Raw genomic sequence first — 288,358 nt, 5'->3', positions numbered from 1 at the left:
CAACTCTCTAACATTTTCATTTCTAATCCTATCTCATCTAGTCTGAGTTGCAACATCCAACATTGACAGTATTACACATTTATTATAATTAAATTAGAGTTATAGGTGTGTCTGAGATATGTCTAAGGAGTCCAAGGTGTATCGTAGCAAAGAAAAAAAGTTTTTTTAGATACTTGTCTGAGTTGTCAAAGTTGTTAAATATGTTACAGGTGTTGGACACAGAGACGTACGTAATCTCAGAGGTGTCTGTGCTTCATCAAAATTTAAAAACATGACACATTAATTGAACAATCTATAAAAACTGATTTTTTTCTACTGTCAGTACATAATTTGAAAACCTCATGAAAGAGGCTCGAACCTTTGATCTGACGGAATAGAATAATCTCCGGTGCCATGAAAAAGAACTATAGGAGGTAGTAGAGAAACAGCATTTCCAAAGTTTGGATCTTGAACCATTACTTCAGGAGAAAACCGCCGCAGTGATTCCTCCCCTTCCATTATGCTGTAATAGATAGAATCTGTCATTTTAAAGTTTAACACAGCAAAAGAAGCAGAAAATCATATATTAACTAAACATTAACTCACTTTAAGATAGATTTAGAGTGTACCTTAAAAAGAGGGAACGATAAAGGCCTCTACTATGGAAGTGGTCTACTAGGTTAAACAAATTATACCTGATTTGAGGTAAGCAGAAAAAAAAACAAGTAAATACTTCAATTTAAGTGAGAAATCAATAATCATTATTAAACAAAAACTGGAAGAATCTGTAGTTATTCCATATCTTTTTTATACATTTAAGATTAAGACCATCATGCAATGATGGACTTAAGGCATGCAAAGATGGACTTAGAGCCTGTTTGGATTGACTTATTTGAGCTTCTCTGCTGGCATAAACAGTTGAGACTGTTTGGGAGAACTTATAGAAACAACTTATGGCATGTCCATCTGATTTGAGCTTATTTATTTAAGTTATTTTCAGCTTAATTTCATAAGCTCTATACGATAACTTGAAAACAGCTTATAACTTAGATGACAACATTTTGACTTTATTTTATCTTTTGTTATAGAAATAACTTGTACATAAGCATTTATATGATAAATATTTATGCTATAAGCACTTAACTAAGTCGTTTATCCAAATAGAACGACGAGCATATACTATCGTTGGTTTCATTTACTGTATAAGGACCCCCAATGTGTCACTAAATCAAATGCTTTGTCACATAACACAGTCAAAATTTGCATTTAACACAAAAAAATGATAAGGCTGCATACCCTCCAGATAAACCAAAATAAGCCTTAATCTGGGAAAGACTCCAAGAAGTACTCTCTCCTTCACCAGCCTCTTTGATTGCCTGTTCCACCATTGTACACGCTGCAATATGTGCCCCAGCTGACTGCCCCATTAGGTAAATTCTGCGTACATGAAAAAACATGATAAAGTGATCACCGATGATCAAGAGAATCCATTACCTTTAGAGAAAAGGAAAAAAGAGCACCATGTAATGAGAGGATGATTATATATACCTGTTAGGGTCACCTCCATATTCTGCAATGTTGTTGCATATAAATGAGATACCCTGCGAAGCATCATCTATCATATCACTGATGGTTGCTTGAGGAAAATTTCTGCACACAAAGACATGTTTGATGAGACTGTAATATGAAGAAGCTATATGCAAGTAACACACTCTTTTCACTTTGCTAACAAGCGTGTTTTTGTCTCTAGTATTTTGGAGAGGGAAAATTCTAACAAGCGTGGTTACTTGAGTACACTCTTTTGAAGGGAAAATTCTATCGGACAACTGTAAGACCAGCGATGTTGTATCAATTTCAAATATTTATGCACAAAATGATTTGTTTGATTCATTGAATAATTGTACTCAAGTAACATAGTTTTCCTTGATAATAGACAAGTTAGAAGTGTACTAGCTGCTTGTTCAATTCTATCATACGGTTCAGACATAACTTAGCAAATCTGTTAAACGTATTTTTCTGAATGGTTAGGAGTATGTCAACCAAACCTTCTCTTTATCACTATAAAGCAATATGACATTGTACATGAACTCACATGTGCTGATAGTACTTCTCAACAAAATTGCATTGACAAAAGAAAGAATTGTTATCTACTTAAAATTATAGGAGCTCTACAAGTCCAGTGTCCATTCCGAGTTCGTGATAAGGGGAAGCTGTTAAAACTTAAAAGTAATGCCTATTTTAATAAAGGTTGCCCTCTCGTGTCTTGGTAATGAAAATCGTGTTCAACTTATGACATCTTCCTTTTCTTCTATTATTCAGTGCCTGTAATCTCTGTAGCCTTTGCTCGTGTTCACCACATTGTAATGAGCTTGATCTCAGTGAGATATCAAATGTGTTTCCTAGGTTAAGCTCTTGACAACAAGAGAAATAAATAACAACTACCATTCAAATCATTAATTCATTGTTTCTTTTTTCCACAGATGTCACTTTTCAAGGAAATAAGTCTTATTCATCCTCAATTTCAAGGGGAGTGTACTGGAGTTCTCCTTTGAACCTTAGTCCTCCCTTCTTTTTCCCTAATTTCTTTCACTTGAATATAGTCCTTCATAGTTACGCTTTTTCTTCTCCGTACTTTTGCTTAGAAGCATTAAGCCCAAATTGAGTCATTTGTTCCTGTCTTTAATTAACTCCGTATATTCCTATATTTTTCTCTACATAAATTTAGGGATGTCACAAACTGCAGCCATTGAAGCCACAATCACGATGCAGTTGTGACTGATGATCTCTCAAACTACAATATGGTAGTCAGTGGTCACAATTGGTCGGGTTGTTAAATTACAGCAAATCGGAACCATATATACAAAAGATATGGGTAGAGATTTCATCACACTGAGCAAACACCAATTATTTCCTTTGTAATAAATGACCCTCAAATACACAACTATTTGATGCTCAGGTTTAAGAAAAGTACTAAAGCTTGGCATATCAATATCATGTGAAAATTACCTGAACAAAAGTATATTAACCCCTAAGACTATCCTAATCATATAACCATATTTGATATTTCTAAACAGAAATTTTTGAAACAAAAAGAGCTATCAACGAGTTCTCCTTTTTCTGTGCAACCTAAAAACAGGTGGATCGGGACTAAAGCAGAAATAAAAACAACAGAGAAGAGATAGCACAATGATAATGCGGTTAAAATAGAGCTCGTGAACAGAAGAATAGTAAGCATTTGTGTCCATATCAACTTTAATACTATTAAATTGAATCTATTAGCCAGAGCAAACTACTACTGCAAAAATGGGAAAACAAATTAAAAGATCACCTGTAATCTATGCATGCTACAATGATATCTCTCTCCGAAAGCTGTTGACCTAAAAGAGAACCCCATGCTTTGTAACTGCACAAATACAAATACTTCAAAACTTGTAAGGACTGAAGTGACTTTACATGTGGAGAAAGTGAATGTGTGTGCGTATGTCTCTAGACACACAAACACATGAATCCGTTCAAAAATGAAACTAGTAGCGTATGGTAAATATCAAATTCGACAAGGAAAAAAATATGGACATCACATACCCAATAATCCAGGCTCCACCAGTAATGAAAGCAACAACTGGTTTTGGCCCGTCGCTATTTTTAGGCAAAAACAAGTCAAGCCTGCAAAGGAAATATACTATTAATCAAAATTACAGTACTTATTACTATGAATGCAGAGTTAAAATATAAATAAAGCATACCTATTTCGTGGTTTATCTCCATAAACTATACTTCTGTGTATCTGACTAGAGAAGAAATATTGATATCCAACTACAAAACAGAAGGAAAATACTTATTTCTCCAACAGACCATTGATGTGAGATGCTAATCTTTTCAAATCACAATTTGTAAACATATGATTACTATACATGATAGTTATCCCATAGATCACTGAATTCAAACCTTGAATAAAGCCTGGTAAAAGCAGTAGAGCATAACATCCAAGAGCAAGGAATTGCGTAATCCATTTATAGCCTACCCTGAATAGAAATAAGTGATTAGAAAGCATCCATAATTGGGATATGGGATGATATTCGTGGAAAATAAACAAACAAACATCACAACAATTTTTAACATAACATCAAAATGCAAGAATCCACAACCAATATGAGTCTTAACTGGTGTTCCTCTTTATTGAGAGCAATTTGAAGAAACAACTTATCCATAAGCTCTCATGTGATAAGTGTTAATTGAAGAACTTAATTAAGATGTTAACCCAAACACCCCTTAAACACAAGGCGCATGATTAAACATCCTAACATTGTACTCAATAGTTTTCACGATGTCCGACTTGTCTTCTACCAGTAACCGATATTATATTCCCTAAGAATGGAACAGATACACAATGATGCGTAAATGTTAAAGACACTAGCTGATAGCTTAGATCTTCTTTTCTACTACATAAAGAAAGATGTAGCTCAAATATTTATTTTCTCATAATTCCACAATCTTACTAGTACAATCCAAAACACCTAAGTATAGAAATTGACACAACAAAATCTTCCAAACACACCATCAGTCAGCATTAGAGATAACATATCAACTGAAAAGTAAAATCTCCTCACAACTCAAAAAATGCATAAACATGAGGCTCAAGTTTTCTCTCATATACAAAATGAATAAGTTTGAATCTATTGACATATAGACTCTATGTGGATAAACAACTTAATTAAGCGCCTATCTAATATGTTGTTTTCATTAGCTATCGTGGAGAGCTTATACAAATAAGTTGAAACCAACTTGTGAAAAAGTCATAACTTAAATTGTTTTTATGTGTTCTTTCAAATGGTCTCACAAGTGTTTATGCCAAATGATAAACTCAAATAAGTCGATCCAATTAGATATATAATACATACAGAAAGGCACCCTGGTGGTACATGTTTGAGAGACCTTGGAGTATGCTCCTCTCAAGGTCTCAAGTTTGAATCCTCCAGATGCCAATTTTCATGAACTAGTCGCCTTTAACTGAGGCCCTGTTGGTGGACGGTGTGATTGATCCCTCGGATCAGTCAGTCATCGGATCAAATACCGAGTATTTTTGTTTAAAGAAAGACATAACAACAAATTGAGATCACAAAGATAGATAACAGAATATGTTTCATACCCAAGATATGTCAACATCTTCAATGCAAGACGAGTGACAAGAAAAGTTTCAGAAGCAACATGTCTAACATCACGACCAAAAGAAGATCTCTCAGAACTTCCATTAGAAACACAAGATAATGAATCATCACTAGCAGCACGCCTTCGTCTTTTCTGATAGAAACAAGAAACACCACCACCACCACCACTACCAATTGAGTTGTTGAAGCTTGAAGCCTTTGATAGAAGAGGTTTAACGGACATGATCGCGTTGTTATTGTCTTTGAATGAAGAAGAGATTAAAAGACTAGTTAAAGGGTCATCAATATCTTTAAGCAACATTGTTGAAGCTGAAGAAGAAGAAGAAGAAGAAGAAAAAAGAGGCTTCTTTGGTGGTTGAAAATTGGTTATGGGAAGGATCTGAGATGGCATTTTTTTTTTCTTCTTCTTTCTTATAGTAATAGGAGTATATTATTTTTGTGACAATTGGCAGTATGACAGCGAATGTTGAGATGGGTTGGTCTCAAGTTTGTGTTTTTTTTACGAGGATGTCGGATTCGGAAGAGAAGATGTTGAGTTGCAGAGGAGAGAGAAAGTGGCAAAGATGAAATTATATAATAAAGGTTTTCATTGGTGGGAATGTGGGGCCAGTTGGGTATTGATTGAAGTTATCAAATGACGAGGTGTGTGCTGTGTGGATCATAATTGATTCCAAGCTCCTCATTGATTCTGCGATTTTTGTTGTTGTAAAGTAAAACCGATTCAAGTACTACTGCCCCAATTTCGTCCTTAAATTTTCAAAAATAAGCTAAATTCATCTTTAATTTTTGCAAAATATCTATTTAGTTCTTAAATTTTTAAAATATCAATCAAATCAGTTCCTCTGTTAAGTTAGCCTGTTAACGGAGGTGATGTGTACTATTAACCGCTTACAAGGTTTACCACGTCATATGCCACGCAAGCAGGAACTTATTTGGCCGAAAATGATAAAATTATCAAGGACCAAATTGATTGATTTACAGAAAATCGCAAAATTCTCAACGTATCTTTTTCACCAACGTCTCTTCTCATAAACGGTTCTTTCTTCCCCAAATATATAAATTTGGAACCCTAATGTTATAATTTGTCACCTAGAGTTCAAAATCCGCAAGATTTCTTCCATGAATTGATGACAAAGTTCTTCTCCAATTTAAAAAACTTAAAACCCTAATTTTTTTGATTCAATTCAAAATCCAAAAATCATTAGTTATTATTCAAGCTTTCGTGTTCAGAAATGATGGTGGTGGACGTATGGGAAAAACAGCTACAACAGTCAGTCTTCATCTTCAAGCTCTATGTACAATGGTGATGTGAGAGTGCTTTGTTGGAACAAAATGTGTTTAACATTATCCTTTGAGAGTTTTGATGATAACAAGGTATTAAAAATTGTCAATTGGATATGCTAATATTTGTTCAAGTGTACAGGACCATAGACAAAAAATTGGAATCAATATTAGGTCCTAGAAGAACAAAAGAGAGCAGAGGAATCAACAAAAAGGAAGCTTAAAGCATCTGAAGAGAAGTGCTCTTGAAGACAAAAAGTGCTCCTGAAGTGATGACGTCATCAGAAGCAAGTTCATCAGAAGCATCTCATCATAAGCTGAAGATCACCATAAGTTGTAGTTCATTAGGAGATGCAAGACTTAAAGCTCCAAAGACTGTTTAATGAATTTAATCTCGTCTAAGCATTGCAGAAGACTGAAAGAGTGAAGCAACCACTATTTTGAAAGGATTTGAAAGCATTGTATGCTTGTTCTTTGAAGAGCGTTGACAAAGTACAATTGTACGAAGTGTACAACCACTATCTCCACTACTCAGTTTGTGTCTCTGCTACAAGACAAGGATAACAGCTCTGCCTGCAACAATGTTCCTACATACATGGAATGGATTTGAAATTGATCCTTCAGAGGACAATAACCATATCAGGCAAAAAATCATTGGTGATTGATCAAAGCTTCAAACGACTCTATTTTGATGTGCTGGCAATGTGACAACGTCTCTTTTCTACACCTCTATCTAAAGGAGTGAAGACTCAGAGAATGGCATGACTCAACAACAATTTGAAAGCGCCTAAACTCTGTCAAAATTGTTCTGCATCAAAAGTTCACCTATAATTTCTTATCAAAGTTCATATCTTAGAAGTTCTATAGTTTTAAGAGTATGTATCTGATTTGTATTGTGAACACCACTGATTGTATATCAAGTGTTCAACCTCAAACATTTTTCTTTGTAATTTTGTTTGAATTTGGAAGTCTCTTGCAGTTGTGCTTGAGCATTAGAAGTCTCTTGATTGTGTTAAGGAGCATAGGAAGTCTCTTGTAGTTGTGCTTGAGCATTTGAAGTCTCTTGCTAAGTTTAGCAGTGAGCAGTTGTAATCAGATATTACATTTTAGTGAACTCTCCTTGGAAGTGCAAGGGGGACATGACTGACTTCCGGTTTGTGGAAGGAACCTATATAATTGCTTTGTCTCCTTCTTCTTTCTCTCTCTCGGTTTTATTTGCTGCTATTTAGTTATGGAAATCACTTCAGAAGCAGAACTCTATTTGCTTCTGATCAGTGTTTTCAGCTTATGAACTAATTTTTATTTACAAATTTTAAGTTTAATTCACTTTTAATGAATTATCCAACGCACATTACATTTAGTCAAAATCATTTTTAACCAAAATCAATTTCTATAATCAATTATATCAAAATCAAATTTATACACCGCAAAATCAAACATATGCTAAGATTGAATTTAAAGTGTTTGATTAAATTAAAGATTGAAATAGTTAATAAATATATTTTTTTTTTAAGGAAAGTAGTTAATAAATATGAAATGATATAAAAAAATATATTAAATAAATATTTATATTTTTCAATTAAGATTGTATGGGTAAAATCGAGATAAAATGTGATGAGTTATAAACTACTTGAAATAAATTAGCTTATGAAAAAAAGTTATAAACTTGTGAGAACAATCTATTATCAAACAAGTTTTTTTAATCATACGCTCAAATATGTGTTTTACCAAACAAACTCTAATAAATAAGTGACTACATTTTGGCCTTTTGTGGGATTTATCTCTTGATTAGATCTGAATGGAAGTTATTGTTGCATCTTAGACCCGCTAACCTTCCTTGTTTGCGTGCGAGCGAATTAGATAATAATCTTAAGTGGAAAGTTAAACGTCGCTCAAGTTACGTTAGTTAAAGAAAACTCATATGGGCATAATATTTAGAGAGAGAGGGAGATAGAGAGAGGGGGGTTTGTTACGGATTGAAAACAAAAAACACAATTTTAACAATAATTTAGAGGTTAATTTCTTAGAGGTTTCAGAAAAGGGAAGTGCTTAACTCACGATTAAATTGGCTAGTAGCAACAAAAAAAAAAATTAACACCACAACATCCTGTATTCCGTAAATGCCGGACTTTAAACCAATATAAATACATGCTCATTCTTGATTTTTCAAGAGAAAAAATTCGCACTATATAGCAGTGTTGTTTAAAAAAATCATAAGTTAATTTTGTGAGCGTATAATAGGACAATTAACACTTTGAAAAAAAAATAAAAATCACTTGTTTTAAAAAACTATAATCACAAAAAATGCTTTTCAAAAGAAACTATTCTAAACTATCCTAAACAACATGATCTCTTGTGTGCATATTTTGCTTAAAGTTTCGCATAATAATACATCTATAAATGGTAATATGATCTTTTCACGAATTCACTGATGATTTTTGTAGTCCTTTAAAAGCTGACAGCTCTAAATCTTTCAGTTTAGCTATCTAATCCCCAATAAACAATTCTTATTGAAGAAGAAATGAAAAACTATAAATTAAAAGAATATGAAAAGTGTGGATTAAAATATATAATATTATCATGGGAGAGGGTAATAAGTTTCGAGTTGACATGTATATTTGTATGGAAGAATTCACACTTTGGACATCGTGGATAATTGAGGTATCAATTTTGCTTATTTTGAGGGTTTGTTTGGATCGAGAGTTTAGGAGAAGAAGAGATGAAAATATTTGTTTTTCTTTATTAAATTACGGACTATTTAACATGTTTTTTTTTTTAAATGACTTAAGTGTGATTGAAGTATCATATGATCGTTTATCATGTTAATATGTTAACTTTTTTAAAAATATTTCCTAGTATCAGTATGTTATAAATGAAAAGTAAACTCTCTCGTCTCTTTTCCTCCTAAACTTTTCATCCAAACACACAAATGGAAAAATTGCCGCATCAGTTGGAGTGTGGGGCATGGAGAGGACGTGTGTGGAATTGAAATTGCAGCATCATGGTCTTAATGTATCGGTACATGTGTTAAGAATACATTAGGTCGCCACGTACTACTTCCTTCACACTGAAGTTATTAGGACCAAAAAAAAAAAATAGAGGTTGTTAATAGTTGTCAGTAGAGTTGTTTTGGTTGGGATCATGAATGAAAGAGTTCCATGTTTTGCTGAGAGTGACACACACATGCACGCACGGAATCACAAACTTTGTTGGCAATCTCGATTGAGCAGTGTTTTTAAGGCCTCATCAATTATTTTGTAATATTTTACTTCCTCCGGTCCTTATTATAAGAAACAATTAACTTTTTTGGTTCATTGTATAAGTGATGTATCTAGTCTATATTTATAATAAGATACATTAATTATTCTATGAACCTAAAAAGTCAGTTTTTTCTTATAATAAGGACTAGAGGGAGTATAAATTGAAAGTTTTAAATCATATTTAGTTATGTTATGATTGTTTTTTTTTTTTTTTGTTATTTATTGTGTTTTTGTTGTGAAAGTGCGGGTAATGAACATAGATACAAAGATTTAGGTGCCCAAAAAGTAGTACGGAGACGAATATCAAATTTATTGTCCACGAAAATATAAACTTAGATACAAACTTATTTTATAAACGTGAGTATGAAGATGAATACTATAATATCTTATTCCTACTTAAGAATACTCGATGTCATCTCTAATCTCAATAATAAGAGGTAGATGATTAATCTTGCTTTTGATGCTTCCATGCTTCTCTCCTAAGTCCTAATCAAACAAACAAATGAACAGAGTCTTGAGATCGTAGTATAGTATATAGGGTAAAACAAAAATATTAATAAGTGCAACATATATTATAAGCATGTGTTTGGTTTTGCGGTGGATCCCTCTAGCTTGGGTTTAAAGTCATCAAACTCATGTTGGTGATGTTTGGTTGTCCACATTGTTTCACGTTGCAGTCGTGTGTCTAACTTTAATTTTTTTAGAGGAATCGTTCCTATTGCTACAAGTGACGTCACTCACTTTTTCCTTATTTTGCCCCGTAACGTTGTTGCCTTTCCTTCTCACTTGCCTTCATCAAACATATCATCTTTTCCATCCCTCAATGGATCATGTATTCCTGTTTCATTTTCATTGCAATTAAAATAATAAACATTAATTAATAATACATTTTCCACTCAACAAAAATTAAATAATATATTTTATGATATTTTATAAAATGCATTTTTGGATTACATGTGCGTATTTTTAGAAATTTGAAAAATGCCAAAAATCTATTTATGGTGTTTTCAAAGATGAACTTTTTTCAAAATCGATCATGCCTTTAACATTAAGTAACATGTCATGTTCACCTAACTTCACATTGAAAAGATGATATCATAAGCAAGCACAAAGATCCACGTTAGAGGTATTGCGGGCAATTGGCACCACACCAAATTTTTATTTGAGTATTACTTTTTAAAATATTTTATATGTTTTCTATTAAAAATTAAGTGATGCACCCAATGGAATTAAGGGATGCCCCCACACTAATATTTATTTGATCACATGCATAGAGAAATATATTTTTTATAGTGTTAAAATGAAATATATTTTTGTAGATGTTGAGGTATCTTCAATTTTTGGGTATATTATACTATAAATTTATAATCTTCAAATTGTTGTTTAATTTATGCATTAATAATAATAATTTTTTATGTTATTGTGCCCCCACTAATTCAAATTTTTAGATCCATCATTTATCATGAGCTTCCATTAACAACATGTAATAGTGTAAACTTCAAAGGTGTAAGATAAAATTGACAAGGGTGGTCAATGAATGTTAAAAAGAAGCATATACTCAAAAACTATTTCTGAATCTCTGCAGTCAAAAGGAAAAGCAGAATGGTCAATTACTTGCATCATCTGCGTGAGTCTTTCCTTCATATAAAATTGAATAAGCTTTGACACCAACTCTTTTTAAGAATTTCATCAAATGATTTAATTTGCAAAAACAAAATGTTACTCTATCCATTCTTAAATACATGTCAAAGTCAACGTCAATACACAATTTTAATTATTAATATTTTTAATTTTTTATAATAAATCCAAATGAAAAGCATGCTTAGCAACATTTGATATTTTGAAAATGTTCGTTGAGACAAATGGAACAACATCTTACAGGGACGGATCCAAAAGTCCTGAGCAGTGAAGGCAACACACGCACGCACGTATGCACCCATCCGCCCACCCACCCACTACTTTAATTTTGAAAACATAAATTTACATCATAATTCTTTCCAAAAAAAAAAATATTTCATAATTGTTCTCTTGGCATTCTGCATTCAGTTCTTAATAATATTCATTGTGGAGAAAACTCTTTCAACAATTATAGTTGTCACACACACACACACATATATATATATATATATATTAAGAACTCTAAAAGGAAATATATCAATGAGTGAACAACATATTTCCTTGTCTCCACTAACGTTATAGAAATATTGTTATGTATATAAAATAAGAAAATGCTAACAAGCGTCTTTAGGACATTTTTTAAGCAATCAACAGTGGAAACTAAATTTTTTTGTAATATTACTAAGTATTTTCAAAACAAAATTTATTTTTATGAAATCCTTAAATAACACCCTTAAAACACTTGTTTACATGACCATATATAATATTGACAAAAATATCTACATTATTAATAGTGTATATATATATATATATATATATATATATATATATATATATATATATATATTACAAAGATCATTATTTGAGTTAAAAATAATACAATTCAATTTTTTCTCCAAAAAATAGTGACGGCCAATGGCCACAATCTCTATAACTTGGGGCCGTCCCTACTTGTGTTTCTGATGCTGATACATGTTGTTGTTTTTCATTTCAAGTTCCATTACTTGCGGTAGGGCTAATGCAAATATAAGAGATTTTTTGCTCATGCGTTTCTGATGTCTCATGGACTGTCGCAACCAGAGGAAAACTCTCTCCACATGAGGTGTTCTCTAATGCATTTACTCTTTTGCTTAGATTCTGACGGTTTGATCACTTACCCATTGAATAAGTAAGGGGAAATCCAGCAACTCCACCACTTGGAAATCTATTTAGTCCTGAAAACCTTTTATTGGTTCGAAACGGTAGAGTTGCATCATTTGGAAGATCAGCAAAGGATAGTCTAAAGCTCAAAAAATTGTCAAAAATATTATGCTTTCCTAAAGAATATGTATATATGGATTCCTTTCCAAAACTAAACTTTTGGCATTGACAACATCAAGAACGCATTGCTTCGACCCACTCTGGTCTTATGCCTGGAGGGCCTGTTCAACAGATTGTTGATGCTTTACTAAGGATGATGTTTAGGAAGGTAAATGTTGCTTCTGAGCCTTTGACACCTATGACCTTAGGAAGCATCATCTCTTCTAGTTCCGGGTCTAGATTGGATAATGCTTTAGTGAAACTAAAAGTGTCTGCCTTAGATATCCTGGAAGGCGTTCCCTTTATGTTGGATGCTTCTCTGAATGCTTGTGCTTATGGAAGAGTTTCTACACGTGAAATGGCTACAATTTTGCCTTGTTTTATTTTTAAATCGAGTTATATTGACTTGGTTAGGATTACAACAAGGGATTGATGCTTTGAAATGTATAATTGTCACAAAATGTGGGGCGAGGGAATCTACATTGGAGTACATATGTTAAGCTCCAAATGAATGTGTAGGTTGAAAAGGGAGGCATACTTAACTCAGGGACGAACCCAAAAGTCTTGAGTAGTGAGGGCAACACACACACACACGCACGTACGCACACACCCATCCACCCACACGCGTGCGCAAACACACACACACACACACACACAACTTTAATTTTGAAAATATAAATATACATCATAATTCTTTCCAAAAAAATATACTTCATAATTATTCTCTTGTGATTCTGCGTTCAGTTCTTAATAATATTCATTGTGGAGAAAACTCTTTCAACAATTATAGTTGTCACACAGACACACACAGAAAACTCTAAAAGGAAATATATCAATGAGCGAACAACATATTTTCTTGTCTCCACTAAGGTTATAGAAAAGATTGTTATGTACATAAAATAAGAAAATACTAACAAACACCTTTAGGAAAATTTTTAAGCAATCAAAAGTGGTAACTTTTGCATAATTTTTTTTTGTAATATTACTAAGTATTTTCAAAACAAAATTTATTTTTATGAAATCCTTAAATAACACCCTTAGAGCACTTGTTTACATGACCATATATAATATCAACCAAAATACCTATATTATTAGTATTTTATACATATATATATATATATATATATATATATATATATATATATATATATATATATATATATTACAAAGATCATTATTTGAGTTAAAAATAATACAAATACTATTCAATTTTTTCTCCAAAAAATAGTGACGGCCAATGGCCACAATCTCTATAACTTGGGGTTGTCCCTGCTTGTGTTTCTGATTCTGATACATGTTGTTGTTTTTTCATTTCAAGTTCCATTACTTGCAGCAGGGCTAATGCAAATATGTGAGATTTTTTGCTCTTGGGTTTCTGATGTCTCATGGACTGTCGCAACCAGAGGAAAACTCTCTCCTCATGAGGTGTTCTCTAATGCATTTACTCTTTTGCTTAGATTCTGACGGTTTGATCACTTACCCATTGAATAAGTAAGGGGAAATGAAGCAACTCCACCACTTGAAAATCTATTTAGTCCTGAAAACCTTTTATTGGTTCGAAACAGTAGAGTTGCATCATTTGGAAGATCAACAAAGGATAGTCTAAAGCTCAAAAGATTGTCAAAAATTGTACGCTTTCCTAAAGAATATGTATATATGGATTCCTTTTCAAAACTAAACTTTTGGCATCGACAACATCAAGAACGCATTGCTTCGACCCACTCGGGTCTTATGCCTAGAGGGCCTGTTCAACAGATTGTTGATGCTTTACTAAGGATGATGTTTAGGAAGGTAAATGTTGCTTCTGAGCCTTTGACACCTATGACCTTAGGAAGCAGCATCTCTTCTAGTTTCGGGTCTGGATTGGATAATGCTTTAGTGAAACTAAAAGTGTCTGCCTGGGATATCCTGGAAGCCGCTCCCTTTGTGCTGGATGCTTCTCTGAATGCTTGTGCTTATGGAAGAGTTTCTACACGTGAAATGGCTACAATTTTGCCTTGTTTTATTTTTAAATCGAGTTATATTGACTTGGTTAGGATTACAACAAGGGATTGATGCTTTGAAATGTATAATTGTCACAAAATGTGGGGCGAGGGAATCTACATTGGAGTACATATGTTAAGCTCCAAATGAATGTGTAGGTTGAAAAGGGAGGCATACTTAACTCAGGGACGAACCCAAAAGTCTTGAGTAGTGAGGGCAACACACACACGCACGTACGCACACACCCATCCACCCACACGCGTGCGCAAACACACACACTACTTTAATTTTGAAAATATAAATATACATCATAATTCTTTCCAAAAAAATATACTTCATAATTATTCTCTTGTGATTCCGCGTTCAGTTTTTAATAATATTCATTGTGGAGAAAACTCTTTCAACAATTATAGTTGTCACACATACACACACAGAAAACTCTAAAAGGAAATATATCAATGAGTGAACAACATATTTTCTTGTCTCCACTAACGTTATAGAAAAGATTGTTATGTACATAAAATAAGAAAATACTAACAAACACCTTTAAGAAATTTTTTAAACAATCAAAAGTGGTAACTTTTGCATATATTTTTTTTTAAATATTACTAAGTATTTTCAAAACAAAATTTATTTTTATGAAATCCTTAAATAACACCCTTAGAGCACTTGTTTACATGACCATATATAATATTAATCAAAATACCTATATTATTAGTATTACACACACACATATATATATATATATATATATATATATATATATATATATTACAAAGATCATTATTTGAGTTAAAAATAATACAAATGCTATTCAATTTTTTCTCCAAAAGATAGTGACGGCCAATGCCCACATTCTCTATAACTTGAGGCCATCCCTGACATCTTATATGTTAAAATTCGTATCTATATAATAACGCACGAGTCTCAACAGTTCTTGAGCGAGTTTCTTAAAGATATCGTTCACGAAACTGTTAATAACTCCCATAGCTTTACTTGAAACACCAATGGCAGGATGAACTTGTTTGAGAACCTTGAATATATATATCTTGTAGGTTTCAATGCTTTTCTTTGATCTCTTTTTCCATGTTTCTCCTTCCTTTGGGATTTTCTTCTCTGTGTCCTTCTTCTTCGTTGGTCTCTTCTCAGCTACTTTTTTCTCTACGGCTTTTGCCATTTTTGAAGGATTGGAAGTGATGAAGAATGAGATTTTTGTCTCAGCTGTGTTTTGTTTATATATATATATATATATTAGTGGACAGGCACTCACGTGTCCGACTTTCCGCTCTTTTTATTTCACTTACCTTTGAAAATTATTAACGATGTTTTTTTTTTTTTTTTTTTTTTATGAAATTTTGATTTGGATTAAAATTAAAAATATAAATGTTTGCTGCTTTCAAGTTATAATAAACCAAACTAATCATAATTGTTTATTTTATTGACACCAACAATATAAAAAAATATATATAATTGGGATAATGACACCAACAACGATCTTTATTATAGAAAAAGTTGTTTAAAAGTATAATTGGGATAATGAAAAAGTAAGTATAAATATATACTCATTTAGTTTGTTACATTTTTTAAATGATAAAAGGAAAAAAAAATAGACATATATATATATATATATGATTTAGTTTCTGTGATTTGATTGGGTGATTTGGTTTAGGTGTGGGTTGATGACTTGGACGGTTGGATCTTTGAATGGTTTTTTTTAGGATTGATCATACGAAAGATGTATTAAATCCAAATCTAAATAATTATTGTAGCCGAAAAAATCTCAACAAATTACTTTCTTGTCCATAAAGCAACCTTAAAAAGAAACCCTAACCTCATTATCTATAAATTGGCTTGCAACCATAAGAAAAAGTGCACACAAAAAAAAATTCAACGAGATAAAGAAGTTTCAGCGTTCAGAAGAAAAAGAAACGATCATGTCTTCCTCCTTCTCTACACAATCAGGTATGAATATAAGAAATAGAATTTTAAGAAAGTTAGTATATTAATTCATCATACATATACACATGACTTACAGTCTTATTTTTTATTCACAATGTTTAGAACCAGCAAGTTGCTATTATGGATTATCTGCACAATATCAAGAGCAATATGAATATCTTCGAAGCATGAATTACAATCTAGAGGTGCAGCGCCCCAAGCTCATGCCCACCGATTGGTTAAATTTTCATATCGATGTTCTCTCGCATTCAGTTGATTCTAACTCAGTTACATGTCTTAACACCTTACTCAACAATTATCAAGAAGTTAGCAGCAAAAGGTTCTTTCGAGAGGGTAAAGATTGGTTTCGGTCTATCTTGTTCCACCAAGACTTTCCCTCTGATTCACTCGAGCAACTAGCACTGAAGCTCGTGTCAGAAGTTCATGAATTGTTCAATTTCGATGAGAGATTATTTGGTTCTGATCTTGCTATTGGAGTTGGACCTTCCGATGCTCGTCGGTTCACTTTGCATCTTAGAATTGTCGTGGAAATCTAATTAGTTAGATATTAGATATATAGTAGCCATATTTTCGCAAATTAAAAGCTATTATGTTCCTTGTTTTGATCACACTGTTGAATGCATAAAAGCTACTATTTTCCTTGTTTTGATCAAACTTTTGAATGCATATGTTGAGTTGATAATATATTCTGGATCTGTTTATTATAAGGTTAAAACCATTAATTTATAATAGATATGTTCCACATATAATTTCGTATGGTAACATTCTGGAATCTTTCCTATGAAATCTTTGATATTGTATTCTTCAACACATTGTATTCGATCTCGTTATAGAGTAAAGAGGATCTTACCCATAATAATTTTTTATCGTCTACTCAAATTACACTCTCCTCTTTAGTTCATCAAGAACATACTGCACCAAAAACTCTTGAATACATGTACTAAATTGAAAATTTTATTAAGTTACAAAGAGTCTTAATTGAATATCTCAAAACAAGTTTATTTTCAAGGACTTATAAAAAGCCTTTTAAAATTCTTTAAAATCCTAATTGAATACGGAATTGCATTGTCTCTCAATTTTATCACACTCGCGAAAATAGTCTTCAGATCTTAAAATTGAACTTTTTGGTCGAGCTAAATCTATTTAGTCTAACAACTTTTTTTAGGTGTTAACCATCCATCTTTTAAGGGAAATGAGCCTTGTAATCCAGAGTTCGGCCGTAAGGTAAATATAGTATGTTAAGAATTGTGCCATCCATGAAACGAATCCATGTTCTCCTAAATAATTTGTTCTTTGGTAGAACTCATTACCCGTCTAAGCTTAATTCATTGCTTACGGATACACCACTTCGAATTGTAGATAATTACCTCACTTATATCCGTTGATTATATTTATCACCTCATCCAGAACCACAACGGTCCTTTACTCTTACTACAAGTACCAAAAACAATAAGTAACTCTAATCCTTTATTTTAATCATCAACAAGTAGACAATAATAAGAGTAACAAAAGTGTGGCATTTTTTGCCTTAAGCCACAAAAAAGACAATAATTTAACTTTGTAGAGCAACTGATGTAACACCAAAGCTTGGCTGTTGAAGACTCAATTGTTTCTTTCCTTCCAAATTGTCCAGACACAAGAGAACCAAATAAGTTTCAAAAAATGGTGAGAGGAACGAGGAAACCCACCAAGCTGGCCGAACTGCACAACATGATCGAAAGCACGGAAAGTATCAACCGAAGAGAAACCGAGCCAACTTCGAACAAGCACCCATAACTGGCTGAAATGACTGCAAGTGATGAATAGGTGATCCGCAGTCTCCGGAAGAGCAAATCCTCCTACACAATTGGTAGCATCTGGGTGAACAATGCCTCGCCTTAAGAGATTATCTTTTGTTGGGAGACAATTGTGAAAGAGACACCACACAAATAAAGAGACCTTGAGAGGAAGTTGTTTATGACATATGGTATACATGTTAGCCCTGTTAGGATTTTGGTCTGTTGCTGTGAACATCTGATATGCATCGCCGATAGAGTAGCCTTTAACTGGATCAAGAGACCACTTCCAACGGTCAACTACACTTTCCTGCAAAACAACATTATGAAGCAAAAAACAACAACACCTAAAAAGGTCCTCCTTCCAAGCAAACAACCTCCTCCTCTACTTCCACGCCTCCCCACCTTCACCACACCCATGTTGCGTTAATATAATATTATGGATCTAGTTCATGAATCTATGGTAATATACTGAATTGAAAAATTTATTTTCTTATCAAACAACTGAATCTCAAACTCATTATAATTTCTGCAAGTCCAAATTAAAATTGATTCAACATGTATTCACAATCACAATGTCAGCACAAAAAGAGAAGATGCACATAGAAAGGAGAAAGCCTAATACCACAGCTAAAAAATTACAGCCCTGTGTTTTTACAATTCCACAAGTCAAGTATATCACTGGTCTAGTGTTTCCTTCAACTGCAAGGAATTCAAAACTCCCTTGCAGGCTAGTCTTGTAGCTGTTTTCTTGTCGGTAGAACCTTTGTACTCGTATTGATGAATTACACCATCTGCATTTACCTCAATTCTACAGCTAATAAAGCCGTCGTTCCTGGACAAGTCCTTCTCCATAGTATAATCCATTTTCTGGCACAGTTCTGTTAATTCTCTGATCGGATGGATCGTTAATGTATCAGGTGTCACAAGGGGTTCCAAAAGAGGCCTTATGCTTTGCCACACAACCTCCTTGTTGTATCCTGAATCAACAAGTATAGCACCAGCTAGAGACTCTATGATGTCTCCAAGTACCTGCAAACAATAGGAACAATTTTAGATCATCAGATTCACAACATGAAAAAATGCACTAACAATATTAGAGTTTTCTCTACTCAAACACTACTATGACAGTAATAGCGTTATTCCAAGATTTCGACAAACTAACCTTGGGGAATGAAGCCTCAGACTCCCATCCAAAAGTTTGTGATGCAGACTGTTCGTCAAATTTATCAAGGGTAGCTGCAATATGTTTATGTAACTCCTGAGAGGCATGGAGTACATGTTTATGCAGTTGAACCTTAATGGCAGACATTGCGTAACAATCGTTATTCACAGAAGCTGACCGCATATCAGTTAACTGCCCAGGTGTCATGCCAGGATATTCATTATACAAATGTGTAGTAATGAGATAATCCAACACCGAGTCTCCTAAGTATTCAAGTCTCTGCAGGGAAAGGAATATATTATTTGAAAAATTAGGCAAAAGCAAAACACATGTAACAAGAATAATACCAACAGTAAGTACCTGATAGCATCTAGGCACGTCAGGCAGCATGTAAGAACCGTGTGTCATAGCTTCTACTAACAGGGAACGGTCCCTAAACGAGTACTTCAAGAGGGATTCTAGATAGCTGACATTAAGAAGATTGTCTGGACAAGAATTGATTTGCCTCTCATAGGGTGTAATATTCAAATTCACTTTGATGCCAACCCAATCCATAAACAACAATGCAGCCATCTCACCACCAGCGCTAAGGAATGCCCCAATTAGTGCTTCAACAACATCAGCAACAACTTTCCGTTTCAATTTTCTATTCCCTCGAGTATATATTTTTGTCCCCTTGAAAACTGTCTCTTCTAATTTAAAACATCTTGATTTAACTCCAGGAATGATCCAGGTCTTTGGATCAAAAGGCTCATTCCGTATGAAGCCCTGCAACTCAGAAGAATAGATAATCAATAACAGAATTAATATATTATTCGCAAGTACAGTTTCAAAATAATACTGCAGAATGAATAGTCAAAGAATGCAACATAATCATAACTTCATAAGCATTACAGTTTGTAGAACGTAATATTTATTAGGGTAAATAATGAATATTTTACACTTTTCGTTTTGATCTTCAGTGCTTCAAGTAAGCAAAAAACTAAATAAAAAAAAAAAAATGATACCGACATAATAATCAGCCAAGTTAGAAGCATATTATAGGATCAAAATTATAATAACTATAATCTTCTGCAAACTTCTAAAAACACAATATCAACTAATTAAGAAAATCAGTCATATAAGTGAAGAAATAGTATACAGGTGGAAACATTGTATGGAAAAGAATAAAATATAATATATAAAGTGTTGAAAGTAAGCCTCATAAGAGATGTAAGTATAAAAGATTAAAGACTAATATATCAAAAAAGAGAGGGAGAGAAAGGATACCGGAAGCATAGAACCGCAACCTAACTTGCAGAGGGCAGCGTTACAAATAATCTTCTCCCTCTTCACACTAAGAAGACCCTCGTGATGATTTTCATACATATTAAAAAGCTGCTGACTAACAGCATATTTTAAAAAAGAATCTCCTAGTGTCTCCAGAGACTCATAATGAAAGGTCTCCTTGCATGACTTTGTGGTCATTGCTTCCAAGACCTATAATGAAAAATGCAGATACCATCAGTGCGAATATCTCTAAAATGTTTGACAACTAAAAATAAAAGCACACAATAAAAAAGAAACTGTTTTTCTAAATTTCATAATTCTGGAAAGAAGAAAAACTAGCCCACCTTGAATGTTTGAATCCGGTTCTGCGGACAATGATTCAAATGCATCTTTTTAAAGTTCAAAGCTACAAGCAATGACTCAAGTCTATGCATGATCGATGGAATAAATGAAAATGTATAAAGAGTTTTGACTGATATTGGTGACATGATTATAGAGCAAAGTTCAGGAGGTAACTCAACAAAGGTCTTGCTCACATCTGAAAAAGAAAAACACAGGATTAAGATCGGATTACACATTATAAGTGTTTGACGGCGATTATAGAAGAAACTATATCTTCCGTGTGTTTATGCACCCCAAAGGTTTGTATGGTACTTAATAAGTAAAGATCAAGGTACCGCTAAAAACAAAATAAAAATTTAAAGCTCAAACCTCTGTCCTTCGCTTTCCTATGTCCATGACAATAATTCTTTACTGGAAAAACGTGTCTTGCTTTAAGTAGGCTTTGATGTTCAAAACGCAATCGAATGCCATGTCTGAAACTCAGAAAAGGATAAATTAGAATAATGCCCTAAAATAGATAAATTAATCGGATAATATATAAGGCACCAAAGTAGATAGATTAACTTTACACTAAACATCTACCACAAAAAATTACTTACTTTTGTTCAAAGTACTTCTGGTACGTAGTTACTTCTCCATCCCCTACTTCCAGAGGTGAATTTCCATCCAATTCCATTATGCCAGTGGTGATGTAGGTACGGCCATTATGAGGAGTAGAAATCAAAGCATTTTGCAATATGCAAGGGCATACTAAACCCTTTTCAGTCCATATATTGGCTTCATGATGCAGACACTTAACTATAGATGGATGTATGGAATTAATAGTTATCCAATCAACAGATAGTGTTTCCTCTATAGCAATAGATGGCAGCAGAAGATAATCAATCTCAAGATCATCTTCCAAACAGAATTTGCCGGAATCAGTTTCCTTGTCCGTTTTATGGTTCATAAGAATTCCAAGGACATTAACTTGGAATCTTTTACACAAAAGAACCTGGAAAATGAAACAAACCATAATTGTATTGACTTTTCCCAACACTTGCGAATATGTCAGAAACAATTAAAAAAACCAATTAAAGGAGTAATAGAGAGATACCTGATCCGGTGAGAGATTAATGGATCCTTTGTATCTCAAGTTTACAGACAAGCTACCTCTATCGAAACACATGTCAAATTCCATGCATTCACTTTCTAGATCAAGCTTGACTCTAGTTGCAAGGAAAATGTCTTGCACGGTGAGATCGTAGCTAAATTTTTGTTTTAGCTCTATTAAATAACAATAGTATATTGTGCAACTATTGTTTGACATACGATTCACCAGTTCAAGCGGTACATAACTTGGTTGTTCCTCATCATATGGTTCATTCCCTATAAGATTGTTTAATGTCGATGCCATTCATAGAATTAGTATATGGTTAAATAGAATCTTACATTCACATGATATTAAAAATTTAAATGCAATAATAATAAAATGAATAGAAGGCATGAAGTTACCAAAGTCCTCCACCTCTGCTTCTTCAGCAACTATAGAAGGAACAAGATTATCTGTCAAAGCTCCAATCATATGAAGTTTTTTGCATGCTTCAAGACATGCGATATTTTTTAAGAACTTTGAGTCACCATGTACATTAATAGCCTGTAGAGGACAACTCTTAGGAAGATACAACGTTCCAGTCTGTTTGTCCCACCTTGGAGTCGGTTTAAAGTACCTGGGAGTTTAGACAAAATAGGATGAATGATGAACGAGATAAAAAAACTTATAAGGACCAAATTAACGCAAAAGAAAACATATCTTAACGTTCATTAAACGGAGAAAAAATGGAATAAGGGTAGCAATAAACAAACTAACCCATCTGCTGGGAGTCGTGAGCAATACAAGTATATCAAAGTAATGCTAGAACTAAGATTGACAACGGCTTCAGTGCTTGCAACACGATAAGCATGCTCATTAAATTCATCACTTTCAAGACTTTCACATGGAAGGGAAGAATGACGCAACGACTCCTTCCTCATCATTTCCACACCATCAAGGTATTTCTCTAATCGAGAACGTGTAACTGAATCCCCACTGTAATTTTGGAACAAAATATGGAAGTTTTAGTTAAGCTTACCTCAAAACATATCGATTTTGCAAAAGGCTAAATAGCACTTGCCTACCTCTTAACCATCAATATATAATCTGAATTTTGCATTCTGGCACGGCCACGGGACTGTACAAAACTGCACACGGTGGGAGATGGGTCAAATCTAATAACCAAATTGCAACTTTGAACATCTAAACCCTCCTCAAGAATTGATGTCGCAACAATGACGTTGACCTAGATTAAAATGTTTCCTTAATAAGTAACTGCATTTGCTTATTACAATACAATGAATTATATAAGAAAGTAGCATACCAATCCCATACGGAAATCTTCCACAATTTGATTTTGATTTTTCCTTGATTGGTTTTGTAATTTACTACCGTTTCCTGCAATGAATTTAGCCGTCCAGCTATTGTATTTCGGAAGCAAAGTGTTCAAAAGAACCTCAAGGACAATAGCTGTAATGACCCTTTCCACAAAAACTATGCATCTCATATCAGGAAAACTCCTGTAATTGTAGTATGTAGTAAGCACAATATATCAATTAAAATAGATTTTAATAATAAAAATCAAAATGAGATGAAAACAAAAACTGCAAGATCTATTTACGATACATGATATAAAATATTTTTGAAAGAACCTATTTATGATAACCTGTACTCAAGTAGACAGTCCATAAGACAACACACTTTGGAGGTCAATAGCCCCCTTTCCATATCGGAATTCATATTGTCACCAATAGTCCACTGAGGATCTGAGTAAGAAGCCATTTTCTAGAATTAATAAAAGAATGCAAACAAAATATTAAATTGAAATATCATGTATTTTCTCAAGATTGTAGAGTTATTACCAGATGGTATGTAACTTTGCAGTGTTAGAATAGCAGACGAACAAAAATCTTTCACAATTTGATCACCTGAGTTACCCAAAGATATTTGCAGTGTCCAAGTTTCAATTTCAATGGATGATAAAGACTCTGCGGCCTATCACGTAAAACACAGTCGATGTCAATTATGCAGACATGAACATAAAATAGAGCCAAAAATTCACAGCAGAAGAAGGGCAAGAACCTTCAAAGCCAACCAAACACCAAGCTCATCCAAGCAAAAAACTGAGTGAGTATAAATCTTTGCTATTTTCTTCTGTGCAGAGTCAACAGCTGCTTTTGTGAAATTTGAACTTGTGACGTAAAGCTCGTGCTGAAGAACAAATTAGAGGCATTTCAAGTTAATAATCAACTACGATCGGACAAAAACACGCACTACTATAGTTTGGAATCAGTGACAAAATGTGAGAAAGGGTGACAAAACATGTAGAGAAACTTTAGTCTAATTTCAACTATATATCCATGTGAAGAATCACTTGCTTATATGTACACACCTGTTGTTTTAAACTGCTGAGTTTATTGGCTAATTCTGCGAATAGCGCATATGAAATTACATTTTCATTGTAAAACTGGAATTTCGGTGTTGACGTTGGTATAAATTTGGAGATGACAGCATCACTCACACATGTATAAACCTTCAATTCAAAAAAATAAAAATATATCAGAGAAATAAAACATAACAAGACTAACAGTACTTCAAAACAAAAGCTGTCACTTATGCTAGCATCCCTAACAGTAAGACCTATCATGGACTCTAATGTATTTTCTCACGGTAATATTCACCGAGAAGATTAGGGGATTAAATATTGCCATTGAACACAATAAACGCATGTATAGAATAAAGTAAGAAAAGTTGTACATAAAGAGGATGAAAGTAAAAACAACCTTTGAATTCATTAGAGTCATTAGTTCCCGAATATTTTTCGACAAGGTCGACTTAGAATTTGCCGCTGTATCAAACAATAAAAGTGAAGATAAATGAAATTGAACACGAGAGAATAACTGACACCGATAAATAAGCAGGAAAAAGCTAGCAATGCAAATAAATGAATAGAAACTTTCTCTAGACTTGTATACCTTTCGACTTAATTGGGGATGCAGTCATCCCAAAAATTCGAGGAAGCTCGGTGATACCAGATCTTAATTGATGGTGATAAAATTCCTGCACACAATCAGACAAAAGTAACCACCACTTGAATCTTCTTCATTACTTAGTCATTGGAAATAATTGTATAACTAACATATTGCGACCAAAATATATGACGGTAATAAGTTTGAATATACAAAGAAGTTAAAAGAAAAGGCAAGTAAAGAGTATATAACACACACTTACAGTCATGATACAAGCATATGGATGTCTACCATCAGCATGATGGCATTCATCCATTATTAAAACCTTTATCATTTTCAGTTTGATAAAGCTATGCCTCAAGCAAGAAAGCAATATTGCAGGAGTCATAACAAGCACCTGTTCATTCAAAAGCATTACCGATAGTAATTACCGATCAGTTAAAGATAACTTTAAGAAACATCATACTAAAACTATAATAACAAATGATAATGTGTATATTCTGGTCAACTGAATATTAGAAAAACAGAAACTGGATGTCTTGTTTTTTGCACGCCTAGCCCGTCTTGTGCTTTGGTTTGCGCCGTTAATATATTTTAGCCGTTTCAAAGAAAAAATGTAGACAGAGATTGAAGCCACAAAAACCATCTATAAGTAGACTAGAAGCTTTCCAACAAATACAAGACAGCATGAAAGGAATGAATTCCAGAAAGAGCAATATTAATTAGTAGGTTAATTAGCTATATGTTTGTTTAATATAAGGTAAGATTTCATTGACATAAACAAATTTAATAAGAAAAAATTGTCTATTTCTTGTTTCATTAAAATCTTCATAGTACAAACAAATAAAGTTTAAAAGAATATTTCATATATGATACAAACAGATAGTTCATGTATATGCAAAGATGCAAACCAGATTAATATTGATATAAAATAACAACGACGTATTCTAGTCGCCATTGAAATGTAAAGACTCTCACCTCATGTTTCTCCATTTGTTCTTTCCATATAGCTCCATCCCAGAAGTCAACACCCATGTCTCCCCAATACATTCCAACTTTCAAATCAGTGTGATTTCTCAAAGCCTGAGCTTGCTAGAATACACAAGTAAATAAACAACAAGCACAGTGAATCCTCAATCATCACATAGAAATCATTCATCAGAGGATGTATCTGAAATTCGCAAAGTTATAATAAAAGATAGGAAAGTGGCAGCATAATACTTGAGAAACCAAAACAACTTTGGGAACCAAAAAAACAGCAATGTAAGGAGAAGGCTTTCGGAGGTGATAAGCGTAGCTTCGAAGAAGCATGATGGCTATCAAAGTCTTTCCACAACCAGTCTCTAAGTAAACTATAGTATTTTCGCGGATTGCTTTATCCAATGCTTCAAGTTGGTAGCTACATGCACAAAACAAAACAAAAAACTCATCAATCCAAGCAAACAACATTACATTGGAAAGGGTTTAGGTTTAAAAAACTAACCTTCTAGCAAATGGAAGAGTATCAGGCTTGATCTGCTCCTGATAACAGTCATCTATATCCATCAGAGCTTCTTCCATTGTATTTGATGAATCTACATTAATCAACTCAATAATTATAAAATTTCAAAATACTACTCTAAAGATGATCAACAATGACAATAACACAGACGTCAGACACAACACTAACTCGTAGACAACCCTAATAATTTAAGAAAATATAAGCGATCAAATGTACACCAACATGTATCAGACACAAAACGGACACCACTTCAATCGAAAATTGTTTTCGATTGAAGTGCAACTGAAAAAGATCATACCTTTGCCGGTTGAGTGGTTGGTTACTATCACACCAGCAAAATACGGATGAATAAGAAAAACCCTAAGTCAAAGACAAAGACAAAGACAAAGGACAAAGAAACAAAACAACACGACTAGGAATTAGGTTTTGGTACTACAGACAGTACTTGCACACACTTCCTTAAAAAAAAAAAGTACTTGCACACTATTTATTGTGTGATTTGTTGGGACCACCGTTTTTTTTTTTCTTCTTTCAACTGGGGACCACCGTGTGTTTTTTAATGGTAGGTATATTATAGAAAAATAATATCAATATTAAAATCAACTATGATTTTAGCAAATAAGATTAATGTTGTCAAATTTTGTTCATGTTTCTACTTGAACGAGATTTAATTGATTTTTTAAGTTAATGATTTGAATCAAGAAAGATATACATGATTTGAATCAAGAAAGATATACATCCTTATTAAATTCAAGTATTATTTCTTTGACTCAATTCATTACACAATTGAAGTGTCTTTGATGTTGCTTCTATTTAAAAGAAAAGAAAAAAAAGAACGTAATCTTCTTGTTTAATTTGAACGAGATATAATTATTTTTTTAGTTAATGATTTGAATCAAGAAAGATTGATATACATTCTTATTAAATTCGACTATTATTTCATTGACTCAATTCATTCATTACACAATTGAAGTGTTTTTCCTGTTGTTTCTTTTAAAAATAAAAATAAAAAGAACGTAATCTTCTTATTTAATTCTTTGGGTGTGTTTGGTTTGTAAAACAGTAAGAACTGGACAGAACAATACAAGATAGAACAGTGCAACACAAGACAGAACAACACAGGACAAATTTTTCATGGCATTGAGTAATTTTTTGTTTTATACGATTTTTGAGGGACAAAATGCTATTTTGGTATTTTAGATAACTTGTACGTGGGACAAAAAGTTGTGTTGTGGTTTGGTGAGGGACAAAAATATGAGTTTTTGTCCTGTCCCTTGCCTCTAGTTTGTCCTGTACCTGAAACAGTTTTACGAATCAAACACTGGACAACTAGAGTTGTTCTGTCTTGTCCTTCATTTTTAAAGCAAATCAAACGCACCCTTTATGTTTAATGTAATCCAATACATTTAAAAGAGGGTTGATAATGTTTTCTAATAGAATTACATATCGAATCCCCTTGCTACAAAACAAAAAACAACAGCTATAATTATTTAAAAAAAAAAAAAAAACACGGGTTAGAATTAGACATACTTAAAAGAAAGAAAGTTGTGATATATCAATTGTAGTTACAGTCCAACATTAAATAGAATAGAAAAGTAAAGTTTGTTTTTTTTGGGAATAGAAAAGTACTTTTTTCTTATCTTTTTGAGTGACATCAACAAAATAATATTTTTATATTCAAATTGTTTTACGGTATAATTTGAAAGGAAAACTCATCCCTATACATCCTATTTTCTTTATAACTCTCATACAAACTGACCAAAATATACCCAACATAACTTAAGTACATTCGCTATATGTCTACATGAGTTAAGTCAAGTTGGGACAACGTAACTTAACTCACGTCTTGTACTGGTCTACATGAGTTAACTCACGCTGGCTTCTGGTATAGCAGTAAAACAACATTGATTGCAAGCCATCAAGTCATTAAAGACCCGTAATCAATACACATTCATAATTGATCCAAATTACACCGTTTCAACAACATAATCACACAAATCGATCCAAATTACACAAATTTGTCGTTAATCACACAATCGCATAATCAGTTCAAGTTACACAAATTCGTTGTTAATAACACATAATCACTAAATCACACATAATCGATTCAAATTACACAAATTCGTCGTTAATCACACGTAATCACACATAAATGATCCAAATTACACAAATTCGTCGTTAAATACACAATCCACAAATTCATTAAAATGCAACATTTCGAACACATTACACTATTATACGTTAATATATATTACACTTCAATGGATCAAACATAAAGATGTAAAAATTTATTTTTAACCATTAACCTAAAAATGTAATCGATGTTGCCATCATCATGGATAACTTGTGGAAAATACACGGTCTTCCAACTATCTTTATCATCTCAAGTTCACACATGGCACCTGTACAAATACATGAGATGTTCTTTGATTTTCACCAATATGGACAAAGTATCTATTAAGTTGTGCCATCAACTCGTCCAACTTGTCAGTGGGGGGTAAAAAGACCTTAATCTTCTTCACGACAGAGTATCGAACATGAGCTTCAACTTCAACTTGTGCATCTTCAAACATGTTTCACTTCACAAAATATATAATGGAATAGCAAGTATGAGAATAAAATCAAATGAAAGATAAATTAAATAGTTGAATAATTAGAGACCAAAAAATGCAAGCAATAATTGGTGTTACATAACCGACCACCAAAAAATATTTCACTTCATATACTTATATAATCTATATAATTTTAGTTACATATTGGCCACAAATATCGACGTTACACAACCATCCAGCAAAAAATATATAGGTGTAATATCGACAAATAAAAGGTCGAACACCGACAAAAATATGTCATAGCCTATCTAACTAGCTAGTGATAGGGAATCATCATCTTCTTCTTCTTCAATGACTTCAAATTCTCCTTTTGGTTTTTTAGGAGTGGGAGTGTCACAATAGATTGGATTGAGATGATTTGTTGGTTTTTTTTTTGCGATTTCGGCTCGTTAGACATGAGGTCTTTGAACAAAGCTTGTCTATCAATAAATGCAAACTCTCATTTCTCTGCCTCACCAATCTTGTGATTACTCCACTCCATATAGGGCGGTGGTAATGAACCGTCTTTCAAATAAACATGAAGAAAATGGTCGGGAATTAAGCCAAGACACATGATATGAACATGTGGGTTAAGTGGTGGACCACCTCGGATTGGGCAAAAAGTCTCACATATACCCCTTTCGGGAAAAATCAATTGAACAACAACTCTATTGTAACAAGTTTCAACAATGTGACTCATATTCGGTAATGCCAACCACTTATTTAAGTATGCAATTCCACCATTATTTATTGGAGGGTGGCGAACCAATAAGTGATTTTCCTCATCCATGCCTATGTGTCTAGCTATGACCCACAAACCACAATTATCCTCCCCTTTAACATTCACAATATTTTCAATGTAAGGTCTCATGATTTTTGGCATTTGTGTAATGTATGGTAAATCCTGAAACGGTTGTGTAGTAGGCGTTGAAGCTTGTGAACGTGAGTAATTGCCAATATGTGCAATGTTCCTCTTTGGAAGTGATATCTTGGTTTGTGACGATTGACTATCGGGAAATTGAGCATCAACACGCTCCCACATAGACGAATTCGACCCGTGAATGACTCTTTCGGTGACCTCACCCTTTTAGGTGCTCCCTTGGTTACCACCTTTCTTGGAGGTGGAGACAACATTTTGTATTCCGGAAACGCTAGTTAATGCATCACCTCTTTGATGTGGAGTTTCATTTTGTAAGGGATTTTTTTGAGACATTCTTGAATGTCATTCTACTCCTCCATCATAGAAAAATCATCATCAACCTCTTCTCCACATACACTTAACCTTTTCCAATAAGGGTTTAGGTCATCCAATCAAATATGCAATTTTCTTTTTCTCTTCATGGCAAGAATACATGCACAAGGCAATCCATACGATGTCTTTTGCACACAACCACAATCTTTCTTAGCAAAGCTGAATTTCTTGGACCATTTTACTTCTTTAAAGATAAAACTCATCAGGACTAGATACATAAACCTCAAACTCAGAGTACAAAAAATGTTTAAAAAATAAAATTAAAAATTATATAATCTCAAAATTTTTGAAAATATAATTTTCAAAAATATAATTTTTAGTTTTTTTCAAATTTTAAATTAAAAAAAGAATTTTTAGAATTTAAAAAAAAAATATTTTTTTAATTATGTGGCATGCCACATGGCAAAAGTTGCACGGTCAGTAACTGCCATGTGGCCAAAACTATGCCAAATCATAATTGAAGTGGTGTCAAGGACCTTTTTAAAACAATTTTTTTTTTTTGCAAAGATATTTTTAAATATTTTTTTTACAAGGACGAAAATCAAAACGAGACTAAATTAAATGGACGAATCACATATTTAAGCCATAATAAATAAGAGATGAATGCGATTTTAATAAATAAATATATGAATAAACAAATAAACCATCTAAAAGTAATTATTAATTGTAACTATTATTAATTTATTTATTAATACGTGTGTTATTCATTCAAAAAAAAAAAAAAAAAACACAAGAAAATCGCAAATCGCAAACGGCAAGCAGCAGGAACAAACTGAAATCGCAAATCGCAAGCAGGAAGAGAAGTAAGTAATTGATTTGTGTAAAAAGGATAATTGATTTGTATTCTTGTGCTTTTTTTTTAATATGAGATTCGATTCCTTTTCTCCTGTTCAAAATTTCTGAATTTTCCTGTGATTTTTGTTCTCGGCGTGAAAAGGTCGAAAAACGGTCACGGTGGCTGCTGATACCGTTTTGTAACGGCCACAATCCCGGTACCGGTCCTTATTTTTGAAACCTTGGTCTTAATTTTGTTGATATTCTTAGGGATTTGAATAGCAAGAGCATGTGAGGAAGAAAAAATGGAGGCTGAGGCGGAAATCTTGATTGATTTGAACACTCAACTTCATTCCGAGACTATTGTTTCTGTTCAAAATGAGGACCCTGGTGTTTCAACATCTCTTGCAAATGATGTTATTATGCCACAGCAGCCAGGTCAGTTTTTGACGCTTAATTTACACATTTGTATGATTTTTGTAGCTGCGTGTGGTTTTTGAGATGTGTTTGCCTGTCTTTCATTTATATATAGCTCCGAAGAAACCAACAAGGCAGTGGGCTGCTTGGACTCGTAACGAGGAGGAAAGCTTCTTCACCGCATTACGGCAAGTTGGGAAGGTACATTATTATCTTTCATGTTTTTGTTTCTTTTGGTACCATAAAGCTGCTAATTGCAATATCCTTCGATGTAGAATTTTGAGAAAATCACTTCCCGTGTACAAAGTAAAAACAAGGATCAGGTATGCTATCCAATCCTGTTTTACCCTTTCAGTTTTCCCATTCCCTTCATAATGATAGCGTTTCATTTCATCTCCGATAATATCCTGACTTGCAGGTTAGACATTATTACTATCGGCTTGTGAGACGGATGAACAAACATCTTGGTCCAGAATTATGTCTGGATGCCAAAAACTCAAAAGATACCAATGCTGCAATGCTTCGTTGGTAACATACCTTTACTTTGAGTGGTTGTTTATTAAATAGGTTTATACATATAATGGTGAAAAGATGTAGACTATATATTTTTGCATCGAGTTAAGTTCATTTATGCATCAGAGATCATCATCTATGAACATAAGGGGAATGTTTAAAAGTGCATATTTCTTTAAAAAGAATCAATTGGGTGTCTGATCTTAGTTCAAGTTTGATGTGTTTTATTATACAACCATTCAATGATATATTGCCACGTTAGTTTGAGAGTTTGACTATAATAAGTTAGCTACTTCATGAGATGTCAAGCTAGCTTGTTAAATGATATCATAACTCATAGGAATTGGGAAACCAGTCAAACTGTTGAAATAAAGAAGACTAAGTTCCTTAGATGCACAGGTAACCCTGTGTAAGACTGAAATTGGTCGAGAAATGAAGATGAGATGAGAATGTTACTTGCGAAGTTCTGCACAAAAACCTCCCACCCATCCCAAATGCTTTCCGTTTCACTCAGTTCATGTCTGCTTACCTTTTCCCCTTCCTCTTGTTTTCTTCCTCTCTTTTGCTCATAACATCCTTACTTATTCCTTATATTTTTCCTCACTACTCTCTGGTAGTACCCAACCCCCAATTAGGAATGTTTATGTGCCGAAGAATCAAGGGGTCAGGCCTTGTTAGTTTTTTACGGAATCTTTTCATTTATGAGAATTTTGTAATACCAAAAGGATTGAATGAGTTAGTTAGTTAGTTGGTTTATTATTTTGTTAGGGGAGTCACCATTCAAATACCCTGAGGACTTCTATTGTAAGCTCTTTGTTTCCCTTGTCTCAAGGTAGGGGAGCATATCAATAAAATTCTCCCATTTTCTTTCTATGATGGTTATTTTTCGTAATTAGTATCTCATCCTCCTGCCACTTGGTCAGGTGGTCGAAGTTTGAGTACCTTGCTTAGCCAATTTTCTCATTATATGTGAGTCAATTGTTCCATGCTATTCTGGCTTCTCCTTCTACCTGAGCCTAGTAACTGGCTGAGTATTTTATAAGCAACATATCATAGGGTTATGGTGTAAAATCTTTTTACATTGTCTGCAAATTTTCTGATTTTATCATCTTTTAGCAATAATTGGTAAAGTACTATTGTTCTTAGGACTAGTTTGCATTGAAAGTTTTTCACGAATTATAATATGATTTGTTCTCAACTTATCTGACCTGTGACACAGGTGGTCTTTATTGGAGAAGTACAGGTTCAAAGCCTCAAAGCTTCACCTAAAGCCCCGAAGGTTTAAAATATTTTTAGAAGCCTTGGTCAGTAACTATTTGCATTTCGCTGGAAACTTTTGCATTTCTAATTTTAATATGTGCAGTATATGCTGAAGCTGACCTATATTATTCTTCCATGAAGGAGCACCAACTTTTGAAGGATCGGAAAAAGAGTGTAAGGAAGCGACCTTTGCAGGGTGGAAATTGTCAACCTCCTGGTCTTAACACTGTCTCAAATCAAGCTAGAGCATCAGGGAATGATAGCCGTGCAATTAAAATGATTCTGGTTGAGAGTCAAAATATTATAAAACTTGGACCTTCTAAACCACCATTGAAGCGCAATGTGAGCATGGGTGTTAACCGTAGCAATGCTAAGGGAGATTCAAATAACTCAAAACCTACGAGGCAGCGAAAGAAATCTGGTGATTCTTTCTCAGTTCCCTTCAAGATCTTTTACTAGTTTTCTGCTTTAATCTAGTTTTCCATTTCATAATAATATATATTAAATCTGCACATTATTTGTTTTACTGGTATCATAAAAAGTTTGTTATGTTTCTAAGGCGTGATCACATCAGCTGCATATAAAAAATGGGAGAAGGCTGCAATTGCCGGCGTTTCTTTAGTTGCAGATGCTGCTGAGCATTTGGAGCGAGCTGCCACCGTTAATGAGGTTGAACATGACCAGGAGAATCCAGGTAGCTATCACAGTTGTAGTATTTGTACTTGGTCCTTACCCCAATGAGAACAATGCTGTGACTTAACTGTGGTTTATCAATGTTAATTCCAGGGGAAAAATGTTCTGATCCTGCTGATCATGTCCTGCCCTCTTTACGCACATTTCCTCAAAATCACTCTGTTGATAATAATGTGCAGAATATTGTGAAACTTAAACTCCAGTTATTCCCAATTGATGAACCCACTCGAAGAGCCTTGGAAATGGTGAGTACGAGATAAATCCAAAAGCATCTTACTGTAGTAATGTGAAAGTGCTTCTGATTTGTGAAATTACATATTTATGGTTTCTCTTTCTTTTCCCTCCTAGGAAAAGCATAATCCATACTTGGAGCTTACAGTTAGTACACGAAAGAAGATATCATCAATTTTAGAACATCTAAACCGTAAATGGGGCAATTCAAGCATAGCAGTTGGAGAGTTGATGCTTTTTCCTTATGGTGTTCAAAAGGAAAACTTGAATAATTATCAAAGATGGAACCAGGAATCTACTCTTAGCGCAGCTGATATATATGCAGTGATAGGAAGTCCACCTATATTCCGTTTGAGGTATCTCTTTTCCATGTTGCAATCTTGGTTTCGTTCATAGCTAAAGTAGGTGTGAAAATCCATTGTTCTATTGTTGATTGGTTAGTTAGTCAGGCTTTATTATATTGAAATCTTGAATTGATGAGGGAAAATTAAACAAGATGGTTTTAAACGTAAAAAGTTAAAGAAATCAATAGAATATTTTGGTATTCTGTGCATACAAGTGTGCTATAAGTAGAAAACCTTGTGGGTTATCTTTCCTTCTTTACCAGTGAACTAATTGCAGGGAATAAGGTCATCTAATTTTTATCAGACCACAAGGGATGTATAAAAAATAAAGCATACGAATAGAATTTGAAAAAACTTGGATTCTAGCTGGAGACAAAATTGAGATTGAATTTTCACGTGGGAAAGTTAACATACTTTTAGTAATGTGTAGGTTTGTATAAATTCAAATATTTGAAGCAGTTTCTCCTTTTTCTTCACTGGGAAAATCCCATAACCTTATTTGATGTTTACATATCTTTTTGAAGGTATGGTTGGTTCTCTTATACTGAGCATGGGGTATTGAATATGCAAGCACCTGTAGCATCCAGCTGCATGGTTAGACAATCCAAAAATGGTGGTGATAGTATGAAGGACCGGATTGTGAGTTCACCATCACTTCCTATGCCATCAACTAATAATTACTCCAAGGAGCACTATGTAGACTGTGGAACATCCACGAACATAAACGATGCTCTTACCTCTACCTCAACTTATTTGCCTAACACTAGAGATGGAAGTATATACCATAATACAAGCACCGAGGAGCCTTGTGGACCTACAGCCCAGATATCATCGCATGGAAAAGATGCTACAGATGGAGCTGTAACTAGACATTTGGAAGACATGGTAATTGTCACCCTCTTATATCTTGCTCACCTACATCTATTAGCTCTAAGGTGCTACTATAGATTTTCATTTTCATGTCATGGATCTTGAAATTCCAATTTAGTGTACTTTGTTGGCTAAAACGATAAATATTTTCATTTCCTGGGGACTGTGGTCTTTACCATACCTCCTCTGTGTTTTAGATGATGTTCAATTAAGCACGCATTGCTTTGAATTTCTGTCTGGCATTTTAATCTACTGTTTTTGTTTGATTTGTTAAGTTGCGTAGTGTATCATTGTTATGATCCTGTCTATTATGCAATGATTTAAGCTTTAAGCCTCTTTTATGTATTCAGGATGGATTGAAATCAACCAATGGATCAGGCCTGTCAGCTGGTGAGTGGGCTGACACCCTTACCAACATTAGCGTGGGGGACCTACTTTCAGGAGTGTCCCAGGATCACAACGATAACTGCATTGATCCTCTTATTGCTGAGAATTGTCGCAGTGTTCATCAAATCCCTTTTAGTTGCGACTCATTTGATGCTGCTATTGCTGCTCACATATCTAAACACCAAGACAAGATGGGCCAATCAACTCTGGCATCTCATATGTCATCTATCTGGGATGCTGAAGAAACACGTGATGCTTTCTCATTTAAAAAGGATTCTATTATTCGTCATGAAGATGGTCCTTGTTTATCTCTCATTGCTTCTTTAGATTCTGATAAAAAGGTTCCTGAAAGAAGCTTTGAAAATTTGGATAAGGTAGTATTTATTGATTTTGTTATCTATTACTGAATGTTGCTTTTGAAGTGTAATGATGTTTAACTTTCATTGTTTCATGGCAGCTTTCACCTGAAAAAGAGAGCCTTGTGGACGATATTGCTCAAACAGACCCTTTGCCTATGGACGGCTGTGAGTCCGATGCAGATAACAAGTATCATTCAGCCAAAGATTTTACCGGGCTAGCAGATATGTATTGGGTACTTTCCTTTCTATACTCTTTTTTGCTGTTTAGATTTTCTTGCGGCAAGACAATTTGGGCGAAGTTTATCTCAGGGAGTTGTCAAAAACATATTTGTAATACTTCGAACATCCTTGCATTTAAACCATCCATCAAAATTGTAAAATATTTGAACTATTATATTTATTACAGTGGTTGAACTATTATTTTGATCTTTGAAATGTTTCCATTGGTGTTGTCTTACATACTAAACCTTTTGAAGTATTTCATACAATTGACTTTATTTACCACCTCATCTTTCCTTTTTTTTGTGTGGCAGCCTGATTCTTTGGGACCGCTGGACTTGGAAATACCATCTACTAAGTACCACAGCGATGATCCAATTCTAAGTGATAGCGGACTTAATCGCTTGATAGCCAGCAGCCTGGATGCCTTCCAGAATTGCTCCTTTTTTGGAATTGACAAGAAGGAAACACCATCGACAGTTGAGGCTCAAGAAACTGCCACTCTCTCAAATTTTAAAATTGGAAGTGGTATTTGAGACTCTTTACATCATTGTTTCCTGGTAACGTTTTCTGATTTCGGCATGTTGTAGTATGTCGTGAATAACATTTTTTCTTTAAACTAACTTGAGGTGCGCATGCCAAAAAGAGGTTTTAGCCGCTTCAACTCCTGATGTATATGTTCATCTATTTGGGTCGCTTCCCTTTTGTACAAAAAAATTGAGCATAGAAGGATCTACACTGTATCTATCTCGCGGGGTTCTGTCAGATTCTGTATAAATATCCCTTTACCAAGTAAACACGTCTTTTCTGGTTTATCTCTCATTCTCCCTGATTAGAACCGATTTCTGAAGTTAATGGAACTCGTTCTGGTTTATCTCTCATTATCCCCTTCACCAAGTTAATGAAAACTATCACTTATTTGATTATCTGATTTATCTCATTCTCTCCTGAAGTTATTTGCAGGATAGATCTTGGGCTATGTGCATAGCTAAAATGTATTGAACTGATTTTAAGTGCGATAATGTTTTTAATCTAATTCTCTTTTTGAATAAAATGTGTCTCGTTTGCCAATGATAAGGGAAGAAATGACATTTTGTGAGGTTGCTTATTCTATTAATATAAAGGTGTAAAATTATAAAACATTTTCATGTTAAATTTATAAAATTTTATAACAGAGTGGAAGAAGATTGTGACCTACATCTAGAGTTGCTCAATTTCTTGATCAAGGAATTCATCCCAGATTTTTGGGATATGCTTCAAGCAATAGAAGCTGAGGAGCAAAGAAATCATGTTCACGTTTTATGAAGAGTGCTATAAACACTCTTTTCAAAACTCTTAGTAACACTCTTACTAACACTCTTATTGGATGAAATCAATGTGGATCCCAAACTTTGGAAATGGGTTCCCGTAAAGTGGTGTGATCACATAAATTTCGTCAAATGAGAGACTGAATGTTACCGAGTGTTGAAAAAAAAGAGTGTTCGTATAATTCATCAACGTTCTAAATGATACAACCGAGAATAATGAGAAGTCGAAGAATGGTGGGGATGAATCAGTACTAAAGGCGAGTAACAATGATTGAGAAGTTACGTATAACAATAAATATGACCTTTGCCTGAAAAGCTTGATCATGCAACAATAGGGAAAATCAAGATGGTGATAGGAGAATGTGAAGAAAAGAGTAGGAGTAAAGGTTAATAATGAAGCGAGAATGGAGAAAAGAGGGAAGAAAGATAAACTTGTGACTACCTTTCTCGAACCTAAGTCGTCGAACGTCGACTTGTTCACAACATCTATTGGGTCACACTTAACTATTCGTTTCTACCAAAGAAGGAAAAATTTGGCGTAAGAAATCGGTATTCTGCAAGTTGATTCTAGTTTTAAACATGGTGGGTCAAGTTCAAATGGATGATAACTTATAGTTTTAAGAAGAAAATGACATTGTTAGCCTAACCCTTCAGACTTGATACAATGTAAAATTTCTGGCAAACATGGTTTGACAATGCAAGTGAGATGTCATCTATGGCAACAATCTATCGTGTGCACACCAGAGATGGTGGGAGCACCTTCGATGCCATTGTTATTCCCACAACAAGTTCCTCTTTCTTGTATGCTGTCTTTGTTCTTTCTCTTGAGTGTACCACATTTAGACGACAAAACCATCTTACGCGTGTGACACCTAACGAAAAACCACAAATGGGATGCCTCATGATGTTGTAGTTTTTTATGCGAACGTTGTCGCCACAAATGTGTTTGCCATCTCCTTCACGGTGCCTTTTTTTTTTTTTTTTGTATGCGCCCTTATATGCGAACCCTTATCATATACTCATTGTAGCTAGTCTTGTGATGCCCTTTAAGCTGCTCAAATCACTACCAAGGGAACCCAACAAGATGGATATGGATCTCATCGTGTAAAAGTACAAACAATGTATGAGTGGTCCTAAGCAATCCACCTAAGAGACTCCCTTACAAAGAACAATATTGTTATATTTTCGTGACTCAACAAAGGTGGCCATAATCGTTATATATTAGTACAATGAGACTTTACTTAGGACTTCGAATGGGAGGAGAGAACTTTGGGAAAAATAGATAGAAAAATTCACCTTATTTAAAAGAGTGATTATGATTAATATATTTCTAATTTTTAAGAGTAATATATAACGACATAGAAATGATTTGAACAATTTATCTAAACCTACCAAAAACTCTCTAATTAACTACATTTAGATTTCATCCATATTAGGAAAAAGTAAGCCCTTCATTCATGTTTGGGGGGCTATCCTTCCTTCTTTAACTCCAAAGCCCCGTTTCCATTCTAAACTCCAAAACATACCCTTAGTTTATGTATCCACAAATTGTGATATGTAGAAATGTTTCCATTTATGTCTCTGAAAGTGAAAGTGTAGATGAGGGATGAGTTGGAACATTGAAGGAGTATTAAGGAGGTCCATGATATAATCCTTGTTGCACAAATCTCCACTAGTATTATTTGAAGCTATGAGATCCAACTCACAAATGGTTTTGAGCTACTATCCATGCGAAATAGCGATTGATTCACAAACTCCAATATTTGAAGATCTTGGAAGGGAGATAAGGATGAAGCTCACATGTTGGACAATTTTTATTTTATTTTTTTGATAAAAAAATTAGGGTGAGGGATGACGCTCCGGTCCAAGGCAGAGAAAATCTTCATGCTCAAAGAGTGCTCACAAAAGTATTTACATTTATCTCCCTTCAAAAATGAATTCTACGAATCTTAATTTTGTTAAATGAGTCAAAAGATTTATTTATTAAGAAGGTTGATCAAAATTGGCGTTGTTTGAGTCATTTGAACGGAAAAGGCAAACGTAACATAACTTAATAATATTAAAGGATCAATATGACATTTTTTTATTGCTTGGGGCAAAAAAAAAAAAGTCCCCGAAATTAAGTTAATCGACTAAATGTTAATTTAACCAAAATTTTACTTAGAATGCGTAGGACTAATCCTCTTAAGTGTTAAACAAAAATCGCCAATTTACCAAACTTTTTTACTTTAACACATTCATAGTGTAGGACTAGCTAGCCCATAGCATCAACATTTATATAACATATCCCCACAAAAGTATTCTAATATCTAGCTTAGTCCCACTCAAATATATTTGTGAACCCAACAAAGAAAAAAGCATGTCATTTTCATATACAGGCTTTCATCAACATGTGCAAGATCATAGGGCATGTGGGGTCAAATTTATGTTAATGTTAAAAAACGTAGTCGAGTGTAAGAAGATGATAGTACCAATCATGATGAACAAGGAAAGAAGACAAAGGTGGAATTGGGACGAGGCTCTACAAGCAAGGACGCACCAAATATTATGCTATCCTAATCAGACCATTATTTATATTTCATGGCATGTCATTGGTTCCTTGTACCTAAAGCCATAGATTTCGTGCTACACTTTTTTCTTTTCTAACGTGAAAAATTCTATAGATTTAAATCCTCTAATTGGCCTAATATTTATAAGTTTCTTTTCTTAGCATAAAAGGAAATAGCCTTTTTGACTGTATGTTTGAATTGATGGTGAATTTCACAAAGTTATTTTAGCATTTTAATTTTGTTAAAATTATAGTGACACAGTGATTTTGACCAATCCCAATATATACATTGCTGTAATATATTTTTGTTTGAGGAGATTTATGTAGTTCACACTCCCTTCCTCCTTTTTAAGATCATACAAATACAAATAAACGATCTTTGTCAATATTGAGGTTGCCTAGAAAGGAAAATTATACTTAAAAATATGTGTACACAACAATGTGGCAATGAGTCCCATTGGTGTGGTTGAAGAGAGATAAATATAAATCTCTTTATAAGTGTTTATTGAATCATATGATATTCTCTACTTTAAAATGGAGCATCATATTCTCAGATTAAATTGTTAAAGATATACTTTAAAATGAGACAACCATTTAATTTGTATCTTGATATTATGAGCAATTTTACCTACTCCAAAGTAGTAAATGATTAAAAAAAAATACATCAGGTGAAAAAAAGATTGTGTTTTTGTCAAGAAATACACACGCGAAGAACAAAACAAAACAATTTTATCCGGATGCATTTTTTGTTGGTGTTAAAAATTATTTCACATACAAATTGAAGCTTATTAATCACTTCAGCTAAAAAACCGTTTTATTCGGATGTATGCTTTAAAAATACTTTTTGGGTGCAAAAAGTTCCTCCTTTGTGGCTTAAGCCCTCCAATGGTTGCTTGAACCAAACCTAGGCTTACACAACTTTTTTTCACGATGTAGAGTGATTAATATTATATATTACTTGAAATAATTGGTGATCGTGTATATTTTTGGTGATCATGTATATAAAAATACTTTATTAAGACATTCATATAATATGCACTTTCAAAATTAGTATTTATTTCTTAAAAAAAAAACAATCAATATTTATTTACAATTAAATAATAATGTACTAAATATATAGATAAACCTTGTAAGAATTATTAAAAGTATACCTATATTTGATTCCAATGGATCAGATTCTCTTCCACTCTACACACAATCCATTGTTTTTTTTAAAACCTAATATTATCTGCATTCAACTTTACAAATTAATCATTTGAGTCTTGCAAAACTCTTATCTGCATTCAATTGTACTGATTAATTATTTGAGTCTTACAAGACTCAAATAAAAACGATAATTTTTTAATATGATTTTTATTGACATCTAAACTTTCTTGGATGCACACAATCATAATTTGTTTAGTGAAAAATAACTTGCCACAAATACTTTGTTAACCTGCTTTGTTGTTTTTATCACTTTTTAGCTGTACTTTACTATTTCCTCAACAAAAAAGAAGAAACAATTATACTTTTACTAAAATACGGTTAGACATGCAAATTCAGATGGACCTACATGTGTCAAGCAGTCTACCAATTATTACTGCGGTTAGATTTGGTTTAAAAAAATAACAACCCAAAATATATAAATGTATGATCTTTATTAGACAACTGAGATCTTTGGTGGCATCAACTCATCAACTTAGGGAATCCTTTTCATATTTAGGGCACACCTTATATAGAGTTTACCTACGATATTATTATATAATTTATTCAGTTTTTATTTTTGAAAATTTATTTTCTAATTCTACTGTTTCAATATAATTTGATAGTTTTTTTAGGTTTAATAGCAGTTTTCGCTCCCTAACTTTCATCAAGTTGCGATTTTGACCATCTAAAAAAAACAACAAAACTGCCCCTTAAGTTTTGCAACTGTAGCCGTTTTGGCCTCCAGAGCCAATTTTTGGTAAAAAAAAACACGTGGCACCTCACTTAGGGTGTCACGTCAGTGTAGACCGAATCAAAATTGACTTTGGGGGGCCAAAACTGCCACATATGCAAAATTTAGGGGGCGGTTTTGTAGTTTTTTTTCTTCTTAGAGGGCCAAAATCGCAACTTTGATAAAGTTAGGGAGGTAAAACTCCTATTAAGTTTTTTTTTTTATAACAATAGTTTGATTTTTAATCTTGTAGACTTTTTTCTAGGGGATCTTATAGACTTAAAGTTATCAATATGCATTACTGTTTAATAAAAAAAATCAATATGCATTATTCTTTTTGTTTTATTATTGATGGCTTTCTTGAGACAATTATATTCAAAATTATCTCCAATGATAGCAGCTCCAACTGCATTCAAGATTTGTGGGTTTCCAACTATATGTCTGTATCAGATTCTTTTGACTAGTTTGCATCATAGTTATAGTTATTATATACAAATTAAGTAATCTGATTAACAATAGTTTATATATTTATATACTAACAAAAGAGAGTAATAATATTCACAAAGCAATGGAATCAAGAAAAGTAACTGCAACATATATACGGTAAAGTTTAGATAATCACGTGTCAACATTTTATTAATTGCTGATTTTGAAACAACATTCAAGCTATAGAAAAGTTTTTTAAGAAAGTGGAGTTTTGCTTTCCTTTATTTTATCATTGCCAATTGATATTATATTGTGGTTTTGTGCCTAAGTTTTGTTTTATATTCAATTAAAAAGACTCACACACATTAAACAAGTGTTCATGCATTTGATCGTTTTGAAAATAAAAAATTCAGCTTGTATGCCACACAAATTTTTCGACAAAAATTGGTGCGGAAAAAGAATTATAACTTTATATAAGTTTTATAGTTTAATATATGTCTTCAAGGGTTTCTTTAAAAAAAATTAAAATTAAAAAAAAATGTCTTCAAGGGAAAATAAGTTTCTGATGAAGTTTTGTTAACTATTTTTTCTTTTTTTTGACAAATTAATTTTTAACTAAGATTGAATCCACTATAGTTTAGAGTTTAATAACCAATATTAACTTTATATAAAATTTTTTATTAAAATGATAAATATACAAATTTATAACTATACTTTAGAGTTTAATGGATATACATCGATAATGTAGAATAGTTTTCCATTATCATCAATAAAAATCGACCATATTATCATGTATGTTTATTTTATACTATCAAACGTTTAATTCTTATTGGACGTTAGTATAAGTGAACATCCTCTTTTATCTATATTTTTATCACTTTCTAAAATATATCTATCACTATGACATACTAATGAAATATAATAATATATATATATTATATTTCATTAGTATATACTTATATGCAATTAAATTTTTCTTTTTTACAAAATTAAATTCTACTTTTTGAAACCGTACAAAGTTGAGTTTCTATGCGTGTTGCCTTACTGACCATGAATTTGTATCCATCCGAGTCATCCTCAATCATACATTTCAACCCTTTTACTTATTTTTTCAATCCATTATATAATCATTTGGCTAGATGATTAATATATATTTTTAACCTTATATAAGTAAGTTTTTAAACATATATAAAACATTTAAATTATATATAGAGAAAAAAGGAAGAGCAATTAAAACAAGAAGAAGAAATACAAAAGTATATTTGAGTCAGCTATAATCTTAAAGACGCTGACAGTTCTCTACAATATTCATAGTGGTCATTTTGCAATCATATATTGTGAGCAATATAGATTGCACCCTTTTTGTCAAAATTTTTTTTAACAATTGCACAATTTGAGAGAAGGTCATAATCTATAAAGCACGGATACGGACACAGACACTCACATATCAACACAACTAATAATTTAAAAAAAAATCATAAATTTAATATAATTACAAGTGTAGGCGTCGTGTCAGTGTCGGACACAACACATATCTGACACCGAAACACGCCTAATCTGAAGTGTGATTGTGCTTCACAAGTCATAATACTTGATCATCTTAGGACTGAACGTTATGTCTCAAATCAATAATTTTTTAATATATCTTTATCTTTAATTATTTGTAACCACTCATGATCTACTTATATAATATTCTCATTATTTTGAGGTAGATCTCATTGAGATAACCTAGCTTTACTTTAAAGCACATTTTCATGTATAGTATAAGAACTTTTAAATGACAACAGTAAACCCAACAATATAATGTATACTTTTAATGTTAGTAACTTTGATTAAGAAATCATGACCTTGGTGACTTATTTTGATAGGAAAACTCTACTGAATTTCCCATGACTCTAGATTTTGAAAATTTTAGCTTTAACTTTATTTATATGATAAATTTCCATCACATTTTGAAAGGGACTAGACTAAGAACTAAAGGAATAGAACATGGAACCAAGGAATAGAACTAAGGAATATATTTTATTTTTGCCTAATTTTCCTTTTTAATTATCCTAAGTACATCCTATATGCTGTATGGATAAATTATTCCATACATCAAATTGTATAAAATTAGCTTGAGTTAGGAGCTCAATATGCTCCACCTTAGGTAGCCAGGTACACAGATTCTACCAAATAAATCTTGAAATTCGTTGAACATGTTTTTCCATGTTGTATAACAAAAAATATATTTATACAATCTTATTCAGCAAGCATCAAATTCTTTTGCATAGTTAGCTTGTTTAGTAACACTTTCTAAAGATTAAACTTCACAAAGCACACTATTGTCTTTTTTTTTTTGTTACAAGACACAATGAAGACAAAAAGGAAAAACAAGAAGGAAAAAACAACAAAGACTACTCTCCGACCACCTTCAAAAGGTGCAAGAGATCTTTCGGAGGAGAGACATGAATAAACAAATTAGAATCCTCTGATGCTTTCAAGTTTTGCCATAAAATTCGTATAATGATTCATCTCTTTAAGAGTGTGACAAATACTGGCATTACTTTGCTCAATCAAATTCTTCACATCTTGAATCAGAACCGCATAGACATGAGACCGTATGATTGCCCCTTTGATGAGATTGATACCGAGTAAAGCACACAATTGTCTATTAATATCGTGATATTATTTCAACGATCATGCACATCAAATTTTAAACAAGTTAAATTAATTATATGATCATATATATAGCCTAACATCTACTCTTCTTTTCTTTCATTTTTGACAAAAAAAACCTAACATTTACTTAAATATTAAAATTATGTTGTATGTTGAACTGAAGTTATATTTGACGAATATTAGAAAAAAAGAAGAAGTTATATTTGATGAAGAATTAAAATTGCACATTATTGCACCACCACAATATATTATGTACATTTGCATAGGGGAATAGAACAGAACAATCCCCTTTTTCTCATAACAAGAATATAATAGTGGACATATTGAAAATAAATAATAAATAAAGAAGTTGCAAAATGAAAGTGGAGATCGTGAAAATAATTGAAACTTTTTCTAGTTATCAGAAATTAGTGGAAATCATTCTACCAAAAAAAATTAGTGGAAATCAAGCTGGTCTAATTAGAAGACATCTTTATGTAGTAGCATACAAATTTAACCAATAACCTTAGCTTTACAAGCATGATCAATTTCTTGACTTAAACTTATTGAACACTATCACATGTAAAATCTATCCAAAATCAAATACGTTTGATTCTTTACTAACACATCTTTTTCTCAAAATGGTTTTGTTTGGAAATTATGTGGCCACCTTTATGTGACAATGACATGACCATTCTATAACGTAGATTGGTATATTTGATAAAATTTCAGTTCAAATCTTACAACGATCTACGTTTGAATTTTGATGTCAATGTAAGAATTTTATTGATGGTTAATATATAAGCTTTGGGACTTTCCTTTTCCTTGTCTTATCAATCTCCAAGACCCTACTTGCTTAAACGGTTAAACTTTTATTTTGGGTCGATAGACGAAATGAGAAGAATCGTTGGAAACTCAGACACATAAGTGAAGGAGTCAGGGTTCGTACCTGTCATGACCTCTGACCTAGCAATTTCAATATTTTTGTGATTTGAGCTAAGACTTATGGACAAAACGACTAAAGTTTTATTTATTAAAAAACAAAAAAATGGTCACCCTCTGCATGCATTTTGAATAGTAAAATTTGTCTCCACTTCAAATTTTCTTTAAATTGAAACACACCCTTTCAAAATGTTCATGTTGGCTGTGAAGTGATCATATCCGGTGGCGGTTTGGTCACTTTTCTGCATAAACTAGCCACCACCATATCTTCCAAATTCCCTCAGTGGAGAAGCATATAGTATCTAAGTATATTATAGAATTGTTCTTCAAAGTATAAGTTCCCTCACTTTTTGTTCCAATATATAACACCATCTTGTGTTTCATTCAACACTCATCAACAAAAACACATCATCTATACAAGAAGAACAAAGAGAGAAAATGGTGAAATTCTCTAAGCAATTTGAGGGACAACTCATTCCAGAATGGAAAGAAGCTTTTGTTGATTATTGGCAACTTAAGAAGGATATTAAAAGAATTCAACTTCTTAACAATACCAACAAAAAACCAAATAATCATCAAATGAGTTCAGTGGTGAAGTCACCTTTTTCATCACTAAGAAAGTTCTTTCCATTTCAACAAAGAGACCATGACCCAATTCAAGTAAACTTTATTTCTATTTTTCTTTTTTTCTTTTCTTTTGAAGATATATGATTATGAATATTTATTTTTTGGTCAAGCAGTTTAGTGGCTAGAATTCACCTTTTTTTAAGGTGAATAAGTGGAGTGGCAGGAGTTCGAACCACGATCCCTGCATATAATAATGCATGTCCCTGCCAATTGAACTATGCTCGGGGGGATTGATTATGAATATTAATTTTGTTAAATATTGTGTATATATTTGACTTTATGATATTTTTATTTTTTCAGGTTCATAGGAAACTTGTTTCATCTACTAGCAAAGGTGACATGTATGAGACACAACTGCTAGACCAATTTGCTGACACTGATGCTACAAAAGAATTTTTTGCATGTTTGGACCAAAACCTCAATAAGGTAAATAAATTCTATAGGACAAAGGAGAAAGAGTTTCTTGATAGAGGGGAGTCCTTGAAAAAACAAATGGATATTCTTATTGAGCTCAAATCTGCATTCATGGAGAAGAAAGGTAAAGGGAACTCTTCTCACTATTCCAAGGAGGAAGAATCTGTCTCATCCACATTCTCTATTAATGGTAATTAATCAACTTTATCTTCTTTAATTTAGCAATGTGAACATTAAATGTGATTGAATTGACTTATTTGAATTTATCGGCGGACATAAATACTTGTAAAACTGTTTAAAAATATTTTATCTTTAGAATAGCTTATAGAAGTAAAACTGTTTAAGAATATTTTATTTTAAGAATAGCTTATAGAAAAAACAACCTATAAAAATAGTTTAACTTTATTTTATCTTAATTTATAGAAATAAATTGTGCATAGGTACTTATAGGATAAACACCTAGACTTTAGAACATTGTCTAGACAAATGATTAATTAAGATGTATTTATTTAAATAGGGTCTAAAAGGGGCTCGTTTGGAGAGAGATGATTTTTATTTTTTATTTTTTATATTTTATGGTGGTCGAGGTTTGAACTCTGGACCTTGCATATATTATGCATTGTTCTTATCAACTGAGCTAAACTCATGAGGATAGAGAGATGAGTTCTAAATTAGGAAAACTATAGGCTATACAAAATGAATATGGGTGACAAAAAATATTATGTAGTTCTCTCTAATTTGAAAATTATCAAAAAAAGGAAATATTACTTAAAAATGAAAAATTAAATCTCACTTCCCTTTCCTTGTAAAATTTAACCAAGTAAAGAATAAGACAAGTACCATATCATAGATGAATTTTGTTGTCATTCTAAAATAAAATACACCATTCACAAGATTGACAATGACTCGTAGACTCTGTAATAGTTTAATAATATAGAAGTGATTGAATATAATTAAATGTGTTAGTATTGTGTCGGACACCGACACATGTTGGACACTGAACACGCCTTCAATATGAAGTTTCTTGACATTGACATTGACACATAGATGCTATTAATAGTTTAAGAAAATAGAAGTGATTGAACGTAACAACATGTGTTGGTGTCGTGTCAGACACTGACACATGTTGGACACTGAACACGCCTTCAATATGAAGTTCCATGACAATGACATTGACACATAGACGCTAGTAATATTTTAAGAAAATAGAAGTGATTAAACGTAACAACATGTGTTAGTGTCATGTTAGACACTAACACATATTGGATACTGAACACGCATTTAATATGAAGTGTTGGTGCTAGAATATATTATATGTTTTAAATATATTTATTTATTTATGATGTGAATGTGAATCTAATACTCTGTATACTGGATGCAGAGGAAGACTCTGTTAGGAGCAGAGAACAAACAGAGGATTTGGAGAAAATAGAAGAGAATTTTACTGAATCAAATGAAAATGAAGAGGATAAATCAATGGATTTGAAATGGGAAGATGGTAAATTGAGGACATTATCTGGCCATTTTCTTAGTGGCCAAGGAAAGAATGTGAGGATAAACATTCCTTTGACAACACCTTCTCAAACCTTTTCAGAAATTAGTTACCTTGTAATGGAAGATTTGTTCAATAAGTCTTCAAGAAAATGCAATCCAGAAGGTGGTGTGCTTCGTGTTAATAAAACAAGGTTGCATCATGCAGAAAAGATGATCAAAGGTGGTTTCATTGAGCTTTATAAGGGCCTAGGATATTTGAATGATTATAGGTATAATTCAAATTTTCTTTCATCACAAATATAACTAAATTTTTAAGATTTTTGTTATTTTGATACTCACTTTTGAAATAAAATTTAGACAATAAATTGATGGTTAATGCAGTTTAAATTTGTGGTTAATTACGTTTAGTAAATGTTTAGTGAATATAGCAAGGTGTCAAATGGTTAATAAGTTGAAATATTTTGTTATATTTATTAATTATCTAATAAACGTAATTAACCATATATTTGAATTGCAGTAACCATTTTAGCCGTTATCGAAATTCGATGTCAATTTTGTGAGTCAAAGTATATTTTTTTTTTAATAATGAACTTACAATAAGTGTTAAATTTGATATGAAAAAAAATAAATTATGTGACTGTTTTCTTCATCATATTGATTTTTTAGGAATTTGAACCTGCTTGCATTTATAAAGATTCTGAAGAAATTTGACAAGGTAAAGTGAATTAGAGAGTCCACAATTTATATTAAAAAAAGAAGTTTTTCATATTAGAGGTGTTAATAACAAAAGCAATTCTTATGATTTCTTCTCCTTCAGGTCACAGAAAAGCAAATTCTTCCAATCTATCTCAAAGTAGTTGAGAGTTCATATTTCAACAACTCAGACAAGGTAAACAATAGACACAAATCAAAACTATCAACAAAAATGTCTTACTTCTATCATGTCAACCTTTGATGAAAGAATATATTTGGTGCTCACAATATAATAAATCATGTTGAGATGTTGGCCACTAGTTGTCCTTTGCAACTCAAATTGTTACCAACAATTTCAAGTGGCCAATAATCATATAATTCATGTCTTCCCCAAAGCATGGCCTAAAATCATACACATGAAAATTAGATATGCTTGTCTAAATATCTGTCTCTTTTACACCATTCTATCTATCATAAATCACAACCAATCATATGTATGACTTTAATGTAGTTATGATTAAAGTTGAACGTTTTCAATTATCGACAATAAAGATCGGTCGAAAGTGTAAAAATTATTTACCATGAGAATGTATGAGAGAGTAGTATTTTACTTTGTGAACCAACTTTATTTACTTGTTTGTCCTAAAATTTATAGGTGGTGAAGTTCATGGATGAAGTGGAGGAACTATTTGTCAAGAATTTTGCTAAAGGTGATCATAGAAAGGCAATGAAATACCTTAGACCAATTCATCATAAAAAAGAATCACATGCAATTACTTTCTTCATTGGTGAGTAACTTTTAGTCTTTATTATTTTCACTTTTTCTATTTTTATTATCTATTTGTTAATCATTGTATTAAAGAGCCTTTAGTTTGTTTGTTTTATGATCACTACAATCCAAAGAAAACATAACATGGACCCCCTTAGTCACTAGCTCCTTGTATGTACAAAAATCAACTAACTGATCCCACTTTTTAAACACTTATGAATGCATCCATGCATATTTGCATAACCCTTTATGTAATTTTTTATTCTTCTTTTTTTTAATAACAAAAGGCAATTGGCACATCATGACTTTTTAATGTTGACCATTAATATCTCCTATGGTTACTTTTTTCTCTTTATTTGATATATTTTGAGTTTAATTTTCTTGCACTATCATTGCAAACAATTTACATTGTCACCACATCATAACTAATCATGTGTGTGAGTATGTGACTTCAAAGTTGTTATGGTAAAAGTCACACGTTTATAATTGTTTGATGGTTATGATTAATTGAAAATGTAAAAATTCTTTACACCAACCGTGTATTTGAATTAAATCCATATTCTATTTTACAAATTCAAATATTATAGAAATGTTTTGCGTAAATTTCATAATTTGTTAAAAAAAAACTTTTGGAACCTAATGGAGACGCATTATCCTTTAAAATAGTTTTACACCGACTTCTGATAAGAACTCATTATATATGAAAAATGTTTGATTTTTTTTATTTGATATGAGTGTAAATTCCTTAGCAAGTTACTCATAAAATTAACTGAATCTTCCAAATAAATTCAGGACTATTTACTGGATGCTTTTGGGCACTTTTTGGTGCATATGTTTTAATGGCTCATCTTACTGGACTGTACAAAAGACACCAAAATTCACTCTACATGGAAACTGTCTACCCTGTGCTTAGGTAAGTAAAAGGGTTTTCGTTGCACCATATTGTCTTCATATCAGTGTTTTTAGAACCGGACAAGCCGGTTCAACCACGATCGGAGTTGTACAAGCAGGAAATGACTCATGTTTCTGTTTTGTTTTTGCAGTGTGTTTAGTCTCATGTTTCTACATTTCTTCCTCTATGGATGCAACATTATTGCATGGAGAAAGACTCGTATAAACTACAGATTTATTTTCGAGATAGTTCCGACAAAGGAACTAAAGTACAGTGATGTATTCTTGATTTGTACAATGTCTATGACTGCTGTGGTTGGAGTCTTGCTTTTTCATTTGACTCTACTCACAAAAGGGTATTCCTATGCACAAGTTCAATTCCTCCTTGGCCTACTTTTTCTGGTAATTAAGTTGTTGATTTTGTACATTGCATCAACTTGATTTTGTAAGTTTGATGGTATAAAAAAGTTTTACACATGCATTCAATCGTATCTCGTCATGATACAAGAAATGTAACATCTTATTTATTGTATGTGCAGGCCTTCTTACTATTACTTGTATGCCCCTTCAACATTATATACCGGTCAAGCCGTTATCACTTCCTTTGTGTGATAAGGAACATAATTTGGTCACCTCTTTATAAGGTACCTTTTTTTTCTTCTCACACTATTATTATGTCATCAGTCTAAAATCATGTATTGTTTTGGTCATAATCTCATTGAATTTTCTGTTTCTCCCTAGGTTCTGATGCTGGACTTTTTTATGGCGGATCAACTTTGCAGTCAGGTAGTGTGTTTTTCTTTTCATGGAAAATTATTAATCAGTCATAGCCGTTCGATCATTAAAAGTATTTGACTTTAATCATATGTACTTCAAAAATCATATACATGATGGTTTATGATTGATTGATATATAGTGTAAATAGTTTTACACTGATAGTACATCAAAATTAATCTCTTATATTAATAGTTACATGATTTCTTTATAGGTTCCAATGCTAAGGAGCCTAGAGTTTATGGCATGTTACTATATAACTGGGAGCTATAAGACTCAAGACTATGGATACTGCATGAGGGTAAAACAATATAGAGATCTTTTCTATGCAGTGTCCTTTCTTCCATACTATTGGAGAGCAATGCAGGTAAAAATTTGTAAACATTTTATAGTTTTACCTTTCTTTAAGCATATTCTCAAGCTTTTTTTCAACTATGAAATATGAAAAACTAATGTTTCTTAATTTGATTTCTAGTGTGCAAGGAGATGGTTTGATGAAGGGGACACAAATCACCTTATCAATCTAGGGAAATATGTTTCTGCTATGTTAGCTGCAGGTGCTAAAGTTGCATATGAAAAAGATAGAAGTGTTGGATGGTTATGTGTTGTTGTGATCATGTCAAGTGTAGCAACTTTGTACCAATTGTATTGGGACTTTGTAAGGGATTGGGGTTTGCTACAAAGGAACTCCAAGAATCCTTGGTTAAGAAATGAATTGATGCTTAGAAGAAAAGCTATTTACTACTTGTCAATGGTACATAAATCATACCCTTTTGCTCTCTCTAAATATTATGTTAGTCATTAACATAGCACCGACACTTCTGATTGAAGACGTGTCTGGTGTTTGATATGTCTTGGTATCGTACATCAACATGATACTGACGCATGTAGTTGAATTAAGTACTTCTATTTTTTCACAATATTATATGTGCCTACATGTCTGTGTCGTGTCTGGTGTCCATGTCTATGTCAATGTCTCATAGATAAATATGGACTTTTTTTGCTTATGCAGGTATTGAACATTACTCTGAGGCTTGCTTGGTTGCAAACTGTTCTCCATTCAAGTTTTGAAAATGTTGACTATAGAGTAACAAGCTTATTTTTAGCAGCACTTGAAGTTATTAGAAGAGGACTGTGGAATTTCTACAGGTAGAATATCATTGACTAAAAATGGATAATTTGTTTTGTTTGATACTTGTAGCATTAATTTGCAATGATACATCACTTTCAATAAATAAATATTTTATTGGTTCAGATTGGAACATGAGCATCTAAATAATGCTGGCAAGTTTAGAGCAGTGAAGGCAGTGCCACTTCCTTTTCATGAAGTGGAGGATGAAGAAGACTAATAAATAATGCCAATTGGCATATTTAGCATTTGATGTAGGGGATGATTCCACCCAAATACTTGAAGGAGCAGATTAGTTGTCCTTATTCAAGTTGATGTAAACATTGATCAACTTGATTATTTTTTTCAGTGGATTTGTAGGAACATTTCCACATATGTATACACAATTTTCATTAACATTAAATAAAAATTTAATGAGAAAGTGCAATGTTACTAAATATCTTAGTATATACCACCTTGTCATGTACTTTCTTTCCTATTTTTTTCCCACATGATGTGGAATTATGCAACTAGATTTGGTAGAGTAAAGACTACTCTCTTTTTACCAACACAATTTTCTGCAAAAGAACTTCTTTACCTATAAGTGACTTTTCTAAAAATAAATAAAAAAGATTTTGGGGGATTAGGCTAAAACCAAAGGCCTTGAGAATTTGAAACTCACAAATTGATGATGATCCCTTCATAAAGATACATCATCAAAAGAGTTAGGTCTAAAAGAAAGGATAAGATCTTTGATTTCTTTGCTCTAATTCTGGCTACAAATATTGAAAAATATGTTGATATAGAGCTCAAATTTGTTTGCACCTACGGATGATATTAGTAAACGAGCTCCAAAAAGTACCTGCAAAGTCGCACTTAAAAGAAAAGATGGTGAATAGACTCATAATTTCTTGCAACACAAGAAACAACAAGAAACCATAATCATTAATCAAACCTCTCTTTCTAAAACCTACTCCCACTTAATTAAATAAATATAATTAAATGAAATCTTATTTAATTTAGCTAATCGTTTCGGTGTCAAGAACTTATGTGTGTAACCATGTATGTTTTCGTAGCTTTGATAATATTATTAAATCTTATCTTTCATATTATAAACAATGACATACATCTAAAAACACATCATTTATGCTCAAGTAATAGCTGACAAAACTTGTATGTGATAATGATAATTTGTATAATTACTCTTTTATCATCATGTCTATATTGAACACAAGGCATAGAATGATTCCACAGTTATTTCAGCTGTTTTGTAGGAGGGAAAATTTTACCTAGGTAACTCATGTCCCACAATATGATTCGCCGAATACCCATCATATGACTTTATAGTCATCCTTTTACAAACAACATTTGAACGTCTACAAAGAAATTGAATCCTATATCTAGGATACGTAGAAGTTTCAGGTCGAATGGTGAAGTACATCACTATCACTATGAGAATATTTTACAGCACTTTAAATAATTCATGGTGGGTCAATCTAGTAACAAATATTACTCTTAATGTTTATATATATGTGAAGAGTTGATAAATCTTTATGCATGAACCATGAGATGTGGTCATCAGTTTACCCACGTAATAGTTTCCATGTCTTACTACTATCCCATTTTATTGTAAAATTTGACTACAAATACCTTAAGAATACCGTTCTTATAAATAACGGGGTCTCACGATTAAGCCACATTTAATATTCCATTAATCAAACTAATTATTTTATGAAATTTATTCCTTTAAAACAATCATAATAAGGAAATGACTTAAAAGTGTTATATATTCATAAATTATCACACACAACAACAACAACAACAACATCCAAGTTATTTCCCACTAAGTGTGATTGGTTATATGGATTAAATTATGTCGTAGTATTCTATCACACATCATATTTCGGTCAAACTCATTGATTTACAAATATTTTATAATAGTTTCTCTGATAATTTTTTAGGTCTTCATTTGCTTTAATGATCTGAGTATTCTTCATCTGATCTACTGTCCTTACTACAAAATCTATAGGTCTTCTCTTTACATGTCCAAACCAATTAAACCTATTTTCCACCATCTTTTATACTATAGGTGATACTCTCTCTCTCATCCTCATTTACGTAATATATATATATATATATATATTTATTGCACCTTTATATTGTAACAAACTATGCATATCTTTTTCTTATTAAAAAAACTAAACATATATGTTTCCATGACACCAACAAATATAATATCATATAATATAAATTCCAACATTTATAATAGTAATTTTTTTTAAGAAATCATCGGGTTTTTTTCATGAGATTGTCAAGACAATGCCAATTGGGACTAGAAAGAAACTGTGTCTGAACATTTTGTTGAAAGGTATTATTTTCATATCGAGAATTATGTGATTTTGATCTTGGTTTATCATATGGTCCATGTCGTGCGACTGCGTGATTACATTCTAAATTTCATATGATTGTTTAGATATCAAATCTCTATTCTATGTTCTAAGTAGTTATGTAAGAGACAGCACTATATATATGAGGATAATTTGAAGTTGAATGTGCAATTTCTACAAACATAAATTGCTTGTTGAATAGTGGCACATTTTTGTTTACTTTTCTTAATTGCAAAGTAACATAGTAAGTCCTTTTTTGTTGGAAAGTTAAAGAAGTCTCATCCCAATTATAACTCGAGCTTGGTGTGTACAAAGTACACTGAAATTTGAGATTCCACTCCTTTAAACTTACTCACTTTAAGAGTCAATCGTAAGAGTTTTGTAACACCCCGTTTCCCAAAATCAATTAAATAATAATATTTCAACATCAGAGTAAAACCCTAACGGGCATGCTACACTACTTTTCAAAATTTATTAAATAAGATATAAAACTATTTAATAAACATCCTCCATAAAAATAACATCAATTTGCATCGGAATAATTTGCATCAAAACGACAAACAACTGTTCAAATCTCCATGATTAATTCTTGGCATAAAAGCCATTTCAACATAAATTCAACTACCATAGGGCTACATCAACAATATTCAAAAATTGATACATAGGAGTGAAAGTAACATTAAAAATCCCATCCCACGTATCAGAGCCCTAGACACTTTGAGCCACTACCTACTACTCAGGATCACCTGCAAGTTACCCATAGGAAGGGCAACATTTTCAAGCAGAAGGGGTGAGATTCTCAAACAATAATAATAATATATAATAACATCAAGGAATCTAACACCCTAAAATATCAATGATTAATTAATGAGCATAAGTATTCATTAATCAACAACAACATCAACATATAGTAACCCAACCGACAACCACGACTCATGCAATGACATGACACGCCTACGATTTCAGACTTCTCCTCACTCCAAAAAACCCACTTTTAATCCCGTGATCACCCAAAACGTTTTCCAGCAAATGTTTACAGGTTCAATACACAACTAGGCATCAAAAGGAACATAAAACAGGCATCATCAACAACAATTCAGAGCATTCTAGCAATCATACAAAACTTCACAATTCATCCAACATATTCTATTTTCATTCCAATTCTGATCACAATCAACATTATAGATTAAGAAATCATACTGAACACCAAATTACAACACAATTAACCCAATTCTTACACCAATCCTTCCTAAATCATCATCAACCCTTAATTCTCAATTTTATCTTCATGAACAATTCAATTTGATTAATTTTCAGAAATTACATATTATGATTATTGAAAGATAATCTCACCCTTACCTTAATTTAGAAGAAAACGCACGAACAAAGCTACAATAAAATCGATCCCCTCTTGCTCTTGCTCTCCCCTTGGCTTTGTTTTTCCCTCTCCAACTTGTTTCACGTAAAACTGTTTTCTGGTCTTTCTTTTCTTAACTCCCAAAACTATAACTCCCTTTTTCTCATTAAACTCCCTTAATTTTATTAATTCATAATTAACTCCCCATACTCCAAAATAATCTTATTTCTCATAATATTCTCATTATATTAAATTAAATCATATTAATAAAATAATACACACCAAATAAATCACACATATTTTATAAAAACACATAAAAGACTCTAAATAATTCTAAAATAAATAAAATAACGACTAGGGCGTTACAAGTTTCATATTATATAACCTTAAATGACATAGTTTAAACCCTATATGAGACAGTTGTAAAATAATCATCATAATTATTGTCCCTCTCTCGGGTTCTTTTTAAAAGAGTTAAATGAGTCTATAAAATAGATGTATTTAGTTAATAATATAGACTAAATATATTAATTTTTGTTGACCAATTTGTCTCTTATAAAAAGGACTAATAGAAGTAGTAGTTTTTCGTTTTCCCAATTTTGTTTTTGGGGTTTTTCTATCATGTGCAAATTTGCATATGATAAGGAATTTAAAATGGTAAGTTTGTCTTGAAACTTGTGTTTTTTTATATTAAATAGACAACTTTTTAATAATAATTGGTGTTTTTCAATGAAAAGTTACTACATTTGGTTTTTAAAGTCAACTTGTGATATTATATCAACATGCCTAACAAATTATGAATTATTGAAATATCAACCACTTATTTTATGACTTTACTAACTACTACCCTGTTTCAAACTTCAAAAATTCAAATCCTTTATTTGATCCAAGAAATTAATCTATACCTATTAATAAAGACAATACATGTTTTTGGTGTAGCCTTTTTTTTTTAAATACCAAAATGCCCATGTAGTTTTTTTTCCCTGACTATTAACTTCTTTTTTTAATTACAACTATTAACTTCTCAGAAAAGACAATCAAAATTTAATTACGGTTACTTACTTCTCCTTAACTTCTCATCACACAATTGTTAATAACTACTTTGATCACCATCTGATTTCACAAACACATATTTGCTAGGTATAATCATTAATTCTACCATTTTTTCTTTCATTAACACCACCTGTTTCTGTTGATATTCTTAAGCATTCCATTAACTCACTTCACGGTAAACCTTTTCTCACTCAAATAGGAAATTTCATCATGGAATAAGGTACGTTAATGTGTTCTTTACTTCTTATTGTCTATTTTTTAATGAAAGCCATAATTTTTCCATATCTTTATTTCATCATGGAATAAGGTCGCCTACAATTGTATGTACATATCTTTATTTCTTCTTCTTCTTCTTAGTGTCCATATTTTAATGGAAGCCTTTTTTTATAACTTCCAAATTCTATAACTTCCCCTTCCCCTGTCGTGAAAAGATGGAGTTACAACAATCATCGAATCGAAAAAATACGAAAAAGAAAATACATGGTTGATTTGCATAAAGGGCAATTGTGATTTTTATGACCAAACAACTGATCTAAGAAATTACGTGAACATTACAGTAACACATGTTTCTCTTCCTCTTCATGAACAATTATAATTTGTATTTCAATCTTCTAACCTTCCTTCGTTTTCATTTTTTTCTTCAGGAAAGTGATTTCCTTTTGCCGTAGATTCAGTTGGATGACTCTTATAGTCACACGAAAACCTATATCAATTACAAGTTTTATAGACAAGTTTCGTGTTTTTCTTTTTATTTTGTTGTTGAATAAGTCTAACTAGCCACCAAAATTGCCATTAGCATGTTTCTTAGATGTTGTAAATGTACTTTTATACGCTTTTTTTTAAATGTTCAATATATAGTCTATGAATTTGTTTTAAATTTGGAAACCAAAAAACATAATGATAATTAACTACTATTACAATGTTTGATATATAAATTTTTCAAACTTATAGTTTTTAGTTCTATGATCACTTGATTAGTAGGTTGTAAATATTCTAAGAGGACTTGATTTACACACTTTCTTTATGTGGCGTGCTCACTTTGGTTCTCAACATTTTTCTAAATAAGTAATTTAACTTGATTATCAAATGCCAAATGCCTCATGTTTGTACTTGGATTAGGATATTCTCCCACTATCTTGCATAGTCATCTATATGATTTCTTTTTTCATATTTAATTCTATGTTGCAATCAAGGCATTCTTAGAATATTTACAACCTACTGCCTCCTATATTCTGAAGCACTTGCTTCCTATTCTAAGAGGACCACATAAAATGGAAACCTATTTTAGAATATCATCGAGTTTGTGATAAAAAATATCAATCTCATTTTCATACTATTTTAGAAGATAGTCCACATTCATAATTTTTCTCTTTTTTTCACTTCCGACACTTTTTTAATAATTTTTTCTTCTACCATCATTCATTTTTGGTTTTGATAGTAAATTCGTAAATGCTTATTTCAATTGCACAGATCAACAAACAACAAAATAATATGGAAAATAATCGCGGGCAACAGTCAAGGGATCTACAAAGGGAAAGACGAACTCAAAATGCAAGAAATCGGAGGCAAAATATGAGCACCGAGCAAAGACAACAAGAATTATCTAGAAGGCGAACAAATTATAGACAATCAAAAGAAAGGGTAAAACAAGCTCAGACAACAAGTGCCACAAACAGAGATCACATGATGCCATTTAATGATTTGACAAATTTAAATTTCACATCCTCACGTGTTCAACGTACAAATGACAATGAGGCTGGAACAAGTATTCGTCGACGAATCAATCACACCACATCTGGTTAGTGATAAAAAAATTATTGTTTCTTAATTTATTTCAAGCTTACTTCAAATTACAGATACCTATAATAATTTACAATATATTAATTCTTTTTAGTAAAATAACCTTCGTACTTTCTATTAAAACTTACATACCACCATTTTGATTCAGCATATTTTCAAGGAACTCATGATAATGAGGCTGGACCAAGTAGTCGTCGACGATTCAATCACACCGCATCTGGTTAGTGAGATAAAATAATTGTTTCTTAATTTATTTCAAGCTTACTTCAATTACAAATACTTATAAGAATATACATTATATTACTCATTTTTAATAAATTAACTTTTGTGCTTTCTACTACAACTTATATACCGTCATATTGATTCAGGAAATTTTCAAGAAACTCATGACAATGAAGCGGGATTAAGTAGAAGAAATAGTGATGACACTACAAATGGTAAGCACGATATTTTCTAACAATTACTTATTTAAATTTAGTAATTATATATCTTTGTAATTACTAATTTTTAGCCACATTCTCCTAATAAGAATTCACTATATTTTTTTCAGAGACTCCAACATCAAATGTCGTCTCCGACACCACACCTAATGACGCAACATCGTATTACAATCAAGGTACAACTAAAGTTATGTATTACCAAAAAATATTAGTAAACAAATATGAATTTTTCTTATTAACGTTTTATATACTTATTATTTAACATTCACAATTTTAAGTTATTATTACAATAGTTTATTTTTTATTTATTTAATATTTTTGTCACTTTCACATTTGTTTTGAATATTTTTTATTCTTGAATAATATTTATTTTAATTTTATATAAATATACCAATGTACATTTTTTAATGTTTTTATAATCTCATGTATTTTATTTAAATAAATTTATTATTTATTATTTTTTAATTATTTTATTCATTATTTTTTATGTAGCATAAATATCTCAACAAACTAAATATATTATTTTGTCAAAAAAATGAACTAAATTTATTATATACAAGTATCTTTCTTCAATTCACGTTGAAAACCTTTTATAATATTTTTTAATATTATATTTCAATACGTTTTTTTCTTCCATTTAATTTTTTTTTGAACCGTTGCATTTAATTCTTTTAAGGAGGTCCCATTTAATTTTATTACCTTTTTTACAAAGGAATTTTATTATCTTTTTATCATTTATATATTTAATTTCAATATCGTTTAACCATCACAATCTCACAAATATTTTTATTCACGTTTAATGATACCAAATATTTTTATTTTCTTTCTTCAACCTCATAAATACACAAACACACACATTAGTGTTTAGAGTAATATTTTATGTGTGTCTGGTTTTTTGTTATGCTACTTCGTATAATTTTTTTTAGTGTTGCATAATGCGTATGATTATTTTTATAAAATTTTAGTTTTAATTAAAAGTAAAATTGTAGATGTCTTTTCTTCAAAAACAGGTCTAGATGCCTAAATAATTATACTTATATATATATATATATATATATATATATATATATATATATATATATATATATAAAGAGAGAATGCATATCAAATGAGATGAGTGTTAAGAGTAAATTGGTTTTCTCCATTTCCCTTATCCCGTTCTCTCTCTATTGCATAAGCCATAAGTGACGGCTCTTTTTACCTCTTCTATGTATTCTCTTCAACGTTCTTCTGTTCCTTTCTTTCCTCTCCCTCAATTTAGGTTCAATAGAAAGAAAACATAATAAGATTTTGTCAAAGAAAAGAAAGATTATGATAGCTTTGGGAGAGAAATTCCAATTAGTTAGAGTAATTTCGTAGAAGACTAACAAATAATCACAAGCTGATTTGGTTAAGAGTGAAATTATAATTTAGTTCTACTATTGTTCAAATCCAACTTAAATTAACCCTTTTTAAAATTTTTAATCAATTGATAAGAAACGGGTCACGAAAATGGAAAATAGAAGAAAAAAAACATTCAATTGGGGTATGTATGATTTAGGTGGCCATAGAAATCTTCTAACAAAAGCAGTAAGCATCGCCAGCTAAAGGGTTCTGTACAAATTGCATTGAGAAACGTGTGCAGAGGAAAGACGAAGAGCTGTGTTTTTTGTTTTAATTGACTGTATAGTTATTGATAAGTAACATATTTTGTACAATGACATAACCACCACGGTGGTCCCAACTTTTATTATGTTTTTTATTATCATGTTACTATTACTTCCTCCGTCCTAGTTTAACCGAGCCACTTTACCATTTCACACAGATTAAGAAAAGTGTATAAATGAAAGAAAGAGAAAAATGGTTTTGAATGCCTTTGTCAAGTATTGGTTCATTATTCTTTATCATAAATGTAAAGTATAATATATTGAATTAGGAGTGGTGAAAGTAATATTAATTAGAGTTATAATTGAGAAAAGGTAATTAATGTTGTATTGAAAAGTGAAATGGGTCAAGATTCTTGAAACAATATTTTTTCACAAATGACTTAGTTATTATATGACGGAGTGAGTATTTGAGTAGTATTTTATTCAAGTCTGGGTTAATGTGCATAGTAATAATAATAGTTTTGGAAGTTGACCTCAGGTTATATTCTTCACAATTTATAGTAAACACCTTCATGCATCAGCATTTTTAATGGGAGATCCTTACTTAATAAGGACCACTTCTTGTTAAGAACTTTCCATTGGGGGAAGAAAAAATGAGTCCCCATTAAGGAACAGGTAATTGTATAAGGACTCTCTTTCTCCTAGGCAACTAACGAATCTCACGTGTAAAAGAAGTAATAAAATATATATTATGTGGTCCCGCTTACAAAAGAAGTAATATTTTAATAATTAATAGGTTAGTTAATTTGGTTATTGAAGTTGAAAATATTCAAATGTTTTTTAAAACTATAAGTCACTAATTACTTATGCAACAATCTCATGGACTAAATTGACACTGGAATTATTATAATTAATTAATTGATTTTTTTAATTTCCAAGAACCATTTTATTTTGTTTTAACATAGGAACATGGAGAGATATATACCAAATTATCCATAATATTTTAAGGTCATTTTGGTATTCTGAGCAGAAAATTACCTTCCAGGTCATTAAGCTAATATCAAATTGGCCACCATTATATGTAGAAGTTGGAGAAATTGCTGCTCCAATTGCAATTTTATTGGTAGTTTGAACAAAGTCTGAGCAAAGTGAATTGTAGCACCCAGTACCTTCATATGCATCAGTCTGCAATTATTACTAGCCATTATCATTTTTCTTTTCAATACATTTTTTTATTAATGGGTATCTTACACTTGAAGCAAGTAGTATCAATCATAGATAGTTTACTTTTCCACCTCCTTTCTTCAATCAATTTACTTACTGTCCAATTAGTAAAGAATCTAGAGTTGCTCTATTCCCATAGAGCTCTCGACCAACGTGCATAAAAATTACTACTTAACATTTACAATGGTGAAAAACATTCAACAACACTTAACATCCATTTTTTCAATTTCCAACACTCCACATAATTTTCTCTTTCTTATTTAACACTCATTCAACTTTTACCCTCTTCAATAGTTTTTCATTCAACACTCTACCCCACCACATTTTATTTATTATTCTTATTTAATTTTATATTTTTGTTTTTATAATTACATAAAATTACAATTATCGATTATAATTAAAATAAAATAAAAAACACCTAACATTTTTTTTGGCTAAAATGCACTTTTGGCCCTCTATATTTGGCTCCGTAGCAATTTTGACCCCCTATTAAAAAAAAATACTTTCCAGCCCCCTAATTTCACCCCCTTTTGCAACTCACATGCCCCCTCTAATTTTGACTCGGTCAAAGGCCACATGGCTCAAGATTAAAAATCAATGGTCAAGATTAAAAGAATCACATGCTCCCTCTCTTAGCTAATAGTTTTCTTTAAAACCAATTACATTTCATCTTCTTCAACCTGCATAAGTCACTTGTACTCATCTCCTTCTCTCCCGCGCCATTTTCGTTCTCTGCCAACAGCGACGGTGAACCGGCATCTCGTATATATCTCACTCGCTCACTCTCCCTTGTTGTCTCTCTCCGACCGTCTTCCCTCCCTTGTCGCTCTCTCTCTTACAGTCACTCTCCGCGCCGATGGAAACCGTAACAAATGAAGATGTCGTCGACAAGGTGAGGCAGCAATACAAGGGGAACCACCATATTTCTCGTTCTCCACCAGATATGTTTCTCATTTACATAATTAAATAAAGAGTAAATTACAATCCTCTTCCCTCAAAGATGCTTGAATTACACTCCCCTCCCCTCTTAAGTTAAAATATACACTCCACTCCCCTCTTATTCAAAACATATTAGAAAAATTTCACTCCCCTCCCCTAAGAGAAGCTAGAATTACATCTCTCTCCCCTCTTATGTTAAAATCTACATTTTACTCCCTCAATATTCTTTTTTATAATTTCTAATAATCTAGCAAAAAATAATAATTTAACACACTTAAAAAATAGTATTGCGGGTCTATTTTAATATAATAAAAAATTGAATACATATTTTTCCTATTTTTTATTCACAATTTCATTAACGTGTAGTTTTAAACCCTATTATAAAATATGAAACAACCAAAAACAAAATTAAAATATGTGAAAAATTACTAAAATCATTAAAGCATGATTATTTAAAAGTTAATTTGATACTCTAATTTATAAAATCAATAGCAATATATTTAAATTTAATTATCATTGACATTTAAACTATAAAGAAATGAATTAATTTTTCTTAAATGGTGATTCAAAATTAATATATATTATAAGAATATTTATTTATGTTCAAATAGATTAAAGTGTAGTGCATATTTAATTATTAAGGGAGAGGTTTGTAATTCAAGCATCTTATAAGGGAGGAGAGTATAATTTATGTTCCTTTTTGTGAAAAAAATAATTTATATTACCTGTAATACATTTTTTTTATCAACGTTAACTAAAATTTTCATTTGAATGAATTAAAAAATGAATAATTTTTTTATTAAGTTATAGTACGGTAGTGTGGTTAATTTTTTTATAGCACATAAGAAAATAAGTTAATTTTTTAATACGGAAGTGTCGTTCATATTATTTTTGTTGCTAAGTTAATTTATTTTGAGGATATTTTACTATCAAAGTAATTAAAAGTACAATTAACTTCACCTACATGATAGCACAAGTGCACAACCATTCAGTTATAAATTTACGTTTTTGTCTTTTCTTGATGCAATGGAGTGTATAATTGGAAAATTGCAAAAAATGCAACTCTCACCTATTTTTTCTCATGCATGAGAAGGCTCAAAAATCAATGGGTCCCCCAGATTTTAACTCTCTTATCTCTTTCTCACCACAACCAAACAAGAGAAGTGTGGGACTTCTCTCCTATTTCTCTCTCTTCAACTTCTCTCTCTCTTTTTTCTCCTCTACCAAACACAATGTAAAAGTATCTATACTGTTAATAAAGGGGATACATGATTTTTATTTTTTTTTGGTACAAGGGGATACATGATTTTATTAGGCTTAAATGTGATTTTGGCCCCCTAACAAAAAATGATAACAATTTTGCCCCTTTAACTTTACAAAACATTGCAAAACGCAAAAAAAAAATAGCAATTTTGGCCTTTTATTTTAAAAAATATGCACTTTTGAACCCTTATCTTTTAAAACTATGCAATTTTGGCCCCTTGTTTTGAGAGACGTGATGTCTTTTGAGCAGTCTTGCAATGTTTTGTAAAGTTAGGGGGTTAAATTGCTATTTTGTTTTATTAGTCGGCCAAAATAACATCTTTTTAAAAGTTAAGGGACCAAAAATAAGTCCTTTTTATTTTGTGCAGCGTAATAATATATCTAAATTACAATTAAATCTATTAACAATGATGCAGTTGCCGGTCTAAATTACAATTAAATCTACTAGCGTTCAGACGGGCACTCCCGTGCCCGTTTGTCTGCTCTTACTACTGCGCTAACACATGTATACTTTACCTTCTTTTTTTTTTGCATAAATTAAATTTTGTATAGTTTGCAATTCACAAATATAAGAACTAAAAACCTGATGAGTATAGATTTAATGGTGTCCTTTTTTGTTTGCGTGTTGCGATAGAATATGTATACAATATTATTTACCCATCTGTCTGCTTTTTCTACTGCGCAAACACACATTTCTATACAAAAGTGATAGGTTGTAAAAGAAAATTTTACTTTAGAGTAGTAGTTGTTCCATGAATGAAATGATATAAATAGATATTAATTTATTAATACAAACTTTTTAAACATAAAATAATTGACATATCTCTCACTTAACACACTTCATACAATACAAGACGCTCACAATAATTAGACATAAAATATTGACATGTCTTTCACTTAACCTGTCAAACACGCTCTCAATAAAATAGATATATAAATAAGACATAAGGATATTATAGTTTCATACCTTTATCTAAAACATTTCATTGTGATTCAAAATGCACAATTAATCTCTTTAGCGCTTTTCATTTCAGAACCCTTAAATGAAGTTTGTTACATATATACTTCATCAAAGTTTATTTCAAAACATGTATACTTACCTCTTCAACTTTCTCCTAATCCCCTTCAAAAAAAAAAACTTTCTCCTAATCCTTGTGTTTCCTTTTCTCTATTCTATGCTTGTTCTCAAGTTCCTACATCAGTGCACATAAAAAAAAAGTCAATGGTGTTGAAGATTATTTTAGATCGTAGTAGGAAATAGAAAATGCTTTTGAGCACTTTCTTCTTGATTAAGAGAAATCAGTTATGTAGAGAAATAGATTTTGTGCATTATAATGGTAAAACCTTGATGCACTATGTTTTTCTTTGATCATGGTAGAACATCACTGATTTAATATTTATGTCTTCCACTACTTCACAAACTTCCTCGACATGACTACAATTGATATGAAGGATGACCCAATACTGCTCCATGTGATTCCAATATCTTGACCTCATCAAGAATGGGTGTCTGCTACCATAGACGTAATAGCCAAATAAGAATAGATAAAAAAATGTAACCCGAACAAAAAGACTTACATCTTATTGAGAGAAGAACAATATCTGCCTTTTCTGAAGAGAAGAAAGAACATGAAAGTTTTCTTAGTAACCGCATATGCCGTACCGCGCCATCAACATAGCAGGACCACCGCCATCTCCTAGTTAAAAACTTAGCCCCCATGCACCGACTGCTTTGTGATTTCTTCACTGCCACCAAAATATCCCCATTTCCCTATCGCAAAACTGGCAGTTGAAAAACATGGCATTGATACCCTACTCGTTTCCTATTTCTTTATATTTTCTTTGCCTCTTCAAGACCAAGTGTAATAACGATCACTTGCTAAGAATAGAATTGGAATGATAAAAATCCAGATTAAAGGTCCCTGTCCTCTATATAGATGTTTTACATTATAGAAAAAGATATAGATTATAGATGACTAAATATGAAAAATTAATTCCTGTAAAACACACTTACGGTGAAGGGAACCATAAATGTCCATCGAAAAATATGTTAACAATTCTCTAAAAAATTCAGAGACTAATAAGCAAAAATGCAAGATAGCAAACATAAATAAATACCAAGATAACAAAAATGGGATTAGAATAAAACGAAAGAAATGGAGTACTAACCGTTCCGCGTGGAAAAGAATGATCATGGTGAAGGGTTGTCATATTGTTGCGCTTTTAGGTTCCCCAACAGAAAACATAGTCTACACTTATGAAAGCACATACACATACACCGATACCATACACAATAATGACACATAAATAAATTTATTGAACATAATCAAATGTGTAGGTGTCAGACATCAACATACATCATATATGTTACACGCCATTCATTAAAAGTAAATTCTGTGCAATAAACATTATTCATAAATTTTAAATGATATTAAACTTTTCATACATACTTGATTCCTTTCCTCTTCTGCAAGTGATTTTGTCTTTTTCAATCAACCTTTGTTTCCATTAGATGACTTTTGTTGCTTTTTATTGCTATTAGTAATTGGCAAATATAAACTACCATCAATCATGACAGTTCAAGTTCTTCAATAAAAAGTAGGGAAAAAAAGGGAAGTATGTTAGTGGTGTAGTTAGTTTTAAGCAGTGGCGGAGCCAGGAAATTTATGGAGCCTGGGCGAAAAATTAATCGTAAATTCACATGTGATATAATATATAAACAGTCATAAATCGATTTTTTTTTTTTTTACCTAAAAAAAATCAAAATAAATGAAGCTTATCATTTTATCAACAAAAGTACAATTTAAAATAGGGTTATTAATTTAAAGGTGACAACTTGTGTACCCATCTCGCTATGGTGGGTATTTGTACCCATGACCTTTTAAGTCGGTTAAAATGTTAACTGACGTCATAAGATTTTTTTATTTTAATTTATTTTAATTTATTTTTTTATTTATTTAGGAACGAGGTTTTCTCTGATACCAGAGTTTTAGCAGAGTGTGGAAGACTTTTTCTATAGACAAATTTAAATTCTTTTGTTTAGTTTTTCGAGTTGTAGAGATAACTTGAGCTTTGTAATTTATTTATCTCTTTTTGTTCTGAGATTTCAAAATCTCTTTTGGGTGGTGTTACTCTAAGGCTCTAATTCCTGATCAATGGTTTTTATGTTTCTTCGAATAGATATTTCTCAGCTTCTATCAAGGAAAAGCTATTTCTTGCTAAATTTCTATATATACGTGACTTTAGGGTAACTAAAGGTTTAAATAATTCATCAATATGAATTGTATTTTTTTCCTATAAATTCTATGGTGTAAATTCTATGCTATGGTGTGAATTACTCAAAGCATAATTAATTCTATAACAGATTGTAAAAGGATGATTACCCTTTTTTATAAAATTCGAGTTTCCCAACTTATAATGAAAAACTATAGATTAATCTAGATGTTTATCTTTTAGGGATATCCCATTTGTAAATTTATATCAAATTTTATTTTTCCATATTTTAAATTACATTTTACTTGTGCAATTTTTGCTTGTCTTTTGTCTAAAATCGTAGAGTCTTCTAGCGCTATTTCTAGAGGTGAATCAATACCTTTCATAAAGGTACTTTTGATTAAAATTTGAATAGTTGATATATGAATATAACCAATTTTGCTTTTTTCTTTTTCAGAAAATGTTTCAATTCTTTTTTCAATTTGAGTTTTATGTATGGTAGATATGACTATATTTCCTTGAGTGTTTTCAATTGAAATTGCTTCTTCTCCTACCATTATTCCAAATTTCAAAATATTTTTTCTTGAGAAAAATTCTTTGAATTTATTAAACTTTCTTTTGAAATTTTCTTCAGCAGTTAAAGATAAATCTGCTTCTTCTATCTTATTATCTATTATGTCATCAACATAATAACTAGATGTTCCTTCAAAGTATGAAACCTCAGTCATATTCTATAATGTTTATTATGTCAATACTATGATACTGAAAAGTAAATTTTGAATTTAATAAAGATATATTCATACCTGATTTGATCTTCTTTGAGATTTTGTTGATATTTTTGGTTTCGTTGTAGCTAGATATAATCTTCGAATGATTATATTTTGTAAGGGTGGGACTAACTTTCTCTAATTCTACGTTGTATAATTCTGAAATTAAGTTTAGCATGTTGTAGGTTGTAGTTATGAGAATTTGAGAATTAGGTTTTGAAGTTGTAATTGGTTGTTAATAGAGTAGAAAATCCGTTGAATTTGGTAGAAGTGATGTTCAGATCATGAGTTATTTTTAGTACAATGTTTTATATGGTTTTGAGTGCCTTAACATGTATAGAAATGGTTAGAAAATTTTTTGGATCAAATTTGAGCATAGGGAAGTTAAAATTGGGAAAACGAGGTATTATTATATCTAATTACAACGAAATCAAAAATATCAACAAAATCTCAAAGAAGATCAAATCAGGTATGAATATATCTTTATTAAATTCAAAATTTACTTTTCAGTATCATAGTATTGACATAATAAACAACAATGAATATGACCGAGGTTTCATGCTTTGAAGGAACATCTAGTTATTATGCTAATGACATAATAGATAATAAGATAGAAGAATCAGATTTATCTTTAACTGCTGAAGAAAATTTCAAAAGAAAGTTTAATAAATTCAAAGAATTTTTCTCAAGAAAAAATATTTTGAAATTTGGAATAATGATAGAAGAAGAAGCAATTTCAATTGAAAATACTCAAGGAAATATATTCATATCTACCATACAAAAAACTCAAATTGAAAAAAGAATTGAAATATTTTCTAAAAAAGAAAAAAGCAAAAGTGGTTATATTCATATATCACCTATTCAAATTTTAATCAAAAGTACCTTTATGAAAGGTATTGATTCACCTCTAGAAATAGCCCTAGAAGACTCTAGGATTTTAGACAAAAGACAAGCAACAATTGCACAAGTAAAGTGTAATTTAAAATATGAAAAAATAAAATTTGATATAAATTTACAAATGGGATTTTCCCTAAAAGATAAAGATCTAGATAGATCTATAGTTTTTCATTATAAGTTGGAAAACTCGAATTTTATGAAAAAGGGTAATCATCCTCTTACAATATGTTATAGAATTGATTATTCTTTGAGTAATTCACACCATAGCCTAGAATTTATAGGAAAAAATACAATTCATATTGATGAATTATTTACACCTTTAGTTACCCTAAAGTCACCTATATTTAGAAATTTAGCAAGAAATAGTTTTTCCTTGATAGAAGCTGAGAAATATATATTTGAAGAAACAGAAAAACCATCGATCAGGGATTAAAGCCTTAGAGTAACACCACCCAAAAGAGATTTTGAAATCTCAGAACAAAAAAAGATAAATAAATTACAAAGCTCAAGTTGTCTTTACAACTCGAAAAACTAGACAAAAGAATTTAAATTTTTCTATAGAAAAAGTCTTCCGCACTCTGCTAAAACTCTGGTATCAAAGAAAATCTCGTTTCTAAAAAAAATTAAAAAAAAATAAAATCTTATGACGTCAGTTAACATGTTAACCGACTTAAAATGTCATGGGTACAAATACCCACCATAGTGAGATGGGTAACAAAGAATTTCCCTAATTTAAATTAACCACGTAATATACGTGAAGTCTGAAAATTGACCCTGTAATTAAATAACATGTATTCTGACCATGTAATTCGAGATTTTTATTATTTATAACCTGTAATATACGCGAAGTCCAAAAAAGCAACTGAGAGATTGAATTTTTTCATGATTTTCCAGCGACGAGTTAAGAACGTTAAAATATGGCTTTAACAAAAAAATTATAAATTTTCGACAAACGACAAATTAATTATGAATTTTTAAAGTGTCAAAAGCTCAAAAAACAAAACAACAGAAATCTCGATCTATAAATCAAATTTTGAGCTCATTATTTGCAAAGACATCTATAAAAATACATAAAAGGGATTTGTAAAGTTTCATAGCATTTCGAAATCGTTTAAATTTATTTTGATTTTTCAACTGAAACGTGCAAAATTGAAATTTTGTTCCGCGTAAGCGTATACTCACAAGTCAAATTTAGTTCCCTAATTTTGTAGGCATGACTAGAACATGATAAGAAACATTCACAATGAAATTTTGTAAATTTTAAACGAGATACAAATTAATTATAAATTGTTTAAGAAATTCATAATTATGAGGGAATAAAAATTCATAATTAATTTATCCCTGGTCGAAGAAATTTAATTTTATGTAAAGCTATATTTTAACGTGCTAAACATGTAAGAAAAAAATAGTGAAAAAATTCAACATTTAGGTCACATGTTTAGACTACACGTATATTATAGGGTGATCAAAATTAAATAAGAAAAAATTCAAGTTACAATGTTAGAGTATATATTTTGTATTTTATTGGATCATTTTTCAAACATAAAGTATATTAAAGAGTCAATTTGAACAATTAACCCGTTAAAATAAGAGAGATGAAACTGTCAATAGTGTGCCAAATAAAATTCCAAGACCTATTTACGTGTGACAATTTTCAAATTGCCCAAATTTTTCTTTTTATAAATGTGTTAATGAGCTTTTTGGTTGAGTCTAATGTGCAAAAATTATCGATCGAGCCCGGGCGACCGCCCGGGATCGCTACACGGTGGAACCGCCCATGGTTTTAAGGAGTTATTATGAATATTAGTAACCGTAAAAGGATGTCACTTAAATTCAAACTCAAACTGTCAAGGGTATTTAAGGAAGTAAAAATAGGCTACACCAAAACTAAGTAGCGGTCCCTAATTTTAAATAGTAGCGGCTGTTGAATGAATCATATGAATGAAAGCGGAAAGGCGGGCACTAACGTGCCCGTCTTGACACCAGTGATAGATAAAGGAAAATAGTCTTTATTTGTGAAATGCCTTGGGCTTGATTTGCTGAAGGATGCCTTGAGCCAGAACATTCCATTGTTTATTTTTATTTTTTCCTTCCAATTTAGTTCGTTTTTTGTTATAATGGAATGCATAAGTTCCTTCCCCCGGGTTTCTTCCTTTGAAAGGAATCTATGTGCACATAATTTGTATAATGGAATGCATCTTTGATTATATCGATTCAAAACTCTTGATCTCTAGAGCTATTGTGCATACACATTGCAAAATAAGTGTTATTGTTTGAGCACATGGAACTTGGAATTTCAAATATGTGGTGATCACAGTGTATTAGTTTTTTTATTCTTCTGATTCCTAACTCCTTTCCTTTACTGTGGATTACAGCCTTATTGGGAGAGATCAAAGAAATTAGCGAGCAGAAACGAAAAGAAGATGATGTTCTTCTTGCAATTGCTGCTGGAAATAGACGGCCTATTCTTCCTAACTTGGAATTTGAGTATCCTGATCCAGAGATTCAGGAAGATCTGTATCAACTCATAAAATATTCATGTGGAGAAGTTTGTTCAACCGAACAATTGGATAAAGTCATGAAGATTTGGACAACAAATTTAGAACCCATGCTCGGTGTTCCTTCTCGACTGCGCGTTCCCAAAGACACAGAAGATGCTGTCGAGGCCAAGAAAGATTCTGCAAAAACTGGTACTGCAAGTATTGCCAAGGGTGATAGTAGTCCTGGTGTTGGTGCTACCGTAATGAGTCCTAAGAATACATTTGAACAATCAAATTCTTGCAAAGAATGGCAAACAAATGGGGTTGGCGGGGTTAAAGAGGATGATTGTCTCAAATCAGACCGTTCTGTGCCTAAGACTGAAACTTTGGGAAGTAGTACCCTGCAGGGTAATGTTCATATCAATGCATCCATTCCTGACGAAGTATCAAGAGTCAATAAGCAAGATCATTCCATTGAACAGTTGGTGAATGCTAATGTCTCAATGTCCTCTAGAGTGGAGCCAAGTAACGGAAGAATAAACATAAATAATGCATCAGGTTGGGAACTTGATGCTTACTGTACCATTTATTTAGTACATGGACATCTTTTTAGAATTATTATTAAAGTTTTGTTAGTTAACATGTTAAGTATAGTAAGAAATCAGAATATTTAATCTATTAAATGAATATTCAAGCATATATTATCTTTTTTTTTTGTTGAGAGAAAGCATATATTATCTTGAAAATTTAAAAAGTACTAAATAGCATTGTTACTGTTATCTTTATCATTAGGAGCTATATCTTAATAGGAAGCGTACAATACTAGTTGAACTAAACTTGTCTTCCTAGAATATTTAATATAAGTAGGTGTTTTAGATTAGTTTTTATCACATATCGTGTTATCAGAACATAATTCATGGCCATATTTTTGTCCATCTTTTCCTCACAATGCAACATTTACTCCACTGTTTATCTTAAATACTTGGTCATTAGTGTTTCCTTTAATTTTCAAATGTTTCTCTAATGAATGGACACTCTGAGGTACTTTTTTTTTTCCTGTAAGGACTTGCTGCAACTCCGTCCAGACCTGGTTATGTTTATAGAGAGGGAGGGCTTGATTTACCTTCATCAGAGGTATGGCGTAACTCTTTTATCACCTTATTTTAGTCTATTTTCAAGTTTAAGCCTTTGAGACTTATTCACTTTAAGAGGTTTAATTTAATTGACTATTAGCATATACCATATGGTTTGAGTCTAGGGTGAATAATGTAGTGAAATGATTTGTGGTGGAAGACTGAAGGTATACCATCAGACATGTTGTTATAAAAGTCAATAGCCATGATTTGAGAAAGATTAATACACAAAAAGTGGGAAAATGTTTTGCAAACATGTTTTTCATCTCCATTGGTGCCATCCTTTAGATCTACAAAAGGTTGAAGCCACCAGACAGGAGAACCTGCCTCCTCCTGATCAAAAGAACCTAACCACGGCACCACCTTCACCTGGTTACAATTCTTCACATTCCTATATCTGTGCTGCTCAACTTATGGCCGAACACCTCTGAACCAGCAACCAGTGTCGAAATAACCATGAATAACCACTACATCTCTGCTCTTCATCAACCCAAAGTAGTTCTAACAGTGCTGCACTGCCAAAACTGCATATTTGAAACGGGGGCGCTGAGGTCTTGGGCTTCTGGCAGGAGGTCCTTTAGTGAAATCGAAGATTCAAGAACAATGCTGGCTCCAAATGGCAGTGGCACTCAAGGAGGGTTGCTGACCTGTACAGCCCTTGAGGGATTAACCTGCAATGTAGAGCCTTTTGGTTGTTGGCAAAGAACAATACACGGAGATCTAGGTCAGTGGGTAGGATTTGGAAACTTTCAAAGCTAGTATTAGAATGGAGAGGTGGGGGGAAATTGTTACTGTGAGTTCTTCTGTGGCATGCTCCATGAAGAGAATCATTGGTCTCATTTTGGAGTAAGGTGCAATTTGTAAATTTATTCACTTGAATATTAAGCCATATGTTGCTGCTGTTTTCAAAAGAATATCAGGAGCACCATTTCCTTTCTACTGAAGTTAGTCTGACTACCTTGCGGCTGAAGTTGTCAATAACACTCAAACTGTAATATATTCAGCCCTTTAGTCTAGCTTGCATATAATTTTTTACTTTAAGAGAGATATGCTACTGGTTTTTCTAAGAATGATTGATCCATGTAATTGAATCTTACGTACTAGGAAAGTACTTGATTGTTGTTGTTGTTGCAGGGCTTATGTAATTTAAGAGTTAAGACCAGCAATAACTTAAAACTTCATGAAAATGAGTTTGGGGCTCCGTTTTTTCCTCTTTTTCCATCATTGTGTGTCTTGTCAGGCTTGCATTGTTTCCCATATGGTATAATGTCGTGATTTCTTTTTTAATTACCTAGGGTGCTGATTCTACAAGACCAGATACGTCCACAAATGGGGCCATCATCGAAGACACCAAAGCTCACAGATGTCACAAAGAATCAGTTGGACACTTCAAAAGTGAAAGAGAAGAGGGTGAATTGTCTCCTAATGGAGACTTTGAAGAGGATAACTTTGCAGTTTATGCAAATTCTGGTCTGGAGGCAGTGCATAAAGGAAAAGATTGTAATACCAGTCAACACTGCCAAAATAGACGCGAGGAACAAATTTGTAGGGTAGCTGGAGGTGAAAATGACGATGAAAGTGACGGAAGTCCTCATAGATCATCAGACGACAGTGAAAATGCATCTGAGAATGGTGATGTTTCTGGTACCGAGTCTGCTGATGGTGAGGAATGTTCTCGAGAAGAACATGAAGAGGATGGGGATCATGATAACAAGGTCGAGAGTGAAGGTGAAGCTGAAGGAATGGCTGACGCCAATGATGTTGAAGGAGATGGAGCCTCGCTGCCATACTCAGAGCGCTTTCTTCTTACTGTAAAGCCTCTGGTAAAATATGTCGGCCCAGTGTTTCATGGGAAAGAAGAGAATGTTCAAATTTTTTACGGAAATGATTCCTTTTATGTGCTGTTTAGACTTCATCAGGTACAATTGTGTCAGTTTATGTATTATATACATTTATGGTTGTGGTTGTAGACTGACCAGAAGTTTCAGAGCTCAGAATATATTCTTTAACTTGCATTTTCTTTGCTAATTTGACAGACATTGTATGAGAGGATACGATCGGCAAAGATTAACTCATCTTCTGCTGAAAAGAAATGGAGAGCTTCAAATGATACAAGTTCCACTGATCGATATGCCAGGTAATATGCTTTGGAATGTTACTGTTCATTACAAATTAAACTATACATTTGAATATCTATACAAGACTGATGACGCCCTTTATGGTTTTATGCTGCAGGTTCATGAATTCTCTTTACAGTTTACTGGATGGTTCTTCTGATAATTCAAAATTTGAAGATGACTGTCGAGCTATTATTGGAACTCAGTCATATGTCTTGTTCACGTTAGACAAGCTGATATATAAACTTGTTAAGCAGGTAATGTGCATGAATTATTTTTGTAAGTATGTAAATTGACCCTTGTTTTGGATAATATTCGGTATATATTTTAGTATCGATAATTTTAGGACAGATTTTTTCCTGTTTTTCTTGATTAAGATTTATTAGGCTTAGCCTATATAATCACATTAGTGTTTTTACTCTTTCATTCAATTAACGGAATTCAGTTTTGCTCTTGTTTTCTACTTGGTATTAGAGCTCTCGATCTGGGTGGGAGGCTTCGCTTCCGCACTAAAACAAACAAAAACCTAGCTGCCTTCGTTGCAGCCATCTTAACTGCCTTCTTTCCAGCCATACTAGGCAGCCTTCATTGCTGCCTTGCACCTTGAGTCCGTTCTCTGCTTTCTTTTGTCTCGCAATCACAGCCATCTGCCGATGCAATTTGTCATTGCTGTCTCCACTATATGCTGTCGCTGCCGATCTGGCACAACCCAAAACCTTGGGCCTTTCTGATTTGTCACGTGCTCTCACATGCAGTTTTTCAGTTCTTCCCTTGTCAGCTTGTGGGTTCCACGTGCCACCCTTATCTCCCCAATTTTCGGCGCTGCTGAAACCGGTCATCTCATCTGTCCTTGCTGGTTTGGTTGGAGCCAATTTCATTGTGTGGATCCCATGTTTGATGTGTTCTAGGCATTTCTTTGTAAAGCTCTTTTGTTTGTGGTGTTGCCAACTTGCCATTGCTGCGTCCCAGCCCTTGTTTGATTTTATTAGGGTTGTCTTGCCCCATTGTCGACTGTTTTTTGGCGGTTCCAATGGTTTTTTCCTGTCCTCACAAGCAAGAAATTGTCGGTTTCATTCTTAAGGTATGTCGCTTGACAAATGTCCAGCTATTTCATCGTTGACAAATGTTCTGAGACAGGATATGTGGATATATGTCTCCTATGCTAGCGATCTATGGATGTATGTTCCTCACACTTCTCATCTTACTCCACAATGTCTAAATAGCACATATTATTATTTCTAATGGATCTCTTGCTCCTGTACGTGCAAAGTTCATAATCTAGTTTCTAATAAAATATTGTGTGCATGTGTATATCTTAGCATCTGTTTATTAGGACACGTTTTTTTTTTCTTCCTGTTTTCCTTGATTGTGATTTATTATGCTTAGCTTATATAATCACAACAGGCTTGTACTTTTTTCATTCAATTGATGAGATTCAGTTTTTCTCTTGTTTTTTACTTTCCGTTTTTCACGTGCCTTTATACACCATTCTATCTTTTTTCTGAGCCTGAAACCATGTCCTATTTTGTTTCAGCTTCAAGCTGTTGCCAGTGGCACTGATGAGATGGATAACAAACTTCTTCAACTATATGCATGTGAACAATCAAGAAAATCTGGAAGCTTTTTTGATATAGTTTATCATGAAAATGCCCGTGTTCTTCTTCATGATGAGAACATATATCGTATTGAATGTGTAAGTTTTTATGTGTTCCACTTCTCTGCTTGGATCAGCTTTTGATTTTATTTTATTTTTGGTGCTGAGCATTTGAATGAAATCTTAAATGGATAGCTTTATATACATAATAATGGATGAGTGTTAAGATTAAATTGGAAGGCATATCAAATGTGATGAGTGTTAAGAGAGAAGGCATATCAAATGAGATGAGTGTTAAGATTAAATTGGTTTTGTCCATTTCCCTTATCCCGTTCTGTCTCTATTGCATAAGTCATAAGTGACTGCTCTTTTTACCTCTTCTATGTATTGTTCTTCCTTGATTTTTCTCTCTATAGAAAGGATCTCTTCAACGTTCTTCTGTTCCTTTCTTTCCTCTCCCTCAATTTAGGTCCAATAGAAAGAAAACATAATAAGATTTTGTCAAAGAAAAGAAAGATTATGATAGCTTTGGGAGAGAAATTCCAATTAATTAGAGTAATTTCGTAGAAGACTAACAAATAATCACAAGCTAATTTGGTTAAGAGTGAAATTATAATTTAGTTCTACTATTGTTCAAATCCAACTTAAATTAACCCTTTTTAAAAAATTTAATCAATTGATAAGAAACGGGTCACGAAAATGGAAAGTAGAAAAAAAAAAAAAACATTCAATTGGGGTATGTATGATTTAGGTGGCCATAGAATTTTTTTAACAAAAGCAGTAAGCATCGCCATCACCAGCTAAAGGGTTATGTGCAAGTTGCATTGAGAAACATGTGCAGAGGAAAGACGAAGAGCTGTGTTTTTTGTTTTAATTGACTGCATAGTTATTGATGAAGTAACATGATTAGTTTAGATCCAATGGTTATTATTAAATCCTCTTATCTCTCATAATAACCACTCCTCTCATTTGAAATATATATATATCAAGGTCAGGATACAAAACTGCATCCATTCAATACATAGATTGACTATTAAAACTTACTCTAACATGTAGGTGAACGGTGTGGCACATTATTTCGCTAGAGCAATATCATCCCTGGCTAGTCTTCAATTTTTTTTAATCATGTTCTCTGTGTTGTATCGATATTTCCACTATGAATGAAATATCTTGAATTCCTGTGATAAAAAATAGAAATAAATAGCTACATACTTAATTTATTTTTTTAACAAAGTTGAATACTTATTTTATTAAATGTTAAACTCATTGAAAATATTCACATCATTCACGCGACACAAAATATAACCGGCAAAACTCACAATTAAATAAAATCATAAAATTTCTTATTTAAAAAACAAAGCGTAAATGACATTCTCCTCTCTTAAAAAGATATGAATTACACCCCCCTCTCTTATTATGTTAAATATATACTTCTCTCCCCTCTTATGTAAACCATATTAGAAAACATTCCACTCCCCCTTTCTGAAAGAAGCTTGAATTACATCACCTTAACCTCTTATGTAAAAATCTACAATTTTATCCCTTAATAACTTTTTTTATTTCTAATAATATAGAAAAAACAATCTACCGCATCCTGAAGAAAAATAGTATTGTGAGTTTATTTTAATATAATCAAAATTTGAATTCATATTTTTCTCTAGTTTTATTCACAATTTCATTACATATAGTTTTAAACCCTATTATAAAATATAAAACAACACAAAATAAAATTAAAATGAGTGAAAAAATAATAAAGTTGATATAGTATGGTTATTTAAAAGTGAATTCTATATTCTAAATTATAAAATTAATAACAAAATATTTAAATTTAATCATCATTGATATTTAAATTATAAGGAAATGAATTTATTTTTTTTAAATGGTGGTTCAAAATTAATAGATATAATGAAAATATTTATTTATGTAATATACTCAAAAACAAAAAATAAGATCATAAATTAGGTATTAAGTCCCCGTGAGCTTAACTCAGCTGGTATGGAAAATGCATAATATATTCAAGGTTCGGGGTTCAAACCACAGCCAACACCCAAAAAAAATTAAGTATTAAAATTTGTGTGTTTGCAATATATAATATAAATATTTATTTGAGAATAAAATAAAAAACATAATAAAACTAAAACATACATATGTTTTTTTTTAATATTTTTCTCAATGTGTGCAAAGTTTCACCGAATAAAGATTATTAATTGCTAACTTTTTCAATAGAAACAGAAAATATTTTTTTATAATAAAGATTGCTGATAAAGAATAACGTGTAAAGAGAAAATTAAGCAATTAATAATTTTTATTTTGTGCAATATTGCATGAATTAGAAAAACTAGTGAATCATACATTATTTAGGGGCCGATACAAAACCTAATAGGCTCGAACCAAGAAAGTATTTGAGTTAGACCAAACTAAGGGAATAGAGCACCACTATTGATCTGGTTGAAGTCCATCAAGAGATCCTCTAACATAGGTGTCATGTTTGGTATCAAAATGACATCATCATCAGAGCTTCCAATAAACTCCATAGACGTATAAGGGACTTCTGATTCACCGGTAGAAACTTCTGGCTTAACTTCGGTAGAAACTTCTGGCTTAACTCCGGTAGAAACGGAGTTCTGATTAACTCCTGGCTTTTTATGATTGTGTTCTCCTTTATATGTCACAACGTAAGTGTTCTCACTGGTTTTGCTTTTCTCTACTAGTTTTTTTGCCGAACAATCCCAAAAACTTTTACATTTGTAGTAGCTCCTACAAAATCATTCATTCATTTTTTTTCATATCAAACACGCTAAATTGTACTATTTTAATAGATAAAATCATACACATATAAATGTATATAAGAGAGAGTTTTACATAGAGGTATGCAATCTGGATTCGCCTTACGTTGCGTGACATATTGGTTTCATTTATACATATTTATAAAAAAGTAATATAAATGAAGTGAGATTTTAATAAAGTGAAAGATATTGATTTAAGAGTGATGTGTTTAAAATCAATTAAATACTATAATTGAAAAAAAAATAAGATTTAAATATGTTTTTAGTTCCTACAAAAATATCCTCTTTTTTTCTTCCTTTTTTTTTTAAAAAAAAAATATACCACTTTTTTCTTTTGGTCTTTATTGTTTTGTTTTGCTCCTGCAAACTTTTATTCATATTGGAATTGATCTCTCTAATATGTAGAATATTTGATTTTATTTTATCATAAGAAGGATTAAAATGGATATTGAAGGGACCAATTTCACTAAAAATAAATTTTGCGGAAACTAAAACAAACATCAAAGACCAAAGATCAAAGGTGGTGTAATTGTGTTGCCTAAAAAAACCGAGGGATGAAACGAAAAAATGATACATTTGTAGGGACTAAAGACATATCAAACCAAAAGCAATTAACAGTACATTGAAAATTAATAGGGACATTCATTTTATAACAAAATTTAATTTTGAAAATGTGTCGCACGACACATTGCAAGGAATAGAGTAATAATTTTTGATGTTTTTTAAATTGAAATGCAAATGCAACCGCGATTAAGACCACATATGTTGCATTTACTTACAATTCTTTCCAATGGTAAGGATCATGGTCCTTGCGATCACTATTTAAAACTCTAGGTGTGTATTAGGTAACAAAGTTATTGTTTTTAATATGAAATAGAAGACAAATATGTAAATTTAGAGCGTTTAATAAATAAAAACCTTGGATGTGGAGACCCTTTAATGGGTTTTTCTCCATATTTTTTCCATGCCCATGAATCTTCTGAAGGCTCGTCTTCCCTCACATGGCACACATATGTCACTAGGTTATTTTTTTCTCTGTAAAAAAAATGAAAGGTATAATGATTTTAGGCCACAATAAAATTGATATAATTAAAATATAATAAATAATAGGAATTAATACTTTACCTTTTTCTTGATTTAAATTTTGGTTTTTTTGGATGTGTATTTGGTAAAAATCTAGAATTTGTTCGAGGTAGTAGAAATGGTAGTTGATTGCGCTTTCTCAGGGATTGTTGTGGAATTGATGGATGGTTGAATGCACAATCAAAATTGCTGGTTGCGATTTCAGTGCGGGTATGGGGTTCAGAAACTGACACTTCATTGTTACGGTTTGGTTCATTCCGTTGTTGTTCGATGAGTATTTGATAATCAGAAATTGTAAGATATTGATTTGTTTTACAAACACTAGTAGTAGTCATTGTAGTGGTGATCGTAGGGATGATAGGGGTAGAGGTGGTGAGGGTGGCGAATGTGGTTGTAGGGATAATGGTTGTAGGGGTAGTGAAGATGGTGGTAGTGGGGGTGGGAGCAGTGATGGTAGAGGTGGGGATAGTGGTATTGGGGTAGAATTTAAGGATCATTTTTTCTAGTTCAGTAAACTCATTTAGTTCAAGCTGTTGTTGTTCGATGAGTTTTGGGAAATTAGAAAAGGTGGAATTTTGATTGGAATCATGAAAACTAGTGTTAGTGATGGTATTGGTGGTAATGTGGGAAGGGATGTTGGTGCTTGAGGGGGTAGGAGTAGTGGTTGGGGTGGTAGTTATGGTTGGGATACTGGTGATAGTAGGGGTGGGGATAGTGGTTGTTGGATTGATATTGATTATCAATTTTTCAAGCTCTATGAAATCATTCGGTTTAAGTGGGGTAATTGGGGCTGAGCTATTATCTTCGAAAAAACTAAAATAATCAAAGCATGGAGTGGTGTTTTGAGGGGATATGATGTTATTGGTTGTGGTGGTTAGAGTTGGAGGTAGAGTTTCAAAATTGGTGGTAGGAGTAGCAAAGGTGGTAGCTTTGCAGCTACGAACAATAGAAAAGAGATCACAATTATCATTGTCCATTGGAGAAAAAAAAGACAGTTTTTGGGAGGGAGGGGGTGAAGCAAGCAATTTGATGGTGGAGCATGATCAACTTGAAGCCTTGCTAACTATTTATAAGAAGAAAATGACTTATTTTATTAATTTTGTTTTGACCAAAAATATATTTTTAATTAATAAAAGTTGAAAGCCGATTGATATTTCCAAAGACAATTGTAACTTTTAAAATTATTTATGATATTTGTTTATTTATGTTAATTACTCGTTTATTATCATTATATATAGTGATTAAAAAATTAAAATGCGTCATTATGATCGTGAGTGAATCACGAATTTAGTTGACTAGATCGTACAATAATTAATTGTCTCTGAGACCTAGCTCAATTCTTTGAAGGAAAGAGTGAGATCTAGCTCAATATCAAGATTGTTTGAATGTATATTTTAATGGTTATCAAGATTTAAACCCGACATCTTTCATTTGTGTGTGTGAGTTTTTAAGTAGTGTTACTCACTCCGCCTAAAGCCAAAACAAAAAAAAATTGTAAAATTAATTATGTGATTAAAATTAAATTTAGAATGATCAATATATAAAGTAAGTCCGAAAAATATCTAAAAGATTAGATATTTAATATATTTAAAAGATTAATGTGGTAAAGAGCCAAACAACAATTTTCTTCTATAACACCCACCTCTATACAATTAATCCTAGTTTTTTAGTGAGAGAAATTTCAACTTCTCTCTAAATTTTGTTTCTCTTTCACTTATCGAAGAGATGTTGTTTTAGGTCATTTTTTGACCTACAATCACCCATCTGCATATTTTCTTTTTCCTTTCTTTCATCTAAATAAATGATCTTCACATATATCAAATGTTTTCTTTTGTGTTTTTTTTTTGTGATTTCGTCGTCTTGTGTGTGTGAGTTTTTAAGTAGTGTTACTCCCTCCGCCTAAAGCCAAAACAAAAAAAGATTGTAAAATTAATTTTGTGATTAAAATTAAATTTAGAATGATCAATATATAAAGTAAGTCCGGAAAATATCTAAAAGATTAGATATTTAATATATTTAAAAGATTAATGTGTTGTGTTGTTAGGTGTTGTGTTGTTCGTCGTCTTGTGCGGCGCTGTTTGATTTCGCGTCTTGTTGCGGTGTTCGTTTGGTTCTTATTGAAAGACCAACTTCAGTCAATCACAGATTCAATCAATGATTTGGACGTCAACGTTGCAGATCCATAAACATTGTTATTCTGGTGATTTAGATTTTATCATATTATTTGTAGGCATTTTGTTGTTGTATGCTATTAACTTAAATGTTGTGAGTTTGTTCGCAGATTCGCCCTTTATGTTTTTAACAATGGTGATTCTGATGTATTCTTTTAATTTGAATGAATGAATATAATTTTGTTTTTGTCAAGAAAAACTAAAAGAAATATTAACGTGATTGCTAGTGACTTAAATAATTTTTTTAAGTAGTCAAACTAACTTCGAAATTGATACCGAAGAGAATTGAACTGAGGACTTTAAAAATAACACACCTTAAAGTTTCAAACAAAAACATCAAACGAACCTAAGTGGATTGATATTGACTTAAATGTTAAATTTTGTAAGATATATTTTCAGAGCAAAAATTCAAGATTCACTTTTTTTCATCAAATAAAATGATTTTGTTTATTTTATTGCTTTTCTATTTTCTTTTCTCATGTTTTCAAGGATTGTTTTCGGGTATTCTTCTCTAAAGGCCAAAAGAAAAAATCACTATCCTACTAAGTTGACTATGAATTTATGTCAAAAGTGCAGTCCAACCAAAAAGTGAAAACAAGGGCAGAAATGATGAAATAGTATGATGATGACTCTTTTTTAAAATGTCATAGCCACACACGTTTTTTTGGATTCTACTTGAGTTTTGTCATTTTTTATGCATGTGGTATAAAAAACGTATTAGTATATATTTTTATAATTTTATTGTATCACTCTCTCATTCACAGACGAATGAGTATATGAGCCAATGAGCAATTACTCCAGTTTGACATGAATTATGCAATATGCAAGGCATGTATTCCATTTGTGCCACAAATTTGTCATACTAAATACTCCCTCCGACCTACAATAAATAACCCATTTGAAAATATTAAATTTTGATCTAACTTACTTTGATCATATTTGTCTACTAATATACAAAGATAAATAATATCATATAAGATGTCTTTAGATTCGTCCCGATGAGTATTTTCTAACTATCAAATTTTCATAATTTTTTCTAATATATTATTCAAGATATTTAAGCTCAAAATTATGCATCGGTATGCGTAATAGGATCAACTGTGTCATGTATTATGGGACGGAGGGAGTATAAGTTTCTAAATTCAATGCACAAATTTAATGAGATTTGCTCAGGCACTGCGTCGTACACCGGTGCAATCAGACCCTCTTCCTGTGCCTACCATCCGTGGGGAAACTTTGTCTATAAAAATCACGGATGTTGTATACTACTCCCTCCGTTCCGGATTAACTGAGTCAAAAGCTCATTTCACACGTATTAAGAAAAATGTATAAATGAAGGAGAGAGAAAAATAATTTTAAATGCACTTGTTAAGTATTGGTGTACTTTCCACTGTCATAAATGTAAAGTGGAATATATTGAATTGGGAATGATGAAAGTAGTATTAATTAAAGTTATAAAGGGAAAAAAATAATTAATATTGTATTGAAAAGTAAAATGATTCAGTTATTTTGGAACACTTTTTTTTTTTTGCAAATGACTCATTTATTATGGGACGGAGGAAGTATCGTGGATTAGATGCTTGCAAAACCAACCTTCGCGGACGACTGGTTATGAACAAAGGGGATAAGCCCTATTCCTCCAAAGACATCATCGTCAATCTACAAAAGTTGTGGAAAGTAAAGGGTTTGTGGCATTTGCTCTCTCTTTGTTGGGGGGTTTTACGAATTCTTTTCTGCCTCACAAGATGATATGCGCACCGTTTGGGCAGTCGGTACTGTTAGCTTGAAATCGGGATTACTAAGATTGTTTGAGTGTACAAAGGACTTCAACATTAACACGTAAAAACAAACTCATTCTCAAGTCTGGATTCGGTTATAGGAATTACCACTAGAATATTGGATGGAGAGGACCTTGTTTGAGATTGCGGGGGCAGTGGGAATACAATTACTGATTGATAATGTAACAAGAAATAGATTGTATGGCCATTATGCGCATATTCTTGTGGATTTGGATCTTTCGGAGGATATTTTTTATGAGGTCATGATATAGCGGGAAGGCTTCGCGTTTCCTGTTGCTATAGAATATGTGGGTCTTCCTGAATTTTGTACGTTTTTTAGAGTATCGGACACAATGTCACTTCATTTCGTTGGTTACATCCACAAAGGGAGAACAATGTTGAGCAGCTAATCGACAAGGGTAAAAAACCAGTTCATTCTCAAAGACTAAAACAATGGTGGAAGCTTAAAAACAACCTCGAGGGTGTTGGTTCATCCAAGGCCTTTGCTACGGTGGCACCTACTCAGCAAGATGATATTAGTAATGATAATTCCGCCCTTGGGAGAGGAGCTACGGTGCAACAATCTGATGAAGGTGATGACACCTTACGGTTGGACGCATCTCAGCATAATGATGCGTGTAATGGAGCAAGAGATTGTTGTTACAAATGCTAATGCATAGACACAGTTAGAGAGGCAGATAGTTGTTTACCACCGACATAGGGAAGGTTCTGAAACTACTTTTCAAACATCAACTATGAACTTGAACATCTAAACACATCAATTCCATGAAATTTAACATACCCATAATTACCCATCAACTAGGAGCACGAAAATTAACATCAAAATCATAATTCACACGAAAGCACTTATGACCCATAAGTAGAAAAATGAGGGTATGGCTTATTTGTTGAAATAGTTATATGCCCCTTAACTCAAAGCTTCAAAGCCACTAGTTATGGCTTCGCTCTCCCCTCTAGCTCATTGGCTCTAGCTTTCTTCCTCTCCAAGTTCTTCCTCTTCTATTCTTCTCTCTAGCCACTCTATCTTATGAGAATGAAACATTTCTAACCCTAATTTTCTTTCATGAGTTAAGTATATATACTACTCTCCAATAAGCTACGTTTCTAATATTCACAACGGGTCTAAAATTCTTACTAACAAATTCTAAAGAATTACTACTCATTAATTCATCTCATTATTTTAAGAATCTCATTATTTTACCATCTTAAAATAATTATCACTGATTACTTCTAACTTAATAAAAATATCTCTCCCAAAACACTAAAAATAATCTTTCTACCAAAATTGCTAATTTACCCCCAACTCACCAAAAGACCCTTAGCCTTAAAAATGACTAAAATACTCTTCTAGGCTAAAAATCCTTTAATCTCAATCAAAATACACACATAAGCAATTAAGCATATATAAACACTCATAAACACATATCATAAATAATTAAAATAATTTTAGCTAAAAACCGATTGTTACATTAAGCATGCTTGACTTGGAGCAATTTTAGGATGGTCAACCTTATGCAAAGTTTACTGGAAGCACGCTAACTCCTGTTGGTTTATGGGGTCACTCGACGATCCTAAAAGCAGTATGAGATGTTACAGTTTTCAATCCTATTGTTAAATGGAAAAACATTAGTCTTAGTCGGTGTATAAAAAGGCATCAGCACACAATATTGAGGGATATCACGGTTTTGGGAAGAAAGTGTTGCGCGAGGAACAAATGCATAACGAGAAGAGGGATTGAATAGCTACAGCATGCCAAACAACACAGTGATTAGAAAGAAAATTCAAGAACAACGTCGGCAACAACAATTTTTTTTTTTTTTTCCTTTTCTATGTTGTTTATTTCTATGAACATGAGTAACTAAATTCTTTTGATTAGGTCTTAGATGGTTTTAATTTGATATGTTTGAATCATGTTTATTGTATAAACTCTTTTCAATGTAATTATAATATTAGTTTTATGTAGATTTTCTTTCTAATGTTTTTTTATGTTTATCAATGACTACTAACCCTATCTTTTTAAATATATGAATGGTTCTTAGAATTTATATGAATAGCTTTTAAATCTGACTTAGGAAATCTGATTAACTTAACAAATTAAGTTAGAGATAGATAATTGTTGAGTTATGACATTTAAATTAACGTTCGTATCAAACCTTCAATGGTTACGGACTCACCTAAAAGACTAGGGTGTTGTAGTTTTATAAGAGGGTTATGAATCAAGAGATTTGACCAGAGACTAGGTGCAATCACCAAACAACAAGAATTAATTGATTCAAAAGACCTGATCGTTTTATCTCTATTATTTTCCAAAACAATTTATTTTCATTTTTATTGTTGGTTAAACTCAAATATATGCTTTGCATACCCCCCCCCCCCCCCCCACCCCCCATTTGTTAAATCTTAATATAATTAAATTGCCAAGTTGAGATTGAAACAATCCATGTTGAAACAAATTTATAAATTTTATCACTTTGATGCATTTTTAATACACTTGCTAAAAGTCTATCAAGAGCTCCGTCAAGGAGACTCCTTTCACATTTTATTTTTCTAACAGAAATTGAAGGTATGAATGTGTTGCGCATCAGGAGACTCCTTTCACATTTTATTTTTCTAACAGAAATTGAAGGTATGAATGTGTTGCGCATCAGTGGATGATGGGTTGTATATTGGGTATTGATTAATGTTTATATTTTGAAAGTAGTCACGAGTTTCAGTATTTTATCATATTGATTTTCTCATATATGTATATAAATTTGTTTCTACAGATAAAAACACATAAAATCTGCAATAGGTGAGGTGCAAACATTGAATAGTCATTAGTTATTCAATAAAAATACTACATTAATTTTGATATTTTTAAAATAGTCATTAGTTTTCAAAACATTATCATATTGACTTTCTTATATACGTACATAATTTTTTTCCCGACTATATAACTAAATAAAATCCACAACTGACGCGATTCAACCATTTAACAAATTTTTGTATGTATAAGAGAAAATATTTAATAGAAACGTTGCATTAATACTGATAATTTTTATTTAATATCTTTAAACATTCGACTTTCTTTGTAGGTGAAAAAGGTGGTAGCAAAGAGTTAACCAACCCAAAATTGGTTGAAGAGAGAAAAAGAGGACAAAAGAGAGGGGACTAGACCAAAACTCCCAAAATGAAGATGAAAATCTAAAATTTGGCCAACCAGCTTTGTTATTAATATAGCATGATCTAGTAAATTCAAGAGCATCATGCCAGTAAGTGATAGATTGCATGCCTAAACCATAATTGGCAAGAACACCAGCTACTTGGTTTAGACAATGATAAATTAATACTTATGATTAATATATTTTTAATTTTAATAATATTATAACAACATAGATTTAATTTGAAAAATTCATATAAACCCTTCATAACCCCCCAAAACCCTCACCCAATACAATTTTTTAATTCCCCCAAATGAGAGGATTTTTTATTATGAGTAAAAAATTAACCTCCAAAGCCCTCTCCTCCCAATGTCTTATATTTCTTCCACTTGCTCATTTCTTTTTCCAAAAACCCTCCCCTCCAAACTCCCAAACAAAGCCTAAGAGTGTGTTTGGATGTGGTAATTGGAAAATTTTAAAGAATTTAGAATTTTAGGCAATTTAAATGATTCAATTAAATTACTTTCATTTCTCAATTTTGTTTGGATGAAGTAATAAAAAAATTCATTGTCATCATTTTTGGGCAACTTTCATAAATTTTAATTTTTTGGGCCAAATTTGAAATTTCAAAAATTTTGAGATGTCAAATTAAAAATTTTGAAAAAATTGATGGACCGATTTTCAATTTTCTGGAAATTTATTGGGGTCAATTTGAAAAATTTGAGGATCAAAATGAAAATTTTGAAAAATTATAACAATGAAGAAATTTGAAATTCTTAGCTTTTAAGTGTTATTTGAAATTCTCTAAATTTAACTTGAACAAAATATTTCATCATTTTGAAAATTCTTCAAATTATTATCCAAACAATGAAATTCACCTCAAAGTATTTGAATTCCCTCAAAACATTCCCCCATCCAAACACACTCTAAGGGTTATGAGAAGGAAAAAAGTGCATTTGCATTGTAGTCTCTAAATATTCCCCCACAAGCAGACAAACCTGGATGAAATGAGCTCTCTGTGCTTCTGTAATAGTTAGGGTGTGTTTGGTTTGCAAAACAGGACAGAACAGTATAATGCATAACAACACAACACAAGGCATAACAACACAGGACAAATTTTTATGGTATTGAATAATTTCTTGTTTTATATGCTTTTTGGGGGACGAAATGCTATTTTGGTGTTTTAGACAACTTTTACGTGGGACAAAAAGTTGTGTTGTGGTTTGGCGAGGGACAAAAATTTCAGTTTTTGTCCTGTCCCTTGCCTCCAGTTTGTTCTGTCCCTGAAACAGTTTTACAAATCAAACATTGGACAACTGAAGTTGTTCTGTCATGTCCTTCATTTTTTAACAAATCAAACGCACATTGAAGGGATGTTGCAACCTCTAAGCATAAGGTTATCATCCGTAGGGACTTTACCATGTATTAATCTCCAATGATCCGCAATGTTACATGACTCATGCGAAAACACACGAAGTTAAAGAACCTCTAATAATAGTGTAACTATTAGAGATTATTCTAAAAAAAATTTGTCGAATTTGGATTAGTTTTTATTTTTAATTAACAGATGGAAATCATTTTGCTAACAATACAAGTCAAACACTTTATTTTATTTTAGTAAACAAGTCTAACACATGTTGAGGTGTAATTTTGTTTTTTTTTTAATGAGAAAATTTGAAGTAAATTGTTTTACATCTGCATCTAAATATATGATCCTATTGAGAAATTTTCTTGTCCTTTTGAATTGCTATCGGATCATTGTTTATCTTTTTATTTTTTATTTTTTATTTTTTATGAATCATTAATTATTTTTTCGTTTTTTATGGAACATTACTTATGTGCTTACAAACATATGCCTAATCATCTAACCAAACAATTGTGCTCAAGTGGTTAAGGAGTTTCACTAACTGACGATTTATTCAAGAGAACTTGAGTTCGATTTTTGTGTGCAATAATTCTTGATCAAACTTTACTTACCGCTCGACCGAGTTGAGAATTATCAGTGCCACTTTCTCCCGAGAACCGGAGAGTTAAAAAGAAAAACATAAATTAATATTTATTCTATAACAATATATAAAGAGGATATAAGTTTTTGGGCTGGATTTTTACTATGACAATTTTACCCTTAATTTAAACTATTTTATAATTTTATTTAAATTTCACTATATAATAAATTACAAAATTAGTTAAATTCTTATTTACTTATCAACAAAAGGTGAGTAGAATTACACATGCTGAGTTGACATCAATCAAAATTATTTATTTGTCTTTCATTACTTATGTTATAGAAATTACATGAATTATTTTAATTGGTGTCGACCCATCATGAATAATTCTATCCACCTTTTGTTGACGAGTAATGTAGTTATCATCAATAAATAAATAATTAAAAATTAGTGAAATCTCATTCAAATAGAAAAAATCTAGAAAAAAGGAACACTATTTTTTTAGGAAAGAAAAAAGGAACACTATTGGAGACTTAAACACTTATTTTTTATTTTATTTTCTAAAATTATCTTATCACAGTATTGCCCAAATTTTAAAATGCGGAAAGATAGACACGTAAATGTCACTTCGGAAAAAACTTACCTCGTGATACAAAACATCATCCATTGAGACGTTCACAATGAACCCGTAAATTGAGAATAGAAGTGACATAGTATATTACTAAGTACCTAAAAAAAAGTTTGCATATTGATACAGTATAGAGTATTAATTTTCCAATTTAAAATATTTTATATTAAAAATAAGCTTGAAGAGCTAGGTCAATGAGCCGCAAATTCAAATCTTCTCGAAGACAGTTGTAAAATATACATTAGTGACACATTAATTAATTAACCTTTCTCTCTTCCTCAATTTTGAAAAAAATAAATAAATATTTTTATTTAAAAGTAAATTATATTAATTTTTTAAGGCAATAGATCATATTAATGAAATAGTTCCTAATAAAATATTAATGAAATAGTGGAAGATGCGCGCAGTTTGAAGAAGACTATTTCATTAATATTTCATTAATATTTTATTAATGAAATAGTTCCTAATAAAATATTAAAAGTAAATTATATTAATTTTTTAAGGCAATAGATCATATTAATGAAATTTTTTAAAGTAAACTTTGAGAAAGTCTACCGTTCGTTACAATGGCATTTGTGCTTGTCAATGATAGTTCGATTGAGGAGTTCAAGATTGAAAAAGGGCTTCGTTAAGGATACCCTCGTTCTCCCTTCTTCTTTTTTATTAGCGGCAGAAGACTTAGTCTTGATGAATGTGTTGGTGGAATCAGGTCTATTTATTGGTTTTGGAGTGGGGGCGCATGATAATGTGGTCATATCCTAATTGCAATTCGTTGATGATACTTTGTTGGCGGAGGTTAAAAGTTGGGCAAATATTAGATACATTGAAAGTTGTTTTAATTATGTTCAAAACGATAACTAGTTTAAAAGTAAACTTCTATAAATATATGTTTTTTGTTGTTAACATAGTTGATTGTAGTTGCTTGAGACGACTATAGTGATGATCTGTAAAAATGGGTGTCTTCTTTTTTTAGAGATACACTAACTATTGTTTATAATGCATAACAATGAAAAATAAAGTAAAGTTTTGTTTGCAATTTACAAAAGAACATTAATTCTGAACGAATCAATTTATGATTTCTCATTGCAATTTCGTGATTTTTTTTTTCTTTATTGCATTCAGTGTTATTTACGCACTCTCATACCAATGATTCAGTGCTCGTGATTTTATCTTGAATTTATCATCTTACCTTTGCATTTTGTTGTTTCATTTTTTCTTTCTTTACTTTTTAAAAATCTTCTTTGTCTCGTCATACTAAAGCGAGTCTCTCATCTTTCTTATATTTTTGAAATTTCTTATAATTTTTGGATATATCATATAATTTCTTGAATATATTATGCATATAAAAATTTGTTTTTTCTTTACTAAGTTATACTCTTAAATTCGGTCCCTCCCTCCAAAACTATATTTCTGGCTCCATCGATGGTACTGACCTTCGCTACATATAGAACCTTATCAAACTATTCGATTGAACCATATGAAGAATGAGTTACTTTGAGATTGAACAATAAATAAGTATTGTCTTACATGACACCGATACACATGACTTGTATAAATGAAAGAATAAGACTTGTTTTATTTTTTGGTACTGACCTTCACTACATATCAATGATTGAACCAAATCAAAACAACTCATCCTTCATATTTGTTGGTGTCAGCCACTGGACACGTCTTCGATCAGAAGTGTCAGTGGTACTGGTACTGAACATAGAACTATTAGATTCTAGATTTTTATGCTCCCTTTAAATTGCAATTGCAGCTACACGATTGTGGGTTGTGAGCTTAAAATCATGTCAATGGGGGAAATAGTCTAATAGTATACAATATTATGGGCCAACAATTGATTCATATTGCAGTTATATTTAACTTTTTAGTAAGTTTTTCTTCATGCTCATATTTAATTTTTAACACATGTATATTTGTAAGTACTGGTTTGCATATACTTAAGTTATTTTAAGCAATTTGGGCGTTCATGATCTCATATTTAACTTTGCATTTCTTGATAACTCAAAATCTCATATCACTATTATTGCTTGAGCAAAGACCACAATACAATGAAAGAACAAAAGGATAAGAAAAATATTATGAGTATAATTGTTCATCATTCAATTCCATACATATGAAATAATTTTATATTTTTGCAAACCAAATAACCGTTTCGCTTGAATCCATGTTTTGTCATATGAGCATCTTCTGCAGTTACTCAAGTGACACATAACAAAATGGCAATAGCAATTCCACCAGTTGCCAACATCTTTCTCCATTGCCCTTGGTAAGATTGTGCACCATTCTGTGAAACATAAAATCATAAGATTCGATAAAAGAAGCTTTAGCAAGTTTTGCCAAGTCAGAGTACAATCTGTCTGATAAAGATCAGATGACAAAGATTGCATGAATTCGTTAATGCGGCATGATCCAGACCAAAGAGGTCCGTAAATATAGAATTGTAACTTAAAGTAAAATGGAAAAAGATATTACCGCACTGGGACTGGGTGCTGGTGACGGTCCTTCATCTGAACTCATTGTAGTATTATCATCAGCCAGTGGTGCTGGGGGACTCCTCCTAATGATTGTTGAACTTGAACTTGTAGGCTCTGGTGCTAGAGCTAGTGCGTGATGTTTCTTATGCTTACTATGCTTGTGTTTTCTTCTCTTGTGCTTGTGGGGTGGCGGTGGTTCTGGCGCATCATCTTCAGGCGATGGTGCTGGTGCTGATGATGGTGTGTCTATTGCAGGTGTTGGTGCAGGTGATGGTGGGAGAATTGCTGGGGAAGGAACAGGTGATGATTTTGGTGCTTTCTTCTTTTTGTGTGTAGGTGCTGGTGCCGGTGTTTCTTTGTCTGGTGCGGGTGCTGGTGCTTTCTTTTTGTGTGTAGGTGCTGGTGCTGGTGCTTCTTTGGCCGGTGCTGGTGCTTTTGGAACCTTTGCAGGTGCTGGGGATACCTTTGGTGGTTTAGAAGCTGGTGGTAATGGTAATGGTGGAAGTGAAACAGGTGGTATAGATAATGGTGGTAGAGAAACAGGTGCTTTTTTGGGTGGATGTGGTGGTGGTTGAATTTTAGGGGATGGGGTTTTTGGGCTTAATGCCGGTGTAACCTTTGGGACTGGCAACTTTACAGGAGCGAGTTTTGGAGGATCCGGAACTGGTGATTTGACAGGAGCAGTTGTTGGAGGTTTTGATTTTGGAACTGGTGGTTTCACAGGAGAAGGTTTTGGTGCGGGAGCTTTCGGAACTGGTGGTTTCAAAGGAGCAGATGTTGGAGTTGTAGTTTTTGGAACTATTGGTTTCACAGGTGCAGCTGTTGGAGTTGTAACTTTGGGAACCAGTGGTTTAGCCGGTGCAACCGTTGGAGTTGCAACCTTTGGAACTGGCGGTTTCACAGGAGCAGATGTTGGAGTCGTAGCTTTTGGAACTGGTGACTTCACGGGAGCAGATGTTGGGGTCGCGACTTTGGGGACTGGTGACTTCACAGGGGAAGATGCTGGAGACGTAACTTTAGGAACTGGTGATTTTACAGGGGATGATTTTGCAGTTGTAGGCGGTTGAGTGGTGGTTGGTTGTTTGCTAGACAAGGGAGAAGTTGCTACGACAATAGGTGGTTTTTTAGCAGCGGATGGTGTACTAGAAGTTGGTGAAGCTGCCGTTGGCAACTTGGAAGGTGCAGCAGGGATTATAGTTGGTAATTTGGATGGTGCTGCTGCTGAGATCGTGGTCGAGGGTTTGTTAGAAATAGGAGAGGTTGCTGCTGGTGGTTGCTTTGTACTACTAGCAGGAGTTGCTGCTACAATAGGCTTTTGTTTGTCTAGGGGCAATGTGGAAGGTGCAGATGGATTCGTTGTTGGCAACTTCGATGGTGCAGCTGCCGTGACTGTGGTTATGGGTTTGTTAGAAGTAGGAGAAGTTGCTGCAGGTTGTTTGTTTGTATTACTAGCAGGAGTTGCTGCCACAATAGGCTGTTGTTTGTTTGTATTACTAGCAGGAGTTGCAGCCACAATAGGCTGTTGTTTGTATAATGGCAGTGTTGATGGTTCCGATGGATTTGTGGTTGGCAACTTCGATGGTGCAGCTGCCGTGACCGTGGCTGTGGGTTTGTTAGAAGTAGGAGAAATTGCTGCCACAACAGGTTGTTGTTTCGCTACAAACGGTGAAGTTGTAATTGGCAAATTGGATGGTGCAGCTGCATGTGATTGAGCATTGATTGAGGCTAGAGGGTAGCATAGGCTTGCTAAAGCCAATGCCCAAAACACTGCAGCCATTGTAAGAAGATGTTTGTGATTTTACTGATTTGGTTGATAAGTTTTAGCTTGTTATTTATGGAGTATGGTTTGTGTATTATGATAAGGTGATTTGGTTGAGATGTAATACTTAGAGATGTAGATGATATGGTGAAAGAGGAAATGTAACCTTCTTGTAGTTGTAACATCTCTACTGATAATCAAACATAGAATGTCCACAAAGGAAAAAGCATATATCAAGGGGCCAATGAAATCAGAACTCTTGGTTTGGATGTTTGTGAGAACATAATTTTACCAATTATATCTACATATGAACTATATTATATTATGAGATGACATGGTTATGTTAAAATCTGATGATCCAATGTACCAATGTGATTATGAGGTGACATAATTTATGATAGAAAAAAGAATACGTGTACTTAACATTAACAGGGTATACTCACTTCAAATAATACAGGGTATGTATGCTTATTTGTATTGTAAACGAACCTTAACAAAAATAGGAGTGTGAATAGTGTTAGGTGGCATATATTTGGTCAATTTCTCCTCTATTTTAAATTTTCTTTTAAAAAACTATAAATTTGCAATAGTTTATGCAATATATTTTAACCATCCATCCATCATTTAGCTGAAAAAAGTCAACCGGGAGTTACGATCTAGTTGGATTTTACACGCAAAAACAATTGATCGGAAGTTACAACTCGATCGGAAGCGAAATTGAGATGTTTATCGAGCCACTTTTAAAAGATATTGAAAAATTGGGCTCTATAAGCTTTTGAAAGACTTGATCTAAGGAAATACCGTCCATAGGCCAATATCACAAAAACAAGATTTTTTATAATTACACCATGCAACATCCTAGTTACACCCCTTTAAAACAAATTATTTAACAATAATGCCCAAGAACCCCTACCTTATATACATTCTATTTAATATCTTTCATTAACTACATACAAGTGACCTTTTTCTCTGTTTGCTATTTTTTTTTTCTACATTTGAAACTCGTGTTAACACGTATGCAAATTCAGTTCATGCAATCTACAGACACTAGGCAAATTCAATTCATACGGTGTATGTTAATTGGCAAATTCTATGGTACACTCAATATTTTGAATGTATTGGTACATCAAACATTAAATTAATAATTAAATTGATTGTTTTTTGAAGAAAAAATAATTATTTTCTATCATTAACAATTATAATAATTTAATCTTATTTACCAAAAGCGTCGATGAAATAAAATTTATAGCTTAACATTAGTCATATTTTATATGCACTATGCACATGAACTTAAGCGGCTAAAACTAACTTGTTACGTCAACTGAAATACAATAGTATGTGTGTATTTAACTGTATGTGAATCTTTAACCATAAAAAATGTTCTAGTGAACTTATACAAGCTAGTACGAAATGTATACGTGAAATTTAATATATGTTAACCATCAAGATATTTAAATGAACGTAATTTGTTGGTACGTACCAAATGTACGAGAATTTAACCATAGAAAATGTGTATATATGAAATCATGTTGAAGATCTACGCAGATTGCTCCGGTTTGTAAGAAATTGATTCATATATGATAAGAACGTGACTTCAAATCTCACATTCAAAGTTAGAACTTCGTTGTTGTGTAATTTGTAAATGTTCTGTGAACATTAAGATCTACATTGACTCTGGTTAACCACCGGACCCTATTCAATAAAACTTTGTATTAGAAAGAAAGAAAGAAAAAAACATGTTGGAGAGTGGAGAAAGTTTTTCTACCAAGAGAAACCAAAGATAATTCATGGATCTAAAACTTGGGTGGAAAATGTCTCTGGCTCTATATTCTCTATTTCAATGCATTGTTCCTTAATCGTCAATCATGTGGATAAAGCCTGTTCAAGCAACACAAACCTCTTAATGTCGCAAATTAGTCTCAAAATCCCTCAAGCCGTACTAGGAATTGTTCTTGTTCACTTCATATGAATGGAATCAATTACAATTTATGGGGTCGACCTATGAAAACAACCTTGATGTCCAAGTAATAATAAGTTGATGTTCATGAATGGAAAGATTCCAAATCAACATTAAGACATTTTCGATGTTTAGAAAAGGTATGAAACGAGATGCTATACTAAATTACTATAACTTTAACACTATAAATTGCACAAAGTACAATATACAATATAATGCAAAAGTTCTTTGGACCTCAAAGAAAGAATTTCAAAAGATGCTTATAAGATTTTAGATTTGTTGCAAAAATATCCGACACATTCAATCAAATAAGATAAATGAAGAAAGTGTTAGGTTGTACGCTGGACCAAGGTTCAAATCCAGACTACTCTATTTATGATTTATTTTTATTTTTTTTAAAGGAAGGAATGAATGATTATTGTTATTTGGTTTATCTTACCAAAAAAATAGAGGTGATTGAATTTTGTTACACGACATGCATTCACTCGCCTATAATCAAATGAAATTTTGATATAACCAAGACGGTCAAAAGGCACAAAGACTCACAAGTCACAATGTGTCATGTGTTTCTTGGAGACAACTATAGTACAGATAGTACATGTACAACACTATCAAAAGACACATCTTAGCCTTTGTTTTCAATTAATAAATTACTTTCCTGTGGCTTACAATGAAATTGAGTGGTAATATTATGGTTGAAATCATCAAATCTAAACAGTAATTAGAAACAAGCACGAGCTTTAGGCAATGCTTGTAATGAAAATCATCAAATGTTTTTTGACACAAAATCTGACATCAACCCTGTATTTTTATACGGTTTTTAAATTTTCTATAATTTGTTCTCTCTTATAGGATATTTTTTTTCCTCATATTTGATGTCCACACTCATTCGTATATAGTGTCGGAATATGATGTTAGTTTTTATTCGTCTAAATAATACAGCTGATATATCAACCCATTAATAATAAACCATGCAAATTTTGTTGTGTGAGAATCTAAGTGCAAAGGTTGTTGCTTCCAATCCAGTGTTTCGTGTAAGGTCTAAACATATGATTGAGGTTGATGTTTTTTTGTTAAGTGATCAACCATTGTTGCATCAACTGTGTCATTTACGAAAATCAACACTATATGAATGAGTCATGTTGAACCTAAAGAGAGAAAAAAATGCCCAAGGTTAGAGAAAAAGTAACATAAAAGTTGGTAATTACTATACAAATATATAATATTGATGTCTAATTTTGTGTTAAAGATTATGTACCAAGCAAGCAACTTTTTTTTAGTCAATCAAGCCATATTATTTCGAGAAAAACAAAGGAAAACTATAAGGTTTCAAATATATAATTACTCAATGTTTCATATAATAATAAAGGGAAATATTAAGAAGTTTAAAAAGGAAATTTTATCTAATAATGTATTTGACATATTGAAAGTTTAAAAAGTAAATTTATTTACATAAAACTTATAAATTATTTCTATATTTGAATCCTTAACTAGTACCCTAAGGACATTGGTTAACAAGACCCAATAATAAATTATGAGAATAGAATGAACCTGACTACAACAAATTAACATAAAATTAACATTTTCTTTTACTATACTAAACTGTAATAGACCAGTAGCAGCTGGTCAACAAGTTAGTAAAATTAATTAGTTGAATAAATGGTTATGGAAATGTATATATGGTACTTCATGCTCACCTAACATCAAAATGAATATACTACCTAATACCATAAATTTAGGTAAAAAAATAAAATAAAATCATACAATCAAAAAGATCAAAACGGGGAGTGAAATGGTTGGACATTTTACCATACCACTTAGGTGATTCAAAAGAACTATTTTAACATGTATTATAGACGAGTATGATACATGAGATGACATAGATATCTTTTAACTTGACTAAAGTCCAGGGCTAGAATCTACCTTACACATGCAACAACGTTAAAACTCTTACTCAGCTCGAGAGATTAGTCTCTGCAGCTACGCGCACAGAAGATACTTGATTTAAAAAAAATAAAATCAGTATAGTTGATTTATTTTCGAAATTAAATCATATTGCAAGTTGCATAAAAAAAAACATACACATGAATTCTTACCGTTACAAAAATTCAAATGGTTCTAGTGAATCCTTCCTAGCTCAACCAGTCACACATGAATTTCTTGTTGCCTTCTCATCATTCTTGACCACTCTTTCTATCTTAATGTGGAAGCAGGGCCGGCCCATAGCCCGTCGAGGCTGGGCGACGACACCGGGTCTCCAATTTTTTGGGGCCCAAAATATATTTTTTTTATATGTAAGACACGAAAATAATGATTATATATCTATTAAAAGCAAATTTATTCAATTTGTACAGCTTGCTTTAGTGGCATGGCTATTTTTTGTTGAGTGTGAGGTCATGTGTTCAAGACCCACCAAAGTGTGATTTTTAATTATATTTTTTTTTAAATAACTTATTTATTTTTTTGGGGCCCAGATTTTTTTTTTTTGCATCCCTTATAAAATTAAAACCGGGCCTATGAATTTGTTAAGACGGCCCTGTGTGGAAGTGTGGGTTAGATATATCAATATCCAAGATATAACTCAAATTTATATAAATAATTTTGTTTTTTTTCGTGACCATATAATAAAATTAGATGCAAAGTGTACATCATTATGTTGACTAATCTCGATATGAGAATCTGAAGGCATATACAAGGTGGATAGTTTTCTCTCAACTAGAGTTTTTAATTCACCAAAGTCAAGATTAAAAAATTTGGCAACTTGCAATCAATCTTTTTCATTAATAAGTTAATGTACAGTTGTGAAATAAAATTATCGCATTATTTGATATAAATATTTCACTTATACATGTCTTAACGAAATGCTGTGATAATCACTTACGTAGGTCGTAGGCAACTCAACTAAAAAAAATAAAAAATCACTTACGCAGGCAACCCTTTTTTAGGCACGTACGCAATTTGATAACTTATATAGAAAATTTATTTTATTATCTTTAAATTTAATTACGAAGAGCAAAATCTTTTTTTATTTTTTGAAAGAATAAGGAGCAAAAGGTGGCGGTGCGGGATGGGAGTTCATCGGGGTGCCAACCTAATTAGGATGTCGTTGCTTCTCCTTAATGCTGTCCTCTCTCCTGCTTTACCTAAAAAAAGGAGCAAAAGGCCTATTCAATTAATTCTTGTAAAAACAAAAAAAAAGGCTTTATCATTAATTAATAATGTCTGAGTCTAATTTATCATATCGTTTTTTTCTAACTTAGTATCCGACTTAATGAGTGCCTCGCAAGTTATGGTGTTTGCATTCAATAATGAGAAAATGGTGGTTCGAGAATAATCAGACAGAACTAGTCGGAGAAATTGTTTACAAAGTAGCTAAGAGCTTGAATAGTATATGTACACATAACTTGGGATTGATGCTTTAGCTAAGCATGGCATTGATCTTGTTAATGGTCAATGGTGGTAACTCTTTACCTAGATTTGTTAGGCCTTTCTATGTTAGAGACTTAATAGGTTTACCTAATTTTGTTTTACTTGTAATTAATTGGGTTTAGGCTTGGTCCTCAATGGTTATGCTATTTTTTTCAATCAATAAAATTCTGACTTTTATATAAAAATAAACAAATATATTTTAAAGTAAAAATAATTGAAAAAATCATTTAAAAAGATCAGTAGTTGAGAAAAAAAATACACATTATATATTCTATAAATGAACAACAATTAAGTAAATCCTATAATTGAAGGTATTGTCTAGTTGATCATAAGTTGGTAGTTAAGTTGGTCAGATCATTTGATTAATAGTATTGTTTAAGAACAATATTTTTTATTTTTTTTTATTTTGAGAGAAAGAACAAAATTGTAAATATGAAAGACCTTAGCTAGTATAGTAGAATATCTAATTATCTAATATAATCTCTCTCCAAAAAAAAATCTAATTATCTAATCTTCTCATCCAAACCACTACAATTACATATATGTTAATTCTTAACATTAAGCAATTGTCTCACATTCATGTGCTGATGCATGCAAAATCCGATCTACGTATGTTTGTTGAACAACTCTCTTTCATTATAAATTTTTGGCTGTCACTTTACAAATTAAATATCTTACTCTAAATATCTACATCGATCATCTTTTTATTCTTTCCCATCCAAGTTTCAAAGAGAAATATGTTCTAATTGCGATAGCATTTCTGTCTCTTGTGAGAAACATGACAAAAGGGCCATATGGATAAACCTTATATAAATTATCCTATAATTGACAAAAACGACTTCTCATTTTGGCTATATTCTCAATTGTCAATATATGATATATTCCTTTAGAGAGTTAGAGTATCCCACTGATGCTTCTATAACCAAAGTAAATAAATATCATAGGTCCACATGCTTTTAAACTTATGTGAACTTTACATTAACTCAGTTAATAAAAAATAGTATTTGTAGAAATAGAGATTAGACTTGAACTACACCATCCGATTACTATTGTAAGCAAATTTTAATATTTTAGGTTTATTCTATAAATGATGTATTTGATATATATTAAAGACTACGTACATTATTTATTGAAGAATCTAAAATATCAATTTTTATTTATAATAGAGACTAAAGGATGTAATCCTTTATTACTTCCTTCGTTTAATTATAAGTGTCTCGTTTGTAATATATTTTTATTTGTATCTCAATCATTCTAATAACTTCACTAACGATTTAGTAAAAGAAACTCGTTTCATTGTCAAATTAAACACAATTACTCTTATTTTCTCAAAAATCATGCTCAGTTAAAATGAGACAATTATAATGAGATCACTCCTCAAAAAAAATTATAATGAGATCAATATAGTCTATTGTTTCCATTCATAGGAAGTGACACAAGAATAACTCCCAGTGTTCCTTTGGTTTTTTTATCTTTTGATGTTTTAACTCTTAACTTAAGTCTTAAGGAATATCATTTTATCTATCTATCCTCTTTGCGGTAAATAATCAATGACTCATTTAATGACCAAGATAAAAGAGGCATGAGAGAAATATACTCCCTCCGTCCCTATATATAAGACCCTTTTACCAAAATCACGGGAATTAAGATAGTGGATATTTGTATTAAAGTTGTTTGTAATCACTATTGTTTTTACAATTTTATCCTTTAAGAAAGAAGGTTAGTTTATGTTTTCAACATGTTATTTATTGTTGATTGAAGAAAAAGATGTATAATAAATAGAGGCATGTATGTAAAGAAATAATTAATGTAGTTGAAAATAACAAAAATGTCTTATAAAAAGGGACAAAAAAAATTCTCAAAAGGGTCTTATAATTAGAGACGGAGGGAGTATCATATTTTGTCTTGATGAAAGGTTTGTCGACAATACAATATACTCCGCAAGTTAATATTGAATCTTATAATATCATGCATCTCTAATTTAAATTTATATCTTAGATATGAGTTGGGTTAGAAACCAACGAAATATGATAAGAAAATAATTTATACATTTATCATTATAAAATATTATAAATTATGAAACAAATAAATATGATAAAATTTAAGTTTTAAAAACAAAAATAAAACAGCATTTGATATTAAATTCAAAAAAATAAAAATACAAGATTTAAATTAAGAAAACATGGATGATTTTTTTTAATTAATTTTTTTCATTTAATATTGTCTAGAAAATTATAAATCTATGGATAGTAGAATACTTGAAAATAAGTTTATTAATCTTATTCCTTCAAAATTTTTTTTTATTAATATTATAAAAACATGAATATTAATTTATTTTTCTAACAACTTAACTATAATGTTCTTTTCCTAAAAAAAGCATAATGTTCTTATAAGGGAATTGTTGTCATTACATACAATATGTATCATATATTTTATTTAGTTGGTAAATTGCTTTTTTTTTTTTTTTTTTTTTTTTTTTTTTCTAATTTGGAATTATTTTTATTTAGTAGTGCCAGTGATTTTTTAAAAGTTGTTTTATTAATTATTAGATTGTTTACTATTTTTTATTTATTTATAAAATTTGAAAAATGTACTTTTATTTCTAATCCTATCATGTTATTTCTAACCTCAGCATATTCTCATGATGGAAAATACAAATCCGCATCATAATCGGATTAAAAAGATGATTAATGTATCTTGTCCAATGGATGCATCAAACATATATGAGTATGATATGATTTATTTATATTATGTCTCATATCCTCACCATTAAAAAGAGTGATATTAATTGCAAACAGTCACAAATATTGCATTGAATTTTAAAAACGAGAAATAAGTTGAAATATTTTTTTGTTAAGTAATCTAGTAAATATAAATTAGGTGTTTGTGGTTCGAACTCCGCCACTACATATATTATGCAGCATCCTTATCAATTGATCAAAACTCACGGAGACATGATTTCTGAAAGTTTTCATGCTAATTTGATAACTAAAAAAGGAGTAGATATATTACTAATTAAATAATACAATTAAAAAAAACACTCCCTAGCCTGGCCAAGAATAAAAAAACACTCCCTAACCTAGCCAATAATTGTTCTACCTGGTAATCGAACACAGGCTCCCCTGAACGACCTGTCTTTGGTGCAGCTTATTTAACACTTGAGATAATTTACTTGGTTATTTTTATTATCTTTAGAATATTTTTAAACAAATGGCCACTGAACGTGGATCTGAGGAACTAATTAATTGTGTATATTTATTAATGCTATTTAGATGTTTTTTGTGCATTAGTTATTCTATTAAATGAGTTATTTAAAATCTGCGGAAAATCCTCTCCAAAATGTTTTTTGTGGAAAATCGGTGAAGAGAGTTGCCTACGGTTCTACATTAGTGAGTTACGGCAAAATTATATTTTTAGTCCTTTAATTTAATTTCAGATAATATTTTGGTCCTTTATCTTTTTTTTATTTTAATTTGGTCCTTTTTGTCCATTTTTATATACATTTTCAAGCTTTAAATCTAATATTCTTATGCAAACATAGACGAGTATCATAGATTTGAAGATTGAAAGACCATAAGAAAATAAAATCATGAATTTTAAGCTTAAAAATTCATATGAAAATGGACAAAAAGGACCAAATTGAAATGAAAAAAAGATAAAGGACCAAACTGTTACCTGAAATTAAGTTAAGGGACTAAAAGTGTAATTTTGCTGAGTTACTGTTATCTTCCTTTATAAAACAATCAATGACAGTATCTCAGAGTATAAATTGATACCGAAAATCAAAAAGTGAAATATTGAAAAGTAGTGAAAAAATAGGTAAATTTATTCATGATACCAGGAACAAAAAAACAACACAAGAGAAAATGTTTTTGTTCACAGACAACACAGATGAAATGAGTAGGCAACAAACTGCTTGAGCATGTTAGAATACAACACATGACGGCGCATCTCATGTTCATGATCAACACACTTATCTACTTACTAGTAAAAAAATCTTATACTACAAGTCTGTTTGGATCCACGGTGGGGCTATGCAGACACGCGGTTTTTCGAAGCACCAAATACTAGCTTCGCAATTTTCACGATTAGTGGTATGTTAGACGCGTGTTTGATGTAAGAAGATTCGGGAATCAAACACATACTAAAACATTGGTGTCATTGAAAGGAGGTAAATCTTTTTCTTCATGTGTTTCGTAGTTAGTATAAAATCTCATCTACTTAGAACCGCAAAACTGTCTCAAATCTTGTTTTTTTTTTTTTTTTTTTTTTTTTTTATCAAAAATGAAAAATCTGATCTTATATAGATTTTTTATTTTATTTCTTTTTACCGAAATTACTCTTGTTTGATGAATCGTTGGATATTAAAGGTGATCGTATCATTTATTCAAACTTTGATTTATCACATTAAAAAACTAGAAAAGACTTTTTTTTTTTTTTTTATCCAACCACATTGGTCCTAATATTGTTTTTGAGTCAAAAGAAAAATGAGTCTCTATGCATATGTGTTATTTCTCCCTCTTTGCTTATGTGATTAAAAAATTGAATTGAAAGGGTAATTCATAAGAAATTTTAATTTTATTTTCATTATTTATTTATACTTCTTCTACTTATTAATGATAAAAAGGAAATACCCAAATTTATTTATTGATAAAAAGGGAAAACCCGTGTATCACTTTCTGTCGTTTTATTGCATGTTTTTATGGATGGTCGGTCCTTTCTCATTAATTCGATTTGTCACGACACTATTTTTCATCACTTCTTTAATAAAAATTTGTTCCTTTTTTATTTTTTTGAAAATAGAAATAATACTTAATGTTAGGTCAATTTATTAACAAAATTGTCACTGATTGGTTCCATATACTTAATGATACTTAATGAGAGGTGTCTATGTGCTACGTAAATTAACTAGTGAGTTTCCAAGAGCCTTCCTTTATGAAACACAATCAATGACGATGGCATTTTAGGGTATAAATTGATACTAAAAATAAAAAAAGTAAAGTTAAAGTAGAGAAAAAAACAGTAAATTTATTTAGGAAATGGTACTAGGTACGAAAAACCGAACACAAGAGAACATGTTTTGGTTCCAAACAACTCAAATGAATGACTAGTCAAAAAACAACATGAGCATGTTAGAATACACAATACATGACGGCGCATTTCATGTTCATCAACACACTCAACTACCGCTGATAAAAACATCTGTCCTTATAATTTTATTTGATGCATTATCGAACATTATATATGAGTATTTTTTTTATCAGAACTCAAATCATCGTGTTATGAAAGATTAGTCTTTTCGGCTGGATCCAACCTGAAGTCAACAAGATTGTGTTTATGAGGTATTGTCGGCTTTGAATCTTCAACACTTGTTAATCTTTTAAATAAAGAAAACATCGTTGTTGTCTATATGCATACGTGCTGCCCTCTCTCTACTTCTAAGATTGAAAAATTGAATCAATAGGTGAATTGGTAAGAATTTTTCATTTTTTAGTAGTATTTAAAAAAAAAAAAAATCATATCACTTTCTGTCCTTTTATTACATGTTTTTATAGATGGTCCTTTCTCTCATCACTTTGATTTGCCACGACACTAATTTTCATCATTTTTATAATCAAAAAATTATTTCTTTGTTATCTATCTTAACTAGCATCGTTATACTCAAATTAGTAAAAGAATTACTTAAAAAAATTTAACATTGTTGTATCTTAGAGAAATTTTTTTATCATCTCATTCAAATGTCGTCGTATTTATTGGTTTATTAATTGTGATTTATTTTTTTTTGGATAAATAGGAAATAAAAACAAATAGAAATTGAGAGTGACACTATTTCTTCTCGGTGACCACCATTGACGAAAAAAAAAGCTTCATTGATAGCTTTTTCCCGCGAAAATAAAGATAAAGAAAAAGAGAGAAAAAAGAAAACTTTGTTCTATCTGTTTTACGTGGAAATCTGTGTTAGCATTTTCCCACTTTATTTTCCCGGAAAAAAAGTGTATTTTTTTTCCACTTTCTTGAAAAAAAAAACATTGAACTAAATATGAATAGTTTATGTTCTGAAAATGAAATGCTTGTCTTTTCTATACCCAAAATGCTTGATCAAACCTTGTTCTTGAGACAATACTGTCATCATTCAAATCTGCAGTTTTTGTATTGTTTTTTCATTCTCTTCTAGAACTTTCTGTTGCCGACACTATCCTATGTTTTGGTCTTGTGTCAGTTTTTCATTGTAGATTTCACAATTTTGCAGGCCTAATTCGGTTCATAGTTGTGTGTATCGCTTCTTTCTCTCTCTTGGTAGTTTTAAAGATTGGATTTTTACTAGTTTTATAGTTTTGATTTTTTTGATTAAATTAAGGGTTTTTGAGCATTTTCTTGTTGGAACCTTTCTGGGGTTTAGCATCTTTTACTTTATTTGTTTTTTTGTTTAATGGGTCTTTCTGCTATTGGTTAGGGTTATGAGGTGTTTGTGATATGATATGATAGCATTGTGTAGTTGTTGGAATTGGAAGTAGTTTTTTTTTTTTTTTCTTTTTTTCTTTTGCTTTTTGAAGAAGCTCTCAGCATTTTTAGGATATAATTCATGTCAGTGACCATACTTTGGAAATTGGGTTTATGGAAATTTACCATTTTGACTAAGTCTAGTTTGGCAGTGACACTTGGAATTTGAAAAACCAATTATTTCAGCTTATTTTAATTTATGTTTCTTGATATTGAATTTCATTTTGTTGAAAAAAGGGTGGTTAAGACTTAAGAATGAGGGGTGGAAAAAATAGGAAGCTACATTTAAGCAAGATTTATTCATTCACATGTTTCAAAGCAAGTTCTGTTGATGGAGATCATTCACAAATTGGTAGTAAAGGTTATTCAAGAGTGGTGTTATGCAATGAACACGACACTACTACTACTACTACTACTACTGCTACTGCTTCTGAGGAAGCTGTGATAAGGAATTTTGCAGATAATTATGTTAGATCTACAAAATATACTGCTGCAACTTTCTTTCCAAAATCACTTTTTGAACAGTTTAGGAGAGTTGCAAATTTCTATTTTTTGGTTACTGGTGTTTTGGCTTTCACAAAACTTGCTCCTTATAGAGCTGTTACTGCTATTCTTCCTCTTGTTGTTGTTATTGGAGCAACTATTGTGAAAGAAGGTATTGAAGATTGGCGTAGGAAAAAGCAGGTACTATATTCTATCTAACTACCAGCTCTTTCTGTTGTGGATTCTGTTTACTTTTGAAACTTTTTGCCTTCTTCTCTATCCTGAAGTACAAGTGTGTAGAGAGAGAGATTCCATATGAATCAGAATATTCTGTATACATATGATATGAGTATCTTTTAACTTAGTGTTAAACAAATATAAGGGAGATAAATTATTTATTTAGGCTCTGTTTGGATAAACAACTTAGTTATGCATTTATAGCATAAGTTCTTATCATATAAGTGCTTTTGTATAAGCTATTCTTACGGTGAAAGATAAAATAAAGTAAAATTGTTTCCTTATAAGCTATAAGCTGTTTTCGTAAGCTATCCTGGAGAGGCATATGCTGCTTCCATAATTTCTCCCGAATAGTCTCACAAGTGTTTGTGCAAATAGACAAGCTCAAATAAGTCAATCCAAACTTAATGGTTTAAAGACTATCAGTATTTAATTAATTGAAAAAATTGTGGTATTTTTACAAGGCTATGAAGTACTTTACCAAAACGTAAATTTGTGGCAGGCAACTTATGGAATATTGTAGCTTTTCTGTTTGGATAAACAACTTAGTTATGAATGTATAGCTTAAGTTCTTATCATATTAGTGCTTCTGCATAAGCTATTTTTACAACAAAATATAAAATAAAATAAAATAGTTTCCTTATAAGCTATAATCTGTTTTCATAAGCTATCCCAGAGAGCTTATGGACATGTCATAAGATTCTTTCATAATCTCCCCTGAATAGTCTCACGAGTGTTTATGCCTGTAGATAAGCTCAAATAATTCGACCCAAACTTAATGGCTTAAAGAGTATCAATCAGTAAATAATTGAAAATTTTGTGGTATTTTTTCAAGGCCATGAAGTACTTTACCAAAAGGTAAAATTTTGGCAGGCAGCTTATGTAATATTGTAGCTTTTCTGTTTAGTTTCTCGGTATTGTTTCGAAAGGAAGAACTGCAATTACTTCGTTATTTGTTCATGTGACTCCAGTATATGTTCAATGTTTGAATCTGCTAAGTTGCAGGGTGCACTTTATAGCGTAAAATGCCAATGGTAACCCCTAAAAAAACTTGACGGAGCCAATGATTTTCTTGTATTATGTGAAAATTTAAATTGTTATTTTTAATCAATGGTTACTAATGCTGATTTTATATTTTTTAACTGTCCCTGCATATGATAAAATACTGAGTTAGTAACGCTTTTAGTCTCTGTAATATGGTTTTAGTACCTTCATTTTTTTTTATTTCATTTGTGACATATAAGATTCTTCTGCAGGATATTGAGGTGAACAATAGAAGAGTTAAAGTTCATAAAGTTGATGGCATTTTTGAATATACTGCATGGAAGAATCTGAGGGTAGGAAATATAGTGAAGGTAGAGAAGAATGAGTTCTTCCCAGCGGATCTCTTATTGCTTTCATCGAGTTATGAAGATGCAGTTTGCTATGTTGAGACCATGAACTTAGACGGCGAGACAAATTTGAAGCTAAAACAAGGTTTAGAGGTAACATCTTCCTTACATGAGGATCTCAACTTCAAAAAATTTAAAGCTACTGTCAAATGTGAAGATCCAAATGCAAATCTGTACTCGTTTGTTGGGAGCTTGGAGTTTGAAGGTCAAAACTATGCCCTTTCCCCACAGCAACTTCTTCTGCGAGACTCTAAACTTCGTAATACAGACTATATTTTCGGAGCTGTTATCTTCACTGGTCATGAGACTAAGGTTATTCAGAACTCTACTGATCCACCTTCAAAAAGAAGCCGAGTTGAGAGGAAGATGGATAGAGTCATTTACTTCTTGTTCTGTATTTTGTTTCTAATGGCATCCGTGGGATCTATTTTCTTTGGCTTTATAACTAAAGATGACTTGAACAACGATTCGGTGAAAAGATGGTATTTAAGGCCTGACGACTCTACAATTTTCTTTGATCCAAAAAGACCGGCTGCTGCTGCTATATTTCATTGTTTGACAGCCTTAATGTTGTATGGTTTCTTTATTCCCATCTCTTTGTATGTGTCAATAGAAATTGTAAAAGTCCTTCAGAGCATTTTCATCAATCAAGATATCCATATGTACTACAAGGAAGCAGACAAACCGGCACATGCTCGCACTTCAAACTTGAACGAGGAGCTCGGTCAAGTTGACACAATACTTTCTGATAAAACTGGAACTTTGACCTGCAACTCGATGGAATTCATCAAATGTTCGATCGCTGGTGTAGCTTATGGTCGTGGTGTTACAGAAGTTGAGAAAACCATGGATAGAAGAAAAAGTTCATCGTTAGTTCACGAGTGTGATATATCTGAAGAAGATCACATCAGGGTTTCTCTTGATAAAAAAGCAGCCATTAAAAGTTTTAACTTTACTGATGAAAGAATAATGAATGGTAACTGGGTTAATGAACCTCATGCAGATGTTATCCAGAAGTTTTTTCGTCTATTGGCCGTATGTCATACAGCCATACCAGAAATAGATCAAGAGACAGGAAATGTCTCCTACGAGGCTGAATCTCCGGATGAAGCTGCATTTGTTATTGCGGCGAGAGAAATTGGTTTTGAATTCTTCAAAAGGGCTCAGACCAGTTTATCGACATGTGAGTTGGATCCAGTTTCAGGCAAGAAAGTTGAAAGGTTAGTTGTTTCAATTGCTTAGAATTTTTCTGCTACTGCTGCAATTTTCCTTGCACGTGGAAACACAACTTTAGGACGGATATACATTTTATAACAGCTTATCATCTAATGACAATAAGAATTTTTTAATTAAAAGAACTAGACAACCCTGTTTGGATAAACAACTTAATTAAGTAGACTAAACTGTTTGTATAAGCTACTTATTAATAAAATATAAAATAAAGTCATTCTGTTTTTATGTATTTGATAAGCTGTTTTCATAATGTTTCCTGGAGAGTTTATGGAATAAGCTGAAAACAGCTTATGGACAGGTGAAAAATTGTTTGCATAAGCACTACCAAACAGCTTCACAAGTACTTATGCTAGTAGATAAATTCAAAAAAGCCAATCCAAACAGGTCCTATAGCTGCATATAGAATAGGTGAGTTTGTACACTTTGTACCTTTGCCTTACACCTTTATGGTGTTTTAAAGAACTAAGTTTTGAGAGAGAAAAATGGTTCAATGGTTTTCCAAACCTTAATTATTTCCTGCATAACTATGCTGTTTGGGATTTAAGATTTTCACTTTATACATACTAACTCATGCTTGTACTTCTAAAATGTTGTTAAAGCCACAATTTTTGGAATTTTTTTTCATCTCAACGATACAGTTTTTCAGTAACTACTTTCAATTTGCAGGATGTACAAGATTCTCAATGTTTTAGAATTCAATAGCTCAAGGAAGAGAATGTCGGTAATAGTACAAGATGGCGAAGGGAAAATTTTATTACTCTGTAAAGGTGCCGATAGGTTTGTGATAAATTGATCTGTACCCTTAAATGATTTTGAATGTTTACTTATGTCCTTTGTTTTTCACTCATTGTCCAGCCTTAATTGATATTTCATGCAGTGTCATGTTTGAAAGACTTGCCAAGAATGGAAGGGAGTTTGAAGAGAAAACCATGGAACATGTGCATGAATATGCCGATGCAGGTCTAAGAACCCTTATACTCGCCTATCGTGAACTTGCAGCAGAGGAATACAAGGAGTTTGATAACACATTCTCTGAGGCCAAGAATTTAGTTAGTGCAGATCGGGAAACACTGATTGAGGAAGTATCGGATAATATTGAGAAGAACCTAATCCTTCTTGGTGCTACTGCTGTAGAGGACAAGCTCCAAGATGGGGTTAGTTATAATAAAAAAAAAAAAAATCATGTTTTACTTGTGAAGATTATTATTGGAATGGAACTAGTAATCATGTTTATATTGCACTTTTTTTTTTTGCAAGGTTCCTGATTGCATTGACAAGCTTGCCCAAGCAGGAATTAAGATTTGGGTTTTGACTGGGGATAAAATGGAAACTGCTATCAATATTGGGTATTATATTTAATGTTATTATTTTTTATACTATGGCTTCACCCTATGAAGCAATGACACAGACGTTGGACACAACACTGACATATCAACGCCAGTTATAATTTAAGAAATGAAATAGTTGACCTAATCACGTATGTCGTGTCGGTGTTGCATATGGGACACACCTTCAATGTGAAGTGTCAGTGCTACATAGGCTTCACCTCATGAGATCTGCTTTTCAAGTTAACTGACACAAATACTCCATTGCAGCTTTGCTTGTAGTTTGCTTAGACAAGGAATGAAACAGATTATAATTCATTTGGATAATCCAGAAATTCAAGCTCTGGAGAAAGATGGCGACAAAATAGCTATTACCAAGGTAAAAAAAACCTTCATCTCTTAATATAGTTTTTTATCTAACATGGTGCAGCTTGTATATAGACTATAGAGCATATAATGTATAGTTTCAGTGAGCGTGTTTATAAGTTGGTTCTCTTCAACATCGCAATATTCTAGTAACATATCTTATAGTAGAAATGGCGGCTTAATCTGCTTTATAATGCTGACGTTTTGAACTTAGATTCCATTCTGGTTTTCTGAACAAAACAGTTTAGTAAAGCGATATTAAGAATTACTGTAACTGCATAAGCTTAGCATTACTCTTCTGTTTCTAAGGGTACAAGGGTGACAGTGCAAGCTGGTATACTTTCAGTTGTTTTATATTGCTTGGTAGTTGGTATATTTTACCTTTATTGATGATTTAAGTTTTTCACTATGATTTCATGGTATGTTAGTGTTCTTGTGATGATACTGTATAGAGCTGGAAACTTGTATCCTGATTTTTCGTTGATTCATCTTTTAGACATCAAGGCAAAGTGTCCTCTCTCAGTTACGTGAAGGTGCTGCACAGCTTAGTGCACACAGAGGGTTTTCTCAGCAGGCATTTGCGCTAATCATTGATGGGAAGTCACTTGCTTATGCACTTGAGGATGATATGAAGAACATGTTTCTCGAGCTTGCAATTCGTTGTGCATCTGTTATTTGTTGTCGTTCATCGCCAAAACAGAAGGCGCTGGTATTTTTCAGTCTACCCTGTGTTCATATATTTTGGTTTTTGAAAGATCCAGTGTTTATATATTGGTCCTGATAAAAAATATGGTTACATTTTAGAAACAATTATTCTCCTTTTCAAATTATTATTACTGGTGTCAAGGTTGTGTCTAGTGTCTTTATGAGTGCCTCATAGGAAATAATTTATCTAATTTTTATCTTAAAGGTCACTAGATTGGTCAAATCTGGAACCGGGAAAACAACATTAGCTATCGGCGATGGAGCTAACGATGTTGGAATGCTTCAAGAAGCTGATATCGGAGTTGGTATAAGTGGTGTTGAAGGAATGCAGGTGCTGCATAAATTCACACAATATTCATGTTTTTTTCATTGAATTTTACTTTTTTCTTTATTCTAAACAACATTATCTTTTTTCCCCTTCTAATTCCACAGGCTGTTATGTCTAGTGATATTGCAATTGCACAATTCCGATATTTGGAACGATTACTTCTGGTGCACGGCCATTGGTGTTACCGGAGGATCTCATCGATGGTATTAATATTACTGTGCCTATAATTGGATCTCTAGATTATAGTGAAGTTCCTCTGACTGACTGTTTGGTATTCTGTTAACGTGTTAATTGTTTATTCTGACAGATATGCTATTTTTTCTACAAGAATGTCACATTTGGTTTCACTCTATTCTTGTATGAGGTGTATGCATCATTCTCCGGAGAACCTGCATACAACGACTGGTTTTTAGCTCTCTATAACGTCTTCTTTTCATCACTTCCTGTGGTCGCTCTTGGTGTATTCGACCAAGACGTATCTGCTCGGTACTGCCTCAAGTTTCCTTTGTTATATCAAGAAGGAGTGCAAAATGTCCTTTTCAGCTGGCGTCGAGTACTCAGCTGGATGCTTAACGGATTCTTTAGCGCCTTATTAATTTTCTTCTTCTGCACCAAAGCCATGGAGCTCCAAGCTTTTGATCACGAGGGAAATACTGCCGGAAGAGAAATACTTGGAACAACCATGTACACTTGCGTAGTTTGGGTTGTAAACTTGCAAATGGCATTATCTATAAGTTACTTCACCTTGATCCAACATTTTTTCATCTGGGGTTCCATTTTCTTCTGGTACATTTTTCTCATAATCTATGGATCACTTCCTCCAAGGTTTTCGGAAAACGCTTACGCAGTCTTCGTTGAAGCTCTTGCTCCTTCGTCTTCCTATTGGATAGTCACATTCTTTGTGGTGATCTCAACTCTTATACCATACTTCTCATACAAAGCAATTCAGATGCGGTTCTTTCCAATGTATCACGAAATGGTACAGTGGATAAGGTATGAAGGGAAGACTGAGGATCCTGAGTACTGTGCTATGGTCCGGCAAATATCATTGCAGCCAATGACTGTCGGTTCAACTGCTCGCTTAGCTGCCAAGGCAAACCAATTGTCGGACAAAATTATTAAACATAGATAATATATTTTGATATATTATTGTTTCGGTCATGAAATCACGTAGTCTGTGCATAGGCTCTTGAAAATGGTATTTGTCTTTGCACATAGTCATGATGGAATTTCTTGGCAGCTCATCCCAACTAGAAGAATATGCTGCTTAGATTCCCATCCATTGTGCATAACAACCTACATTTGGCTTTTTTAAGGAAAGTAGGACTGTAGATCTGATTTGGCTTTTTTAAGGTTACATAGGTTTCATATACCTTCTTTTGCATTACAGATAGAAGCAGTTACTTTTTTTTTGGTCAAAGATAGAAGCAGTTGCTGTATATATAAAAGCAAGAGTTATTTATAGGATGGGATGGGATAGAGCTGTTTTCTTTTGTAAAGAATAGAACAGTGTTATCATGTGTTCTTGAGAATTTCATTTTAGTGCCATCATATGATTCTTTGCACCTTTATATATTTATATTTCACAATAACTCACTTAACCTGGGACAGAAGAGTATCATTTAATTTTCAAAATACCTACTCAAACATATCTTCAAAAGTATATTCAAAATAATAAAGTTATTTAAAATCTCCTCTCAAAAAAAAAAAAGTTAATTTTTTTGTTTGAAGGAAAAAAAGAAAGTTAATTTTTTTGTTTCAACCTACCTCAGCTTCACTTCCTCTAACCTCGTATCACCTCAGGCATGCATGCATGCATAACGTTGAACTAATTGTTTTCTTTTCTTGGAGATTAGTCACGTTAGTAGCTAAGAAATCGTCAAAATAGTCCCTGAATGTAGACTTTGTTATTCAATTTAGTCCCTGAATGCAGACTTTGTTAGTCAATTTAGTCCCTGAATGTAGACTTCCTCTAATCTTAGTTTTTCTCCGCAAAGCTTGGACAAAGTTTGTGTCCCACCTTCCTTAAGAAGGTTGGAAATTGCCAATGAGGATGATGAAGTTGGGGTTTACCTTGAAATAAATGCGCCTGATCTTGAGTACCTTAACATTACCCGAATCACATTTGGCCAGGATTTCAGCATGTACAACTTACACAAAGTCGTGGAAGCGTATCTTGATGTCTTTCCCCAATAGTTAGTTGAAAGTTGAATATTGCACCTTCCACTGCCAAGTGTTCCTAATTGTCTCGTATCCCACCTTACCTTTATTCAATTTAAAGAATTTCAAGGATTTCCAGATGAGGTGTCATTTGTTGAGCTTGTTTTGCAAAAAGGACTCGTTTTAGAGACAATGATGATTACTGCTGATAGTTCATTGGACCTAAAGAAGAAGCACGACATTCTCAAAAACATTATCTGATGTGCCAAGGACCTCAGGAATGTGTCAACTTAAATTTGAATGAGATGTATATCATTATTTATATAAGGTGTGTACTCTCACCTCTCACCCTAAATCCATTCTCTCTGTCTTAGTACTGCATCAAATTAAAAATGACTAACATTGGGTTTAATCTGCACTGTTAGTTGCTGTATATTGTTTTTAGATGTATGTCACCAGATTTCAATCATATTGTGGTTGAATTACATGATACCATACACCTAAAGTTTCTAAATTTTCTTTGATCTTGTATTTTCATGCTTAGGAAGAGTTCCTAGATTTGTAACTATAACAATGAAGACATTTACAACATTTGCTTGATTACTGAAATTGAAAAGAAAAACTACAAGATTTCATGATGCCACTTGCTGTTAATTAACTTGGTGAGTTATTACTGTGTGATATTATTATCATTGAAACTAAAGCTTTGTTAATTTGGGACATTAGTGTTCATGTTGATGGATCAAAATCAACTTTGTCAATGAACTACCGTCTTTCTATTATAAGCTGATCACAAACTTCCTATTCATGAATCATGGGTTTAGGGTGTTTTGTGCCTTTGGGCAGGCATGCGCATGCCCCAAGGACTCTTTTATACTTCAAAACCTTCCATTTTCAAATGGGATCACTACACATTGGACTAAGAACACATAGGTTAAGGAAACTAAGGCTTTGTTTGCGAGTTTGGAGGGAAGGGGAAGGAAAGGCTTTGAGGGGTGGAAAATACGAGGGAAAATGAAGAAATCTTTCAAATTTTTTAAAAGTGTAGTTTTTTAGAGAATGATAAATTAATGCATATGATTACTATATTTTTAATTTTAAAAATAATATAACAACATAGATTAATTTTGAAGAATTCATATAAACCCTCCCCCAATACATTTTTTTAGTTATCCCATATGAGGAGGGTTTGGTATTATGATGAAAAGTTAACCCACAAAGCCCTCCCCTTTCATTTTTCCCTATTTTTTTCCACTTGCTCATTCCTTTTTTTCCAAGTCTCCCCCTACAAACTCGCAAACAAAATCTAATGAAATATTTTGATAAAAATAAATAAATAAATTTACTATTTCATTTGAGGGAGCTACTTCTACCCTCTACCATTTAAAAATAAAAATTCACACCCTTTGAATTTACCAATTTGAACTATAATAAAATATCATTTTCTCGCATTTTGATCGGTAAATTAGATAAAAAAAAAGGTGTTTGTCGTTCGTTTAGATGGGTAATTTGGGACAAGTGCTGTTTTTAAGAATCATGGGATGGAAAATTAGCTTTGAAGGTCCCTATGAAATTTCTGTTTTAGAAGATCCAAAGCGGAATAAGTATTCATCAATCTGTTTTTATTTTTTTTCTTTATATAAAGAAAAGTTTAGATAAGTTGGATCCAAGAGCTCACAAAAAACATAATAGACCTCAAAACTTAAAAGTGCTTACATATTATCCTCAAACGACCAATATTCGTAATGAAGATTGTGGTTACAGGCGGCGACAAAATATTTAATGGATGAGATCTAAAATTAAAAAACAAGTGTTTATTTGCTCCCTCTTTCTCTAATCGCCTACCACCGTCAAACTCCATCCACCATCGTCAATCACAACTTCCCCCACTCCCTCTTATTTATGCTCCATTATCTAAATGGAGCATACCGAACTCCTCTCTTAAAGGGATATAAACAAATTTCTTACCAACTAGATCAATCTAATCTAATCTACGGAAAATCTCTTTGTTTCAATGTAATATGAAATGCATTTATCATATTAATATCATTTTTTTTCTTTTCAAAAAGAAGGCAAAGCCCACAACTTAATATCCTTCTAGTCCTTACAAATACTAACAAAAACGGATAGATTAAAATTTTACAATTTTATCAATCATTTCAAGAATCAAATTTCATAAGGGAACAAAAGAATTGTTTAATTTGTTTCCTTTCCCCAAAAAAATAATTCATTTCCTCATTGTGTAACACGGGAGAGGATTGTCTCCTGTGACATTAGTGTCCAAGAAATTTTCATCCGCAATGAGAGAGAAAGAGAAAAAAGGGATAAGATACATTTAAGGATGAAAATTAAAACTGAAGAGAGTCCGATGAAAACCTCACTCGTTGATGTTGAGAGTCCCTTGTTTCATCCTCTCTTTATTAGTCAATTATATATTATATATATTTCATCTGCTTGTATGCATGAAAAGTCTTCAAAGTCAATCATATATTTCATCTACTTTTTCGATATTTATATATTTCAATCATATATTAGTCAATTATCAATTATATATATTTCATCTACTTGTATGCATGAAAAGTCTTCAAAACTCTAGCAAGTTGAAAAACAAACAATAAACTCTAGTAAATAACAAAGAAACCGTCCCATTCATTTCTAAATTCTAATTAACAAATTTAGATCAATAACAACTGCATTCACAAAAACTGATTAGATATATACAAATTACATTACAACAATTAGTAGTCAACTTTCATGTCAAACATATTTAATTGTTTTTCAATTCTTTTTTATGGTTCGACAATTTTTTTTAATCTTTTTCTTCCTCCTTAACACCAATAACCTAATAACAATTAGAAAAAAAAAACAATAAAAGTTTTCAGAAATAAAACTCCATGATTTAACTTTCATCAAGAAGGTTGATTAATCATATATCTAGTGCACCTTAACACCAAGAAAATCAGCAGCTGATTTAGCCAAAATGGTAGCAAACTCATTGAAACTAATAACACCATCACCATTGCTATCAGCTTCAGCCATCATGTTAGCAAGCTCATGGTATGTTAGAGGATGGCCCATCTTTGCCATGGATCCGGCAAGCTCAGCCGCGGTGATGTAACCGTTACCATCGCGATCAAACGAGCGAAAAACCTCCAAAAGTTGTTCTTGATTGATGAGAACATCCTCATTCATGTCGGGCATAATAGCATTAACAAGCTCGTCGAATTCGATGTATCCGTTGTGATTGTTGTCCATGTTGTTGAGTAGGGCATAAAGTTCATCGCCTGTTGGTTTGATGCCGAGGGAGCGGAGGAGTGCCGCGAGCTCGAGGTGGGTTAGGCTGCCGTCGGAATCCATGTCAAAACGCTTGAATATGTCGTTTAATTGTTTGATTTGATCATCGGTTTGGAGCATTGACATGGTGGTAGGTTGGTGAAGGCCTAGGCCTTGAGGAGGAGAGAAAACTTATAGATAGATCAAATGTTTTTTTGTTTTTGTTAATGTTAATGTTTTGGTTTTGATGTTTTTGAAAGGTGGTTTCTTTTTTTGTTTGTTTTGCTTGGTGATGATGGAGATAATGTATGTAGGGTTTGAATTGGGTGTATTGTTATGATGTGCTAGGTGTGATAATGATATATTTGATTGGTAAATTGGAATGGTTCAAAGGCTTGAGAGAAAACGCGTCTCGGTTGGTTTAATCATAAATGCATAGTAATAAAACCGAATTTTGGTGATAAATGAATATTATTATGATAACGCAAGTCAAGGATGAATCATGGTCATGGATTGGATGAGTTATTTTCTTTTCACCAATTTTGTTGGGAACATTCTTCATTCCTTTGCGTGGAAAGAGCTATGTTTAGGTAAAAAATTTGGACTAGGGGTAAATTATGTCCATTTGCTAACATTAATATGGTTGTTCCGCCGTCAATTTAGTTTAGAGGTCATACTTACTATGAAGAATTGGGTCTGAAAATTCCACACACATCCTAACTTAACTACCAAAAAGTACCAATTTTTTTTAATAAGACAAAAAGTACTAAATTGGTAATTTGAATTTTGTTATTGGGGTTCGAACTTTTACTCATTATTTATATGTGAGAATCTTGAATGATTATTGTTATTTTGTCCATTAAAATAAATAAGGTCTTGTTAACCCGTGCCTTCAGAGTAATGATTAAGAAATCTATAAATAAATTTTTTATCTTGGAATGAAAACTTACTTGTTTTAGATGCTTAATCATTGCATTTAAGATGCCGGTTAGCATTCTCCAAAAAAGAATGGGTCTAAAAATTATTGGTCAATAGATGTTGACTACACGAAGAAATTAATTAGTAGTAATATATTTGTCTAAGATGAATTTGTGCATGCCTAAAAATATATGTGAATTTGTGTGATTTTTTTTGTCAAGTAGTGTAGTAGTTAGAATTCACATATTTTAAATGTGGAGAAGTGACGTGTCTGAGATTCGAACCCCAATCTCTACATATAATATGCAATGTCAACTGAGCTAAACTCATGAAGATTATTTATGTGAATTTTATATTACAGATTTTCAGCTACCAGAAAATGTTAAAAATAAATTTATTATATTTTTTTTAAAGCTCGGTATCCAAATCAATGACTGACTAATCCAAGGGATCAAATCCTGCCATCCACTTGCGAGACCCACATTTTAAGTCAGAACAAAGTTTGGGAAATCGAACGTGAAATCTTAAGAGTAAAACAACGTCTCTTAAGAGTAAAACAATGTCCCATGTCAACACCACTAAACCAAATCAAATGGTTTCAAATTAATTTTAAACATGTGCACTTATCTCTTCGGTTTTTGCGTGCACAATTTGTCCGCTTCCTTTAATGCTCCATATTATTTTCCCCATTTCGGTTGCGAAGTCCCTCTAAATAGAGGCCATGCTTAGTTCATCTGGGATACCTTTAAGGCTTTGAAGTTTTTGAAACTTTTTTTACTCTTCTCACCGTTTTTTTCCTGCCCCTTTCAATTTTGAGTGGTAATCATACCATATGTTGTAATTCTAAAACAGTTTTTTAATGTGATGTAGTTAACCGATATAGTTTGACTGTTTTTATCATGAAAATGTTGTGGTTGATCATCTACCTTGCATAATTTTAAAGAGTTGTGAAAATTGACATAATTCGCAACCCAACCCAACCCAATTCGGTTTTATTTTTTAAAATAATTTTTGAACTTTAAAAATAATATTTCTTTTACCGAAATTCTTATTTATTAATTTTGTTACGTATGCATCAATTTAACCTAATTTTTTCCCGCTCATTTGTTTTATTAGGTTTGCAATTATTTAAACTAACACATTTCATCTAAAAATTGCATCGCACCAATTTCATTCCTATCCTCTTGTTTTTTTTTTTGGGTTAATAGTGTTTTTCACCCCTGTAATATAGGTCATTTCTGATTTTCGCTCCTATAAAATTTTTGGTTTGATTTGAATCCTTGTAAAACTTTTTTTTTTCCGGAAAATACCCCTCCTCCATCCAACTCATCAAATGTGCATATGTGGCGCTTACTTGGCTTTTTTTTAAAAAATTTTATTTATTTTTAATATTTGAAAAATAATTTTCAAAAATCAGAAAAAAATTTAGATTTTTTTCCAAAAAAAATTAAAATCCAAAAAATAAAAAATCACAAAAAACGATAAGATTTTTTCCGAAATTCGAATATTAAAAAATCAGAAAAAATATTTGTTTTTTTATTTCAAAATTTTTTTTTTTAAAGATTCTGGAGTTTAATTTTCAAAAATAAAAAAATTTAAAATTAGGAAAAACAAATTCGAAATTTATAAAAAAAAATTCAGATTTTTTTTTTCGAAAAAAAATCTGGAAAATATTTTATTTTTAAAAATCTGGATACAATTTAGAAAAAATTCAGATTTTTTTTTCTAAAATTTTAGAAAAAAATCATTTTTTTTACGAAATTTTTGAAATAAAAAAGTTCATTTTTTAAGCAAAAAATATGAAATTTGGAAAATATTTTTCGTAATAAAAAATTTCCTGAATTTTTTTATTTTCAAATTATTTTTATTTCTAAATTAATTTATATTATATTTTTTTTAAAAAAAAGGCACAAATGCCACGTGTACCCTTATAAAAATAATTATACAGTCAGCATGCCACACAATGTACCGCGTCAGCAAATATGCACAGTCATATGGGGGAGATGTGTTTTCCGAAAAAAATAGTTTTACAAGGATGCAAATCAAACCGAAAATGACCTATATTACAGGGGTGAAAAACACTATTAACCTTTTTATTTTTAAGAAAATATTTTCTACACTTATTTGATGCCGCACGTTTCATGATTATTTACGCAACGAGGTATATATGAGTCCAAACATAATTAGCCCAAAAAAATCATACAAAAATATCATAAGGATTATCAAGATCATAATTAACCTTAAGACTTGAAGAATATCAACACATTTTTCACATTGATATAGTAAGATTTGGTCCCACTAATTTGTGAAGTACGAGTTGCATCCTTGGTAACTAGAATAATCTTTTTTTGTATATATGTGGCAATGTTAAGCATAGCTGAAGGAACCAACCAAATCATTTAATTTTCTAAAGTACGAAGATTCATTTAAATGGTTGAGATCTCTCAACAAATACTCTTCTATACATATCAACTAAAGATCGAACTAATTACCACATGCTTAAGAGATTCAGTTATCTATCAACCGTCACACTATGTTGGTCCCAAATCAATTATTTGATATCTTACAAAACTATCATCATAATGATCATTAACAACTTGAGGAAAACCCCATGGCTCTTTCCTACCCCAAAAGCTTCCAAATCCAAACTCTCCTTTCTCACAAAGTTCCTCCATTACTTTCTCAACTTCAACCATACAACAACCACAATTGTGTACATCATCATCTTTTAGTGCATAATCTTCTTGAATTCTCAAAACCACATCTTTATAAGACCCCATTTCTCTTTGCACCCCTCTATAATTCCCCTTCCTTTGACAAAATATTTTCTTACCATATTCTCTTGTTTTTCTCACCATCTTTCGCAATACAAGCACAAGAATTTGCAGAACCAAGCATTGGCAGCAGCATGATATGACAACACAATCAGCAGCAAGCATGTTCCAATCTTCTTCCATGGTTGTGAAAGAGAAGGAGAAGGTGGGGGTGTTGAAAGTAATTATTAAAAGAAGGCATGCCTTGTTTAAAGAATAGGTTCCTTTAATTTCCTCTCATTTTGGTCTTAGCAATGAAGAAGCAAGATCAATAATATGATGAGGGAAAGCTAAGATATCATTGCCTTCATTAAATTATTTGGTTGTGGCCTAAACGCAAACTATAGCTTATAATAAGGGTTATGACATATAATATAAGAGAATATTTAAAGTGAAGATTACAAGCATAGTAAGGTATAACGTGTCAATAAATGGTTGGTTAGATGAGATATATATTAACTTGTGAGGTTGGACTTTACTTGTTTGGTGGAAGATTTATTTCTCTTTCGCCAACACTTTAGAAGTTGCTTTCTTAAGACTTTATCTTGCACAAAAATAATCAAACCTCCTTAATTAACTTGATGTATTTGTTATTTTTAATGAAAAATGTGACTAATCCTTATGTTCCTTCATTCAAACCACCATATCATCTTATTAACTTGATGTATTGTTCAAAGAGCAAAAGTGATAAACATGTATTCAAAACACCACTTGATTGAATATTTCTTTTATATATTTCTTGAATTTATCTGATTTATTTACTTCTACATTAAAAGCAAATTCATTCAATAGACAAATCCACGAGGATTTCAACCTGGTTGAAACAAAAGTTTTTATATAGTCTCCAATCACGTAGAAAAATTCCAAGACTAAAGCAGAAAAAGAAATGAGCATCAATAAATATATAGAGTGATTAGGAGCCAAATTAGTATGACAAAATCAACATCTGAAACCTAATTGCCACCTTATTAGAGGTCAATTTAATAGAGTTTCATATCTATGGAATGATATCTTCATTTCTTACTCTTTTTCTCTACCTCTATCTTAACAAATATCATTAAATATATAACTCTGTAAAATTAAGCTGAGTTACTGATTAACAATCAAAGATACTTGAATGTAAATATAGAAGATAAGTCTGCCATAAATATATGAGATTGAGGAGGTAGTGAAGGATTGTGATGATAATAACAGTTCGGAGCCGAATGGTTTTAATTTTGCATTTGTAAAGGAGTTTTGGTACTTGTTGAAGAATGAGATTAGAATTATGTTTCATCAATTCCATGCTAATGAGGTTGTGCCGAAGAGTTTGTTGGCATATTTCGTGGCCTTAATAAAAAATTAATTCCCCGTTGAATTTAAAGGATTTTAGACCAATTTCCTTGCGCGATTGTCTCTATAAATTTCTCTCTCAAAGGTGCTTGCTAGGAGGTTGACCAAGGTTATGGATTCAATTATTTCGTCTTCCAAATCGGCTTTTATTAAAGGTAGGAACTTAGTTTACGGTGTTTTGGTGGTTAATGAGTTGGTGGATTCTGCGAAGAAAACAAAGAGTGAGTGTTTGATTTTAAAGGCGGACTTTGAAAATGCATATGACTCGGTGGATTGGAGTTTTTTGGATTATATGTTGCTTAGAGTGGGGTTTTGTGCGTAATGGGTGAGGTGGATGAAGGGTTGTGTGTTTGGGGGGAGTATGTCTATCCTTGTGAATGGAAGCTTAACAGAGGAAATTAATATTCAAAAAGGGCTTAAGCAAGTGGATCCGCTTGTTTTTGTTTCTCTCCGGTTGCGGAAGGTTTTAGTGGGTTGATGAGAAATGTTGTGCGGCTAAATTTATTTGAAGGTTCCATTTTAGGAGGGAAGGGATGGTGATATCTCATCTTCAATATGCTGATGATACTCTATGTATTGTAAAGACATTAGTGGAGAATCTTTGGACCTTCAAAGCTTTATTGAGGGGCTTCAAGATGGCATCCAGGTTGAAGGTTAATTTTCTGAAAAGTTGCTTGATTGGGGTCAATGTGGCTAAGAAGTTCATGGATACGGCTTGTAAGTTTTTTAATTGTTGTGAAGGTAGCCTTCCTTTTAAATATCTAGGCTTACCGGTAGGGGCAACTCCTGGAAGGGCCTCGACGTGGGAACCGATCTTGGACTTGTTAATCTGTAGATTAAATAATTGGGGAAATAAGTTCATTAGTGTTGGAGGTCGGATTTTGCTTCTTAACTCGGTGTTGAATTCAATTCCGATTTTTTACTTGTCTTATTTGAAGATGCCTTTGAGGGTGTGGCGGAAGATTGTGAGAATTCAAAGGGAGTTCCTTTTTTTTTTCCTTTTTCCTTTTTTCGGGGGGGGGGGGGGGGGGGGGGGGGGGGGGATTGATGCTTGAGGAGGGATCTATAACAGACGTGCAAGGGAGGGTGTCTACGCATATTTGGAAGAGCATGGCTCCGTCCAAAGTTGCGGCGTTCTCATGGAAACTTCTCATGATAGGATCCAGACAAAGGTTAATCTTTTGCATAGGCAAGTTCTACCACCGGAGACTTGCCTAATTTGTGTGCTGTGTGTGGGGGCACTTGAATCGTCGGATCACTTGTTCCTTCATTGTGAAGTTGCTAGGGAGGTATGGGATAGCTTATTGAGATGGTTGGGTTTTAATTTTTTGACACCCCCAAATTTGTTCATACATTGGGAGTGTTGGAATGGGGCCTCAAGTAACAAATGGAATCGTAAAGGGTACCGGATTATTTGGCATCTTCAATAACATAATTTGCGAAATGGAGGAGTTAGTGGAGGCTATTAAGATACCGTTTGGCCAAGCTTTTTTTCGGTCTAAAAGCTACTTTAAAACAAAGTTAAAATAAAGCTCTTTAAGAAAAAGGCTAAAGCTGTTTGGTTTCTTTATTTTTTTTTAGTTCTAAAGTTATTTTTGAGTTAAAAGCTGTTTGGCAAAATATTGTACAAAACTTTGAATTTATTATTTTTTGGTGGTGTCTGGGGTTCGAACCCGGGACCTTGCATATATTTATGCATTGTCTATAAAGAAAAAAACTTTGAATTCATTATGAATTAACATAATAAATAAAAAAATGTCTAAAATATTTTTTGAAGTTAAAAAATGTTTAAAATATAAAAGATATATTTTTACCAATACTATATTTACTCAATGACATTTATTTTGTGTAACATGAATACAAATTTGTATCATCATATAAACGCTTGTTAAATATTTGAATATGAGAAATAATTTAAGGAGACTCAAATAATAACATAAATAATATCAAAGTAGTTTGAAAAATTAAAAACAATAATCATCTTTTTTTTTTTTTTTAAAAAAAGACATAAATCATCACAAACTCAAACATTTCTACTCTCCATCAACGCAACTCCTATTTGATTTCTAACTTTATTCGTGTAGCCTCCATCTTGCACTCTTCCTGGATTATATGAACTGATTTCTTCATTTATATTGCTTTCTTCGTCACGCTCAATCATATATTTAGATATAACATTCACATTTATTAAACTCTTCATCTTCAACTCCACATATTCGAATAAAGTTGTGGAGTGTTGTTGTTGCAACTATGATCTTTTGTTGTTTGATTAGTGAAAATGGTCGCATATCACATAAGATATGCCACCTTTTTTTTCCAAACTCCAATTGTTCTTTCAATGACATTTCTCAATGAAGAATGTGCATGGTTGAACACTTCATGGATACCTTCTGCTTGACTACCATCTCTAAAATCAGGAATGTGATATCTTTCACCTTTGTATGGTGAAAGGTACCCTTTCATGTTTGGATATCCAGCATCAACCAAATAATATTTTCCTAAAAAATATATAATTTATTGTTAATTTATGTGTAAACTTAAATTTAAAGATACACGTGTTTTGAAATTTATTATAAAATGAAATTATGCATACCTTCAGGAGGATGTGGGAACACACTTTTCATTTCTTCAATCACAGATGAAAGAATACGAGTGTCATGTGCAGTATCGGGCTAACCAACAACAACAAAAGTGAATAACATGTCTAAGTTGCACACTAACATGACATTTTGTGTTGGAAATCCTTTTCTACCAATATAACGAATTTGATCTTTAGTAGGAACAATGCTGGAATATGTGTTCCATCTATTGCACCAATGCACCCTTCAAAATGAGACCAATACCTACGATCATTTTTTATCTTAGAGGGAGTTTCTGCGAAGTCAAAATCCGGAGGCCTTACAATTTCCTTTGCTAATAAACATAAACTTTCCACAACTTCCCCAAACTTTCTACTCACAGTCTCTCCTGATTTTCCGAATTTATTCTGAACATTTCGATTAGTTTCACTATGTGTGCAAGTCCAAAGGAACATAACAAGTGCCTCCAATGATGTCATTTCTTTAGATGGATGTAACCATCTTTTACTCACCAATAAATTTTCAAGTTTCAATATGGCATGAGATTCCATCCTAAACATGTTATAACTTTCACTCCTAGTGTTCAGAGTTTCTCGAACCCAAGTCCATCCACGAGAATAAAGAAATCTATTACATTTCTTTATTAAGTACTTCATGTTATAATCATAAGCGATTGCTGCTGCAGCATAGCATATCTTATAAAACCCGCATTTTCTTTTTTTTTACTTTTCTCGAATGCTTATTGATTTGATTAGAAGGCATCTGTAAGATAATTTTATAACAAGAAAATACATGTGAATACGTAATCATTGAATTAGTTCAAATGCATAAACATAAATCTCAATGCAAAATTCTCAGCCAAATGTTCAATAACAAATACCAAATAAGATAGGATAATATATAATATAGAATTTAATTGAATCTTAACTAAAAGCAAATAGAAAATAAAAAGTTGAATCTAAACTTAAAATTAGATAGTTTTTATTGTCACTCATATTTGTCTCATTGATACTTGTATAGAATCCAGTCTACCAAAGCATCCATAGAATCTTTTAAGGACATCAGTACGATTCTATTATCTTCATCTTTAAGCATCTCCAAAGCATAACTAAATTGTCGATTATTCAAATGTCCTTCCTCCTTCGCACTTTTCAATATTGTAACACAATCAGGAATTGAATATTGTCCAAGAACATTAGATGTTGCTGCAATTTCGGCCTTCTCAATTCCATTATGACCTTCTGCTGCTTGAACTAATCGCTCAAATGTGTTTCTCATAGTTGTTGCAGTCCCAACCTTGGTCTTACCCTTTGTAACTTTCTCACCCATATCTGGTGAAACCTTTCTTTTCTTTCTTGATTTGTTACTTTCCATAGGGATAATATCATCCTCTTCTGATTCAATAATTTCTAGTGGCACATCATCAATAGCATTTTTGCCACTAGATTCATGTGGCACCCCTAAAGCTGGTGTCCATTGCCATTGACTTGTTGTCACAATCTCTCCAAATATAAATTTCAATTCCTCACGAAATTTCAATCCTTGACTTTGAAATTTTGCATATTTCACATTCTCCTGCATTGCCAATAAAGGAGATTTAGACAAACCCTTCTTTTACTCAATGTTCGCCAAGTAAAATTAAAATATTCATAATACTCACCTTAATTTTAGCCTCCCACCAAGCAGGATCAGCATCAATATTTCCTATTTCGGTATTCCATCCTAACCCTGTTTCTTTACCAATTAATTGTTTCCAGTTAGTCCAATCCGTTCTCAAATTATCCATTCTATTTTTCAATTGTTTTTTAGTATAGTTTTTACTAGCATTTTTATTGAATTCGTCACGTATTTCTTCCCATTTCTTATTCTTAAAAGCAATTTCCGGTTTCCCACATTTTCGAATCTCATCCATACAAATGTCAAGTAATACTTTGGTATAAAATGGGTTGTTCCATTTTGCTTTTTCGAAATTTTCAGATTTAGAAGAAATATTTTCTTTGGTAGTCATAGCTGCATTTATATATAGATAATAGAGTAAGCGGATTAAAAAATAAAACATGCATGGAACAATCTAATTATTATACAATACTTCCTCCGGTCCTATTTACAAGAGAAAGTTGACTTTTTAGATACATTCAATAATGTATGTATCTAGTTAAGAACCTAAACCAAATACATAAATTATTTAATGTATCTAAAAAGTAAATTGTCTCTTGTAAATAGGACCGGAGGGAGTACAATAATATACATCTAATAGGTATCAACTATGAGCAATTGAAAAAAGAATGTTATAAAATAAATAGTTAAATTAACAAAACAATGAAAAGAAAGAACCTGATTGATTTTGGCAAGAGGGTATTCACAAAGTGCCTCAGTGAAAAGAATTGTGGAGCTGCATAATATATCTATAATATGTATATGTGTGTATATATAGGGTGTGTTTGGTTTGCAAAACAGCAAGTATTGAACAGAACAGTACAAGATAGAACAGTACAACACAAGGTAGAACAACACATGACAAATTTTTTATGGCATTGAGTAATTTTTTGTTTTATACGATTTTTGAGGGACAAAATACTATTTTGGTATTTTAGACAACTTGTACGTGGGACAAAAAGTTGTGTTGTGGTTTGGTGAGGGACAAAAATATGAGTTTTTGTCCTGTCCCTTGCCTCGAGTTTGTCCTGTACCTGAAACAGTTTTACAAATCAAACACTGGATAACTAGAGTTGTTCTGTCATGTCCTTCATTTTTTAGCAAATCAAACGCACCCATAATGAGAATAATTGGTTTTTTCTTTTCCAATTATACTCTATAACAAATTTTGTTATAACAAATTTTGTTATAAGAATACCATGTTTTTAGTGTTGGTCAAAAAGATAAGAATTTATATTATATAATATTATATTTGTTACATTGCTGGTGTCATTGAAAAAGATATGTTTAGTTTTTTTAATAAGAAAAAGATATGCATAGTTTGTTACAATACAAATGTGTAAATTATATATAAGTATAATTTTTTTAGGCAACTACACTTGTACTTTTAATTAAAATCAAAATTTATAAAAATAATTATACGCATTACACAACACTAACAAAAATTATACGCATTAGCATAACAAAAAAAAAAAAACAGAAAGAGGAACATAAAGTATTACTCTAAACGCTAATGTATGTGTATTTCCGTGGTTGAAGAAAGAGAATAAAAATATTCGGTGTCATTCATTGACAAGGTGAAAACAAATATTTGCGAGGTTGTGATGATCAAAAGATATTGAAATTAATATATAAGTGATAAAAAGATAATAAAATTCCTTAACAAAATAGATAATAAACTTAAATGGAACCTCGTTAAAAAATTAAATGGACTGGTTAAAAAAAATAAAATAAAATAAAATGGAAGAAAAAAGCATATTGAAAAAATAAAACAAAAGATTGCCGGCGGGAGTTGAAGAGAGGTGCTTGTGAAATAAATTGGGGAGAAATAGTTTTTTGAAGTAGCATTCAACAACTTTTGGTTAAAGATCATTCCATTCAATTTTATGCATTCTAAAATAAGTACTTTTTTTCGAAGGTACTTTATTGATATTGTGTTTGGCCTAACTTCTCCTTAAAAACGTAGAAAAGCTGAAAAAAAGTCGGGCCAAACGGTATCTAAGGTTTTGTCTTGGAGGTGGACTTTGAGTAGTTTCAATTTGCGGGCATGTTTGTTTTATGAATGGAGTTGGAACCCAAAAGGGTGTGCCTTTTGCGGTAGTGGAGCTGTTTTTTGCAATGCGGAGGTTGAGGCTGGCGTATGCTGTTGGCTGTTCTGGTTTTCTGTCAGCAAGCATATAGCAGCCTCATTTTTTTGTTTTAGTCGCTGGGATGTTTTTTTATCCCCTTAGCTGTTTTGTGGTCTGTTGTGTGGCCCTAAGGAGTGTTTTGGCTGTGAGGTTTACGGTTATTTCGGTGCCTTTTGTATTTTTGTCTTGTGGCTGCGAGTTTTTGTTGTTGCACCTTGCACACTCCCGTCATGAATAAAATTTGCTGTTTCTAAAAAAAAACGAGGCAAGAAGTTATAGAATGTATATAGTCCTCTTTCTTGTATAGTACTCTTCTAATCTAACAATGCATCTATGAGGGCCACACATTGTAGTGCATCCCATTACATTACATTTTTTTTTAATTTGTACATAATTAATAATAACAAGGGACAAACTAGAACGAGCAAATATGCATACAAGGTTAGATATATAGTGAAAAATCAAGCAGTCCAAAAGATGTACTTAAACATTATGCTTGATTATTCAATTCAACAGTCAAATGAAAATAACAACGACGATTTAAAATGTCAAAACATCCAACAACGGATAACTCAACGCATCCAATGACTAAATGACAAACAAGTACCATAAGAAAAGGCCAGAAAGGCAAACTTTATTTTACATAGGAACACAAAAACCATAAAAGACAACCACATTAAGTAAAAGAAACAGAATCAGAAGTTTTGATGAATTTCAGGACGAACTTCTGGATAAACTTCTCTTTCCAGCATTGCAGAGTCGAAAAGGATGAACCACAGTCAGAAGTCTTTATGAACTTCTGGAAGGCAACACAGCCACCTCTACCAAGTTCCTGGTAACACTTCTCTTCGCGGCAGTATCCCTTAACGTTCAGCAAACAGTTCTGCTCGAATGAATTGCTCGCAACGTCCACATGCACAGCGATCATAAATTCATTAGGTTGGAAGCAAGTCAACACTCTCTCAACCAATTGATTCAGATTCATTAGCTCCAAATTATACTCACATGTTTCAAAGCTAGCGTAACTGAAACCGTCTTCTGGAGTAACATGAATTGTAGAAACAGCAGCTCCTTCTACAGAATTCATTGAATATCCACACGGGTCAAAATCAAAATCACTTATTTCAGAGTCCGGAAGAATATTTCTGATACCGGAATTCGCAGTCATCAGGAATGCTGAACTAGACTGTTCTTTGTAGAAAACCGATGCTTTCTCTTTGTCTAACCCAGTCATGCACATCTCCAGAGTGTAAACTGAGTCGAATAAGCTCACAGACTTCGCAGCAGCAGAGTAAACATGCCATTTTTGTGTGCTGTCTGAGCCACCCAAAACATAAGCCACGCTTCCTGTTCCAAGCTTCGCAAAGTAGCTATCAAGGACTGCTACTTCCTCGGAGAAGCTGCGATGAGGAAAGGACTGAGCACTTGGAAAAGTGAAACTTCCACGGGTGTATCTTACCGATCGAACAGTTAGTCCAAGCGCCTCGGATAGCTTCAATATCGGTGGGATTGAAAGCAGCAATTTGGTAGTACCACAGGTTTTGATTATGATCTTGTATGGATAAACAAAAAGGCTGGATTCAGAGAGAACATAAGAGTCAACCTTATCATTTGACAGTGAGGAAACAATGATGCATTCCGCAGGTGCTAGAATCTCGTCTAACTGGGATTTTGTTAGAGATCTAAGATCCTTTCCTTCAGGGTCCAAAAATACTCCCGGTTCGAAAAATGATATCTCTAGCCTCTTTTCAAAGCCTTCAAAACCGATTGAAGAAACTGCCAAGGCCATATTGTTTCAGAAAAAGAAAATGCACAGCACCAAAACCCGAAAGCAGTGAACAACAACAGCACAATTGCAAAAATAGAGACTGGAAAGACGTCGTTTGAAGAAGAGTACTGAATGATTAAAATTCTAACGAAAATAAACGCAACTAAGAAAACACGTTTCGAGCAAAAGTAGATCAGGATGGCTTCCTAGCACACTGCACATAATTAACAAATACATGTATTAGCACAAGTCATTAATCAAATAAGATTAGTTTCCAACAAATCCAGAATCGGAATCATTTAATCTTAGAACTTACGTTGGAGTAAGCAGCTGATCTGAACTTCTTGATTCCACCGTTTGGACGAACGTATTCAATAGTGTAGCCGAGGGGAGCTTCGTAAAATAACGATTCACTACTACTGGACTTCTTCTTGGCTCCTTTGGTTTCCATTAGATCATTCAAACCTGCTTGACAACCGCGGAAACACAACTTAACATAAAAGCATGTCCGTGTGACATGTGTGATCACCTATAATCAAATTATTATCGATGTCTACATATATATTTACATACGAGCACTTTCATTTTCTCAACTTATTACTAATTTATGTGTCAATGTTATATCAAGTGTCCATAAAAGAAAAAAGTAGTCTTTGAATTTTTATGGACGTTCTCAAATAAGTTCATGAGATTATGAATTTTTAAAAATATTTCTGACTCATCCCTAGATTTTAACAATTTACTACGAATTACATATGGATACATTAAATCTAAAACACATACACAACGGAAAATATTCAACTTAACAATGAAGAAAGGGCACACGAACCTGCATTGGTGGAATTTGATGAAGAAAAAGTAAAAACTATTGAAGATTTTGTTGTTTAGCAAAACCACGAATAGCAAGGTTTCTGCAAATAGGATCAAGATTTTATGAACACGAGAAGAAAAATAAAACAAGAAATAATTACAAGAGAAGAGAAAATGCTTACTACAAATAAGAAGTAGAAAGAAAAATCATCAAAAAGAGAAGATTGCGTTGAGTTGCTTAGATTCGAATTGAAACGAGGTCTATTTATAGGTCGTCTCCAAAGATGCCTTGTAAAGTTTTAAAATACTTTTTTTTTTTTAAAAAATAAATTAAGTAAACATTTTGACACAAATTAATTGTAGTATTTTTTTTTTTGACTAAAAAATTAATCAAAGTTGGCTTTTGACTTTTGACTGAAATTAATGTTAGTGACAATAGAAAACTTTATATTCCCTCTATTACAGATTAGATGAGTCATTTGTTCATTTCAAATATATTAAAAAAAATGTATAAGTGAAAGAGAGAAAAAAAAATAGCTTTAGATGTTCTTATTAAGTATTAGTGCATTCACCATTATCATAAATACAAAGTAAAATATATTGCATTAAGAGTTATGAAAGTAGTATTAATTAAATTTATAATTAAAAAAAAGAGTAATTAATACTGTATTGAAAAGTGAAATAGGTAGTTATTTTGAGACAATATTTCTTTATAGAAGAGCCACTTATTATGAGACAATATTTGTTTAATTTATGTTTTTTTAGGGGAGGTTAATTGTATGTTTATTTATCGTATTTGATCATAAATTTAAACCATTTTTTTTTTAGGGAAAACCATTTGAAATATAAATTTAACTTATATATTGTTCATATTGTAGTGTAACTTTTTCTATATAATAAGATTTAGTTATTTTTTTAATTAAAAATTTATATAATAAATAAAATTGTAATTATAAATGGGTCATGCTAATCGGTGCTCTCGGGGCAGTGGTTAAGCATACAAAAAAAGGAAATTCTTATCATAAAAAGAAGTTTTGTTGATTTATTTATGGATTAATTAAATAATTTTCAATGCAATAATTAACATATAATTTCCCTTTTTATTATCCTTAACCCGTGCCCCGGGGGCACCGGTTAGCATTTCCCATTATTAAATAGAATAGTTTAAACACTTATTTATACCTTTAATCCCTATAAATAAAGGTCATTTAAAGTTTGGTCTATGAACTTACTAATTTTTTCAAATAGTTACTGCAATTACTAATCACTTAAAATTTGATCCCTCGACCGAGTTAATTATAGCCACATCACTAATTAGCTGACTTGGCAGTGCTGACTAGTTAAATGAGATGATGAATCAACAAAAGATGGTGTGAACTGACAAAAATACCCCTAAGACTTTAGCCAAAAACAAAATAGGCAAAATGCCCCCGAACTCATCTTCTCAAATAAAAAACTTCCTCTTCTCTGGCTCGTCTTCTCTCTTTCATTTTGGTTAAGGTTTCAATTTCAAATCTTTGTAGAAAAAGTGTAACAACATCAATAATGTCTTACCTCATCATGAAAAAAACACAACAACACATATGTAAAGAACAATCAATCTTTACAACCAAAACACATCAACACAACCGCTCTGCAACCAAATTAATAGCATTTACTAAAACACCCTTATTATAGCATAATTTTACAACTGAAACTCCCAAAGTCATGCATAATAAGTGCCCCGATCGGTTGGATCACAGAAGATTTTTTCATAGTAATATAGAAAAACTGGATTCCGTGTAGCTGATGGGCGTCTACTTGTATGGCAGTTATCTCGTCAGGTTTCTGTTGACTTGATTCCTGATCTGTTGACTTGGTGGTGACGATCTTGAGCATGACGGCCATCATGGACCCTTCAGTGCCCGTCACACGTGGTTTTTCAACATTTTTCTTCTGCCTTTGCTTCTAATCACTCAAGTACCTGAAATGTAAACAAAACACCAACATACACCATGTAAAACGCGACAAATGACTCTAAAACAAATGAAATTTAAGCTAATTAGACGTGTATTTTGCATGTTATCAATGATTACGTCCTTTGCTCACTGGCAAATTCTATGGTACACCCAATAAATTTGGGTGTATCGGTACACCAAGTCGTAAAATTAATAATAAATGAGTTGTATTTTTGAAGAAAAATAATTATTTTCTATCATTGACAACTAAGATAATTAAATTTTATTTACCAAAAGCTTCGACGAAATAAAATTTAATTTTTAAGAATTTTTATTACTCATAACAATGAATATTGATTATTTTTTATGACAAATTGTAAATTTTTTAATATGATCCTTATAAACAATGAAATAATGGTTTTTCATATTAAATGATGTTTTCTAAAATATAAATATTGACAAATACCTTTTTATTTCATTAAAGTGATCGTTAATTTATATATTTAGTGAAACAAGAGTACCGGTACACTCAAAATTATGAGTGTACCATAGAAGTTCCCTTGCTCACTTATTTAAAGAGATATTTAATAGTCCGTGATTGGTTGCATCATTCTATATTAATGAGCATTGTACTTTAACAATAATGTCTGTTATACCCTGATTTTGGACCTAAAAATACTCGTTCAAATTTCTTTTCTACCACTGATAATTGTCCATTTACTATTGTTTTACTTTGAATCTACACTTTATTTTCATCTGTATATTTTACTGTCTCTGTCTCAAGGTATTTGCAAATCATGATTTTGCCTATGTTTTTCTTGCATAAGATCATCCAAAGTGTCTTTCTTACATTACAAGTCATTTGAAAACTCTCTGAATCATTGCATTGCTTTTCTTGCATGTTATTTCAAAAAATCATACAAGAAGGGTATTTTGGTCATTTCCTGCAGTGGAACCCATTTTAGTCCCTGTGTTTGTCTCTGAGTCTTTTCAACTTGTTTTACAAATCATTGTTGAGTCTTTGTTTAAAAACCATTTCAAAAATTGCATCTGAGTCAGTTTGAGTCAGTTTAGTCCCTAGGGGCATTTTGGTCTTTTCCTGTTGAAATTTCGACAGAGAGGTATTTTAAAACACCTCATTTTTGTAATTGGTTCATTTTAGTCCTTTTGTTGATTTTATTCTAGGTTTCTCTTTACGTTTTGTCCAATTTACCAATTTTAGTCCAATTTTATTTTAATTGCATTTTAGTCCCTGAAACAGTTTCTAAAATTGCATTTTAGTCCAATACTTTTTAAAATTGCATTTTTAGGTCCTTTTTTGTAAATTGCAGTCCAGTCCTTCAATTTTCTTATTTTGCAGAAAGGTCCCCAAGTCCAAATGGTACAAGGCCGAGTTTGTTATGTCCAAATTACAGGTGTCACCATTTCATTGGTCCAGGATCACACTTGGCAGCTTATAAATAGTGCACAGTGCCACACAGAGCCACAGAATGAACGCCACATCACAAACAAATTCAGAATTTCTCTCTCTTTTCTGTTAGATTAAAACTCAGAGAACACAAGAACAATCTTCAAACCCTAGCTTTCCAGAACCACAATTCACCAACAAATTCATCAAATTCGCTACAGTTCTCAGAGATTCATCAAGGAATCATCATCATTGAACCGATTTCTCTGCAATTCAAGGCGCGAATTCATCACCAATTGGTGATAAACTCCAGCACCGATCACAGAGAATCAGTGAAGAAGAAGAGGGAAAGAAGATGAAGAAATTGAACCGGTGAAGAAGAAGAAGGAACAACACCGATTTATTTTCGGTTTTAAAGCAAGAAAGCAACAAACAGAATCAGATTCAAGCTTTTTCTGAAGATTCCGGTTCGAAATCTCCGATTAAAACCACATGTAACACTTAAACCTCACTTTCTTTCTCAAAAACATCAACAAGACTGAATCAATGTAGATCTGCGGAGTTTCAAGAGGTTTCTTTCAAAAAACTGAAAACCTAAATAAATCTTTGAAAACCGTAAACAAATTCTCCGATCTACATCGATTCCAAGCTTGCATGCAAATTCTGATATCAAACTCGTGTTTAGAATGAAGAGACGAGTGATTTAGGGTTAGTTTGGGTTAGATCTGGAAACTTAGGTCAACCGGAACCTGGAGTTCTCGCCGGAGAAGATGAAGATTCCGGCGGACCTTTGAAGGTTCCGACCGATCTTCATCCTCTCCGGCCGTTTCCTGCAGAAACCGACGAGGGGAGAGAAGAGAAGACAAGAACCTAGTGAGAGAAGGTGAGAGTTAGAGAGAGAAATGGGAGTAGCAAATGAAATAAACTGGTGCTTCAACATATATATAGGCCACTGTGAAGGTAAATCGACATTAACAGAATAAGCAGCGGAATAAAATTTCGATTTACTTTCCTTGGATCATTACGAATTGGAACTTGAACCAGTGATTCGATTGTTACCTTAGAACGATTATTCTGAAAACGATCGGTGGAATCTGCGAACTGGAATCTCGATCACAGCCAAGCAAATAGCAGAGCCTCTATTGAGTCCACACGAACAGTGCTCCTCCAAAACCTCGGTGCTAGCCAAGAAGACGGAAGTCAGAGAACTAGCGTTTCTGCAAGGAAAACGTAATCGCAAACTATTGCACTAGGTTTCTATTTATAGAACTCCTTATGTGCTTTGCAAGTCAAACTCGTTTTTGACTTCACTAAGCCCAATACGAGTTTAGCAAATTTTGCTAAATAATTAGCATTATTTACTAAGCGCACCCTTTATATAAGTCGTACTTATACATATCTCTTTTGACTGCTCTTTGTGTGTGACCCTTTAGGTTCTAGTCACGTTGGCAATGATATTAAATCTAATATTTAATACCATAAACAATGAGCGGTATCTAGCAACACATCATTGCTACCCAAGTGACAAGAATGTCAAGTGATCTGACGAAACCTTTCATGATAACACATATGTGTATAATTACTCCTTTGTCTCAATATCTTCATTGATCCCAAGGCATAGATAGTGTCACCCTTGTATAGATCAATGTTTATTTATCTTGATTTCGAAATATACTATTTAACGAATAAGTCCAATATCTTATATTGACTTAGTTCGGCATGGCCATGCATATTTATAGTCATATTTCATCAAGAGAAGATATATCTCCTGTTTATGAGGAGGGACAAATCCCATCTAGGACACTCATGCCCCTCAGCATGATTCATCAAGTACCCATCAACCAACGTTATTGTTATCCTTTTACAGACAACGTTAGAATGGCAACAAAGCACTTGAGTCCACATCTAGAGATCATAGTAGTTTCAGGTCTAAGAGCGATATACATTATTATCATTGTGAGAATATCTTATGACAATTTCATAACTTACTATGTAGTATTCTCACAGTGGGTCAATCCAATATAAATATTACTCCTAATATTTATATCTATGTATAGACTTGATATCTCATATCTATGACCCATGAGATGCGGTCATCAGTCTACATACATAATAGTCTCGACGCTTTATTATTATCCTTTATTCATATTAAAGCTTTGACTACGGATACATTTAAGAATAGCGTTCTATAAGATAATGTAATCTCATGATTAAGTCACACTTAATATATTATTACACGAACTATCTATTCTAAGGACTTTATTAACATTATCTAAATATAATAAAGAGTGCCATATATTATTCAATAATAAAAATCATGATACATAAGATAGGTTTAACATAAACTATTGGCCTATAGGGCTTACACCAACACACTGAACCGGACCGGTCCAAGTCCGGTCCATTTTCCCTTGATCTTGGCCGTTAGACCTAGGGTTTCATCCCCTGGATCAATCCAACGCTCCCTGAGTGTCCAGGTTCAATAGGCTTGGGCTTGGGCCTTTTTTTTTCTGTGGTTTCCTGCGTTTTTGCTATTTCTTGCTATGTGCACCCTCTGTTTTTGCTATGTGAACCTCCTGTGTGCTCAAATTTTCTTGTAAAAATTCCTAAAAATTTCTATGTGTTTCTTGATGCATTTTTGATATTTTTGTGATGTTTTTACATGTTAAAAAATGATAAAAACATATGTGATGTTTTCTTGATTGATTTGCTCCCTTTCTTTGTCTAAACTTGTGAATTTTCTTGCTATAATTTGTTCATCAGATCTTGGCATGGTATGAATGATTGATATGCTATTTTGTGATGAATATGCCTCTGATCATGTGTTTGTTTTACTGTTTTTGATGTGATTTGTTAGTTTCTTGTGTTGCAAGTAATGTGTTTCTTTTTTACATTTTGGTTATTGTTGACATTTTTACCGTTTATCTCGTATTCCTTTGCTCACTTGTTCTATCATTTTACACCCTATTTTACTAACATTTCTATTTCATGTTTCATCCATTTCATAAGCATTCTATCACTTCATCTCCATTTCTCTTAGTTTAGGTATTTTACCATTCATTTTCTATGTCAAAATTGACATGTAATTTTAGGTAGTTTAATTTCCCTTCTTTTAATTCCTTGCAAGACCATAGAGTGTAAACTAGGGCCAATGTAACGGACAATGGACTCTCTAATGATGTACACCGACACAAGAACCGACACGCACACACGTTGTATGTTTACCGCTTTAGATGTATGCTTAGGAAATGCGATACTTAGAAAAATATCAATTTTCCAAAATAAGCAAATTCCATCACTTGAAATTTTTTCCTAATAAACCTTGGAGTCAAAAATCCATTGAATTTTCCCTTTATTTTCTTAATCAAGTTCAAATGAACCTTAATTCCAACTTAGACTCTTTTCTTTAATAATTGAACCAACCATCCACCATTTTTTCTTCTTATGCCTTTACGGCCTCTTTCTCTTCTTCAAAACCATTTTCCAAAACTTAAAATCAATCAAACACACCAAAAATACTTTTGAAAGAGAACTACATGGAATTTTGATCCCTTAAAAGGGTATGTAGGCAAGAGGTCAAAACCTCTCCAAGTCCAATAAAATAAAATCTCAAACATTTTCTCTCTCCATTCTTAACCTAAATAAACTCTTTTTTTTTCTTCAATAAATAAGCATAAAAGTAAAGCGTAGACATAAAATTAGGAAAACGGTTCCTATAGAGTACTATAGTCGTTTCGGGTGCTTAACACCTTCCCGTAACGAAAACGACCCCCGAACTTAGAATTTCTAAGGGTTTTTTCTCAATTTTACTCTTCCCAAGAAAAAATAGAGAATATCAAAGATTGAAAGGTTCAAGCCTAATTAATGACTTGATACCCCAAAATCGAGACAACAATGTCCTATTAATATGACACAACATGCATGGTATCTTCAAGACATTTGCAATTTTTAATAGATACTCCATTATCACCCTTATGTATATTGGATATCCATCTTGATCAATTATAATATGATCACCATATTTCTTTGGAAAGTAGTTTATGCCTTTCTTACTCTTCATGCAAGGAGATTTTTTATTTTGGTTACCACATGGACCATGAATCATGAATACAGTAATATGTTGAACAACATAAGATTTGTATCTTTATCTGAAATCTCAATTGAAATTATCATGTCAATGTCATAAATCCACAATGTCAAAGTTATGGTTGATGATCTATTTGTATAGGAACAAATTTCCTCTAAAAACATCCTATATCACTCATATACATTTATTTTCAAATTCAAAATTCTTTCCCACTATATTGCATTTAAGTTCGCATATTCATTTCCACGTTATTTAATGCATATTAATTGTTTCATATTTAATGCATTTTTAAATAATAATGTAAAGGTTTACATATAGGGACAAAAGTAAAATTAAAATTTGATACACATTAACTTTTCACATTTCCAAAACATGATGTCACAACTCAAAATTTGATACACATTGTCTTTTCACATTTCTAAAACATAATGCCTTAGCTCAGAAGTTTGCAAACTTAAGAATTAAACAAATAAGAATAAAAAGATCTCGACCACTCCAATATCACTCTATTACTGTTGTACAAATATCCCAATAAACAATAGAATTAAACAAAAGATACTAAAAAAATGAAAAATAAAGTTGTGTATAAGCCAATACTTTGATCTCAAATGCGAAGCACCATCAATTAATTTTAATGAACATGAGGAAAATAACCTGAATTCGTACATGAGTACAAGAATATAACATACAAATAATGAGTGAGATAGTTGACATGATCATTCTGTAATAAAGAATATAGTTGATCATTTATTCTTCTCTATTCATGTGGGAGAAGATCATATAACTCATAAATTTTCTAAGATTTTTGATACCTTTAGTGGGATATTATATATTCTCATTTGTAGTAACATTATGTTTGTTACTATATTTTGAGGTTTTCAAATAAATCACTTGCTACTATTTCTATAATCTCATTTTGACATATGCCATTATGATTATTATATTTGGTGCACCATCATTAGAAATTTTGATCTCATATTTTTTTTTTTTTGTGTGTTTGTGTATATTCTTAAATCTTGGTAAACATCTTAATTGGATGTTAGGTTAATTTTAATTAAGGAATTTCATGGTTAATAATTTCTTATGTTTTTTCATATTTCACATCTCATATTATTTTTGGGTCACTAAGATATAAGTATATGGTATATATGATATCAATATCCCTATCAGAATGATTTCTATATCACTATGACACTCATATTTTAATCAATTGTCAAAAATGCTTGTTATTAAATTGTATCTCTCTTTCCATACACACACAATCAAATTGAAAGATATTGAAGGAGGAACAATTGTTATTAAATATTAAGGTAATCACATGCCTATGATCTTTATAACTAAAAATGTTGATTTGTTCATCTTGCAATTTAGGATCGTAATTGTATCTATTTGAATTTCTAATTTTTTTCAGAGGCATCTTACATCAAGGTATAAGGTATAAGTAGATGAACCTAGTCATTCAAACAAATTAAGGTGGTATATATTTGAATAAAAAATAATAGAAGTATAAATTAAATCACATGATATAGTAAACGACAATGGAATGATCAACATGCACACATATATTTGATGTTAAACTAACTCGAGAAAATAACGATTAAAAAGACATGATTTATATCGCATGTGAAGTGCAACACCACACTGGGTTATATATATCTTTATCGCTTATTCAATAACGTTCTATGGTTTAAACCTCAATTTTAAGCTTCTTAGACGATGTATTAACCACCTAGATCTTACTTATCCTTTAAAATATGTATATAATCATTAGCTATTGAAGGTAATAACACTTGCATAATATAATTAATCCATTTCTAATGCAATAAGGATTGAAGGATAGAAGAAATATACATCAAAGTGTGAGAAAAGTCAAAGGAATAAAAATGTTATGATGGAGAACTTAACTCTGAACGCAGTAGCACACTCCAAAAATACATGCCGGAATATTTCCTGGAGAACAACTTTGCCATGGACAGTTTATGTCAAATTTACAAATATGAAAAGCTGTGATATAAATTAAGAAAAAAAGAATGTTAATAAAATGAAATAAAATATTGTGTCTATGGATTTTTTAAAATAAAATGGAAAATAATTTTGTTATTGAAAAAGATGATAAAATACTTACAAACAAATTCTGATACAACATGAAATGTGAAAATAAATAGGATCATTATATAAACAAACATGATAGTTTTGGTCATGATTCTCCTCCTTCCAATGTAACAGATAGAAAATTATTTGATCACTTTAGAATATAGAAAATTTTGTGTTAAGTTTACTTGTAAGAAATCCTTACTAATTATTACATGTATTTTAAAATATTAAATTTAAAAGTATCGTTTAATTAAATATTAATGTATAAATCAACTTAAGAATTTTAGTCTTACTTTTAGCATGAAATAAATAAATAGTTTGATTATTTTATACTGTAACGTACAAAAATTTGCAATATATCCTTCCTTATATTAGAATTTCTATATGAATGTATCATATTTGTCTCCTTAATTCACTCAATGGATCACTTGAACTTAGTTGTGATATCACATAAAACTCTTGATGGTTACAAGAGCTCATTATATTTTTCTACCAAAACTTTTACTATTTGTTTTATATAGCCTTCATGACACACCAGGGGAAAAACCCAAGATAACAATAATAGTGTTTGATGATGACAAATTTAGGTGCACAAATAATACAACAATGATAAGAAAACTTATTTATTCGTCGATTGAAAGTATTAAAATAATCAAGTTTAATACATTAAAACGGAGTTGATGTCTTAATAAAAGAAATTACGTGCGTAGTAAATGGTAAATAATAAGGAAGATTGCTTTTTAGGTCCCCCCAATATCTCTTTAGGCCCCCTAAAAATACAAAAATAACCTTTATAATACATCCGGTAGTTACATACCGGTAGTGCATTTTAAATTTTCACATTTTACACCTTCGGTATGTACATACCAGAGACACATTTACAAATTTTCGCGTTTATCGCATTATGTTATTTAAATGTACATGATCTGCTATGTTGGAAAATTCACAAACTTTTGGTAGGGTGCATAAAATTTACAGAAATAAAAGGATCAAACTTTTCATTGAATATGACAGAACTCTAAAAAAATTATGCAGAAACAATACGAGAGAGGAAGAAGCAAGGTTACCTTCTAAATGATTGCAATTGAGTAAAGATTGACGCCATTTGTTCTATTAATTGTGATGAAAACACAACAAAAATTGGCCAAAAAACGCAAGGTATGGAACAATATTGAAGCTTAGAAAATAACTCTTAAAAAACTGCACCATTTTAAACAGATAACAACGTGGGTGGAGTACGGTATATATATACCGGATGTGTAATTGAGAAATCGCAAAATGAATGTTCCTCTAGAACATAACTACCGAATGCGATAAACGTGAAAATTTGTAAATGTGCCTCCGGTATGTACATACCGAAGGTGTAAAATGTGAAAATTTAAAATGCACATCCGGGATGTAACTACCGGATGTATTATAAAGGTTATTTTTGTATTTTTAGGGGGCCTAAAGAGATATTGGGGGGGCCTAAAAAGCAATCTTCAATAATAAGAAGACACAGTAATCCATTGGTAACAATGTGGACTTGATTGTTCGTAGAAACCCCCTTACGGATTTAAGTCCCTTTTTAATCGCTGATGTTAATGGTACTCGGTAATTAGAAAAGCAGTTTCTTGCAAGGAATAGATATATAACAGTAGCCACTATTCTTAAGTGACTACTGATACTATTTGTGAGAGTTAACTTAAAATCAGAAATCTGGAGAATCGTGCTACGATGGAGAAGCATCGCGCCACGATTGTTGAAGCAAGATTCTGAGGGAGCTATTGGAAATTTCGTGCCACGATGGCCCTGCATCGTGCCACGATGGTCGCGCTGAAGATAAAAATAAAACGTATTTTTCAGTTAGATTTGTTTCAGTTTTTTAAGGGTTTACTTTTCACTATAAATATAAGCGTTGTATCAGATGATAAAGTGTGTAGAAAAACAGGGTTTAGAAACCATCATACAAACTAGGGTTTTTAGAGAATTTCTCTTGGCAACAACACTAGGGTTGGGATTGTTTTGATTCACCTTGAACAAAGCACTATTAGGATTGAGTCTCTTGGTCACGGGAAGAGGCTGGGACTTGGGTAGAATTAAGTTTGAAAACTGATTCTTGGAACTCAATATCTCTTTGTAAAGAAACTCATATCATTATAGTGGATCGGAGAGCTGCTCTCTCCCCCAGACTAGGTCATCATTAGTTTGGATTATTTGCTACCAGCTTGATTTGATTACTTGATATTAATTTACTCCACGCATCAAGTATTATTGGTGTGGTTTTCTCAACGAATTCACAACACTATTCAAATTTAGCTTGTTACTAGCAAAATAGCTTATCTATAAGATTCAACATTGTAAAGTACTTTTGTTTTGTCATTCCCTTCTTTGACCGATCGAATTTAAGAAAAAAATTAATTAGTTTCCTTCATTAATACTGGTATATATAGATATGAAACCAATGTTAATTTGTTTCAAGCACACTTAACTCTTTCTTCTTCTCTCTCTCTTCCCTTTGTTATCTCAACACGTTTCCCACCTAGGGTTGATTCATGGCTTCCTTAAAGTCAAGAAACTTATCTTTTTAGATCAAAATTCAACTTTGAGAGAGAGAGATATGTGTCAAAAAACTTGAGATGATTTTATATCAAAACAAACTAAATTATTTGGATACTAAAGCATCAGGGAGAGAATTATCGCAGTGGGATTATATTAGATAGTCTGGATGATAAGGATTATCAAGATTACTAAAGTTTGTGTGGTGATTATATAATTTATTTGTGTGTATGCTATTATCATTGTGATGATTACCAGTTTAGTGTGGTAATTATAGTTTAGTTGTGTGTTGATTTGGTTTGCTTGTCTATAGCTTTATATATTATATGTAATATGTTTCATACATTGTTGATACTAGTTGGTTTGTCCAAATGATTAAGAAGCACTATTTATATTGTAGAAATTTCATCGAATTTTAATTGCGCTTTTGATGTATGTTAAATTGTTAATGTGTAGTTCGCATAAGAATGAAATCATGAAAGACGAACATTTTATTTGATGAATTGTATTCTCAAAGATATTGATGTGGTTGAGAAATCAATTTTCTTCCAAAGAACATTTACTTACTTAATTATTAAAATGGAAAATGTGTTAATCCACTTCCACACAACTACATTTCCATGTTTTAGTAACTAATATAGAGATTTTTTACTATTACTAATAATGCAACAAAATGTTAGTAACACGAGCTTTACCTAACAATGCAACAAAATGTACCGAAGCTTTTTAGTAACACGCGCTTTAACTAACAATTGCTCAAATGTTGCTAAATTTAATTAGTAACATTTTTCTTGATTTGGTTACAATTTTCAATTGTTACTAAATCTCAATCATGTTGTAGTGTCCAAATCAGTTAATACACATCCTCTCAAAAAACAGTTAATACAATTAAAGAGTTTAAATTTATTACAACTAGAACCCAGCACAAGCAGTGGAACAGAAAAGGCAGGAACATTCCAGCCACCAAATACACAGAAAACACCCGCAGAGGTTAACAACAACCAACAGAACCCAACCCCATCGAGCTAGAAAAGACTCCGGCCACTACAACTAAGAAGGAAAAACCCCCACCATCCACCACCTAGCCTTAATATACAATGATGCCAATACTGACAAAGAACATTAAAATTTGCAACATTCCATGTTGTTTAAATCTGTGAGTCCATATTTTCTAGGTCCTTTACCACAACCATGGTTGTTGTTTCTGCTATATTGCGATGCCTTAACACTGATCTTCTTAGTTTCTTAGCTTTTATCCACTTCTGGAAACTAAAGTACCCTGCAATTATCGAGAAAATGATACTGGAAAACACAATTAAATCAAAAAATATCTGAACAAACACAGAATTGAAATGTGTATACGTGGGGGATATCACCCGCATAGAATATAGATAACTAAGGGTAAACCAAGTCACTGGAACGTACATCGGACTGCCCTCTTTTCCAGTTGGAGTTAAAATAATTATTACTGCAATTGATATCAAAAAGGAAACTATATTCCAAAATGAAAACCGAAAGAAATCAACTTCTGACATGACCGATTTTCCAGCATTTCCTAGGGTAGAAATAGTAGAATTGGAGGAAGTGATGTTCAAATTTTTGTCACTAGCATTAACCTGATAAACTCCACCAGGGGGACTTAGTACTGATTGATAGGTGGCAGTCACAACAAGGGCTGCAACTATCAACATAGTGTTACGTTGCTCATCTTTTATATTTCGTGATATGCGAAGCATATAAATTGACAGTTTATCAATAATAGTGGTCTCTGAACTTAGTTTATATGCAGGTGTGTGAGCATCGATGACTTCGGTGCCAGATTTTGCTCCGGCACTGCATAATATTTTCTTGCTCTCCGTAGTTGCTACGTCTAATGCTGTTTTGTCCTCAAAGTTCTTTGTCTTCAAATTTATTTTAGTATTTACCAACAATCGAACTGCCTGTCATACCGATTAATAATCAATGAACAATGCAATTGTTAGAGATCATTCATGTTAGCTGCTAAAATACTAAGAAGAATGATTACCTCATGTTGATCACTTGTTGAAGCTGAAATGTGCAAAATAGTGTTGCCTGCCACATCCTTCTGGTTCAGTATTTTATTTTCCATATCTATAGCACCTATCCTGTAATTTTTTTCCAGCCAGCCAACTAGTACTTTTAGGGCGTCGAACTGTGCATTATTAATAGCAATATGAAGTGCGGTCTCGCACCTCACAGTCAAGTATTCAATAGATTCAGGACATGCGTTGAGAAAGTAAGCTAAAAGGTCAACCTCTCCAATTTGGCTTGCATAATGAAGAGGAGTCAAGCCTTCCTTCCCTTTAACTCTGACAAGGTCCTTGTTCATGTCAACAAAACACAACACCATTGTCTTTTCTTTCTTTTGCATCGCAAGGTGGATAGGGCTGAATCCTTGCTTATTTAGCTTGAAAGCTAATGAAGGTTTCAAATTCATAACCTCGATGGCAAAAGGAAGATGACCGTTAAATGCGGCGATATGCAAAGGAGTTTCAACAAATTGTTCTAAATCTATCTCCCTCAAAATAGATGGGACTTTTTCAATTACAGTATAGAGGTCTTCTATATTACCCGCTTCAGCTGCAGGTCTAAGTATATCAAGATTGGTCATTGGTTTTTATGTTTGAAACTGCAACTGCAATTACGGTATGAAATATGTCAAGCTACCATTGCCATAAAATAAGCCTCTTATTCTTTCATAAAGTATAAAATAACACTTTTCATTTATCAATTTTACTTTATTAAGTCGGTGAAAGTTAGTTCCTCGGTCGATGAGCTAAAAGACGTTGAAAGTACTTAATCAGGAGAGGTCTGGTTCAAATCCAGCTATAGACACACCACAATGTTAAATTTTATGAGGAATAGTTTATCCTCTTGTGGTCTTAATTAGTTCCAGATATTAAACTCTACAATTACGCGTAAAACATCCGGTTCACACCAACAACAAAAAATACGAATAGAAAATACATATAATCGAAAAAATATTTATTTTATTTACAATTTTTTTTAAATTGTAATTTATTTATTTTTCTATTAAAAAAAACCTTCTATAATTGTAAAACAAAAATACTCATTGCTTATGATGAATCAAAGTGAAATCACATTGGACCCTCAAATAAGTATTTATAAAAAAGAAGAATAAGAAGCTAATGAGTTGTAAGAAGGAAACTTTTATGAAAGTGAAGGAATTTTTTTTTTTTTTATATTTAGATGAGAAAAAAATATGTTTATTTAGGAGTATTATAACCGAAACAAAATGTACAACTGAAACGCATGATCAATTAAAAAATTAAATTACTTTTTATTAATTATCTTTTGTTATGTTTACCTTCAACCAAAAGGGCAGTGGATTCGATTCATGAAGGTGGAAATTGAGAACACTATTAGTCCTCTTTTAAAAAAAAAAATGTTCACTGGAGTTAAGAAGTTAAAATTCCCATATGTATCTATGTCTACATCAATATCTATATTTATTATACAGAGTATTCTATTTCTATGGACCTTTTCGAAATCATTATGAACCTTTCCGAAAACATTTACAAATGTTATTTTTTTTGTCAAGTAATTTAGTGGCTGAAGCTCCCACACTTTAAATATGAAAAAGTGGGACATCCAAAATTCGAATCCTGCTCCTACATATATTATGTAATATCTCTGTCAATTGGGCTAAGCTCACGGGGAGTTACAAATGTTTTTCTATTAGCGATTTCATATTAATACATCCATGTGTCATTGTATAAAAAATATACCATCTGGATATAATAAAGAAATGATTGCTAAATATTCCAATTTACAATTTTTTAAAATTTTAATTTTTTTCATTTTATATAAAAATAAAACTTCTATATTTGTAAAAGAAAATACTTATTGCTTATAATGAATCAAAGATAAATCCCATTGGAGCCTCAAAAACCTATTTATGAAAAAGAAGAATAAAAAGCTAATGAGTTTTATGAACAAAACTTTTTATACAAGTAAAGGAAGTTTTCTTTTAGATGAGAGAAAAATATGTTTCTTAGGAGTATTATAACCGAAAGAAAATGTGCAAAACGCGTGATCAATTAAAAAATTATATTACTTGTTATTTTTTGTTCTTTTGTTATGTTTACTTTCAACCGATAAGGTACCGGATTCGATTCATGAAGGGGGAAAGTTGAGGAGACACTATTGGTCCTCTTTTTTAAAAAATATTTACAACTGTTTTCTTACTTATTGGGGGATATCAAACTCACTAGATTAAATTAAGGGATTAAAAAAGTTAAGAATTTAGAGTTTTCATATATATATATATATATATATATATATATATATACAGCCACATTTGTGGAACATTTTAGGAAACATTTATAAATGCCATTCTATTAACGATTTCATATTAATACAGCCACATTACATTTTAAAAAAAAATACAATGTGGATGTAATAAATAAATGTTTGCCAAATTATTCACTAAAAGGAATTATGATATGGAGACCTACAAATGCTCCTATTTACCATTTTTTAAAATTTGTAATTTAATTATTTTTCTATTGAAAAAAAATTCTACAATTGTAAAAGAAAAATACTCATTGCTTTATGATGAATCAAAGTGAAACCACATTGGACCCTCAAATCACTATTTATAAAAAAAAAAAAAAAAAAAAAAAATAAAAAAAGAAGAATGAAATCACATTGGACCCTCAAATCACTATTTATACAAAAAAAAAAAAAAAAAAAATAAGAAGCTAGTGAGTTGTAAGAAGGAAACTTTTTATGAAAGTGAAGGAAATTTTTATTTTTTATTTATTTAGATGAGAGAAAAATATATTTATTTAGGAGTATTATAACCGAAAGAAAATGTGCAATTGAAACGTGTGATCAATTATTTGTTCTTTTGTTATGTTTACATTTAACCTAAAGGGTAGCGGATTCAATTCATGAAGGGTGGAAGTTGAGGAGAACACTATTGGTCACCTTTTTTTCTTAAAAAAATGTTTACAATTGTTTGCTTAGCTATTGGGGGATGTCAAACTCGCTTGATGAATTTAAAGGATTAAAGGAGTTTTTTTTTAGGGAATGATTAAAGGAGTTAAGAAGTTAAAATTTTTATATGTATCTATGTCTATATCTATATTTATTATAAAGAGGAATCCATTTCTATGAACCTTTTCGAAATCATTACGAATCTTTTCGAAAACATTTACAAATGTTATTCTTTTTTTTTGTCAAAGTAACTTAGTGGCTGAAGTTCACACATTTTAAATGTGGATAAGTGAAGCATCCGGGATTTAAATCCCCGACCCCTACATATATTATGCAATGTTTCTGCCAATTGAGCTAAGCTTGCGTGAAGTTACAAATGTTATTATATTAGCTATTTCATATTAATACAACAACCACGTGTTATTGTATAAAAAACGTACAATCTTGATATAATAAATAAATGATTGCTAATTTTTTTCTAAACAAGCCAATATTACTAACCACACAAGTGATTCCTCTAGCACAAGGCATGCAAAAGAGAACCACTAAAAAATTATTACAAAGTTAAGTCACTTGCGCCTCAAAAGAGCGCACGATGAAAAAAAAAACAAAATAGACCGAAGATTACAACATGACACCTATACAAGATAAAGGGTGCGCCACCACCGGTCGTGGTAGTCGAAATCAAAAGTAACCATATTAGCCTTTAATCAAAGTAAAGAAAGCAGCTTAACTTTGTCTGAAATAGAATGTGAGTCTTGTGCCTTCTAATTAAACACCTGATTGTTCCTTTCCTTCCAAATAACCCAGACACAAGCTAGTCAGATTATTTTGAAGAAATAATGTGTTGATCTCGAGAACCCATCCAGGAGACTGAACTGAAGAAGATGATCGTGAACTGCAGTTGGGCGATGAAGGAGATACGCAACCATTGAAGGACCAAGGACCACACGCTGGCAAAGAATGTGCAACCTAGGTTTTTGTAAGAAGGAAACTTTTTATGAAAGTGAAGGAAGTTTTTTTATTTAGATGAGAAAAAAATGTTTATTTAGGAGTATTATAACCGAAAGAAAATGTGCAATTGAAACGCGTGATCAATTAAAGAATTATATTACTTTTTATTATTTATCTTTTGTTATGTTTACCTTCAACCAAAAGGGTAGTGGATTCGATTCATGAAGGGCGGAAGTTGAGGAGAACGCTATTGCTCCTCTTTAAAAAAAAAAAAATGTTCACCGGAGTTAAGAAGTTAAAATTTTCATCTATATCTATGTCTATATCTATATTTATTATAAAGAGGAATCCATTTCTATGGATCTTTTCGAAAACATTTACAAATGTTTAGGGTAGAGCAACGGTCGGGTTCGGGTGGGTTCGAGCCCAAACTCGGTAAGATGCATGAAACCGATCATCAAATTTAAAGACCCAATTCCGCCCACAAATTAATACGGTTTGTGCGGGTTTTGGTTTGGATGAGTCTCGGTTTGATCGGGTGGGTTGCTTTGGTTATTTCTCCAATATTTTTTTTATTCATCTCAAAATTATCTGGCTATTTTTTTAATAAGACTTTCATCAACAAATTAAAAAGAAAAAGGTCATAGATCAAAGTATCATAGCAATCATTAAAATATCACGTTATAAAAAATTTAACAAGAAGAGATGATGAATTATATATATTTGAGGGTATTGTGTATGAATATGTATAATGGATTGGGTTTTGTGGAGTAAATTTTTTTTATAGGTCGGGTTACATGGTTTTGGATTTGTAAAAATCGGGCCCAACCGTCTAAACCCACACAGACCCTATTTTTTAGTATTTCTTCACCCCGAGACCCGTTTTAATCCGCCCGATGGACCCGCAGGTGACTCTGATATTTCGGTTGGTGGGCGGGTTCGGATTTTGTGCTCACCCCTACAAATGTTATTTGTTTTTTTTTTTTTGTTAAGTATCTTAGTGGCTGAAACTCACACAATTCAAATATGGAGAAGTGGGGTGTCCGGGATTTAAATTCAGCTTCTGCATATATTATGCGATGTCCCTGTCAATTGAGTTAAGGTCACGAAGAATTACAAATGTTTTTCTATTAGCGATTTCATATTAATACATCCACGTGTCATTGTATAAAAAACATACCATCTGGATATAATAAATAAATAATAGAAGAGTTTCTCTTCTCTTAAATGAATTATGATATGGAGAACTACAATATTCCAATTTACAATTTTTTACAATTTTAATTTATTTCATTTTATATAAAGAAACTTCTATATTTGTAAAATAAAATACTATTTACTTATAATGAATCAAAGAGAAATCCCATTGGAGCCTCAAAAATCTTTTTATAGCTAATGAGTTTTATGAACAAAACTTTTTATAAAAGTAAAGGAAGTGTTTTTTTTAGATGAGAGAAAAATATGTTTATTTAGGAGTATTATAATCGAGATAAAGTGTTCAACTTTTTTTATGGTGGTCAGGGTTTGAACCCCAGACCTTGCATATATTATCTATTGTCCCTATCAACTGAGTTAAGCTCTCGATGATCATAAAGTGTACAATTGATAAGTGTGATTAAGTTAAAATTTGTATTTATTATTATTATTTTCTCGTTTGTCATACCTTTACACGATAGGGTAGTGGATTCGATTCATGAAGGGGAAAAGTCAGGGGTAATACTATTTATCTTCTTTTAAAAGAAAAGGTTTACAGTTGTTGCTTACCTATGGGGGGATGTCAAACTCACTTGATTAAGTTAGGAGATTAAAGAGAAAAAAAATTGAAGGAGGGAGATTAAAGAAGTTGTGAAATTAAAGTTGCAATCTAGAAGGAAGTTCTTATGAAAGTTTTAGGGTATGTTTGGTACATAAGAAGGAAATAAAACAGAGAGAAAAGAAAGTTTATGGAAAAACGGGTTTCCCTTGTTTGGTTGCTTTGTAAGAGTGGAAAGAAAGTATCTTTTTGGTGGGACCCATGTTCTGAAACTTTCTCCCCATTACAGCGAAGAAAGCTAGGGATTGAGTATCTTTTTGGTGGGACCCATGTTCTGGAACTTTCTCCCCATTACAGCAAAGAAAGCTAGGGATTGAGTTTCAAAATTGTAAAATTACTAAATGGAACACGTTAAAAAACAGTTCAGCAAAAAACAATTGCATAGTATTTGCTTTTTATCTCCCTTGAATTCATTTTGTGTGTCATGATGAATGCCTCTTCAACTTTCTATGTGTGTACCCAACCATCAAATTTAAAATTAAAAACCAATGGATAATGGTCCGACACATCTCTCGAAAGCACCCAAAGAGCCCCCCCCCCCCCCCCGCATTAAAATAGTCTAAAATGCACCATACTCCTCCCCCAAACTTCTTCTAGCCTCCATACACATTGATTACATAACATCTTATTCTTTGAACTCCTCGATCCAAACATACCCGCACAAAACCTTCAGCAGCAAACGTGAAATTTAATCTAGAATTGACTTTATTCCACAAAAATAGGATACATCCACTATTTCCTTCCGACGGAGGAAAGGACCGCTCACAATCCTCGCTCCCCCATAAATTATAGCAAAAATTAGGTGTAATAACCTTCATCTTCGTTTCTCGAAGAGCCAAAAAATAAACTTTATGAACCCTCACCAACTCTCTAACTTTATTCCTCTTCAAAACACCCCCAATCCTCTTATATTGAAAGTTGTAATAATCATTGGTCATCATTTTCCATCTACCTAATTACCTTATGCTTCACAGTAATCTCTTCCATAATGTACTCCTAACAGTTTGTTTGCAAGATTTTCACACCACTGATTTACCAAATAATTAAACTTCCTAATTACCCTTGCATTTAACCAACACCAGTCTTGAATTTTAACCTCCTCAACGATGCTCTTCAAATTATGATAAATGTATGCAGTAAGTAACCAGTCACAACCACTTCAATATCTCTTCATGACAACCTCTAACACAAACTTAAGACAAACAATGACATCCTCTCACAACTCAGTTTCAATTCTCTGTGAAAATGTTCATCCGCAAAACAAATAAAATTCAGTTCGTCTTTACTGATTCGATTCTTATACTTATTACACATACATACATCAACAACACAATGAAAATTCAACCTAAAAGCTGACTCGGATAATCATAAGTCTGATACTAAGCACGATAAAATTGCACGAACTTTTGTAATCTCACTTTTCCCTGCAATCAGATTAGAAATTTATGAATATCTATGTATGTTTTTTGAATGATTTTAAATGCAGAAATGTTAAAAGACCTTCTTGTCTTTCGATTGCAGGGGAAAATGGAGACCAAATGAGCCATTTAGCAAAACACTCTGGACTCTTGAAGCATTCATTCTTTGCCTGCAGTATCTTAGATTTCACCCTGGACATCTACAATAAATGGAAACGGTAAACCATGATTAACCTTGTTAGAATGAAAAATAGTTTTGTATGTACCCTTTATACCATCAGATACATATACCATGATTAAAATAGGAACATACCTCAAACTCATTATAACATGTTTTCGATATAAGTCTTATTACTAAACATGTTAAGTGATGTAGTAAAGTTTTTACCTTGAGTTGATACCAAGGCCTTCGGAGACCCTTATCTCGATACCTTAAAGTTTGCACGAGAGCAGCACAGTATATTTCCAGAAGTTGAAGTATTTGGGTGTAGCATTGCCACATCTTAGCCAACAATCATCTTTTGATTACATATGAAACATTTTTTTGCTCCAATTCCATTTTCCGGTTCATACCTACCCAAATCATTCCTAAATGGCAATATTATGACATTAACATAACTTTTGCGATCCACAAAATACGCATTAGGATCATTTCCGCCTAGCCACTCACACCACATTTTTTCAACCACAGAGTCATAGCTAACATAAGAAATCTTTGCTTTTCCGATCTTCTGTGCATATCTATGAGAATGAATCAAATAATAATCAGTTGACTGTCATGGTCTTCACTTCACCTCTTTTCTTCAAATGTTTTTAGTTTTTTAGGGGTGTTGGTGGTATCATGGTCATTGTTGACCGTTCATATGAACCCTGCAATAGCATTGCAGCTTGTGTGGAGTTCATATAACGGTCAACAGAGACCCTTGACATCAAAGAAACACACAAAAAAGCACATAACATCTGGTCCGGATTTAGTTTCCGGAAACACTAACAATCTGGTCCGGATTATATAATTCGGACCAGGGGTATTTTTGGAAATTTTGCAGGGCGCACGAGAAGGCAGCAGGGTGGGAAAAGTAATAGTCTTATATAAATGGGTTAGAGTGGGTCGGCTAACTTGATTTATGGGCTACTAAAAATGAGCCCAGTCCAATGGGGAAGCCCGATCCATATTTCAAAATGTATTATTTTATTTTATTTTCAAAAAAATAAGAGCAATGAATAATAAAGCTACATATCTAATCTTTTTTTAATAGAAACATATCACATAAGTTATCACCCATCAAATAAATCACATGTCTTTGTCCACACACATTACACACATTTTGTCCATGCCCAAATGTTCTGATACATTTGATGTACAAAGTGTAAATGGTTTGATTTGCTCATATCCTAGATGGAATTACAATCCCAATATCGACACACTAATATATGTAGAGCATTGTTATTTATCAAGAGAGTTTTTATCAAAAATTTATCAAGAAAATATCTCAACCAATTAAATTTGTTATTTTGTCACTGTATCTATCATTTCCCATATATGTAACCCAACAACCTGACAAGTTGTTAGCCTCCCCCGTGACACCAATATAGATTTGTATCCCAAGTTCAAGCTTCTAACACATTTTGGATATGATCCTTTAGGAGATAAATTTAAGGTTCTTAGAATCATCCTTAACATACCCTTTGAATTAATGTCAAATTTTGAGGAGAAGCTATAGGGAAATTTTGGCATGGAAATTTCCTTCGTATTTTGATGGAGAGTTTCATTCTTGGCAATACAAGATTCGAATTGGTTGTTTACGTATTGTAATATTAATTTGATCATATGATTTTCGATTTTATATTTTTGGCATATTAATGTAAATGATAATCATAGTCTTTTCATGTTCTCTCTCAAGTTCTCCTTTGTCGAAGAAGAGAAAAAATGCAGCATCACTAATTTGTAAAACTACAAAGTGGACCACCAAAGCACCTGCATCCTCCTAATCCTCAGAGACAACTTGCGTGGAGTTATCAATGTCCTCCGGACAATCCCTTTTGAAGTGATCCATCTTGTGACACTTAAAGCATTTATACTTTAACTTGTTGCCTCTCTTTGAGCTTCCGTGGTTACCTCTACCACCACCATTTCCTCTTGAAACACTTAGGCCTTCACTGTTTTCATCCGCTCTCAAGTTCTTGGACTTGGTCAACTCCTTGGGTCTTAAAGCCGCTTGAACTTCCTCCATGGTGACAGTGCCTTCTTTACCAGAGTTTGATATCCTTGAAGATTTCAAATGATCTCGGCAGAACACACAATAAGAATATAACTTGATTAAAGCTTGATTTAAAAAATTATGTTACCTTGATTTTTCTTAAAAATACTAAAGCTCTAGATTAAGGCTTTTAAGTTCCACAACAAAATAAAAGAAAGAGACTGAAAAGTTCATCCTTATACTATTTTCCATGATCCAATGACAAGAAGAGGATTACTCACTCATCATAGTGATGAGCTTACCTAATAAATTAAAGAACTATTAATAAATAAATAAAAAACAAAGAAACTATTATTAAAACATTACAAAAATGATAAACGTACATAAATATTTGGCCACAATACCGACACCACCATATACTTATATTAATATTGACAAAAAAAAAAACAAAATATCACAATATATATATAATTAATAAAATACATTAAAATGGACATATGATGTCATTTCTTCAATATCTCACGAAAATTAACTCTTTCAGAGTTTCATATACTCATCACTATCATGTGGGTCATACAACTATATTGCAATACATTTTTCATATAAATTGAGTCTTTCATGTGATACTAAACTTAATCAAGTAAGAAAAAGTTCTTGAATTCATTTCAGGTGAATATATCTCTTAAACATAAACGTTAGACATGTATCAGCTCACTTCCGGTGAACATATCAAACTCTTTACATATGTATATTTTATCAATGTAATTCTCTTTCGCGCGAAAACTTGTATATATCTAATTAACTTCACATCTTCAAGTGTGGGGACTACAAGTCCAAAAAGTTTAGCTTTACAAAGCGAGTTTGATTTCACAGGAATTGTCTCTTTCCATCTGCAGATATTTTTTTTTCTATAATCTTTTATAGACTTTAATTCATGATCCTCATTATCACCAATCACATATAGCTCTATATTATATGCAAAAACATCATCAACGTTGACTTTCACTTTTGTTCAACCTCATTCCATTCATGACATAATTTATCGAGATCTCTTTATTTTTCATACATCTCAGGTACCTGGTCAGTTCTTCTAGAACTTCAAATCAATTATGTCAGATGACTCTATTAGAGTTTACACATCCTTATTTGGGTTATCTTTCATTTTAGCTCCTTTTCTTGTTTGAGGATTTTATATGTGGAACTGATTGGTCTACCACGCTTCATGACGGTTGGGACTCATTTGCAAGACATCTATTTCGTTTGGAGCATTAGCGGCTGCTATTTTATCTATTTAAATTTGCAAACGAGTAATATTTTGAAGATCAAGATGAGACAATAATATTTCCTTTCAAATTATTCATTTGAACTTCAGGTTTACATTTTCAGCTGCTTATTCTCTCCCCCTAATATTGGGAAAACTAATCAGCCTACTGGACTGTAAACAAGTTGGCTCAATACAATTTATAATAGATGAAGATTCCTATCAAATAGATTTCCCCAATATTCTTTCAAGTTCTATCTAAGTGCATTATATTGGAGCAACTGTGATAGACACAACACATCCAAAAATTTACTTAGATGAGAAAAATTAAATTCTTAACCAAAATATAAATTTAGGGGAGGACTTACGTATGGTAACTTGTTGGCATTATGCAAATCAATACATCAACATACATGATTGTTGACTCCCAAAGTAGAGTTTAGAAGGTATGGTCGCATAAGTATTAATCATACAATTAACTTTAGATGTCTAAAGAATGGATCTTCAAGTCCATTTTATAAGCATATGCTACAAGTTGTTTAATATCAATTTCGATTGATAATTGATACTTATAAAATTCTTTATGAATAACTCATAAAACAAAACAAATTCTTGGTCAACTTACTTGAGAAAACAATCACACAAACTTCTAGTTGTGAGTTGACAACAAACATATATGTGATCATTTCATTGATACATCAATTAAAGTCATTAAATATCGAAGTGCTCCACATGATCGATGTCAAGCTAAGCATAAAGTTTGTTACAACAGAATGTCACATCATATTTTTTGAAGGTTGGTTTATTTGATTAAAAAATAGGAGCATCTTAAATGATAGAGTAAAAAAAATTGTTGAGACTAAAACCAAATTGGTCCAATATTACGGAGACCAAAAACAATGTTAACCCTATTTTCAAATTTCACCTATGTTATATTTTGAAATAACAAAAAAAAGATTAACTGCTAGATTTATATGATAAATTTTCCACTCATAAATAAAACAAACATGCAAATATATAATTTAGCATATGAAAAGTTGAAAATGTAAGAAAATTTCGAGAAAGATTTCAACAAACAAAGACAAAGAGTTAACTTTATCATGTTAGTTTACTTATTATTGACCTAAGTAGGTAGTTTAAACTGGAGAAATCAATTACAAGAATCTGACAAACATAAACATGTTGAAATTTGAGTGTGTCAATCTTGGTTTTTCTTAGAATTCTTGATGATGCAAGTTTTGGTTCTGAGCTTATAGTTTATCTATGATTTTGTCCTTGAAACTAATGATGATTCAAGTTTTGCTAAAAAAAGCATTATGTAATCTAAAATATCATGATGTCAAAGAAAAATAGACTATCCTATAGCATTGATTATATTTACAAGAATCAATTTCAGGTTAACAAACCCTTCTTCATTAAGAAGATTCCCAAACAACCACAACCAATAGCCACCGCCACCATTATATGACGACCACCCGAATCTGAAGAAGAGTCTACACTTTTCAAGTTGTTTCTTGTCTGATGAGGCTTCTCTTCCAAATTTCGACAAAAAAGATTGTTCAAATTATCTAACTGATTCATTATATGGCGCTGGCACCGTGCAATACCTGATATCTGATGATCAACATGCAATCCAGTAATTCACAAAGGTTATATAAATGTATAGGGTTACAAGCACATTTTATAATATCTAGCTATAAGCCTATAAGGCTAAGAACAAATTCTTATTTGATCGAACAATGTACAAAGAAATCTATCCCACATAGGCTCGGACTTATTATTTTTAGCAAAAGAATTCACATAACAATGACCCCTGACATCCCAACTATGTTGACACCCTAGTAGCCAAAAGTCATCGGAAGAACACCAAAAGGCTGAGTATAAGTTGTACGTCGTTAAAAAGTACACCACATTTTTTTACAGTTGATTTATTTATCTTATTGTTTAATCATAATATTAAGATACTTATGGGAAGTTGACATAGCACACATGGTGGAAAAACAATCAAGTATTATAGAATCAGAAAAGATACATACCTCATCACTTAAATGTGATTCCTTAGCTAATTGTGATGAGAGTCCATTTAGGGAACCATTATTTAAACTAGTGATGAAATAAGACGTGGGAGCAGAACCATCATAGGACTCGGCTTGCACGGACATATTTTGTTGAATTGGACAATTTTTCTTGATGGTTAACTTTGAGTTCAGCTCTTCAATACGATTTGTAAACTCGCCCATTCTATCATGTAGCGATGAAATTTGTTCTGAGAGGTGAGTGATGGCACCCTGCCAAGTACCAAAATATTATGGCAAATGCAGCTAAGAATTATACAAATCATTTGTTCAATGGAATGATAGAAAATGATATTTAAATTAAGAAATTACTAAAAAGTAAATGAACTTACCTGATTTTCCTGTTTCGTTTCAGAATCTGAATTACTTTTATGAAATCCTCGATTGTTCGAAACGAAACCAGTTACTTTTGCTTGATTCTCATCTTTTTGATTTGAACTTGACTGCGATATATCACTGTTCAAAATGCACATTGGCCTCTTATTATTCGTTAAATTCACAGAAATTGCTCGGACCAAGATTTAGCTGACATCACAGATACAACTGCCAACTATATGTGCTAACTCTACAGAAGTCTCTTATCTTAACATTCAAAAAATAAAATGGATATGCAATTAGTTTAAGGATTGAAAAGAATGAACGAGGAAAAGGTAGTTAGATCATATAATTCACTTGTTAAGGTATGAAATGAGGTTGGAGGGGAAAATGTGACTCCACGCACAAAGCTATTTATTGAGATATTTAGGTCCAACGTGTGCAAATTATATGATCATTAAACGAATGAGTCATATTATTAAGCTACAAAAGAGAAAGAGAGAGTGATTGGACAAAGATTAAGACAAGAGACCCATGTCACAGAAAATAATTTTGGTTTTCTGCAAGAAGTTCAACCACGGATGTGATACACTTACTATGATGACTGATTCAGAGATATCCGAAAAATAAAGATTTTCAGCACCAAGAGTTAACTTTGAGCCTTAATTATTATTATTATTATTATTTTATTTTTTGGTACAATTTGAGCCCTTAATTATATTTGAATTTACATGTGAAATACTGAACATATCCAAAAATTGGTGTCAAAGTACAAGTTTTATTGCAGATGATATAACCTAGTTGGAGAGTTGAGATAAATTATGGAAAAAAATGAATAGAGCTGTTGAGACAAACCTTAGGAGCATATGAATTTGATTTAAGTAGAAGTAGAATAAATGGAATAAAGATTTAGCAGGAAGCAGAAAATTTCTAGCTTAGAGATCAACATTGGTTAACATACCAAACCATAAGTCGCATAATTGAACTATCATGGGTCTATCATACAAAATGACGACAAGATGGATGAGAATGTCAACAATGAAAGTTAAACAAGATAGATGAAATAGAAGAATGTTTCTAATGCAATACATAACAAAAAATAAAAATAAAAAAGCACCATTCAAGCTTAAAGGAAAATTTCAGTGCACAGTTATAAGCCTTGCAATATTATATATGATTGATTGTCGTAAAGAGTCGGTAGAAAAGAGTATATATATGGAAAATATTCACCTTCTCATACGTATATGTCTCATGGGAACCCGGTCACTAGAGGTTCTTAAAAATGCTGCTTTGGGGTTTGACCACAAATCCTCATGAAGGTTGAGTTTTGTCCTTAAATCATCTGGCATGGCCTGTGTGGAATAGTTAGAAAGCGAATGATGATAAGAAACTAGATACTAGCAGACAAGAATTTTTCATACCATTACAAGCTTTTCAAGTTGAATCTGCTCAATGTAGGTACGGGGAACGTACGAACCTTCCAAACCCAATTGTTGTGCTATGTTTTTTACAACTAATCGATCTGTTCCTTGTACCTGTTTATTATTATGTGATGTTCTATCAATCAAATTAAAGATATATACAAATCAAAGAATAAATTAAAGTACAAAATGTAAAACCTGAAAGATGATAAACATGGATTCAAATTTCAAATCACATCATGTGATGTATAAATGTTTGTAACCGCGTCACACCACAATTGCATTTTTCTTTTTTGAACAGCAAATTCAATTATATTGAAAGGGATATAAGTACGAGAAGTACTAAACCCAGCAAATTTAAATCACAAAAACTTTTGAAACACAACGCCACAAAGGTTGCAACACTGAGGGTGCAATGGTTGCATTAGCCCGTGAGAATTCTTAATGTCCTCATAGAAATTTTTCTTCATTCTTCCTCTATCATTCTTAAGTAAATTTAAGAGGAATTTAACTCAAATTGTAACAGAAAACTGAGAGTAAAAATTAAAAAGGCTATAAGATTTAAATTCAAATGCTACATTATGTCGAGTTTGATAAAATGCTATAAATAATTAATGAGATACATTCTTTTACTAAACAACTATAATTTTGTTAAACAAACATATAAACTAGTCAGATCCAACATAAGCTAGCAGATACAGGATGAGGCCTGTTGAATAAAGCCATGAGAATCAGAAGAAAGGAGGAATAGATAAAAGGATTTTGAAAGTGAGTCATTATGGATTGTTTGATACATGTACATCTAAACACCAAATCCAAAACATCAGAAGATTGTAAACAAATGATAATCTCACTAAAGCATTTGATTGTAGTCGAATAGCATTAAAGAGATACTCAGATAAGCATTACCTGAACATAATGTCGATTTAATTGCTCAAGCCAATCTAGTTTAACGCAAATCCTATCATCAGATAAGACATGGCTACTTCTTTTAAGAATAGTTGCTATTGTGTATCCAAGGGCCATCAGTCCACCAAGAAGACGCACACTGACCGCAAAAGTAATTCTCGGTGATATGACAAATGGATCTTCAGTCACCCATTCCTTGAAGTATAAGTCATTAATTAGTTTACACAAGGCAACAAGTCCGTTCTTGTCTTTTCGTATTTTAAAATATTTTTCAAAGAAAGGAACCAAAACTGGATGAGGCATACCTCAAACATGAGACTGTATTTCCCATCCTTATTTCGCATCCGTAAATATGATTGACAGCTCTCTGGATTTTCACCAGGTGGTAGAAGATATATGTCATATGTTTGCTCAGTTGTTTCCTCAAAATTTTGGGAGAGAACAGCTTTGATTTGATCCACTGTTACTTTCCTGGTTGACTAGAACAAGTTGCAGCATCGATCAGTAACTCGCATTATATAGCACCGACATTCAACGGTCACAACAAGCATCAGAGTTAACAGGAATTTCTATACTTATGTACTGACAGTGACAAAAGTATAACTACAATGATGTTATTTGGGAACTAACCTTTAAAATGTAAGTAGGGCTTTGGAATCCGAAAAATGGATTAAACTTGTTGTTTATTTTTATGTGTGCAGTTTGGAGATCTGGCTCAATATAAGCCTTGTACATTGGATATACCTGCAGAAACAGAATAAATTGAGAAATTGTTTAAGCAACCACAAATACATTCCAAATCTTTGTATATAGAAATGAATGAAGGGAATGAAAATAAAGCATGCACCGTCTCAGATATTTGATGAATAATTTCTTGAGGTTCTTGACCAGCACGTTGTATATCACGTATAACTCGTTTAATAAGGTCAAGATGAACACCACCAGTTACAGATACTCGAAGGTCTAGTAGAGGTCGCAACCTCTCACTCAAAGCATAAATGCCCTCTATAATCACAATTCGAGAGCTCGGAACTTCAACCGTCCTGGAAATAAAATACAACACGGTCTAAAATTGAAGGCATAGCCTATAATTTGCCTAATAAATTAAGGAATAGCAAAATACAGAAACACAACACACCAGTCCAATTCAAAAGTTTTTTTTTAGACTTGCATATCTTTGCACTCTCTCGTTCTAAATTCTAAGAGAAATTAAGCTAATGGAATTTATTCTTCTCAAAAATAATAATGTTGTCTTACTGCTAATGTTGTCTTACTTTATGAAAAATCTAAGAGGTAGCTTAGGATTAACCTGTATCCTGTACGTGAACTGGATTTGTAATCATACACGGGAACTTGGACTGGCTTTCCTGCCTTTAAATCATGAACATTTCGGAGCAATGTTTCGTAGTCTGTTAAGCGTGGATCTGCTCAAAGAGATATAATATAGGTGAAAATATTGTCAAAATATCAAAGTATGAAATGAGAGTGATACAGAGAAATGTTATTCTGCGGATCAGGTAATCTATCGTTGCATCAACATACTAATATCCTCCATGCATGAGCAACTTCTATCATGCTAACCATTTTAAAATTAGTGTTTACTACACAATAAGTAGTCAATGACGAACATGTGAAAAAATACTTTTGGTAGAAAAAACTAGCACTTTCATTTTATGAGATCTTACAACTTAAGCTTATTCCATTAATTTATATCTTCCCTTCTCCTGGTCATTATATGAAATTCCTGCTATAAATTAATGGCAATAGAAAATATTATCTAAATTCATTAGGTAAGAATCCTGGAAGAAAGGTGAACAAGAAATGCAGAAAGTTTTTATATGCACCGCAAAAGGAATGCTAAAGCATCACATAAGAAAAGATGAAACAGCGATTTACCATCGAAGTTTCCATCGACAATTCGACTAGAATCATTGTAATTGTCCATTGAAATGACTGCAATATCGGGCATGGAGTTGAATATCTTTTCGGCAAACACAGTCTTTCCAGCCCCAGAAGGACCCCCTACCCCTATTAATATCATTCCATCATTTTTCTGGACCAACAATTGGAATGCATGGAACACTATAGAGAAACCATTCTCAAATGATAGTTTGTTCTGGATTGGAGAAACCTCATAGCGTTCGCAGTCTTTCCTTTTAACCAATCGAACTTGATCTTTTAAGCGACCGAGATGTTTTTGTTGTGAATCAACTCCAATGGTATCCTGTGCCATTGAAGGAATGCTGATTTCCTTCTAAACAAACACACACAGTTACACACAAAAAACAAAGAAAATGAAAAATAATAAATAATGATATCATCTATATTGTAATTTTTGCATGCTGTAATCATTTTGTCACATGAAGTGTCAGCTTAGTGATAAGAGCTTCGCTTTGTAACTTCTGACTGGGTTCAAATTTCATTGGAGACAGTTGTATCAATACACTAAGTGAGACGAAATAAGCAGCATTTCGATTCAAAGAGAAACGTTACAATTTAAAAAAAGAAAAGGGAAAAACTCTAAAATGAAACCATGTCCAAATGGATTTTACACTGTCACGACATTTGGGGCCTTCGATCTTGATTGGACACCCTAGAAAAAACAAATTTAATTTTTATTTAGTAGTTCTAAAAAATGTTGTACTTAAATCAGCACCGTCCGATCTTGATTGGACAGTCACCAATGCCTGACCGTGGGGGATTTTGACTGCAGCTAAACCCCCGGTCCCAAATGAAGTCCCAAAAATCAAAAGCCTACTCTTCAAAATTCTAAATTGCGGTCTTCAATTGCAATTGGGACCGCAAGATAAAGATTTTAGAATTTAGGGTCTCTACAACGACAACACAATGACAATTGCAATCGCTTTTGGCGCGCATTTCACCAAAATATCAAGGTTTGCCGCGTAAACCACAACCACAATTTAGAACTACGTCACACGCACGATAACTATTACAATTCTTGATAGAACTGATTAACTATTAACAAACTATTAAAAAAAAAACATCTATAATAATAACAAAAACATCATGGAATGAAAATTCTGTAGCTATAACCAAAACATAGAATACCTAGAAAGAGAATAAGAACAAAAACAGATCCAACAAAACACATTGGTGATTACAAAAGAACTCACCTAAAGGAACAGTGATTTCAGTAATAACAACACCCCAAAAGCATGAATGACCTAGGAAAACAAAAAGGAATGTAACGCTTTATGAAATTTTGGTGAATCTGCGTATGATCAAATATTGAATGTTTCAAATCAACATGATTTTCAGAAATTAACTACACGTGATTAAAACTCCAACTTCATACCCTAAAAAAAAAGAAAAACTCCAACTTCCTTTTATTTTTTTTACCAAAATAAGATTTTATTCATTTATTTTTTGGTACAGGCCTATGAAGGTTTTTTTTTGGCGTAGACCGATGCTAGATTTAAATCCAATATAAAAGAGACTCGTGTCATTTCATCTAAACGATCTTATGTAAACATACGAAGATTTGATTCTTATATCGTTGGAGGTTTGCATGCATTTTAGATATGCTTATAATATATGAATATGAATGAACTATATGGGATATAAATTATATTTTGCTTCTACCATCTAAAATGCCTATACCATCTATTAGCAACAAAATAAAAATAATGCATAGACCATCTTGTTGGAAATCCCGCCCCGAGTGAGAGGGATGGGTTGGTATGTAATCTCACCTTAATTGTAATCTATCCCTAATTATCTTGTGTCTTGTGACTCTATTTTATTAATTTCTTTTGGGGTGGTGAGGATTTTAGAAAAATATTTTGGATCAAATGGGATACTATTTGTTTGAAAAAGAAGGATGGAGGTTTGGGGGTGAAAAGATTGCGAGAGTTTAACATTTCTCTTTTGGGGAAATGGGTGTGGAGGGTGTTGGAGGAGAGGGAGAGTTTGTGGAATGTGGTGCTTCAAGTGAAGTACGGTGTGGTTGGAGGGAGGGTGCGGTTTGGTGAGGGAGTCGGATCGATTTGGTGGCGTCACTTAAACCAAATTCGATCTGGTGTGGGTTTGCGGATGCTAGGGGTTGCTTGATAACATTGTTAGGAAGGTAGGAGATGGTCGTTCAACCATGTTTTGGGAGGATCCATGGCTGTTAGATGTTCCGTTAGTTGTGTCTTATCCTAGGCTATTTGAGTTGTCAGATCATAAAGGGGCCACGGTGAGGGAGATGTGTTTGCTAGGTTGGGGGACTGATGGGGGTGCGTGAAGGCGAAGGCGGATATTATTTGCGTGGGAGGAAGAGTTGGTGGGGGAGTGCATCGAGAGGTTGTCTAACTTTGTTTTACAGGTAGACTTGTCTGATAGATGGGTGTGGAGACTTCATTCGTCTCATAGTTATACGGTGCATTCAGCTTATTGTTTCTTAACGGCGGTGGACACCAACATCAATAACATCAACGTAAATTCTAATCAATTTTTATGGCTTAAAGCGGTACCATTAAATGTTAACATTTTTGTCTGGCGTCTCTTTCTGAATAGACTTGCTACAAAGGACAATTTAAGCAAAAGGAATGTCCTTCCAGCTAATAATATATCTTGTGTGGCCTTGTGTGATAAGGAGGAGGAAAGGGATCATTTGTTCTTTCAATGCGATCATTATGATCGACTTTGGCTCTTGATATCGCACTGGCTTAGTATTGTTACGGTTTTACATGGCAATTTATGTAACACCCCGTTTTCCCAATATTTAAAATTTCTTTAAAAACATAACATTTATCAGAGTAAACATCAAACAACGGGATATCACATATAACGTAATCCAACAGTTAAATAATAATTTAACCAATATCTTAAACATTTGCAGCGGAAAATCTTAACCATAATTCATGAAACGTTTTGGCACGCAGGCCCAACAAGTATCTCAAAAGAGTTAATCAAAACAGTAAATATTCATGGCAGTTCACGTAAGAGAATGAAGCATGTTATAGTATAAAACCCCATCCCGTTACGTATCAGAGCGACCTAGACGACACAGTGAAGGCAAGGCCACTCACGACGGCAACTGCACACTAAGCACGATCACCTGCAAGTTACCCATACGAAGGGCAACATTTTCAAGCAGAAGGGGTGAGATTTCATAATAAAATAACATTAATCAATGTAATTGCGAATCATAAATTAACATCATAATCATTCCATTATTAACTTTGCATAAATGCTAAACAATTATCACGTAATCATATATCCAATTCATTATGAACAACGTAACATAATCAATAAACACTTATCACATAATCACATATTCATTCATTATCAACAAGGCATCTTAATCATGACAATGTGACAATGCTCCTAGACTCCTTATATGCATGTGGTACCAATCGTCATCATAAGTATTAATATACTTTAATCGTGCGGAGGACAAAGCTCCTATAAAACGTGCGGAGGACAAAGCTCCTAATATTCGTGGTGAGGACTAAGCTCAATGATATGCTATGCATGGACACATATGAACAAAACATCGTAATCAACTTATCAACATGCATCCAATAATTTGGAGCTAAACTTCATCATATAATTATGCACTTAGTTAAATAACGGAAGCAGCATAAACAGGTCACATAACAAGATGATATCATTATATCAAAGCACATAATTTGTATCATTATCACATCTTCTTATCTTGCATGAATATACAATACAATAGTTCATATTCAATTAATATTAATATAACTTAAACAACTCTACAGTCTGCATTAAACGACATCACTAAGTCTCATTACCAGTTAGGGGTTCACTCTTGATCAACAAGTGCGACACAGATCGCATAAACACATAAACAAGTTCATTCTGGTTGTACTCGCGAGGCGAGAGTACTTACTCGCCATGGCGAGTACCACTCAACTCCCAAACTAAGGTTGTTTTGGGTTCCCTCTGATCCTACATTCATTCCTAATCAATACTAGGTATGTTCAGGTACTCAAAGGCATACAAGATTCAACTAAAAAGGTCGAAACACGAAATATGACATGCACTCTGCCTAAGCTCGCGAGGCGAGGAAAGGTTGCTCGCCATGGCGAGTTGCACCAAACAACTCGCGAGGCGAAGGGAAGGGGCTCGCGTGGCGAGCGATGAAGTTCATCACTCGCGAGGCGAGGATCATCACTCGCCGTGGCGAGCGATGAACAGAAGCACGGGCAGACTAGGGTTTTTCTCAAAAATCCATCACACAACATGGTTCAAAGCCTAATTTTGATTCCATAATCCATCCTAAACATGTTCTAAGGTTAAAGGACGGTTTCTACATCAATCTAAACAAGTTTTACCGTTTGATCATCAATTTTTAGGGTTTTGACCTAATTCCAAAACTTCTCTAAATCAATCCTAACTTTGTCAACTAATCATCAGAATTACAGTAAATAACATTATTGAATTATTAGTCTCACCCTTACCTTGTTTGAAGAAAATCGCAGCACTCTTGGTCTCTTGCTCCTCTCTAAGCTTTTCTCCCTTTTTCAAAAAGTTTTCACGTACAATGAGTTTCTAAAATATTAGGTCTTCTCCTATTTATACCTCTTTCTAATAACTTATCTTATCTCCCTTTCTCCCCCAAAACTATCTAAAATATCAAAACAGCCCTCAACTAAATATTTTATATTATTTTCAAATCTTTATTCTATTTAACAATAAAATAAATCTCATATCATAATCAAATCCTCCAAAACTCATAACTTATCACGTCATCAATCAAATCATCATAAATCATCAAAACATACCAAAACATAACAAAATCATGCATATACTATATAATTATAATATAATTGCCTAAACTCAATTAAATAACGATTAAACGGAAGTGGGCGTTACAATTTACATATACATGCTAATCAGTTTTGTGCCCTTGTAGGTTTCTCAAAGAATTCTAGGACAACTTTCCTATTATCTGGACTTCTGTCTTATTTGTTATATGGAAAGATCGTAACAGAAGAATTTTCCAAAATCACAGTGATCATCTAGATGCTCTTCTTGAAAGGGTTAAGCTTCAAACATTTTGGTGGTTGAAAGCAAACTTTATCATGTTCGCTTTTGATTATTCCTTTTAGAGACAAAATCCTTTAAGTTGTTTATAGACGGTCATGTAATGTCTATTTTGTTTGTTGATTTTTGGTTGAGTTTAGCCTTGTTGCTTTGTAACTAAACTTTTTAGCTCCTTTCGGCACATCTTGTACTTAAGGGACTGATTTTTTAATTAATATATTTTGCTTAGTTTCTTAAAAAAAATTATCTTCTCAGTCAATTTTTTATGACACCGTATACTATAGTTCTTGTGGTGTTGAGAGGAAGAACAATGATGACCCCATGAAGATTCAAATATGTTAAACATTAAAACTATATGAATTAGTTTAGAAGTTTAGAATCAATTCTTCTTCGGTCACTTCTGTTCTATTATCATATATATCCCCCCAAACTTAATATTCTGAAAGAAACAAAGTAGTTCATGTCTCAAAATTTTCTTAACCCACGGAAAAAATAAACTTATAGTTTTCCAAAAATTTAAAATTTAAACAATGGTAGGTTGCACAAGCCAGGATTAAAAATGTAAGAAATTAAAAGATACAATCAATCATCATTTGTCGATTCGTGAATGGGATACCGAATTTTCAAATAAAAAAACAATCAATCATCATTTGAAAATAAAACTGAAAAATATCTTAATTCATACAAAGAGAAGTTAAACCAAAACTTAATCCCAAAAATGATTCGATTAATTGTATTTTAAATATAAAAACTCACTTAGTGAATTTTATAACTTTGCAGACCATCTACGCTCGTGTCTATCGAAACAAATTTTCTTCAATTGCACAATACCATGTCGTGAATGTCCACATTAATTGATATTCATCTTACGTAGCTACAAAATTAATATAAGCAACAAGTATCATGAATTTCATAATACGAACTTTTAATTAACCGAATAGAAATTCTCTTTTCAGACAATTTTTTTATGACACCATATACTCTAGTTTTTGAGGTGTTGAGTTTAATCTTAATGAATTAATTTCTTAACTTTATCTAAGGAATAACGATAATGTCCCCACGAGGATTCAAATACGTTATAATATTGAAACAATATGAATTAGTTTATATAATCAATTCTTCTTAAGCCAATTTTATTCTATGATCATATCTCTCCCCCAAACTTAATATCCTAAAAAAAAAAAATTAGTCCATTTCTCAATTTTTTTCTGACCGTGCGGATAAAAATACTTATAGTTTTCAAACATTTAAACAATTGTAAATTCATTAATAATTATGCTTGTTCAAGAAGAAAAAAAAAAAGGATCTTAAGCTGTGAGTCCCCAACTTACTTTGGGGACAACGACCTTGGCAAGACCTATTGTTGAGATTCATTCCTTTTGCTGAGAATTTGTTAAACACTCATTCTAAACATCAATTCCTGTTTCTATATTAAGGTATTGAATCAAATGGAAGTATTTCTAGTATGAGTAAATTACTCATCCCTCCGTTAAGAAATAATGATATTTCAACCATCTTTCCTCTTATTTCAGAACATAAGTTGTTCTACATTCAACGATAAGGATGATAATGGATACCCTAGCGGTAGGGTATTACAGTGCCCTTCTCCATATCCGCATTTGTAAAAAATACTTGTACCAGAGTCTGTACCTTCGTGGGCAGTAACTTTAGTGTCCTTCTTCATACCATATGGCCTTAGTGGTCATACCCGTACCTATTACCCGCATTTTAACTATGAAAAGATGATAAAAATATCAAAACTGAAGTAAAACTATGGTTCAAAAATTTTCAAATCAACTCATAAAATAGTACGAATCGTATTATTTAACAAAATAAAAAACATCCAAAACATCCTTCAAAAATTATATACCAGCAGGAGGGATCGGTTATTGTATTAAGTAGTTTTTAGGTTTAGGCTTAGGCTTAAATAGCTAAATAAATTAGTTAATTATACACCAAAAATAAATAAATTATTTATCATATTATATAAATATGTATATGCGGGTTACGGGACTAGGCAGTATAATACCGTTACTCTTACCCTTACTCATACCCATTTAAATTTTGTGGGTGATACCCAGACCCATGAAAACGGAGTTTTACCCTACCCATTACGAGTATTTTTTGCGGGTATCCATCGAACCTGGGTCTAATTGCTATCCCTATTCAAAGATGTTCAATTATATATTTTGATCCAAATTTATATTTTTCCATTAATTTTCATTTAACCCTTGTTAAAAAATTTTGAGATTTTTTTTGTTGTATTCATTTCTCACCTGCCCTCTAACATTCTTAAATTTCCCGTAAGATTATATAATATGAAGTGTATTTGTGATATTTCAGATTATATAGTTTGAAATAATTTGAACCAATTAAATGCAAGATTTTATGTGGTCAACATTTTCTTAAACCTTATCATTGAACCCATGAACTCTATTCTGTTTATGGTCCTAGGATTTTCTTAAATTTATAAAGCACGGGGTTTTTACACAATTTTAGCATATTTCAGATTATATAATTTGAAATCATATGGGAATGATTTCGGATTTTATAATCTAAAATGTGTCGGACTGTGGACGTTTTCTTCGTCAACAAGGTTGGTTTGACCAAGGTTGAATGATCATTCTTATAAATAGCCCCTCTTTCTTCACAATTTTTTATTCGAACTCATATTCTCTCATTTTCTTTCTTACTTTTCTTTTGGGGCGGTTATGATGTCAATGTTTGATTGTTAGCCTTTCATACAAAGAGTCAACGTGTCTTCTTGTGGAGTTAGTAACTTAGTATGAATGGTCAAAGTGAGTTGTCTAGCATCAACTTGTATGTCATATCTATTTGAATATGGGAATGTTCAATTCAGCCCCCCCCCCCCCCCCCCCACATCTTTTTTTTTTGAACAAGCCAAAATGCAATATATTAATTCAAAGAGAGTGATTCATCTCGCACAAGGCGTACAAAAAGATAATATCCCTCAAGTTTGTATACGAGACGGATACAAGATAAAGGATGCCTCCACCAGTCATAATAGCTAAAAGCGAAAGTAATGAGACCCGCCTTCAACCACTAGAAAGATAGCAATTTTACCTTGTCTGATATTTGTTTTGGAACCAATGCCTTATGATTAAAAAGTTTGTTACCTTTCCTTCCACATAACCCAGACACACACGATATCAATTTTAAGTACGGATATGTAGACCGCGGCAGCCCGGACAAGTGACCAAATTGAAGAAGGTGCTCGCCTAACCCTTCTGGAGGAACCAAAGTAATGCCTAACCAATGAAAGAGATGATACCATACGTTACAGAAAGTAGTGCAGCCAAGAAACAAGTGATTCGCAGACTCCTCCAAACCACATCCTCTCCGACACATTGAATGTCGTCATTTTGGAGCACATGACGCCTCTGAAGATTATCTTTCGTCGGAAGCCTGTTACGGAAAAGTCTCCAAGCAAAAATCTTCTACTCAATCATCGTGTGTTCCCAAATTATTTGCAGGGTGCGTGAGAGGGATAACAAGTCTTGTCCTTTCTTCCTCCATCTGTTTGTGCTACAAATTTAATTTTAGTTGTGAACATTTTATACTACATAGTGTTATGCTAATGTAAATATATTATGACATCATTTCAATTAATAAAATGTGATGAATTATAAAATTTTGTTGTCATTTTAAATTAGATATCATTTTAATAATTTGAGTTGAATTTGAATAAAACTGGATAAACAACGTAGAAGAAATTAAAGCCAAGATTAGTTTCTTCAAAAAAAAAAATTAAAGCCAAGATCTATTGCAGTAAATGAAAGTTAACATGAAAAATATAAAATCGAATCAAAATATATAGTTGAGCATCTTTAAAGGGAGGCTCGATATATTTTGAAATAAGAGAGGAGATCCAGTTATCTTTGAAAGGATGGGGTCGTAATTTACTCTTCTAATATCGTAGTGGAAACTTTAAAGAGATATTCTTGCATGAACTCTCACCAAACACATTATTCTTACACCCAACCAATAAAAATATGACACATGTTATTAACTTTAAAAAAGAGTGTGATTTTAATTAAGGAAATGGAAACATAAATGGTGGTGTGTGGTTCTTGTCGGTTAAAGAAAGTGGAAAAAGGAGAGAGAAATATTAAAAATAATAAAAAAAAATTCTGATATTAATTCTTTTTATTATTTTAATGAGGTGTTTGATTTTAATTAGTTGGGTGTAAGAATGTTGTGTTGGGTAAGAGTTCACATAAGAATTTCTCATCTTCAAATGTGAGATTTGTACAAATGGATTAATTGATCGTTTGTGTGCTAAATGACCACGAAATATATTATTAATAGTTGGAAAGGATAAATCAAATCCCTAATTAGAGTGAGCTTTACTACCCGCACACGAAAAACCAGTCTCTACAATTACACGCTAAAGATATCTGATTCACGCCAAAAGAATCCTTAATTAGAGTAAGGATATACACAATTCCTTGCTATCTCTTACTATATAATAAACACATGTTAAATATGCTTTCTAACAATCCTCAAACTGAAGCATATATGTGATATATGAACGACACTTTGTTACAAATGTGGTCCACCTCAGAGCCTATGTATGCAGGAGTTCTTATTTTGATTAAATTGTACATGGTTGTTGCTCCATGGGGACTAAGAGTTGTGACCACCCATTAAATTTTCCTACCTCTTATTTTGGAATTGGTGACTGGGAGGGTAAAAGTTTCCATTATTACATTGTAACATTGCAATTGTAACAGAAAAATTATGTGAGTGGTTAAAATTGAGATGGTTTGGAAACTGACACCACTGATATCTTGTAAATTCACAAAGTTTGCATGATGTGGCATATGAAGGATGGAGTGTTCACATGAGGCTCCGTGGATCTGATATATCATTATAAACAAATAGACATTCTTTGATAAATTAGAAGAAGAAAAAAAATCCTAAAGTCAACAATAAGTTTAACAAGACTAGTAATTTTGTGCAGGTTAAGGACAACAATTTCGATCTCCAATATGGAAACCAAAGGATAAAATTTGTGCAAGAAATAGTATACATTAATTATCACAGTCCTTCAAACTTGTACTTGGAAAATTTGAATGAATGATGAGGCCTTGAGGGGAAAATATTCAAGCAAGTCAAACCATTATAACAAAATGGCATGCGGCAGACCTGAACTTTGTGGTGCTGCATAGAACAATAACTTACAAGATTGAAAATTCTCTCTACCGGCTTCCCCTTTAAATCAGCTCCGTAGTCTATATTCTCGAATTCCGTATAAATACAATTCCCTCCAATTTGAATGAACATTTGAAAATGGTTGACATTGTGGCAAAATGCACATAAAAACGTTTGGAGGCAACCGATTCATCTGCAAGAAATAAAACCAAACAGCATTTCCCTTGAGGACCATGAAAAATCCATTAAGCATAATTGATATTAAGAAACTAAGGTTGTATCTCATTTTGAAATTCTCTATATCTCAACTAATAAACATGAATTTAAATTCTATCTTAGGCCTCCAATGATGTAATGCTAGCACAAAAGGTTAAACGAAAGTATGAAACAGGCATTGAGAGAGAAATGAGCAACGGCTTAAACCATTTTCTTTTTTAAATTAAAACTCGATTTTAACAACCTTGGCTTCAACTGTTAAAAATAGTGGTGGAAATATATTGACAACTTCTAGTTTATAATATAGGTATCGGAAATTTGACCTATTCTGGACATAATATGGATAACTTAACAATTCAAAAATCATTTGTGTAAAGAGGGATGATACCAATTAACTCTTTATATATTATTTTCAACACACCATTGCCAGGCCACATTTAACTGAGGTTATGTTTGGGAGTTTAGGAGGGAAGGGCTTTGGAAAATAGGAAGGAGGAAAGAGAAAGGTAATGAAGGATAGTCCTCCAACTTAAATGTGGGGTTTATCTCTCTTTCCCTCACCTACCTCCAAAACCCTCTTCCTCTCCTACACAGAACCTGAGTCTCACTTCTTAATTGACAGGGCTGGCATGAATTTTAGCCAATAATAATAAAACTTGTACTAAAAAAGTGTGTTGCCAACATTTTTCATCCACATGAAAGGTGATGATTATATTCATTATGTCTAGGGTGAAAAAAAAGTTGCCACTACTTTCAATTCACCTTCGCATTGTGATTATATAATGCTTTTGCTTTCCCACTCAATCTTCGTGTTCATCTTCTGAATCTGCATAAAGAGAATGTAGCAGTTTGTGATCAGATAAACAGTTAAAGAAGTTGTGTTAAGCAATTCACACATAGCCTCTTAGTTTAAAATATTTACAAACTAAAGCAATATTGCAACTGCAACAAATTCTAATTGGTTGAATAAAAAACAATCAATTTTTGATTATATGAAAAACACATCAAAGGGATCATGTCATGTCACAAAGAAGTCGTAAGATCATATTCTGATGTCAATTAGTAACTTCAGTATCCCCGTTCAATGAGTGAATTAAACAAAAGGCTGTGAATAACATAAGCATAAGTCAAATAACAACACTTTAAATCGAAGTTGAGTTGATAATAACTCAAGCTAGAACTTTTAATTTTGAGAGGTACTCAAGCCAGAACTTCTACAATCATGATATATTATTTATTTAAAAGACTTCATATGGATTATGATTTTCAGAATTTTTCTCAACTTCATCAAAGATTTGATAAGGAAGCCAGGCAGACATTCAACTTACCAGATCGAACGTCTTCACTAAGTTTTCCTCTTGCTTGGATTTGTTTAACAAGCATCCGATATATCAACACCCACCAATAAATATGCATAACCAGCAAGCAGTATAGAAGACTATTGAATATATAATAATATATTGGACCTTCCACTTGGTGCTTTTCCTTATCCAAGGTGAGCAGAACTTCATAGCTAGCATAAAAGAGAAGAAAGTAAATCACTTGAGCAGACAATGCTATATCATAAGAACAAAGGACAGATCTAGTATTACTACTTATATTGAATTGTTAAAATTTTGGTTGATGGAAACAAGTTTCTTCTATTGTGCTTAAAGTAAGACTCAGGACTTAGAACCATCCCGTGAGGACAGATTTTATTTTATAATTCTTCTCAGACAAGACATCTAAACATTACCTCAATGGAAGTTTCCATATTTTTCGGATGAATTCTATGTCAAAGTACGTAAAACATTGAAAACTAGTACCCACAATCCTATCATATGCCTTTATCCTTGATTTTTCACAAGTCAAACATGAACACATCTTGTAATGACTAAAAAGAACAATTAATAATGGACAGTATAAAAAGGAGAGCATGAATGGATTGATTGACAAGTTTTTTTAGAATAAGAAGGATTCTAATAAACCTACAAGGGCTTAATACAATAACAATTGGCTTAAAAGCAAACAAGTTATAGAGAAAATACACCATTAGGACGATGGGATCAACCAAACAAACCGGTTGAGCAAGCCAATCTGTCCCTATCAATAAAACCTGGTGCCATTTACATTAAAAATTTGAAACTCTGGAGTGGATACAACTCTAGCAGAGACAGGGAAGGAAATATAAAAATAATAATGCAAGGTCTAGATGTAAATTCAATGATGCAGGCAGAGTTGACTCTGTTTCTTTAACTTTTTATGTATGACACAGGTACATAACTTCTCATGTGAAAATTATGCCTTTATCTCTTCTCAAACATTAAATAGCTAGGCCTCAACCAAAATTTATGAAAATATTTACGCAGAGATTGACACAATTTTCACCATGAGCTAATTAACTGAAAAACTCACATGAGAGGATTGGATCCATTCTCGTGTGTATATTAACATTACCCCAGTAGATTTTTGCAAAACTCCTAAACAGTTTAGATTAGAATCTCCATAGGACGTCATATGTCATAAGAACCAAGGGTATAATACAACACTACTTCTTAAATGAAACAAGGCTACGAGGAGAATGCCAAGAATCAATAAAACCTATAGTGAAACTAACCATACCAATAAAATGGCTTCGCAATTTTCCTTAAACATGGAGATATTTTCTCTCTGGTACTTATTGTAACTGGTTAAATTTTCACGAGTATCTTTTTTTTTTTAGAGGGGTAACCTTGGCGCAACTGATAAAGTTGTTGTCGTGTGACTGGAAGGTCACGGGTTCAAGTCCTGGAAACAGCCTCTTGTTTAAAAAACAGGGTAAGGCTGCGTACAATACACCAAATGGTGGGAACCCATCCCAGACCCTGCGTATGCGGGAGCTTTAGTGCACCGGGTTGCTCTTTGCCCTTTTTATCTTTAAATTATAACAAAGCATGCATGATTTGACATATATGAATACCGTAACTGCTCTATAAAATTACAAGATACTGAACCATTGTTGTACCCCCAATACATTAATATAAACCACCTCTAAAAGTAATAAGCTTCTCCAAACACGTGATAAAGGCCCTAATATACATTAAAAGATAACCCTTATGAAGAAAAATTAAAGGGATGAAATACTAAACCAGTACAGCTACCATTTTGTTACAAGTGTATCCAATTGGAAAAATATGTAAATATATTCAAAAGAAAACAACTTGAATTTGAAGAGAAACAAGGGCTATCATCCTTTCAGAATGCATAACAGTAATTTTTTTCACTTTCATTAAGTATATGTATTACGAGGACATCCTATATTTATTGACCAAGATAAGAATTCACATGATAAATAGGCGAGGACCAGAAAATATAATAGAAAGTAGAAATAAAATGTAAATTGCAAAATGAACTAATACAAACCTTGTACTCCAAAGAATCCAGAATGGGTAGTAAATGAGGCGCAATATGACCCAAGATAAAACGAATAGAATAAACGCACTGCTAGCCATTGTTTCAGCACCACTGTATTTGGACATTTTCCCTATCTCGAGAAACACATCACTAGCATCATGAATTGCTAAAACAACTGATCCAACACGAGCAAACCTAGAAAAGAAACACAATGCTGTAACAGGAAACTATCAAAGAAAAATATAATTAAATTATATAGAACTACAACAACAACCAAGCATTATCCCACTAAATGGGGTGGGCTACATGGATCAAATTACGCCATAATGTTCTATCATAAACCATATTTGGATCCAACTCATTAATCTCTAAATCGTTCCTAACAGTTTCTCTTATAGTTTTTCTAGGCTTCCTCTACCTCTTGTGATTTGACTATCCTCCATCTGATCTACTCTCCTTACTACAAAATCTACAAGTCTTCTCTCTACATGCCCAAACCATTTCCACCATTTATTTCTACTATAGATGCCACCCCAACTCTCTCTCTAATGGTATCATTTCTAATCCTATCCCATCTAGTCTTACCACACATCCAACGCAACATCCTCATCTAACAAGAGGTTCAACAGAGTTTTACGTTGGTTGTAGAGGCCTAACACAACCCTCTCCTTTTACCCGGGCTTGGGACCAGCTATGTATAGCAAGGCTAATACAGTGTATTATAGAACTACATAGTGTATTATTAGGTCAAGAGTTTTCTCACTGTCTCTCAAGTGTATGTGTGTTTTTGCATGTGTGTCTCTGTTGGTTAGAATGTTCTTTTTCAAATTTTAAAATAGAGTTTAACTTTTACCTTTTGTTTTCCATTAAGACTCAGAAAGTTAAAAAATTCATTGTAGTACATAGCTCATAACCAGCGAGGTCTACGTGAAAAGGCATATTAATCTACTGAAAAACATGAGACAATTGGCACATTCAACTCTTTTGATCAAGAGCTTGAAATGAAGTAAATCCAGACATATCAAACAATTACAAAACAGTATTGCCAAAAAAATCATATTTCACAGGAAAAAACTTGGATAACAAGACATACTTGAGTCAATGAAAAACATACCTAAAAATGTAAGACAACACAATGAGAATGACAGTGGCAACATGATGACTCATAGAAACCCCAAAGTCCGAGCGCCTTGTTTCCCAAAATATTAAAGCAAAAATGGAGTACGAATAAAATCCAGCAGTATACATATAGACTGTCTTCAATTTCAACCTGAAATGTCATAAGGTCACACTACTCTATCAACAAGCTTAACTTTAATATAAAATTCATATAAAGATAAAATGATAAAAAATTACAGACTAACATTGCAACTGAATTGTCACATTAGTTGGACATGTAATGAAATAAGCTTACTTAATTTTTTGATCTGGCCAGACCTGACTCCCCGGTCCCACCCAAAAATATCTTGTATTGGTAAACCAAGGTTCATCATAAGTTACAGACAGAGCAAGAACCTCAGCTGAAAGATAATAAATACATTTCCAAGCTGATTCCTTAAATTTATTAATCCTCTTTCTTCTATCATCTGTTTGATAGTCAAGCTTCTCATTCCCCTTCCCAAATATCAATCTTCTTGCCACTTTCTGCAAATTTCATTCACTTCAGGTTAACAAAATTCATACAAAATAAATGACCATACCCAACAAAGGGTAATTTAGGCATCATAACATTTTGATAACAAAGCAAACCAGGACTTCAAAATTGAAAAAAAAAAAAAAAATGCTCTTTTTAACTTCATCCATAGACTATTAGACAAAACAAGTAATGAAGACCATAGAGAAACAAAGAGGGACAAAAGGTTTACATCACGCAAAAGCACCGACACTTCTAATCAAAGGCATGTCTGGTGTCCGACACATGTTAGTGTCTAACTCTGACACAACACTGTCACATGTTATTACATTGAATTATATGATTTTTTAAAATTATTATCGGTGTTGACGTGTCAGTGTCATGTCCGGTATAACCCAAACTACACAATGGTAAGAAGAAGAAAAATGAAGCATACATTGCATTTAAAATTTTAAGCTACAAATGGTAAACACTTCCTACATTATAAAAAAAACAGCTCAACCAATTTTGTGAAGATGTAGACGGCGGTAGGTACACTAACATTAAATTGAACATTGCCAAAGTACTGATATGTATATATACATACATAGAACGATAGATACATATAAAGGTAATGATACTATAATAAAACAACCCTTTTAATGATAGAAAAAGGTATCATAAATGCCATAAAACTTTTCAATAAATTCACCACCACCTCTAATTCGTACAAGAAACAAATTCACAACCTCACTCTTTCAGAATCAGGTGCATAAATTATCAATGCTCTATCACATAACTACTTGTCAGAAACTATCACATATCACATAGTAGTAAATTAAAATCCACTATAAAAAATACACAAAACTCCAAAATTTTCACCTATAAAAAAATTACATTTGTACAAACATATACAAAACGCGTCGATACCGATAATAATTTAAAATAAATGACATAACATAACATGTGTTAGAGTAGACACCTGACACCAGACGTTTTCTATCAGAAGTGTCGGTGTTACAGCAAATGGATTAAAAAATTAAAAAAAAAAATGAAACAGAGAGAGAAACAGTGACTGACCTCGAAGAGGAATCTATCAAGAAGGAAGCGAATGGAAGGGAAGAAGAGAGCGAAGAAAGGAAGAAGGTAGAAATCTTGATAAGCAGGGTAAGATTCATGGTGAAAGTCAATGGAATTGAATCGGTCAATGAAATCCATGGTAATGATTATTATTATTTATCGAGAATCTGAAAAACAAATGAATGAAGTAGAAAGAAAAAGAAGAGAAAGATAGATCGTTGAAAAGAATAGGTGATGATGTTTCTGTCCTGTTTATTCGGTGTGGTTTTTTGTTTGTGGGCGTTGAGAATCATGATACCCTTTTTGGTTATTGTGCTTTTCAGTTTGTTTATTCTTTTACTAATTTACCCTTTTAAGTGTACTTACTTATTTATTATTACTTGCAAGTTGACAATGGATTGAGAATTTTGAGATCACACCACATATGAGTGTGTGTGTGTTAGAAATGAGAATAAAGACAGTGAGATGCAATGCACAGTTGAGTTGGATATCTGTCAATTCTTAATTCCTAACTGTTAGCCGTAGTATGCACACCCATAATAGTCATTCAATCAAAAAAGGTTAGGTGAGTTGGACTTTGTACTTCATCGAATCAACAACAACAACTTATAAATCATTTGGTTAAGAGGTAGTTGACAGGTTCTTACGCCAATACTAGAAGTTGAGTTCACAATTTTGCGGATGAGAACAATCTTGATTAGCATAATGATTTAAAAAATGAAGACCCTTTTTAAAAACATTTTGCTATCAAAAAAAAGTTTAGCATTCTTTGAAACAAACAATCATACATAAAGAATAACTTTTTTAATATTCTTTCTTTAAAAATAAATAAGTCAATGTCTCGATTCAAGACTAAAATATATTATGATTTTGTTTGATAAAGACATTGGATAGTTAATATAGGTTAGTTTATAGCTAATTGTTGATCACTAATAACTTATAAGCTAATTTAAGGTTCTGTTTGGTAAGACATAAATTTGAGCTTATGACTCATAATTTATAAGCTCATATGATTTTTTTTTTAAAAAGACCTATTTGATAATTGTTATTTTTACACAAACTTATAGTTTATTTTTATTAGCTTATAACTGTTTATGATAAGATAGTTTAAGTAGGTTATAACTTATCACTTTCTATCTAAATTTTATTGCAATCTCAGGGGACAAAAATTATCGATGCTAACTGTCAAGACACATAAAGCAAATCCCTAGTTGTTATCAATTCTCTTTAACGTGCCTAAGATCAAGGAAACAAATCCCCTTCGCCTCGAAGATCTGAGAAGGACTACATTCGTTTAGCAAAACTAAGATCCAATCGGTTGAGATGTGGATTAAAAAAAAAAAACTAAGCAACTACTAAGAAGTCAAAACTGATGTCACCTATACAAAGGGTTGGTGTCTTATATAATGCTTGTCCTTCAATACGAATCAAAGCAAGGATCAAACTTCTTATCCAAAAATTATGGAAAATATAATTGAAACCAAACATGAAGAAATCAAAGAGGCTTGTTTACACATTTTACCCCTTTGCCTTCCTTAATCAAAGAGGCCCGCTCGCATCTTTTACTCATTTGGCGTCCTTAAGCTAAGCAACCATGAGATACGAAGAATAGTATAATGATGACAATTTTCTAACAATTGTACTAGTGCGTCGACAAATAGTAAAATTTATAGACTTTGTCTCCACATGGATTGTGTTATTTCAACTAAACTACGATTATGACTTATGTAACAAAAGATGTAGTTGCACTTGACGATCAGATTGATTGATTTATTTAAGAGAGAGAGAAATTAGAAGACGACTAGATCACATCAAATCACACAACCCTCTATCTTTCTTTATTTTCCCTATGGTGCACATAATGATGAATCTTCAGGGATTATTTTTTTAATCTTCTTTTATGTACCCTTTCATAAACATATAATACATTGGAATGATTTCCAATAAATCTCCAAATGATATGTAGATTCATAATTGTGACACCTTTTTGGGGTTGAATTTTTTTATGAAATAATAATTACACAATTTTTTTTATAAAAATCTTACTTGTTTTAGTGGCTTAACTAATGCTTCTGGAACATCGATTAATATTGTCTTTTTTAGTTATGAATTCATCCTGCATTTGAATTATTTTAATTATTAATGAGGATCAAGGAACGAGTTACAAGAGTCGACAAGTTGATATCAAAGGAGTTGGTGGCCCAATGACAAGGGCTAGGGTGAAGAAATTAAGGGAAAATCTTGAAGATCAAATCTCATTATTTTTGGACACCAAGATTGTTCCCAATAATAATCCATACTATCTTACACTCTCTTTAGTGAATATTAATTGTAATAGTGTTTAGTTTAAAAACATTAGATTACTTTTATTTTAGTGTTGGATAATGCTCCTTGTTTTTTTTTCTAGTTCCTTATTGGGCCTTATATGTGATGGCCTATGAGTAGGTATATAAATAACAACTTTGTTATCATTTTGAAGGAGGTTAATACAATTTGATATTTTCAATCTTTGATTGAAGGGAGAGTTAGAATTGCTCTTCTAGGTTCTTGGATGAACCAATTCTAGATCCTTATCAAGAGCATCTTATTCTTGTGGCGGATCCGCGATTCGATCTTATCGTTCATCTTGAATGTGGCGATCGTTCTTCCCACTTCTCATCTAATTCCATTTGTATGTTTTCTTTCTATTCCTAGTTTGGTCAATTTTCTTAGATTTTCTATCATTTTCCTTCATTTTCTATCTCAATTCAAGAAATTTACACTTAGGTCAAAGATCCTTATATGGTGAATCCTTGTTGGATCCACATCAATTATTATTTCTTTTTTAATTAAGATTAATTATTTTTTATAAAAATTAAAATAAATAAATTAAATTCCATCGAAATAGAAATTTAAAGTATTGTTTAAAGAAATAATTAATTTCACCAATTTCAAAGACTAGCTAATCCAACTAGTGTCATCCAAGCCTTCTCTAGAACTTTCGAAGACTACACCAATACTCTTCTTCAGGTCCTCGACATGCTGAACCAATTTTCACTGGCTGGAAGCATCCTCAGGAAGGATGGATTAAACTCAATTGTGATGGGCGTGCAAAGAGAATGGAAATCATGTGGGGTGCGGTGGTCTTCTCCTAGACACTAATGGCAAATTGCTCAAAGGATTTGTGTGCAAGATTGGAGTTTGCGATGCTCTGCATGCAGAAATGTGGGGTTATTCGAGGTTGGAGCTAGCTTGACGGAATGGAGTTTCACATCTATGTGTGGAAGGCGATTCAAAATTGCTTATTGACATAGTTAGAAATAACTGCAGGACTAATGGGACGATCCCTTCGTTGATGCGACGTATCAGAAATCTTTTGGACCGTAGTTGGCACATTGAAATTCATCATACTTGACAAGAAATCAATAAAAGTGCTGATTGGCTTGCTAATTCCAGCCTTACCATGGATTCTTGGGATTTTGTTGTTTTGGAGACCCCTTCTAATGAGCTCAATAGTCTCCTCTTTGATGATATTTATGGGACCTGCATGCCTAGGAATGTTCGTTTAGTTATTTAGTTTTTTCTTTAGGCTTTTGCCCTCTTTTGTAACCAAAAATAAAATAAAATAATTAAGTCAATTAAAACAAGAACAAAACCGCAACAATGTGAACAGCATTGTACACTATTTAAAAAAAATTTATTTAAATCTTAATTGCCAAAATTGATATATGTCTTTTTATATGTAGTAGAAAAACATAGTTTATTTATTTTTTTGTCAAGTAGCCTAGTGGCTAGAGCTCACACAATTTAATTGTGGAGAAGTGGAGTGTCCGGGGTTTGAACCCCAGCTCCTGCATATAATATACAATATCCCTACCAACTGAGCTAAGCTCACGGGGATAAAAACATAGTTTATTTATTATGATAAAAATACATCATTAATTTCTTTTGTTTATTTATTTATCTTTTCCTTTATTTTTGTATTAATGAAATGATAAGATGACCAATTACTATGGGATGGAGGGAGTATGTTAGTGCTTACCAAAAACTAAATGTTATCTTACCAGAAAACGTGAGAAAGATGTGGACAAGTGTGGTACCAACTACCAACCATACGCGAGTCCAGAACGCAACAAATAAAAGATCAGATGGTGACCAGTTTTTTTCCTTAAGACGAAGATGGTGACAACAAGTGATCTCTTTTTTTTTTTTTTTTTTTTTTTTTTTTTTTTTTTTTTTTTCAGGTAGTCTAGTGGCTAGAATTTAGGCCCCTGCATATAATAAAGCATTGTCCTACCAACTGAGCTATGCTCACAGGACAACAAGTGATATTTTTTAATTAAAATTAAAATGTCCTAAAATAACTAAAAACAATTTTTTTTAATAAAAATTTAGAATGAGATGATGATGTTTCAATCCAAAGTAGATAATATCTTTGAGTTTGTCGAACGTTTACAAAGATAAATACATTACTTCCATTCGAACATCACGTTTTGACTTAAAATCTACTATTTTTTTTTGGTAGATAGATGAAATGGCAAAGCTATTATAAACTCACACACACAAGTGGAGGTACCAGGGTTCGAACCCCAATCATGGTATCCAGCCTAACAATTTCGGCATTTGTCAGTTGAGCTAGGACTTCTGAATTAAAATCTACTGTTTTACCATTAAACTAAACTAAATCCATAAAATTTATAACTGTGTGAGTTTTGGTGGCACTTAAAAATTGAAAAAATACAACTTTGATTTTTTTACATTATAGAATGTTGATAAATATTGAAGATTCACCAATAATCGAAGGAGTCGAGATTTAAAATTCGGTTACTTTGTCCTATCTATCAATTTTGGCATTTTTATGGGTAAAATAAAAATAAAAATTAAGACTACTACTAACTACTTATTCATTTTCCCTCAAAAAAAAGAAAAAACTACTTATTCATTTCTCACTGATACCTTATCTCCTTCTTCCTTCCTTTCTTCCCTCCGAACATAACAAAACCATGAATTTACCTGTACCTGCTCTCCGATCTTCACCCTTCTACAACGCTTCACTCTTTCTCATCTTCCCACATTCACATTCACATTCACATTCATCCACTTCTTCTTCTTCGCCTTTCGCCATTGGAGTTACTCGAACAGTACTTCCCAAACTTCACGTTGTTTCAGGAGGAGTGAGATTTGACGGGTCATTACCTCTAAACGACGACGACGAAGTTGTTTTCGAGCACTGCGTTACACGGACTCTGCCTCCCGCGCTTACATTGGAAGACGGACTTCACAAATTGAAAGATGCTCTTGAGATTTTGAAACTTGCTCCGCCTAGTTGTGAGACTGGATTCCTTAGGTTTCAGGTATCTCAATGTCTAACCATAGTTCTATCTTCTTCTTCTTCTTCTTCATTGTAATAGGAATTTGTGTTACTACAATGTGGAATTAGTAACTAATTTACATGAAACTGTAATTTATTTATAGTTCCCGTGTTTTCATTCACATTATTACATCTACATTTCATGTTACACTTCGTGCACATTGCTTAAGAAAATTACCAAGCGTGTGTTTGGTTGTGCGGTGTGGAGAATTGATTTTGGTTAAAAGTGATTTTGACTAAAACTGATTTGTGTTCTTTTTTCCAATTAAGTTAACAGGGGTTAAAATGAGAGTAAAAATGATAAGCTATAATCTACTTGAATTAGCTTATAAAAACCGCTATAAGCTGGTGATGAAATGACAGTTATCAAACATGTCTTCTTTAGTTGTATGAGCTTATAAGCTATAAGCTAGCTTATTGTAGAGTATCTTACTTTATTTCCTAGGATTAATTTCTAATCCTAGAATATATTAGATGATCGCTTAAAATGTATTGGTTTCTAATTTTCCTATTTATTTAGTATCATGAGACTATAGAGGGACTAGTGTTTACTCTTTTGTATCAAACTCTTGTTAAGTTACTATCAAGTTATTGTCAATTATATTTAAGCTCTTATTATTTATCTTACCCTTTTATCTAAAACACCGTAGCTTCAAATGAAGCCAAATATAGTGAAATATATTCTATAAATGCTGTGACTGTGAGATCGTGTAGAGCAGCTTAAAGTTGGAAGGGAAATGTTAGAATGATGATCTTATGTTATGTGAATGTGTGTGTTTGATTGTTTAGGTGCTGGTACCTCCGAGTTCTAAGGCATTGAGTTGGTTTTGCTGTCAACCGGAGTCATCAGGAGTCTTTCCTCTGATTTTTGTTTCGAAAAACATGGATGATCCCACGTGCAAGTCACTTTATGTGAATGGAAGCCGTGGAGTTTTTGGCATCGGTACTGCAGTTTCTTTTGTACATTCTTCCCCTGGAAACAAGAGTTTGATCAAAAGGTCAGTAACTTCAACTGGATCTTTGTTCCTTTTGGTTTTGTCTTTTCTCCCTGGCCATGATGGCTGGAGATTCAAGTTAATATTTATTGACTCTTTGTGGAAATGATGAGGAGACACATGGCTATAAGAATTAGAATGTGAGTGGAGGGCATAATGGAGTGGGCAAAATGGAGGGGAATGAAGGGATTAAATCTTTCTGTCTGGTTTATTTTTCTTGGAGGGGATGTGAGCGAATTCGCTCATATCCCGATTTTGGCTCCTCTCCAATATTAGAGGATTTGGAGGGAAAAAAAGAAGATTTTCATAATTTTTTAAATGCATTGACTGAAATGTCACGTTAAAAAAGGTGCAAAAAGTAAATTAGCATTTATCTTCCTTTAAAATTTCTCCTGTTCTTTAGTGAACCAAACAAAAGAGGGTTGTTTCCCCTCCCCTCTCCTTGTTTGGACGAAAAAGACACCAAGGGTTTGGATGGGTGAGAGAAAAAAATGAAAATATGAATGTGTAGAAACTTCTGATTTGTTTCTCATGAAAGCATAGTACAGTACACAGCCCAGGTTAATTTCATTAGTTAAAACTGACCTTTAAAAATCAGCAAAGGATGCAAATGCATAGTTTCTGTTCATTGAGACATAAACCCTGGTGTGGTTTGTGGTGGATCAAGGGGTAACGGGAAATTTTAAATCAGATTTGGTTCTTAGGAGAACTTGAGTTGTTGTCCCTGTAGTATGTATCAGTGGACCATTGAAACATTTATGTATTTAAAGGTGGTGCTATGGAACTTCATTTATAAGTTAATTGCGATGGTATCTGGTTATACTCGGAATGTTACTTATTTTGAACTTACAAAAGAATGAATTTATTTCTGCAGATACATCTCAACTGATTCAACCGATATAGTGGCCTATGGTTTTATGGATATTAATTTAGATAATGATTCTGTTAGCATTAATCACGAGGATGGTTCTTTTAGCTTTTTCATCCCCCAGGTATAGCTTTATCTGTATCATAGCGCCATTAGATTAACATGAACTGTTGACTATATATTCTTTTATACTTCCTGTTGCATTTCTTTCTAATAATTATTTAGCATGTATTTTTATCATTACCACAGTTGTAATATTGTTTGATGGTCTCATATAACTGACATTTAAACTGTAATTTTTGTCACGACAGATTGAGTTAGATGAGATGGAAAGTGTTTCTATTCTGACAATGACACTTGCATGGGATAACTTTTCCCTTTCTAATTTTGGGAAAGCTCTTCATTTGCTCGAAGTTTCTCTAAACCAGGTGCTTGCAATGCTTTCATTATATATTTTAATTTGTGTTTGGTTAATTTTGTATATACCAGTGTTGAGAGTTATTGGTAGGTAACAGTAACACCATTAATTAGTTAGGTAGTGGGTTACTGAGAGTTAGTTAGAATGTATGAGATGATATGTTATAAGGGGCCCGACACTAGTTAAGAAAATAAAAAAGGCAAGTTTTTCATTGAAAATAACATTTTCTACACTTTTAAATATTTGATTACACAAGTTCCAAGAAATTTTTACTATACTTGTTTCCGTGACTAGTGCCCCAGGGGCACCAGTATGGAAAGACTCTAGAGCTTACCTTTTTTTTTTTGTAAAGGGATTTTGAGGGGGAGAGCACCACATCACTCGAATACCTGGAATGTAATAGATCGTTTACCGCTATCAATAAATTTTCATTTAGTTCCTATCAGTTATTACCTATGAAGCACGGATACTGACATGGACACCGGACACGACACGGACACTGACACGCCGACACAGCTAATAATTTGAAAAAATCACAAAATTCAGTATAATTACAAGTGTCGGTGTAGTGTCGGTGTCGGACACGACGCGTGTCCGACACCGGGACACACCTAATCCGAGGAGTGTCCGTGCTTCATAGGTTATTACTTATTATTAGTGTTACGAGTTATCACTGAATTATATGAAATCATATGAGCTTGGTCCAAATGTTCTTGTACTGCACATAGTTGTCATCCCTGGATTGCAGCACTGAGTGGATGACCGTAGTTATGCTATAGTGGGACTGGGACTGTGGGATTAAGGGTAGCGAGGTAACTCCTATTCCGACGATTAGTAAAACAAGGTGAATAATTTATATATATATATATATATATATATAATATATTTTTGTTTAAAGACATAAGACCATTAAGTATTAAAGACTTTCATAATCAATATTAAAAATTATAGACATCCAAACAGAGGTGAAAGAATCATTCACAGTATGGACTTGAGGTATGCAAGAAGGTAGGATATTAAAAAAAGAGACCACAAAGTAGAGTCGAAGCTTGACATCAGTCAATGGTCTGATGCATGAAGCTGGAGAGCAATGGGCTTGTAGAAAATCATGTGAGCTGACTGGGAAAGATGCCAAACCAGGCACGACTCATGCCGAATAAAATAGAAAACAAGGTCTGAAAGAAAGAGAGACACAATGAATTGGACAAGATTTATAAGAGGGCAAGCGATTTATTAAGTAAAAGCTGTTAGAAGGGCATTTTTTTATAACTGGTTGAACAACTTCCCTCAAATATGAGTTTGGAACGATCATTTAGAAAAGAAAGGTTTAGGTGAACTCAAGCGAGATCTTATATCAAGTTTGAAGGAAATTTGGAATGCATCATTTTGTAGTTGATTCCATGTACATTAAGTATTTACATTATATAAATTAAGAGCAATGATATTTGTACATTCATTTAATGACAACTTTGTTTTCCTCTCTTTTTATTGGTCAAAAACAATGAAGAGAGAAAAAGGAAGAGAGAGGATAATAATATCATGTGAGTATGAGAGAGAAAGTTGTCAAAAAGTTGTAGCAAAATGGTTGTACAAATATCATTTCTCATAAATTAATACCCATACTTAGTTTTCTTGAATTATGAGTAAATATGTCCTAATATATGAACTCGTATGTGTGTGTCTGATATTATATTTCATTCGGTGTAGGTCATATATCATGTCTGGTCCACTTCCAGCGCTGAGAAATCCAAATGCGTAAGAGCTGCCCTCAGAAAACTCAATTTGGTAGAAGATAGATCGATTCCAAGGGTATAAGCTCATTTCTTTCCTAATATGTAAGTTTTACTTGAAACAAGCAGTTGTTAATATTTTTTTTATCATGTTAATCTTTTGGATTTTCTTTTTCATCGGTCATAACGTCTTGTTAAATGCTAATGCTTAGAAGCCATTTGCTTAATCTTTGTATTTTTTGTTTGCATCAATTTGATTATTGAGTATTGCTTGTTTCCTCATCTGAATGAATTGCTAGGTCTACATAAACACTGTTGCACGGGGTGGAACAGAAAGTGTGGGCGACATCATGGAACTGGTATCATATTTTTCTCGCATTTTCCATCTGCATATGTTTGTGCAATCATCTGGATGATGAACAATTTTAATTTTGATCACCTCTATTGCAGAAAGAGTCTCCATCTTCTAGTCAATTCTGTGCCAGGCTTTCAGCAACCCTCACTGTTTCAAATAACATGGTACATTTATTTAATGTATTCATTGTATATCTGCCAAAAATAATTCGAAAAAGACATTCCTGTGTCTCAGTGATTGAAATAATTTTAATTTATCTGGCTTTTCCTGAGCGTATACTAAATGAGAATGACGGCAAGCCAGAATATGGTTGCAGTACACGAAATATACATATTTTTTATTGTATGCATCAAAGTTCAGCTGTGAACACATTTCTCCTCTTGATTCTTTAACTACAACTTTATCATCCGTAAAATGCATGCATCTTTTCACTTTCTCTTTGATAAAAAAAAACATGCTTACTAGTGATACATCAGATTTATATTTTATTCTCTCATGAATTGGATTGTGGATTTACCTTAATAACACTAGAATGTTTAAACTATGCTGAAGTTTGTTCGTGTTAACGTCTGTCTTTTATTATCAGTTGGATCATTCCATTGAATTTTCGCACTCACTGAACGAAAGCGCCAATATCAATGCTGTTTGGGCATCACTTTTAGTTGAAGAATGTACACGACTTGGTTTGACGGTGAGATGATGATAAATGATTAAAAATCTGCTGTTCCCCCTAAATGAAAGATTCTGATTTATTCTTTTTTCTAGTATTTTTGTGTGGCACCTGGATCTAGATCTTCCCCACTTGCTGTTGCCGCTGCAAGTCACCAATTAATTACTTGTATTTCATGCTTTGATGAACGTTCACTTGCATTTCATGCTGTTGGATATGGAAGAGGTTCTCACATTCCAGCAGTAGTCATAACATCATCAGGCACTGCAGTTTCAAACCTTCTTCCAGCTGTGAGTTCCATTATATTGATTTTTCAGTTTACATATTTGTTTGTCATCTTGAATAAATAATAGTTTATTAAATCTAATGATTTAATTTGTATTTGTTCTGTGAGCTACCACATACTCGTTATTGAGATAGGCAAATATTTACTGAGTTGCTTGAGAAATCCCTCTGTATAATCAACTATATACTATTAATAAGGAAAAGTAAGGAGACTTATTATATCATAGCTATAAAAATAAATATATCTGGCACTAAATAGGAGATACTTTCCAACACTTGTGTCATGGGATTTTATCACATTATTAATTTTTAGGACGGAGCGGATTTTTATTTTCTAGGATTTGATCAATAGGCTGCTTTCCTGGTTCCTTTCCCCACTTAGTTTTTATATTTGTTAGAAATACTGTAAATAAGGTAATCATGGGAATATCCTATGTAATCATGGTGCTTAGGGTGTTGAGATCCCATATCGACTTGAGATATAGGCAGAGTAATCCTTAAGGATTGGGCAATCCTCATCTCTTGAGAAAGCTTTTGATGTTGAGTTAGGTTTATGTACTCAGCAACCGCCTCAGTGGCCACCATCAGGCTGTTGTATGACGTTGCGGCCCCTAGGCGCTACACGAGACTGCGTAGCACTGAAATTTTGATGAGCCGACATAGCACCGCAAATAGTAGCCATAGCAGCCTCTATGGCAAAGTCCATTTGAAAACCTATTATGCCCTCAATTTAGAGCCACTCCCTCTCTTTTTATAGTCATTTTGGTCATTTCCCCCCTAAAATCGTAAACGACAATGAAATAGGATTCTCGTACATCTCCTCTCTTATCATTTGTTTTCCTCTCCTCCTAAACAGTCAAACACAGTTTGTCTCCGCAGCCCTCTACCTTTTGGGACATTCCAGCGATCATTTGTTCGACTTTCGGTGGCCCTCCTCTTGTGTGCAGGTTGTTATGTTCTGCGCAGGCTCCCTTTGTTCAGGCTGTTTGGACTGAAAGAGGTTGTTCCTCTGTTCTGCTTATGTTCTCGCTATTTTCTGCCACTGTTCCCAGCTTTGTATTCTGACAGTAAAACATGCCTCCATATCCCTTCTCTGTTCTGCTCATTATGGGAACATCACATTCCCAACCAAATCCTTAAAGCGTTGCTCAATATTTTAAGCCTGGGAAGCTAAAACTTATTTGCTTTATGTTGGGTTTGAATATTAGTAACAATGAACTTTGATTATTAGTTATCTATATGTCTAGTTTTGTGTGCAGTTTGAGTTTTTTATGTGTATGGTATTGGTATACATTTTTGCATTGTTTCCCTGAACTTAGACATACCGGCCATACCGCTACTTGCTATACCATTATAGCCTTTTTGGGGTTTGTTGTTATGCTCTCCTATTGAGATTGACTGCATAGAGTTAGGCCTAATTACCAAATTCTAAGATGGTATTTTAGCATATCCTAGATCTCTCATCGGACCATTTATATTTGTTCATGCTCTAGTTGTCTAGTCCTATGTGTATAGGTTGTTATTGGATCACCTGCTTTTGTCCATGCTCTAGATGTCCAGTCCTGAGCGTGAGGGGGTGTATTGAGATACCACATCCAACGTGGGACACTTAACTGTTAGGATAAGTGTAAATCTTTGTATTTATGTCTGTTTATAAAATATTTTTCTGTGTTTATTTCAGATACATGGATTCCATAACATGTCGCTTATGATTCCATCAACTTTAATTGTAGTATTCATTCACCTGAAGGATATGTAGCTCAAGATAGTTGAGATACAAATATTATTTTGACCACTTTAATTGAGTCATAAATATGGTCAGGTTGTGGAGGCTAGTCAAGATTTTGTGCCGCTTATTTTACTTACAGCTGATCGACCTCCAGAGCTTCTGGATTGTGGGGCAAACCAAGCAATTGATCAGGTTAGAGCCATCAATGTCTTATATATTGTGGTGCATTGCATGGGTAGTATAATATATTGGTTCACTGGAGGTTATACTTATATACAATGCTGAATTAGGGGGTCAAGGGAGAGGCGAGATCTCCAAGATGCATTTATTTTGTCAAATTAGCATAAATTTGCAGTAGTTTCTAATTTTGTGTGATTTATATTTCAATAGACATGATTCTCCCGTTTTACATTGATATATAATGTTTGATCTCAAACTCTTTTCTGGATGCTTTTTCTTCCTGAAAGTGGAATGCAATTCTCTGCTTGTGCACCATAGATTGAGGATAGATAATAAAAGCATCTGAAATAATATTTCTTTTTTAAACTCAATTAATTATAATCTCTTAAGGCTTAATTGTTAACTTGGATGTGTTCTTATGTTTCACTTTTCTTCTTGGTTTGTGTCAGAGATTTATTATACAAAAACCCTTCACCTGTCTTTGTCCAGCAGCTTAACCTTTTTCTCTGGTGGTTCTTGACATGGTTTCCTTTGAACTTATGTATCAGGTGAACCATTTTGGTTCTTTTGTGAGATTTTTCTTTAATCTCCCTGCACCAACAGATCAGATTCCCGCAAAGATAGTACTTACTACTCTTGATTCTGCTGTACATCGGGCAACAACTTCTCCATGTGGTCCCGTGCATATTAACTGCCCTTTCCGAGAGCCTTTGGAAAGCAGTCCCCTCCGCTGGTTATCAAGCTGTTTAAAAGGATTAAACTTCTGGATGACTAATGCTGACCCATTTACCAAGTATATTCATATGCAATTGTCTCATCCATGTATAAATGCTCCTGGTGAAATGATTGAAGTTTTAAATCTGATTCAAAGAGCCAACAGTGGTCTTCTACTATTTGGTGCAATCCATTCAGAGGATGAGATGTGGGCTGCTCTGCTTTTAGCTAAACACCTCCAGTGGCCTGTTGTAGCAGATATCTTGTCAGGGTTGCGGTTGAGAAAGCTTTTAACTTCTTTTTCTGATATTGAAAGAAATTTTATTTTTGTCGATAATCTTGATCATGCTCTTCTCTCAGATTCTGTCAAGAGCTGGTTGAAGATTGATGTAGTTATTCAGGTATCACTTATTCACTGATCTATTTTGTGCCCTCCATGTATTTCCTTCTATAATCTTCTTTATATTTATTTCTGTTTCTTATCATATACATTTTCAGCCACAAACTACTTGTTTATGTCCTACATTTTTGTATTTTTGGTCCAGATAGGAAGCAGGATAACCAGCAAACGAATCTGTCAAATTCTTGAGGAATGTGTCCCTTCTTCATATATTATGGTTGACAGGCATCCATTTCGTCATGATCCATCGCATATTGTAACCCATCGGATACAAACTACCATCTTTTATTTTGTGGGCTGTTTACTTGAGGTTACTTTTCCACATTCAAGGAGCATATGGAGCACTTCCCTACGGTTGCTGAGTAAAATGGTATTTATTTCAAGCAACGAAAGTTACTTCTTGTTCTGATGTATTCTTGTAGTATCTTGTCTAATTTATGCCACATAAAAATATTTCAACCAGAATCAGTATTTAGTAAAATGTTGTTGGAGTGGCGTTCTGTTGAGGTTTCTGTTTGTCTGTTAATCGTACCTTTATATAGGATAGAGCTGCAGCCATTTTCTTGTAAACTTTCTCTCAGACATTTTAATTTGCAGGTTGAATGGCAGATACAATTTCAGATCACTGCTGAGTCCTCCCTAACTGAACCTTATGTTGCACATGTGATGTCAAAAGCTCTTTACCCTGAATCTGCTCTTTTCCTGGGTAACAGTATGCCTATTCGTGATGTAGATATGTATGGACATAGTGGACCCATACATGATCATAGTGTTGCATCTCTTATGCTAAATTCAGACCTACCACTTACCTTGATGAGAGTAGCTGCTAACAGGGGAGCTAGTGGTATTGATGGGTTACTCAGCACGGCCATTGGTTTTGCTGTAGGATGCAACAAAAAGGTAACCACTTGTTCTTTTGTAAGCACCCATTTTACATATGTTAGCTGCTGTTTCTTGTAGTTAACCGTCTCTTGGAGGAATATTCTGTTAGTTTAAAATAGGTATTTTTTATAATAAAGAAGTATTCTTGATTGACTCACGTGTCTGGAGGAAATAGAAAGTTTGGGGTATGTCCTTTTCTGAATAACTATTTTTCTACCAGAAGACAATTAGGAGCAGAGGATTGGTAACTGTTATTGAAGACTGCATGAGAAATATGAGCGGGTGGGTAAACCTTTTAACAAATCTGCCAACGTGGCAAGTCAGTTTGGTAATGAAGGTTGGATGAGAGAGAAGTTAAGAAAGAGTTGAGTGTGGGATTGGTTGGGAATGGGAGGTTACTGGTCTCAAGAATGACCTGAATTTACTTTTCCTCTTTTTTGTTTCTGTCAGTTATGTTTTTGTTTTCTGTAATGTCTTGACCTGATTCCATCTTTCTGTAATTTGAAATTGGTTTTCATTGGAGTTTAAGTAATGTAATGTAACGGGTTCAATATGGTTTTCAAATTTTAAAGAGGGTTCAAATTCTTGGATCGCGTGTAGACTTGTAATTGAAGACAAAAATAGTATTTGAGAACCCTGCCCATAGAAAGAGAGAATGAGTAGAGAGAGCAAGAGACATAAGAAGAATGTAATGGGATACACTGCAGTGTGTGGGCCTCATATTTATATTACTAGGTGGAGTAAGTAATATATAAGAATAAATTTGGCCGAGCCCATATATTCAAGACTAATTCCTAATGACTCCTATTATAATAATTCTCAACACTCACCCTCAAGCTAGATCATAGATTCCCCACCCACTCAACCCAAGGCCTTTGAAAACAAATCTGCCTGTTGTTTACCTGCCCTGACATAGGATGTAGATATATGATTTAAGTTAACCTTCTCTCGGATGAAGCGACAATCTACCTCAATGTGTTTTGTTTTTTCATGAAAAACTAGATTCGATGTAATATATATGGCAACCCAGTTATAACACCACAATTTCATAGGGCATAAAATCTATAAGAAAGATGATATCTACCTCAAGTTGGTGCATGTATGTCGGCACATAACATCTTTAAGAAAGTTTCTGCAAGCTGGCATCCTATTAATACAATGATGTCATGTAGAGCCCGAAGAACTTTCACCATACGAGGTTGACAATAGTCTAATATCTTGGGGAAGTGACATTGACACCCATGATCTTTTGGATAACCCCACAAAGGCCTTCGGTTTCTTAGGTGTTTAGAAACTTAGCCTGCTCTCGAATAGTCTTCAAGTGGAATAAGCATGAAAGATTTGCTTCAAAGATGGATGAAATGGAGGATTTGATAATGGAGTATGATTGTGAGTACATCATAGCCCATCAAGAGCGCTTGTTGGCATCCATAGTCGTACCCACTTTATCTATTAGTGCCATAGAATTATACCTATAAAACTGTTTAACCGTTTATATTCTGCTTTAGTATTATACCATTTCTTACTTTATCTTAACATTATTTTTACTCCATAATTTCATTCAGGTGTTCTGTGTAATTGGAGATATTTCATTGTTGCATGATACAAACGGTCTGGCAATTTTGAACCAGCGGTAGGATCTTTACCAAATTTTCTCTTATTTTTTATATTCGCTTAAATATATTGTTGATCCCTCAAAATATCACCACATTTTTTGGTCCCCATGTTTTTGAAATTCAAACAAGTCCTTCACAAATTGTTTTTGCGTACTGAATTGTCTCTTTTAGTTTGTTATATTATATCACCGCAAGTTCACATCGACATCCTTTGTGAAGACATTCGTCCTACTCAACATTACATGTGGTTGTGATGACCACAGTGATGGAAACTCTCATTAGCTACTACATCTATTTTAAAACTTCCATGATGCCGTTTTTTGGAAGCAGGATTTCAACCAAAATCTTGAGTATCAGCTCAAACACAACAATCAAATTGGGATGATTCAGTTTGAATTTCTGGGTCAAGACCCATTATAAGACATGACTGCCAAAAATTCCTATGGTCTCCACATAACACAAGGCACAAAGCATGCTAAGAAGGGTTTTCCAACCATTGGTTCTTATGGTCTCCATGAATAAAAACTGTGGCCATGTATTTCAACAAAATAGTAGATTATTGGGGTGTGTTTAGGTAAACATCTTAATGAAGTACTTATTAAATAAGTGCTTAACATATAAACACTTATGCATAAAATATTTATATAATCAACTAGGGAATATGGTTAAACTTTTTTTTATAAGTTGTAAGATGTTTTTATAAGCTATCTTTGAGATCTTGTTCAAACAAGCTGAAAAACAACTTACAGAAATGTCATAAACAATTTTCTTAAGCTCTCTCGATCACTTAAACAATGTCATAAGAGAAACCCAAATAAGCTTTTCAAAACGCGTATTAGTTTGTAATTGCCAATGAAAAGGTCAATAGTTGTGGGTGCAGGCAACAAAGAGGCTTGTTTTGTGGTTGTGACAGCTGGTAGCAATCCCAGTAGGGAAGAATCCAGTACTTTTGAGTGGTGGGGCTCTAGTAGGTGATGTCAATGGAGCACCATTGTAGATGTAAATCAAGCTTCATTGACCTCCTGCCACAATAGTATAGTTGATCTAGGTTAGTATTAATTTTTTTAGTGAATATCTAGGTTAGTATTGTTTATTGATATACTAGTTGCAATTTGCATTGCTTGCCACATGTGATTTTGAGCCTGGAGAATATTATGTTAGGGTTTGTGGAATATATGATGAAATTTGAAATTTTCTACCACACCAAAAAGATGATAAGCTATAGAGGCCATGCCATCAAAATGTCAACTGAATAAAACGCCTTGTAGGATCAAAGTCTCCTCAAAGGGCTCCGCATGTGCACAATACCATTTATTAAGGAAAATAAAATATATAATGGACATGTTTGGATATTTTTTAAAATGGGGGACCAAACTGAAATTGTGATATTTTCAGAGACTAAACACATTTAAGCCTATTATGTTTGTTTATGCGTTCTGTTGGAAATGGAAATTATTAGTATATTATTATATATTTTACTGATTGGTAGATATATAATTAGGATAATTTGAATCCATATAATTAGGATAATTTGGATCCATGTATTACTTTGTATCAATATTCTCTGTTTAGTTGATACTTGATGCACACAGCTTAAACCAAATTATACATCTCTTTTTTCTAACTTAACACATTCATACGACTAGCAAGCTAGAAAATAAAGAGAAAATCATTGGTTGCATGCTTTGTTTGCTTTTTTGTTCTTTTCAATTTGAGTTGATATTTTTCCTAGTTAAAATCATGAAAGCAAGAAACAAAGTTATAGTTTTGCAATTATTGGTTAAAACAAATGCATTGAAAATAAAAGCAAAAAACAAACTGAATGCATCCCTGTTATACTGCGGGTTTTATTAGGGGCAGATGCATGTACATATACTGCATGTACAGTTAATAATTTAGATTTTGCACCCATAAAAAAATAGGTTTTGCCTCCATAAGACAATTTTTTTAATGACTGTAGAAATTTATAAGAGATTAAAGAGATAATAGATTGATTTTAATTTTACCCATTATCCTTAGCACTCTTTGAAGAATGGAATATGTGCAATCGTACAGGAGACACATCGCTGAGTGATTTCTAGGTTACATATACAGAAATTGATTTTTGATCATATGGACAATGCAAATATATTCAACATTTGAAAAATATGAAAATGTATAAATGGAAATTGTTACTTGTAGAAGCTTAGGTATTTTGGATTTTCTGTTAAATTAGCGTGGACTATTTTCTTGCCCCTATTTAAGAATGATTTTGGATCCGTCATTAAGTTTAATGTAATTTTTTTAGGGATATGATGTTTGCAATCTGGTATTAAAAGTTATGTTCAGAGACATGTAAAGAATGTATTTGTGCGTTAATGCTTGTTTGTCTAATTGACCACACTGATAATATATCTATATTTATATCAGTTAACTATAATTGATAATGTAATGAGTATTGTTAATTATAATATTAATACTTTTTTTGGTGGTGTTTGGGGTTCGAACCCTGGACCTTGCATATTTTATGCATTGTCCATACCAATTGAGCTAAGCTCACGAGGACAATTATAATATTAATACTAATAAAAGCAAATCAATACTAGTTTACTAATTTATTCTTTTTTTTTTGTTCAAGTAGTCTAGTGGCTAGAGCTCACATTTTAAATGTGGAGAAGTGGGTATCCGGAGTTCGAACCCCCGACCCTACATATAACATGCAATATCCCTACCAACTGAGCTGAGTTCACGGGAATAGTTGACTAATTTATTCTTAACAAGACAAAATTGAAAGTCTAACTTTCATTCATACAAGATTAATTATTATTCTTGATGTACTCTTTGTTAAATAAAGCTGTATATTGTCACTTATATTTGCAAGATTGTTAGTTAATATGTTGAAAATATATCAACTTTTAGGAAATTGCGGAAACCAATGACAATTCTTGTGGTTAATAACCACGGAGGTGCAATTTTCAGTGTTCTTCCTTTGGCAGATAAAGTTGAACGAAGTATACTGCATCAATATTTCTACACCTCTCACAACATTTCAATCCGTGAGCTATGCTTGGCACATAGGTACTAATTTAAATATTTGACATAAATTGTGTAAAAATGATTTTGTATATTGATTATACTAATGTCATATCCTTCTCTTCATTTGCATGCTTATTTATGTAATTAGTGCCACTTAATTGTTCTATATTTCATTTTTTTGGCTAGGAAAAGCAAAAGACATTAAATTAGAATATTATAATGTATTTATTTTGCTCTTTTGCTGCGGTCGTTAGTGGAAGCAAAACTTGGTGTTGTGTTACTCACACCTGCTTTATACCCATGACGAAGGGTCTGTGGTCTTTCTAGTTTGGTCCATAAAACATACTAGTAATGGATTTTTATATAATTTACCTTGTAGAAGTAATAGCTGTAGACATTTGAGGTACTCTTAAAGTTATGACTTTAGTTCGGTCATCCTAGTGGACATTCTTGATAAGTTATAGCAGAGGGATGCTTTATTTGGAGGAACAAACTAGTTTTGTTTTTGACAAATGAGTTAGAAGGTGTGATCCTGCTGGAAGAAACTAGTTGGAGACGAAAACCAAGGATTAATTTTGCTAGTTTTTTTTCTCATACAGTTGCAACTGATATAAGAAGAAAGGGTTTTGTCCAGGAAATGGATTCTATGGAAGGTTTCTTACTGAATTGGGGATAGTGCAAATGACATCATTAGATTCTACTCTAACCTTAATTCTGAAGAGTATTTTAGAATGGGAGGTTTGTCATTGAATCAGAGCTAGTACAAGCGAAATCGTCTGTTTATACTCTAACCAATGATTTCTTATATTCTTAGTCCATGCTGAGCCAATTCTATCTTTTCCTGAGGAAAAATTCAATAAACTTGCAGTATCAAACATTTACATGTGAAGACAAAGGCGGAACTCGATGAAGCTCTGTGTGTAGCTCATCATGAACAGATGGATTGTATGGTTGAAATTGAGAGTTCCATTGATGCCAATGCCAATTTTCACAGGTTGATAGAGGTTATGGTTTTTCTAGCTTTTGTTGAGTTTATGAATTATTACCTCTATGCTGACACCTTATATTTTGACTCAGTATTTTGAAAAAAAATGCTTTCCAAACTGCACAAGACACCATAAGATTCCTCTCGGTTCCTTTCAATCAATGCTCTATAAACGATGAGTTCTGTATACACAAAATTCATAAAATAGAGTGTTCAAAATATAGGTGAGTTTTTACATAATGCAGAAATTAAATTCTAATCCCCTCTTATTTATTTCAGGATTGTTGGTAATATTTATTTCCTTTGATTCTTTTCCTTGGATTGTATGCATTGATTCTGTGGCAGATTTGCATTAAGCGCCCCATCAACAGCAGCATCTGTTGGTGATAATTGTAAAGAATTTTATAGAGAAGGATTTATTTTATCGGTAATTCTTGAAGATGGAAGTGTTGGTTTTGGGGAGGTTTGTATCTGTCTGTTGCTGTACATCATATATTTCATATCTGGTTTTACTTCAACGTTTTTGTTTAAGTATGAGGGCGAAATAACTATATGGGGCAGTGGTATTTTTCACAAGCCATTTTAATGGTTTGTTTGAATGTGGGCTGTGAAGAATACTAGAAACAAACAGAAAAATCTAACATCTTAGGATCTGATTTGAAAAAACGCTTGCTTTTTTCACTCTTTTTGTGTTCAAATATTTGTATAGGAAACAATGAAAACAAATCTGAAAAAAAAAACATGTAAAATAAGGTGACAATTTCGTAATTATAAGTGCAAACAAAAAATGTTTATTCACCAAAGATGCCCTACTTTTTTCTATACAAAATAAAGACATATAGCCCAACCATTGTGACTTGAGGATCTTTCTACTACATTCTTAAGCTGTTGATCAGAAAGACGAAAAATTTACATAGTTTTCATTGAGTGTTGACAGTATTTTATTTTTTATTTTTTTGGAATTACTCAATGATCTCAGGAGAATGAGCGAACCACTAATCAGTCATGTGGTTTACTTAGTTCAAGAGTGATTAATTGCTATCCATTCAAACCAAATTAACCATATAGGCGGGTAGTGGGTCCTCAATTTTGAATTATTTTCCCTTGTTTTTGTATGCAACGATTCTTTCTTTTTTAGCATTCAATTCCTTTTTCATTTTCATGTAAATCATCTTAAATTATCTACCACTACCTGTTGATATATTAGCATCAAGCAGGTTGCACCCCTTGAGATCCACAAAGAAAATCTTGTAGATGCTGAATATCAACTTAGGTTTCTTACACATGTCATGGAACAAGTAGATATTAGTAGCTTCCTCTCTCTATTGAAGGGCTCATTTTCATATTGGATATGGAATGAGTTGGGCATTTTGGTACGCTTTCTAATCTCATGTGGTTTACTCCGTCTAAGATTGGCCTTTTTTGACATTGTATTAGTACAGATTTGAGTAGAAACTTTCCTTAATGAGCACCAGTGACATTTTAGCTTAAATGTTAACTTAGGAGAACTGTTTTCTTGATAATAGGATATCAAAATGTTAGAAACATGACTTTTTTACATTGTTATTGTCTGTCATGCAGCCATCTTCAATTTTTCCTAGTGTAAGATGTGGTTTGGAAATGGCTATCCTCAATGCCATAGCGGATTCAAAAGGCTCTAACTTGTTGGACATACTCCATCCCTCAACAAATGAAAACAACAAATATGAAAGGTCATCAGAAATTCAGATTTGTGCGCTAGTTGATTCAAATCAATCTCCAGCCGAAGTAGCTAAAGTTGCAGCCGCACTAGTCAAGGAAGGATTTTCTGCAATTAAGCTGAAGGTTAGCTAGTCTCTCATTGTTTGGTTTCTGCATGATATACTGTTATCTCTCTTCTACATTTCATAGTACACTTGTTGGGGAAGATAGAACGCCAATACGTTAAAATGCTATACAGGTAGCACGTGGTCGGGATCCAGTGCAAGATGCCACATTAATACAAGAAGTAAGAAAGGAAGTTGGTTGCCACATTATGATCCGTGCAGATGCAAATCGAAACTGGACTTTTGAGGAAGCTATGAAATTTGGCTCTTTGGTTAAGGATTGTAACCTGCAGTATATCGAGGTAAATAAGAAAATAAGACATTTTCCATAATTTTGGATTTTAAATGCATATTCTTTATTGGTCAAGAAAAAAGTTGCATATTCTTTATACTATCCATGAGTTTATTTCTTAATAATACATGTTTGTGCGCATTTAAAACTTGATTCCAATTACCCCTTTGCAGGAACCTGTTCAGGATGAAGATGATATTCTCAAGTTCTGTGAAGAAAGCGGATTACCTGTTGCCCTAGATGAAACCATAGATAAAATTCAAGAACATCCCCTGGAAAAGCTAGTGAAGTTTACCCATTCAGGAATAGTTGCTGTTGTAAGTAAATAATAATCCCCATCGGATGTTATGGAGTAGGTTAGCTTTAATTCATTTTGGTACTGAAACTGTTTCTTACAAAATCCGAATAGTAAAAACTAGATTATCAAAATTAAATGCCTCTTTTCTGTAGAATTGAGATAGTTATAGCCAACTTATATGCCTAGGTATTCAGGACTGAGGAAGGCTGTAGATTCATACGACGAGTTAACTACAGTAGTTTTGCAGTGCTATCCATAATCTCTAGCTTTTATTATGTTATAGGTATACCACAAACTAAGCAGTTATTATTATTACTAGTATGCAGACAGATACCGACATACCTGTCTATCTTCTTTTCTCGAATGAAGACCATAGTCAACCTCCACCATAGAAAAAAATTAAGATTAAAATTGAAGACACAATTCTATAATTATTTTTATTTCAATTACTATATTTTTAACTCAAATTTGAATTATATGATTATTTTAGATTTGATTTGTTATGATTGATTTAAAGATGAGATAAGATTTGATTTGAAATTTAAATTAGGATAAAATTCAATTATTTAATTAGGTAAAGAATGATAAAATTGAAATAAAGGAGTTTGAATGAAGGGTAAAATTAGAAGAAAAAACTACACCAAAACTTGGTATTCCTATTATATATAGATATCGATTGAGCTCAACTAGCTGAGCCAGAGACATGCATCTTGTGTTAATGTTTGACCATTGTGACCCTGGCAAAAATTGCTCAATATTCAGAATTAGAAAAATATGAGCTGACTTGTTTTAAAAAAAGAAAAAGAAAATATAAGCTGACCCATTGTCTATATAAATGCTAATTCTTTGTCTAATTTAGAATTTTATATTGATTTCTTAGGTTATTAAGCCAAGTGTTGTTGGTGGATTTGAGAATGCAGCATTAATTGCACAATGGGCGCACCAACTCGGGAAGATGGCTGTTGTCAGTTCTGCATTTGAAAGCAGTTTGAGTCTGTCGGCATATACTCAGTTTTCTAGTTATCTTGACATACAGAGATCAAATACATTCAAATTGTTCGATGTTAAGGAAGCACCTTCTGTAGCTCATGGTCTAGGAACCTATCGTTGGCTTAAAGAAGACATAACGCTTGATCCTCTTTTGATTGGTCGTAATCCACGTAGTGGTTTGGTCGAAGCATCTGTGGAAAACGCTAGTCGGTTGCTAAGTAACTTTCAAGTCGACCAGAATGTCATCTGCAATATTATAGCTGAGGAGAAAGTTTGTCGGTATCAATTGAATGTAGAGCATAACAATTTATCGTGTTCTTTTGAAGTTTGTGAGACTGGTCTTAAAACAAATGTAAGTAAAGAAGTCTCCTCATATGTTAGTAATAGTTACATTTAGTTTGTTGATTATAATTCTTGGAATTATCATGTCACTAATATAGTTAGTTCCAAGTAGCTTTGGAACCTTAACACTAGGAAACAAAGTCCAGAGATATTTTTATTAGTATTAGTTTAAGGCACAAAGTCCTTTGGAGCCTTCACCAACGACAGCATGCTCTTGAAACAAACCATGTAAGCTATTTATTCTAACAAAGTATAGAGCATAAAATTTGGGAATAATGTGAAGTAGAATATTAAAGTGGATGTCTTTGGATTACTAATAAGTTTATAGAGCATAACTTACACTCTTATATATAAAATAGTTATTGAGACCGCAAATAAGGATTGGGGAAAACACTAGTTTTCTATTCCTGTTTTTAGATTATATCACCATATACTGCAAAAACATGATTTTTATATACAAGCCCAATGATGTAATACTAAATGAACAGATGATATGACGCTGTACTGAGTGGAGTAGTATGGCTAGATTTTAAATCCAGACTTTGTACCTTCACTTTCACGTTACTCATTAAGGCGAATTTACTGCATAGATGTGTAAACTACTCCATCTTGTATGTTTTTTACCTGAAAGTAAATTTTGATTCTTATATACAGATCTGACTTTGCCAGATTTGGTTAATGTAGGATAATATACTAGTATTTCTTCATGGTTTTCTTGGAAGTGGTGAAGACTGGATTACTATCATGAAGACCTTTTCTGAATCAGCAAGATGCATTTCAATTGACCTTCCTGGTCATGGAAAATCAATATTACATGGTGTAAAAAGTGCTTCTGAGGAACCATCGTTGTCGCTGGAGATAATTGCTGATATATTACATAAACTAACTCATCATGTAGCACCAGCTAAAATTACACTAGTTGGGTATTCAATGGGAGCAAGGATCGCATTGTATATGGCACTGAGATTTAGCAGCAAGGTATAGTGGTGACATTCAATTTTTTGTTTTGATGTTTTTATGACCACTGGTCAAACAATTTGAACATTTATGATGCAGATAAAGGGAGCTGTGTTGATATCTGCAAGCCCTGGACTAAAAGATAAATTGGCAAGAAAAATCCGTGCAGCTAAAGATGATTCCAGAGCATGCTCTGTCATTGCACATGGTTTACAGCTTTTTCTCAGCTCCTGGTATGCTGGAGAGCTGTGGAAAAGGTTACCTCTTTGTTCCTTACCTTCAGATCAGTGATTTTTGCTTATCTTACTATACTTATATAACTTCTTACTTCTGCAATGTATCAACTGTTTTTTATCAAACAGCTTAAGAAGCCATCCTCATTTCAATCGAATCACTGCCAGTCGCTTGCAGCATAATGATGTACACAATCTTGCACAGATCCTGTCTGGATTAAGCATAGGAAGGCATCCGTAAGTTAATCAACCTTTAACTAACTGTTTATTCCTTAACTCTGGTTTTTCATCATGTCACGGGTCATCTTCACCATGCAGTAGTTGCATATCCTAGAGGATGTGTTCAGCACAAGCAATTTGATATTCAACTTCATACCCTTTAGTATCTCAGAAATTTATTGAAACAATCTGTACAGAGAAAATGAAGACATGAAAACAACATATATTATATGTTGATATAGATAATCAATTGATCCATTAACGACTAAAAAAACATTTGTCGATAACCAGATGATATACCTACGATTATTGGTACAAGACCAATGACTTATAATAATAATAATTTCTCCAAAATCAAAAGTCGCAGTCTAAACACAATTACTAAAAAAATAAAATCATCTATCCAAAGCAGCATAATTAAGAAAGAGCAATGCAAACATAGTAATGAAGTAAAAAAAAACTGTCGGGATTAATTAAAAAAAGCAGAAAACATTGTATACTTTGAACTCACAACATAGGATTTCAGAAGACAATTGGGGGAATATGGACTGTAAAATGTTAAGAGAGAACACAACACATGGGAAAAAAAGGGATAGAGACCTGTATACATGAACGGAGAATTGGCTACAAACAATGCTTGAAAGTTGCGGTCAGTGACCAAAAACAAAATTTGGACCCACCTTCATTTTTTCCGTCTTAAAACAGGGAAGAATTCAAGGGTTTTTGGTCACATTAAAAGCAGGTTCAGTTGTACACAATATGGATTCATGTGCCATATGATGAATTGGGCATTTAAATGCTTCAGAAGTGTTTTTCAACATTGAAGAAACTACTTAACCATTTGGTTGCCTGTATGAATTTATTGAAAGTACTCTCTATATTGACTCAAATGTTAATTCTTATAATTAGAACAATCTAGTTTTTATTCATCACAATTCACAGATAATTTGTCTATTTAACTCTTGATATTTCTCTGCATGGCAGGCCTTTGTGGGAAGATTTGCCGAATTGTAGAGTACCTCTTCTTATCATACACGGAGAGAAGGATAAGAAATTTAAGAAAATTGCTCAAGCAATGATGAATGCAATAAACTCTTGCCTGGGGAGTAAACTTGAAGAAGTGAATGACATACACGAGGTTGTTGAGATTCCTAACTGTGGGCATGCTGCCCATTTGGAGAATCCTCTTCCTCTCATTGCTGCCTTGAGACAATTCCTCACAAGACTATAGAAGTTATGATGTCCATTACGAGGATCAAATAGTAACAGCTATGACACCAAACCATGTATATCTTTTCGTATCTATTTTTTTTGAAGTGCTATTTTAAAGTAGTTACTTTGTGAGGAAGGACTCTGGTTTCTGTTAGTTCAAAGATGTCAAAATTCATGAAGACAAGAATAGTCTAGTAAGGAAGCCTGAAATTTGAGAATACAAATGTGTTGTTTACTAATTAATGTTGTGTGAGAATTTTGTCTGGTTGTGTTGTCTAAAAGTTATTTTCCTAACTTGTGATCATTCATTTAAAATTTGAAAGTTTGTGTAAATATGGTTGTGTTAGGAAAGCTGTTTGCACAATTATATGTTCTGGTTTTTGTGAAAAATGATTTTATTTATTGTTGTATTATTTTGTTATGTGAACTTTTTTAAGTATAAAATAAAATATTTGTTGAGTTTTTATTTTAGAGTTTCAGAGTTCAAGTAATCCAATTCAATATAATTTAATGCCTGCACTTTTTTTTTAATAAAGATGGGTTACATGACCGAGTCATTTGATTTAATTTAGTTTAATCATGCGGTTCAACCAACGAACTAGTGATCCAATAACTTTATCGGTTTGATGACCAGTCTAGTTTTTAAAACATTGTAAATTATTAAGTACAGGTTGGTTGGTTGACTAGCATAGATAATAATAGGAGAACGATCAAGAATATTTTGTATTTGATTTTGTTATGTGATAAAAAAAAAAAAAAAAAGACAATTTCTAATTATAATCTTAGTGAGGTATTGTCTTATTTAATCAAGAATTTTATGGACGTACTTATATTCTAGAAAGATGGATCTTTGGCATGTGTTGAAACAGTATAGTGTTCCAACAATTTGGTTATAAGTTTAGGTGATTTTATGAGCATGTTTTGTAAGTATGATTATATACTTAGATCTTTTTACTTTTTCTATTTATGTGTGTGCTTAAATAATTTAAATTTGTGGTTTTGTTTTTTGAAGAAATTTAAATTTGTGGCTGCAACCACATAAGTTTGGCTCATTTGGGAGAAATTATCTTCACTCAAATACAACTTTAGATACATACACATGAAAATATGATTACATAGTTTAAAGGAAAAAAATATTGTGAGAATAATGCTTGAGTGTAAAGAATTTTTTTGTTGAAAGAAACAATACTCTGTCCTAAAGTAGATAAAACCTGGACTTAAAAAACTTCTAGACTTAATGTCTCTTTTCATCGAATAAACAATTAAATTGGTCCCTATTTTAGTAAACCACTGTTAAATTAGTCTCTGACTTTATTAATATTTTAAAATAATCTTTATCTTCGTCAAAAGTTTCTCATTAAATCTTCGTCGTGTGACAAAAACATATATAGACAAAGATCTAATTGAGAAACTTTTGATAATATTTCAAAATAGTGTCTATCTTTATCAAAAGTTTCTCAAATAAATGTCTCGTCATGTGCCAAAAACACAGAGACAGAGATCTAATTGAGAAACTTTTTACAAAGACAAAAACTATTTTAAAATATTAATATAATCATAGACTAATTTGATAGTGACTTACAAAAGACTGAGACGAAATTTATGGTTTACTCCATTTTATTATTAACCAAACATTTGGACTTTGGAGTTAAATTGTAAAATTTTATGTCTTTACCAGTTTTTTGGATAAATTATTTCCTTCAAAAACACGTGAATTTTTGTAAATGCGGGGTTTAAAGAACCCCCAACTTTATGAGTTTTTTCTAACACAAATTGGATCGAGTAATCTTATTCTAAATTATCTTTTTCTTTTTATAATTGATATTAGTACAACTTAGTACAATATAGGAAATGAAATTGCTTTGAAAAGTGGTACTTTTTCCTTTTTTTTTCCCTGTGTTTTTTTCCACGTTGAATTGAATATTTCATTTCATTTATAGGGAAACAAGTGGTTCCTCTGCATATGTAGGACCACTCCGAATTCATTGCATTTCAAGAATGTAGGACCTCCCTTAATTAAACATATGAGGTAGTATTAAAGCTCATGTGGCTATACCCTTGTCCACATTTTTATCTAAATCAATACAAAAATTCAGCCTTAAAGAGAAAAAAATGAAAAAAAGAAAATGACATCTCACTCACACATTATATAATTATATGGAACTGAAAACCACTCTTCTTATCTCTTTGAAGATGAGGTAAATCTATCCTTTGGATTTCATGAGCTATTTTGGCCCTTCACTCTAGATAATGATATATATGTGTGGATAACACAATGTGACACTCATCATTGCTATACTCAAAATACTATATACTATATAAAACATATATACTCAAAATATCTTATGTACTTTTTCTCTTTGTTTGCTTTCTTCTATATATTTCTTTCTTTATTCTATTTGTTTTGTCCATTAGCAATAGAATTAAGCACAATGCATGATCACACTCACCAATACCCTCTTCCTTGTTTGTATTGTCATCCACATAGCTATATTAGAATGGTAATATATATTAATCTACTATATTATAATATATATGTTGTACACTTTATTATAGTTTACTTTAAAGAATATTATTATATGGTATGTGTTTCCTTGTTTTCAATATCATAATAAGCTCCAAAACTTTCATGCATGGAAAATGTAGGTTCAAAATCTCATAGAGAGATGCATGATCTTTCACATGAGTCAAGACCAATGCATAAAGGCACTAGAAGAACATGCAGGGATTCAGCCACTTGTTACTCTTACAGGTCTTGATTATAGTCTTTTCATTGCTCTTGAAATTTATGTTACACTTTGAGAAATATATATAGTTATGTGAATTAAATGTATATTCATTTTGCAGTGTGGAGAGAGTTGCAAAAGGAGAATGAAGAGTTCTTTAGAGCATATTTGCAACAATTTATCCCTCCAAGCCCGTTCACGTAAGACATTTTAAAAATTATATAGATAGATGAATATCATTATATCATTATATAGTTCTTATTTTATTTACTTTTCAGGTAGTCATTTTGAAAAGAAACATTGGAAATGATCAACAAAGTGAGATGGATGGATGAAGTTTGTCCCTATTAGTTATTAAAGATGGATGAAGGATTAACTATTATTGTTGTGTTAAATATTATAATGGTGATTGATTAGATGGAAGAAGTTGTATATGATTTGTTTGTTTAGTATATCCATTAGACTTTGTGACCATAATGCATATATATAGTGATTATTAATGATTATAGTTTTTAAATATTTGATGTGGTTTTAGAAAACAAAGTTAAAGTTGTAACATATGGCATGGTATTGGTTGTAACTTTTGGCCAAGTGTAAGTCCTCAATCGACAAAAGTGATTCAAGTGTTTTATATTTACTTTTTGTAATTTTTGTAGTTAAAGTTGAGGTTTGATTGTAAATGAAGTTGTCATTGGAATAATCATTGCTATAAATTTGACAAAACTAGAGTTTATCCAAATATGAACCAAAATGAATGATTGGCTTGCTTTATGCTACTCTCCCTCAACAACTTGCACAGGATGATTATATAGTCAGAGAATTTAAACAAGGAATTTTTTTATTAACCAGTAAACATCATGTGATCCCCAAGACTAGTGTGCTAAAAAAACAAATTAGATTGTCGAATATGAAGAGCATAAGCTCTTTTCAAATTAAGTAAGCTCTTTTCTTGTTATTCTTTACATTCAAATTAAATAAGCTCTTTTCTTGTTATTCTTTATCAGACTCTCTAAATCGTTTTTTGTTTGGACTATTAGATTGTCGACCATCGTCATCATTGAGAGTTCTTCATCCTTATTCATTTCTAATATCTGAAAAAACATGCAAATATCATAAATTCAAAAGGCTAAAATATGGTTTTAGTCCCTGCAAATATGCATCGTTTTGGTTTTAGTCCCTGTAAAAAAAAAATTGTTTTTGGTCCCTGCAAATTTTTTTGTTTTTTAAAATAGTCCTTGACCCCATTTTTGTGATGATTTGCATATGTGGCACATGATGACTGAACCCTTTTTGTAGTTTTTGGTCCCTGCAAAATATTTTGTTTTTTAAAAAGGTCCCTGCAAATTTTTTTGTTTTTGAAAATAGTCCCTGGAGGGACTATTTTCAAAAACAAAAAATTTTGCAGGGACCAAAAACAATTTTTTTTTCACATGGACTAAAACCAAAACGAAACATATTTGCAGGGACGAAAATCATATTTTAGCCAATTTAAAATAAGCTACATAATAGTATACACACATTGTAGAGATAGAGTATTACAATACATGTTATACTAAGAACATTGTATAGATAGAGTATTATAATGATACACATGCATCCACATTTGATTAAAATTATAAGTATAAGCTACTTGAAGTACCTTACCAAAAAAAATTATAAGTTAGTAAAATAACTATAAAGTCGTAAGAATTTTCTTCATTGGGAAAAAAAAAAAATTCTTTATAGGGGCATGACCTGATAATGATATGCATGCATCCACCTTTGATTATAGGTTATAAGTTATAACCTACTTGAAGTAACTTACTATAAAACGCTATATAAGTCAGTAAATAAATATAAAGTTGAACCTAACTAATTTGGTTATATGATCTTAGTGAGTTATAAGCGCTCAAAAGTTGACTTTACCAAATTTTATCAAAATATCAAGTAGCTTTTCGGCTATATGTTTGTCTAAAATAGGCGATCATTGATAAATCACATCATAGAAAATAATTTAAAGTTTTAAATAAACAAACATATAGTATTATTAAATTTAAAGATCTTGTTAACGAGTGTTTCCAGGGCACTCTTTTAATATTCTAAATTAAGAAATTATTCTTTAAAAAAGTTTAAATAGTTCAATTTTCAATGCATTTAATACACATATTTTTATAAAAAGTTACTACTTAAAACCCTTAAGAAGTGTTCAAAGGAAACTCGTTAACATTCCCCTAAATTTAAGGCATACATTTCATATGAAGATTTATGGGTTTGAAGAGTTTATCGATTTTTTTAATTAATTTCAACGTTTTCACTTGCAAGTGTTTAAATAAACATCAACATTAATCAATGGGTGTTAGGATTTTGCAAAAGGGTCTAAAGTTAAAGTCAAAAATAGAATTTTTAAAATATGGGGTCAAAATTGCCAAATCATAAAATTTTGAAGTCCAAAAGTGTATTTTAGCCTTCCTATTTCTTCATCTTTTTGGGTAGATTAACCTTCCTATTCCGGGCAAATGGAAGAACGGCGAGTGAATGAACACAAATTCCTTCGTTGTCGTTACCATCATCTCCTTCATTGTTCTCTAACATCCTCACCTTTTACTCTAGCATCATAGCATCCTCACCTTTTGCTCTAGCATTGTCACCATCATGCTCAGACTTCAAACTCTTGAGAACCTATTGCATTTTAATCAATTAACAAACATTATTCTTTGGTTTTGTACACCGTTAACTCTAAACAATTAAAATGCTTGCTTCATGTTAAAAGTTGCAGATTTTTCTTGTAAGAGTAGCAAGCAAGCAAGCAGGGCATTTTATCACATGATTCCAAGTTGGCTAAAAAAATGTATAAAACCATATCGCAGACACATTGACAGATGACATTAAAGTCATGAAACATTTGACTTCTAAAGAAGAAGAGAAAAAAATAATAAAATCCTTACAGAGCTCTTTTCTTGTTGTTCTTCATCTCGTTTTCCGTCTGAACTATTAGATTGCCGGCCATGGTCGTCATAAATTTTTTCCCTTTCCATTTCCAGTATCTGAAAAACCATGCAAATAATAAACTCATTAAAAATAAGCTACATAATAATATACATTGTATAGATAGAGTATTACAATAGATGTTACACTAATTAAGAACAAAGACAAACTAGAAAACAATCTAAACTATAGCATGAGTACAAACAATATTTATTTCAATACAACGAGACAACATTCCAAATGCTAGAACATGAACCCTACAAGTTTAATCAATGACACCTACCAACAGATTGCTGCATCACATGAAACCAGACAAATTGATAGATAGCTTCACTAAGAAGAAGCATCGGATCACCATCAGGAAGGTTTCTCAATCATCTCTTCAGAGGCGAGCGAGTTGTTCATTGTTGGTTGGAATTGGATCTCTCTCTAGTTCATGGATGCAACTTTCGATTAGGTATATATATGGCGTTGCGATTTGTTGAATCATCCATGGCGGCAGTGGAGGAGCGTCAAGTGAACTTGGTTAGGTTTTGCGTGGATTCTGCATGTGATTATATACTTTTCTTTTTTTAGTAATGCATGTGATCTGATCTGATGATACACTTAAAATCTCTCTCTTTTTTTTTTTTTTACCAACACTTATTTTATTTTTATTATTTAATTTTAAATAATTTTTTCCTAAATAAAACAATTTAATTTGTCCACAAATCCTAATTCAACCGGTAAAATGCCAAAATTGTTAATTTTTTTTTTTTTTTATAATTTAGGTCAAATGCATCTAAAAGTCCTTTTAAGTTTTTCGTTTTTCACAAAGTAGTCTTTTAAGTTTTAAAAGGCTCAAACAAGTCATTCTAGTCTCGCATTGTAGATAACATAGTTGGTAATTGCTTCCTTGAACTCATCTTTGGTACCAAATCTAACTCCTAACACCCACTTAAAATCAGTCATTTTTTAGGCATGGCAAATGATGGATAATGCTCTTTGTTGCTATCATCTGAATCATCACCATCATCCTCTAAAAGGACTTGTTTGAAACGATTCAAAAACTAAAAGGACTTGTTTGTGACTTTTGAAACTTAAAAGACCACTTTGGGAAAAACGGAAAACTTAAAAGGACTTTTAGATGCATTTAACCTATACTTTATAATGACTTTGTCATTTCGTCTATCTACAATAAAAAAAACTTTATTTTATTGTAATTAGAGTTATAAAGAATTTTAATTTATTTAAAATTAGTTCTTTTTTTGAGAGGTACTTAAACATAATTCTTAAAATCATTAAAAAAAAATTGTTCAAATAGTCTAGTGGCTAGATATTCACCTCTTAAAATGAATAAATAGGATATCCATGGTTCAAATTGCGGCCTTTGCATCTATTACATGCAAGTATAATCTAGAAAATATCTATAACCGAAATTTTCTTCCAAAAAACCATGAAATTTTGTATACTATATAATAAATAATACTAAAAAGCAAATAAATTTTGAAAACTAAAATTTTAATATATCTTATATCAAACTGCGACAAAAAAAAAAAAAAAGATTACAAATTTAGTTACGCTCACCATGACTAAATGGATATATTAAACATATCAAGGGTGTCCTTCCAACACAAAATTTGCTAGCAACGAACTAAAGATAGTTTACTATGTTAAAGTTCAAAATCAAAAACAAAAGCAAAATAAAAAAGGAAGACGCTATGAAACATATGACAAGCACTATAGATGATTAAGCCACCAACAATGGTAGTAAAAAAAGAACGTTGTGTATTTCACTTTCAACCATCAGTAAGACTTGAGCTTAATTTTTTTACATTGAGACTTTAAAGTTTAAACCTTTCTCTTTATGCTGAAAAATGCACATGTTTCTTTCTTTCCAAAGGACCCAAAAGCAAGAGAGTCAAACTATGTTTAAAGGCAAACAAGATTGCTTTGTTTAACCACCTGAATAACCAAAATGCAAAGTTTATCTAAAAGGGATCTCGTAGTAACAATAACAAAGCCGAACCAATATGAAATCAAGTACCAAATTCTGCCAAAAAACTCGCACCTGGCGAATAAGTGATCCACACCTTCATTCATGTCGCAACTTCCTGCACATTTATGATCATTGCTATTAAGCACTCCCCTTATAAGCATATTATCTTTGGTTGGAATATGACTGAGAAAAAACTGCCAAGTGAAAAGATTAACTTTGAGAGGCATTACTTTTAGCCAATAGTGACAAGCGCTACCCACATAATAGCCTTTGGACGGATGTAATTGCCACACCAATTTATCTCTCACACCATCCTGTAAGAGAATATAATGTAACATAAAAAAAATATAATGTAACAGCTCATTGCACTTTTCACCTGATCCTCCTCCCAAGCTAACAACCTCCTTCCACAAATACATGCTTCACAACCTACTCCCCAGCCTATGGAATTCATCTTAGTTACCGTCGCTAATTTATTATTAGATAATTCATACAATCTTATGAGCCTAACATTCAGCGAGCCTCATTCCAACCAAGGATCCCTCCAAAACAACGTAGATGACCCATCACCCACTTTTCTCACTGTATTGTTGACAAATCAATTCCCCACACCTACACCTACGACTCCCTCTCGAACCATGTTGAAATTCTTCCATCAAACTGAAACTACTACCTCTCTATAACATAAGCCTCACTCCTCTCCATAACCGACAACACACACTTTATACCATAATTTATCCCTTTCCTCCAAAATCCTCCAACACCATTTACCAAGAAAATCCAAATTAAACTCCCTCATCCTCCTAACCACCAATCCACCTTTATTCAAACAAATTATATCCCATTTAATCCAAGAGATTTTCCCAAAATTCTCACTTCCCCGGCCTAAAAGAAACAGTTAAATAAAGATTCAATATGAAATGATAGACGTGGAAGCCTTTAAGAAGGAAAGAAAGTATATCGGAATAAAGGGCATGACATAAATTCAACTTACCATAAATCATATATTAAACTCTTATGTCGAACTGCCGTTAACTAAAATCGACTTCGTTGCCGTAGATACACATTCCATAACCTAATTACGTCACAAAGTTGGGAATTTCATTTGAACCATAACATCATTAAGTTACTTCCAATCCACAAAATCAGACGTTTTCAAAATCCACTTTGAATAATAATAAGTCATTTTTGAGGCGACGCACTTCATCCACCACCTCATTAGCTATAAGAATTCCATCAAGAATTTGCATGTCCTTAATGAATGATGATCGAGAGTCAGAAACAACACTCCCAATGATATTTCACAACCGATTAACCAACACCTTATGCAAGCATCCGATCAATGATATAGGAAAAAAATCAAATAATCTTTGAGGAATCTCGACTTTAGGAATGATGAAAACTAGTGTGTTTGGATGGGGGAATGTTTTGAGGGAACGTATTGTTTTGAGGGAATTCAAATACTTTGGGGTGAATTCCATTGTTTGGATAATAATTTGAAGCATTTTCAAAATGATGGAAATTTATGAAGTATTTTGTTCAAGTTAAATTTAGAGAATTTCAAATGACACTTAAAAACTAAGAATTTCAAATTTCTTCATTGTTGTTATTTTTTCATATTTTGCATTTTGGTCCTCAAATTTTCCAAAAATTTCAAATTGACCCCAATAAATTTCCAAAAAATTGCAAATTGGTCCCTCAATTTTTTCAAAGATTATAATTTGACCCCTCAATTTTTTGAAATTTACATTTTGACCCCTAATTTCAATTTTCAAATTTGGCCCAAAAAATTAAAATTTATAAAAGTTGCCCAAAAATATGACAATGAATTTTTTAATTAGTTCATCCAAACAAAAGAATTGAGAAATGAAAGTAATTTAATTGAATCATTTAAATTACCTAAAATTCTAAATTCTTTAAAATTTCTCAATTACCTCATCCAAACACACTCTTAAAAATATTGTTAATCTCTTTTGATAAGAAAACAACACATCAAATCATATTTTATATCAACTTATATAAATTGTCATTTAATAACTGAAATACTCTGAACTATCACACCTTGAAACACCTATCCATGGTGCTAGTTGCATTATCCTCTCCCCTCCCAGGTAGGGGGAACCTCTTCTCCTCCTTACCACCCAACAACCCTTCCTCCTCTTCCTCATCCGCCACCCCACGTCCGCCTATCCCCATTCCCAAATATCCCCCACCTCGCAAATCACACCCCCCACCACCACCAAACCCAAATCCCGCCCTCAAACACCACCGCAACTCCAAATACTACAAACCCATCACCCACCCCACCACCATCCCTTCCTCCGACGACCGCTCCGTCATCATCGGCGAGTCCGGCGTCTCCTACCTTCTCCCTGGAGCTCCCTTCGAGTTTCAGTTCAGTTACTCCGAAACTCCAAAAGTAAAACCAATTGCTATCCGTGAACCTGCTTTCTTACCGTTTGAACCTCCCACAATGCCGAGGCCGTGGACAGGGAAAGCACCGTTGAAGAAGTCGAAGAAGAATATTCCGCTGTTTGATTCGTTTAATCCTCCTCCGGAAGGGATGAAAGGTGTCAAGAAAGTTGAAATGCCGGGGCCGTTTCCGGTTGGGAAGTTTCCTGAAGAAGGGGTGAGTAGAGAGGAGATACTTGGTGAGCCGCTTAAGAAGTGGGAGGTGCAGATGCTTGTTAAGCCTATGATGGCCGATAATCGCCAAGTTAATCTCGGTGAGTTGGAATTTAATGGTAGTTTTGTTTGTGATCCTTGATATTGTCGATCATTGTTGTCAAATGTAGCTACTATGTTGCAGCTACATTTTTTATCGAGGGCATTAGAGGTAGGAAGCACTGACCCAAACACCGGACATGACACTGACAACATAATTGAATGTAATCACATGTGTCTATGTTGGAAACGGACAAATGTTGGATGCCAGACACACCTTCGATCAGAAGTCTCAATGTTACAAAGCATTATACACGTGATTACATTATATTAATTCAATCTTTCAAATTATTATTGGTGTCAATGTCGTGTTTCATGGATGTTAGTGTGGACTGTGGTTGCTTTATAGGTCAAAGCAGCTTCAATTGCAGCCGTGTGTTTTGTTTTTACAACATAGAAATTGCTATATAATGGCTCAGGTTGTGGTTGTAGAACTTTATTCAAAACCTTAGAACTAGTAAAGATCTCGTGCAAGTGCAAGATTGCTCAGGTTTGATATTGTCGATAATTGTTGTCAAATGTAGCAGCCTATAATGCACTGACATTTCTGATCGAAGGCATTAGAGGTAGGAAGCACTCACATGACACTGACACGTTTGACACTGGGTAGTAATTTGAGAATATGACAAAATCGAATGTAATTACCTGTGTCAGACACGGACAGATGTTGGATACCAGACACACCTTCGATCATAAGTCTCAATGTTACAAAGCATTAGACGCACGTGATTACATTATATTAATTCCATTTCTCAAATTAATATTGGTGTCTATGAGTCAATGTCGTGTTTGATGGATGTTAGTGTGAGTGCTTCATAGGTCAAAGCAGCTTCAATTGCAGCCGTTTATTCTGTTTATTGCTATATACATAGAACTTTATTCAAAACCTTAGAACTAGTAAAGATCTCGTCCAAGTGCAAAATTGCACATGTCATTCTGAAATACCTTTTTAGAATAGATAGATATATTGTGAATTGTGGAAGGTGAAGGGTTGGACTGTGTTAATGGTGTTTGGTTTTGATTTGATGGTGCAGGAAGGGATGGATTAACACATAACATGTTGGAGTTGATACATTCACATTGGAAGCGACGTCGCGTCTGCAAAATTCGTTGTAAAGGTGTTCCTACCGTTGATATGGATAATGTTTGCCGCCATATTGAGGTTTGAAATTGGTTCATAATCTTGTTCACTTTGTTGTTATTTTGATACCAACATAACAACACTTGCATAATATCATTCTTGGCTGAGTATAGATTGTGCACAACGGGTTATGATCTTAAAATGAAAATAATATTATGTCAACTAGTAGTTTGTGCTAAGACTGTTTTTAATGGATTCCTTCTGATGATCCTGTACAGAAAATCCTATTCATGCAAATGCATCAGGTTCCATCTTCGTAAGGCTTGGTAACAATATATACCAACCCTTCACAAATGGATAATTGACCTTATTTCTTGAAGACAATGTAACCCCCTCTCATTCTGGATCTCTGCTTGAGAAAGACATTATTACTTCACTCAAAATCCTATAGTCTCAAACAACCAAAGCTCGAACTAGACACCAACCATCCTTCATATAAACATGCCTAACACAATTACTGTCCATATCATAACAAAATGACTAACATCTATAAAATTACTGTCATCATTCATCAACCATTATTTGATGGCACCGGAAAGTCCAATAATTTTAGTCATAAAAATGACTAAAATTACTGCGATTGACTACTTTGTAAAACTATGTAGGATAGTTGTGTATTTCGTCATGCAGGACAGAAATGTAATAGTTATGTATATAATCATGTCAAACAGTTTATAGCAATTTATCCATAGTATATGACATAAGTAGGGGGCTAAGAGGTTCTTACGATGTGTATTCGGTAGTTCTGGACAGAGTATATTCTCTTTAGGATAGTTTCGGACAAAGTATATTCTCTGTAGGAGTTCATCAACTCTGGGACAGCATCTTTTCTGTAGTTTTTGTAATTTATATGTATAACTATAAATTATAATCAACATCCATTTTGGAAGGTATACTCTAGAAGGATGTACAGCATAGGATGTACAACTTTGTCAAACAACCGCCATAACTACTTCCTAAAATCAGAGTACATGTCAGCCTTTACCAATCTTTCACTTTGACCATTCTTCCTAAAATCTGAATTCAGAGTCCAAGTCAGATTTGTAACATTGCACAACATTCACAAACCTTGACAGCACATGAAGTCATTAATTTAGATTTGAAAATGACAACCATTTTGTCCCAAGCACAAATACCCATTGCCTAAAAAAAGTATGCAAATTATGGTCTCGGCAAAAAATGAACAAGAAACGGAGAGATTATCAAAATCCAAAGGGAAGAGGAATGGTTGGGAGATGATCAACAGGAAGTCTCTCAAAATGGGAATCCCCAAATTCCACTTTGAGGGCAAGGTGGAGCTTCAAGTTGAATGTATTGTTAGGGTATCTCATTTAAAGTCAAGCAAAGACATCTGGTTGTCTGTCAGTTCATTAGTTAGGTAAATAGTGGAAATCAGATTGGGGAGGGATCAACCCGTATAATTTATAGCTTGTGAGTGAAAGGAAAGATCCATTGTGAAGGAAAAAACCATTGGGGGATTTTATTCCCCATTTTCTGTTTAGACTTTATAGTTCATTGTTCAATACTAGTACTACTCCCATCCTTTAATTCTTTCTATCTGGGTTTCAATCTCATTTTGTGAGTTCCTAACAGATATAGATTTCGTTGATGCTTTTACTTTTCTTTTTCTTCTCTTGAATCAATCACTGAGCCGTGCATGAAAGTTGATTGTTGCATATGATCACTTTTTTTGCTTTGAAGTTAAATGTTTATACTGTCATGACAGGAGAAAGCAGGGGGGAAAATAATTCATCGAGCTGGCGGTGTAGTTTATCTTTTCCGTGGCAGAAATTACAACTACCGTACTCGTCCACAGTATCCAGTGATGCTCTGGAAGCCAGCTGCTCCTGTTTATCCAAAACTTATACAAGATGCTCCAGAAGGATTAACGAAAGCTGAAGCAGATGAATTAAGGATGAAAGGGAAAAGCTTGTTGCCAATATGTAAATTAGGTAACCATCTATTAACTTTTAGATCTCTCTAATTTCGAGACTACACACTGCATGAAGAAATTTGAAAAGTTGCCTAGAGTAATTGCAGTCGCAAGGTGAGGCTAGAGTTTCCTTAGATTCAAATATTTAGGTTTAGTATTTAAAAGGGTTGGATGAATTACAATTTGATGCAATTAATAGCTGTCAATCTGGTAATATGCATGTCATTAGACTTAAGTATCAAGCACCATTGCCCAAATAAAAAACTTTGACCATATGAGATGCTTTTGACTTCTTAAGGGGATTGTCAAGAAGGAACATATCTTGGTTAGTAGAGTAAGATATTGAAAATAGAATATTCGATGCAAGTAAACCTGCAGAAGATTTGAATGCAAAATCTTAGTTGGAGGAAAGATAATCAAAATCAAGTAAAATTGGCTTGTCATTATGTTTTTTAATTTTCTATTGATTTGCATATTTATTCCGTAAAGTACTCTTATAATGTTGATATTGCATTCTACTTCAGGGGTAATCACACTTTTTTTTTGTTGCTTTTATTTCTTAATTTAAACATCTCATTTACTTGTGTGGTGTTGCAGCCAAAAATGGAGTATATACAACACTTGTAAAGGATGTCAGAGATGCTTTTGAAGGAAGCCATTTGGTGAAGATTGATTGCAAGGGATTGGATCCCAGTGATTATAAGAAATTAGGTGCCAAGCTTAAGGTACTAGATAACTAGCTTTCTTCGTCTTCTCGTACATTGCTTCTTTTATCTTTACTCTTTTTGCCTGAACTAAATAATTTTGATATCTGTACTTTGTATTAAGTTAATAGAATTAATTCAAAGTCTAGAGGGAACCTGCATTATGCTCAAACGATGTAGAATAAATGTATATGCTTAGGCTTGGCAGCTGAAAACATTATGTGTAATCCAAGTGTTTGTTCTCTATCCAATATAAACGTTAAACTTATTACGTGTAAAGGGGGTTCGTAGTTGATTAGTTTGGTACAAGCTAGCAAAGTTCACGTGTAGGGTATGATTGAGGATTCATCAATTTGATTTTTTTCATGTTTTCATCTCTCTGGTTATGCTAAAAGTGATCATTAGGTCTATCTTTAAATTTCAATGTACCCTTACCAAGGATTGATTATGTCACTATAAATTCTTCTGGTTTCCACTACCAAAATATTTCATTTTCTATATATGAGTGTTGAGACTACACCTGTGTTACTGTGTTGTACACTGGCGCAATAATTAGTCTAGTATCAGCTTACTTTTGTTGTCAAGCTTTTCATATTTTAGCTCTAGGGAGGAAGGACTTGTTACTATTTATTATTCCAACAAAATATGCTTTGGACTTTGTAAATGATATGTCGATGATGAACCTGTTTCATAGGACATAATGTTAATAAAACAGGTCATGTGCAGTGTATAGTAGCATGCATCGTGTTTGTATCCTTAAGTATTGCCGCAATTATTATCTAGTAGTATTTTATGGCATGCAATTTGATCTTTTTGCTTTGGCAGGATTTAGTTCCTTGTGTGCTACTGTCTTTCGATGATGAACAAGTACTGATTTGGAGGGGAAAAGGTTGGAAATCAATGTACCCTCAAGCTCCAGTTTTTCCTCCTGCTGAAGCTACCATTACAAGGGATTTAGAAAATAAAGGTACGTGTTGGAGAAAGAAAAATAAAATTGGTTGCATCATTTTTGTATCGAAAGTCATGTCTGAATGGAATTCTTCTACAGTATACACACATATAAGTGTCTATATTGTGAAGTATTCTTAGTGAAGACCAAGTAGAGGACTAGAATGAGAATTTCCATTGTATTTTCAAAAAGAGAAAAGAATAACAGAAAACTAAATAAAAAAGTAAAATTTGAAGATCAAATAATTCGTATTTTGTGTTTACAATGAGGTGATTATAAGCAATCCCGTATCTAGGTAAGAAATGGTTTGTGCTTAAAACAGAATAGGGGTTTAGAACATATTTGACGCATTTCTCAAGCTGATAGTATAAAGTCAATTTTTATATTTATCTTTGTATGGATTTCTTCTGTGGTGACCATGAATAGAAAGATTTATTCTAGAATTGCATTTATGCATGGAGGTTTTGGTGAATTTTCTCGAGCTAGTTGAAAGTATAGAATGGCTGAATTAGATTATGTAGAGGCTGGTTATACATACAACGACAATTGTTTGGGAACCTTTATAATGTGATGATGGGGGGAGGAATAGAAGTTTCCCAGACAGGGAAGATCAGTGAATGAAGTTTCCTCGAAATTTCTTCTACATGGATTTTCCTGCGGAAGCTCTCTGGGAATTGATATATTCCCTCCAATGTCATAGATGATCATGTATGATAGCATATTTGTTTGTGTTATAATTGGTTTCTATTTTGTATTATTTATGGCTGGTTGATAACATTGGTTATGCAACATCATCATGATTTTATAATGTTAATCAGGCGAGGTGGATGATAATCAATCTAAGCACATCAGTGAAATGGTCAGCATAAGCCCAAAAATGTTATCTCTGTGGAGGAGTGCAATTGAGTCAAACAAAGCCTTATTGCTAGAAGAATTTAATATTGGTCCTGATGCTCTCTTGGAGAAGGTAGAAGAATTTGAGGGTATTTCACATGCCATAGAGCACTCCTATCCAGCATTTACTTCTTCAAGTGACGATGCTTTTGAACGTTCAAATGTATACCTTCAAGATGGTACAGAAAACAACTATTCAAGTGATGGCGTAGATGATGTCGATGATTATGATAATAACAGTGACGACGAAGATGATTATGATTACTACAATGACGAAGACGATGAGTTTAATGATATGGTGGATACATCAGCTGAACCTGGATCGTTACCAGTTGATTTACTTGTTGATAAGCTCAAACTAAGACAAAAGGAGTAAGACTTAAATAAACCTATAATAACTTGTGAAGAGCTTGTGTAAAATTGCTAATGATGAACGAAAGTAGTTAGTTGTATATAATTATTAATTGGTCATTTTTTTCAAGAAAAGTAATTACGTGCCTTGGTAATTTCATGTCTCATGCAATATTTGTCATAAAATTTTGTTGTCTTTTTGTTGCAGAACTTTGATGGTTTAAAGCATTTCTTCATTTTGTCATAAAAAAGAGTATTTATATACATAGAATAATAAATTCCAATTCACTTTTGGTTGCATCATTTTTGTTAGAATAATAAATATTTAAACTAATTTTGTAAAAAAATATTCATTTTATATAGTTGTATCCAAACAAACTAACACAAAATGTGTGATTTTTATTACGGTAAACAAACGCAGAATAAATTATATTTTTTTTTTCTTCATAAAATCTTTAATCTGTAACAAACAGGCCTTAAGTCACTCCAGATTTGTTACGAAATATCCCTATAAAAGCAGAGTTTGCCTAACTCGTTAAGTATATCGAAAAATATTCCGAAAGTTTGCCTAAGTCGTTAAATATATCGAAAAATATTCCGAAACTTTCAGTATTTTTCTTCTCTCTCCCTTTTCGACTTGTGTTGTTGACAAGTCCTTTTTTTTTTTTTTTTTTGAGACAGCTTGAGTAAGAATTAAGAGGTATCATCAACATGGCTTGAAGGAGTAATGTAGATTTTTTTAGAGAAGTATGAATTTGACTTGTACAATAGTGACAATGTATATAATAGTGACAAACATGTGAGAACCAAAGAATACATACCCTTGAAACCGATAAGAAAAAAAATAAATGAGCATATTGTTCTTTTGAGACCTTAAATAAGCATATATATTGTTAGGAAAATCATGTTGTTATGCCTTTTGTGGTTATGAATATTCTATTCTTCACCTAAGGGTGTTTCCAATAAGGTGAAAATTTTGATCACCCCACAAATCCAAAAGGCATCTTATGCCATTTATCTTTCTCTAAATTCCTTGTGCTGGAAGTTATACTCTTCACACAAATTATACTCTCTCTCTCTCTCTCTCTCTCTCTCTCTCTCTCTCTCTCTCTAACCATAAAATGATGAAGCAAAGCATATATGCTCTCTGAACTTCACTTGTCAACAGTGAATGCCAAACCTTTCTTTCCTATTTTTTTTCTTATAGAAATTTATTTATTTATTTCATTTTAATGAAGTATTGAACTTTATGTGTTTTTGTCTAAGCTCATCTCAAGCAAGGAATATAAGTGTGAGTGTCTTAAAAAATTGATGAGTAAGCTCAGTTTTTTATGGCTCATTTTTGGCTCATACCAAAATTCTCTTCTTCATACAACAATCTTTAGCATTTTTGTTTGAAAAAATTCTTATACATACTTTTTTTTTTTTGCTATAGGAATTCATACAATTTGCACATTTATTAGCATTAAGGTAATCTTTGTGATGTCAAGAATATTGGACACTCTTAGTGAATTTGCATTAAAAGGGTAAAACCATTGCATCAAGAATATTAGCATATACATTACACATATGGGTTTCATAACATGGACACCAAGCCATACATGGCAACCAACAATGACAACAGATACAACTGCGTCGAGTTATTGGTTGAACTGGAGATTCTTCTTTTGTGCACTATGGATTTTCATCTCAATGACACTAGCATCTTATTTAATATTCAAGTATGAAGGATTCAATAAACAAAGATCTTCTGAGAGAGATGAAAATCATCAAGAAGCAGATGGATTGTTATATGAAGATGAAGCTTGGAACACATGCGTTAAAGGGATAGATCCGTCGTGGCTTCTTGTTTATAGAATCATTTCTTTTGTTGTTCTTTTGGCTTTGATTATTGCCAATGTTGCTACTGAAGGAGCTGGTATATTATACTATTACACTCAGTAAGTTAATTGCATTAAGCATATTTGAATAATTTAGTCTTTTGTTTATAATTAATCTAATTTCATTGTCCTTTTTTCTTATGTTGAACAGATTGACCTTCACTTTGGTTACTATTTACTTTGGGGTAAGGCTTTCAATTTCAGATTCTTGTACATTATAGTAAAAGATAAATTAACATGAAAATGTGATATATATCTCAATAATAAAAATGCTAAATTATTGAGGGAAATATAGAAAGGGAAAACGTGAAATCCTTCTCTGATTCCGTTACTAAATTTTGTGACGAGGAAATTAGAGAGGGGTTTTATTTTTTCCGCTACTAATTTTAGTTTTTCTAGTAGTAGTGTCTGTTTTTATAAAATGTTTTAGGTTCCTATATTATTTAAGTGACATATGCTCTCAATTTTACTTTCAGCTTGCATCATCATTCTCACTATATGGATGTTTATTTAAACACAAAAAATTTGGTGGAAGAACAGTCAATGGTGCTTCATTAGAGGCAGTAAGCACTTATATGGCTCCAACTCTTGAAAGGGTTTTAGATATTCCTGAACTGACTAAAAGTCCTGATCAGGAATTTCATACCAGGGAAATTGCTGGTGTATGTGGTTACATTTTCCAAATAATTTATCAGGTAGTTTAATTTAGTGATTCTATTAGTGTTATGAATCTCTGGAGAAATTATCTTCGACATTTTAAATAAAGATCTGTGATCGCAATCTGCAACGGTTTTCAATGTTTTCAAAACGGCAACATGACTGAAATTGAGGTCCCATCATTCACATTTGAATATAATTTTCTACAATACCAATGATCGTGACACGGTTTCAACCATTAGGTCAATTAATGTCGAACTTAATTTGGATTTCATTTTTTGATTTGATTAACTTGTTTAACAAGTTTCAGTTGTTTCTCATCAAATTCAGGAGACAAACTATTGATATAATTATTTTTCTCATTTTCTTTATAGACTTGTGCAGGCGCTGTATTTCTCACTGATTTTGTATTTTGGTTTGTCCTTTATCCAGTGAGAACATCCAATCATTACAGTCTTGATTTTGTAAGTATCATAAAGTAATTTGAGATTTGCATTGAATATATATATCAATGTCATAAGATACTTTTCTTTCATTTGAAAGTATTTGCACTTTTCAATTCTTGCAGTTGATTTTTTGTATGCACACCATTAATGCTGTTTTTCTCCTTGGTGACACATCATTGAATTGTATGGTGAGTTTTTTTTTTTTTTTTTATAGCAGTTAGTTTATAATTTTTTTAAAATTTTGTATCATACATGAAGCATGTTATAAATTGAAAAAAATAATTATGCTAAAATTCAAGTTCAAAACTTAAAATTAACAACTATTTACTCCTAAACATGCAGAGATTTCCAGTGTTTCGATTTGCATATTTTGTATTGTGGACAGCTACATTTGTGATTATTCAGTGGATAATCCATGCTTGTGTTTCAATTTGGTACAACCTAACATCCTCTTTTTTTTTTATTATTATTTTTTTTATAAAATATATAATACATGAATGATTTTCTTCATTTGTAATTTGATAACCTTCATTTGTCACAGGTGGCCTTACCCTTTCCTTGACTTGTCATCTTCATATGCACCCTTATGGTATGTTCTCAATTTCAATTTGTCACACCATTGATCAAATAATTGTCTTCTAATTTAAGAGAATTTGATGTGGTTTTAAAAGAATAGAACCGTTATAAAATAAATCTATTTTATCCCTGATTTACAAGTGCTCAATGCTTATCCTTTCTAAGTGAACATATTGTTATTTACTTGGCGTGTGTTTGGTTTTCCGTTTGCAACATATAAAAGCACATTTGCATGCTTCCCGATGCATTTTTGTTGTGATTTCCAGAAGCTTCAAATACTAGTTTTTACGTTAAGAAGCAATGTATATGTTTTTTTTTTTTTTTTTCATGGTCTATAAAAGAAGTGGCAAACACAACCTAACACTCACATACACACAACTACGAGGTCTTGAGTTCAAACTCAGGAGCATAGTAATATCGGTATTGTCGGTTGAGCTAGGTCTTACACATAATTTGTTTAAGTATTTGAGTCACATTTTATAATGTGATTTCAATAAATTTTATGTGATAGTTTATTAAAACAATTCACAGCATATATGAAGAGTTGTTTAGTCACATTTTGTAGTTGAATAAATACTTAACTAATTTCTAGTGATCATTATCATACATATCTCTTGACATTTTTGGATTTTCAGGTACTTGGCAGTGGCTCTCATGCATTTTCCATGCTATGGCTTATTTATTTTGATAGTGAAGTTGAAGCATTTTTGGTTATCTAGATCATTTCCTGGATCATCAAGAATTGTACATTGATTACACAATCCAGAAATATTAATCACTGAATGAAGGCTACCCTTTAGATAGCCTAACAAAATCATTTTGAAGACTAGATTTAGATCATTGTTTGTATATGTCCTACATATTTATCTTTTTCACATCTCTTGTTGCATATCCTCAACTTTCTTAAAACTAGGATCTTTTAGAATACTTTGACATGTCATATCTTAGTGTTTGATGTAATTGGTTCACAAACTATAGCTGCTCTTATGAGGGAAATGGATTAGTTATATATCTCATCCATCCCATAAAAATTAATGGTTGAGATCATTTAAAACTAACTTAACAATTTTGAAATTAGAGTTGTCTAATATGAAATCAATGACCAAGATTCGTCGTGTGTAATCACATGGAACTTCTAACGCAGATAATCCAAGTCCATATATTTTTTTTTAACAATAAAAAATGAAATATATATTAACCACCAAAAGCAGCTCCTGTAGCATAAGGTGTGCCAAAAGAGCTACTCTACAAACACAGAGTCATACAAACGAACAAAAAACCATCACGCGATGTCCAAGCATTGGAAGAGACTTGAACACCACCTATCTGAACCAAACCTAAAAACAATCTTTTTTACCCACGCAGGTAATCCAAGTCCATATTATAAATACTATGTATGTACACATCTCTTTGCATGAGAACTTCATAATCAAGTTTAGTTTCTCTTTTAATTCTCTTATTTTGTTAGAAATAATTAAAATAAATTTGATAAACTACTCAAATTCCAATTATGTTGATATACACAAATAATTGGAATTATGTAAAACTTGATTGATTCTTACTTTTCCCTACATAGCCATGGCTTCACATATTGTTCAATATTAAGTTCAAATGACGTTAATCAAGACATCTCCCCGTTAGATTAGAAGCCTCTACATTTCAAACTTTGTTTTAGTGCTTTTCTATGGTGCGTTTGATCAAGATTGAATGATCCATATTTAAATTATAAAATAAATGTCTTGACTACGTGAATGCTGAGAATTCCTAAAGGAATGAAATTTTGATTGAGCTTGGTGTGTAGCATTTAAATTTTCTTTTTGTCCAAACTATAAGGAATAGATTCTCGCAATTGAAATTCTTTTATTTTATTTTTTTTAAATCTTCCTTTTACTATTTATAAAATTCTTAACATGTCTCTTAAGAATAAAAGTTAGCATGACTCAAATATATTTATATACAAAATGAACACATTAAATACAATATACAATTCATAATTTTTGTAAAAATGACAAAAAGAATACTTGAAATAAGGAACAATTAGTTTTTCTTTTTGGGTGTGTATTACTGTATTCTTAATTTTTGTAAAAACGACAAAAAGAATCCATAAGATCCAAAAGATAGTATGTGAGAAGCAAAGTGACATGTTTCTTGTTTTCTAAGAACCATTCCATTATTGTATTAAAGATTATTTATGACTCGAGGTCCAATAGTTTTTGCACCACAAACATTAAGCTTTGTGGGTACCTCGTTATTAATTACGTGACTCCGACCTGTGCAACCCTGTAATTGATTGGTTTATCAGTGGCACATAATTTTCTCCAAAACTCTAAAAAAAAATAGGAGAAACATTTGTGTCATTGTGTGGTTACAATTCCAAGCGTAAGTTCATTTAGACATATTTATATAAATTGAAAAAGAAAAAACAGAAATATTTATTAAAATATATTTTTGAAATTTTTTTTTTTTTTTGCCACACGTCAAATGACCTCTTTTAAATGGAGGGAGATCATATGCGACAAGCACCGTTCCGAAGGGAATGGAGGGCATGATGGTTAGCGAGCTAATTGAGGAAGGCGTCAATGATTGGAAAGTGGATATTATTAAGGAGATGTTTAATGAGAGAGACGCCGTAATTATAATAGCCATGTCAATTATAGACAACATGGGAGAAGACAAACAATGTTGGAAATTCACAAACCTCAAGGAATACAGAGTTAAATCGACATATCACTATACCATGGAGAACCTAGTGGATTACAGCAAGCTGAGATCAAAAGGCGACTGGATGAAAATTTGGAGACTTCGAATCCTACAAAAAAATAAAGGTGTTCTTATGGAGAGCAGAAAAGACGTATTTACCCGCGAGACACGGGCTTTAAACTCGCGGTGTACATTGTTGTGATTGTTGCGAGCCTTGTGAAAGCTCATATGAGAATGAATGACATGTCTTTTTCGGATGTGCAAAACTAGAGGAGGTGTGAAGTGTAGCAGGTCTATAGAACATTATACAAGACAACTTGGATACGACATATGGTTTTGTAGCACTTTACTTTCAGTTAGTAGAATCTCTACAACACCAACAACTCTTTGATTTCGTACTGACCCTTTGATGCATCTGGAAACGACAAAACGACAAGTTGTGGAATGACGTCGAAATACAACCATGTATCTCAGTGTGTATGGTGCGTGATGTCTTACTTCAGTGGCAGTAGGTCCACGTAAGTCAGAGAATGGAGAGAACCAGGAAAATACCACAACAATGGAATGGCATATCATAGTCAAGAAGGGTGGATTAGACCGGTAGCCAGTGAGGTGGATTGCAATGTCGACGCAGTAATTTTTTAAGGATCAATGATGTTATGGGTCAGAATGTGCCTAAGAGGGGTGCGAGGGGAGTTCATTGGAGCGAAGACAACTTGGTATAAAGGTCTCCCACAACCTAAAGAAGCGAAAGCACGAGGTCTAAAAAAAGAAATAAAGTGGCTTGGTACTTTGAGGTTTCCTTCGGTATCTATCGAACTTGATTGCAAGCAAGTAGTTGATTGCATCTCTAGCAACTTTAGCACCAGGTCCATGTTCGGCGCAATCCTGAATATTTGCAAAGCTTCACTTATGAATCATCAAAACTTTAAGATAAGTTTCATTATGAGACAAACAAATAATGTTGCATACTTGTTAGCTAGGATGTCATTATGTTATGCTAGTTCTCAAGTTCATGATTACATGTCATCTTGTATTACAACTACTATTATTAATGAAATGAGTTGAGTTTTTTTTTTCTGTGAAAAAAATGTGCACCTTTTTATTTAGACAAAATAAATCATTCATCTTTATTATTTAAAACTAATAATTAAATAACTTAATGGTTAGTTTTGCATCTTTAATAAAAAAAATATATATGTTAATTTACACCCACATTATTATGAACACATTTATGTCTCAAATAGACAATTACAAACATTAATCAATTAAAAAAAAACACATTTTCACAACCTAAAAAGAAATTCATCCCTTAATTAACCCGAATTGATGAGAAATGACCCTTCATGATAAACTTAATCTTAAAATAAGCCCTTTTCTTTAACAACAAATAAAATAAGCACTTAAAAATCCCCTATCAAAATAACCTTAGTATATTTCAATAATGGCTAAGAAAACAAAAATCAAAGCGCTGCAGTTGCACTTTGCACATTTGTGGTCCAAACATCCACGAGATTTGCGTGGAAACATAAAAAAACGGTCACTAATTATATATATTTTTAAAATAAAAATATAATGAAATTTACATAGTTGCCCTTTTAATTTTTTTTTTTTTTTTTTTTTGTGGTGGTCGGGATTCGAATCCCATACCTTACATATTTTATACATTCTTTATACCAAATGAGTTAAGCTTATAAAGACTTTAAAACTGATTTATCTATAGGATTTGTGCATGAATTTAATATTTAATATTAATAAGAAAATGTAAGTTTCACAAGATAATAAAAAAAAAAAAAAAAAATATCAAAAGCAAGTCAAGTCAAATTATGCAAGATTCAAGAACTTTATGCGAGATGCAGTATAAACAATTCAGGAGGTTCAAATAGAAATAAAATATAGCAGCATGTGCAATTGAAAATTCTCTTCTCTGCATCCCCTCTCTTATATGTGGCTCTGTCACTGCCAGCCAACAAAGCATGGAGGAGGATATTTGACTTTTGCACTTTCTAGTTTGCATTATTGTCTTTCTTTAAAACTATCATCAATCATATTTTACTTACCAATCAATGTTCAAATTACCAAAGCTTTTTTTCCTCACTGAATTAGAGATTCTTCTTGGTTATGTACCAAAGAATACTGTGTTATCACTTATCAATGGACCAACAGATACAACTGCATTAAGTTATTGGTTGAATTGGAGATTCTTCTTTTGTGCACTATGGATTTTCATTTCAATGATACTAGCATCTTATTTAATATTCAAGTATGAAGGATTCAATAAAGAAAGATCTTCTGAGAGAGATGAAAATCATCAAGAAGAAGATGGATTGTTATATGAAGATGAAGCTTGGAATACTTGTGTTAAAGGAATTGATCCTATATGGTTACTTGTTTATAGAATCATTTCTTTTGTTATTCTTTTGGCTTTGATCATTGCCAATGTTGCTGTTTCAGGAGCTAGTATATTAGCCTATTACACTCAGTAAGTTAATTACATTAAATATATTTGAGTAGTTTAGTCTTCATTGCAAACCTGTTTTGTTAATTTTTCTGTAGCTGTTTTGTTTCCTGAGAGTAGAGACTTTTGTATCATAATTGTTTGTTTTTATATTACTTTTAGACAGTTAGGATTTGTTTGAACTCACTTATTTGAACTAATTTACTGACATAAGTATTAGTGGGTCTATTTGGGAGATTTATGACATGTTCATAAGCTGTTTAAACACTTGATTCATCAAATTCTGAAAAGAAGCCGGTGCTTTTGTAAGGCCAAAGGGCATGACAAGCCACTCATAATGACCATGATGTGTGCGGAATGCAGTTTTGTTGCGGTCTTCTGGTTTCACAAGAATTTGGCGATAGCCAAAACACAAAGTCTAATTTAGAGAAATGCGTAGCACCAAACAATTCATCCAACAATTCGTCCACAGTAAGGATCGGAAAACTATCCTTTATAGTAATTGCATTTCGAGCCCTATAATCGTTGCAAAACCGCCAACTGACATCCAAATAGGGCCTTCAACTTTTAGTCTTAGATTTTTCAGAATAGCTTTTCTCTTCATTATACTCAGGCAGGACATGTATGTCAACAAAGGAAAGAGCTTGTTAAGAAGTGGAATAGCTTATTATGTTTTCTTGCATTTCTTGGTGTATCCTATAGTCATGGATGAAAAGGGTCACATTATTGATTGTTGTTAGTTACAAATAAAATACCTCTTTCATAATATAACTAGCTCTTTTTCTTATAATTACTCTAATTGTATTGTGTTTTTTCTTGTGTTGAACAGGTTGACCTTCACTTTGGTCACTATTTACTTTGGGGTAAGGCTTTGAATTTCAGACTCTACATTATAGCAAAAAATATAATTTACATGAAAATGTGATATATCTCACTAATAAAAAAGTTAAGTTAGTTAGGGAATTTGGAAATGGAAAACATGAAATTCGTCTCTAATTCTCACTAAATTTTGTGAGGAGGATATTAGAGAGGGGTTTTATTTTTTCCATCACTAATTTTCGTCCCTAACTTAAGATTTTCTAGTAGCAGTGTCTATTCCTTTTAAATGTTATAAGGTCATATATTATTTAAGTGACTTGTGCCCTCAATTTTACTTTCAGCTTGGATCATCTTTCTCAATATATGGATGTTTATTAAAACACAATGAATTTGGGGCAAGAACAGTAAACGGTGCTTCTATAGATGCAGAAAGCACTTATATGGCTCCATCTCTTGAAGGGGTTTTAGATATTCCTCTACTTCCTAAGTGTCCTAATCAGGAATTTCATACCAGGGAAATTGCTGGTGTATGGGGTTACATTTTTCAGATAATTTATCAGGTAATTTAATTTTCTGATTCAAATAATTTACGAGGTAACTTAATTTAGCAATTCAATTTAGAAGAAACTAATAAATGTATCTAGTAATTTGAAATGTGAAGTATATTTAGGGACAAATTTTGTTTCCAAAGGAGGCTTATATTTAGTTAGATAGTAATATGTTTGATGTAGTTGGAAGTTCTCACGATTTTCTAGTCGTCTTTTTTCTTTAATATGTTAAACAGCTGATTTTATTGATTCAAAGGAAGAGATGGACAAACACAATTGTTCATGTTGTGATTACAGAAACATATAGGAACGATAAAAGGGGCATTCCCCTGCCAACATCTATCACCAAACCTTCTAGCTTAACTAGCTAAATTGTGAGCGGCAACATTGTTTTGCCTACTGCTATATTTCACAGAAACATTGCGTAAATTACTCATTAGAGCATGACAGTCATCCACCATGATTATCAGACCCCAGCCAGTTCTGCCATCCTCAAAACAACCGTCATCCACCATGATTCTCGTATCTTGTTGAGAGTGCTCATGACCATTGCTATAGCAGTGGGTTTGGCAACCTCATTTTTTAAAACAAAATTGTTCCGGGCAGATCGGACGAACCAAAGAGGTGGTACAGCCTAGCTCTTCTTTACACTGCAGCCAGTTCAATAGCCAATCGTTCAAAGTTCCTGATGTATATTCCAGATTGATTTCCAGAGGGGACTGTCACAATTGGTTGAGGGGCCTGGTGAGAACAGATTCTTTGAATAAGACCCATCTTTTTCACAATCCCAGACAAATTTGTCTTCAAGGTGGCTGAAAGGCACCAGAATCGCCAGAATTTTTTTTACTTCAAACGAGCTGAAGAGGCTTGATGATATGTCCTTGTTCCACTGTCTTGTAGCTGGATCAATCAATTCTTCAACTTTCGCGTCATCTTGCAGACCCGAGCCCGGAGGTTTTGTGAGGAGATGGCCATGGTCTGTGGGCCACTTATCTTTCCAAATCTTGACTTTGTCCCCCTTGCCAATGATCCATCTTCCACCCAGCTCAATAATATCCTTAGCAATACAGATGCTTCTCCACAGATAACTCAGATTATTGTCAGGATTTGCTTCCAAAGAAGTTCCCCTTGGGTAATATCTACTACGCAGGACTTATTCAAGTAGAGTGCTTTCACTGGAAATTAGTATCCAACAGTGTTTTCCAAGGAGAGCCTTGTTAAAATCACGGAAGCCTCTAAAACCCAGACCACCTTCATGCTTACCCACTTAACCAGTGAACTTTTCTAGAATCCTCTCCCAATTCCCACAAGAATTTTGCTAACATAGAGTCTATATCTTTACAGCAGTCTTCAGGAATCTTGTAGCAGCTCATAATGTAGTTCGGTATTGCTCGGGCTACTGCTTTCATGATGGTTTCTTTGCCAGCTCTAGACAAAAACATTTCCTTCCACCCCATGATCTTCTTCCGCACATGGTCAATGACGAAACCAAAAATGGCTTTCTTCGATCTCCCAAAAGGAACCGGGAAACGTAGATATCAGGTGTGGCTCTCCACTTCCGTTACTCCCATCATTCCACAGATCATATTTCTTTCTTCGATTGGCACATTTTGCCTAAAGGAGACCTCAGACTTATCTAGATTGACCATTTGTCCGGAAGCTTGTTGGTATGTGGCTAGGACTTGCAAAATTCTCTGTCCTTCACTAGCGTTTTCCCTTGTGAAGAGGAGACTGTCATCAGTAAACAGGAGGTGTGATACTTGAGGTGCAGACCACACCACCTTCAGGCCATGGGTGGAATTTTTTGTGGCCTCTCTGCGGATTAAACCTGACAAAACATCAGCCATAAGATAAAAAGATACGGTGAGAGGGGTTCACCTTGTCTCAACCCTCTCTCCGGTGTGAAACTGGAGCTGGGCTGACGATTGATTATTACTATTTGATAAGAGACAGAGCTGACACATCTCATGATGGTTGCAATCATACCGCCGAATACCACATCTGATGTTGATCACTTTTAATAGATATTGTCATAGATTTTGGATTTCATTGTGTGATTAACTTGTTTGACAAGTTTCAACTATTTCTCATCAAATTCAGGAGACAAATTATTGATATAGTTATTTTTCTCATTTTCTTTATAGACTTGTGCAGGTGCTGTATTTCTCACTGATTTTGTATTTTGGTTCGTCCTTTATCCAGTGAGAGCATTCAATAACGACAAACTTGATTTTGTAAGTATGATCAAAATTGTCTCTGGTCTTTCATTTATCATTTTGACATGAAACTCATATTTGATATTCGGATATGAAGTTAGGACTTAGGACAACACTCCCGATTCTAAAGAATAAACATACGAAAAAATACAAGCAATGAACACACTATATTTCAAAACAAATTTCGACCAATTGTTCCTACATCTTCGACTGCAGAGCGGTTGCAGTGCTTTCAATTATTTCAAGTTTAGAGTTTACAATGTACAACCTAGTTTCAAATTTAAATACTACTGTCTAGTAACTATGAGTCATACCCAAAACAGTTTCAAATTTTAAGGAAAAATAAAGTAATTTGAAATTTGCATTATATCAATGTCATATGATACTAGTATAAGGTCATGTCTTCCATTTTGCAGCCCATAAGAGGCTTTTCTTTCATTTTGAAAACATTTTCACTTTTCATTCTTGCAGTTGAATTTTTGTATGCACACCATTAATGCTGTTTTCCTCCTTGGTGATACATCATTGAATTGTATGGTGAGTTTTTTTTAGCAGTTTATGATTTGTGATTTTTTTATTTTATATATCAAATGTATAAGACAAAATCACACACGTGGTGGTTCCTTAACTTAATTTCAGGTAATAGTTTCGTCATTTATCTTTATTTTTCACGACATTTTTTCCCTTTCGGTCCATTTGTATATGGATTTTCAAGGATCAAGTTCAAAACTTCAAATTAACACCTATTTACTCCTAAACATGCAGAGATTTCCAGTGTTTCGATTTGCATATTTTCTCATATGGACAGCTGCATTTGTGATTAGTCAGTGGATAATCCATGCTTGTGTTTCAATTTGGTAAAAACTATCATCCTTTTTCTTTTAATTATATACATGAAGGATTTGTCATTTATATTTTGATAATTATAATTTGTCACAACTCACAGGTGGCCTTACCCTTTCCTTGATCTGTCATCTCCATATGCTCCCTTATGGTATGTTCTCAATTTCACTTTGTCACCATTGATCAAATAATTGTCTTCTAATTGAACAGAATTTGATGAGGTTTTAAAAGAATAGAGCCATTATAACTAAAAATCAATTTATCACTGATTTATATGTGCTTATTCTTCCTATGGGAGCATATTGTTATTTTAGATTAAGGACACTGTTACATTGACTTGATGATTGAATGGACAAGAAGCAATTTCTCCGATTTTTTTTATGGTCTATAAAAGAAGTGGCAAACACAACCTAAAACACACACACACACAACTACGAGGTACTAGGTTCAAACACCGGTTAAAGTGTTCAGCCTAACAATATTGGTATTGTCGGTTGAGCTAGGTCTTACGGACAATTTGTTTAAGTATTTGAATCACATTTTATAACGGAGTTTAATCTTCTATGGTAGTTCATGAAAACCATTCACAACTTATATGGAAAATAGTTCAGTCACATTTTGTAGTTGAATAAATATTTTAATTTCTAATGATCATACTTACCTCTTGACATTTTGTATATTCAGGTACTTGGGAGTGAATCTCATGCATTTTCCATGCTACGGCTTATTTATTTTGATAGTGAAGTTGAAGCATTTTTGGTTAAATAGATCATTTCCTGGATCATCAAGAATTGTACATTGAGTACACATTCCAAAAATATTAATCACTGAATGAAGGCTACCCTTTAGCTAGCCAAACAAAATTATTTTGAAGATTAGATTTAGATCATTGTTTGTATATGTAATACATATTCATCTTTTCCACATCTCTTAATAAATATCCTCAACTTTTTCAAAACTAGATCTTTTAATAGAATGCATTATATATAAACTTAGTCAAATACTGATACATTTGACAAATCATATCCCAGTGTTTGATGTAATTGGTTCACAAACCATAACTCGTATTACGAGGGAATTGGATTTCCACAATTACATATCGCATCCATCCGATCTAAATCAATGACCGAGATCATTTAAGTATGCGTTTGGGAATAACAAAACCACGGTGAAAAAGCACGATTGGGGTAAAGCTACACCAACTAGCTTCTCAATACCATGGTAAGATAGACTCTAAACGTGCGGTAGCGGTCACTCACCGCACAACCGCACAAACAAACAAGCACTACATCTAACTTACCAATTGTATAGTTTGTGTCGACCAATCTAAAATCAATGATTAAGATTCATTACGGTGTGTAACCGTGGGGAACTTCTACTTCAGGAATTCTGGTTTGTAATATGATTGTTATGTATATATCACTTTGTATGAGAACTTAATAATAAGTTTTATGAATCAAGTTCAGTTCTTCTTATTCTCTAATTTTGTTAGAAATGATTAAAAAAATTAATGAGAAAGTATTGGTTATTTGATACAACAATCTTACTGGATCTCAATTATGGTGCAGTGTACTAGAATTCAAAATTGGGATCTAATTTAAGGGAAATAAAACTCTACATGGACGTATGTTAATGCATACAATTAAATAAATGTATGCACCAGAATTGGGAATTATGTAGACTTAATTAATCCTTACTTTTCCCTTCATAATCCAGCCATGGCTTCACATATTTCTAATATAAAGTTCAAATCATGCTAATTAAGACATTTCCCCAGTTAGACCAGAAGCCTATGCATTTCAAAACTTTGTATTAGTTCGCTTTATTATAGTGGGATGTCGATATTGATGACCGTTTGATCAAAATCGTAAGGTCCGTATTCAAGCTTAACAATTTGAATTATAAATTAAAAACTGTAATATTTTAAACCGTATAAACTTAATTGAACAGTCATGATGACTCGACGGCATGATTGCCGAAAATCCATGAAGGAAATCAAATTTTTGTTTTACGTAATTTGTTTTGCTTTGTGCATATTTGTATGAACCGTGCTATTTGTTCAACTTAACCAGGACAACCTTTTGCGACAACAGATATCTTTATCTCTTCAAATGGATGTTCACATGGTTGTTCTTGTGGCACATATTTTCTCCCAAACAAACCATGAAAGTTACATGGATCTTATGTTACTAACCCGTCTTTTGAAGGCATGTGTTAAAGAGAGAACTGAAACAACTATTAGAAGAATGTATTTAATTCTTAAAATTTATCGGTTATTCTTTTAATCAAATACTAGTACTTGGTATTTTTAGTATTCAAAATTGTATAGTAAACTCTAACAAAGTCTACAAGGTGCAAGTATTTTTAACACAATATTTAATATCACACCAATTGGATAGTACTCTAAAAAGGGAACTTCTACGGTACACCTGCAAATTAAGGTGTACCGGTACTCTCGCTTACAATTTTTATAAATTAACTATCATTTTTTATGAAAGAAAATAGGTGTTTGTTGACATATATATTTTAGAAAATATCATTTTATAAGAAAAAACATCATTTCATTTTTTAGAAAAATCATACTAAATTTTTCTACATTTTATTGTAAAAAATAATCAAAATTCTCTATTATGAGTACTATAAATTCAGAAAAATCAAATTTTATTGTGTTGACGTTTTTGGTAAATAAGATTTAGTTATTATAATTATAGGTGATAGAAAATATTTTTTTTCCTACAAAAAATAACTCATTTAACTATTAATTTAAGAATTTGATAGATCAATACACTCAAATTGTTGGGTGTACCATAAAATTTGCCCTCCAAAAATAACAGACGAAATTAACCACCGAGTCCCTCCCATATTACAAGGATCATAAAGGTCAGCCTGTAATGAGGCACAGATGAAAGCATATATCCACATTCAGTACCTTGTCACTTATTTATCCTTATCCCCTTATCCATAAATATTTCGATAACTTATCACATAATATCTCACTCTCATAAGGTAATGATAATGTGTGAAAAGAAAAACAGTTGAGAAATCAATTACCTCCTCCCTAAGAAAATAACTAAAATAATCTTAAAAAAAACTAATATATTTGGTTAAAAATTGAGTAAATTACACTCCCCTATCCTCAAAGATGCTTGAATTACACTCCCCTCTCCTCTTATGTTAAAATATCCACTCCCCTCATCTCTTATTCAAAACATATTAGAAAATATTACATTTCCCTCCCTTGAGAGAAGCTTGAATTACATTCCCCTCCCCTCTTAAGTTAAAATCTACACTTTAGTCCCTCGCTAATTTGATTTTGTGGATCATTTACTTTATATTTTGAAATAAATTTCTCTCTTTCTTTTTCTGAAAATTGATTTCTCTTTTTCAAGTTTCAACTCGTTTTCATAGTTGTTTCAATTCAAATTTACAATCCCTTAAAACCGCGCTCTTTAAATCCTCCAAACACACATCACCGGCGCACAATACAATTCTTCCCATTTTTGTCTCATCATTCACCACTGCATTTCTCACGCTCCACCACTCACACCCTCCTTTTTTTGAAACCTCACACGCCACCATCTCTTCTGGTTCTGACGGATTATGAACAAACAACAAGTCTCCTATAGAAATCAACTTAATCGTATTCAACAATTCACTTTTGTTGCCTCGTAGTTTCTTCACCATTTTGCTCGGCATCACACCTAATTTCTCCATTTTTAACCATAATCCTAATTTCTCTTTCACTTCCCACACTTTCACTCCTTTCATGTTTTCTGCGTTACCTACTATTCCCACAACCACCAAACGATTCTTCAATGTTCCCGTCTCGTAGTGAAATACGCTCTCTTCTCCTCGTAGATCATAAGGTCCTTGCCACGTCATCATTTTACAATCAAATGAGTACATTGTGCCTGAGTTTTTCTCCATCACGTGCATAAACTCACCGGCAACGGCAACAGAGAGCCACATCGACGCTGTGGTATCCTTCATCATCTCCGGCATTGATTCACACCGAATCCAATCACGAGACTCCATGTCGTAGATCTCCACTGCTAAAGGATCGTCCTCAAAGTCACATACCCCACCAGCAACAACGATGCACTTTCCCACACGTGCAACAATGGGATCCACACGCCAAACACGTGGTGATGGCACGTGGTTCCACGTAAGGTGGAGCGGATCAAAGGAGAAGGAAAATTCAGTTGGAGAAAGTGTGTAAAGGAGCGTGGAGTGTGATGACCGTAAAGCTGGGGTGTGATTAATTTGTGGCGCGTGAATTTGGATCCACGTTAAAGAGCGTGGGTCATAGGCATATGTTGTGGTCACGTGGGGAGCTCGGGGGTTTTGAGTGTGAACCGTGAGCCACGGCTTCACGGGGTTGACATGGCGGAGGGAGCTCAATACTGCATGGTTCCATTGCTTTGACACGTAACTGGCTGGCACCAAGTAAATGAGTGGCACGTACGAAAGTGTGGCCTCTAAGATATCTCCATGGATGGGAGCTTCTACTTCTTTTTCCTGAATTTTCTTTGTTGCCATTATACAATTGTTATGTATTGAGTTGGCTTTTTCCCCTCTTTTATTCTAAGTAAAGCAAAATTTATGTATAACGAGTAGTGAGGTAATGTGCAGGAATGGCTGCATCTTAAGGGATTTATATAGGAGGTGGGAACCGAATTGGAAGGGATAGCATACCTAGAACAAAACTTTATCTCCATATATAGAATGCCATTTGTCCTATTATTTAATGCTGCCCACATGTTTATAGATAAATTCAATAATCTTTTTTGTTTGAAAGGATAAATTCAACCCCCTTCTTTATTTTTCAATTGTTGTTTTCTAACCTTTAATGCATAAAATAACCACAATATCTTTAGTTTAGTATCATTTTTACTAGTATTCCTCTTTTTTTTTTTTTTTTTTTTTTTTTTTTTTTTTTTAAGAAAAAACTATTCATCTCAATGTAATTTATAAATAAAAATGTTATGACAAGTTAACAATTAACGTTACCTTTAGTTTGCAAACGATACCTTGCCGGTTGGGGTAAAGAGTTAGGCTAATGTTTGAGATTTGAAAACGGTATTAATTTTATAATCATAAACTCGAAAGAAATGGGCTATGTTTGAGCTATCAAATTAACTTTGGTTTAACGGATGTTGATAGAAAAGACCTATATGAAACAAACTTGAAAACTTAAAGGATCTATCTGAAACCTTAGAAACTTAAAGGACATATCCGAAACAAACTCGAAACTTAAAGAACCTATCTGAAATCTTAGAAACTTAAAAGACCTATCTGAAACAAACATGAAACTTAAAGGACTCGGGGATGTATTTGACCTAAAATTTAACAGGGACTTAACTTAAAAGCTCATAATTTTGTAAGAACCAAAAACATATTTAAAGATATATTTTGTATGTAACTTTGAAATTTATTTCAAAAGGAGAACTTGAAAATGAAAAGTGTATTTCTATGGACACGCAAAAAAGACAATTAGCTAACCAAACAAATAAGTTCAAGTGGTTAACGAGTACTGCCAAAGGATAAATTGTTCAGGAGGACCTGAGTTTTGATTCTTAAGTGGAACAAAACTTGTCCAGTGACTTACCTCCTTGATCGGACACTAGATTACCATGACCCATTTTACCATGAGAACTCGAGGGTTAACACAAAAAAAAAAAAAAGAGATATTTCATTGTGGTTAATTTTATTTAAAATGTGTTGTTGGAATGGCTACATCGATATATATTACGAAATATGAGATAATTTAAAATAATATAAAGTATAAAATTATTGATATTAGTTGCCCAATTAATCTAGTAACATGGTAACATTTTTTTAATGGAAAGAATATTCATTTTAATTAGATTAATTGGGGGACCATAGCCTAATTATCCTTGATGAAACATTTTAAAATACTATAATTGTAGTGTATAAAAAAAATTATTGAAAATGTGGGGTGGACCATGGCCCCTATTGGACCCCAGTACCTCCGCCGCTGCATATTGTGGAGCAAATAAATATGATGGTTGTAGAGAATTGCAGTTATGGAAGCATCTATTAAAATATAATGAATCAATCATAGTTAGTCAATAAGTAAACTATAGTTAGTTAATTGGTTAGGTAGTTATGAGTTATTTAGACTAACTCACCCTTGTAAATAACTCTCTCCATTTCTCTGGGTAATTCTATTTGTTACAAAAGCTGAAGAGACGAAATGTAAAAATAACACCAACTATAATCTATGTATCGCAAATCCCACTTTTATCCTTTCTTAACTAATCAATTTGACCATCATGTGGTTCGTGTCCGTAACAAATAGCATGACTCTTATTCTTTTATCAATCTATTCATTCTATTATGTATTTCTATGAGTATCTTCCACATGAGTATTTCCATGATTACTAACATCACCTTTTCTCTCTTCACATTTTTTAGTTCACCCTAAATAAATTGTATTAAAATAAATGATAATTGTTGAAATTTAACGATTTAGAGTTATAGGTGAGGCCAATTAAATGATTTTTTGTGAGTTGTTGAGTTAGAGTGATTAGATGTTTATTCAGTATTAATATTAAAAAATTATAAAATTGATAATGTATACATGAATGATCCACTTAAGCATTTAAAATATGTGCTCCATTGTGGATGGTCTAAATGCTTTTGAATAAATATTTATATGTAGAAAACTAATACTAGATGTATATTTTTTTTTCTATAGTAAAATTATTTATAAGGGTGAGTTAGTCTAAATTTATTTATCTCTTTGCATTAAAGAGTTAATCATATCATTGATAAAATAATAATTAATGTTGTATTGAACTTAAAAAATAACATATTAATAAAAACAATTGTTTTATGGTAGTGATAAGTAAAAATTTCGAATTTGTTAAGTCGAATTCTTTGATTGGGGTTTGAATTACGGCTCTTTCCCTTATGTGTAAACCTCCCATAGTTATTTTCATTTTATTTCTCTCCAAAGAAAAATGACAAGTAAAAATTAAACAAAATGAGTATTGTTCTTTTATTATTATAAATATCAATCGGTCAATATTTTATGAATATTAAGAAAAATAATATTGTATTTAATGTATGACTGTTTCGAAAAGTAGCAAGAAGAAGAAGAAAGGATATCAAACCCGTTTCCGGGGTCCGGTACCAAATCCTTCTCAATGAAAACTTTTTATTGGAACATTAGAGGTAGCGGTATCTATGAATATATCAAAAATCTCTATGATAATTGCTGAGTGATATGGACATGTTGTTACTGTTTTCTTGGTGGGATTTTATGCCTGAGTTTGCTCGAGGGGGATTTCTTTAGGGACCGTGATGAGTTACCTAATTTTCGCTTTCCATTTTTTTTTTCCTCTCTTTGTTTGCTTTTCTTTTGGGGGTTAGGTTTGGCCCCCCCTCTTGTACAATTTTCCCCTTTTTTATATATATTATATGAGTGAGCGGCTTAGGATGGGAGTTTCCTGGGTGTGCCGACCTAATCGGGATGTCCAGCGGCTCCTTGATATCCTCACTCTTGATTCAGTAAAAAAAAAGTATGACTGTTTCTAAATTATACAAACAATAGAAGTAACTACAAGAAACTCTATTGATCCGATGAACGATAATACATTTGGAGAAAGAGACTAATGGGGCGCTATAGCTTTCTATAACTTTTATGCAGTAAATTTGTTTGCAAGAAAATAAAATAAATTATTTGGTGTCACAACAATAAAATAAAGTTTAAAAGCACTAGCATTTTAGGAAATCAGATAAAAAGGTTCATAAGTTCTCAAAGGAAAAAATGTGATTTAAATATGATTCACTTATGATAGAACTTCATTAGGCAAATTCTATGGTACACCCAATATATTTGAGTGTACCGGTACACCCACTCTTTAAATTAATAGTTAAATAAGTTATTTTTTTGAAGAAAAATATTATTTTTTATCATTTATAATTATAATAACTAAATCTTATTCATAAAAAATGTCAACAAAATAAAATTATTATTTTTTGAATTTTTATCACTCATAAGGGATGTTTTGTATTTAAATTAGTTAGGAGTCCATAACCGCAACTTTTGGAAAGAGGGGTCCAAAAGTGCAATTAAGCCTTACTTTTATGATAATATGTAAAAAAAATTACTATAATTCTTATAAACAATGAAATGATGTTTTTTCTTATGCAATGATGTTCTATAAAATATAAATATTGACAAATAGTTATTTATTACATAAAAAATGATCGTTAATTTATAAAATTATGAAGCAGGAGTACCGGTACACCTTACTTTGTGAGTGTACCGTAGAAGTTCCCACTTCATTTAGGTATACAGAGATATAACTTTCTATAGCTTTCTGGCAACATGGTGGTCTTTGGGGTCTTTCGACTTAGCCATCATGTTAAGCATTTGAAGACACACCTTCTGGATTTCAATCACACTGCTTAAGATGCAACATACTAGGTTGGTCATTAGTAGCTCTCCATCATGGGAGAGGTTGGGCCGTGGTCTATGACAATAATCCTAGATAAATCTTGGCACATCTCTAGGCATTTTTAAGATATTGTTTAAATTAAAGTAGTCATTCTTGTTCCCATGACCTTTCGGTCATTGGGGTCGTAACTCATATCAAACAAACATTTTCTTCTCATCTCCTTGTGATCTCAGGAATTTTCCATTATAAATAAAAGTAACCAAATTTTACTTTCAAAGATTTGGCATTAAAACAGTTTGTTTGAAAGAAGCCTAACGTTATAGCTCTTTATTAAGAGAAGAATATCTTAACCTCATCATGTCTAAACCACAAGAAGGGTTTTAGTTCATAGTGACCTTAACCATAAAGATGAAGATGAAATGAAACAAAAATGCAAACTTGAATAAGCTTAATTGAAAGATAAAATAGAGTTATGAACATATTACACTCCAACAAGAAAATAGAGTTGAAACACCACTCAAGTAATCCTAACTCTAATTCACTAAGAACTAACACTCGTGCTCATATATGAAGGAGTTGAGATGGAGTGGAAACTATATTGGCTGTTAACCCTAGCTGAAACTTGGCTGCTCAATTGAACTACGCAAATATTGGACCCTTGACATTATATGTGGTTGTACTACAAGGCCAACCAATACAAGTTTTACCATTTGGTCATTTCCGATATGAGGTGTCATTATTTTATCTAGTCAGTAAACATCATATTCTTTATTCCTCGTACTACCGATGATTGGCTCCAACTCATAAAACTTAGCCTTTAAGCAATGATAAACGAGGACCACACGAGGTTGTACAATCATACGACCACTTCGGAAGATCCACCATAATATATCTTAAGACCACATCTAACGATGTATCTTCATAATTCGCCAGACTTCATTTCCACGTTGTATCCCCATGTATATCTAGAGCATTTCGTCAACTTGATCTACAAAACATCCACCATAAGCATTGATAATTCAAAACGACTGACTAATACTAAAAACTAATTAAAATCATAAATTTTTAAATAGTCACTAATTATATGTCATAGACCATGCAATTACTCAATTTCTAATAAATTTTGGGGGATAAATGCAATATAATAACCTACAAAATTGTTGGTTATCAGATATGCACTTTTTGTGCTTCATGGATGAGAATAAACATTATAGCCGTATTGAAGTGCTTACGAATGTAATAATGACCTTCTTGATTTGTCTGAAGTGCTTTTGATGTCAAGTCTAATGTTCCTTTTTATTAAAGAATTTTGTTCATCAGACTAACGTGAGATCCACTTCTGATCTCATATTTTCTTAGTCAATATTTTTCTTCATTTTGATGTGTCCATGGGATACTGATCTTATTATGAAGTCCTTTTGATCATTCCGAGGTCATTCTTAAAACTTGTTGTTATGATTTTTGTTTCTTATGCATTCGTAATATCATGTTTTAAAGAACACTAAAAATAATTTTTAAATTTGAATGCATAATTGCTTATACTCTAACGTTGACAAAGGTAACAAGGTCCCATGCAAGTGCACTCCAACGGGCAATGTTTTACAACATTTCGAGAACAGCGTGCTTTTAAATTCTGAAATTCATCAAAACTCACACAAAAAGTGCACTGTAAAGCATGTGTAACAACAACTTACACGTGCAATTCATCACTTGGGAACACTGGCGGTGCAAAACTAACACCACCGCATGCTCGCCGTTTGCATCAACATCACTGACATAAAGCTTCTTGCTCTCTTCTTCGCCACGTTTCCCTTCTTCAACAAGCTTCTTCATGTAATTTTCTCATTTATCAGTATTTTAAAACTTCTAATATTTTGAATTTTAAATTCTTAGAAATCGTGGCTGAGTTTAATACAACTCCATAAAATTTGCATATAAATTGATATATGACAAAGTACTATTTTAGAAAACGTAGTTGAATCTAACACAATGCTACAAAACCGATTTATGTGATGAACGTTATCCTCATTTTTAAACACATGTTCAAGTCATATTTTGTTCAATGTGTGACTCTTTCGATAAAAATAAAATAAATTTTTAACACATTTTACTATTAAAATCAACATTACTAATAGTTTTTTTAACAACTACATTCTCCGATCACTAATATAAGCAAAAATCCATTTTTTTTTAAATACATTCAATTAATAATGTATGTGGTCTTAATTATATGTCACATACATCATTAATTGAATATATCTAGTAGATTTTTTCTTATATTAGTGACCGGAGGGTGTATGTAAAACTAAAAAAAAATTAAAAAATATTAACCAGAGAGAGAGAGTATCACTTTACTGCATACCCACTACTCCTCCATCTCATAATAAATGAATCGTTTGAAAAAAAATATTGTCATAAAAAAATTAAACAATTTCCCTTTTCAATATAATATTAATTATTTTTTCAATTATAATTCTAATTAATACTTCCTCCATCCCATTTTAACCGAACCTTTTGTTCATTTCACACATATTAAGAAAAAATGATGTATAAATGAAAGAGAGAAAAATAGTTTTGAACATTTTGTCAAGTATTAGTGTATTCTTTCTTATCATAAATCCAAAGTATAATATATTGAATTGAGGGTGATGAAAGTAGTACTAATTAGATTTATAATTAGAAAAAAAATAATTATTGTTGTATTGAAAAATGAAATGGGTCAATTTTTTTAAAACAATATTTTTTTGCAAATGATTCAGTTATTATGGGACGGATGGAGTAAGCATTAAGCATATAGCACAATATTTTAAACACATATCATGTACCAAAAAAGAAAAAAAAGAAAAAAAAACATATCTCAAGGAACTAAGCTCTAAATTGGTCAAAATCTATTTTGCTTGACAAATACAAGAGTTAAGACCAAAAATAGTATGCACCGTTGCATTTTTCATATATATAAAAATGAAAATGGTCCTATTAAAGTGTCACGAAACTTGTTAAAAGAAGTAAAAATATATAATTTTTCATGGAAAACAATTATTTTTTTATTTTTAAAAAGTTAAATATATCACATTTTACCACTTTTCAATATAATATTTTGATACTCCCTCCATTCTAAATATAAATAAATTTGACTTTTTAAATTCATTCAATTAATAATATATTTAGTTCATATTATTAATTGACTAAAAAAAATAAAATTTGCTTGTATTTGGAAACGGATGGAATATTAATTTCTTAATTAATATTTCAGACACACTTTTAGCATTTTCTTAATTATGGCTGACTTAAGAGGCATTTAGTATTTTAGAGGTTGTCTATTTTTTTTTCTTTGACGGGAATTAAGAGGTTGTCTTTGGCATATATACATGTGTCATGTGTGACATGTTTAACATTGCAATGAAACAGTTGTCACACTATACAACTTAGTGAACTAGCTCCTTCAATAAGGACACAGTACTCTAAGCCTTGAACAAGCACATGATTCAACCTCTAAGGTTTTTCATTGTTCACACAACCCAAGATTGCATGCATGTACTTTTTTCACAATGGATTCAAATAGATTCTCATTCTCAGAACCATTTCTAAAAACTAGAAGAAAATTATTTTCTGAATTTAGTTTATGTGTTGGTGCTTCTTTGCTTTTATGTTCTCTTTTTTTCCTTAGTAATTCCCTCAAAGTTCCTAAAAATTCAGTCTTTCTTCCAGTTTTCAACAATTCTAACACTAATTCTTCTTTTGTTTCACACCCCTTTTCTTTTAATAGTACTAATCACTCTTGTGTTTATTTGAACAATGCTTCTGAGATTTCTCTTAAGAGAATTGAAGAAGAAAGTGTTATTGTTGGTAGAATTAGTGAAGTAAATGTGTCAAGTGTTGGAGTTGAAAAGAAAAATTCTAGTTTTGTAAGTCCTAATGTGAAGAACAATGTGAATGTGACCAATGATGCTTCATACAATGGAAATACTAGTATTGTAGAGGGAAGGAATGAAGATTTGGTTAGGGATAAGAATGTAACTTTAATCACTCATAGTGATGAGCAAGTGGAGAAAATGAATGTTGGTAATTTATATGATAAATGTGATATCTTTGATGGAAAGTGGGTAAGAGATGATTCAAAGCCATATTATCCTTTAGGTTCTTGTCCCTTCATTGATAGAGATTTTAATTGTCATCTTAATGGGAGGCTTGATCTTGAATATGTAAAATGGAAGTGGAAGCCAAATAAATGTCACATTCCAAGGTATGTATATGATTAAATATTTTTCATTAATAACTTTGAAATGTTATTATTTACTAGTATTGAAATTCGTATAACGAAATTTCGCGCCATTTATAATTTGTTGTGTTCAATTATTGAGAGCAACATTGCTTAACAATTTGTAGTAAACTTATGAAGATGTAGAATAAGAAAGATATGATATTTATTATAGCAATTAAGTTTAGGGATGAAAGGCTTCTTCTAGTGAACATAATGTGAAACTTGATTAACAACAATGTGTAAAAGGGGTTGAGTTTTACTATTTATGTAGCTAACTTTGCATGTATTTTATGGAAATACTTTGATTTGACAAATGTTATAGTTCAATATTGTTACATTGGTATTGTGAGTTTAGTATTTTAGGCTCAATTTTGGTTTGAAGACAATTATTGATGTTATGTGATACCTATCAGTTTGAATGCAACTGATTTTCTCGAGAGGTTGCGCGGGCAGAGGCTGGTTTTTGTCGGAGATTCATTGAACAGGAATATGTGGGAGTCCCTTGTTTGTATCCTTCGACAAAGCCTCCGGTACAAGAAACGTGTTTTTGAAATTTCAGGGAAAAGGGAGTTTAAAAAGAAAGGTGTCTATGCTTTTAGATTTGAGGCAAGTTTCATGTTTTTTTCTTCAACATTGTGTCAAGTTAGAATCTTATTATAATGGTATCTTAAGATACAATTTATTTTGGTTTGTTTTTTCAGGATTACAATTGTTCAGTGGATTTTGTTGCTTCACCATTCCTTGTTAGAGAATCAACTTTCAAAGGAAAAAATGGTTCATTTGAGACATTAAGATTGGATTTGATGGATCACACAACTTCAAGGTATCAGGATGCTAATATTATAGTCTTCAATACAGGCCATTGGTGGACACATGAGAAAACATCAAAAGGGTTAGTTCAGTTTTAGTCCCTAATTTTTCAATAATAATGTTAGAATAGAAAATTCGGTTCTAAAGTATGAATAAATGCTCAAGAACACAACGCTTGATCGCAGACTTTGACCAATTGTGCCCGCGTCTGTGAAAGCAAAGTGTACTTGTCTATTATGCATTGAAATATTGGTGCAAAATACAATTTTACGAAGTCCAAAACTTGTTTAAATGCTACCGTCTATTTTGCTAGTTTACCGCTGTTGTCAGGCCACTCGCTACGCTTTTGTGTCTGCCTACTTATCAACGAATACGAGTCATACTCAACATATAATTAAAAAGCATTGCCTTAGAACCATAAATAGCAATAAAGCTACCAAAAGAAGAATCAAGATTCAAGAACAATATAAATTTAGCACAACATCAACTTTAAATCCTACGCACCATATTATCATGTTTGCAATCTTGTCATGAGAGGTTGCGTTATGAATCTAGATATCAAAAACTTTTTCATATTCTGCCATATATTGCTTATTGCTTTTGCTCCTAATAAGCATATGGAGTTGAGGTTTCTGATATTGTTACAGAGAAGAATATTATCAAGAAGGAAACCATGTATATCCAAGACTCAAAGCTTTGGATGCTTATATGAGGGCTTTGACCACATGGGCTAAATGGGTTGATCGAAAAATTAACGCCAATCATACGCAGGTTTTCTTCAGAGGATACTCAGTTACTCATTTCTGGTACTTTTCTCTCTTACTTACATAGCTTCCACAATACAACTGCATCTCAATTTGAGAGTTTTATTTGAATCCATTTATGAAAGAATGCAACTATTTTTTAAGACTTCTTTAAATATTCATCTGATAAACCTTAATGCTTAATGTGTAATGCCTTGTAGGGGTGGACAATGGAATTCAGGTGGACAGTGCCACAAAGAAACCGAGCCAATATATAATGAAACTTACTTACAAAAGCATCCTTCAAAAATGCGAGCGCTAGAGCATGTCATCCAAAATATGAAAACCGAAGTCATATATATGAACATAAGTAGACTTACAGATTACAGAAAAGACGGACATCCTTCAGTATACCGAAAAGATTACAAGACATCAATGAAGCAGAACTCTTCTTCGCTATACGAAGATTGCAGCCATTGGTGTTTGCCTGGAGTACCAGATACTTGGAATGAATTGTTATATGTTTCTCTCTTAAAATATGGAAAGGGAACTTGGAAAATCTGAGGTGAATTTCTTATAATCATTCGACAAACCGGATTCTGATTCTTCATGCATTTTCCATTAGTGTTTCTGATCTATGAAGCACGGACACTCCTCCGATTAGACCTGTCCCGGTGTCGGACACATGTCGTGTCTGACACCGACACGACACCAACACATATAATTACACTTAATTATGTGATCTTCGGCGTGTCTGTGCCGTGTCCGGTGTCTGTGTCCATATCCGTGCTTCATAGTTTCCGATTATAGTTTGATTAGAATGACAATTTTTTCCAATGATTCATAGGATTGTATTGTAAAAATGTATACATGTGTGAGAGTTGATTTGGTTTGAGATATTATGTTTGTAATAGGAGATGTAGTCTCTTCATATCACCAAAAGAAAAAGATGAAGTTACAAGATTGTTTGAGATCTATGAAGCATAGATACGGACATGGACACTGGACACGACACGGACACCGACACGTCCCGACACGTCGACACAACTAATAATTTGAGAAAATCACATAATTCAATGTAACTACAAGTGTCGGTGTCATGTCGGTGTCGGACACGACATGTGTCTGACACCAGGACACGCCTAATCCTAGGAGTGTCCGTGCTTCATAATTTGAGATTGAATGACCAAGATCAATTATTATGTCATGCACACAATGTATGAAATCTGAATCCTACACAATATAGCAAACATAAACACATGGAAGAAAAAAAACACTTAGATATATAACATCAATCAAAGAAACATGAATGATCATAATAACTACCTACTTACTCATCTTGCATAAACTGAAGAGAAAACTGGATTCTTCTCAGCTGCAAATTGAGGAACATGAAACATCACAAGTTGGTAGCTTCTCAAAGGAACAACATCTTTGTCTATTACAATATATATTCTCTTCAAAGAAGAATCACACCAGAATCATACACACATACAGATATATAGCCATAAGGACCTCTAATGCGGTCCATCGCCTTTTTGTGACTTGCCGGTTTACCAACCTATAGCCAAAGCTTCTCTTCCTACGGAGAACTAAGTGCATGGTTGGAATCATAGTGAGCTTGACGATATCATGGTAGCACCGTGATTTCCTTGAGCTCCAAAGTGTAATTTTTGTCAAAAACACAATCGCACACTCTGACATGTCAAACTCATCGTGAATTCAAACACGCGCTAATTAATTATTCTTTACTAACTAGCTTCTTCTGATTCTCCATATTCTCCTTGTGATCACTGATCATAGAAACCAATGGCTAAGCTTAAGCAAACTGTTGAAGTTGGAGAGTGTGAAGGGTCATTGTAAGGACCCTTTCACACAAATTCTTCATTCTTAATCATAAATAGATTTTTGCCAACAAAGATTCATCCTTAAGCTAAAAAAAAATCAGGTTCTATCTATATATAGATTGATTTTGTATGATTTTTCCAAATGGTTCTATGGAAAAAGATAGTGGTGAAGTTAGTTTCTGATCATTGCTTTAAATAGTTGATGATTGAGAACTTAGAAGTGGTTTCACCTAATCATTATCCAAATATATTATTATTTTCCTTTCTTTTTTTTGATAATATTATTTTCCTTTCAAACATTATTAAAAGTTGGAAAGTAAAGAGATAATATTATTTTACAAGTGTCCATTATAATATATATTAATTAATATATAAATTAAAAGCATTGTTTGATTTTATATGACAATCTTAACCTTAACCTAAGTACCTAACCTTTTTTTTTTTAATTTCATTTGACACTAACCATCACTAGTGCCACTTAATTGAATTTTTTTTCCCCTTTTATATATTTTTTCCCTACTGCTGTTAATAGGAAAAATAAAAATCAAGATTTTAGGTTTGATTCTTTTCGTATCAATATAATAAACTTTAAAACATGGTTACCAAACCCTCTACTTTTTCATTATTGGATGTTTCTTGTGTTTCATAAATGAATCCACTAGCAGGTTGATTATTATCATTCATCCCCACTTTGCTTTCAATGATATATATCATCTTAGTCACCCACTATTTTCATTCTTTTTTCTCACAAGTCATGCCAGCAATGCTATTCTATAATAGCCCATTTTTGTTTTTTTCTCTTTTCTAGTTTGCAACGTGTCGATATACCTTGCTTTTGAGTATGAGAAATCTAATAGTACATGTTAAATTTTTCAAAAGACAAGCTAATTTGAGAGTGAGTGAAATATACAAAAGTTGTGACTGATAAGGAAATCACAAATGGCCATCTCTTTTCGTGATTTTTATTTTTATTTTTGTGACAATCAACATTTTCCTTAAAAAATATACAGATTAATTAAAAGATATTTTAGAGTAGAATTTTTAAAGCGTTTTTCAAAATCGAACTCCTCTTCAGTCTTCAAGGTGCAGGGAATGCAATGCTCTTCATAAATGTATAAAAAGAAATTGAGAACGGAGGAATTTTTTATTAATTAAAGTAATACAAAAAAAAAAATTGTCTTTCTCTCCAAAAAAATATTTAAAATCATCTATAAGGATATTTAAACTTTTATCACTACATTAGCACTTTAACTATAAATGATTAAAAGTTTTTCTTCATTGTCCAATCATTCTAAATTTTATTTTTTACATAAGTCATCTTTTTTTTTTTGAAGAAACATACATAAGTCATCTTAAATATATATACCTTTGTATAAAAGGAATACCAAGTTTTTTGTGTAGTATATTTTTCTTTCAATTTTATCCTTTACTTAAAGTGTTTTATTTATAATTTTTTTTAAAAAAAAATTAATATTCAACTCAATGACCGACTAATCTGAGAGGAACAATCACACCTTCCATTAGCAAAGATCTAATTAAAGTCATATCAAAGTTCAATATTAAATAACCCACATAAGTTGTACCAAAAGGATTCATCATTAAGATGTTGAGATGAACACACTTTAAAATCTCAAACACGGACTACTTTGTCAACCCATGTGGGTTTTTTATTTACAAGTTTGTCTTTTGACAAATTTATCGTTCACCTAATTAAGTAATTGAATTTTATTCTAAAAATTATAAAAAAAAAAAAAAAAAAATTGGATACAAATTTTGTGCTAATTTCAAATTTGAATCAAATAAAATTTAATCTTAAAATTTAAATAAAATCTTATATAATTGTTAAGTGCGTCTATTTCCAATGCATTTGATATATAAAATTTCATAAAAACTTATTATTTAAATTCTTAAAGAATCATCCTATAACTGAAATGAATTCTCTCAAGTATAATTCCCTTAATTATATATAGTTGAGAAAATTTAATAGAATTCCACTTGAGAATCAATTTTGAGACAATGATTAACATTTTAAAAAGGAAAATGTTAACCGGTGCTCCCGGGGCACTGATTAAGGATATGAAAAAGGAAATTATATAGTAGTTAACGCATTGAAATTGTGTAATTAATTTATAATAAAGTCAAAAACAGTTTTCTTTTATGGTAATAATTCCCTTTTATGGTATGTTTAACCAGTGTCCCGGAGGCACCGATTAACAGGACCCTTTTAAAAAAATAAACTTGAACTCACAACGAAGAGTCACTTTAATCCTTTAAAAAAAAAAAAAAACGAAGAGTCACTTTTTTCCTCTACTTGGCTTTAAGGATAACCAAAACCTCCCTTCATGGTCCTTAATGAGTTTTAATGAAAAGATAAGTGAACCCCTTCTCAGATAGTATGCACACAATCATAGCAGCTAGACTATCCACTTAAGCTCTTTTTTTTGTCTTGCCTCTTTTTTAAGCAAGCATACAAAATAGTTGCAACTTTTTATATTTGTTTCCTTTCGGAATCTCACTTTGCTATTTATTAATTATATACGAAGTATTGTAATTACCACTCATAATGTATTTGATGGCAACAGCTAAGCCTATCACATAGAAGGATATCCCAAAATCCGATAAAGAACAGATGTGTAACTCAGTTGATAGTTATCAATTGATAGTTTATCAACAACATTATACATGTGTGATGGGAGTTCATATTTCGAAACCTCCACTTTTTCGTACTTAAATGCGAAAATCTAATTAATAACCTACTTGGCATTTAAGTCAAAAATTAAAGGAGTATCAAAACACACGTTAAAAATAGGTGACTATTTGTGAGCATAAAACAATTACTTTTACAGGGTGAAGTATTCTTTTGCTATTACCTCACATCACATGCATAGTAGCATGCGCCCTTGCAACTGTCACATGCCTCCAACAGACCTTCCCTATGAACCGACTATATAACATACTCAGAGTCAGTTTCATTTCATCAAGAGGAGGATGTTAGATGTTGAGATTCACAAACAGAAAATGGTGATATTTTTACTTTGGAGAAAAATAAAGGAAATGATATGTTGAACTAGAAGAATAATATTTAATGGAGATCTAGTAGACAGAGATCTTTTTTCAGGTTAAGGTAAAAGGGAAATGATATGTTGAATCATATCACTTAATTCTTGTTTTTCATTATTATCCATGATTGTTTGCAGCCTGCCGCTCGCCAGAGTTTATGGTTCGGCCTACTAAAAATTCGACCTGGTCTAACTCGTTTAATAAATGGGTCAAGTTTGAACTTTTTAAAAAGCCTATTAATTTAATTAGGTCAGGTTTAAGCTTATAAAAAAAGTCTATCAAGCCGATCCGTATACGAGTATATTACATTTTTTCCATATTTACATTATTTCTATTTATATATATCAAAAAGAATTACTAATCCTTCAAATTCTCATACCACAATTATTATTATCAGTTTTTTTTATTTTGTATGACTTGCTCTATATATATATATATATATATATGTGTGTGTGTGTGTGTGAATTGTTAAAGCTTGCTACTGATATGCCTAAGGTCAAGTATGATTATTAGATTAAGTTTGAAATTCTTGCTGTTATCAGACATGATTATTCTTGAGTTTCTATCCATCTATAAATTTTAGAATTGTGTTTCATTAGTTTAATCTGTATATAATTAATGGTTATCTCTATATTAAGTATGTTGCACAAATTGAAAGGAAAAAAAATGATCGAACAAACTTTGTTTGAATTTTGTAACATAAACTAGGTTTTTAGACAGGCTAATAGGCTAGACCAGACTTTTAAAAAGGTCAGGACAGACTTAAAATAAAGCCTTTGACATGTAAAAGGTCAAGGCTTAAGCCTTAGTTTTTTCAACTAGGCCTAACCTATTTAAGCAAAGTCCGACTCGGCCCGACTCATTCCCACCCCTATTTACAGGTTCAGTCCTAAATCGAGGTTTTATTTTGTCAAAAATTAAGAGGATCTTAACCCTTTTGCTTATTTTTGTTAACAATAATTTTGTCTATTTTACATGAAGTTAATTATATATATGGTTATGTTAATAAAAAAAAGTCACCAACACGCAACAACAATAAATCAAAGCCTAAAATTAGGCAGGATAGTTTGGTTCATAATCAAGATTGTATGGGAACCGAACTATTTTTTTATTCTTTAAAATCGAATTAGTTATGGTTCAACTTGATTCAAATCGAACTGTTTCATCAAAACCAATGAAACTGTTCTTTACATAAAAACAATGAAGTATTTTCAATTTTAATAGTTTTGTTCGAACTGAATTGTTGTAATATACATTGCACATAATCAAATTGTTTATGTATCAACCAAAATATTTTTCTAAATGATATGGATCTTGAATATTGAACACATCAACAATTTTGGTTAAACAAAAATAAGTCATGCTTGCATTTAACTAAATTGCAAATTGTTAAACACACCATCACTATTAACAAAAAAATATATATGCAAAATTAAGCAAAAGAAGAAAATAGTGGTATTCTCAACAAATGCTTAACCACCACTAAGGCAAAATTATACCGGGGATCTGTTAACTTATTTATTTGTAATATTTAGGTCATTTATCTTCTTTTCTTCGGTTAGTTTTTTTAACAGAAGGGACCATTTAGGTAAACGGAGGTAAAGTTATGGGATTAAATTGAGACAGTTTAAAGTTAAGGGACCAAAATAAAATTCAAAAATAAGTTAAGAGACCAAAGCATGTATTAAGCCTAGATTTTACTATACTATACTAGTACATATCATCTCAAAATAACATCTTACCTAAAGCCTTAGTATAACCTGCTGCCAAAAATATTTTCAATCACAAAAACATTTTCAAATTAGGTATCGAGATTCCATTGCCAATTACAAACACAACTTTGCTACTAAACTCCAATCACCTTAACTTCTAAATTATAATTAATGCCTTTGAAAACAATCTATTATTTTGTGGTATTTTCTGATTTATTGTGATTGAAATTTAGTAGTTAAAGTTAATAGCAAAGTCGTGTTTCTAACCGGCAATGGTAGCAGGTTTTCGGTGCCTAATTTGCAAATGTTTTTTTGTGACTGTTATTTGCAAAGACTGTTGGTAGCATGTTTTTGGTGTATAATTTGTAAAGGATTTTGGTAAAAGGATTATATGAATGATTTAGATATAATTTTATTTTGAGATGATGTGTACTAGTACAATACTCCCTCCGTCCTAAATTGTATGACGTTTTAGATATTTCACACGTATTAAGAAATCTAATTAATTTTGTGTGGAAAAGGGATATTATAAATTGTTTTACAAAATTGTCCTTAGTAAATGATATAGGAAAGATAAATGAATGACTTGGAAGAAGAGAAAGTAGAAAATGGTTAAGGATATAATAGGAAAAATAATATTAATGCTTCATTGGTATTGTAAAGCGACATACAATTTAGGACAAATTTTTTTTCCAAAACGACATACAATTTGGGACGGAGGGAGTAGTATCTAATGATCATTGTTGATGGAAGCGAAGTTTGTAAGTTTAAAGCTAAATTGAATATTACTACTAGTATTACATTGGTCCAAAAAAATTATATATTTTTTTAGTTTGACAATGGTGACTTTCATGACTTTTGGGGCCTAATTATGAAGTTTTTGTCAATAGTAGTGGTATGTCTAACAATTTCAATTTAGTTATATGTACGCATGAACTATTTTGTTTAACAAAATTGTTGATGTATTCGAAATTTGAATCGCTTTTATTTAGAAAAGAGAAATGATATTTGAACATTCATTTGGTGATAACTTTTGTGACAACTTTCTTTCTCATACTCACATCATTTTTACTTTATCTCTCTATTGTTTTGATTTCCGTGCAAATACTTACTTTTTCTGTATAAATTATGGTTGTCACGTAAATTGTCAATCAAATTGATTGTTCAAATAACACTCCTCTTTAGAAAAATAGTTTGGTTCAATTGATACAGAAGAAACAATTTGATCTACTTTATTGCATATTATAACAATTTGGTTCGAATAAAACTAATAAAATTGAAAGCGGTTCAGCAATTTGAAGAATCGATTCGGACATTCGGTTCAGGTTGACATATAACTTGTCTGTGTCGGTTCTAACAAACTAAAAAACAATTTAGTTCAGTTTGCATACAATTTTGGAAATGCTCCAAACTTTATCCATGCCTAGCAACACCAACATTTTTTTAGGGAAACACCAATATTTTTGTATGTTTGTTGTTGTGAGATTAAAGTTGTCACAAATGAAAAGAACAAGTTGTGTTCCTGCAAAGTTAGAAACAAAACATGTAAAAAAATCAGAACCATATGATAGATTGAATGCTAGCTTGTGAGGTTTAGCTATTGAGTGGATTTTGAATTCTACGGATTTGTGTTTTAAATCCACTCAAAAAGTGAATTTTTGCTGTTAGGATTCTAGTTGCAGCTCTAGATTCATGGTTATGTGTAGAATTAGGCAGTCCTATGAAAAGTATTGATTTGTATTATGATAATGTGTATTTGACATCATGTTTTCAGATACATTTAACATTCAAAAATAATAAATTTTTCTACTATGAACAAGTTGATTTTTGTTGATGAGATCAAATAAAAAACACACTCTTACCTTAGTGTTTCAACACTATATTTTATCCCACAACATATTCCACTATTGTTTTCTCTTCCCAGCCTCACTCACACACTCACCCACCATTACCAACGCCAATAACATAAAAACCTTAGAATCTTAACTTAATCTTCATTCTAATTTTGTTTCATATAGATACACAAACAGGCAAAAAAAAATATTTCCAATTTTTTGCTTTCTATCTTTCAAATTCTCTGTCGACACCACCAATTTCACTTCCCCATTTTTTTCCCATGTTAATCCCATGTGTTTCAGACTGGGCCTTAATCCATGTCCCAATCCCTATGTGTAAGTGACCATCAACCCATAATCCTCACCGCTTAGGGTGGTACATAAAATCTCATGTGCGCCTCACTGTGCGAGAACACACCTCCTATAATCTGGGTCGTTGAGCTAATCACTAACGGCCCATGACATCTCACGCATGGTTTCACGGAGGCAGCTACAACCATGCACGATCAATGAGCGTGGTTACACACCACACTCAGCATACGATCATATTTTCACCACTTTTTTACACATTTCCTTCCTCGTTCTCTCACTAACTTGAGCGTTGGAGTGCTAACATATTTTACAAAATCATTTCCTACTCACCGAAAACCTTTTCCGTCGCACTAGAGAACCCTTTTGATGCATCATAAGTTGTCTTAAAAAACCTCTTTCACAGGCTACTCAATGTTTTGATCCAATTTAGATCATTGGCGCTATAAGGATAGGAGTCGTTTCATTGATTTATTTGAATTTCCTCGAATACACCACTGTAAACATTTTTTGTTACACTTTTGGATGGCCGAAACTCATTCAACATGCTCCAAAAGCCAACAATGCAGCCACATGCAGTTCTAGAATCGCCTCAAGACTCCATTTCACAGTGAAAATCCTACAAGATTGCTCCAATTTCATACGCTCTCTATTGTGCTTGAAGGCCATGTGAACTGTAACACCCCGTTTTCCCAATATACAAATTTCTTAAACATTTATCAGAGTAAAAACCATAAACGGGATATCACATAGAAACGTAATCCAAAAACAGTTAAATAATAATTTAACTTCCACATAATATCTTAACATAGCAGCGGAGTATTAGTTCAGAAATCATAAATCAGTTTGGCACGCAGGCCCCAACAAGTATCTCAAAAGAGTTTATCAAGCATAAATTATCATGGCAGTTCACGTAAAAGAATGAAGCATGTTATAGCATTAACCCCATCCCGTTACGTATCAGAGCGACCTAGACGACACAATGAGGCAAGGCCACTCACAGAAGCAACTGCACACTAAGCACGATCACCTGCAAGTTACCCATACGAAGGGCAACATTTTCAAGCAGAAGGGGTGAGATTTCATAATAAAATAACATTAATCAATGTAATTGCGAATCATAAATTAACATCATAATCATTCCATTATTAACTTTGCATAAATGCTAAACAGTTATCACGTAATCATATATCCAATCATTATAAACAACATAACATAATCAATGAACACTTATCACGTAATCACAAATCCACTCATCATCAACAAGACATCTTAATCATGACAATGTGACAATGCTCCTAGACTCCTTATATGCATGTGGTACCAATCGTCATCATAAGTATTAATATACTTTAATCGTGCGGAGGACAAAGCTCCTATAAAACGTGCGGAGGACAAAGCTCCTAATTTTCGTGGTGAGGACAAAGCTCAATGATATGCTATGCATGGACACATATGAACAAAACAACGTAATCGACTTATCAACATGCATCCAATAATTTGGAGCTAAACTTCATCATATACTTATGCACTTGGTTAAACAACGGAAGCAGCATAAACAAGTCACATATCAAGATGATATCATTATATCAATAGCACATAAATTGCATTATTATCACATCTTCTCATTTTGCATGAATATACAATACAATAGTTCTTATCCAATTAATATTAATATAACTTAAACAACTCTACAGTCTGCATTAAACAACATCACTAGGTCTCATTACCAGTTAGGGGTTCACTCTTGATCAACAAGTGCGACACAGATCGCACAAACACATAATCAAGTTCATCCTGGTTGTACTCGCGAGGCGAGAGCTCTTACTCGCCATGGCGAGTACCACTCAACTCCCAAACTAAGGTCGTTCTGGGTTCCCTCTGATCCTACATTCATTCCTAATCAATACTAGTTATGTTCAGGTACTCAAGGATATACAAGGTTCAACTAAAAAGGTCGAAACACGAAACATGACATGCTCTCTGCCTGAGCTCGCGAGGCGAGGAAAGGTTGCTCGCCATGGCGAGTTGGACCAAACAACTCGCGAGGCGAAGGAAAGGGGCTCGCGTGGCGAGCGATGAAGTTCATCACTCGCGAGGCGAGGATCATCACTCGCCGTGGCGAGCGATGAACAGAAGCACGGGCAGACTAGGGTTTTTCTCAAAAATCCATCACACAACATGGTTCAAAGCCTAATTTTGATTCCAGAATTCATCCTAAACATATTCTAAGGTTAAAGGACGGTTTCTACATCAATCTAAACAAGTTTTACCGTTTGATCATCAATTTTTAGGGTTTTAACCTAATTCCAAAACTTCTCTAAATCAATCCTAACTTTGTCAACTAATCATCAGAATTACAGTAATTAACATTATTGAATTATTAGTCTCACCCTTACCTTGAATGAAGAGAATCGCAGCACTCTACCTTGACTCCTCTAGACTTGGCTTTTCTCCCTTCTTCCAAAAGTTTTCACGTACAATGAGTTTCTAAAATATTAGGTCTTCTCCTATTTATATCTTTTTCTAATTACTTATCTTATCTCACTTTCTCCCCCAAAACTATCTAAAATATCAAAACAGCCCTCAACTAAATATTTTATATTATTTTCAAATCTTTATTTTATTTAACAATAAAATAATTCCCATATCATAATCAAATCCTTCAATACTCATCACTTAACACGTCATCGATCAAATCATCAAAACATACCAAAATCATGCATATACTATATAATTATCATATAATTGCCTAATCTCGATTAAATAACGATTGAACGAAAGTGGGCGTTACAACTCTCCCCCACTTAAAAGATTTTCGTCCTCGAAAATTTACCTCAAGCAAACAACTCTGGATAAGACTCCAGCATCTTACTCTCAAGCTCCCACGTCAAGCTTTCACCAGTCGCTCCCGACCAAACGACTCTCACGAGAGGTATCTCCTTGCCTCTCAACGTCTTCACTTTACGATCATCAATCCTCAACGGTAAAGTCTCTACCGTAAGGTTGTCTCTAATTTGCACATCGTCGCTTTGGATTACATGAGATGGATCCGGAACATACTTTCGAAGTTGCGACACATGGAAAACGTTGTGCAAATTCGAAAGATGCGGCGGTAAACCCACTCGGTAAGCCACCGTTCCAACTCTTTCCAATATCTGATACGGACCAATGAACTTCGGGGTCAACTTCTTTGACTTCAAAGCACGTCCTACACCAGTCATAGGAGTGACTCTCAAAAACACGTGGTCTCCTTCCTGAAATTCAAGATCTTTTCTACGCTTATCATGATAACTCTTTTGTCGACTCTGCGACGCCTTCATTTTCTCTTGGATCATCTGAACTTTCTCAGTAGTTTGCTGAACAATCTCTGGTCCTAAGACCACTCTTTCTCCTGATTCAAACCAACACAACGGAGTTCTGCATCTCCGATCATACAAAGCCTCGAACGGTGCCATTCCAATACTAGAATGATAACTATTATTATAAGTGAACTCGATCAACGGAAGATGACTATCCCAAGTTCCTCCTTGCTCAAGAACACAAATTCTCAACAAATCCTCTAGCGACTGAATTGTCCTCTCCGACTGACCATCTGTCTGTGGATGATACGCCGAACTCAATCTCAACTTCGAACCCAAGGCCTCTTGCAAACTTTTCCAAAATCTAGAAGTAAATCTTGGATCTCTATCTGATACAATGCTCGAAGGAACACCATGCAACTTCACAATCTCTTTGATGTAAATCTCTGCCAACTGGGCAACAGGGAAACTAATATTAATAGGTAGGAAATGAGCTGACTTCGTCAACCTATCAACAATAACCCAAATTGCGTCGCTCCCTCTCGGAGTATTCGGCAAACTCGTCACAAAATCCATCGATATACTATCCCATTTCCATTCTGGCACGTCTAAAGGTACCATCATTCCAGCAGGTTTCTGATGCTCAACTTTCGACTTCTGACAAACTAAACAGGAATACACAAACTGTGCCACATCTCGTTTCAAACCAAACCACCAGAAAATCTTCTTTAGATCATGATACATCTTCGTAGCTCCCGGATGAATACTCAAGCTACTTCTATGACTCTCTTCAAGAATCATCTTCTTAATCTCTTCATTGTCTGGGATACAAATTCTTCCTCGGAATCTCAACACACCTTGATCATCGATTTTAAAATCACTGTCTTCAGTCTGATCTCTAGCAACCAACAAGTCCACAAACTTTACATCAACTTTCTGTGCTTCCTTGATACTTTTCAGAAATTCACTATCAATCTTCAGCATACCCAGTTTCACACTCTGAGGTGACCATTCGCAAACCAAACTCATATCTCTAAACTGTTCAAGCAATTCGAACTCTCTGACCATCATGGCGGACATATGCAATGTCTTCCTACTCAAGGCATCTGCAACAACATTAGCTTTACCTGGATGATAATTCAAACCAAAGTCATAATCCTTCAACAATTCGAGCCATCTTCGCTGTCTCATATTCAATTCCTTCTGATCGAACAAATACCTCAAACTCTTGTGATCACTAAACACCTCAAACCTCGAACCATACAAATAATGTCTCCATATCTTCAATACAAAGACTACAGCCGCCAACTCAAGATCATGCGTAGGATAATTCTTCTCATGAACTCTCAACTGTCTTGAAGCATAAGCTACCACTTTACCTTCTTGCATAAGTACACCTCCTAAACCCAACTTGGACGCATCACAATAAACCACAAAAGGTTCATCTGACTTCAGCAAAATTAACACTGGAGCAGTTGTCAAACGCTTCTTCAATTCACCGAAACTTTTCTCACAATGGACGTCCCACACAAAAGTTTTACCTTTACAAGTCAACTGTGTAAGCGGAAGAGCTAACTTAGAAAACCCTTCAATAAACCTTCTATAGTAACCAGCTAAACCCAAGAAACTTCTAATCTCAGTAACGGACTTTGGAGTCTCCCACTGTGATACCGCTTCAACTTTAGACAGATCCACAGCAATACCATCTCCGGAAATAACATGGCCTAGAAAACTCACTTCTTTCAACCAGAATTCACACTTAGACAATTTGGCATAAAGTTTCTTCTCTTTCAACACTTGTAAGACAATCTTCAGATGCTCAGCATGTTCTTCTTCAGTCTTGGAGTAAATTAAAATATCGTCGATAAACACAACTACGAACCGATCCAAAAATGCATGGAAGATGCGATTCATATACTCCATAAACACTCCAGGTGCATTGGTAACTCCAAAAGGCATAACTTTATATTCATAGTGACCATAACGCGTTCTGAAAGCTGTCTTCTGCATATCCTCATCCTTTACTTTAATCTGGTGATAACCTGACCTCAAATCAATCTTGCTGAAAACTCGTGCACCCACTAGCTGATCCATCAAATCATCAATTCTCGGAAGTGGATACCTATTCTTGATAGTTACCTTGTTCAACTGTCGATAATCAATACACAATCGCATACTACCATCTTTCTTCTTTACTAGCAAAACCGGCGCTCCCCAAGGTGAAACACTTGGTCTAACAAACTTCTTCTCAAGCAAGTCTTCTAACTGTTTCTTCAACTCAGATAACTCAGAAGCAGACATACGATAAGGTGCCATCGAGACCGGCTTCGTTCCAGGAACAAGATCAATAGAAAACTCAACTTCTCTCTCTGGAGGCACATCAGGAATCTCATCTGGAAAAACTTCAGGAAATTCACACACCACCGGTAACCTGTCGATCACTGCTTGATTCTCAATAGATATAGTAGCCATTAACGAAAACATCAAGATACCGTCGCGTTCCAGTTGCTTCAGCTGCTTAGTAGATAAAAACTCTGCACCACTTTCCTCTTCGACGGAAGAGAAATGCACTGACTTGCTAAAACAATTAATAAGAACGTGGTTGTACTCTAACCAGTTCATACCCAAAATCACATCCATACCACTCAAAGGTAGACAAACTAAATCCATTTCAAAATCACGACCAAACATAGACAAAGGACATTTCAAACATACGAGAGAAGTAGTCACCGAACCCTTAGCTGGAGTTTCGACAACCATCTCTCCATTCATATCAGACAAATCAAGACCCAAAGCAGAAACACAATCGAAAGCAATAAAACAATGCGTAGCACCAGTATCAATAATAGCAACTAAAGGAGTATTATTAATATAGCAAGTACCTCTGATCAAACGATCCTCATTCTCTGTCTGAGTCCCAGTCAAAGCAAAGATCCTACCAGTAGTCGGCGCCCTCTTAGGCTGAGTACACTGTGAACTAATGTGACCCTCACCGTTGCAATTAAAGCAAACAATGTCTGTACGATTGCAATCAGCTACAACATGACCTTTCTTGCCACACCGGACACACTTCTTGATTTCCTCAGGGCAGACGTTGCTTTTGTGGCCTCTCTCACCACAATTGAAACACACAATCTCTGAAGCATCCTTCTTCTTAGGCCGCCTAACATCGACCATCTTCTGTTTCCCTTTATCAGCAGGGGCACTGTACGGCTTAGGACGACTCTGCTGTCCCTTACCCTTCCTCTCATTCACTACCTTGTAGTGAGCCTTCGTATCCTCTTCATAGATCCTGCAGCTATTAACCAAGTCCTGAAAAACTCTCAGCTGTTGGTATCCAATCGCCCTCTTAATGTCGGGCCTCAAACCGTTCTCGAACTTGATGCATCTCGAGAACTCAGCATTCTCTGCAGTATAGTGCGGATAGAACTTAGACAGCTCCACGAACTTGGCAGCATACTCTGTCACGGACATATTTCCTTGCTTCAGCTCAAGGAATTCGATCTCTTTCTTCCCGCGAACATCTTCCGGAAAGTATCTTCTCAGGAACTCTCTCCTGAAAACAGCCCAAGTCACAACAGCTCCCTCCTGCCCAAGGGTAGGCAGAAGAGCAACCCACCAGTCATCAGCTTCCTCGGCTAGCTGATGAGTACCAAACCGCACCTTCTGATCTTCAGTGCACTGCATAACTCGGAAAATCCTCTCAATCTCCTTAAGCCACGTCTGGGCTCCATCAGGGTCATAACGTCCTTTGAAAGTCGGAGGGTTCTTCTTCATGAACGTCTCCAACATCCTAGCTTCAGCATTTGCACCAGCATTCACGTTAGGTTGTTGTCCCACAGCTTGGGCAACAGCTTGTAGAGCAGCAGCTAACGCAACATCATTCCTTCCAGCCATTTCTGATATTCTACAAAAGTAGCAACAACAACATAAGATAGTAATATAAATATTACTAAGACTCGACACGACTCTCTAATTGACCGGACGGATCAACCTGCTCTGATACCAATTGTAACACCCCGTTTTCCCAATATACAAATTTCTTAAACATTTATCAGAGTAAAAACCATAAACGGGATATCACATAGAAACGTAATCCAAAAACAGTTAAATAATAATTTAACTTCCACATAATATCTTAACATAGCAGCGGAGTATTAGTTCAGAAATCATAAATCAGTTTGGCACGCAGGCCCCAACAAGTATCTCAAAAGAGTTTATCAAGCATAAATTATCATGGCAGTTCACGTAAAAGAATGAAGCATGTTATAGCATTAACCCCATCCCGTTACGTATCAGAGCGACCTAGACGACACAGTGAGGCAAGGCCACTCACAGAAGCAACTGCACACTAAGCACGATCACCTGCAAGTTACCCATACGAAGGGCAACATTTTCAAGCAGAAGGGGTGAGATTTCATAATAAAATAACATTAATCAATGTAATTGCGAATCATAAATTAACATCATAATCATTCCATTATTAACTTTGCATAAATGCTAAACAGTTATCACGTAATCATATATCCAATCATTATAAACAACATAACATAATCAATGAACACTTATCACGTAATCACAAATCCACTCATCATCAACAAGGCATCTTAATCATGACAATGTGACAATGCTCCTAGACTCCTTATATGCATGTGGTACCAATCGTCATCATAAGTATTAATATACTTTAATCGTGCGGAGGACAAAGCTCCTATAAAACGTGCGGAGGACAAAGCTCCTAATTTTCGTGGTGAGGACAAAGCTCAATGATATGCTATGCATGGACACATATGAACAAAACAACGTAATCGACTTATCAACATGCATCCAATAATTTGGAGCTAAACTTCATCATATACTTATGCACTTGGTTAAACAACGGAAGCAGCATAAACAAGTCACATATCAAGATGATATCATTATATCAATAGCACATAAATTGCATTATTATCACATCTTCTCATTTTGCATGAATATACAATACAATAGTTCTTATCCAATTAATATTAATATAACTTAAACAACTCTACAGTCTGCATTAAACAACATCACTAGGTCTCATTACCAGTTAGGGGTTCGCTCTTGATCAACAAGTGCGACACAGATCGCACAAACACATAATCAAGTTCATCCTGGTTGTACTCGCGAGGCGAGAGCTCTTACTCGCCATGGCGAGTACCACTCAACTCCCAAACTAAGGTCGTTCTGGGTTCCCTCTGATCCTACATTCATTCCTAATCAATACTAGTTATGTTCAGGTACTCAAGGATATACAAGGTTCAACTAAAAAGGTCGAAACACGAAACATGACATGCTCTCTGCCTGAGCTCGCGAGGCGAGGAAAGGTTGCTCGCCATGGCGAGTTGGACCAAACAACTCGCGAGGCGAAGGAAAGGGGCTCGCGTGGCGAGCGATGAAGTTCATCACTCGCGAGGCGAGGATCGTCACTCGCCGTGGCGAGCGATGAACAGAAGCACGGGCAGACTAGGGTTTTTCTCAAAAATCCATCACACAACATGGTTCAAAGCCTAATTTTGATTCCAGAATTCATCCTAAACATATTCTAAGGTTAAAGGACGGTTTCTACATCAATCTAAACAAGTTTTACCGTTTGATCATCAATTTTTAGGGTTTTAACCTAATTCCAAAACTTCTCTAAATCAATCCTAACTTTGTCAACTAATCATCAGAATTACAGTAATTAACATTATTGAATTATTAGTCTCACCCTTACCTTGAATGAAGAGAATCGCAGCACTCTACCTTGACTCCTCTAGACTTGGCTTTTCTCCCTTCTTCCAAAAGTTTTCACGTACAATGAGTTTCTAAAATATTAGGTCTTCTCCTATTTATATCTTTTTCTAATTACTTATCTTATCTCACTTTCTCCCCCAAAACTATCTAAAATATCAAAACAGCCCTCAACTAAATATTTTATATTATTTTCAAATCTTTATTTTATTTAACAATAAAATAATTCCCATATCATAATCAAATCCTTCAATACTCATCACTTAACACGTCATCGATCAAATCATCAAAACATACCAAAATCATGCATATACTATATAATTATCATATAATTGCCTAATCTCGATTAAATAACGATTGAACGAAAGTGGGCGTTACATGAACACCGTTCTTTCTCAGGCTCATGGAGAACGCAACGTCACCGTACTCTCTCTAGTTCACCAGGGGGGAATTTCCCCCTCTCGGTACTCAAAAAACCCCTCATACGTCAAAAATTCATTCTCCTCTAGCTCCACTTCCTTTCGCTCCACACAATATGCAAAATCAAAATCATCATAACACAATTTTTCCAACATTTTGTGGTGTCATCGACTCTCCTAATACGAATGATATGCTTGCGATTATCTTCAACCATCTCCAATTGGAAAACACACAACTTACACAAGTATCGGAAAACTGCTTATACAATAAACTCTTTTGGTCTAAGTTCCCTAAAAGTTATCACTTTTGGTTTCACGAGATTCTCCTACAAATGTGTCAAAAACTGCTAATATAGTGTCAAGATCTCGAGAAAATTGTGCCACGATTCTCCCATATCACTATCATTATTCCAATTTGTAAACAATATTGTTGCTTCCAACATGCAAATTTGTGCCATGATTTCTCCAAATCGTGCCACGATTTTTAAGGAATTAGCAACACCAATTTTTCCAACATCACCAACCTTTCCATCATTTTTCGAAGGAGTTCAACACTCAATTTTGAATCAAATTTTAACATTTGTAAAGGTATAATGATATCCCTGCAAGTGCACGATTTTATCGTTGTAATAAAATATAAAACCCATACAAGTTGGCCCATTTTGACATCTCTAGAGGAGAAAATGTTTCTTGTTTTTACAACCCTTTTCTGGTTTTTGTTGAAGGATTATGAAGATGAAGGAGGGGAAGGAAGAAAATGAAGAAGGAGAACAAATTAGAAGCTTAAGTGCATCTTTCTTGTATTCTTTTATTTTTGTTTAATTCTTGAAATACACGTGTGACATTTTTTTTATTTTTTAAATGAAAATTACACTGTCTGCCAAATCACTTAAGTGACATGCAACATAGGTTTTGACTTAGTCAAAATCAACAGTTCGAAAAAGGGGTTAAAGTTGGGGGTTCAAATATCCATTTTTTTAGGGGGTTAAAATCGCAACATTTTAAAACATAAGAGGTGAAAAATGCATTTAAGTCTAAAATATACTTAAGTTTTGTATTATCATGGCAGATATGTTAGTACAAAAATTATATGGTTTTGTATGATTTTTATCAACATGTTTAGTAAGATTTATTCGAATGTGTTAGATTTATATATTTTATTTATGTGTTGTTTATTGATTTATATCACAAAAAGAAGTTTGAAATGTAAGTCAAATAATGGGAAAACTTAGAGTTAGATGCACAATTGAATACAAAATTGATTGAGATTAGAATCAAACAGGTTATACTAAATCATATTAAGTGACATTTCAATTGGGGGAGGAGGACATAATTAGGTAGTGTAGATTTTTTAGTTTTCCATGTTGTGATGTGTGTAGGGAATTGGTGGAACTATATTAACATATTGGATTTTTATATTAAGTGGTTAATCGTATTGTTCCCATTTTGGTGAGACGTATTCGCAATCTTTTGAGTTTGGGTTGGCATGTCCAAGTTCTTCATACTTTGTGTGAGAGGAAAATCGAAGTGCTAACTAGCTTGCTAATTACAGTTTGTCTTTGGATTCTTATAGTTATTATGTGGTGGAGTCTCCTCCTAATGACCTCCGTAGTTTACTTTTTGATGATATTTTCAGGGCTTGCATGTCGAGGAGTGTTCGGCTAGTTTCTTAGTTTTATTTTTCCTTTGGGCTTAGACCCTCTTTTGTACAAAAAAAATCTGATATGTGCATCACAATAGAAGAGTGGTAATATTTACTTGTTTACATAAAATTTAGTCATTTTTATTATTTTTAAGAATACTAGTTACAAACCCGTGCTTCACACGGGTTGAATAAACGTATCTTGTAAAAAAATTGTTCCTAAAAAAATGAACAAATTAATAAATATTGCACAAACTCAGATATTCTAAATAAATCACTTTTACTGTATTTTAAAGAAAAAACTTTGTTATAAAGGAGAAATGAGCAAATTAAGGGAAATAGCTGCATCTTTCTAAGAAATTGATGTTGTTCATAAATATGAAAATCAAGCAAGCATATTACACAAATCTCATCTATATGTACATTTCTAAAACATTTACCAAAGCATTATAAAAATTTGTTGTAAGAAAATAGCATGTTCTATTTTGTTCAAGAGATTAGGAAAGCAACATTATAATTAACATGATACTAATTGGAACCAATGAAGGAACCAACAATGTGCAGATTAACATTACATAATAGTTAGGTTTATAAAAGAGACTGCAAGAGTCATAGACTAACCAAAAAGGGATTTTTGTCGATATTTACATCAAACAAAATGAAAAGAACAAATGGCATCCCAAAGTCAAGATAATTTATGATTACAGTCGAAAGCGATACGCCAAAATAGTAGAAGTTTAAATAGTTCAGCAGCAAAGATCTACTTTGGAACAACTCGAACGTGGAAATTCTTCGGTGACTTTTCCAGATCAAAGATGAGCTTACCACCTTCTTCCATTACACGTTCTCTGCAGAAATTGAACCATTGCCCACCCAAGTATTTTTCATAGCTCGCTCTTTCGGTGGTAATGAGGCGACACTTATACTTTCTCTGTGTCTGGTCATCAATGAGAGTGATTGTTTTGCGCTTTTCTTTCATAATTGTTCTTGACACCTCCTTTGGGAAATGCTAAACATGGAAATAACTGCAATATTAGTCTAATGCATATTAACATGTATGCGAATAAAGTTACATATAATTTATAAAATGAAGGTAGCATAACAGATTTTAAGCTAAAGAAAATGTAACATGACTTCTTTCCTATTATCTTCCTATAAAGTTAAGATAAATGCATGCATGTGGATTACATGTACCCTGTTGGCCAATTAACATTGTTGAAACAAATGGAAATTAAGCATCACTCCCGCATGTGCATCTATAGCTAGCACCATTTTATGCACATTGTTGGACAATTAACATTTTATGCACATGTAATAAAGAATAATGCAATATGTATTTTTTAATTTGTGCGTAAAAAAACTCAAAGCATGTTTGTGCATAAGAAAAAGCAGACCTTGACTAATGTTATAAATTCAGCAATTGGCCTAACTTAAGACAAATTGAAAAAATCGTTGTACGAAGTACGTTGAGAAGAAACTGGATGATGTAAGTTGATGAGCAGCCTCGAACCTGACCAATTGTTGTATATATTTAGGTTGTCATTGACTACGAAATGGAAGCAAAGAACTCAAGGTAAATAGATGGTAAATGGTAAAGCTACGAAGTATTTTTCTCATAGTGTTACATCAACCATATTCCCACTGCATAAGGAAATACATCTTTCAGATCATTATCAAACTTATACAAAATCTTATCATCTGATGCTAACAAATTAGAAAATAATACATTTTATCTTTCAACACAATGTTGTACACGATTTCTTTCCAGTCCCAATTGACGTTGTCTTGACAATCTCACGAAGAAAGTCCGATGATTTCTTAAAAAAAATTATATCTATAAGAACATTATAATTGAAGAAAACATATAAATAAATTAAAGCACATAACTATACCATATTAAACGTCAGTTTTGAATTTTCCATCTTGAATTTCCTTAAATGACTTAAAGTGAAATTCATGACTAAGAACGTTGGTTAACTTGTCATGCTTCTTCACCTTTGTACCAGAACCAAAAACAACCTTAAAGGGATTAAATGCAATGTCATTATCAAACACATGACAATTATACAAAGTATAAATCTTGCTTTTCTCGATCAAGGCCTTCCAATGCTCAAATTCTCTATATCGAGTTATTACATGAACTCGATCACCCTAAATCCGAGAAAGAAACCTAAAAATATAGATAAATCAAAATGTACATTAATAAGTAACATTGATAAATCATCTAACCTTTGCATCACAAATAATGAGCTTCATATGTTGATTCTCATTATTACCCGTCACAATCCAAGAATCCATCACTCCAAATCCTATTTTTCAAATGTCCATATCATTTTTGAAATCCTTAATGTAGTCATAATCCCTTGACATTGAAAGTCCTATACATAAATACAATAATACATCAATTAATTTTATTCCCTTTGTTCATTCTGATATTGAAAGAAGGTAACATATTTCTATGTGATCAATTTTTGTATCGTCAAATCAACCTCAACTTAAATGCACAAATTTATGTATCATCAACTTTATGGACCTCAATGATATGACCAAAACAAATTTACACCAATCGAATTTTGTACGGCTCAATGATATAGAAAAGAATAAATCAAATATGAAAACTGTTACAGCTTTAGGATTACTCACAAAAACTAAAATAACCCACATGCATCAATTTTTTTTTCAAATACAGTACCAGAAGCTAAAATAAAAATTGTGTCAAAACCTTACCATGAACTAAAATTCAATCATCATGACCTCTACTATACTCCACATAACAAATGAATATTTTTCTACAGACATGCAACATAACAATTTCTGGTACATAATCCACTAACAAATGAAAAAAAAAAAAACCATTAAAATGCAGAATCATGAAAAAAGGAAGAAAACCACCTATCATGAAGCAAAAACTAAAACAGTGTCGAAAAATGAACCCCTCAAGCCATAAAAATCAATCAACTCAAGTCATGCATGGTCTCAGAACCATGAAAAAAAGAAAGAAAATGACCTCTTATGAAGAAGAAAGGGAAACAGTGTTTCCAGCTGAATAAGTATTTGTAAAATATAAGAATTTATATTATATGATATTATATTTGTTACATTGTTGGTGTCATGGAAACAGATATGTTTAGTTTTTTTGAATAAGAAAAAGATATGAATAGTTTGTTACAATATAAAAGGTGAAATATATATATACTCTACCTTTTTCGAAGAAACGATATCTACAATTTTACTTTTAATTAAAATAAAAAATTTATAAAAATAATCATACGCCTTATGCAACGCCAAAAAAAATTATACGCATTAGTGTAACAAAAAAACAGACACACATAAAATATTTTTATTTGAAGAAGCTAAATTAGCCCACTCAAATTAGCACCAAAGAGAATCGAACCTGAGGCCTCAAGGAGGAGCACACTCCCAAGTCCCAAGCCAATACCGCCAGGCCAACCCAAGTGGGTTGACACACATAAAGTATTACTCTAAATGCTAATGTGTGTGTGTGTATTAGCGAGGTTGAAGAAAAAAAATAAAAATATTTGGTATCATTATATGATACTATAAATAAAAATATTTGTGAGGTTGTGATGATTAAACGATATTGAAATTAAATATATAAGTGATAAAAAGATAATAAAATTCTTTTGAAAAAAAGGTAATAAAATTAAATGGAACCTCCTTAAAAAAATTAAATGAAACGGTTCAAATAAAAATTAAATGGAAGATAAAAACATATTGAAATATAATATTAAAAAGAAAAAGTTCCCAACGTGAATTGAAGAAAGATGCTTGTGAAATAAATTGTCGAGAAGTAGTTTTTTGAAGTAGTATTCAACAACTTCTGGTCAAAGCTCATTCCATTCAATTTTATGCATTAAAAAAAGGTACCATTTTTGGTAAGTACTTAATTGATATTGTATTTGACCTAACCTCTCCTTAAAAATGTAGAGAAGTTGAAAAAAAAAAACGGGTCAAACGGTATCTTAATCTCACACAACGGAAGTGTAGAAGCAACTGAATTTGGGAGAAAAATTGAAAAATAGCTAAAAATAAAAAAATTGGAAAATAGTTAGAAGTTTTTAAAAATATAAAAATTGGAAGAGAAAAATTGGAAAATAGTTAAAAATAAAAAAATTGGAAAATAGTTAGAAGTTTTTAAAAATATAAAAATTGAAAAATAGTTAAAAAAAATCGGTGAGGTAGCACTCAACCGAGCAACACTGAAAAAATTATATGCATTAGTGTAACAAAAAAAGAGACAGACGAACATAAAATATTACTCTAAACGTTAATGTGCGTGTGTGTATATTCGCGAGGTTGAAGAAAGGAAATAAAAATATTTGGTATCATTAAATGACAGCGTGAATAAAAATATTCGTGAGGTTGTGATAATTAAACAATATTGAAATTAAATATATAAGTGATAAAGCGATAATAAAATTGCTTTGAGAAAAAGATAATAAAATTAAATGGAACCTCCTTAAAAAATTAAATGCAACGGTTAAAAAATAAATAATAAAGTTAAATGGAAGGAAAAAAATATTGAAATATAATAATAAAAAATAAAAGAAAAGGTTCCTAGCTTGAATTGGTGTTTGTGAAATAAATTGTCGATAAGTAGTTTTTTAAAGTAACATTCAACAACTTTTGGTCAAAGTTCATTCCATTCAATTTTATGCATTCAAAAAAAGTATTTTTTTTAGTAAGTATTTAATTGATATTGTGTTTGGCCTAACTTCTCGTAAAGAAGTTAGAAAAAAGCCGGGTCAAACGATACATTAATCTCCTACAACGGCAATGTAGAAGCAATTCAATTTAGGATTATTTTTATTCTTATAAAATAAATATTAAATAAAAAATAAAATAATATAAAATAAAATAATAAAAAATATATAACAAACACAATAATGAGGTGGCACTCAACCACCCTCAATAATTAGAAGATTACCAAAATGCCCTTCAGAAGGGCAAAATGGTAAAATTAACGGGATTAGTATTTAATATATAGTATATAGATGGTAAAATTAACGGGATTAGTATTTAATATATAGTATATAGATATAGATTTGATAACTAATAGTATCAAATTTTTTCAGTTAAAGAGACATGTACAACTATGGAATTATTCAATTATGGAGGTCTTAGACTCTAATTGAGTCCAACAGAATGGGGAACAAATTGATGACATATTGACATACATGCCTTCTATTTTTGGTTTAGTCCTGAATTGTTGTGAATGTTCGCCTAAAACAAGAATTAATATGGTGGATGTTATTGGGTGCTAATCAAAATCAAGACTTTGTTTCTTGATGCAAATGGGGTCCAGTTATTTTCATTCGTACAAGTAGAGTTTTAACTCTTTAGAATGTATGTTTAGGTGTTTATTTTTTCCTTTTGTAATGTTTGTATGGGATGTTTTCAATATTGCTTTTGGATTTGATGTCTTGCTCCTTTTAGTTTGTTCTTTCAAATTTCTTCATTGTTGCATGAAATTGTAGTACATTATTTTCTTGTTATATTTTCTTTTGCGTTAAAAAGAATGTATTGAAGATATGATTGGTTTTGATAGTTAGTACATAAGCAATACATATTTGAATAAACAATGAAATATACATTTTCTTCTTCGTGCAAACTTCTAAGTTTTTAAATATTAACAACTTTACTACTACTATGTGATTAAGTAATGTAACCTTTATATTACAAATAGAAAGGGTGAAAGTATGTAACTTAAGAGTGAAGAAACTGAAAACTCTATCAAACCATGTGAATATGTAACTAAAGAACAATGACATTGAAACTTTATTGTTCCAATAAAGATACACAAATTTACACACACAAAAAATATATAAAAAAATCAAACATTTTGTGGTGGTGTAACATCTTCAGAAGGCCTAGTTGAAATGTTCAATTTTCTACCTCTTTCACTTCTACTATTATCAGCAAATTTCAAGCTACCATGATGAGACCCTTTCTCCTTCTCCTTTGAGTTCCATTCAGCCAAATAGTAATCTTCTTCTGTGACTTTTGTAGATGATGGACCAAAAAACATGCCACCCCATTGTGGAAAATAGATTAAGAATAATGGTAAGGTGCATATTATGATCATGGCTCCCATTAGTGTTATTCCTCTTTCTTTTGAAAATCTTGATCCTTTGAAGAAAATTAGTTGGGTTAGAACTGCTCCTACGTTTCCTCCTCCTCCTGTCATTCCTGATATCACTCCTAAGGACCTGAATTTGTTGCATATGTTAATGCAAACTTGTTAGAATTAAGTCTCATGAGGATCATTTTGCTACTAATATCTGATTAGAAAGTTTCTAACAAATTAAGCCATTAAATTTGTGGTTCTTTTGTTTATTAATGTGGTTAATCTCATTTTCAAGATGGACCGTTGACAATGTAATGATCACTTCGAATTTGCACTTTTAGAAAAAATATTGGTTAAATTACATGAGGTTTCTAACAGATTGGTCTTTTAAGTTATTTTGGTCATACATAAGTCCTTTAAGTTTGTACACGTTGTCCTTCTGTTAACCAAAACGATGATGTGGCAGAAGGACTAAATTGAAAACTTTGGTCGTAAAAAATAAATGGAAAACATACCTTCTTGAGACAAAAGGAACAATTCCAAAAGTCATTCCACAAGCAGCTTGAACAAAAACAGAAAATATGAGCATAACAACAACAGACACACTTAAAGATCCAACAAGTCCCAAGATCACACAAAAAACACCAGCCAATGTTTGACAAATCCACAAACACCATAATCTACCCCTCATTCCAAATCTCTTAGCCATTAAATCAGATAATAAACCACCTCCAGGTCTAGAAAAAACATTAGCCAAACCAAAACTTGCAGCAATGATTCCAGCAGTGTGAAGTTTAAGGTTAAACTTGTCATAAAAATATTCAGCTATGATATTGTCAATGGTCAACTCCACACCAAAACAATAACCATAAGTCAAAGCTAATATCCACCCTCTATAATTTAACACACCATGGTAAATTACTTTTGAAATTTCATCTTTTTCTTTTTCACCTGATTTCTTCAAACCATGAAAATTACCATCTGGTAAATCTTGACCAAATATTAAAATTGAAAATGCTGTTAAAGATTGCAAAAATGCAGGAATGAAAAATGCAATTCTCCATGCAGTGAATTTTGTTGAACCAAAATCTTGTATAAGAGAAAACACAAGTGGCATGATGAGTTGTGTTGCTCCTCCACCAAGGTTACCCCACCCACCTGAGAAATCATTGTTTAAGCAAATTAAATATATAAAATTTAAATGTGCTTTTAATTATATATTCTTTGCTTTTAGTTTGGTAAAAATTTCATATTTATATTTTCAGATTACCCCGGTCATATCATCGATTTTTTATTATAGGGTTGGAATTTAAACAATTTTTTTTTACAAGGGTAAACAGGAAATCGCTAATATTACAGGGTAAACATGTATTAACCCAACAAAAAAACAGTACCTGAGAAACCATTTGCTCTTCCAACAACAGTAGTAGAAAACATAGAACTCATCCAAAACTGAGTAGAAACAAAAGTGGCTAAAGAAAAGCCAGTAAAGAATCTCACAAGAAGAAAACCAGTAGGAGAATTGATAATAGAAGTGAAGTAAACAGCAGGTGAAGTCAATAGAATCAAAGCAGCAGAAGCAAGACGAGGACCGACCAAATCACAAGCTGTTCCCATTGCAATTCTTGCAAAAACAGCACCAGAAACAGAAGCAACACCGGCATTTCCTATATCCGTGGCTGTTAGGTTAAGGTTGTCACGGATTATAGGAACAAGTGGTGCTGCTGCAAAGCTAGAAACAAAGCATGCAAAGAATGAGAACCATGATAGATGAAATGCTAGCATGTGAGGTTTTGCTATTGAGTGGATTTTGAATATAGTTGATTTGTTTTCTGAATCTACGGGGAGGGAGAATTTTTGTTGTTGTTGAGGTTGGTTTGTTGATGGTGTTGGGTGTTCTATGTTCATGATTGTGTTTCTTGGATTGGCTATGGGAGTGTTGATTTGTGTTGAGGTAATGTGTAAGAAGTTTTAATGTGTTTTTGACATCAAGATTTTGTGCACAAAGCCAACTACTTTGTTTGACTTTTAGCTTAAAAGTGAATGAGAAATGAAGCACGTTGCTTTGATGTATATATAAGGTAATGGGGAAATACTTAGTTGGATATAAACTCAAATCAAATTTATTTAAAAATGCAAGTAAGAAAATTAAAAATGAAGAGAATTATACGATGTGATTAAATTGTTTTTTTTTAATTTTTTAAATTTTATATATGTTCAAATATTTTTTATTTTGATGTGTCTAAGTAAGACTTACTCAATCCAATGATGTTAAAATCGCAAGTTAATATATGGAACTTGAAATATGACCCTATATATCAAATTTTAGTTGATTTGGGTGAATTTGAAATTTACTAGCCTAAAAAGTTAAACCAAGTTTATTCCGATGGATTAGTTGTGAACTTGATAAACTCAGATAAATTTGGAGGACATCTTTAACAAGTTTTTTATTTAATCTATTTTCGTCCAACTTTTTTTGTCTTATTTTGTTCATGTAAGTTTTTCATTTTATAATTGAGTTAAAATTTTGTATTATTCTTGCATTTATTGTATTACTTAAGTATGTTATTAATATGAGTTTATGATTCGAGTTTACGAATCGACTCAATATTATTTTAATATTATGGGAATTTTTGGTCTCCATAATATTTTCAGTTGGTGGTTTTAGTTGTTGTGGACAATGCGGTTGAGTTAGTAAGTGAGAGGATTCATAAATACAATATCTTAATTTATTTTTTGTTAAGATGTAGTGTCTAATTCACTTTTGTGGTTACTCTTGACCCAATATAGATGATCCATCAGACTCCTCTTATGACCCAACGTTAGTGCCAATAAAATCAAAATAAAATACATAAATAAATTGAGAACTTTGATCCTACCAAAGTTTGCATATACATTTTATTTTGTCTTAGATGAAGTGGTAATCCACTGAAATTAAACTCACACACAATTGCGAGATCCCGGGCCCGGGTCATGACGTCCGGCCTTGCAATTTTGGCATTTGCCAATTGAGCTAGGACTTCTAGACAGATTGTATATACACTTAATTTTATGTATTATGGTATAAGTCTCTTAAAAACGAGCCTAAAATTTGATTTGTAAGTCCAAATTTATGTTATTTTGCATATACATTTTATAAGTCCAAATTTATACTACTTTATTTTTTTTAAGCTTTTGTCGTTTAAAAATTCATATTTAAGTCATTACTTATTAAAAAAAGTATAAATTTAGTGGGAGGATGTTTATAATGTTCTAAACATATATTGAAAAAAAAAAATCTTTCGAGAATTGCAAGAATGTACACAAGTTGATATAGTAATAAGACTAAAGTTGTTGATGCAAAACATTATGAAGACTAAAAGTCAAAGAAAGTTTTAGAAAAACCGAAAACGGATTTTAATTTTTTTTAAGAGGCACGAAATTTAAAATTTATGAGCAATAATCTCATATTTAACCTTTAATATTATAAAACTCTCTTTAAGATTCTTCTAATAAGATTCTAACTAATTTCTGAATTTCAAAATAAAGGCCAACACATTAAAATAATATTTAACTAATAAGAAATCTCAATTGGAGAGGTCCAAGTGCCGTCTTCTACGAGGTTATATCACACTATTTTTCCTATGATTGCGTGCTAAGATACTTGAATATTCTCTTGTGGAATAAACAAAGAGTGATGGACTATGTAGATAGCTAAGTAAAAAGATAAGAAAATAGCTATTTGTATTTTCAAGGTTGGCAAGATGCAAAACGTTCATAAATTTATTGGTTTAGAAAGTGAGACTTGGAGAATAGTGTGTCTAATAGATGACTTTTCATTGGTAAGAAAGGAACATTTGGAAGGTAAAACACTCTTCCTAACGCCGAGTCTCATTCTTTTAACTTTGTTTTTGATGTGGGAATAATGAATGGTGTTAAATATCAAATCCAAAAAGATAGGGACTTGTTGGAATGAAGCAAATGTTCAACTTTTGATTTTTGACTTCTTGTTGTGGATTTATCGATTGATCAACATGCATTCATGATAAGGAGTTGGTTTAAAGAGAGATTCACACCAACAAGTTGAGTAGCATGCATTGACTTTGGAGAGTTCTAAACTTGGGAAGACTTCTCGTGCATGCATGTTTCGTATTATTACGATGAGTTTGTCATCACAATAACTTACATGATTTTGGAAAATTCACCGCTATATTGAAGTTTATTTTAGATCTTTTACTTAAAATTTAATAATTTTTTATATGGAAAATAATATTGCATGCACCCTCCGGTCACAAATATAAGCAAAAATTCATATTTTAGATTCATTCAATAAATGATGTATGTTGTCTGCAATAAAGACTACATATATAATTTATTGAATGAATCTAAAATATAAATTTTTGCTTACATTTGTGACCTGAAAATGTATAAGAGAAGTGTATCGGAAATATACATAAATCGCACTTTATAGAAAAATGTATTTTTGACATAAAATTTGACATCAACACCGCATATCTATATAATTTATGGATTTTAAATTATATTCTCTCTTTCCTTAAATGTGACATGTACACTCATCTGTATAACAAAGTTGTAATTAGAGGTAATGTGGCAAATTAGCCACTATTCGAAGGAAGAAAATATTCACATTATAGTGTTAACTCCTTTCAACACCATCTAATAGGACAAGACATACTTGTTTAGAGAATTAAAAATATTATTACTCTTACTATGGACTTATTTGATCTATAATTCAATTTTATCAATTTATCTTATCTCATTCTCTATTGAAATTTTATCTGCTAAAGATTAATGTAAAAACTAACCAAATAGCATCTCATAAAATTGTAAGTCTTATTTAAAATATTTGTTTGTTTTAAATAATTTTTACTTTTAGAAAGAGTTTAATTACTGATTTTCATACCATGTATATATATTTTTTTCGACAATACCATGTATATATTTTTAAACACATATAATATGAGACAAATTAAAATTGATTTTATATAAATATTTTTAAAGGCCGCATTAAAATTTTTGTTTTAGGCCTCTTAATCTATTGGATCGGCCTTGGTTTAACTTGAGCTTTTCTTTGTCTAAACAAATTCTTTTTTTTTTTTTGGCGTTATCTCATGGGAAATGGGTCTTGTAATTAGATAGCCTGAATAAGAATTGTTCCATAAAAAAAAAAAAAATCAAACTTAAATTCTCCGAAACGATTAATTCTTAATGAAGTTTATTGTCCACTTAAGCTCAATTCACTAATTTTTTTTTCCTTTAACAAATTCTACTACTACTATATTGCTTTTCATTTGTCATTCAGGAATCTTGGAATCGCATTTATTGACTTTGTATGATTCCATTTCTGCATAATTAATTAAGTTGACTTCGTATGAGATTCCCTTTCATCATACCTAAGCATTTCTTATTTTCTACGGTATTAATGGAATGAAAGTTGTGTCCTGAGTGATCCTTCTCATTAGTTAGTTGTACTTGCTAATTATCCTTTTTTTATTTCTTTTTAGTAAACGATGTATCATCCGCCCTAACAATTATGAATATTAATCTGAGTATTGTGGAACCTAAATAAGCAACAAACACTTCTTAAAATTTTAACGCTGCCACATGTTAATGGCTGAACTCAAACTCAGGACTTCGATTAAAATAGAAGAGATCAGCAACATATCATCTAAAAGCTCTTAGGTGTTAATTATCATATTTTGGTTAAGAGAGTGCTTGCTAATTTTTATGGTCATATACTCGCAACATTAAGAAAATACGTAAAACACCTTTCAAAGAAAAAAAAAATTGTGTAGGAGTATTCTAACGGTAGCAACATTTTTAAAAAAAAATTAAAACTGAATATATTACTCAGATCAATTAAGTCCTGCCAGCACAACTTGTGTCAAAAACAAACTTAATAAATAAATATTTACAACACAAAGTGCGATCACAAAAACAAAAGAATGGCAAGAAAAGAAACAAACTAAAAATTGTATTCAAACACCGAAGTGGATTAAACCACGAATAAGTGGTCCACAGCTTCGTTCATCCTGCATCCCCCCTGACATTGTTAATCATTGTTCTAAATCATACCTCTTCTGAGCAAGTTATCCTTAGTTGGAATACGACTGAGAAGTAGGCATCAAACGAATAAAGAAACTTTGAGAGGAACCATTTATACCAAAGAACATCTTAATTAACTGTTTGAATATCATGCTTCACCAAAACCAAAAATTATTTAATCACTGCTAATTGAAAATGTATATTCAACTTTTTAAATGTTTAAAAAATTGTCTTTAATTCTGTCCAAAAAAAAAAGATTGTCTTTAATTTAATGTTTCTATTTTGAATAGTGCTAAACTTCCCGAAAAAGTGTTAGCGACAAAATCACGATGCAATTGGCTTGCACCACACCTCCTATATTCCAATAAAAGTGGACTTTACACCAATGCACAACATATGCATTCGTGAATTTTCAAGAAGCTATTTGACGCACTATATAGCAGTGCTGCTCTATTTTTTATATTCTTGAGGAGGAGCTGACATTTATTATCAAAATCGGGTGTGTTTGTTTTAATTTACGAAATTTATTCCTATGAATAACATTATTTGGAAATATAAAGATGAAAATTGTTTTATTCTAAGGTATTTAGAAAAAATATATTTGATTAACTTTATAATATTCCTAGGAACCATAAAAATAGGGATTATAATAGGTAACTACATATAAATTTATTCTCATCTCCATGGGAACTTTATTCCCACCATTTTCTTTGGGAAAATTTTTCTATTCCCAGAAATATTTTATACCCGAGAATAAAATTTAATAAACTTGTAACAAACATAAACATATATATTTCTATCATTTTATTCTCATGAATCAACAAATATAATTTGAAACAAACACTGTAGTTGAGTTCAGAGTAGAACAATCGAGAAACTTTTTTCTAAGTAATTAGTACAACCAAGAACTTGGATAGTTGCATATTTGATAGAGCTCTCAAGTCTCAACTCTTCATTCCATTAAATTTTTCTATTTCTTTTGAGGAATGTATTCCACGAATGATTTGTTTTTTGAGGAGTGTAATTCACGAAAGAAAAAAGAAACAGTTAACATCATTGACATTTGAAAACAATAAATAAAAAGTTTATAAGGAAATGACAAATAAAAAGAAATATTATTTTTTTAAATGTCGATATAATTATAAAAGAAGAAGAAAAAAAAACTTTTTATTTTACCTAAGAGCACTTAAATGGTAAAAGCTCTCTTCTAGCTGAATTAGAGATTCTGTGTTTAAATTCAGTCTTGAGAATACAACAGTATTAATATTTTGAAAGAAAAGTTTTGGTGTTCATTGAATAAGTAGGGTGTTCGGGATTCGAACATTGACCCCTACATATAATAATGCCTGACTGATCTATACCCGGTTCAAAAGATTAGTAACTTCTTATTTTAAACGTGACAATGATATGATTTAAGCAAACAAAAAACACGCTAAACACACTATAATTACTTGTAACGTGTGTTCAAAAGTCGCAATGATAGAGTTTTTTCTCTTTTTGTTTACCACTAGTGTTTTGAATTACTACTATTAGAGTTGACATTCAAAATTGTAGACATGGGAAGAGGATGCTCAAGTATTATTATTATTAAGCAAGGTTTTCCTTTTTATTATTCGATTTAGAATCAAGGAAGATGCTACCCCGTTGTTAGATTCCTCCTAAATTCTACTTAGCAGCAAATTATTATTCTATATATAGAATGTATTTTTCTCTTCAACGTGATGCTGATAAGACGTAAGCAAGAAAACGAGGAAATAATAAATTAGCTCGTGACATGCATTAGAATAAATCAAAAAAAGGGTGTTTGGAAGAAGAAAATAAGCACTATGTAGTGACTTACTGTTTTAGTCCCAAAAAAGGGTAGGGACTTAATGAGAGCAACCAAAATTCAAGAATAAATCAAATGATTTCACAAATCTATCTAGACACCATATCCAAATGATGCACTCCTAAGTCATCCACTCTGTAACCCAGTAATCTTTCTTTTGACTGGTTCTGTACCCAGTAATCATGTTTTATTCTTATAAATTTGCTTAATCCATGATGAAAATATTCACTTTCCTTGACTTCTATGTAAATGATAATATATATATTCTTTTAGTTTTTTACTCTTGTGGTGCACTTAGTGTGCGTTTTGAAATATCTGTGGACACTGCTATGGTTTCTATAACCACTCATGAACCTCCTAAAAATAATAGGATCTAACCACTTTACATCATAAATCCACAACAGTTGAAAATGGAAATCATAAGTTCTAGACAAATCTTTAAAACTTTGATTTCCTTTTCAGCAGTATAATCTTCATCATAATTAACAGTTCTGAAAAATTAACATGGAGCATAAAATGCACAAAATTCTGAAAATGTAGCATAAGAATCATCCCAAAAACAAGGAATGGTAAAATACAATTCCAAGAGTCTATTTCCTGTCACTTAAACATTACTAATACTTGCATCATTACATAACTATCATGCAAGCCATCAATGAACAAAAATATAGCAAGGAAGAAAGAAAGCACAACTATAGATAGCATTTTGAACATTCTCCAAGAGATGAAGTGTTCACTATCTCAGTACTTCCGAGGTGGCTGCTGAGTTGGCAAAAGACCAAATCGCTTCTTCAGACGCACCCTATGGTCTGAGAACTTATCATCGGGTGAAAAGCGTGCTGCATATAAACCAAAAAAAAAAAAAATGTATGCATATTAATGAACCAAAATCAGTGAAGTAATGGTGTTAGAAGCAAAAAGAATAAAAAGAAACCAAGTAAAAAATATAGATCGATAGTATGAGTTAAAACTAAGGTTCAAATTTAAACTATATGCATCTACTCCAATATGAAAATCAAAATGATAGATCAATTGTTGATGAATTCCAATACTATTGAGAAACATGGCCAATGTGGCCACAGTTGCAGTTGTGATGTCGTTGCAGTCTTGCGAATACCTCTAAATCTGTTATATTGCAGCCGCAGTTACGGTTGTAGACCACAATTCAGAACTATGTTAAATACATCAATGTGTCTAATTAAAAATGGTTAAGAGCTTATTCTTTTGCACTCAGTATAGGTACTTGCTTCCTTTCAAAGGCAAGTGCAGATAAATCTAAACCAGTAAGCTAATAGTGAAACAGGGCATCTTCACTTTCACTAACATTTGTTCAGTGCTAACTTCTAACATGATTATCACATTTAAGTCCTAAACAGAATTGATCAAATTGTTGGCTTAATGGGACAATACAATTCATTTCCAAGATATACAAAGTGTATAAGTCAAAAGACCGGCGATGGTGGTACCACAAGTCTATTCAAAAGCTCACATTTGCAGCTTTGAAAAAAAATACACGTTGAAATCATATCAGGACGCGACAGAAAGAAAATGGGTGTTACCAAAAACATTGTAAGTGGGTTCAAACATACAGTTAGGCGTCCACTCCTCCACCCCAATTTAATAAACCAAAAACTCTAAACTAAGCAAACACATTATGGCTAACCACATACAGCAACATCAAAACTAACAATTATGCAGTGAGTCAAAAGAAAATGAAGTGTATCCTCTTTTTTGCTTTGAAATGGATAATTACAAAGACCACTTTATTATCCTGAATTTACCTGGGTGAGCTGACTCTGTTGCCGAACCCAGTGGTGATTCCTTCTGGAAAAACAAAGAGCAACTAACATCAGTGACCCCTAAAATAACCATTTACATAATGATAAAGTGTTTTCTTTTCTTGGGACAGAAAGTGATCATAAAGCGGTAGCTAAAACAAAGGGGGAAAGAACAAAAGCAAATGCAGATTCTGAAACCACACTAAATATGAAGATGGTTGCAGTTTAGACAAGCTTGTCAATTTGGAAGTTTAGTTGATAAAATTTTGATATCTTGGATGCTAATGTGCTAATGTCCAACATTCTGCCCATGTCTCAAAATTCTTATACTAATATGCATGAAAATGTCTTCCATATACATAGCATTTTATGGTCTCTTGGAGAGTGATATATTTTACTACAAATAAGGGGCAGCCAAATTCAGTAATGCACACAAAACCCTCCTTATCTCCATGAAAAAGGATACTTCTTCCGACAATCATATTGTGGCAACACAACTTGCTCTCTTGCATTGTTACATATGAAGCATTGACACAAACATCAGACACAACATGACATCGACACATAGACATCGGTAATAAATTTAGAAAAGGGAAGTGATTCAATATAACCACATGTGTTGGTATACTGATATGTGCTAGACAGCGAATACGCCTTCATTCTAAGGTGTCGGTGCTACGTAGGTCAGTACAACAAACTATCAATTTAAAATGTAATGCAACCTATCAGTACAAAACCCATCTTTAAAATTAGACCTTATCACAGATTCGCTTCTTAGCATACACAAGGAAACTCTTTGACCTTGCCATCCTCTCATGAACCAATATAACTTGGGTCATGTTTGGATAAACATGTTATTTTGCAGCTTTTAGCACAAGCACTTATATGATAAGTGCTTTTGTATAAGCTATTTTTGTAAAAAAGATCAAATAAAATCAACCTATTTTCGTATAAACTATAAGATGTTTTCATAAACTATCATTGAGAACTTATATGAATAAGCTAAAAATAGCTTATGAAAATTTCATAAGTTTTATTTTTTGGAAAACTCTATACGGCAAAGGACCAACTAATCCGAGCGATCCAATCCCACTGTCCACTTGCTGGGGGCCATTTAAAATAAGTTGTTTTCACACTTTCTCTCAAACAGCCTCACAAGTGTTTATGTCGGTCGATAAGCTAAAATAAGCCAATTCAAACATACCCTTAATCTCAAATAAAGAAAAACATAGCACTATGTTTTGTTGAATGCTTCAAACTTGAAATTCGCATTACATGAGTAGAGTGTTTGAAATTTAAATAGGGATAATAATTACCTTGGTAGTGTAAACTTTGTCACCATTGTCATTTATGTAACACTGAAGATACATTGTTGCTAAAACCCTGCAATAGAAAATATAAATATAATTTTTAATGAGAAAAGGGCTACGAATAACAAATTCGTGAGTAACAAAGTGAAATTAATGGTGCTACAGCGAACCTGATCTCTCTTCCTTAAAAACGGCAATACGGAGATGGTACTTCGGTTGTTCCTTTGGAGTTTGAAGTCTAGAAACTTGTTTGTTTCTGATAAGTTCAAGTATATATAACCCTAAACCCTAGAATGTAGTATTTGTTTGAACTTAAAGCTTACAATTTTTGTAGAGTATAGGAAGAAAAAAAAACTCCAAAATTGTAAATTCTTGTTGTAAATACTTCTCTCAAAAAAGATTAAACACTGAAATTGTTAAACGTTAATCAATTTATTCCTATGTCAGTTTTCTCCGTTGGCCAACATGATATGGTCGTTGATAATCTATGTGGTATTGCTACTTGGTGTATCGGATAATGCCACGTCATATAGATATTTGTCCGAAAATATATCTGATTTTTATAATGTAAAATTTGTACCTATGAGTAAATACACTAAAATTTTACACTTAGAGCATCCACAATGGAAACCCTCACATTTGAGGTCTTAAACGGGTCTTACATAGACACATCATTTCTTTATTATTTTTTAATAATAGTACCTAATAGGTAATCAACCACTCTAATGGA

At 32.5% G+C, this 288,358-nt stretch overlaps 27 protein-coding genes and 3 long non-coding RNA genes across 38 annotated transcripts in view; 12 read left to right on the top strand and 18 right to left on the bottom strand.

Moving 5' to 3' along the window:
- The window catches only part of LOC25501513 (probable isoprenylcysteine alpha-carbonyl methylesterase ICMEL1), a 7,440-nt gene extending 1,657 nt beyond the window's left edge, over positions 1-5,783 (bottom strand). Inside the window, exons 1-9 of one of the 2 annotated variants that reach the window (XM_039829379.1) lie at positions 5,126-5,783; positions 3,925-4,001; positions 3,723-3,792; positions 3,562-3,642; positions 3,308-3,382; positions 1,528-1,629; positions 1,276-1,416; positions 609-674; positions 359-502 (exon numbers count right to left, since the gene is read on the bottom strand). In XM_039829379.1, coding sequence (XP_039685313.1) covers positions 359-502; positions 609-674; positions 1,276-1,416; positions 1,528-1,629; positions 3,308-3,382; positions 3,562-3,642; positions 3,723-3,792; positions 3,925-4,001; positions 5,126-5,535 — 1,166 coding nt within the window. In that variant the 5' untranslated portion in view covers positions 5,536-5,783. The remainder of the gene's footprint in view (positions 1-358; positions 503-608; positions 675-1,275; positions 1,417-1,527; positions 1,630-3,307; positions 3,383-3,561; positions 3,643-3,722; positions 3,793-3,924; positions 4,002-5,125) is intronic. The other variant, XM_013590754.3, reaches the window with a different exon arrangement.
- A 9,687-nt stretch (positions 5,784-15,470) lies between these two features.
- On the bottom strand, positions 15,471-15,761 carry LOC25501511 (probable histone H2B.3). Its single transcript, XM_013590752.1, has one exon. It carries the CDS (start codon positions 15,759-15,761, stop codon positions 15,471-15,473), a length of 291 nt encoding a protein of 96 aa, XP_013446206.1.
- Positions 15,762-16,462: 701 nt separating this feature from the next.
- Positions 16,463-17,197, top strand: LOC25501510 (uncharacterized). Its single transcript, XM_013590751.3, has 2 exons — positions 16,463-16,546; positions 16,646-17,197. The coding sequence occupies exons 1-2, from the start codon at positions 16,519-16,521 to the stop codon at positions 17,077-17,079; spliced, it is 462 nt and encodes a 153-aa protein (XP_013446205.1). The 5' UTR covers positions 16,463-16,518; the 3' UTR covers positions 17,080-17,197.
- Positions 17,198-18,145: 948 nt separating this feature from the next.
- Positions 18,146-18,738, bottom strand: LOC112417406 (uncharacterized). Its single transcript, XM_024773053.1, has 2 exons — positions 18,724-18,738; positions 18,146-18,628 (listed from the first exon to the last, which is right to left on the bottom strand). The coding sequence occupies exons 1-2, from the start codon at positions 18,736-18,738 to the stop codon at positions 18,146-18,148; spliced, it is 498 nt and encodes a 165-aa protein (XP_024628821.1).
- A 62-nt stretch (positions 18,739-18,800) lies between these two features.
- Positions 18,801-27,075, bottom strand: LOC25501509 (endoribonuclease Dicer homolog 2). The gene is made up of 23 exons (XM_039828410.1): positions 26,935-27,075; positions 26,619-26,709; positions 26,357-26,534; positions 26,114-26,227; positions 25,398-25,532; positions 25,142-25,226; positions 24,950-25,014; positions 24,559-24,699; positions 24,249-24,377; positions 24,029-24,161; positions 23,833-23,932; positions 23,491-23,686; positions 23,252-23,412; positions 22,944-23,162; positions 22,589-22,803; positions 22,191-22,462; positions 21,694-22,088; positions 21,464-21,567; positions 21,097-21,290; positions 20,753-20,962; positions 19,844-20,251; positions 19,484-19,762; positions 18,801-19,350 (listed from the first exon to the last, which is right to left on the bottom strand). The coding sequence occupies exons 2-23, from the start codon at positions 26,693-26,695 to the stop codon at positions 18,997-18,999; spliced, it is 4,164 nt and encodes a 1,387-aa protein (XP_039684344.1). The 5' UTR covers positions 26,696-26,709; positions 26,935-27,075; the 3' UTR covers positions 18,801-18,996.
- Positions 27,076-31,178: 4,103 nt separating this feature from the next.
- On the top strand, positions 31,179-37,472 carry LOC25501508 (TSL-kinase interacting protein 1). The gene is made up of 14 exons (XM_013590749.3): positions 31,179-31,282; positions 31,524-31,691; positions 31,786-31,871; positions 31,946-31,993; positions 32,089-32,198; positions 33,403-33,487; positions 33,585-33,864; positions 34,003-34,137; positions 34,230-34,381; positions 34,485-34,723; positions 35,236-35,596; positions 35,932-36,342; positions 36,426-36,560; positions 36,861-37,472. The coding sequence occupies exons 2-14, from the start codon at positions 31,559-31,561 to the stop codon at positions 37,080-37,082; spliced, it is 2,397 nt and encodes a 798-aa protein (XP_013446203.1). The 5' UTR covers positions 31,179-31,282; positions 31,524-31,558; the 3' UTR covers positions 37,083-37,472.
- A 9,029-nt stretch (positions 37,473-46,501) lies between these two features.
- Positions 46,502-53,552, top strand: LOC25501506 (phosphate transporter PHO1 homolog 1). Its single transcript, XM_013590745.3, has 14 exons — positions 46,502-46,984; positions 47,252-47,555; positions 48,747-49,128; positions 49,526-49,574; positions 49,677-49,748; positions 50,208-50,340; positions 51,114-51,234; positions 51,365-51,614; positions 51,752-51,856; positions 51,954-51,998; positions 52,201-52,353; positions 52,462-52,740; positions 52,999-53,135; positions 53,242-53,552. Exons 1-14 carry the CDS (start codon positions 46,763-46,765, stop codon positions 53,333-53,335), a joined length of 2,346 nt encoding a protein of 781 aa, XP_013446199.1. The 5' UTR covers positions 46,502-46,762; the 3' UTR covers positions 53,336-53,552.
- A 5,830-nt stretch (positions 53,553-59,382) lies between these two features.
- LOC25501504 (paired amphipathic helix protein Sin3-like 3) lies at positions 59,383-85,835 on the top strand. Its single transcript, XM_039829135.1, has 12 exons — positions 59,383-59,689; positions 59,840-59,911; positions 60,060-60,128; positions 60,242-60,318; positions 72,338-73,058; positions 73,564-73,634; positions 74,929-75,552; positions 75,670-75,770; positions 75,869-76,007; positions 77,285-77,443; positions 81,513-81,692; positions 85,503-85,835. Exons 1-12 carry the CDS (start codon positions 59,383-59,385, stop codon positions 85,833-85,835), a joined length of 2,853 nt encoding a protein of 950 aa, XP_039685069.1.
- A 7,065-nt stretch (positions 85,836-92,900) lies between these two features.
- LOC25501502 (proline-rich extensin-like protein EPR1) lies at positions 92,901-95,194 on the bottom strand. Its single transcript, XM_013590741.3, has 2 exons — positions 93,376-95,194; positions 92,901-93,187 (listed from the first exon to the last, which is right to left on the bottom strand). Exons 1-2 carry the CDS (start codon positions 95,152-95,154, stop codon positions 93,101-93,103), a joined length of 1,866 nt encoding a protein of 621 aa, XP_013446195.1. The 5' UTR covers positions 95,155-95,194; the 3' UTR covers positions 92,901-93,100.
- Positions 95,195-106,342: 11,148 nt separating this feature from the next.
- LOC25501501 (putative phospholipid-transporting ATPase 9) lies at positions 106,343-114,662 on the top strand. The gene is made up of 10 exons (XM_013590740.3): positions 106,343-107,707; positions 109,000-110,354; positions 111,034-111,144; positions 111,245-111,521; positions 111,625-111,713; positions 111,963-112,071; positions 112,555-112,767; positions 112,969-113,094; positions 113,196-113,294; positions 113,399-114,662. The coding sequence occupies exons 1-10, from the start codon at positions 107,279-107,281 to the stop codon at positions 114,221-114,223; spliced, it is 3,633 nt and encodes a 1,210-aa protein (XP_013446194.1). The 5' UTR covers positions 106,343-107,278; the 3' UTR covers positions 114,224-114,662.
- Positions 114,663-117,925: 3,263 nt separating this feature from the next.
- On the bottom strand, positions 117,926-118,865 carry LOC25501500 (probable calcium-binding protein CML16). The gene has a single exon (XM_024772103.2). It carries the CDS (start codon positions 118,669-118,671, stop codon positions 118,186-118,188), a length of 486 nt encoding a protein of 161 aa, XP_024627871.1. The 5' UTR covers positions 118,672-118,865; the 3' UTR covers positions 117,926-118,185.
- Positions 118,866-121,775: 2,910 nt separating this feature from the next.
- LOC25501499 (uncharacterized) lies at positions 121,776-122,630 on the bottom strand. The gene has a single exon (XM_013590738.3). The coding sequence runs from the start codon at positions 122,397-122,399 to the stop codon at positions 121,974-121,976; it is 426 nt and encodes a 141-aa protein (XP_013446192.1). The 5' UTR covers positions 122,400-122,630; the 3' UTR covers positions 121,776-121,973.
- A 3,246-nt stretch (positions 122,631-125,876) lies between these two features.
- Positions 125,877-126,645, bottom strand: LOC120577553 (uncharacterized). The gene is made up of 3 exons (XM_039829134.1): positions 126,340-126,645; positions 126,181-126,259; positions 125,877-126,085 (listed from the first exon to the last, which is right to left on the bottom strand). Exons 1-3 carry the CDS (start codon positions 126,643-126,645, stop codon positions 125,877-125,879), a joined length of 594 nt encoding a protein of 197 aa, XP_039685068.1.
- A 523-nt stretch (positions 126,646-127,168) lies between these two features.
- Positions 127,169-128,174, bottom strand: LOC120577552 (L10-interacting MYB domain-containing protein-like). Its single transcript, XM_039829133.1, has 2 exons — positions 127,827-128,174; positions 127,169-127,741 (listed from the first exon to the last, which is right to left on the bottom strand). The coding sequence occupies exons 1-2, from the start codon at positions 128,172-128,174 to the stop codon at positions 127,169-127,171; spliced, it is 921 nt and encodes a 306-aa protein (XP_039685067.1).
- Positions 128,175-130,405: 2,231 nt separating this feature from the next.
- LOC25501498 (S-adenosylmethionine decarboxylase proenzyme) lies at positions 130,406-132,688 on the bottom strand. Its single transcript, XM_024772359.2, has 4 exons — positions 132,549-132,688; positions 132,036-132,184; positions 131,917-131,933; positions 130,406-131,741 (listed from the first exon to the last, which is right to left on the bottom strand). The coding sequence occupies exons 2-4, from the start codon at positions 132,168-132,170 to the stop codon at positions 130,628-130,630; spliced, it is 1,266 nt and encodes a 421-aa protein (XP_024628127.1). The 5' UTR covers positions 132,171-132,184; positions 132,549-132,688; the 3' UTR covers positions 130,406-130,627.
- Positions 132,689-140,293: 7,605 nt separating this feature from the next.
- LOC112417238 (uncharacterized) lies at positions 140,294-142,237 on the bottom strand. Its single transcript, XR_003007803.2, has 3 exons — positions 142,087-142,237; positions 141,867-141,965; positions 140,294-140,615 (listed from the first exon to the last, which is right to left on the bottom strand). It is a non-coding gene; the product is annotated as an uncharacterized lncRNA (long non-coding RNA).
- Positions 142,238-145,461: 3,224 nt separating this feature from the next.
- On the bottom strand, positions 145,462-148,466 carry LOC25501496 (ankyrin repeat-containing protein BDA1). Of its 4 annotated transcripts, none has more exons than XM_024772372.2 (3): positions 147,943-148,466; positions 146,620-147,249; positions 145,462-146,533 (listed from the first exon to the last, which is right to left on the bottom strand). In XM_024772372.2, exons 2-3 carry the CDS (start codon positions 147,223-147,225, stop codon positions 145,742-145,744), a joined length of 1,398 nt encoding a protein of 465 aa, XP_024628140.1. In that variant the 5' UTR covers positions 147,226-147,249; positions 147,943-148,466; the 3' UTR covers positions 145,462-145,741. The 4 variants fall into 4 exon arrangements, with proteins under 4 accessions (XP_024628140.1, XP_039685306.1, XP_024628139.1 ...); XM_039829372.1 differs by lacking the exon at positions 147,943-148,466 and having other exon boundaries at positions 145,462-145,872; positions 146,210-146,533; positions 146,620-147,704; XM_024772371.2 differs by lacking the exon at positions 147,943-148,466 and adding an exon at positions 147,352-147,697.
- Positions 148,467-152,625: 4,159 nt separating this feature from the next.
- On the top strand, positions 152,626-155,048 carry LOC112417156 (uncharacterized). Its single transcript, XR_003007688.2, has 3 exons — positions 152,626-153,751; positions 153,865-153,979; positions 154,785-155,048. It is a non-coding gene; the product is annotated as an uncharacterized lncRNA (long non-coding RNA).
- A 698-nt stretch (positions 155,049-155,746) lies between these two features.
- On the bottom strand, positions 155,747-164,199 carry LOC25501494 (inorganic pyrophosphatase TTM2). The gene is made up of 12 exons (XM_013590733.3): positions 163,837-164,199; positions 163,250-163,364; positions 162,788-162,983; positions 162,571-162,684; positions 162,246-162,419; positions 161,941-162,135; positions 161,032-161,145; positions 160,841-160,962; positions 159,628-159,751; positions 159,257-159,508; positions 158,627-158,834; positions 155,747-156,045 (listed from the first exon to the last, which is right to left on the bottom strand). The coding sequence occupies exons 1-12, from the start codon at positions 164,171-164,173 to the stop codon at positions 155,747-155,749; spliced, it is 2,250 nt and encodes a 749-aa protein (XP_013446187.2). The 5' UTR covers positions 164,174-164,199.
- Positions 164,200-173,802: 9,603 nt separating this feature from the next.
- Positions 173,803-180,799, bottom strand: LOC25501492 (ASC1-like protein). The gene is made up of 7 exons (XM_013590731.3): positions 180,413-180,799; positions 179,135-179,364; positions 178,835-178,990; positions 177,730-177,915; positions 175,677-175,861; positions 175,111-175,174; positions 173,803-174,325 (listed from the first exon to the last, which is right to left on the bottom strand). Exons 1-6 carry the CDS (start codon positions 180,548-180,550, stop codon positions 175,149-175,151), a joined length of 921 nt encoding a protein of 306 aa, XP_013446185.1. The 5' UTR covers positions 180,551-180,799; the 3' UTR covers positions 173,803-174,325; positions 175,111-175,148.
- Positions 180,800-185,324: 4,525 nt separating this feature from the next.
- On the top strand, positions 185,325-207,316 carry LOC25501491 (protein PHYLLO, chloroplastic). Of its 2 annotated transcripts, XM_013590729.3 has the most exons (27): positions 185,325-185,745; positions 186,552-186,760; positions 187,632-187,749; positions 187,937-188,053; positions 189,751-189,852; positions 190,073-190,132; positions 190,224-190,292; positions 190,715-190,819; positions 190,894-191,088; positions 192,906-193,004; positions 193,541-194,107; positions 194,252-194,476; positions 194,704-195,006; positions 196,554-196,621; positions 199,503-199,661; positions 200,488-200,613; positions 200,697-200,828; positions 200,950-201,067; positions 201,822-201,977; positions 202,186-202,428; positions 202,544-202,711; positions 202,875-203,018; positions 203,880-204,341; positions 205,016-205,309; positions 205,388-205,545; positions 205,651-205,758; positions 206,725-207,316. In XM_013590729.3, the coding sequence occupies exons 1-27, from the start codon at positions 185,395-185,397 to the stop codon at positions 206,969-206,971; spliced, it is 5,103 nt and encodes a 1,700-aa protein (XP_013446183.1). In that variant the 5' UTR covers positions 185,325-185,394; the 3' UTR covers positions 206,972-207,316. The 2 variants fall into 2 exon arrangements, with proteins under 2 accessions (XP_013446183.1, XP_024629592.1); XM_024773824.2 differs by lacking the exons at positions 185,325-185,745; positions 186,552-186,760; positions 187,632-187,749; positions 187,937-188,053 and having other exon boundaries at positions 189,797-189,878.
- Positions 207,317-209,242: 1,926 nt separating this feature from the next.
- On the top strand, positions 209,243-210,325 carry LOC25501490 (uncharacterized). 3 transcript variants are annotated; one of them, XM_039828595.1, is made up of 5 exons: positions 209,244-209,453; positions 209,599-209,704; positions 209,800-209,878; positions 209,961-210,004; positions 210,038-210,325. In XM_039828595.1, exons 1-4 carry the CDS (start codon positions 209,298-209,300, stop codon positions 209,986-209,988), a joined length of 369 nt encoding a protein of 122 aa, XP_039684529.1. In that variant the 5' UTR covers positions 209,244-209,297; the 3' UTR covers positions 209,989-210,004; positions 210,038-210,325. The 3 variants fall into 3 exon arrangements, with proteins under 3 accessions (XP_024629673.1, XP_039684529.1, XP_039684530.1); XM_039828596.1 differs by having other exon boundaries at positions 209,247-209,453; positions 209,957-210,004; XM_024773905.2 differs by having other exon boundaries at positions 209,243-209,453; positions 209,961-210,325.
- Positions 210,326-216,650: 6,325 nt separating this feature from the next.
- Positions 216,651-223,474, top strand: LOC25501489 (CRS2-associated factor 2, chloroplastic). The gene is made up of 6 exons (XM_013590727.3): positions 216,651-217,346; positions 218,379-218,506; positions 220,212-220,437; positions 221,016-221,143; positions 221,948-222,089; positions 222,890-223,474. Exons 1-6 carry the CDS (start codon positions 216,698-216,700, stop codon positions 223,339-223,341), a joined length of 1,725 nt encoding a protein of 574 aa, XP_013446181.1. The 5' UTR covers positions 216,651-216,697; the 3' UTR covers positions 223,342-223,474.
- A 716-nt stretch (positions 223,475-224,190) lies between these two features.
- Positions 224,191-227,997, top strand: LOC25501488 (uncharacterized). The gene is made up of 8 exons (XM_013590726.3): positions 224,191-225,256; positions 225,348-225,381; positions 225,673-225,891; positions 226,228-226,317; positions 226,422-226,487; positions 226,642-226,733; positions 226,841-226,888; positions 227,511-227,997. The coding sequence occupies exons 1-8, from the start codon at positions 224,886-224,888 to the stop codon at positions 227,626-227,628; spliced, it is 1,038 nt and encodes a 345-aa protein (XP_013446180.1). The 5' UTR covers positions 224,191-224,885; the 3' UTR covers positions 227,629-227,997.
- A 3,448-nt stretch (positions 227,998-231,445) lies between these two features.
- On the top strand, positions 231,446-237,417 carry LOC25501487 (uncharacterized). Its single transcript, XM_013590725.3, has 8 exons — positions 231,446-232,057; positions 232,863-232,896; positions 233,194-233,412; positions 235,545-235,634; positions 236,088-236,153; positions 236,382-236,473; positions 236,563-236,610; positions 237,144-237,417. Exons 1-8 carry the CDS (start codon positions 231,642-231,644, stop codon positions 237,259-237,261), a joined length of 1,083 nt encoding a protein of 360 aa, XP_013446179.1. The 5' UTR covers positions 231,446-231,641; the 3' UTR covers positions 237,262-237,417.
- A 2,231-nt stretch (positions 237,418-239,648) lies between these two features.
- LOC25501486 (F-box/kelch-repeat protein At1g23390) lies at positions 239,649-241,208 on the bottom strand. The gene has a single exon (XM_013590724.3). It carries the CDS (start codon positions 240,996-240,998, stop codon positions 239,862-239,864), a length of 1,137 nt encoding a protein of 378 aa, XP_013446178.1. The 5' UTR covers positions 240,999-241,208; the 3' UTR covers positions 239,649-239,861.
- Positions 241,209-248,288: 7,080 nt separating this feature from the next.
- Positions 248,289-251,393, top strand: LOC25501484 (protein trichome birefringence-like 2). The gene is made up of 5 exons (XM_039829441.1): positions 248,289-249,131; positions 249,563-249,755; positions 249,851-250,041; positions 250,607-250,765; positions 250,924-251,393. The coding sequence occupies exons 1-5, from the start codon at positions 248,437-248,439 to the stop codon at positions 251,264-251,266; spliced, it is 1,581 nt and encodes a 526-aa protein (XP_039685375.1). The 5' UTR covers positions 248,289-248,436; the 3' UTR covers positions 251,267-251,393.
- Positions 251,031-252,764, bottom strand: LOC112417544 (uncharacterized). 2 transcript variants are annotated; one of them, XR_003008121.2, is made up of 2 exons: positions 252,029-252,764; positions 251,031-251,935 (listed from the first exon to the last, which is right to left on the bottom strand). It is a non-coding gene; the product is annotated as an uncharacterized lncRNA (long non-coding RNA). The 2 variants fall into 2 exon arrangements; XR_005643640.1 differs by having other exon boundaries at positions 252,037-252,764.
- A 23,411-nt stretch (positions 252,765-276,175) lies between these two features.
- LOC25501481 (high affinity nitrate transporter 2.5) lies at positions 276,176-278,724 on the bottom strand. Its single transcript, XM_013590719.3, has 3 exons — positions 278,062-278,724; positions 277,183-277,825; positions 276,176-276,809 (listed from the first exon to the last, which is right to left on the bottom strand). The coding sequence occupies exons 1-3, from the start codon at positions 278,573-278,575 to the stop codon at positions 276,434-276,436; spliced, it is 1,533 nt and encodes a 510-aa protein (XP_013446173.1). The 5' UTR covers positions 278,576-278,724; the 3' UTR covers positions 276,176-276,433.
- A 6,210-nt stretch (positions 278,725-284,934) lies between these two features.
- On the bottom strand, positions 284,935-287,960 carry LOC25501480 (H/ACA ribonucleoprotein complex subunit 3-like protein). Its single transcript, XM_013590718.3, has 4 exons — positions 287,799-287,960; positions 287,635-287,701; positions 286,322-286,364; positions 284,935-285,379 (listed from the first exon to the last, which is right to left on the bottom strand). Exons 2-4 carry the CDS (start codon positions 287,686-287,688, stop codon positions 285,282-285,284), a joined length of 195 nt encoding a protein of 64 aa, XP_013446172.1. The 5' UTR covers positions 287,689-287,701; positions 287,799-287,960; the 3' UTR covers positions 284,935-285,281.
- Between the last annotated feature and the right edge of the window lie 398 nt (positions 287,961-288,358).

This window comes from Medicago truncatula, chromosome 8 (assembly GCF_003473485.1).
Source record: "Medicago truncatula cultivar Jemalong A17 chromosome 8, MtrunA17r5.0-ANR, whole genome shotgun sequence".
In the NCBI taxonomy this organism is placed as follows: domain Eukaryota; kingdom Viridiplantae; phylum Streptophyta; class Magnoliopsida; order Fabales; family Fabaceae; genus Medicago; species Medicago truncatula.
Note: the sequence above shows the minus strand (reverse complement) of the source record. Positions and strands in the feature narration are given on the sequence as shown.

What these genes read in the sequence shown, in the direction of transcription:
- LOC25501506 (XM_013590745.3), top strand. Translation starts at nt 46,763, where the DNA reads ATGGTGAAATTCTCTAAGCAATTTGAGGGACAACTCATTCCAGAATGG. An exon ending in CTATTTACTACTTGTCAATG is followed by an intron (nt 52,741 to 52,998) that starts GTACATAAATCA and finishes TTGCTTATGCAG; the next exon opens with GTATTGAACATTACTCTGAG. An exon ending in GGACTGTGGAATTTCTACAG is followed by an intron (nt 53,136 to 53,241) that starts GTAGAATATCAT and finishes TTATTGGTTCAG; the next exon opens with ATTGGAACATGAGCATCTAA.
- LOC25501481 (XM_013590719.3), bottom strand. Translation starts at nt 278,575, where the DNA reads ATGAACATAGAACACCCAACACCATCAACAAACCAACCTCAACAACAA. An exon ending in AAGAGCAAATGGTTTCTCAG is followed by an intron (nt 277,826 to 278,061) that starts GTACTGTTTTTT and finishes ATGATTTCTCAG; the next exon opens with GTGGGTGGGGTAACCTTGGT. An exon ending in GTTCCTTTTGTCTCAAGAAG is followed by an intron (nt 276,810 to 277,182) that starts GTATGTTTTCCA and finishes CAACAAATTCAG; the next exon opens with GTCCTTAGGAGTGATATCAG.
- LOC25501484 (XM_039829441.1), top strand. Translation starts at nt 248,437, where the DNA reads ATGGATTCAAATAGATTCTCATTCTCAGAACCATTTCTAAAAACTAGA. An exon ending in CATGAGAAAACATCAAAAGG is followed by an intron (nt 250,042 to 250,606) that starts GTTAGTTCAGTT and finishes ATATTGTTACAG; the next exon opens with AGAAGAATATTATCAAGAAG. An exon ending in TACTCAGTTACTCATTTCTG is followed by an intron (nt 250,766 to 250,923) that starts GTACTTTTCTCT and finishes AATGCCTTGTAG; the next exon opens with GGGTGGACAATGGAATTCAG.
- LOC25501487 (XM_013590725.3), top strand. Translation starts at nt 231,642, where the DNA reads ATGTTCAAATTACCAAAGCTTTTTTTCCTCACTGAATTAGAGATTCTT. An exon ending in TTTTTCAGATAATTTATCAG is followed by an intron (nt 233,413 to 235,544) that starts GTAATTTAATTT and finishes TTTTCTTTATAG; the next exon opens with ACTTGTGCAGGTGCTGTATT. An exon ending in CATGCTTGTGTTTCAATTTG is followed by an intron (nt 236,474 to 236,562) that starts GTAAAAACTATC and finishes CACAACTCACAG; the next exon opens with GTGGCCTTACCCTTTCCTTG.
- LOC25501502 (XM_013590741.3), bottom strand. Translation starts at nt 95,154, where the DNA reads ATGGCTGCAGTGTTTTGGGCATTGGCTTTAGCAAGCCTATGCTACCCT. An exon ending in CAGCACCCAGTCCCAGTGCG is followed by an intron (nt 93,188 to 93,375) that starts GTAATATCTTTT and finishes TATGTTTCACAG; the next exon opens with AATGGTGCACAATCTTACCA.
- LOC25501494 (XM_013590733.3), bottom strand. Translation starts at nt 164,173, where the DNA reads ATGGCACAGGATACCATTGGAGTTGATTCACAACAAAAACATCTCGGT. An exon ending in GCCCTACTTACATTTTAAAG is followed by an intron (nt 162,420 to 162,570) that starts GTTAGTTCCCAA and finishes AACTTGTTCTAG; the next exon opens with TCAACCAGGAAAGTAACAGT. An exon ending in AACTTGAAAAGCTTGTAATG is followed by an intron (nt 160,963 to 161,031) that starts GTATGAAAAATT and finishes TATTCCACACAG; the next exon opens with GCCATGCCAGATGATTTAAG.
- LOC25501492 (XM_013590731.3), bottom strand. Translation starts at nt 180,550, where the DNA reads ATGGATTTCATTGACCGATTCAATTCCATTGACTTTCACCATGAATCT. An exon ending in TGGATTCTTTGGAGTACAAG is followed by an intron (nt 175,862 to 177,729) that starts GTTTGTATTAGT and finishes CTTTTATGCTAG; the next exon opens with CTATGAAGTTCTGCTCACCT. An exon ending in TAGTGAAGACGTTCGATCTG is followed by an intron (nt 175,175 to 175,676) that starts GTAAGTTGAATG and finishes CTCTTTATGCAG; the next exon opens with ATTCAGAAGATGAACACGAA.
- LOC25501510 (XM_013590751.3), top strand. Translation starts at nt 16,519, where the DNA reads ATGTCTTCCTCCTTCTCTACACAATCAG. An exon ending in CTCCTTCTCTACACAATCAG is followed by an intron (nt 16,547 to 16,645) that starts GTATGAATATAA and finishes CACAATGTTTAG; the next exon opens with AACCAGCAAGTTGCTATTAT.
- LOC25501500 (XM_024772103.2), bottom strand. Translation starts at nt 118,671, where the DNA reads ATGTCAATGCTCCAAACCGATGATCAAATCAAACAATTAAACGACATA.
- LOC25501488 (XM_013590726.3), top strand. Translation starts at nt 224,886, where the DNA reads ATGGGTTTCATAACATGGACACCAAGCCATACATGGCAACCAACAATG. An exon ending in CATGCTTGTGTTTCAATTTG is followed by an intron (nt 226,734 to 226,840) that starts GTACAACCTAAC and finishes CATTTGTCACAG; the next exon opens with GTGGCCTTACCCTTTCCTTG. An exon ending in TCTTCATATGCACCCTTATG is followed by an intron (nt 226,889 to 227,510) that starts GTATGTTCTCAA and finishes TTGGATTTTCAG; the next exon opens with GTACTTGGCAGTGGCTCTCA.
- LOC25501490 (XM_024773905.2), top strand. Translation starts at nt 209,298, where the DNA reads ATGTACTTTTTCTCTTTGTTTGCTTTCTTCTATATATTTCTTTCTTTA. An exon ending in CACATAGCTATATTAGAATG is followed by an intron (nt 209,454 to 209,598) that starts GTAATATATATT and finishes TGGAAAATGTAG; the next exon opens with GTTCAAAATCTCATAGAGAG. An exon ending in GCCACTTGTTACTCTTACAG is followed by an intron (nt 209,705 to 209,799) that starts GTCTTGATTATA and finishes TTCATTTTGCAG; the next exon opens with TGTGGAGAGAGTTGCAAAAG.
- LOC25501501 (XM_013590740.3), top strand. Translation starts at nt 107,279, where the DNA reads ATGAGGGGTGGAAAAAATAGGAAGCTACATTTAAGCAAGATTTATTCA. An exon ending in ATTGGCGTAGGAAAAAGCAG is followed by an intron (nt 107,708 to 108,999) that starts GTACTATATTCT and finishes ATTCTTCTGCAG; the next exon opens with GATATTGAGGTGAACAATAG. An exon ending in TCAGGCAAGAAAGTTGAAAG is followed by an intron (nt 110,355 to 111,033) that starts GTTAGTTGTTTC and finishes TTCAATTTGCAG; the next exon opens with GATGTACAAGATTCTCAATG.
- LOC25501480 (XM_013590718.3), bottom strand. Translation starts at nt 287,688, where the DNA reads ATGTATCTTCAGTGTTACATAAATGACAATGGTGACAAAGTTTACACT. An exon ending in ACAAAGTTTACACTACCAAG is followed by an intron (nt 286,365 to 287,634) that starts GTAATTATTATC and finishes TTGTTTTTCCAG; the next exon opens with AAGGAATCACCACTGGGTTC. An exon ending in AACAGAGTCAGCTCACCCAG is followed by an intron (nt 285,380 to 286,321) that starts GTAAATTCAGGA and finishes GTTTATATGCAG; the next exon opens with CACGCTTTTCACCCGATGAT.
- LOC120577553 (XM_039829134.1), bottom strand. Translation starts at nt 126,645, where the DNA reads ATGACATCATTGGAGGCACTTGTTATGTTCCTTTGGACTTGCACACAT. An exon ending in AGATCAAATTCGTTATATTG is followed by an intron (nt 126,260 to 126,339) that starts GTAGAAAAGGAT and finishes GTTGTTGGTTAG; the next exon opens with CCCGATACTGCACATGACAC. An exon ending in GTTCCCACATCCTCCTGAAG is followed by an intron (nt 126,086 to 126,180) that starts GTATGCATAATT and finishes TATATTTTTTAG; the next exon opens with GAAAATATTATTTGGTTGAT.
- LOC25501511 (XM_013590752.1), bottom strand. Translation starts at nt 15,761, where the DNA reads ATGGCAAAAGCCGTAGAGAAAAAAGTAGCTGAGAAGAGACCAACGAAG.
- LOC25501509 (XM_039828410.1), bottom strand. Translation starts at nt 26,695, where the DNA reads ATGGAAGAAGCTCTGATGGATATAGATGACTGTTATCAGGAGCAGATC. An exon ending in AAGATTTCCGTATGGGATTG is followed by an intron (nt 23,413 to 23,490) that starts GTATGCTACTTT and finishes ATTTTAATCTAG; the next exon opens with GTCAACGTCATTGTTGCGAC. An exon ending in CAGAAGTACTTTGAACAAAA is followed by an intron (nt 21,568 to 21,693) that starts GTAAGTAATTTT and finishes TCTGAGTTTCAG; the next exon opens with ACATGGCATTCGATTGCGTT.
- LOC25501498 (XM_024772359.2), bottom strand. Translation starts at nt 132,170, where the DNA reads ATGGAAACCAAAGGAGCCAAGAAGAAGTCCAGTAGTAGTGAATCGTTA.
- LOC25501504 (XM_039829135.1), top strand. Translation starts at nt 59,383, where the DNA reads ATGGAAAATAATCGCGGGCAACAGTCAAGGGATCTACAAAGGGAAAGA. An exon ending in TAGTGATGACACTACAAATG is followed by an intron (nt 60,129 to 60,241) that starts GTAAGCACGATA and finishes TATTTTTTTCAG; the next exon opens with AGACTCCAACATCAAATGTC. An exon ending in GTGGGGATAGTGGTATTGGG is followed by an intron (nt 81,693 to 85,502) that starts GTAGAATTTAAG and finishes TACGTTTTTTAG; the next exon opens with AGTATCGGACACAATGTCAC.
- LOC25501486 (XM_013590724.3), bottom strand. Translation starts at nt 240,998, where the DNA reads ATGGCAACAAAGAAAATTCAGGAAAAAGAAGTAGAAGCTCCCATCCAT.
- LOC25501491 (XM_013590729.3), top strand. Translation starts at nt 185,395, where the DNA reads ATGAATTTACCTGTACCTGCTCTCCGATCTTCACCCTTCTACAACGCT. An exon ending in TTAGCTTTTTCATCCCCCAG is followed by an intron (nt 187,750 to 187,936) that starts GTATAGCTTTAT and finishes TTGTCACGACAG; the next exon opens with ATTGAGTTAGATGAGATGGA. An exon ending in GCTGGAGAGCTGTGGAAAAG is followed by an intron (nt 205,546 to 205,650) that starts GTTACCTCTTTG and finishes TTTATCAAACAG; the next exon opens with CTTAAGAAGCCATCCTCATT.
- LOC25501499 (XM_013590738.3), bottom strand. Translation starts at nt 122,399, where the DNA reads ATGGAAGAAGATTGGAACATGCTTGCTGCTGATTGTGTTGTCATATCA.
- LOC120577552 (XM_039829133.1), bottom strand. Translation starts at nt 128,174, where the DNA reads ATGACTACCAAAGAAAATATTTCTTCTAAATCTGAAAATTTCGAAAAA. An exon ending in GGTGGGAGGCTAAAATTAAG is followed by an intron (nt 127,742 to 127,826) that starts GTGAGTATTATG and finishes TTGGCAATGCAG; the next exon opens with GAGAATGTGAAATATGCAAA.
- LOC25501489 (XM_013590727.3), top strand. Translation starts at nt 216,698, where the DNA reads ATGGTGCTAGTTGCATTATCCTCTCCCCTCCCAGGTAGGGGGAACCTC. An exon ending in TAATCGCCAAGTTAATCTCG is followed by an intron (nt 217,347 to 218,378) that starts GTGAGTTGGAAT and finishes TTGATGGTGCAG; the next exon opens with GAAGGGATGGATTAACACAT. An exon ending in ATGTTTGCCGCCATATTGAG is followed by an intron (nt 218,507 to 220,211) that starts GTTTGAAATTGG and finishes CTGTCATGACAG; the next exon opens with GAGAAAGCAGGGGGGAAAAT.
- LOC25501508 (XM_013590749.3), top strand. Translation starts at nt 31,559, where the DNA reads ATGGAGGCTGAGGCGGAAATCTTGATTGATTTGAACACTCAACTTCAT. An exon ending in ACATGACCAGGAGAATCCAG is followed by an intron (nt 34,138 to 34,229) that starts GTAGCTATCACA and finishes TGTTAATTCCAG; the next exon opens with GGGAAAAATGTTCTGATCCT. An exon ending in GGCTAGCAGATATGTATTGG is followed by an intron (nt 36,561 to 36,860) that starts GTACTTTCCTTT and finishes TTTGTGTGGCAG; the next exon opens with CCTGATTCTTTGGGACCGCT.
- LOC25501496 (XM_024772372.2), bottom strand. Translation starts at nt 147,225, where the DNA reads ATGACCAATCTTGATATACTTAGACCTGCAGCTGAAGCGGGTAATATA. An exon ending in CAACAAGTGATCAACATGAG is followed by an intron (nt 146,534 to 146,619) that starts GTAATCATTCTT and finishes TCGGTATGACAG; the next exon opens with GCAGTTCGATTGTTGGTAAA.